The following is a 287904-nucleotide window of genomic DNA, read 5'->3' as shown; positions in this document are numbered from 1 at the left end:
TAGTTCCACAACACTTAAAAGAACCAAGAGCTAATATTTGATTAAATACTGTGATAAAGATAAAAGCAAGTGATATACTTTTCTACTAAGGAGGTACCCTTAAGTTCCATACTTAACTTTTATAAGCAAAGGAAGTTAAACAAACGATATTCCGAAGTGCCCTAACATATGTACTAGTTGTTCATGCACTGATCTGTGAGATTATAATGGGTGGAACTTTCCTGTTCATTAACATATAAACCAAATCAAAGATACAATACTCTTGGAAATTTATTAACATTCTTGTATTCTGTGCTCAGAGAGTAGAAACACAATCCTTCCACAGATGGGTACCTGAATCATTAGAAAGAGGCAAAAAAAAAAAAAAGAGCATTTTTTTTTTTATTACAAAATTAACATTTCTCTTAGAAGAGCAAACCAACCACCACATTCCCAAAACTGACCAATAGCAGCATTTTGGACCTTAAAAACATATATGTTTTATCAATTAAACATGAAGTGGAGACAATGAATGTAAAAAATAAGTATAATTAAGACTAAATGACAATTTGTATAACAAGTTAATAATGGTTAAAGACGGTAGTATTGCATTTTAAGGAAATCATTAGATATTAAATAGTTATGATTTACCACATATAAAGTAATTTAGGCTACGGTGAATATCACAGTGAAATATACATATATAAATATATATTTGTAATATATACACACAAATATAGTTAAAATTATAAAGCAAAGATAAAAGAAGACATGCTGAATTATTTATGAAGATTCTTGTGCTCTGAGCCTATTTATGCTCATGATGCCAAAATCTGTAATCCCGGAAAAACTGATGGAACAAATATGGTACTGTGATTCAAACATTATAATAGAGGACCAATTATATATTTGTGAAATAATACTATATTTTCTAGTTACCACTGATGTTGCAAACTATTCCTAAAAAGAAACTTATTTCATGGAGAAAATTTGCATTATTAGTAATTTTCTTTTAATTCATAGGCAAACCAAGAATTTTAGGATGCCTGGCTAGCATTGTTCCATACATCAGTGATCTGTGGAAATATCAATAACCCTAATCTCGCAAGATAAATAAGCTGTAAAGAAACTAAGGTTAAGTTTTGTATGATGGTCTGTTGTAAGAAAAAGGTGGGAAAAGGATCATTAAAAATTTTTACAGGGAATTTTGTTCATTTGAGAGTGAGAAGCTCACACATATAAACATTGGTACTTATTGGTCATTATTTACTAGTATTACATATGTACTTTGAAATAATTTTAATTATACAAATTATATTTTATATTTTATATTATATATTCTAAAAATAAAATTTTCTCCTAAATGTTATTTCATAAAATTGCTTTGAAATCTCAAAATCTGTAATTTTTGTCTTTGTAACACATGCATCTAACCACTAGGTGGCTCAATTATGAAAGTTCTCCTTTAATTTTTAAATTATGAATATTTATAGTTCTTTTCAATATATTATATGAAAGTGATGAAAAGCAGAAAAGAAGAAGCAAGAAAGCAATATTAGCTAAGTGTTCTTTGTTAGCTATTTCATATTAGAGAACCAAACTTTGACCCTAATTAGAGATCCCAAAAGCCAATTTATAATGGCCCAAACAAAAAGGATGTATATCGGCCTACATGGCGAGCAACCCAGGGTTGAATAATCTGTCTGTTCTATTATGTCATTAAGAACAAACTCCTTTGGTCTCTACATTCTGCCACCAACAGATGCAACCTAAAGCAGCTTCTAACCTTGTGGTTTTAAGAGAGTTACCACTACCTGTCAAAATCAAGTATTTCCTTGTCCGTGACGAGCTGAAGAGGAAGAAAAACACCTCTGCCCTAAGAACACAACAAAATCCCATTGTATTGGATTCACTGGGCCACTTAGGTTACACCTCTGTTCCTAAACCAGTCATTGTCACCAAGGAAATGCAATGCACTGGGTGGCTTATGCCTGAGCTCCTGAACACTGACAAGAGAAGCTGGATTTTCATAATTGTCTTGGACGTCTTAAATTTAAACAATTGGACAAACTGCATAGCAGCTGCACTGAGTATGAAGAATGCACAGACGTTGGGAGGCTGACTGCAATTTCAACTCGCCCATTAAATAGAAAGGCCATGTAGCCGAAATTACCTGATATCTACCATCTGATCAATTCTGAGTCAATACCTTTTAACATGTTTTTGTTTAGAAAAGGACTCCTCTTTAAAGGATTTGCTTCTCAATAAAAAGTAGCATTCAACTCCTGAGCATATGCTTTTACAGTGTAGAAAGAGAAAAACATGCACCCAACATGATGAGTAGACATGAAGGAAATAATTCAACTTTCAAAGTAGCAAATATATTTATTTCTATCCTACATACACCAGTGTATTTATATATCGGTAGACAACTGTTTTTCCAGTAATTTCGATGTCAATTATTCTTTCTAGTTAAACTTAATTGTGCATCACTCTAAATTGTATCAAGCAAGGTGAGTCATTAAGAGGATATATGAAGATCATAGAGTCTTCTCAGTGGTTGCCTGGGTGGCTCAGTTGATTAAGCATTAAATTCTTGATTTGGGCTTAGGTTATGATCTCAAGGTTTGAGATCAAACCCTGTGTTGGGCTCTGCCCTGGGTGTGGAGCCTGCTTATTATTCTCTCTCTCCTTCTTCTTCTGTCCCTCCCTATTCCTACCCCCTGCTTGCACTCGCTCACTCACTGTCTCAAAGGAAAAAAAAAAGTCTACTTGTGGTAAAAAGGAGTTTTGCAGGGCACCATAAAGTGTTTGAGGTCCAGTTAGTTCTGGCATTTGCATGTAATGAGCACTGGTCATAGTTTTTTTAGCTCCTTTTTATAACTCCATTGCATCTACTATTTCTTCATATAATATTTGCTCATAGTTAACTAGAATTTCTAATCCAAATATTTACCTATTACACAACCATGATTATACTTAGAGCAGATGCATAGGTTAATTTATTTTGCCCAATAGTTTTAAGTTTATTTCATTATGTAAATTTAAGAATAATATGATGCTAACATTTAGCATTTCACAATAGAAAACTATACAGATTATTAGAAAGAGAGGAGGAAGCCTATCCTACCAGCTAAATTACTTTCTTCTCTGTATTATCAGAGGACTCTCCTATTACCATTTCTTAATCCCCCATGAGAATCAATTCCAATTTTTTACTTTCTTTATTGGTGGTTTACTTGTATCTTTAATTTGCAGGCTTTCACATCTATTTCTTGACTTTTTGTTAACATTATAGACGTTATCTATCTATTTCCCATGACGGTTTAATTCAAAATCAAGCATTTTCTCTCTTTTTCTATTTTCTTGACTCTAGGGTGTGTGGGAACGTCACAAGCAAGAAGTAAATTCTTCATACCATTCTGATAAAACTTATATTTATCTTTCACTGATATTTTGCAAAAAGAACATGTCTTTATCACCAAACAGCTTTAAGTACTCTATTAGGTATTTATTCTTAAAGGTAGCTGAGTAGCCCAAAGCTGGCAGTCTGGTGCTTTGTCAAAGTTCTGTGGTCTAGTCTCAGTGACTGTTACAGAAATGTGTCCAGAGCCATTCAAGCATTATGCCTATATCACCTAAACTTTTACTTTCAGTTGAAGTTCCAAAGCTGTCAACAAAAAAGGATAATTCTGCTTGTGTTTAAAACGGGGGTCAGAGAAGTTATGCTGAGCTTGCTAAGCGACATCCCCCAAATAGGGGGACACCTCAGTCTACCCATACAAATATATGTAAGATGTGATGAGAACATTCAGGAGTGACTGGGAGAGATTAGATTTTTGGATAAAATAGCCAGAGGGCCATGCAATCTCCCAGTCCTTTGAGGAGGGGGAAAATATATTTCTTACCCACAAAACAAGCAGGAGGGATTCACCCCAACTACCTGGAGAACACGATCTGGAGTTCACCAGTACTGAAGCCTGTGCCTAGCTCTTGACTGGAGATCCGTGAACGTAAGAAATCAAGCAGGGGTCATCTGAGCATATGAATTTTGATTGTGAGCAAGCACATGCATGTGTTCCTCTATGCCACACTGACCCAGGGAGATCCCCAGGTGATGGGACATGAATTGATTTCAAAAGGATCCAGTAGAAAACTTTGAACTATTCTGGGATATAGAAGCTAAAGGAGAGTCTAAATCATCAGGAAAGAATGACATTTCTACTCTGTGATCGTGCTACCAAAAAATAACACAGATTCATTTATTGCATTTTGAATTTGACTTTTTAGGGATTGAATTTTTCAATTTAAATTAGCTTTAGAGTTACTGAAATAGTAAATAGTAGAAAAGTCAGAGATACAGAACAAAATGTATTGAGTGAAGTCTAGAGGTCATCCTACCTCCTCCCCCTTGTTCCATCCTGATTAGATGGGCAGATGAATACATCTATAGATATACACATACATTTATGTGATATACATGATATATACATAGATAATACATACACATACCATGCAGAGAGAGAGAGAGAAAGACAGAGATTCTACAGCTTCATAGTATTCCATTATGTGAATACACCAGTTTCTGATTGGTAAGTATTTGGTTATTTCCTGCCATTATTTTTTCTACCACAAATAGTAGCTGGATTTTAGAAGATACTCTAGCAAGAAATAGAACTCATAAGGCTTGAAAGGCCTTCGTAAGAATTTTAGAATTTTGTTTTTTGTTTCTTATTTTTTAAGGGTGTCCATAAGCCAAAGGAAAGTTTCAGGCAGAGGACTGGCATGAAATGGGTTTTGTTTTACCCAGGACTACATGAATTAAAGAAGAGGGGCCCAGGAAGATGACTATTGCATGAATTGCAAAAGCAGGGCTCTGTTAGGAAATCATTTCTATTTATGAAGTATGGCCTTTGCTTACCTTGGAACCTATAATTTGAGATAATTTCCTAGGAGATCAGATTGATATGGCCAACTAAATCTTGCAAGGTACTTCAAAATAGGTTTCCAAGAAAAAAATTTTGATATTATATTGCCTGGTCCCGGTGCTTTTTTATTTACTTATCATATTTATAGTATGTTTAAAAAATCATATAGATTATAAATTATTTAAGAAAAATGCAAAGTAAATTTTATATGTAAACAAGGGCTGAAATCTGAAACAGTTTAGTGGTCAATGAGAATCCTGAAGGTCATTTAACTTTTTCAGAATCTATAAAGATTTTGGAAACCATATCATTTGCTCTTCTATATACCACATATTAGAACTAATAATATAATTATAACTTACAAAATTGAACAGTGATACTGCTTTTTTCCTCATAATTTCTTCTTTTTGACTTACATAGTCATCTTCATTGTGCAGTTTATGGATTTACATTTAGCCTCCAAAGTAAAATTATCAATAAATATAAGTTCTCTGTCATGGTAAATGCCAGATTTACCACCAGTTACCAAATACTGAACTTAATAAAAGCTCTAACACATTTTAAAGAAAATACGTACTGTTTCCAGTACGTATTTTCTTTCTTGCTTTTTTTTTTTAATCCAAGTGGCTTAATCTTGAATAATCTAGAATAATAAGGAATAATCTGCAGAGGATGTTTTGTTTCCTTTCTGGTTTGTTTTTGTGTTTGCCTTCTTTTGTCTTGTGAAAATGTGTAAATCTACTTTCTACAAAAAAATTTAAGTGACATTTTTATATTCTAGCAACAAATAGTAAATCTTACTGGGATCCCTGGTATATGAAGTAAACCCTTATACAACTACTACAACTACTACTACTGGTCTATTTTGAGTTCTGACCATATGCTAGGTGCCATTAAATCACCCTAAATCCTATCTTCTAAAACCTAGTTCCCTAAGTTTGGGAGTTTTGTCCTATAGTTCAACTCACTGCCTCTGTTTTCTTCTTCTTTCAAACCTGTTCTAGAATTAGGACTAGGGAAGCCAACACAAAAATGATGATACTCTGAATATCATTAGAGCTGTACATATTAAACTGTCTATTGTCCCTGATCCAAGAGTCTCATGTCTTCTGCCCAAATCTATGAAACTATGGGGGCCTGGGTGGCTCAGTTGGTTAAGCCAAAATCTATGAAACTATGGGGTGCCTGGTAGCTCAGTCTGCCTTCAGCTCAGATCATGATCCCAGGCTCCTGGGATGCAGCCCCATGTTGGGGGTCTTTGCTCAGTGGGGAGCATGCTTCTCTATCTCCCTCTCCCTACTGCTCCCCCTGCTTGTGCTCTCTCTCTCTCTCTCTCTCTCTGTCAAATAAATAAAATCTTTTAAAAAGTATTTTTAAAAATCTGTGAAATTATGGGAGGCTAGTTCAGCTTTCAAAAAGATTCTTCAAGGTTCTTAACAACAAGACAACTCTCCTACGTGAAGAGACCAATAGCCCACTTGCAGGTGAGGAAACCAATAGACCACTTGCAGGTACATTTCCAATGTACTCAATATGGAGTACTGGAAAGGCCAGCAGTCCAATTCCTCTTAGAGAGACAGATGCCTCTTCTGGATATGGTTTAGGTATTCTTACCTGCATGGTTTCTGTAAGCACCAATATCTTAGGATTTATAGATTTCATATGGATGACATCAGACCAGAAGACTTACTTTGCAGTGAAAGAGATATGGGATGAGCACAGTACCATGGAATCCAATAATCATATCACATACCAAACCATCTAGAAGCAGCCAACCTCACAGAATGCTGGAACAGTTTTAAAAGTTTAACTTCAGTACTAGTTCAGGAGCAATTCTCTGAAAGAACAGAATGCCATCCTTTTGTGTGTATCATATGCATTAAATCAGAGCTCTTAATATGGCATGTGTTTCCAATGATAAAAATAGACTTAAGAACCAAAACGCAAAAGCAAGAGTCATCCTATGTAATCTTACTTCCAGTGATCCATTGGGAATTTTGTGCTTTCCATCCCTACAACTAGCCTGTGCAGGAGTAGAGGTCCTGAAACCCAAAAACTAATATGCTCTTACTATCGGACTTGGCAAGAATACCATTATATCATAAGCTACAGGTGTTAGCAAGGCACCTTGTCCACCAGAACCCGTTATGTCTGGGGACTAGCAGACAAGAATGGAAGCTACCATACTAACAGGGTAAGTGACTCTGAGTGGCAGGAGAAGGTAGGGTTGCTTTTACACAATGGGGAAGAGAGTAACACATGTGAAACTCAAGTTTTCCAGTTGAGCAATTCCTGGTACTCCCTTGCCCCATTGAACAGATATATGCAGGCCTGCGGAAGGTATGATCATTGAGCATTCAGACTCTCAGAAATGAAGTTTGGATCACACAACTACATAAATAATCAAAATATGCTAAGGTGATAGGGGAGGGCAGGGAGATTTAGAATGGATTGTGTAGGAGGAAAGGGGTGAGTGAGTTCCAGTTGTAGCCCAAGATCAACTGCAGTGTCTGGGTAGTTCATCTGTAGTTCATCAAGTTTCCCCTCAGGAAGACAGATTCAGAAGAACCATGGAGGAGAGTCTCCCCAAATAAGTATGAAGAAGTAAATCTGCGTGGAACCAGTGGTGGACTGTGGCAGGATGCTTCCAGTCAAAGACGGAACACAGAAGGGTCTCCTCTGATGGGTGAATTTGGCTCAAGTACTCCTGACTGGGTAGTTGAAACTTTCTTCAAACTGCAGTGTAAACCTTCCCTTCATTCCATTCCTCCCTGATAGGAGTGAAAACTGCATGAAAGTCTGAAGTCTCTCCCTACCTAATCCAGCCCCTTCTTGTTTGTGCCTCTCAGGTTTTCTCCAGTACATTTCTTGCACATCTAATCCCACACTGGTGTACACCCAAACTAGCACAATAACACTGTGAATAAGTACATAAAGAATAAATGACTTTATATTAGGTAAGCCACTAAGAGTCGTGTCAACACTGATCTTCATTGGCTTTCACAGATGTGATTATCATCAATTCTATGAATGTGTGCCAAAAATAGAAACTGACTACACTGACTTGCTCTACCACAGGGCAATTATATAGCTTAAAAGTGACATTTCCTTGTGATTTTCTTGAGCATAGAGTCAAGATTAAAACTTTTATTATCAAGAAGAACCACCCTCAGGGGGCCTGGATGGCTCAGTCGGTTAAGCATCCGACTCTTGATATGGCTCAAGTCATGATCTCAGGTCCAGAGACCAAACGCTGTGACCAATTTACACTCAATGTGGAGTTGGCTTGTCCCTCTCCCTCCCTCTCTGCCCTCCTCTCTGCTCGTGTGAGCTTACATGCTCAAATAAAAAAGTAAATAATGTCTTTAAAAAAATCTTTTAAAAAATAAATCTTTTAAAAAAATCTTTAAAACAATAAAATCTTTTAAAAAAATAAAATCTTTAAAATATCTCTAAAAAAGAAAAGCGCCACTACTTTTGAATGCTGAACAGAACTGGAAACAACTCTTTGCTATAGGCTTAATAATATTTCACTAATGTGACCTAAAATCACAAGGCAAAATTATAAGTACTAATAATAGTACTTACATACAGAACTTATACTGCATGAAGTCATTCTGCAATATTGTTTGAATCACAAGTAATGTCAAGCTCTTTTATATACTTCATTGCCAGAAGGTAAGATGAAAAGAAATACCTTTATTACCATAGTTTTGCAGGAGACACACATTGCAAGTTCAAACAAAGTTCTAATAGTCCAAGTTCAAAGGAAATTTCTATATCTCAAAGTTGACTTACCTCTGTAAGCGAGACGCTTCCCCTCAAACTTCAACTGGACATGAATAATCAAATGCAATGTCATGCTAAGAGGCCAATATCTAGAGAAGAATCTAAGAAGATTCTGTATGTGTCTTCCATATGTTCATGGGTTAATATCAATATTTGCCAGACCTATCTCTGTGAAAAACCATTTTCCAAAGTTGAAATACATAAAATCTCATTATAGATCAGCATTGACAGATAAACGCTTGCAATTAACTTTGATAACAGGAAACACTAATTTGAATCCCAATTAAGTGAAGTATTATTTCTAAAAAACAATTCCATTCTTCTCATTAGTAGACTTGCATTGTCAAAAATTATCTTAATTATTATGTTTTGAATGTAATCAGTAAGCTTTGTGTAATTCTGTTTTCTCACTTGCTTTATACTGGCTTCCATAATATTCTCAATTTTGCCTCTTGGCCCATAAAGGCTAAAATATTTATTATCTGATTCTTTATGGTTCAGGCTAGAAGTACGAAAGATTGAAAAACAGCAATCAAATGTAAAATATTGGGGTTTTTTTCTTGTATTCTGATATTAGTACACACACTCTGTTTTCCAATGTTCTATTTGAAAACCATTCTATGATGCCTTCAAATACAAGCCCGTTTGCAACAAAATGGATATGTAAGTGAAAAAGTTCTATGAGGAGTTTCAAAAAGAGGCCATTTAGGGTTTTACAATCCAGTTCCCCTAATCTTATATAACCTGAAGCTATCATTTGTGACTTGACATGAGACAAAGTGTGAAATTGTTCAGCATGCTACATTATAGTAGTAATCTTAATATGGTACCAGATGCACTATTAATCTAATCTGTTAATTTAATTTTATCTAAAATGTTTTAGCTGTATTTAAAATACAAGAATGTGTCAATAATGGGAATCTAGAGTAAAATATATGATTACACAGAAATTATATGTATGGGCAGAACAGGAGTTATTTACAAATTCTATGTGCCTTGTTCCTAGTTGTACTCTGGCATCCTTAGATACTTTCATAAGTTAGTGAGGAAAAAACACTAGGTGTGAAATAAATGTGAGCTTTACACCCAACAGAAAGTTTAATAATATAACATATTAAATGAACTTGTGCTCACATTAATAATCTTTAAATGATACAATGTTAGAACTACGGTACCACTAATAATGAGGCTTATAAGAAATACACACACCCAAAATGAAGATTTAAATTAAAAATAATGAATATTAGTTATATTACTCTTCTAGATGGAATTTCAAGACTGTTATTAAAAGTATAAAACAAATTGGATTGAGATGGTTAATGCTCTTTTTATTATTTTAGAAGATAAATGCTTTGCTAGAATTAAATTCATCTCAAACTTATTCCTTCAGCATGCTAATTAATAGAACAGGATCATGGTTTTGTTAATTAAAATAAGATACCTCCGGGAATTGAAATTAATTTTGATGTCCTAATAGATATCCTTATCTCAATAAATCTCCCAGATGTTTTGTTAACATTATATGAAAGTGGATAAAGGCATTTTTGGGCTGACTTTGGCAAAAGTGAGAGGGAATTATCCATTTTAGGCTAATCGAATACATGAGGTAGATTAATGTAGTTTTTCATTAAGACTAATCTCCATGGATATGTTAGGAAATTCAGAATAAGCTTTCCAACATTATATATCTAAGTAATTTGTTCAAATGTGATCCAGTTTAATAGTTACTGAAAGCTATAACCATCTGGCAGATGTTTTCTGGCCTATGTGAAAAGAGTTGAGGGGCTCATTTCTGTTTCTATTGAACACATGTCCAGGTCACCAGAAATACTACCACAATTTGCACCCTATTTAGCAATCTCAAGCATGTTGTGGGCTACATGGTAATGGAACATGGGCTACTCTCCAATTTTGGGAATGAATCTATTCAGATACAAATAGAAATGCCCTTGTAGGGTCAGCATCAAGAGAGCTTGTGTTTCTGTGTAGTGTAAATTTCAAAAACAAAAAGATGGGGTTTTTTGGCCTAAGGTATTCATTTGGTATCTTCCCTAAAAAATTCTTCTTTCTTAACTGATAATTTCCAGATATAATGTAGAACAAAGAGTCCGTCATTGCGGTCCTTAACATTTGGGGGAAAACAGACCTCTCTGAGATTCTGACAAAAGCTACAGAGCCTACTCTATATAATTAGTTAGGTATATATACCAACATTTGTACACAATGTCAAAGACTTTATGGAATACAGTTGCCTCAATAGAAGTAAAAATCTTAGAAATTATGATCAAGATTTTTCACAGTAATGTATAGGCTAATATCAGTAGAGAAGTTTTTTTATTACAAAAATAAGCTCGATAAAAACACATGGTAACAATTTTTTGCAGATTCAATTAAATTGTGGCTTCTTTCATAACCTAGCTGGAATGGTACCAAAAAATGAATTCTAGATGCTTTCTTAAGTTGGTAGTCCTTTAACATCTGAGGTTATATTTCTATAAATATATTTCTTTGGTCTCAGAGGCCATACATTCACTAGAAGTCATCTGTATTTTACATGAGTCTATTATGTTCATAGATGTCAGTGCATACTTTGAAAGTGGGAAAATGAGTAAAGGAAACCTCATTTAAAATTGAGCGGAGAAGCCCTGCAGGGGGCGTTCTCACACACAGACCATTAGTTGCAGCCTGCATAACAACCAAGAGGGAAGATAATCCTTATCTTGACAAGGAAGGACGATTTCCACACAGTAATTTTATCTCCTGCTTTTAAGAAAAAGAAAGATCTCTCCCAGCCCTGGCAACAATACATTAACCACCATTTACAGTGAACAAGAAAACTCCACAACCTCAAACCCTTGTTCTTCTCCAGTGAATTTTTGTTCAAAATAACCCTCCCCATTTCCTCCTAAAATATAATAAAACCGGTCCTTCCCTTTGTTTCTTCAGACTTGACTATGGTTTGTCATAGCTTGCTTGTTCCCAATTGCAATTCTTCTGCTGTTCCTAAGTAAACTCCTTTTGCTAGTAAAATAACTGACTGTTATGTTTTTAAGGTTGATAAAAAAAAATAAATAAATAGAATGTTCTTGACCTGCTGGAAAAATAATTACACAAGTACGAAAATGAAACTCTGGAAGGCAAATAAGAATTTTCTTTTTACATCAAATTTATATACTTTGGTGGATAAATGGCATTTGGGAAAATCCATTCATTTAAGTCAATATTAAGTTAGAAAGAGACATAACAGGACAGAAGGAGTTCCTGTCCTTTTGCCCCTGTAAGTGAGAGGTATACATGAGGAAACGACAGATATGGCACAATGTGGTATGAACCATGATGGGGAAGGACACGATAGCAGGAAAACCCAAGAGAAAGCTCAGGGTCTCTGGACCTAGGCTTCTGGAGACCATGTGTGTATTTGACTTGATTCTAAGTCTTATGTGCAGCATGAAGACTGGCCAACAGAATGGCACATAATGGAGATTTTGTGTTGAAAACTGATTTTTTCATTGAGGAGGTGGTGATAGTGTATATGTACAATTTATGGAACATCAGGGCTTTTTGACTCATCAGTACACTTTTATAAAATTTGTTATATAAATCTAAAGACCATAAGAGAGGTATGAACTAATATGGATTTGGAGTTGATAGAGACTAAAACCAGCATGTGGATAAAATTGTTCAGGGAGAGAGTATAGGGTGAGGGAAAAAGAGCGAGTGAGAGAGAAAGAGAGAGAGAGAGAGATCAAGGATGGGCTGGAGCATAGGTAACACTAAAATTAAAAGATAGATAAATACAGAAAATCCCCAGAAATGTAAAAGCAAAACCAGTCAAAGAAGGAAAGTGTTTTGAAATAAAGGAGTTGTCGACCCAGTCAAATGCCAAGAGAGGTCAAACGAGTAAATTTCAAAGCATTTTTAGGTTTGGAAACCAGAGGGTCATGTGTTACCTTGGAAACAGTTACTTCAGAGAAGTGATAGGTCTTTGAATTAGGAAACAGAAGTCAGATTGGGCTTGTGTAAGTAAAGAATGGTGATAGTACGTAGGGGAGGAAGTGGAGAAGGCAATCTTCTATTCCAATGAAGGCGACAAAGGCTCTGGTTATAACTGACCCAGACATAAATGGAACAAATACTGCTTCAGATTTTCTTTCATGTGATTATTTAAGGGACTGCACAAAGCATTTCACACAGATGTAAGAAATTCCTGCCAGTAAGGGCAGGTCAATTAAACATTACAATGAATTACTAGAAATGGGTTGTGGAATCACCTTTTCTCTAGGTTTATCTGCCCAAATTACTTGTGAAATGTGCCTGAGGGTAAGGAGATGAAGCACCTAAACCCTGGAGACCCCTTACAACTCTGAGCTTTTAGCTTTTTTTTTTTTTTTTTTTTTTTACTTTAATTAGCCTTCTGAAAAGCAACTTAGGCCAATGTAACAGTTCTCAGATTCTTCCTAGTTATAAAGAATAGAAAATATGAGGGGAAATATTAAACAGAGAGAACATACAAGCCCTCACTTTAATTTCCTTACCTATAAATACTTAAACAGTTAAAATCTACTATAATTTTCCCCATTCTTTCCTTGCCATTATTGTTTGGCTCAACTTAAATAATTGGTTTCATTGAGTGAGTTCTCTTGTATGCTAATGTATGCAAATATAAATGGATTAAATCAGCCAGAGAATAAATTAGGTGAAAACTTTTGTTATCCGGCCCCCCTTTTTTTAACTAAACATAACAATTTTTAAAACTGGAAACTCTCAAATGTAGCTTTTTTTCTTTGTTTAAACTAGTAGATTATCTACTCTCCTTTCCTGACACCCTAACAAAAGGGAACGCTCCTTCTGAGAGAGCCCCTAGGGTCTCCTACTTTGGTAATCCCATTTTACTTATAAACAAAAATAAAAAGTGAAAATCCTGCCATTTGGGACAAACTGGGTGGACCTTGAGGCCATTATGCTAACTGAAATAAGTCAGAGGAGGGCGAATATTGTATGATTTCACTTAGAGGCGGAATCTAAAAAAGATGAACTCAAAAAACAAAGTAGAATGGTGGTTAGCAAAGCCTAGGGGGTGAGAGAATTGAGCAGATGCTGTTTAAAGGTACAAACATGGAACTGGTAGTTAAGTAAGCCTGGAGAGCTCATGCACAGTGGTGCATTAGAGTCAACAATACTGTAGCATCATCTTCAAAGTTACTGAGAGATTAGATCTTAATGGTCCCCATCACAAAGGAGAAATAATTATGGGATGTAATGGGGAATGTTACCTTAAAGCTTTGGTAGTAATTATATGCAATCCATAAATGTACTAAATCAACACTTTGTACATTTCAAGCTTATACAGTGTTATACGTCAATGACATTTCCATTAAGAAATGCATGGAATAAAGATGATCATATGAGAAAAAATCTATTTCAATTCTTTTTCCCTTATTCTTTCGAGATGTCTTCGTGGCAGGGTCACTTAAGGCTGTCCGTGTAACCGAGTAGGTAGAATGCACATCTCCACGTGCCTGGGCAAAATTTCAGATCCCTTCTAGATTCAGCCTTGTCATCGAAATGAAGAACTCATACAACAAATGGACAGAATATTGTTGCTTACTAATTCCACAAATTCCTCAAAGCTGTTCTCTTGATAAATGTATGACAGCAATCAAAGAGAAAGCCCCCAAAGAATAGACAAATTCTTAAGAAAGAATGTGAAAAGAATCTTTACCCTGGGAGCTCACATTCTACTCCGTGGTGTCTCACTTTCACTTACTGAAAGAACTGCTTGTGTCTGGTCACATGTTTGTTTAATGAAGTGTCTGGCTTAAAATGAGTTAATGAACCTTTGTGGAGCAAAATAAGCAATACTGCTTTTTATGTGAATAGCAAGCTGATTATTCCTTCATCTCTACTTAACTGTAATATCGTCTGAAAGGTTTATGTCACTAACATATTAGAGGTGATTTTTTTAAAGATTTTTATTTATTTATTTGACAAACAGAGATCACAGGTAGGCAGAGAGTCAGGCAGAGAAAGGAAGGGAAGCAGGCTCCCCATTGAGCAGAGAGCCCAATGTGGGCTTGATCCCAGGACTCTGGGATCATGACCTGAGCCGAAGGCAGAGGCTTTAACCCCCTGAGCCACCCAGGCACCCCTTAGAGGTGATTTTGACTGAATATTAAGATGCTTATCATACATTTTTTCAGAATTTCTAGGCCAGTTGTTGTTTTGTTTTGTTTTGTTTTAAGAAAATTTTTGAAAGCAGATCACATCAAATTTTTTTGTTTGAAAGAAAAGAAGGCATCTGAAGTCTCCCCACCGGGCCTCACTCGAGCCCCCAAATCCTACCCTGCCCTTCACACCTCAGAAATCCCAGAGGCCTGTTCTTGGGACATGAGGATTTCCCATATTGAAATACACTGATCTAGGTAGTCCATTACCTTCTCACATTCCTCTCTTCTCCTAGATTCCAGTATGTTATGCCTCGAAATTGCCTGCAGCTGAACAGCAATCATAGAAGACTGGAACCAAATTCTATACAAAACACACACAGCAGTTTTAAAATAAAGGAAAAATTACAAACTGAAAAATCAGTTTGTTGTGATTAACTAAATTAAATTAAATATATATATTTAATTCTGTCCCACAGCATCTAATGCAAAAGATGTTAAAAGCATGTGAATTTCCTTCCTTCCTTTTTTCTTCCCTCAAGTATTCCCTCTTTCATCAAGCGATGCCCCCAATTTTTTTTAAGATTTTATTTATTTATTTGACAGAGAGAAAGCAGGGGAAGAGCAGAAGGAGCTTCAGAGGGAGAGAGAGAAGCCAAGTCCCTGCTGAATAGGAAGCCAGCCCATGTGGGGCTCGATCCCAGGACCCTGGGGTCATGACCTGAACTGAAGGCAGACACCTAACCAACTGAGCCACTCAGGCACCCCTCAAAGACCATTTTCTACAGAAAATTTATACCCCTGGTTGAGGAAACACAACAAAATGATTCTTACTGTAGAAACAATACCATAAAGATTTCTTCTTTAAAAAAACAGAACTGGGGGCAGGACACCCTGGGTGGCTCCCTGTTCACTGGGGAGTCTGCCTCTCCCTCTCCCACTGCCTGCCGCTCTGCCTACTTGTGCTCTCTATCTCTCTGTCATATAAATAAATAAAATCTTTAAATCTTTAAAAAAAAGAAGAAGAAGGAGAAGAAGAAGAAGAAGAAGAAGAAGAAGAAGAAGAAAAGAAAGAAAGAAAGAAAGAAGAAAGAAAGAAAGAAAGAAAGAAAGAAAGAAAGAAAGAAAGAGGAAGGAAGGAAGGAAGGAAATGGTCTTTGAAAGAATTTTCAGATGGTGAGGTTGGGGACCTACAGCATATTGATGAGACAGCTCCACTTTCTGGATTCCATCTGTGACCCTCGTGATGCCATGAAATGTGAATTCAGAGTAGCTCCTTTTTCTTGATCATTGTGACACTGTAAATGAAAGACACCATGCATGGAGTCTAGTCAGGTTCCTCATTCTGAATTTTTACTCAAACATAAGGCAGGAACCCATCACCTTGCTGGTGGCTCAGTACACAATGTTGCCATGAGTAAGAAAAGACTACTCACATTGTAGACATGGCAGATTTATATATTCATTATAACAATTTGTCTGACAGATGAGAATAAAATCCCAATTCTTTTTTTTTTAAAGATTTTATTTATTTATTTGACAGACAGAGATCACAGGTAAGCAGAGAGACAGTCAGAGAGAGGAGGAAGCAGGCTCCCTGCTGAGCAGAGAGCCCGATGTGGGGCTCGATCCCAGGACCTTGGGATCATGACCTGAGCCGAAGGCAGAGGCTTTAACCCACTGAGCCACCCAGGTGCCCCTAAAATCCCAATTCTAACAAAATCACAAAATCTCTAAAGATAGGAGTTACATGACAGATATCTTCCTTTTTCCCCTAAAAATCCATTCTCTGACCATCTCCACTTATACCTATTCTGTTTTCTGCCCAGAGAAAAGAATTTACTTATTCTACAAAACAGAGCTTTCATGTCTTCTGGCTTCTTGTCACTGGCCAGTGAAGAGGCGGGAGATGAGAAGGTCCAGGGAAGGTACGGTCAGAACAGCTATCTGCTTATCTCATCCCTCTCCCCGCAACCAACCCAACGGGACTGTCTCCTTCTATCCCTACTATATGACACACACTGGTCCTTGGGGGCCGACTGGTAAACTGAAGTGTGGTCATCTTGGGTCCCTGAAGCCACAAATTTAAAAATAATGTTTTTGTAAATAAAATTCCTGATCTGATTCTATTTTGAAGGTGGCATCTGTTTGTTATTGGTACTCAGACTCCCAGGGGTCCCACCTTCAATCACATAGAGGCAGTGCACGTGCTAGCCCTTCCACGTGTTCATGCTCCAAATCCAGGGCCTTAGTTCCACTGATTACATGAGTCCATACTTTCTCCCTCATAGAAGAAATGGAAACAAAGGGACAATCTGGGATGAAGTTTTATGAGGAATAGGACTCTCCTAGAAAACCTAGCACACATGCTTATGTTTGTATTCAATTTAGAAAGAAATAAAAATTCTTAGACATTCCTTTTTATGTGAAAAATACCACTCAAAACTACAGAACAAAAATCTTGATTTGATCCTTATTTATAATGGTTAGCATATAAAACATAAACATCAAACCATAAAAAAGTTTAAAATAATGGATTTTATAATCTAACCTCCAATCCTGGTCCCCTTTTCTTTTTAACTATTTAATTTTTCTCCCTTTGGATGCATATCAGAAGATATTTTTAAACTATTTAAAATATTCAAATATTTAAATATTATAAATATCTGAAAATATTTATAAAATTATTCTGAAGTATGTTTATTCAGTTTCCTGAATTACCCATTTAAACAGTAGCAATTGACTCCTAACAATATCAAATTAGCTCTTTAATCAAATCACACTTTCTGGGCGCCTGGGTGGCTCAGTGGGTTAAAGCCTCTGCCTTCAGCTCAAGGTCATGATCTCAGGGTCCTGAGATCCGAGGCCTGCATCAGGCTCTCTGCTCAGCAGGGAGCCTGCTTCCCCCCCCCAACCCCCCACCCCACCCCACCCCGCCTGCCTCTCTGCCTACTTGTGATCTCTGTCAAATTAAAAAAAAAAAGATTATATTAATCAAATCACACTTTCTTTCACCACACATTAAATACATAAAGATACAATTGCTTTTATGTTCCCAAGATATCTATAATTTACCTTTTGTTATTTATCCATAACCATGTCCTCTGTGTTTTATCTGTAGGATTATACAAACTGAAGACCAAAAATGCTGTTTATAATATCAAGGCATATAATACTGCAGAGCCAAGCTGTATGTGGGGAAAAAGTACCTTAAGCTACTAAATACATGCCACTAAAGAGAAAATATTCTCAGCAGCAAGGTCAAATTAATTCTCCTCAGACATTCAATCAATTGCTTAAAATATTGCCACCTGAGCGTGCTTGTTCCTCCATCATGAACCATACATTCAGCTATATATAATTTAAAATAAGTGAGAGTTAAAAATGAACCCTAAATGATACACAAATACAGCATTATTTATGTTAAACTTCCAATGAATTTATTAATCTTAGGAAAAACTGATAATGAGAGAAATCATGGTTTCAGGAAGGTTACCATGGTAACAGTTTGGCGTGGTTTCCATGGTAACAAAGAGTACAGTTGAGAGGCTCAAAGAATCACAATTTCCTTTGATTGGTAGATTCTCAAAAATGATGATTTGGAAAGTGACAGGGGATTAAAAAAGAAAAAGATTTCCCTCATGAAGAACAAGACATTAAGTGTAATAATAGCACATTGATGGTCAGACACAAGACAGGCCTTTGAAATTTAATGAAACATCCCTTTGCTCCTTCATAAAAAAAACCTGGACAGAATCTCTCAATTTATAACAGCACAAAACTGTGAATCAAAATCACTGCTCCTAATTAACTGGCCAAAATATGTTAAATTGTTTATAAAGAACTTTAAAAAATTAGCATTAAAAATACTAGTTTATTAAATCATAAATGACCCAAAAGACTGAAATAAGTATTTTTGACATCTCTGCATTATGTTGTGGGATTTAGCAGGAAAAAAAAAGTATAATAGAAATATAGTTAGAAGGGCAGTAAGAATTTCAGAGTCAGAGAATATCTCTGTAACTAGTTGTAACTCAGTCATAACATTTTTTTTCAACTTGCTTTTCTTCTTGACAAGTAAATATTAGTACTTACTATCAAAAATTACACAGAAATTGAAAGCTACCAAGGTTACTGGTTAGGAAACTATGGTTTTAAGATCTCTTTCTGTGCCTTGAATCCCATGATTTTAAAATATTTTCTTTGAAGGGCATATTGAAGTGTTGCTTAGTCAGGGTTAGAAAAAATGTAAACAAAAGGTTTATATAGCCCCTCCCTACCACATCAGAGTCTCATAAGAAATAAGAAAAATATCTAAGACTATTCATTTAGATTTCCCCAGCTAGAAGGATGTTTGTAAGAAAAATAAAATGAATTCTATTTCCCAGAATTGTGTCCAGCCAGGAGGCAAAGCAGTCAAAGACAAGGAATTAAAAAGCAAGGCAGATTGTCTGGGAAAAGGGAATGAAGCCTAGTGAAATGGCTACACCAAAGGCCATGGGTCTATACACCTTAACTGCAGTCTCTTGTTCACCTTTACCATGCAGTGTCCCAATCCCTTAAACTCTAATGGCCACAGGCAGTACACTAATCATTCTGGAAATTGTGTGGGCAAAAGCAAGTTTCCAGCTGTATTTCTGTCTCAGTGGTTGGGAAGTATATGGCAATGGCTGCTGGAGGAAGTGACAAGAGAACTAACCTGCCTAATCATCTCAGAAGCAAAGGAGGGCTGTAGGATCCCACTTTACTTGGTATGGAAGGTTATCCACCACAGAACAGAAACGGGATACATAGCAACTTAGAACACTGAAACTTGATACAAAATATTTCACAAAAATGGAAAAAGGGGCCCAGAGACCAAAGCCTCTGAATAAGATATCATAGAGTCCAGGCTGAATTCTCCTCTTGACTTTCATGATCAGATGCTACATAAAAGTAACAGATTGCAAAATAGTGAGAGTTGAACTGAAGCTCTGTGAATTTCATATCAGGTTGGAAAGGAAAATCATCGAGGATTTATCCACACTGCATCAAAGGAATCAGAAGGTCATGACAGAGATGGATGAAAGAAAGAAGCATGTTAGCACTGCAAAAGGCTATTGAAAGGGTGGGGGAAAAAAAAGGAATAAAGTGGGGAAGAGAGAGAGAGATGAAAGAAAGGGAGAAAGGAAAGACACTGGTGGAAGCAGAGAGAGGAAGAAACAGTTGTGTAAGTAAAATGAAATTTTTAAAAAAACAACTTTTAAAGAAAAAGTCACCTAAGAAAGAAAAATATCTAACTGCTTTTGCCAAAGAAGAATTTAAAGAAAACACAGATCCAAGATATCAATATACTAAGTTTACCATGGTAAAACAGCTTAATAATAGGAAAATGGGGAGCTAAAAGACCAAATTGAGGGAGCAGAAACAGCATTACAGAACACAGAAATCATCTGAAACTAACAGGTAACTCAGGTAACTAGATTAAAAGAAGTTATATAGAAAAATTAATAATAGGAATGATAATAGATTCTTGAAACAATAATGTGAACACAAGAGAAAACAAAGTGCTTAAAACAATTAAAAGGAGGTAATAAAACAAAGCAAGTGATAATGAAGAAACCTAGGAGAATACTTGTGTCTGAAGTGGAGACCAACAACTAATGGAACAGAAAAAAATGTTCTTAAAAGAAATTTTCCTTACATAAAGGAGTATAGGAATGCAAGGATCAAAGGATTACATGCTTTCCTACAGCACTGCGACAAAACAAACAGCCATCTAACACGTAATAGTCAACTTTGTGAAGTGCGAGGCTAAAGAAAGAATTCTTCAGTCATGTAGGCAAGGAAAGCAAGGAATTTACAAAGCAGGAAATGCCTATTGTCTTAGGACAACCACATAAATATTTAAAAAAAAAATAGAAGCAGAATCTACAAAGTTCTAAGGGGAGATGAAACATAACTCATAAGTGTTATACCCAGCCAATCTGTCAAGCAAGTGTAAAGACAACAGAAAGAAATTTTCAAATATGCATGAATTCATAAAACACAATCCCAGGAGCCCTTTATAAAAACACAACATGAAGACACATGTAGCCACCAATCATAATACAGTGAAACTATAGTAAAGGGCTAAGCATTGAACGTTTTATATATAGAACTAAGACCAAATGTTATTAAGCTACATAGTTATGGAAAATAACTTTATACTTTATTATATACACATGACCAATATGTAAAGTTAGGCTCTAAAGAATAGAAATAGAGTCTATAATTTTCAAGCCAAGAAAGGAAAAGAAACTGCTGGACTTCTGGGGGATGGCGGTTGTGTAAGAATATTATATATGGTGATTAGTAAAGACTTTGTCTAAAAGTGATATTTAGGCAAAAACGTAAATGAGAAGAGGGTGTTAACCTGCAAATATCTTGCAAAAGAATATTCCAATTAGAAGGAATGTTTTGAGCAAAACTAAAGGAAAAGAATCCCAGATATGGTCTAGAAATAACAAAATAAATAGAGTAAATAGAGTGAATAGACTAAATAGATTAAAATGAATAGATTAAAATAGACTAAACTAGAGTGAATAAAGGGAAGAGGATCAGATGTGACAGATGGTACAGGGTCTTTCTAGATCATTCCAAGGTTTGAGGAGAGGAGTGATCTGATCCTATGTTTTCAAAGGGTCATTCTTGCTGTTGCATTGAGAATTAACTACTGGGGACCAGGGTAGAAACAGGGTCCATTTATGAGACTACCATAATAATCCAGTCCTATGATTATCGTGGCTGGACTAAGACGGAAGTATGTTGGTAAGAACTGGTTGGATTCTTGATAGATTTTGAAGAAAGGGTCAAAGAATTCCCTGTATGAAACAGAATGTGTAAGTAAAGAGAGGAATCAAGAATGACCCACAAGATTTGGCCTAACTAGAGAGGTAAAGATTATCATAGACTAGATGGGTAAAGCAGATCAGGAGTTCAGTTTGAACCTGAGTCTGAGATGTTGTTTTACAAGTACGCAGTTCAGAAGCATAGCCTGAGCTAGAAATATATTTTGGAGTAATCACATGTATAAAAGATATGGGGGAAAATGATTAAGGATTTAGGTTTGGAGTACTCCAAAAAAGACATTTGAAACAGGAGGTATCATCAGCAAAACAGACCTGAGTAGTGATCACTAAAAAAAAAAAAAAAAAAAAAAAAAGGCTAAAAAACCTCTTAAGGAAAGTGTATAAAGGAGAGGGTATGATCAACTCTGTCAAGCACTGCCAGTAGGTCAAGCAAAAGGAGAAAAGGAAAACCAGGAATTAATGACTGGGTTTAAGAATATAGGAATTACCTTCAACCTTAACAAAAGTAGTTAATTGTGGAATGGTTAAAGCCAAAGCCTGCGTGGAGTGGTTTGGGAGGACACAGAAGGTCAGACATCACAGGCTGCAAATACAGAAATTCTTTTGGAGGAGTTTTGCTATGAAAAGAAGAAGAGAAATGAGCTATGGCTGGTAGAGGAGTGAGTCAAATAAAGAAAAATTTAATGTGGAAGTCATTATGGCAGTTTGTACAGTAATGCGAAGAACAAACACTTGATATGAGAGAGAAAGGAGGAAAATACTAGTTGAGGGTCCTTGAGTTTGCAAGAGAGGCTGAGATGCAGTACACACTTGCAGGGAGCAACGTGGATGAATTATGTATGGCCACATGGCGGAAGACAGACTCTGTGCACAGGTGTTGTTGGCAGGTGACTACCTATGGTAGTGGGAATTTCTTTTAATTATCTTTTTTTAAAATTAATTTATTTATTTGACACACACAGAGAAATCACAAGGAGAGGCAGGCAGTAGATCAGGAAGTAGATCACAGAGAGGCAGGCAGAGTGAGAAGGGGAAGAAAGTTCATCGCAGAGCAGAGAGCCCGATGTGGAGCTCAATCCCAGAACCCTAAGATCATGACCTGATCTGAAGGCAGAGTCTTAACCCACTGAGCCAACAACGTGCCTGTGAAGTCATCTTCTGATTGCTCCCATTTTCTCAGTGAACTTGGCTGCACAATTAGAAGCTGAGAACAAGATAGGAAAAAAGGCACTGATGCTTCTTTGAGAGAAGGTATGAAATAGTCATCCAAGAGGGTCAAGGAAATAATAATCTGGCAACATTGAGAGCCACTTGATTTTGAGATCATAAATATAAAAAAAAGTGAAACTAAGAATCATTTTTTGGTGTCCTTTGTATGTGTTTAGGTTCAGGCCTAGAATAGAAGAGTTGGACTGAGCCAGGATTTTTTTTTTTTTTTTTGGCCAAGTGGGTATTATGAAATAAGAAATGTGTATATTCAGGGATGTAATTATAACAGTTCTCCATGGAATTCAGGCTGGATGAGCAAGAGAATGAAGACATCAAAGGGAAGCAATGATGGGTAGGATTGAAGGCGCTGGTGTATCAAAAGTTTGTTTCCGTGAAAGTACCGGAGAGAATAAGACAGAAATAGAGGACAGGCTACATGAATTTGACATTATGGAAGGACTGCACTTACTAGTTATAAAAATAACTAAGATAGGGCGCCTGGGTGGCTCAGTTGGTTGAGCGGCTGCCTTCGGCTCAGGTCATGATCCCGGACTTCCAGGATCAAGTCCCACATCCGGCTCCCTGCTCCTTGGGGAGTCGGCTTCTCCCTCTGACCTTCTCCTCTCTCATGCTCTCTCTCACTCATTTTCTCTCAAATGAATAAATAAATAAAATCTTTAAAAAAAAATAGCTAAGATATACCTGTAAAAGATACATCTTCTTTTAAGGTAGACTGAGGTAGAATAGGAAACAAGATCACTGGAGGAAGGTAAAAAGGCATTAAATTTGGGGGATCATTTATGTGTGTATTCTATTTTTCAAGATATAAGATAGAAATAGCGTTGGAAAATGTGACAGAGAGCCAAGGTCCAAAATCATTGAGAAAAGAAAAGCAGTATCAGTAAATCCCCAACAACTGAATAAACTTTGTTCTGTTCTTTCTTTCTTTTTTTTTTTTAATTAAACACTTTTGCCACTACTTATGCCAGTTAATGTGTGTATACCTAATAAATTACTTCTAATAGCTATATGCTATTCCACAGCAGGTATCTATCATGTTTTGCTTATACATTGTCCCAGTTATGGACACCTGAGTTGCCTTCAACTGTTCACTGTCATGAGTGTCCCTTTATGGACCTGTGGAAGAATTTCACTGAAGTACGTACTTTAGTATATAATCAAATACTACCAGCTTCCTCTCTAGAGTGCCAGCACCAGTATAAACACCACACCAGTTAAAAATTAGCATGTTTCCAGGACCTAAAGATCCTCTTGTAGGTCTCTGCCTGTTTACATATTTTTCTCTCCTCCCTAAAGGTAACTACAAATCTGATATTTGCTGTATTTTTTTTTAAGTAAAGTTTTAGTACCTCTGTGTGCCTTTGGTTTAACCTCTTTCAAATTTTATAGAAATGGAATCACCCTACATAAGGTTTTTTGTGTGTGTGACTTTCTTCTTGTATTCAATGTCATGATCGAAAGAAATACACATATTACATCCAAATAGCTGCAGTTTATTCACTTTATGTGTAATATTTCATTATATAAGTGTGAAACTATCAATTTTTTTGAGTGAACATTGCCGTTGTGCTAAAGGGGGTCACCAACAGGCTATAATCTCTGGGTGGGGTGACCTACAAGCTAGTCCCTGACAGAAGTTCCCTCCCCAGTCCTTGGAATGTGCCTCCTGCTTACCCTGCCCCAGCAACACAGTCTTGAGAGAGGAAGGTATTGAGACCATCTGGATGGTATAGGTGACTAGACCCAGTTAAGACCTCTATATACACCTAAGAATCTGGCAGGAAGATGCAGGGATCTACTCGTCCTGCAGTAGCCCAAGACAAGCCTTGCAAGTAAATTCCATTGCTTATTCAAACTACCACCTACCAATCAGGAGTGGTCTGCCTCTTTCTTTGGTCTCTCCTTGCTCTCTGTGGTAGGGCACCAGTTTACCAACCAACGTTTTTTTTCCAATTTGGGGTTATAATGATGGATGCTTCTATGAGCATTCTTACATATATCTCATGCTGTAGATGAGCAAGTGTTTCTTCGGGGTTATATACCCCTATATACCTATATACCTAGAAATGGAATCGCTAGGGCATTGAATATGTGTCTCTTCAAACATATTAAATAATGTCAAACTGTTTCCAACGTATGGTAGCAAAACACATACTCATAAAAGAGTTAACATTGCTCCGTGTCTGGCATCACTTGGTAGTGTCAGTTCTTCTAATTTTTGCCATTCTAAGCAGTATATAATGATATCACATTCTATTTTTCTCTGTTTACTATTGAAGCTGAGCACAGTACAGGTCTGTTTGTATAAGATTTCATAGGGATAGATAAAGATATTCTCATATTATAAGCATATTTTTTTGACCCGAAAATATGGACACAAGAGTTCACACTAATTATCTGGGGAGAACAAACTGGTGTGGGAAAGAAGATAACCTTTATTTTATAATTTCCAGTGTAACCTGAATTTGTTTTCCATATCAATGTGCTACTTTTATTTTAAAATATATAAATTAAAAAACTGAAGTTCAAAATTATCTTAAAGCTTATATGTATTTAAATAAACAAATAAGATTGATAAACAACCTTTCAGCTGCCACCAGCCAAATCTTTTGCTGGAAAAATACACTAGGAGTCTCATGTCCAATACAGTAATTACTAGCCACATGTGGATACTGAGCCCTTGGAAATTGGGGAATGCCACATGTTGAAATTTTATGTTTGAAATAGCTGGTTAAATAAAATATATTATTTAAATTAACTTCCCCTGCTTGTGAATTTTGATGTAGCTTCTAGAAAAGTTTAAATTACATATGTGGCTCAAAATACATTTATATTGACAAAATATATTTCTGTTGCAGTAGAATCTACTTAGTGACCTGAGAAAAACATGACTAAGGAGAGTTCAAAAGAAAAAAACAAAATCACGCAAAGCATAAATATACTTCACTTAGGCAAACACAGAGTTATTTCTAGACATGCCCCAAACACCATAGCTTACTTGTATAAATCTTATTCAAATCACAACTTGAATTCAGGAGCATGATCATAATTCTCATCCACTCTTCACAGTTCCTACATTTGTCTGTAGGCAAAATAACAGAAAGAAGATGGTCCAAACAAGAGACAAGGCTCTTGGTGACTTGGATTCCATCATTCCTGCAGTTAACATTCCACGAATGCCCACAACAGGTCAGGCCCTGCATGAGGCACCACCAACAAAAAGAAAGGATGCGAGTTAACAAAAACAGGCCTTCCTTCTCCACCCCCATTCAGCCAAGCAAAATTCTCCATGTCCAATGGAACGCATCCCACTTTCAGCCACCACTTCGCAAAGCATGCATTTAAATGCAGGAACATTCTCTGGATGATTTAGTCTATGCAGAGCAGCAGAGGAAACACTAAGCACGTACTATGGAGCATAAATTAATGGACTTTGCCTATATGGTTCATGGATATTTGTTGTAATCATTATCACAGTTTCTTGGGAACAGTGCTCTTGGGGGGGGATCCAGGCTTGCTGGAGCTTATTTTCACAGCTGGGAATGCGAAGGAGAAGATGTGCTGCAGAACCCAGCGTCTGTGCTCTAGCTGACGCTGAACTGCAGCCGCACTTGCGGTGCATGTTATGGCTGCTGTCAGGGGAGGCAGCTGTATGCAGAGCACTGCTGGGCTGTCAGCTGCAGCGACCGAAGGCTTTGGTGCAGGATTTTGGTGATGGCTGACATGCAGGCAGATGTTGGGAGGACAAAGTGACCACAAGGAGCAAGGTACAAGGTAAGTATATGTAAAATAATGGTAGAAGTCAAGAGATTTTCAAAACGACGAAGTAGCTGTTGGTGGGGAACACTGAGGTCTCTGAAGATTTTTAACATTTTAATTCTCCTCCATCTACTTTGTAGCTTCAATTTCCCTCGCTCTCTCTCCCTCTCTCCCTCTTTCTGTCTCTCTCTGGCTCTGTCCTTTCAATTTCCTCTCTCTCTCTCAGATACACGCATAAACATACCTCTTGAAGGACATCTAAATAAGTAGTTGTTGATATGCCATATATTTGTACAAGTTTTCTGCTTGTAATTTAATCTCTTTTCCTAGTAATATACCCTGGAATGAAAGAAGCTGTCAGAATTCCCCCTACTTTAAGACTCTTTAAAGGAAAAAACCATTATGGACTATTAAAAGTTTGCATTATGTATAAGAGATCAGGCAAATGCCTGAAGACAAAGCACAAAAAACGCAGGATACTTCAAAGAACTCCATTCTGCTTAACTTAGTTCCAACTGAAGAAAATAAATAAGGCTGAAAATTTAGGAAGAACTTCTATACACAAATTAAACTTTTGCTTCTGCCTTGGGCTTTACCATCTACTGATTATGGGGGGCCATCTGTCCCAAGGAGTCTGTGCACAGGACTCTAAATGAGGAGTCTTTTCCATGTCATCTTGGTGAACGCGGACCCCTCTAGATCTGCTCCAGAACCAGCTTTATCTTAGTTTCACAGATTCTTCTCTGTATCCAGGATCCTTTTCCTTTTCTTCTAATCCTCTGGATCAATATCTTTTTAAATATGAAGAATGAGCAGGGGTAAGAAATGCACCTTTTATTTATTTATTTTTAAAGATGTATTTATTTATTTGACAGAGATAGATCACAAGTAGGCAGAGAGGCAGGCAGAGGGAGAGAGAGAGAGGGAAGCAGGCTCCCTGCCGAGCTGAGAGCCCAATGCGGGGCTCGATCCCAGGACCCCGAGATCATGACCTGAGCCGAAGGCAGCAGCTTAACCCACTGAGCCACTCAGGCACCCAGAAATCCACCTTTTATTAACAGCTAAGAGGCATGATCCAGTTTACTATCCTTTCATTATTTAAGAAAAAATATCTTACTGGTATTATTTTCCCTTTTTAAAGGAACAGAGGAAAGGAAAATTAGATGTGTATGAAACAAGGAACTGCTCTTTTGAATGATGCATTATTGATTCCAGTTAGTTTTACTTTTCAGAGAGGATAAGTTACACCATTTTATTTTCAAGAGGTTGTAACTTACTCTTAGTTTTAAAAAATAAAAAGAATATTGCAATCCTATATTGTGATACTCCACTGGCATACACAATCCCCCAGTGGAGGCCATATCATTACAGCTGAGTATACTCTATAATGCTATGCACATAGTAAGAAGTTAATACATGTTTATTGGATGAATGAATAAAGCATTGCCTCAAAAGGACAGATTTGAATAAGTTTGTAAAGAAATGCACTTTGATAGAAAATTCACAAAGTATGGATAAATGGCTACAGAAGTAAGAGGTACACATACCTAGAAAAGAACATTCCCCAAGTTTACATTAATAATGTTATTGTTCTAGCCAGTTATTCGTAAAATTTGTTATTAATTATTCTTACATGGTATGGTATGATGGGAATAGCTGAAAATACAAATACATGCAACAAAAGTGTTCACATTACTTAGTTAAAATGTAGTTCAGACTTCTAGATGTTGACTTCTTATATATCAGTATTTTGGAGTCCCTAGTTAATTCCCCCCTCTACTACCCACACCAATGTTAGAAGGACTATGTGGAAATGGGAGCACTTACCAATTACTGTTGGGAAGGTAAATTGGTACAAGCTCACTGGAGGTCAATTCTCCAACGATCTTTAGTGATACTTAGTAATTTCTTAGTATTTGCTTAGTACTTGGTAAATTCTGTAATGATTCTTAGTAAAAATTAGAATCTTCATACTCCATAAGCCAGCATTTTCATTTCTTGATATATACCTTCAAAAGACTGCCATATAAGCCCCCATGCTTAAGTGGGTAGAAGAAGAATCAATGAAACAAGATGGAATTGGGAGGGAGACAAACCATAAGTGACTCTTAATCTCACAAAACAAACTGAGGGTTGCTGGGGGGAGGGGGGTTGGGAAAAGGAGGTGGGATTATGGACATTGGGGAGGGTATGTGCTTTGGTGAGTGCTGTGAAGTGTGTAAACCTGGTGATTCACAGACCTGTGGGGATAAAAATGTATGTTTATAAAAAATAAAAAATTAAAAAAATTTTTAAAAAGACTGCCATACATGTGCATAAAAACCATTGTCTTATATCATGGAAATAATCAAAATTCCCATTAAAAGGACAGTGGCCAAAAATGTAATAATATAAAATGTAATAAAATGTATATCCATAGTATCCATAAAAAGAAATAACATTAATTATAATACATGATATATGATATAATACATGAATTTATATAAATATTACTGAAATTAATTCCAAAACATATTTTATTCACTTGAAATTATGTTTTCTAAAATTCATTATAATAATGAAGTTACATTTGCTTTTAACCAAATGCTAAAAGGGAGTGGTTAAAAGCAAATGTAACTTCATGTATTATAATGAATTTTAGAAAACATAATTTCAAATGAATAAAATATGTTTTGGAATTAATTTCAGTAATATTTATATAAATTAATAAAAAAATGATTCCCTCTCATTCCATATGTATGTATATATATATATATTTGATTATGTAGGTACATACATATATATATGTTTATATGTGTATGTATTTAATTTTTAGGAATACATAATTTCATAGTAAAACAAAAATAACCATGAAATATTCCTAAAGCTAATTATTCTCAGTACTTGGTCCTTGGTCCTGCCCCAGACCTATAGGCTTATATGCTACTCCATTCCTCATCCTTTCCCCAGCAGATGCTGTCTGAAGCATAATCCTGTTTTTGTCATAACGGGGAGCTTATCTCCCACTAGATAGATTTAATTAATGTGTAGTCTCTCCCTTTCTACTGAGACAGTATTTTGGTGAGTCTCTTCAGACATGAGAATTTGAGTCAAGTATCTAACTATTAAATAAATAATGGGGAAACTTAAAAGGATGTAATATTGAATAAACAGATCTTTGGGAAGATCTCTGATATGTCCTGCAGAAAGGCCATGGGTAGGGGATAATTTTATATTTTTCCATTTCCTTTTGGCTGGAGCTGAAGTTGGGGGTGGGTATAGAGGCCCTTCTTTTAGAAGGGACAAGGACAGGTGGGGCAGAACATCCTGAGAAAAGGAGAATGTTCAAGCAGCAGAGCTGCAGAACAAAGGCTCAGGAGAGGATTGTGTCCTAAGAAGGGGCAGGCCCATTGACTTACGTTTTCTGATACTCATTTTTAAGTCTCCTTTTTTGTACGAATGCCACTGTGTGGTCTTCAAGCCCCGGGTTATGTCTTTTGGACACGCCCACCTTGTATTGGCTGTATTTCGTGGCATCAAACCAGCAAACCAGAAAGCTGCAGCCTGATAGCAAAGGGAAACTGGTTTTAATGCTGCTTGAAACAGTCCAGGGCTTCAGAGCACACAGAGCAGAGAGGTGGATGTGAGGGTTCTGTGTGCTTCTGCGGAGGCAACAGGTGCCAGGAGATGGGGAGGGGCATTGAGGGCGCCATGCAGCTCGAATTGAAATGACAACAGCAAAGACCGCAGGAGAGAAGCCGAAGCCAGTTGGAGCAACACCACCTGGCTACAGAAGCACTGAACAGTAGGACACTCGAATGTTCCAGAGGTCCATCAGGACGATTTGTGAGCCTCTATTTGAGAATGGCTGGGAAACATAAAGGAATGGAAGGTGGGGGAAACCTCAGATTGGTATCTGCTGGGTCTTTGGAAAGAAAAAACAGTGTCTGTGCTGTTTTGGGGAGGACAGAGAGAGAAAGAGTGAAGAAAGAAATGGGCAGTCCCTACACTACACCAGGTTAAGTGACCTGGATGTTCTCCCTTGCAGGTTAAATACTGAAAGATTCCAGGAGTCAGTCATATGGCCATATCCACATACATGGATGGTTGGACTGTACAGGCCAAAATACATATTTAATTCACTCAGATTCTCATTCCAAAATTGGTGCTCTGTGGAAAATCAAATTTAATTTGTCCATTATGGCCATAAATTAAAACATCAAGTTTGATAGTGTTAAAACAACTTAGTTTCTTTGGAATAATATTTCTTCAAATGCCCATAAAAAATAGTAAGAAATCTAGGAAACATATAATTTAATGAAAATACTAATCATATTGGGGCACTTGGGTGGCTCAGTTAATTAAGCCTCCAACTCTTGATTTTGTCTCAGGTCATGATCCCTGGGTCTTGAGACCTAGCCCCTCTCAGCTGGGAGTCTGCTTGACAGTGTACACTCTCTCTCTCTCTCTCAAATAAATAAATAAATCTTTAACAAATAATTATATTTATTCACCTTTTCTGCAAAATGACAAGTCAGGTAATGGCAATTCTTCAACCCCAAATACTTCAAAACAGTCACAACAATAAAAAGAAATATCTCTTTGCCAATAAGAACATAAACTTTTGGCTATCAACAAGCTGTGAGGCTGACTACAATTTTTCATCATGCTCCATGGCTTATCAGGTCACTTAGCTATTTTTAGAAGTAGACAGTGTTACTTATAATGTAGCATATCTTGAAAGTTCAACCTTTGCAAATCATGCCATCCAGGGCAATTGTCTTGGAAGCAAAATCTCCATGGCTACCTGGTCACCTGCATTGAGGAAGATGAGCTGTCGAGTCAAGGTGATAATGCTTTCTTTTCTCCCCCAGTATACAATGTAGTTAAATATCACCTGTATGTTTCCATTAACTTTGTGAGGTTATTGAAGGTTTGTATTTTCAGATTCCTCTGACTTAACAAATTCAATTAGAAATGAAATCATAGATTTACTTATTATACAAATCATAAGGAATAATTCTCTTCTTGCTTCTTTGCTTTTGGGGGAGGGAATGTGAAGAAATCCTGAGAGAGAAATAATATTAAAGTTAATTTTCAAAATATAAAATTTTGTGTTTATAACAGTCAGAAACTTACAGAGGATGGAATAATGTATCATAGACTCTAGCCCAGGAGATTTCTAGAAACTAGAAAAATAGAGTATTTTTTATATAATAGTGAAAGCAAAGGCATATATATATTCATTCAAAGAAATATTAAAAAAAACAATATCTACATGAATACAAGACTCTTAAAATGAGTTTTGCATATTTTCCTTTCCTCTTTTTATTATATTCATATTGTTCCTTCAAACCCTGAGAGTATGATGATTTGCGTTTACCTTTGCTGATAGCTTCGTCTCCCTCTGTTGTCCGAAGTGGTAAAATACATCACTCTGGATACAGTAAGGCACTCACTTCCTCTGTTATTTGTAAGCTGACATGAAGTACACAGACACCTTCTGAAGTTTTTATGCATGCTGTGTTTTTTCTCCTTGCTGCAACAAGAAAAGCCTTTTCTTTTAACCCAGCTGCCTTTGAAGAAGTGACTCAAACATCTTCATGGCCTCTAAAGGTAAGAGTAAATATAGTTAGCTAATAAATTTTTCCTTATTTATGACTGAAAGTACTCAGTTGTAGGGATTTTACAATCAGTGAGGTCGACACTTGGAAATCTGTCATTTATCAATTTTGAAGACTGGAATTTTTAACTTCAAGGAAAATGTTCCATTAAATTAAAAAAGAAACACTATCTGATTGAAGGTAAAAGTTAAGATAAAAACAATGTTTTAGTTATCATGAATATAAATCTAGTGAATTAATAAGAAAAGCTGCATAGCAGAATTTAGAAGGGCAGTATTTAATACCAAACACAAGGACAGGTTGGTATTCCAAGTTTAAAAGGATTTGAAGAAAACTTTTCACACATAAGTTAAAAAGTGTTAAAGTACAGTTTGGTATTTTTAAATTCACCACTTGTTGTGATATAGCCACTTACAAAGAATTCAATATGTGTTGTTGGTAAATTCTAATAATTTAATGGACTAGAAGTAAATATTACAAAATTATGAAAAAAATCTCCCAAAATTCTTTGACAGTAAATAATATATAAAAAAGCAAACAGAAAATAACTAATCTAAGTAAGTAGATTAATTGGGGACTTTGTTGGACAGGAAGCTGGGAATTTTTGCCTCAAATTTCTAAAACTGCATAAATATCATTAGTTCTGTCTTACTTTAAATAACTTCTCAAAAGACAAGAGATGGGGTTGTTTTTGATGGCAATAAGTTTCAATCTCACTAAAAACACTTGTGAAATTTATAAAAATGAGATTATAATGTGTTTCACTCCATTATCAAAACAAACCATTAAACTCTAGCCTGTAATAAAAAGTTTTAGCATGAGGAATTATGATTAGTATAATTGGCAGAAACCTTTTAACCTAATTGCAAATAGGATAATAGAGTCCACCAAAAAAAATCCACCACTAAATTAATGAAGCTTTCAAAGAAGTACATATGCTTATTTGTTTCCTTTATCAAAACACACTTTGGGATGCTATTTAATATGGAACAAAGGAGGTAATCTTTTCATTTTCCTTCAACATTTAATGTACACCAGTCCCTGAGTATCACGGAGAAAGCTGAAACAAATTGTAAACTATAGACATGAAACAAAAAAATCATGAATTTTAATACACGTGCCTCGTTTTTATATTTGAAAATGAACAACAACAACAAAAATCTTGATAAGCCTTATTCTTTCATTTAAGACTGACACCAACACTTAATCCAAAACACTTCTTCACTTTATAAGAGTTATAGCAACAACCGTAGCCTGTAAGGTAAAGAGTTGCAGAGTATGTGAAATATTTATAAGCTAGTTATACATTTTTAAAAGAGTAGATAGAAATTCAAAGCCAGATAGAAATTCAAAGGCGTTCCTTCTTTAACTGGTGGTCTGAGTCTTTGAAGAAACTTGTGACTGGAAAGCATAGTAAGATCAAAATATGATTAATCTACCAAAAAAAAAAAACAGTGATGTTCAGTAATGATAAAAACTCACCACTAAACTTAGAGGCAAAACTTCAGGTGGAAAACTAATACTCCTGCAACATACTCAAATTATTTAACACATGAAGTGGGCAAAACATCTGTTAGAGACTCTATTCTACTTAAAGGAAATGAAAACAAAGCTCCCTTTTGAATCAGAAATCTGGTTTGAGAGGGCTAATCAGACTATCATCAATTATTTACCTAAAACATTTTGGTAGACAGTTTTCTTCAAATATGTTGCAGGACCTTATTCATAACATCATGAAAGTCTTCTGGCTCATGAATGATAGTGGCAATTATTATTTCCCAGAGAATTCAGAGTCATTGGATATTTCACACATTTTGTGGGCAGTTGAATCAGCACCACTAAACCAGAGCAGTCTGAATACTGGAAGCCATTAGAAGTGAAGAAACACTTGTGTGGTCTGAAGTCCCTTGATTTAGTATAAATAAACACAATTGAAGAACACGTTGGTCCCAAATTTTAAGTTTGAGAGAGACAGGAGTTTCCAGGATGATCTAAACTGAACAGAAGCCATCTTTAAAAGCTGTTTCAATATGAGCTGAAATCTCAGAAAAGGAAGCAAGTGATGTCACCATGGTGACAAGAGTTTCCGGCCGAGACTCCAGTCAGACTTTTGACATGATCTACCCTGGGCCCCCAGGGCATCATTGCTTCTTGACCTGCTTTGAGGTCTAAGGACCCAAAGACCTGCATCCAGAATGTAGAGTCACTTGTAAGACACTCAATAATCTGCATTTTGTCACAGCAGATATAGCTTACAAGATAGAACTGAAGTAATTTGCTAATCTTTCTAACACAATTGATGAGAGAGAATCCAATGATCTTCTGCCAGCTATTATTCGACATCGATCCCTGTATGTGCTTTTTTTATTTGAAGGATAACATGCATACAGTCCACTGCATAAAGAGCATCAAACTTAAGTTCATGATTTTTTTAAAACAAGGATGCGCTTGTGTAACCACCAATAAAATTACAATATAGAACATTTCTGGCATCCCATAAAGTCCCCTTTTTGGTCAACAGTCATACACCTTCACAGCCAGGATGAACTTCTATCTTAAATTTTATCATTAGGAACTGGTTCTCTCTAGATCATAAATTGACCTCTATTTTTCTCTGAAAGTCAATGACAACAGTGCTCTTGGCACTAAGCTAAAGAAAGAATTGTTTGTTCCATGTTACTATTTCCAGTTAACCTTGCCGTTTGGGTCCTCTCCCAAATTAGACATGGTGTTACACAGTCTTCCTCCCCAGTTTGTTGATGGAGGTTCCGTTCAGGGCACTTCTCCACTTCTCCAAGAGGAGGAGTACTTGAGCCCCTATGCTTTTTGTCTGCCCAGATCTGAGAAGTTCAGGATGGGTCCTGTGGAGAAGCAAACTGCTAATATTGGTGTGGAACTCTATGTTATTTATCTAGTTATTTATAACTAGTTATCTAGTTATAGATTTACTTATTTATTTTAGAGAGAGAGAACAAGGGTGGGAAGGCAGAGGGAGGGAGAGTCCTGAAGCAAACTCCCTCCTGAGCACAGAGCCCCAATGTGGGGTTTGATCCCAAACCCTGAGATCATAGCACATACAGAAGTGAAGAGACAGCAGCTTAACCAACTGAGCCACCCAAGCGCCCCTATATGGAGCTCTATTTTAATGAGGCCAAATGATAAGTTTTTTTTTTCCCTATGGTCCTAACACTAAAGCATGTCCAAATTCTAAATGTCACAGATCAATAAAAACTTAAACACCTGTCTTCATCCACTCCTGCAACCTGAAGGTTAAATAAATAAATGAATCACCTGGCAATTGTTTCTCATTAACACTACATGTATACACAAACTTAATGAGTTGATTATTACTACAAATGGTTTATGTCAATGTCCAAAGGACCATTACTTGGATGCCCATGTTCCTTCCACCAGTTTGTTCTGGCTTTTTTGTTATTTTATTCCTCTCCAAGAACTCATTGAAGCTCTGCTTGAATTCTCTTAATAGTGGGGGATTTACTATCACCAAAGGAAACTCAGCCCTTTCTTCAAATTTATTTTTTAGAGATTTAAAAATTCTGGAAAATACACCCCCACATACACACAACTAACATGAATTCGGGAGAGATAAACCATTCTAATCTACTGTGAATTATATAGATGTCACTCTATCTTTAGTATAAGTACAATGAGAGTACTTACTCAAATCTCTGTGCAGCTGTTATAAACTTCTCCTTATAGTAGACCCTTTTTCTTGTCCTTCCCATTCATATGTCTTTAGAATAGTGTGAATTGTTTTCATAATGGTCCCTCTAATATTTGAAAATATCTATCACAGATCTTGACCCATACCTACACTCAATCTAAGACAGCATAGTATTATCAAACTAAATGAATGCAACTGTGAGAACTCCAATAATTTATGGATTAATAAAGATGAGGAATAAAAACTCTGATAGTCTTTGAAAAAAATAGTATCTAATGAGGGAGAAATCTAAAAGGCAATCATGCAAAAAGAAAAAAGAAAAGTGATAGTAGAAAGGCAGTAATTTATGATTTTTTTTAAAAAAAGAAGATTTTTCTACACATTATTACATCTTATGCATAATTCTACAGTTTCCGGACTAATGCAGGATAAATAGCAAATATCTATATTTTAATCTAGCAGATAAGTAGAATTAGAACATTTTTACCTGGAAATAATATAGAAAACAGGTGATTTAAAAATCAAAACCAAACATTTTAGAATTCTGTAAATATTTTCTTGTTTGTAATATTAAGTAAGCTACGAAGGGATTCACACTGTCAAAAGAGTTTGGATGTTTTTATACAAAATACTGGGAAATCAAAGTTTCCTTAGATATTATACTGTCCTTAAGCTCATAAATTAGTTTGAATGTTCTCCTAGTATGTAGAATTAACCCATTAGTTCTCAAAGAATACGGTCAGAGAAGCAGCATTAGCTCATCTGGGAACTTAAGAGACATGCAAATTCTGAAGCCTCACTCCTGCCAACTCCTGAATCAGAAACTCTGGAGTGGGGCCCAGGAATCTGTCTTTTAACAAGACTTCCAGGTGGTTGTGGTAGAGCCTAAAGAGTAAGGACCACTGAATTAAACCTAGACACAACAGTAGGATTGATAAAAAGAGACAAAATATTCTCAGCAATTACAAGGTACCCTCATAGTATCTGAAGAAGGGAGAATATGCCTTGAAACTGGTCATTATGGTTCAAAACTGTTATCTATGTTTATCTTTTTATGAGTAGAGAATATCTAGTTCTTTTTACCATTTATTTTCCTTTTGAAGTTTATAATTTTTCAGCTCTTTGAACAGTTTAACTTGCTTTTAAAAATATATTTTTGTGGAATCATTTATTTTGCCTGAATTTATTTTGCCAATATTTTCATACAACTTCTATCAGCTGTCTTCCGCATTCCTTTTTTCTCTGGCTTAGGGGTTAAGTGAAGGCAACCGTAAGTAGGGAAAACTCAGGAGATTATTGACCCTCTGAATTCAGAAGTAACAAATACTATGAGAAAAACCTCAATGAAATGGCCTAAATTTAAATATGGGCTGAGATTTTCATTCTTTTGCAGATGCGCAGAACCAAAGAAGTAGAGGTTTGCCTGGTTTTCTTCCTGGAGCTCCAGACCCTGACCACAATTTTCAGGTCTCACTTCCCAACCCAGGGAACCAAGTGTGGCAGCCAGCTCTCCCTCCACCAGGCAGTCTCCCTCCTGGTCTAGAATATTTAAGCCAGGTGTTTTTATCTCTTTATTTCTACACACGCTTACCCCTTAAAATGAATACAGACTTGGTTTCTTGCTTTTCAACCACAGTTGAAGAACTTCAACGAATCACTTACCAAAATGAGAAAAGCAGTATAAATTATGAAATTATGAAAAAAATTATCTCTATTATTTAGAAACAAATGTATTCTTTTTTATTCCTACTTCTATTATCCTTATTTATTTGGCAGAGTGATGACACTAAACATTTTTGATGGAGCTGTTTAGCACATTTATCCTCCTTTTGCTCATTGCTCAAGGTATAAGCAAATGTATCCTCAAGGAATTGTCTGACACATCTAGTCACCTACAGCTATTTAATTAAAGAATATTTATTGAGTACTTGCTATCATCAAGACATATAAAAAGCATAAAACCTAGGCTCTCTCACCTAAACATTCTGCAACCTAATCGGCTTGCAAAAAATGTTGACAAAAAGGGCAAGGCTATGTACTAAAGCCAGATAAACACACCATCATAATGTGTGCAGGTGCGTAGAGGAGAGAAAGGTTGTTAAGGATCTAAGTACACAGGAGAGACATCAGTAATGATCTGAGAACTCAGCGTCTTCAACTGAATCTCAAAAGGTAGCTATAAAGGCAAGGGAAAGCAAATTACCAAGTTAACATCGTTGTCTTTGATACTGTTTCATCTCCAGGCTGATTTGCTTAAAAGATTATATTAGTATTATATATAGTCATTGGAGGGTGAGCAGTGATTCAATCCTTATAATAAATCAATCAAGAAATACCATCATCTGAATTATGTGGCACATAAAGAGCCATATATATACACACATATATATATATATGTTGCTTTTGTATTTTATCCTGCAAAAGATTAGAAATACGCTAATATTGAGATGTCAGCACATCTGCTGCTATTTTCAGTTTCTTTGGCATTCTTTCAAACTATAAAGTCTATCTCCTTTATCAAAATCAAATCTCTGTGTTAATTCCCTTAAGGTACAAGAGATTTCTGCTATGCCTGATAGGGTTTAAGCTGCAAGCAGCATATGTTCCTGGGAAAATGTTTATAATTGCAGATGCCTTCTCCAGAAACCCACTGGCAGACAAATGTACTTCAGAGACTGGAGAGCTCAGGGAGATATGTAAAAGAGCTGGAAAAGCTAACCTACCATCTTCCATCTGCAGAAAGGATCAGCTGTAATAGCTGACTAGAGTTGATTAACTGCTGCAAGCTGTTTGGGAATGTTGTCAGACAAGGTTTTGCCAAGTATAAAAGTCATATACCAGTGCCAGAGGGCTGAGGTTTGATGATCACATATGGTCATCACATATTCTTCTTCCATCCATGAATGATGACACACCCAGAGCCAGATGCTTGACATGAATACATTTCTTTTTTTACGTTCCATAAATAGAGATATGAACCCACTGGCTTCAGTTCTAAAATGAAGTCAATTTTCCAGACATATACCTTTGGTAATCTTTTTCAGGAAATAAAAATAGGCCACAAATTGGTGAATAGTTTATTTCAAAGGGAAGGGTAATTTATTCACCTTATCCTAAAAGAACACTTGCTTACTTTAAAGCAGTGTACTTATAACAGGATAAATGAGCATTTTAAATGTTTTATACCACAAGTCTGTAAGATATATATATATATAGATAATGAATATTTGAAAATAGTACATCCTTCAATAAACAGGAAAACATACAAAATATATGAAAAAATCCTTCTAAATTAAAAAAATCAAAGTTAAAATGTAAAAACTCATTTATTTTCCTTTAATCAAGTCCATCCTATGACTAATGAAAATCTTGTTTCCATTAACAATTTGACAATAAAACTTCAGGTATGTATATAAACATAAATACATATATACACATGATATATGTACATGTATATATATGAATGTATATCTATGTATGTGTGTGTATATTTACACCATTCATATAGAGCTAAACCTAAGAATAAACTAGAGATTTCTCTCTGGATTAACATATTCATAAGTCAATATCATTTTATCCTATTAGTGTCAAATGATAATTATTAGAATTTAGTCACCTACCTGGAGGTAGAAGTAGTGAGTTAAATTCTACAAAGACACATGTGTAGATCCAATTTATTTTGAAGTACATATATTTAATGGAATCACTGCTACCTGTAAACCTGATAAATCATATATGAGAATTTATTCTTAAGCTATATATCCAAAGCTTTCATTAGATTTTCACTCTATGGTTTTCATACTTCAGTGCTTTACTTGCCCTGATACTTGAATATATGATCCAATCTGTCTAAAGTTGCCAACAATTCCTAGCCCATTATTTAATAGCCAAGGAGGGAAAGGACTCATTTGGACCATAGTTTAGAAGAGCCCAGGACTACTTGAAGGAAACTACAAGAACAAAACAAGACCCTCAAATCCAGGGGCTTTGCTCACAGAGATAGATCAAATCAAATATTATCACAGAGATTGGGGCATGTATAAGGGTAGACAAACTAGGAAGAAAAGGTACTCAGAAGTTCCACAGTATCACTTAAGAATTGCTTATCCCAGTTCCTAAGATGAGTTTAGTGATGCCAATACAACAACAGAGTAGAAAGCACATCAAAATGGGTGGCAGGTAGTAAGATCTGTGTCTAAATCCCTGCCCAACAATTTTACAAGCTCTACGATCCTGGGCCAACTACTTACTCCCTCTGGGATTGTTTCTTCATGGATAAAATGTAATGATGTCTACCTCTCTGAGTTTTTATGAGGATTAAATCAAACACTATGTCAAAATATCTACCACAGTGACTACCTCCCGGTAGCCACTAAATAAACAGCTACTATTATTAAAAAGCAGAGGGGTACGACTTTCCTTCCCAATGTGCAGTGGATCTCAATTGATAGTCTCTAAATTTCAAGACTAAAACTTGATCGATGCCACTAACATTAAAGTTCTTGGATTCAAACTTCAGTCTTGCCCCCATAGTTCTTCTCCATACCTAAGTTACCTCTAACGGACCCACTGCTAAATAATCGTGGATATCCTTTTTGAACTTTTCTCTTCTCTCAACTCTCCATTTGCCTCAAAAGAGAACAGAACTAATAATAATACACTACAAAATATTGATTCTAATATTCAAAAATTGTCATTATTGTTAAAATAGGTTTTAGAACCTCTTAAATCATAAATTATTTATGGAAAATATTTTTTGTGAACCTTAAAAAAAAGGGCTACATGAGCTCACTTAGGAATAATAAGATTTAAATAGAGGATGAGGCATTAGTTTTACCTACACCTCAGGATATTCAAGGAGAATATAGGAAGTAATGTAACTTCAGATTTTCTGGGTTTATGATGCCCAATCAATACCAAATATTACTAATGACATTTCAGTTAAATGGTTACCAGGGAATTTATTAATGTTAAGGGAGAATAAAGTAAAATTCAGAGGCAAAATAGAACATGAAGTGTTGGAGAAGACAATGGTCTTCATGGTTCATGAATTTACCTTAGCGAAAAATAAAATTCATTCCAAGAACATATTTTAGTATTTCCTTTAAATATTTGCATTGTATACTTTTAAATATAGTTATTTCTTAACTATCTATGGTTACTTTATCTCTGTAAGCTAACTTCATTTTTAATTACATAAAGCAGATTTTATTATGTCAGCTGTTAGTGGCAAAACTTATTCTGCTTAAATGGATATTTTGTAGGCATCAATAGGATTTCTTGTGGTTGTTTTTTTTTTCTCATCCAGAGGAAGGTATGAGTGAGAACAATTTATAGAAGGATCTCTCTCAGCTTTAACAAAGACATTTTATTTCTGTGAGGAATGAGTTGAGAGTGAAAGAGGATTTAGGCAGGATGGAGAGGGGAGACAGACATTCAGACCATTGCTTTAAAAAATGAGTTTAAAAAAATGAGTTTAAAACACTTTTAGGCATAATTATTTAGAGACTGCTTAAAAATCTTCAAGTATTATTTCTAACAGTTACTCTTTTATCCCTTTATCACAGAAAGAACACAGAGTTAACCACAGTTCTTATTCTTATTCTGGGCAATTCTGCCTTGGAATTTTCAAAACTCTTGTAATTTTTTTATTTTTACTTGAATACAAAAGATACCGTTTTCATTATAAAATGTGAGCTGTTTTCAACCACTTCCTAGTAAAGAATATGAAAATTACAGAATTTCATGTGGTAAATAGGTTGATAGTAATATCTCCAAAGCTTTTCAAAGTGTGATGTAATGCTTTTTATTTCCTTTATGTCATTCTTTACAGTTAGACCTGATAATTATACACCAGCAGGTGGAGCTTCTTGGAAGTAAGTATGTTATATTCTATACTTATTAAAACTGTTAAAAATATTTTAGGCTTCAGAAATTTTGTTACATTTAAATACACCATAAACAATTAAGTTAAATGTTGATAAAATTAAATTAAAAAGATCAGTAGGTCTACTTTTTAAAATAAATACTGGAAAGCAAATTGTTAGTCTGATACAGATAAACATAAAAGCATAAAACTCTCCAAGTCTTTAGTAATATTGTTATCAGGGATCTAACATTATTTTTATTTTAAAATAATAAAAGATGTCTGGTCATTTCCATGCTTGTAAATAATTTATTTTTTTAGTAATTTCAGAAATGGAAATCAAGCTTGAAACTAAATAACAAAAACCCATTCTACTCCTGGAACTAATATTACACTGCATGTTAACTAACTAGAATTTAAATAAAAACTTGAAACAAAACCAAAAATAAATAACAGAAACCCATCGAACAAAATCCAATGTTTTATCACTGAATCAGTGATTCATCAAATGGCTTGTTATTTAACAATACACAGATTTACAATGATGACTAACTGAATACAGATTGCTTGAGTATTTTTTATTCTTAATATTCTATACATATCTAAAATATGTCAAAATTGTAATAAGCAGATGGCAGGATGGCACATAGCTGTAGATATACAGCCAAATAGATCCTAAAACAAAACCATTACTATGCTGTGAGTTGTCCCAGTAAATTCCACAGCAATGATAGAAGGATCATTTTAGGATTCAATTCTTTTCAGACTTGCTTCTTCAGTTGAAAAGCGGCACTATGTGTTCCAAGTAGGTCATATATCTGGAATCAAAATTTAATCATTGCAAAGCTTTGTTCTCAGTACTTTGATTTCCATAGCTAAGCCCTCAAATTTTAGAGCATGGAAATAGATTTGCATGGAGAAGATACCATACAGTTAATAATTAGTCAGTGACTCCGTTTTCTTTTCTTTACTTATTTAAATATATGATACTAGGCAATAGCATTGTTTTGATGAATTATTTTTTCCTCCCTTAGTGATACTTGGCACTGAGACTTCCAACAAATATGAGATTAAAAACAGCCTGGGACAAAGAATTTACTTTGCAGTGGAGGAAAGCATCTGCTTTAATCGTACCTTCTGTTCCACGCTGCGATCTTGCAGTCTAAAGATCACGGATAACTCAGGTCGGGAGGTGATTACAGTACACAGGCCTCTGAGGTGTAACAGCTGCTGGTGCCCTTGCTACCTGCAAGAGGTTAGTCATGGGCTGGATGTGTACTTTTATTTTTCTACGTTTGAAAAGATTAACAAATATTTAATAAATGACATCCATCTGGGGCCATGAGGCAATTCACCTTGGGACTGTTTGATTTAGTAGGTTGCTCCTTTAAGAGCAGAATAGCTGAAGGATTTGGTGATTCACTAGCTTGTTTTTGTCTTGTTTTGTTTTGTTTTGTTTCCAACCAAAAACTCTAATGGCTTCTGGTGAATGGGAAAAGACAGCTAATGTGTCACATAAATAGAACACATCCTCTTGAATCTGTCTATTAGGCACATAATTTTAACATCTATGAGATCCACCATTAAGCAAATCTACCCTTTGCATTCTCTGACTGTAGCAAAGTTCAGAAAGGGCTGAGTAATACCAAACCCTTCCAAAGTGTTCTCTTGGTTAGGTATTACTTTTCATACAGAATCTCCTATCCCATTCAGCCATTTATGACAAACTTCGAACGGGAACAAAGACTATGTTATTGTTCTGAAGGGAATCATTTAATTATTTTAATATATAATAGATTTTCATCATTATCTAATAGATCTACAATAATAACTTTCATTGACATAATGCAGTTAAGTCAATATGGAACATTCACTTACCTTATTCTCTTTGATACCATAACATCTGTATCAGCTAGAAAGAATACGTTTTACTCTCCACATTTAGCAACTGAGAAAACTGGGGCTTAGACATTGGAAGTAACTTACACATCCATGAAATATTATGAATGGGGCTTGATCCACTGTCCTTATTCAAAGCCCAGTTTCTAAAAAAAAAAGGAAAAAAAACAGTTTTTCTATTGAAGACCTATGTTTAAGTACTCTACTTGGCATGATGAGAAATAAATATTAATATGAATGGGGGTGAACTGAGGAAGTTTCTTGCAATACATATTGAAACTAATTCTCCAACTATTTATAGGCAGTTGCCTGGTTAAGTGATAAAATGGAGAAGGTAGTCATACATGGAGTCCAAATCTTCATCCTCCTACTGAGGATATTTAAGATTTAATATGCTCTAAGATGGTATGGTCAGTATAATATATCTGTTTGAAAGTTTCTGATAATTGATGTTTTATTTTATAGTAGTCCAATGTCACATAAATGAAAAGGTGTACCTTGATACCCATTAATCATTTTTAAAAATGTGGTCAAAATCAAACCAGTTGTTTTAAAAATGACCCCAGAACAAATCTATATAATTCTTTCTTTTCAATGTTTTTTTTTTTAAATTTAAGTATAATTGACACACAATTTTACATTACCATCAGCTGTACAACTTAGTGATTTAACCAGTCAGATCTACATAATTCTAAGCACGCTCATTGAAACCACCTCTGGTGATCCAAGAACACCAAATGCATACACATAAGACTATGAACTTAATAAATTAAAAAAAGACAAAAGGTAAACAGATTATAAGAGTTGGTTTGATTTAAAAGCAAACAATTTTCATTATTTTTACCCACCTCTAGTTTATTTCACAATGGATTTGATTTGACTACATAAATATGTTGAAGTACAATATGATGAAAAATAAAGAAATTAAGGAAATGAAGGTAATGGGGTAAAATACTAAAGTAAAGCCTGAAAATGCAATTGTTAGTCTGTAACGCTTTGGAAGAAGTGAAACAGAAATCAAACTGGTATGTAAAACGGTACCTTCACAAGAAGCATTTGTTTTTAATTGAACACAGAGAAGCTTGAAGTTGACAGCCTGAAGGGAAAACAATCATGAATAGCTAATAATTGGTAAGTGAGGGATAAAAATACATGTGTGTTGTGGCAACACAGGAGAGGGAGTAGATTGGAAATACCTCATGGGAAACAGCTTCAGTGCCTGACCAACTGCCACACTCAGAACAAAAATGGCAAAGAAGCCAGTGTCCAGGGTCAGAAGACAATTCTGGGATAGGTTCTCTTCAAGGAAGAAAGATTAAAGACATGGACCTTCAGTGAATAATGCCAAGCATATCTAGAGAGTGCATTTCTTTGTTTCTATAAAATAATGGGAAAAAAATCCACTGCTGTGTTTCCTTATAGCAGATATTCAGAATAGTTTGTAGAATACAAAAATAATTGTATAAAAGTTACTGTTTTAGAAGTAAATTGACATTTTAAAATTAAAATACAATAACCCTAGAAAAATCTTATTTTATTATTATCTCTTCTTACAGTTAGAAATCCAAGCCCCTCCTGGTACTATAGTTGGTTATGTTGCACAGAAGTGGGACCCCTTTCTGCCTAAATTCACAATCCAAAATGCAAACAAAGAAGATATTTTGAAGATTGTTGGTCCTTGTGCACCATGTGGCTGTTTTGGCGATGTGGATTTTGAGGTATGGATGACAGAATGAAGGATGTTTTCAATTAGGTCCTGATTTTTTGCCACATAATTCAATTTTAAGATATTCAAATCCTGAAATATCTCTGAAATAAATTTAGAAGACAATATACTTGTGAAATAATGTAATAAGTCCATATTCTACATGCCAATAATAACTCATAATTTGAGAGATATTAAGAATTTTTTTTAAAAAACATGCTAAAACTTTTTGATGTGTGTGGTATTACAGCACCCATGGTACAAAGCAAATACATATAGTTTAGAATCACCGTAAATTATATCTTCTTTCCTGTAGCTCTGGTAGTTACATATCCCAGTTCAGATCTCATCTAAAAATCACATTCCATTAAAATATCACTAATTTAGAAGCTATGGCCAGAAGACCTGCTAGCTTCATTTTGTAAAATAATCTACGCTTACATAAACGTATTTGTGTAAACGCAATGTTAAAAAAAAATAGGAAGTTTCAAATTTGGTTGTAAGAATATGAGCTATCTTAACTGCTTTTCCTAGAAATACATTTTAGGCAAAACAGATTGAATTTAAAGGGTATATTTGCTATTCATTCCTTCTCTCTTTACATATTCATGTATATCCCACCTAGGATGTTCGTTCAGTTTGAGGGACTTCAGGGAACACTGTTCACCCAGAATATGATGTAAATTCTGCAAAGTGAGCTGTTCTAACTCCACTCCACTCTAAAAGGACAGCATGACTTTCCTAAGACTAAGGATAACCTCCTCATTCAGTGGGCAGTCTCCTTGTCCCTTTCTCTTTCCCTCCCCGTGCTCTCTCTCTCTCTCTCTCTCAAATTAAAAAACAAACAAACAAACAAACAAACAAAAACAAAAAAAAAACTAAAGGATAAAAATATGCCCTATGATTATGACTTGAAAATTTTAGTATTGGGACGCATGGGTGGCTCAGTCAGTTAAGCATCTGCTTTCTGCTCAGGTCCTGATCCCAGTGTCCTGGGATCAAGCCCCACATTGAGCCTGAGCCCAGGTCAGGCTGCCTGCTCAGTGGAGAATCTGCTTCTCTTTCTCCCTCTGCCCCTCCCAATGCTTGTGTTATCCCTCACTCTCATCCTCTCTCGCTCATAAATAAATAAAATGTTTTTTAAAAAATTTTAAAAAGTTTTAGTAAATGTAGTAATGAATGTCCTAAGTAACTTTCTCTATTTTCTATCTTCTCTCACCATACTGAAAGTGAAAGGTTATACTGAATCACTTTCAGCCTTTGCACGAGAATCAGAGCAAGCAAAATAGTTGATAAAGTTTAATTGTAGATGCCTTCTAGTTGAGAAGGACTATAGATTTTTTATGTCAAACTGCATTTCCTGTGTGATATATTTGCCCAGAGGATTTTTCTTTTTTAGTGAAAAATAGGACTTGGAGTTAGTAATAAAGGAATGACCTGGTAAATATTTAGTATAATATAAAAATGAGATTAAGCAATGGCTGATAATATTTAAGTATGTTAGTAGTTATAAGATCTTAGCAAGAAAAATTTAAAAGTTTACAAATTAGGGGTGCCTGGGTGGCTCAGTGGGTTAAGGCCTCTGCCTTCAGCTCAGGTCATGATCTCAGGGTCCTGGAATCGAGCCCCGCGTCTGGCTCTCTGCTCAGCAGGGAGCCTGCTTCCTCCCTGCCTCTCTGCCTACTTGTGATCTCTCTCTCTCTGTTAACTAAATAAACAAAATATTTTTTTTTAAAAAGTTTACAAATTATACCTAGAAGTTTCTTCTAAAAATCTTATCTAAAATCTTTATCAAAAATATTTTCTTTTTTTTTTTTTTATAATTGAAGAATTCAGGTTTGAAATCTGGACCTCAGGTAATGGAATTACCTTCAAGGTTAGACCATGTAATTGAGTCTATGTACCTGCTGCCATCTTGTGGTAGCCTGGCTTTGATTATTTATAGCTATTATATTCTCAATCTGCATACAAAAAGAAAAAAAAAGGAATTAGGATGAATTAGACAACTGTCAGAAAAGCAATATTCCTGAAGAGTGAACTATAAAGTTAAGTCTACAAACTTAGGCTTCTATAAAGGAATGAATGACATGGAATTGTCACTGATGATAAATAAAATAATTCATCTCTCTCTTGAAACAAACATACTTAAAACCATTTGTTTCACTCTTAGATTTAAGATCTCTTATTTTCTTTTCAAAGGTGAAGACCATTAATGAAAAGCTTACAATTGGGAAGATTTCAAAATACTGGTCAGGTTTTGTCAATGATGTCTTCACCAATGCTGACAACTTCGGAATTCATGTTCCTGCAGATCTAGATGTAACAGTCAAAGCAGCGATGATAGGTGCTTGTTTTCTCTTTGTAAGTATGGTCTTAAAGAGTATGAGTGATTTATTTCCCTTTTCTTGTTAATCAGTATGGAGCCAATCTCATTTTACACAGCATCACTTTTACCCCCAAGGAGGATTATGCATAGAAGGCTAATTTGGGACCAAGTCTTCAGAAGTCAGAATTCAGGCATTTCTAATAGGCAGCCCTTCTCCACTGGCCCTTCTCCACTGGCCCTCATACACCCTCTCCCTCAAGAACTAGTGCCCTGCTACATCCTATTCACCGTTTCTTCAAAACCTTAGTTACCCTTCTCTTTCAATTCCAATTGATATTTTTCACTCATTTTCACTTTCACTGAAAAATATGTAAATAGCACATTATTTATCCTGAGTAAAGTTCAGGACCATTTCATTGTTTAACAATGAATTAAGTGACATTCAGAATGTGAAAAGAACAGCTGTCTTGCCCTTCCAATATAAACATGGATACATGGATTCAATGGGGTGAGTTAATATATATCAGCTTCCATTATTACAGAGATATCATGTCTTTGTCCCTTTTTTTCTAACTTAAAACTCCATTAAAAATATTTTCTTCTTGGTGTGGAGATTAGTGACAGGAGAACAGAATTCAAGTGATACCTGTGCCAAATGCTTGGCCATCTCCTGTTCATCATTATTCCTCTAATATCTCCCTCATTGTATATCATTGTCAATGCTCTGCAAAAAGTCATGGAATTTTTAAAAAAACCTACATTCTTTCTCTCATATTTTGTTGTTCTTCAGCATTTTAGGATCCTAAATCTTAAGGTTATGTTAATGTGTGCTGTTGTGGAGGAAAAAATGGCTCTATCTACTCAGCTTTTTCTAAAGACACTTGGGAAATAGATTAACTAAAAGTAATTCCCTAGTGACATTGCTGATAGATACTTAGAGTTTAATACAGAATATATATTTTTCCAGGAATTAAACTTATTTTGGTTCCCTATCATTGGTAGAAGGTAAAATTCGTATATGTGTAGTGCTAGGTTTTTATACTTACTAAGTAGTCACTTACCCTCAATTCCCATTTGCATCTATAAATCTAACCAGTTCCAGTCAGTCTTGCCTGTGACCTAATACTTCTTCCATTCCTATTCTCCTCTATATCCGGGTGACAGGGCTTTTAATTTTCCATTTCCTGCTCACCTTTCCCATTTTTGATCATTCAGCACTGCAACACCAATCCCTCCAAACATGCATGCACACCGACAAACACAGACACACACACAGACACAACACACACACACATGGCTCTTTTTCCAACACCTTAATTTGGCCTTTCTGATTAAGCTATGCACTTAATGTTTATATTTAAAAAACAGATCATATTTAATCTGCCCTACCCACTTATATTATCTAACAGGCTGACAGTAAAAATGTATTATTAACAATTTGCTATGCACTATAAATTGGAGAAGCTCTTATTCAGATAACAGCCCAGTCATCAAAAAAATAAATTTTTAACTCCATTGTCTCAGAGAGAAGTAGATTTACTGAGAATACTGAATGTTCCCAGACATTTCTTTTTTCCTCTTTTTTTGCGGGGTGGGGTGCAATATAGCTTTTAAAACAATTTCTTTCATGTATTTCCAAGATAAATTACTTACTTCTACATATAATTCGATAGGAAGAATTATATTTTTAATTTTTAAATGCTGTCCCCATTTTGTTACCTTGTGCTGACAGAGAGACCTTTGGAAAAGTGCTGATGGGAGAATATTCACTGATCCAAACAGCAAGATTCACAAGTACTAACCTAATGTTTGGTCTCCTCTCATTTGATGCTACCATTCCACAACCCATAGCTCTAACTACCCCTTCTCAAAATCCTCCTGTTACAGTTTTCAGTACTTCTGAGATGACTACCTAGTTACTAACCACATAGTCCTTGATGATGTATGTAATACTTGCTCAAGAGTCAGTGTCTGTTGCAACGTCCTGCACTGACACAATGCCCTGCAAAGCCTGCACTGTCTTGATCCCCCAAGATTTTGGCTGATGATACCCTGCTGATTCAGATAAGACTTCCAAGTAGCTTGTATTCTGAAAACTAGAAAGTATCATTGAGCTTAAAACTGTTTTATTTTCCTCCTACTGCTAAATCGCATGTTGCTGCAACACCTCTGGGAAACATAATTGCATTATATAATCAAAGCTTACATGTGAGACTCCAGGTCTTAATTGTTGCCTTTCTGTAAATGTACTCATATACACTTTATTTATTTGTAGGATTTTATGTTCTTTGAACATTCACTGGCTGGATTATAACAAGCAAGATGACAAAAACAATAAAATATGCAAGAACCTATTTCAGTAGGTAAACTTTAAATGATCTCTTTCCCTTTGAAGATTTCTATATTTGACGCTGTCTAACTCTTTTTCATTTTCTTCTAGAAATCCCTTGGGCTCTGGATTTCATTTCTAAATGGTTTGCATATTTGCTTTTTTTTGGTAACAAATGTTAATTATTGTATTTATTAAAGTATAATGTAATGAAGCAATTATCTCGTTGTATATGCATGATAGCTAATGGCAAGATTACTGGGCCAAGCACAGTGTTGCTTTGAGAGGTTGTCATTCTTCTTTTTATTGCATGGGTAAACATGAAAGATGAGAAGTAAGGCTTGCAGCATCACTGATGAAAATTCAATGTTTAGAGAACACTTTGAAGTTTTCTGGTACTAAGGCTGATTACTAATCAAAGAGACTGGATTTCTAAAATATTTTTTCATAAGCAGAATTTTGACTTTGTTTATTAATCTTATTGTAGTGAGACATTTTTACTTTATATCAGAAAAGCTGAAAGTTGGATAAGTAATATGCTTAAAGATGAGGAGTGAGATAGATGAAATCAATTTGTTCTAGTGGTAAGGAACTAATATTTCCAAAAGGAAGTCAATATTTATAAACCAAAGTATGCTGTAAACACATATGCACACCGGAGATTTAAATAAGCATATAAAGAGACTTCTCAGTTAGCAAAAGCAGTGATACAGAGCAGGAACTTTATCTGTTTACAGTGAGTTCAGTCAAGAAAGGGATGTAAGGCTCTGAAAACTGCACAATTCTGTGACTTAAAAACAAGCAAACAAAAACAAAGAAATAAAACCTTAACACATGAGGCAAATGCAGAAGTCAGGGCATATAGTCAACTCAATTAATTAAGGCCTTCTGCTTTAACGTTTTTGGAGTCCTCTAGAGAACTATATCTAGTTATCTATTCATTCCAAAGCCCACACAAGAAGAAATTTTTAGAATTTCTTTTTAAGAATGATTATAGTTTTTCCCTTTCCAAAATGAGGAAACAGACTTTTTTTAAGCAAAGCAACATGTAGCCATTTGGACTCTAATTTAGAGTCATATAAATACTACCCAAATTTCTATCCACTTAGAAAGATGTTTAAAGAAACTCCACACAATCCCCCACTTGGTTACAGAAATGTGTTCCAAGTATCTGTTACTAAGTTAATTGTTTGGAATTAGAAATCTCTCATCTAGAAAAAACACTGGATGTGTCAGTTAAGTTCCAAGACTGCCAACAAATAGCAATTTAGTCCTGGGGTCAGGCCTCTAGGTTGTAGAAGATGGAAAGGAAACCAATCACCTTTTCTGAGAGTGCCCTTCATTGACACGCTGAAACAAACTGTAAAAGTCTCACTAGTAGAGCAAAATAGTTTAATAAGCACTGACACCAAAAAAATAACTATGCTTCAAACCTAGTCTTTCTCTTGGTGGTCCCATCCATTCTTTCAGTGTCACGGGGAGGACCTAAGTGTTGGAACAGTACAGTCACAGAAGCAAATGGCGATCCTGTGTGTGATAGCCATTGTCTTGTGTCTAACTTTGCTCAATGCTAACCATGCATCTGTAAATTGGTCCTATAGTCTTTCTCAACCTTCTCAGCTTTCCCATGTGTTACTTTGGAGAGCAGCAGTGACTGCAGTGATTCCTCTCCTTCCCCTTGATCTATCTTAATGTGTGTGTGACTTATTCATAGCCACCTAAGGAAGTGTCATTTTTAAAGCTTATGCTTCTTAATTAATAAGATGGAGAAAAATAGCCAGCATTTTCTAAGGGCTTATTACAACACTTCATATGAATTCCTGGTAGGGGAACAAAATGCAGTAAAAACAAAGGAAAATCGGGCAGTATGTGGAAGCCTGCCTGGCACCCTATCTTTCCCCCTCCCCAAGTTTTCTCCTTAAAGATGAACCTGCATTCATAGCTTCTTATACTTTTTCTTTCTTTCTTTCTTATTTTTTTTAAAGATTTTATTTATTTATTTGACAGATAGAGATCACAAGTAGGCAGAGAGGAAGGCAGAGAGAGAGAGAGAGAGAGGAAGAAGCAGGCTCCCCGCCCAGCAGAGAGCCCGATGCGGGGTTCGATCCCAGGACTCTGGGATCATGACCTGAGCCAAAGGCAGAGGCTTTAACCCACTGAGACACCCAGGTGCCCCTTATACTTTTTATTTCTAAACTATTTCTTTTTATTTCTAATTTATGTCAAAACAGCAGCATTCGACATTCTCATGGTGGGACAAAATAGGAGAAAAACACTACTTATAAATACTGCATTTTAACATGGCAAACATTTGAATTAAAAAAAATATATTGAAATGAATCCTAAATCAGTAAAAAGTTTAAAGTGTCTACTTCTAACAAGACTCCCTAAAGATAAAAATCTTTCTTAGAATGTAGCATTTATTTCAAAGTTGGCTATATTATATATTATATAACAAAAACCCGCTGAGGTACTTTGCTCCTGAATTGGCCACTGCAACAGATTAAGATCCATCCCATCTCCTTTCCTCATTAAAAGTGAAATTGATCTCTACATGTTTTCCGTGCTTTTTCTTCTTCCTTTCCCACCAAACATGAGTCCATGAGAGACTAGCAAGACTTTCACTCTTCAGTAACATTTTCAGAAAAAAAAAAAATGTAGTTCTAGAATGAGGAAGGTCCTCTGTACATTACAGTTTTCTGGCTTACTAACTTCCCTTGGCCCCACTACCCTCTCAGAACACAGGCTCCAACCCTGTTTACTCTGAGATGTACTAGGAAAGACATGGCCAGCTTCAAATGCCTTTCTTTCTTTCTTTCTTTCTTTCTTTCTTTAATAAATATCTACTGGCCCTCTCCCATATGCCAAAAATACAGTACCACCTTCTTTGGTGGAGTTTATAGTTCAAAGAGATCATTATTAATCCAAAAATGGCACACACAAAGGTTAGACTTAAAACATAAGTATTTATAGGAGATGGACAAGGTGCTAAGTATGGCAGAGGTATTTGATTTGGTCAGGTTGTGAGGGAGTAATGGAGATTTAATATACAAAGAATAAGTGGAGTAGAAGGAAGAATGTGTTTGGCTTATGTGCTAACATTTGCAAAAGTTCTGTGATGGGGGAGGAGGAGGACATGACAATCTCATGTGACTTGAAGAAGGCCAGTGACTGAACTTTAGGTAATGGGGTGGAATATGGTACAAGACGAGGATGAACAGGGCCTGGAAGCCATGTGAAAGATCCTAGACTCTGTCTCATCAGCAAAGTGTCTGATGAAAGTTCATAAGAAAAGAGTTAAATGATTAAACATTAGATTAGAGAGAGTGTACGAAAGGATGTTCATGAACCAATTAGTAGGTTACTGAAGTAGTTTAGGTGATGGCTATTGGTAGCCAGGACATGTGGCACTCACATGAAGGGAAAGGAGTGAGCAGATTCAAGATATATTTAGGGGACAAAATCACCATTATTTGATACTGGGTGGAAATTGAAGATTTGAGGAAGAAAGGGGATTTCTAGCCTTACACCACTTACTGACGCAGAGAAAACAAGAAGAGGATCTGGTTTGGGGATAAAGAGCAGACTTAAACATACTGATTTGGTCATTCCTTGAAGTCTTCCAAAAGGATATAGCAAATAGGCCAGTGGGCATTTTTTCAGCTAGTGTACTTCTGAAGAGAGAGTTGAGTATATAAGACATATACATAGACCCACAGAGATCTGAATAATTATTTATTTATTTCAAGGACACCCCTAAAAAATTATTTTAAAACATGCATGGTCAATGAGTGTATTCATTCACTTATTAACTAATATTTTACAGAGTTCCTTCTATATACTAGGTGCTATATTAGAGAGTGGAGATACTATGCTAAGTGGCAATTATTCCTACTCTAAAGATACATTCAACAAATATTTATGATGTTGTTATTATGTACTAGGCATGACACCAGCATGAAGTTCCAGCCAACAAGGTGCCTGCCCTCTTGGAGCCTATATACTAATACAAATAGACAATAAACCAACAGATAGCAAAAAATACCACATAATTGTAGGTGATCATAAATACTGATAGAGGCCATCACTCAATATCTAAAACAGTAAGGTGAATTTATTGCTTGCTTGAGAATGGAGTGCTGAATTTATAAGACATAGCTTACAAAGCAAAGGAGAAAGCTTATACAGGGTTTTGGAAAAGTGTGAGATATAGAAGCTGGAGTGTTACCTTTAGCTACAGAAATGTGTTTCCCAGAGTAAGACTGTTTCTGACTGGCTGACTCTCAAAAATGTTCGCTGGACTAAAGCTGTGGCTGATTACCTGATTTTTCAAAAGTAGATTGCAGGGAATGTTACTGAATTTTTTTCATACATGTGTGCACTTTTGTAATCAATCACTGATTAAACAGGTTTAATACTGGTTTTGATTGTTACTCATTGCTATGATGAACAATCAGTTTTTTCATGAAGAAAAGTAATTCAGAATAAAGAGAAATAGAGAAAAATGGAGCTACTGTTGCATTTGAGCAGAGAAAGGGGAATAAAGAGCAGCAATTCATTAGAATATGTGGAAAAACAGTTCGAGGCAGAAGGAAAAGTAAGTTCAAGGGCTCAGAGAAAGAGCCTATTGAGCAACTTTGAGAAATCCAGGTAGTCTGTGCAACTAAGGTATGAGTGGCCAGGGGCTAGATCATACAAAGCCTTGCAAGGCAAAGTGTAGAAGAGGAATTAAAAAAACCTGGCACTTGATTGGACATGAGATGTAAGGAGTATTAACAAATCAAGGATAAGTCCCCATTTCTGCCCAGCCCCCGTCTCTGTTGTAGGAAGCTGAAGGAATGGCCACACCATTCACATAAGTGGTACAATACAGTGTTACAGGTGCAATGATAAAAGAATGTACATCCAGGCACAAAAAGAGGAAGCACTTAATGCATTTAGGGTGAGAGATTAGAGCTCTTAAAGAGTGGATAACCATGTATGAGATGAGTGTGTGCCCCCTGGCCAGGTGGGGTCAAAGTCAGGAAGTGAACACCCAAGAGAACATCCCAAGCCAAGAGCAGGGGGCCTGGCTGGCTCAGTCAGGGGAGCACGTGACTCTTGATCTGGGGGTTGTGAGTTAGAGCCCCATGTTCAGTGTAGAGTTGCTTAAGAAAGAAAGAAAAAATGCTACACCAAGACCACAGCACAAACACAAAGGAGTTAGAAATAGGGTAATTATCATCAAGAATGAAGAGACCCTGGGGCGCCTGTGTGGCTCAGTTGGTTAAGCCTCTGACTCTTGATTTTGGCTCAGGTCATGATCCCAGAGTCATAGGACTGAGTCTTGCATCAGGCTCCACTCTCAGCAGATAGTGTGCTTGTCCCTATCCCTCTGCCCACACCTCAATCTCTCTCTAGGTCTAAAATAAATAAATAAAATCTTAAAAAAAAAAACAAAAAACGAATGAAGAGGCCCCATGAGTTGAGGATGCATGTAATGAGACTGGCCCTGGGCAATGAGGTCACCCCTTCCCACTCAGCTGTGCTGCAACTGTCCTCCCATAGTAGTGCTACATCATGATTCTAAGAATAGCTTTTCCTCGATCTGTTTTGTCTATACTTGACCAAAGCATCTTTTGGTGGTATTAAAAATTATTTACAAGCTAGACGGAACTCAGAAACTGAGTCCAAGTGAACCAACAGGTACTGGAGAAAAACAGAACAAAACAGAAACAAAAACCTTGAATATCCTTCCCTATCCATACATCCTGGAGGTAGGAAATTAAAACTCATTAGATAAGTGACCCGCATTTCCCTACAAAAGAGAGGTTTTGATAGGTGATCAGAAGCATCAGAGTATAGCCCAGCAGTGTACAAAGCAGTTCACTACAATTCTCATTCATTGAGGTTTATTTATATACATTTAGATTTGTTGTTTGGTATCAAAATGAGAATCAAGCATAGTGAATGATATAAAATACTAATACTTCACAATTGACTCTTATTGTAACATTCTGCTATAGTTTGGTTATTAAAATGAGGGGGGAAGAACCTATTGTTTATAATATTTTGAGTTCTCAAGTTTAGCAATTTTTCTTTATATAAACTTTTATTTTTTCTTCTGTTTTTTTCTTTTATTTATTTTATGTATTTTATAAACATTTATTTCTTTTTTCTTTTTTGTTTCATTTATTTATTTTTTCTTCTAACATCTGGAATCTGTGTATTATCTTAAAAGAAGAGGCCTTTTTAATAAAAATTTGCTGAATACAAATGGATTTTGTTCATTTCTTATGCTATGACTTTTTTGGTCAAAAAGCAAATTATCATTGTACTTAGTGACATGTATTATAGCTTATCCATCTGTCCAGGGGTTCAATTGAGGCATCACAGATTCAAGTAATTTAATTTATGTAATTTAAGGAACCCATGACTTATTTTAAGGAGAAAAAACAAAGTAAAAATCTTGCCAAAGAAAAGGAGATAATCATACTAGGTTTTGTTGATTGAGTCAGTATTTTATGACTATCTGCCAAATACCAAATTATCAAATAATTGAAATTATCAAAATAATTGAAAATGCATTTCCTTGGCATTTTCTACTTAATTATAAATATCAAGTTTATAATGATCAATTACAATAGAAATATAAGATATTTAAAATATGAAAATTTGTTATTTTCTTGGACACAACTAAACATGACTAAATGATTTGTTTCATGAAAATATAAAAGCTGTGGGGGCCCGGGTGGCTCAGTGGGTTAAGCCTCTGCCTTCAGTTCAGGTCATGATCTTGGGGTCCTGAGATTGACCCCCATGTCGGGCTCTCTGCTCAGCGGGGAGCCTGCTTCCCTCTCTCTCTTGGCCTGCCTCTCTGCCTACTTGTGATCTCTGTCTGTCAAATAAATAAATAAATTCTTTTTTTTTTTTAAAGAAAACATAAAAGCTAACATTAATGAGCATGTTGTAGATAATATGCTCAACTTCTAACACTCAGTTCTCAGTTAACTGCAGTGCAACAACACAACAAAATGTTTATTATAGGCACAAAAGCACAGGTCTGAAAATTAATGCTCAGGAATTTTAAGTAACTTACAAGTTTCACAGTGCTGTTAATTTTTTGCTACCTTCTATGGTGAGAATACGAGTGGACAAGAAATGGCAAAGAACAATTTTTTAATACAGAGAAAGAGAATTTAGAAACCTAGGAGAGAAATGTTGTCATCACCCTAAGGCCTCAGTAATATTTTCAACACTATGTGCTATCTCTGTTTGGGAAAGCAACATCTACACAACAACTTAAAATCTTTCATTCCCTGACAGTATAACTCTGGCGTCCTCTTTGTGGATACCTGTATTACTAATCTATATAACAATTAAGAAAGAAATGGGTAAACCTGGAAAAAAAAAAAAAAACCTACCTGAAAAAAAGTTTAAATTTTATTGGAGTAATTTCTATAAAACTTTGTGAAACAGAAAAGATTCAGAAAATATTTCCTGGTATCAATGAATGATAAAGGCTATTTTAGTCTATCATTTAACTGCTTATTCAAAATTAATTTCAGCATAATCAAATATAATGTCAGTATTCATTTTGGTACCTATATCAAGTTCACACATGCTTGGAATGTTTTAAAATACATTATTACATTTTTAAGTAGGTTTAAAGCTAGCAGTAGAAAATACATAGAAAGACTAATAGAGAAACTGAACAGTTCTTACTTTTTAAATAAGCAGTTCAAAACCCAGTTATATACTTCTGGGGAACATGCCTTTAATACGTCTTTCATGCTGCAGATGGCAGCAACGCTTCACATTATTAGTTCTGCTTAGCTATACCAGCAGACACATGGAAAGACAAATTTCTATTGAGTATTCACTTTCTTCTTTCTATAATCTGAAAAAAAAAAGCACTGATTTTTTTATATAGAAGGGTGAAATTTGATGTCATTTTTCTTATTAAACAAGAAATGGACAGGTTCTTATGTATTTATTTTTAAAGATTTTATTTATTTGTTTGAAAGAGTGAGAGAGAGAGTAGAAGTAGGGGGAGGGGCAGAGGGAGAAGCTGACTCCCGGCTGAGCAAGGAGCCAGACTGATAGCACACTGAGAGGCAGACACATATCTGACTGAGGCACACCCAAGCACCCTAGTTAGTTTTATATATGCATTACGTGCAACACAAAGGTTTAGTAGTTACTGTTTTTGATGAACAGACTGAATACATTTTCAATTAATACAGTAAATGCATATATTCCTATATTTCCAAGGAAACTGAGTAACATTCTCTTATCAAATAGTTAAATAAAGGCAACCATGAAGATTAAGCATATAATTGAAAGTAGATTCTCAAGTTTGATTTGCTATTCCTCATTTAAAAGCTAAATGGTCTAAAAAAATAAAAAATAAAAGCTAAATGGTCTAGGGGGGTGGGAGGTTGAGGGAACCAGGTGGTGGGTATTAGAGAGGGCACGGATTGCATGGAGCACTGGGTGTGGTGCAAAAACAATGAATACTGTTATGCTGAAAAGAAATAAAAAAATTTTTAAAAATAAATAAAAGCTAAATGATCACTACATAAAATCTAAAATTATTTAGAATCATGCAGGAAATCTCCTCACTTTGAGAACTCGCATGTTGCATCTTGATCATCTTCACAGGAAATATATGGGCAAAGTTGAGGCACATACACGGACCAAATTTCTTCAAGCTTTGGTGATTCCATATCACACAAGGGTGACTAGGTCTGCTCAAGGATGCTCCACCATTTTTAAATAGCCTTTTCAGATAATAAAGCAATAGGACACAGAAGTCATAATGAATATTTTGTCCAGAGTGGTGCGAGGAGAGGAACAGAACTGGGGGAAATGCAATGTAAAATATAAAGAAACCAACTTATAAGGGTGATTTTTCAATCCAGTCTGAATGTAAAAATCACATTTTTTAAAATACCAGTATGGAGAAATGTTTAAGTACCAATGCCCAGCCTCATTCCAGACTAATTAGACCAAAATCCCTAGGCGTGTGTTCTGGGTTATGCGTTCTTTATTAAAAATCTTCCCAGTAGTATAAATACACAACCAGTGTTGCAAACAACTTCGTTCTCAAAGCTAACAAAATAGTATATACTTTATTTTTATGTCCAAATCCCAAATGTGGCATTCAAAATCTTCAGTAATCTGTCTGTGCTTTACTTATTATATAAACCTACCACTAGTCTGAGTCCTTTAGAGTACAGCCATGTTTCTCTGGGATGCCTGAGCAGATGCCTAGTCTATTGTCCTTAACCCAAGTTTCCAATTCACTGAGTGATTACAAAATCATAATAATGGTAGTAATATCAGCTATATATTGGTAGAATTCTTTAGAGTATTTCAAAGCAATCCCACACATATGAATGACCTGAGCTGGGCCTCACAAGAAAACAGAGGACTTTAGCTGTGCATAACTTTGGAGATGACCAGGTAAAACTCGCCCATATTAAAATTATAGAAAATGAGAAGTAAAAAAAGTAAATGACTTTCTTTACTTCATGTCCACAGATGTTTTTATCATATTAGATTTTACCTTTAAAGACTATTAATAAATATGTAAAATGCTCAACAGTGGTGAATTAATGGGTTATGATGTGTACATAGAATGGAATTCTCTCGTCTTAAAATTAAGTTGTAAGTCTGTTGGATGATAAATACATAGATATATGGACAGATAGGATAGAAAATATCTATATTATAATAGGTGAAGGAAAAGCAAGCTACTTTGCAAAAGTATGCAGAATTATGGTCACTTTTTTATAAAATCAAAAATAATTACATGTAAACCTCCTGATTCACAGACCTGTACCCCTGGGGATAAAAATATATGTTTATAAAAAATAAAAAATTAAAAAAAAAATTAAAAAAAAACATAATTACATGTAGGTCGGTGTGAAAAGACAAAAGAGAGAGAAGTGCAAAAGTTTAAAGGTTATTTGCTATAGCAGAAGCACAGGTATGCAATCATAAAAGTCATACAAAATATTTTTAGTTATATGTTTAAAAAGCATGACAGCCAGAATGGAGGTCTATCTTATAGACCTACATCTGTATGAAAACTAATTTTTAATAGTGATTATTTCAGAGTTGGGACCAGCATAACAAGGTAATTAATTATTACCTTATATATTTCAGAAATGTTTGAACAAAACCCATTACATGCATACATACATGTAATTACCTCTCACCCACACACATACAATAGTTAAAGTGCAACTCTCTTTAAAGGAAATTATTCAGATTTGCCTCATAAAAGAAAATTAGTGACAGTTTTTGAATTTATACAACAGAAAATATTAGAATTAAAATTAAGAAAAAGAATAACTCACTTTTTTTCTTTTTTTACTCCTAATCTTTTCAATTGTGTTCAAATTGAGTCCATCTTTTATGCATATCTATTTCAGTTTTTTATTGATTTATTTGTCATAATGTCTAACCTATAAACATAAATCAGATTTCCTGGGATCTATGACCCTGTCCAACATATTTTAATTCTAGGCTGTCAATATTCCCTTCCACCTAATGCAATAATAGTCTGATTTGAGATGACATCGATGATGCGAGCCCTGCATATAGGAAAAAAATAAATATCCTTGGGTCAAATTACTAAATAGGACAAAACTTAACACTCTGAAATAACTTTGTATCTAATTTATTATTAGTATACATTATATTTTGTTATTAGTTTATTTTCCATCCATATAAGAATACAGACAGAAGAGAAGTTAAGGAAGGAAGTTCATCTCTTACTGGTTTAGTTTTGAGGTGATTTGAGGTGAGTTTTGAGGTGATTATGGGACATCGTAGTGAAAAATACAGACAGGTATCTGTCAGGAGAAAGCTCTATTTCAAAGGTTTAAGTTTGGGACCTGAAGATATTTGTGAAGATGGCAGAGTAGAAGGGTTCTAAGCTCACCTTGTCCCATGTTTATAACTAGGTATCACACATATTTGAGTAAACAAATAGGAGAGTGATCCGAAGACTGGCAGAACAAACTCTGAAACTAAATGTAGAAAAGAAGCGACCTAAAGGAGGGTGAGAACTGCAGTCATAAAGAGAGGAAAGCATCAGGGAGCCCACAGGGTAAAAATGAATACTCATAACTTCTGGCCTTGAAAACCACAGGGGCTAAATTCTGTGAGTTTATATAACCAGTTGGACTTGGAACCTGGAGTTGTAAAATCAGCTGACTCTGCCCTGGTGAACCCGGACAAATGATAGCTGGGCCCCACCCTTAAAGAGACAACTGCCCAAAGTGAGACAACATAGAAACAACAGCTTGCACAACAGAAGGGACGTCTGACTTCAGAGCACACTGGGGAATTCTCTGGGAACAAAGGAGCTGGCAGGTGCCATTTTAATCCCTCCATTCCAAGCATAAACACAGGGCCACCTTCTGAGAGGTATCACTGCAAAGGTACTTGTTAATTGTCCTGCTACCCATGCACCCCACAGAAGAATTCTTCTACTGGCCTTGTGTTTATTCTCAGTGCAAATTTTGTTAACTCTGCACACACACCCTGCACCATCATTCTTCAGGGGATCCAACCAAGGACTAGTGGCTCAGTGCAAATTTGGCTAATACCACCATCCCACTCATGAGCTCTCCTGCAGCCATGTCCCCTCAGAGCCATCTGGCCTGGGTCTCACTAACATCACAGAGAGCAAGCACAGCCCACAACAGGCAGAGAGTCCATGTAAGTGCCTAGACTGAAAGGAAAAGTGACTCAGACATAATAGCAAATGAAAACAATACACATAGGAGACTCCCCTAAAGCACCAAGTTCTGATGGACAGGGGACAGTGCACTTCAGGGCACTATAAGACCTCTTCTTCATAATGCCATTATGTTCAAGAGCAGAAGATGTAACTGACTTCCTTAACACACAAATAGACAAAGAGAGGTAGAAAAAAATGATGAAACAAAGAAATATGTCCCAAATGAAAGAACAAGACAAACTCACAGCAGGAGACCTAAATGAAACAGAAATAAGTAATATACTTGATAGAAATTTAAAGTAATGATCATAAAGATACTCACTAGACTTCAGAAAAGACTGCCTTCACTGAGGGCATCAGTGATAGCCTTGGCAAAGAGATAAAAAAAAAATAACATATCAGAGATGAAGAACTTGATAAATGAAATTAAAAACAAAATGGATGGAATAAATAGTAAGCTTCAGGAAGGTGAGGAAACTATCAGAGACCTGAAGGATAGAGTAATGGAAAGCAATCAGAATGAACAGGTGAGAAACAAATACTGCATAAGGAGAACAGACATGGAGAACTCAGTGACTCCCATCAAGCATAATAACATTCACATTATAGGGATCCTAAAAGAAAAAAAAAAAAAAATAAAGAGAAAGAGGGGCAGAAAATATATTTCAAGAAATAATAGCTGAAAACTTCTTGAGTCTGGGGAGGGAAATAGAGATCCAGATTTACGAGGCACAGAGATCCCTCCAAAAATTCAACCCAAGTAGGTCCACACTAAGACACATAACAAAAATGGCAAAAATAAATAAATAAATAGATAGATGGCAACAAATAGTGATTTTAAAAAGTTAAAGGTTGCAAGAGAAAAGAAGATAGATATAAAAAGGAAACCCCAAAATATTATCAGATAATTTTTCAGCAGAAACTTTGTAGGCCAGAAAGAAGTGCCTCAAAATATTCAAAGTGGTAACACGGAAAAATCTATAGCCAAGAATACTCTATCCAGCAAGGCTATTATTCAGAATAGAAGGGGAGTAAGTGTCCAGGCAAACAGATGTTAAAAAAAATTCATGACCACTAAACCAGATCTACAGGAAATGTTAAGGGGAACTCTGTGAGTGGAAAACAGAAGCCATAAGTAAGAGTAAGAAAAATAGGAAGCACAAAAGCAAAATAAAATTAAATATATCTATAAAAATCGATAAAAAGAAGCACAAACCAAAAGGATGTAAAATATGATAACCAAACATGGAGGGGAGAGGAGTAAAGAATGAGTTCAAAATTAAGTCACTATCAGTTTAATATAGACTGATAGGTGCATAAGATGTTATATATAAACCGAATAGTAACCACACATCAAAAAATGGTAATAAATATGTGAACAATAAAGAGAGTGAAGATCCAAGCATATCACTAAAGAAACCACCAAACCATGAAAGAGAGAAAGAAAAGATCAGAGAAAAACTACAAAAACAGCCACAAAACCAGTAATAAAAATGATAATAAATACATATCTATCAATAATTATTTTGAAAGTAAATGAATTAAATGCTCCAATCAAAAGTCATAGGGTGACAGAGCGGATTAAAAAAATAATAATAATAAACCTCGGGACACCTGGGTGTCCTCAGTTGGGTAGCTCAGTTGGTTAAGTGTCTGACTTTGGCTCAGACATGACTTCAGTGTCCTGGGGTTGAGTCCCACATCAGACTCTGCTCTTAGTGGGAAATCTGTATCTCCCTCTTCTTTCTGCCCCTTCCCCTGTTCATGCTTTCTTGCTATCTCTTTTTCTGTGTGTGTGTGTCAAATAAATAAAGAAAATCTTTTAAAAAAGAGAAGACTCATCTATATGCTACCTATAAGAGACTCATTTCAGACCTAATGATACATGCAGCATGAAAGTGAATGGATGAAGAAACATTTATCACACAAATTAATGGCAAAAAATGTCAGAGTAGCAATACTTATTGGACAAAATAGACTTTAAAACAAAGTCTGTAAAAAGAGACAAAGAAGACACCATATAGTAATAAAGGGAACAATCAAACAAGAAGATATACTAATGTAAATACATATGCTCTCAACATAGGAGCACAAAATACATAAAACATTTAATAACAAACATAAAGAAACTAATTGATCATAATACAATAATAGTGGGGGACTTTACATTGATAGACAGATCATCCAAACAGATAATCATTAAGGAAACAGTGGCTTTGTTTTTTTTTTTTTTTTTTTAAGATTTTATTTATTTATTTGACAGAGAGAGATCACAAGCAGGCAGAGAGAGGAGGAAGCAGGCTCCCTGCTGAGCAGAGAGCCCGATGCGGGCCTCGATCCCAGGACCCTGAGATCATGACCTGAGCCGAAGGCAGCGGCTTAACCCACTGAGCCACCCAGGCGCCCGAAACAGTGGCTTTGAATGACACACTGGGCCAGATGTACTTAACGGATATATTTAGAACATTAATTTCAAATGCACATAGAATATTTTCCAGAATATATCACATATTAGGCCATTGAACAAGCCTCAACAAATTAAAAAAAAAAAAAAAAGTCATGCCATGTATCTTTTCTGACCTCAACACTATGAAACTAGAAATAACCCACAAGAAAAAAATCTGAAAAGACCACAAAAAATGGAAGTTAAGCAACACGCTACTCAACAATGAATGGGTCAACCAATAATCAAAGAAAAAAATCAAAAAGTACATGGAAACAAACAAAAATGAAAACACAACAGTTTAAAACCTTTGGGATGCAGCAAAAGTTGTTCAAAGAGGGAAGTTAATAGCAATACCAGCCTCAAGGAACAAGAAAAATGTCAAATAAACAACCTAATCATACACCTAAAGGAGGTAGAGAAAGAACAACAAACAAAACCCAAACCAGCAGAAGAAAGGACATAATCAAGATTAGAGCAGAAATAAATGACATAGAAACCTTCCAAAACTGAAGAAGGAAGAATGAAAATCTGAACAGACTGATGACCAGCAAGGAAATTCTATCAGTAATCAAAGAACTCCCAACAAGTACAAGTCTAGGACCAGATGGCTTCAGAAGCAAATTCTAACAAACATTTTAAGAAGAGTTAATACCTATTCTTCTCAAACTATTCCAAAAATAAAAGAAGGAAAACTTCCAAATTAATTCTATGAGGTCAATATTACCCTGATACCAAACCAAAAAAAGACATCACAAAAAAAGAGAACTACAGGCCAATATCTCTGAGGAACAGAGTTGCAAAAATTTTCAACAAAATATTAGCAAACAGAACTCAACAATACATTAAAAAATAATTCATCATGATTGGGTGGGATTCAAAAGTGGTTTGCTATATGCAAATCAAAATCAACATGATATGTCACATCAATATGAGAAAGGATAAAAAATATAAAATCATTTCAATATTTTTAGAAAAACATTTGTAGAAAAGCATTTACAGCATTCATGATAAAAGCCCTCATAAAAATAGATTTAGAGGGATTGTACCTCAACATAATAAAGGCCATATATGAAAAACCACAGTGAACATCATTCTCAGTGGGAAAAAACTGGAGGGCCTTCCCCCTAAGAAAAGGATATTCACTCTCATCACTTTTATGTAACATCATACTGGAAGTTGTAGCCACAGAAAAGAAAAAGAAATAAAAGGTATCCAAATTGATAAGGAAGAAGTAATACTGACACTACTTGCAGATGATATGATACTATATACAGAAAACTCAAAAGACTCCACCAAAAAAACTGCTAAAACTTATTCTTCTCCTACCCACTTAAGCCCCCATGTTGCATCACCACTTCCTCATATCAGGGAGATCATATGATAGTTGTCTTTCTCTGCTTGACTTATTTCGCTAAGCATGATACGCTCTAGTTCCATCCATGTTGTCGCAAATGGCAAGATTTCATTTCTTTTGATGGCTGCATAGTATTCCATTGTGTATATATACCACATCTTCTTGATCCATTCATCTGTTGATGGACATCTAGGTTCTTTCCATAGTTTGGCTATTGTGGACATTGCTGCTATAAACATTCGGGTGGGAGACAAACCATAAGTGACTCTTAATCTCACAAAACAAAGTGAGGGTTGCTGGGGGGAGGGGGTTTGAGAGAAGGGGGTGGGATTATGGACATTGGGGAGGGTATGTGCTTTGGTGAGTGCTGTGAAGTGTGTAAACCTGGTGATTCACAGACCTGTACCCCTGGGGATAAAAATATATGTTTATAAAAAATTTTTAAAAAAATGTTTGAAATGAAAAAAAAAACCTGCTAGAACTAATGAACTAATTCAATAAAGTCACAGAATACAAAAGCAACATACAGAAATCTGTTACATTTCTATACCAATAGTGAAGTAGTAGAAAGAGAAATTAAGGAATCAATTCCATTTACAATTGTACCAAAAACCATAAGATACCTAGGAATAAACTTAACCAAAGAGATGAAAGAACTGTACTCTGAAAACTATAAAACACTGATGAAAGAAACTGAAGACAATGCAAATGGATTAGAAGAACATTCTATGCTCGCAGATTAGAAGAACAAATATTGTTAAAATGTCTATACTAACCAAAGCAATCTACATATTTAATGAAATCCCTATCAAAATGCCAAAGGCATTTTTCACAGAGCTAAAATAAAAAAATCCTAAAATTTACATGGAACTACAATATTGCCCAAGCAATACTGAAAAAGAAAAGCAAAGCTCAGGTATCACAATTCCAGACTTCAATTTATATTACAAAGCTGTAGTCATGAAGACAGTATGATACTGGCACAAAAATAGATACACAGATCAATGGAACAAAATAGAAAACCCAGAAATAATCCCAAGTATATGGTCATTTTTGACAAAAGAGGAGAGAATATTAAATGCAAAAATATAATCTCTTCAACAAATGGGTGATGAGAAAACTGTTCAGCTACATGCAAAAGAATGAAACTGGACCACTTTCTTACACCATGCAAAAAAATAAACTCAAAATGAATTAAGGACCTAAATGTGAGACCTGAAACGATAAAACTCCTAGAAGAGAGAACAGGTAGTAATCTCTCTGACATCAGCTGTAGCAACATTCTAGATACGTCTCTTGAGACAAGGGAAATAAAAACAAAAATAAACTATTGGGATTACATCAAAACAAAAAGCTTCTGTGTAGTGATGGAAATAATCAACAAAACTAAAAGAGAACTTACAGAATGAGAGGAGATATTTGCAAATGACATATCTAATAAAGGGCTAATACCCAAAATATGTAAAGAACTTATGCAACCCAACACCCCAAAAAACAAATAATTCAATTAAAAAATGGGAAGAAGAAATGAAAAGACATTTCTTCAAAGACACAGAGATTCCTTCCAAATTTTTTCTTGTGATTGAGTTCCAGTTTCAAAGCATTGTGTTCTGAAAATACACAAGGAATAATCTCAATTTTTTTGTATCAGTGGAGACCTGATTTATGACCCAGTGTGTGGTCTTTTCTGAAGAAAGTTCCATGTGCATTCAAGAACAATGAGTAATCTGTTGTTTTAGGGTGGAATGTTCTGTATATATCTATGAAGTCCATCTGGTCCAGTGTGTCATTCAAAGCTCTTGTTTCTTTGTTGATCTTCTGTTTCGATGATCTGTCCATTGCTGAGAGTGGAGTGTTGAGCTCTAAAATAACTAATATAACAGAAGAAGAAGGAAGAGAAGGAGGGGAAGGAGGAAAGAGGAGGGGCAGGGGGAGGAGAGAGGATGGGGAGGAGAAGGAGGAGGAGGAAGAGGAGACAACCAGGTGACCAACAGACACATGAGAAGATGTTCAACATATCTCCCCATCAGGGAAATGCAAATGAAAACTACAATGAGATATTACCTCATACCCATCAGAATGGCTAAAATCATAAACACAGGAACAACAAGTATTGGTGAGGATATGAAGAAAAAAGGAACTCTCTTGCACAGTTGGTGGGAATACAAACTGGTGCAACTACTCTAGAAAACAGTATAAAGTTTTTCTCAAAAATTTAAAAATAGAACTACCCTATATCCAGCAATTGCACTATTGGGTATCCACCCCAAAAATACAAAAACATCAATTTAAAGGAATACATGCAAAAACAAGGCTACCCTATGACCCTGTAATTGCACTACTGAGTATTTACCCCAAAGATAAAGTTGTAGTAAAAAGAAGGGCCATATGTATCCCAATGTTCATAGCAGCAATGGCCACAATTGCCAAAGTGTGGAAAGAGACAAGGTGCCCTTCAACAGATGAATGGATAAAAAAGATATGGCACACATATACAATGGAATATGACGCCTCCACCAGAAATCAACATGGACAGGACTGGAAGAGATTATGCTAAGTGAAATAAATCAAGCAATTATCATATGGTTTCACTTACTTGTGGAGCATAAGGAATAATATGGAGGACATTAGAAGAAGGAAAGAAAAAGTAAATTGGGGGAAATCCGAGGTGGAGACAAAGCATGAGAGACTATGGACTCTGAGAAACAAACAGGGGGTTTTGGAAGGGAGCGGGGTGAGGAGGTGGGTTAGCCTTGTGGTGGGTATTAAGGAGAGCATGTATTGCATGGAGCACTGGGTATGGTGCATAAAAAACGAATCTTGTAACACTAAAAAAAATAACATAAAATAAATAAAGGAATACAAGCATACTTGCGTTTATAGCAGCATTATTTACAATAGCCAACCATATGTCGTCTATAGAAAAATGTCTTTTCATGTCTTCTGCCCATCGCAAACTGGTGCAGCCACTCTGGAAAATAGTATGGAGGTTCCTCAAACAGTTAAAAATAGAACTACCCATAATCCAGCAATTGTACAACTATGTGTTTACCCAAAGGATACAAAAATATTGATTCAAAGGGATACATGCACCCCAATGTTTATGGCAGCATTATCTACAATAGACAAATTATGGAAACAGCCCGAGGATCTACTGATAAAGAAGATGTGGCATATATATATATATATATATGAATATATATATAATAAATATATATATTTATATATATATATAAAATGGAATATTACTCAGGCATCAAAGAGAATGAAATCTTGCCATTTGCAACAACAACAACATAAAGAGTATTATACTAAGCAAAATCAGTCAGAGAAAGACAAATACCATACAATTTTACTCATGTATGAAATTTAATAAACAAAACAAATGAATAGGGGGAAGAGGCAAAGAAACAGAGTCATAATTATTGAGAACAAACTGATGGTTGTTGGAGGGGAGGGGGAGTGGAGGGATGGGTTAAATAGGTGATAGGTATTAAGGACACTTGTAATGAGCACTGGATATTGTATGTAAGTGATGAATCATTAATTTCTACACCTGAAACTAACATTATATTGCATGTTAACTAACTGGAATTTAAAGAAACACTTGGGGAAAATGCAATAGCAAAATTATGGAAGCAGTTCACATGTCCAGTGATAGATGAATGTATAAAAAGTTTGTGGCATGTATATCCAATGGAATATTATTCAGCCCTAAAAAGGAATGAAATCTTGCCATTTGCAAAGATATAGATGAAGCAAGAGTATAATGCTAAGTGAAATCAGTTAGCAAACGAAAGACAAATACCATATGATTTCATTCATATGTGGAATTTAAGAAACAAACAAACAAAGAGGAAAGAAAGAAAGAGAGCAACAAACCAACAGGCCGACTCTTAATGAAAGAGAACAAACTGATGGTTATCAGAGTGGAGGTGGGAGGAAGGATGGGTGAAATAGGTGATGGGGATTAAGGAATGCACTTGTGATGAGCACTGGATGATTTATGGAAGTGTTGAATCACTATATTGTACACCTGAAACTAATATAACACTGTATGTTAACTATACTAAAATAAAAATAAAGTAGAATAAAATAAAATAGAAACATTATATGATATGCACAGTCTAAGATTAAACTTCCATTGTTCAACTCTTAAAAAAGTAAATAAATAAATTTGGGGATTCTAGCCATGAGTGCATGACCTTAACCCATGGAAATTGTATTGCATAAAGAGAAGAAGAGTGTTAAAAGTGGAAGAAAGCCTTGAGACACCATACTTCAAAACTACAAAAAGAAAGAAGAATCCACAATGGATAGAGTGGAACTGCCTAGAGGCCAGCAGGAAGAAGAGCACAATTCTATAAGAATTAAGAGAAAAAATGACTGCTCTGAGGTGAGCAGTAATTGAGCATGCTCAATGTTACAGAGTTACGGAAAAAAAAAAAAAAAGACATGTTTAGTTATTTTCTTTGGATCTAGCTTTTCAAATATTATCAGGTCTTAAAGAAGGTAGTATTAAATGATTTCTGTTAAGAGTCCTAAATTAGTGCATTTGGGCATGATGAAAATATAGGAAGCAGAGAAAATGAAGAGTTTTCTTTAATGTAACAGAAGTAACTTGGAAGTAATAGCAAATATCAGCAACCTTGAGGATGGTTGGAAGAGGGTGGCAATGTCAGGTCTGTTAGGTAGGACTTATTATCCTGCAGAAGCATTATGGAAAGTAACAATGTAAGCAAAGCCCACAGAATCATCCACCAAAAATAATACACCAAAAACAGGGTGATAAACTTGTTCTATTAAGAGTGAGGTAGTTCTTCCAGAATCAAAACCATAAATGTTTGATTAATATGAATTAAAATGTTGAGCACCAGATATTATTTTATGAAATTATAGAAAGGAAATGAGGAATAGTGGAAAAATTAGAAAATGGCTTCCTGTTTTTCAGTGAATTGCTTCATACCCTTTACATGTAAATCCAAACATTTTGGCTCCATATTAGGTTACAGAAAATATAAATGTATCATTTAAAGTCAGTAGATCTAATTTTAATTACTTAGAATCTAATTTTGTATACAGTTAGAAAATAATTCTGGAGAGACATGTAGCCTGGAGTTCTACATATTGTTTTTATATAAAAATTATGTCTAGTGGTGCCTGGGTGGCTCAGTCATTAAGTGTCTGCCTTCAGGTCAGGTACTGATCCCAGGGTTCCGGGATCAAGCCCCACATCGGGCTCCCAGCTTGGCGGGAAGCCTGCTTCTCCCTCTCCCACTTCCCCTGCTTGTGTTCCCTCTCTTGCTGTCTCTCTGTCAGATAAATGATTAAATAAAAAATTATGCCTAATTGGTCCTACAAAAGGAGAAGCTGAAATGCAATGCTACAAATTCTGTCTTCTTTTTACCTCTTAACTTCTCTTCATCTCCATTTCTACCATCACTAATTTTTTTCCTAAACCCACTTACTTATGTCCTTGGCGCATCAGCCTTTCCTTCCTTCAATCCATTCTCCATATAATTAATTCATTGTTTTTTAAAAACAAGTGTCTCAAAATGTCTCTTTCAGTTCAAAACAACTAAAAATAAGAACTTATCTCCTCTTTCTCCTAAGTATCTAATAAAATTACAGCAAGTGAAGATAGTGGTGGAAAAACAAAATAAGCAAAAGGCAGCCCAGTGTACACACGAACAGTCTACAATGGAGAAAAGGCCATATCCCATGGAAGTAACTAGCTCAAAGAGCAAGGTCATGGAAGGTGGGAGTAGAAGCTCTTTAAAAACAGAGTTTATTGAAAGTCTATCTATTGAAGTAGTATCCTAGTCAGGTGCCCCACACGCACTTCACTTCTAACCCATCCCTTTCCGCCATGTACATTGAGCATTTCAGCCCAGTATTATATTTCCAGATATCCAAAAACAGCACTTGAATAGTTTTAATTAACTGCATAAGCACGTGATTTCTAATACTGCAGATGGCTTCCAGTGCCACAAAGTGAACCTTTCCTCATTTTAGCATTCAGGGTAGTTTCCCCATCTGCTTGCCCTATGGGTGACAGGCATTATTTCAGTTCTGAGCTTCTAATCCTAGTCCTAAAGGTGAGAAAGAGAGCTAACAGAGAAACAAGCATACAAGAGCAAACAAAAATGAAAACAGTTAGCCACCTTCCTTTCTTAAATATGAATAAACTTAAGACTACCAGCTACATAACAAAATGGAAAACAAAGATATATAAAAATTGCTGAACAAAGAGGAAACAAATACATGCTAGAACACAAAAGAGAGTTCTAAAACAAAACAACAGTGTATATTGAGGAATTGGAAAAATTAATACATCCACTAAAGAATAGCAGGCTGTGAAAACAAATGAATTTTCAAATTCTTGGAAAGTAACATTACAATATTCCTGGGACCCCTGTGGTTTAGTATTATAATCTAAAGAAAATCTGAGTTTTTCTATTTGAACTAAGAGTTGTAGTTCCTTTTCCAGAAAATATTTACTGCCAGTTTTAATTAGAAAATATTAAATATTAACTCTTTCAACTCTCATATGAAGGTAAATAACAGCAATAAATATATCATTAGCCACAATGAGAAAGGGTAAGCAAAGATATATAATACTTTGTTAAATTTTTGGTTTCCAGGGGCGCCTGGATGGCTCAGTGGGTTAAAGCCTCTGCCTTCGGCTCAGGTCATGGTCCCAGGGTTCTGGGATCCAGCCCCACATCGGGCTCTCTGATCGGCGGGGAGCCTGCTTTCTCCTCTCTCTCTCTCTCTCTCTCTGCCTGCCTCTCTGCCTGCCTCTCTGCCTACTTGTGATCTCTGTCTGTCAAATAAATAAATAAAATATTAAAAAAAATTTTTGTTGGTTTCCATATGCTTCATAAATGTACCATTCAGGGTGTAATTTGGCACAAGACTTAGGAGCCACATTTGTGTTTTTGCAAAAGAAAAAAAGAGGCTTAATTCTTTTTCTGTATTATATCATAGTATTAGAAAAGAAGAAAAATTATAAATATATATGAATTATCCATATAAATAATTAACAAACCACGAGTTCTTTTCTTATATTTTAATATTTCTCTTTCTGAAGAAATGAAAAATTCTTACAAACAAATATATTATAAATTTTGTAGCCTACAGAAAAATAATAATTTCTCTCTTTACCTACTTTTAATAAACATTATGAATGAATTAACTATGTAACTATTACGAGTCAAATGTGTAAAAACATTACTATATTGTCTTCTATTATAATTAACATACATTTTTACAATAATAAATACCAGGCAAAAGGTTTAATGGATAAAAATTGTGCATTAAATAATTATTAAAATAGGGATATAGTGATTGGCTCCAAAGTAAATTCTATACCACAAAGTCTTATGACTCCATTGTGGGAAATAAAACATATTTCTATTTTTGATATATTTGTTATAGTTCTATCCTCTCATTCTAATAGAATAGGTTTACTATGTGCATTTATGAATGCAGAAAGCATCTGCATGCATGAATCACTCACTGGCTTATGACTGGTTGTAGTTTCCAGGGGATGCCAAAATATTAATCTTTTTGCAGAATGGAATATTTTGATTTCTCAGAGAGTAAATGGGACAGTAGTGAAATCAGGGAAGGCATTAAAAATCATCACAGTGGTGGCAGACTTTGATTCTTGCACTTTATATCATTGCGGACAATTATAAAAACAAAAACAAAACAAACTATACATCTGTTAGCTTCACAAGGGAGGAGACAGTGAAATGTCACTGTTAAGAAGTTAAAACACCATTATGAAGTGTTTCGATTTTAATATTAAAGCAAAAAGAATGAAAACATCTAGATTTTTCATAATCTTAGGCTGATGTCTTTTATCCAGATTTAGCTATGCTTGGGGTACTTCTATTTCTCTACATTTACTTATACTCTTCCCTCACCATGGCACATTTTCATATTTCTCTGTCTGTCCAATTGCTCTTCATTTTTGAATGCCAAAATCATTTCTGTCTCAAAATTGCTCTCTAATTTTTGTTCAGTCTGATTTGCTTTCTCCATTCTATTCCTGTCAATATATAATGTCAACAATATTATGCAAATTAGCACATTGTACTGTACATTTTAGAATGACATTTATTTGCCTTCTGTTTGTGATTCATATTATTTACTAGACTATAAGTTCCTTCATGGGAAGCTCTGCCTTTGAACCATTTTTTGTATCTATCCTCAGTGACACAAAAAACACTGTGCCTTATATGTATTAATTTTGAAAAATATTTTCTTATTGTGGGATAAATGAAAATTTTGAACAGATACATGTAATGTATCAGACTTGAGTAAAAATTATCTTTGAGAATTCAAAGTGGAGATTGTACTGTAATTTCACATAATAGAATAATAAGGGTCTTATTTAAATATAAGCTTGAGCAACTATTGAAAAACCAAAGTTGTATTAAGAAGAATTGATAGAGGGGCACCTGGGTGGCTCAGTGGGTTAAGCCTCTGCCTTCAGCTCAGGTCATGATCTCAGGGTCCTGCGATCGAGCCCCACACCAAGCTGTCTGCTCAGCAGGGAGCCTGCTTCCTCCTTTCTCTCTCTGCCTACTTGTGATCTCTCTCTCTGTCAAATAAATAAAGTCTTTAAAAAAAAAAAGAAGAAGAAGAAGAAGAATTGATAGGAATATAATGTCCATAACAGAAGTGGTAGCTATGGCATTATGTGGGTCATAATCCTCTATCCTGGGTCATATAAACACTATACCAATAGATTCCAAACTCTAAGAACACTGGAAATTTGGAGGATATCTGGAAAAGAAGTATTAAAAAGATTAAGACTGAGGGGTTATAGTTCAAGATGACCACATAAAAGCCTCCTAAATTCAATTTCACCTACAAACACAACAAAACCACAACTATATATGGAAAAATTCCCTCTAAAAGAAATCCAGAAGATCACTGAGTAACTCTTACACATGAGATGAATGAGACACACACACATACACACACTGAAACAAGTAAAAGAGGCCGAGACATGACACAATCCTACCATAAATCCCATTCTTAGTGCAGGGACAAAAATACAAGAGAGAACTCACAACTTCCAGCTTCTCCCTGAGGAGTGAAGAGTTTGAACCCTACATCTTGCACCAAACTTTTAATATTTCTACCTGAGAGATGGATTCCCAAAACATCTAGCTTTAAAAGCCAGTAGAACTGGTGCCAGGTAGCACAGTGAGTTATTCAACAAGAGTTGAATAACTCTTGGTTTCAACTCAGGTCGTGATTCCTATGTCTGGCTCTGTGCTCAGCACAGATTCTGCTTAAGACTCTCTCTCCCTCTCCTCTGCTTCTCTCTCTCTGAAATAATATTTAAACAATAAAAATAAAAATAAAAGCCTGTAGGGCTTGCAGCCATGAGACCCACAAAGCCATACTGAGTTCAGAGACAGATGTTAAAGGGCGCATGTGACTCACCATGGCTAATTCCACAGGGTACAATGCAGACAAAACAAACTGAATCTTGCCCAGTCTTTCCATGAAAGAGGATTATTAGTTTATCACAATAGCTATGGGGGACTTTGGAGCAGGCTTCTGTTTTAACACACACCAGGAGGCAAGCTGCAACAGTCTCCATTGACAGAGAGGCAGCAGGCACCATCTTTAGGCTCTCTCCCTCTGCCTCATTCCAAGTCACCAGCATCCCAGAAAGGAGTTTGAACACATGTCTGGCACCCAGTTTTTGTTTATGCCCACATCAGAAAAAATAGACTTTAAGACAGACTGCAATAAGAGACAGAGAAAGTCATTACATAAAGACAAAGGAGTCAATCCAAAAAGAAGATAAAACATTTACAAATATTGATGCATCCAACATAGAGGCAACTAAATATATAAAACAAATGTCAAAAGTCAAAAAAAGAAAAACAGCAACACAATAATAGTAGGGGACTTCAATATTCCAGTTTCATCAATGGATAGGCCGTCAAGACAGAAAATCAATAAAGAACTGTTGGATTGAAATTTTACATTAAGAAAGATTAATAGTCCTTTACAGAATATTCCATCCCAAAGCAGCAGAATAGACATTCTTTTTAAGAGCAAATGGAATATTCTCCAGGACAAAGCATATTTTAGACCACAAAACAACTATTAATGAATTTAAGAAGGCTGAAATCAAACCAAACATCATTTCAGACCACAATGGCATGAAATAGAAATAAATTACAAGAAGAAAATTGGAAAATTCACAAATATGTAAACATTAAACAATATGCTACCAAACAACCAATGGATTAAAGAAAAATATCAAATGAAGAATTAAAAAAAAAACTTGAAACAAATGAAAATAGAAATACAACATACCTTATATATGATGAAAAAAATATAAAACATACCAAAAACTTACCGGATGCAGTTCAAAGAGGGAATTTCACAGCAATAAATGTCTACATTCAGGAATAATAAAGAACTCAAATAAACAATGTAAGTTTACACCTCAAGAACTGGAAAAAGAAGAACAAATTCATCTCAATGTTAGTATAAGGAAAGAAATAACAAAGATTGGTGTGGAAATAAATGGAAAAGAAACTACCAAAAATAATAGAAAAGATCAATGAAACTAAGAGGTGGCTCTTTGAAAAGATAAATAAAATTGACAAGTCTTTAGCTAGACTCAGCAAGAAAAAAAGAGAGAGGACTTAAAATTGGAAATGAAAGACAAGACTTTACAACTGATAGCACAGAAATACAAAGGGTCATAAGAGACTATCGTGAACAATTATATGCCAACAATTTAAACAACCTAGAAGAAATGGGTAAATACCTAGAAACACACAACTTACCAAGATCGAAACATGGTGAAATAGAAAATCTAAACAGACCAATTACATGAAAGGATATTGAAATAGTACTCAAAACATCCCAAAACACAGAGGTCCAGGACAAGATGGCTTCACTGGTAAATTCTACCAAACATCAGTGAATGAAGGAATGAATAAAGAAACTGTGGTATATATGTGTACCAGACAATATTATTCAACCATAAAAAGAATGAAACCCTGCCATGCACAGCAACCAGGACAGACCTCAAAGGGATTATGGTAAGTAAGTCAGACATAGAGAGACAAATACCATGTTATCTCTTTTTTGTGGAATCTAAAGCAAAAAAACAAACATAAACAAACAGAAAACCAAGCTCAGAGATACAGAAAACGACTGATGGTTGCCAGAATCAGGTGGTAGTAGAAGTGGGAGAAATAGGTGAAAGGACTGAGAAGAAAACATGAAGAAATTTTTAAAGAGAAAAAATAATGGGGCTACTACTTGCTTGGTAAGTAACGTAACTTGATTGGAATGGAACTTTATTGAATGGATGTGACTGTTTTGGAATGGACATAGAGGATTGTTAAACCTCATGGAAGAGATGATTGTGAGTCTAAGAGGTTTCATGCTCAGCACTAGAGAACAGTGTTATATCAGTTCACAGATGTGCTTCTCACTGCATATATTTCTAAGTGTGCTTCTTACTTAACATGCTTAAAAAAGTGATATTTCAGTGAATGGATGTGATGATTCCATAAAGCATACAGACGAGTGTTTAAAGACAATCACCATATTTCTAAGAATGTTAGTAACTACACAAGCTAACAGGAATGTTATGGTAGTGGATGGAATGACTGAACCTGTATCTTATGTAGTTAAATGTTTAAATATGTTCAGAGGACCTGGATATACATTTTTCAAAAGAATATATGCAACCTAACAACTAGTACATAAAAAGTTCAATATCAGTAATGATCAGGGAAATGAAATCAAAACCACAATGAGATTGTTACTTCACACCTGTTAGAATGGCTATAATAAAAAAGACAAATTAAAAGGAATGCTGGTGAGGATATGGGGAAAAGGAACTCTAAGTTGGCATAGCCACTAATGAATGCTATAAACATTCCTCAAAATATTAAAAATAAAACTGCCATATGACCCAGAAATTCCTCTCCTGAGTATATGCCAAAAGAAATGAAATCTCCATCTAAAGGGCTATCTTCACCCTCATATTCATTGCAGCATTATTCACAAAGCCAAGACATGGAAACTACCAAAGTGTCTGTTGAAGAATGAATGAAGAAAGAAAATGCAACACACACACACACACACACACACACACACACACAGTGGAATATATAAAAGATAGAAACTCTCTAAGTATGTTTATCCTGCATTGTGATATCCTCATCATACTTCAGATGTGAGTATACTGATAGGTATCTCCCTATCTCCGTAAGTTGATCTAATCTTATCTCAGAAGATAAGGAGGAAAAAAATCACAGAGGAACAGAGAGGTTAACTAACCTCCTCGATGTCACACTACAGAGCCAGGTAGCCTGGATCTAGAATGAAGGCTCTTAGCCCCCTCAATATGTATGTATCTATATATTATTATATTATACATATTATATTATTCTCTGTATTTTTCCTATGTTTGAAATAGTTTATAATTTTTTTAAAAGATTGGAAGTAAATATGGCAAGTGTTTAAAAAAAATTATCAAAGTATAATTGCTCACAAATGACAAATATTTAACCTATCTATACCTATAATTTATCCTGGTTAAACAACTTACATGATGCATGATTCATAATGTTCACATATATGAACACAACACATACAATATTCAGTATATCATAAAAAGAATAGAATAAAAAAAAACTACAAAGGTTCCAGGTCCAGGTAATATTGATTAACTACAATGCATCCTGTATTTCCTGCTTAATAGCACCATAAAACCTGGATTGGACAGGGGCACCCAGGTGTCTCAGTGGGTTAAAGCCTCTGCCTTGGGCTCAGGTCCAGATCCCAGATTCCTGGGATTTGCGGGGAGCCTGCTTCCCCCTCTCTCTCTGCCTGTATCTCTGCCTGCTTGTGATCTCTGGCTGTCAAGTAAATAAATAAAATCTTTAAAAAACAAACAAAAAAAGCTGGATTGGACACAGAGAAACTATTTAAGGCATCTGAAAATGTAACAACAGAAGCCAGATTCAATGAAGATTCCAAAGATCTTTTTATTACATGGGTTCTACCTACTGACATTTATCAGAATTAAAAATTAAAACAGAAACTGTTAAAAAAAAAAGTACAAATTCACATTCCATTAGTTGTCAGAGTGATGATGTTATCATCACATACCACAAACCTCTAGAAATTTCCACTGTATAATTATATGAGAGAGAGTGGAAAAGGCAAGTAACATCTTTGTTACTAGATATGAGGTAGATCAGAAAGGAACAGAAACCATATACAGTAACAGTCACCTTACAGGCAATACAATGGCACTAAATTCATATCTCTCAATAGTTACCCTGAATGTTAATGGGCTAAATGCCCCTGATAAAAGACACAGGGTATCAGAATGGATAAAAAAACAAAACCCATCTATATGTTGCCTACAAGAAACTCATTTTAGACCTGAAGACACCTCCAGATTTAAAGTGAGGGGGTGGAAAAGAATTTACCATGCTAATGGACATCAGAAGAAAACAGGAGTGGCAATCCTTATATCAGATCAATTAGATTTTAAGCCAAAGACTATAATAAGAGATGAGGAAGGACACTATATCATACACAAAGGGTCTGTCCAACAAGAAGATTTAACAATTTTAAATATCTATGCCCCCAACGTGGGAGCAGCCAACTATATAAACCAATTAATAACAAAATCAAAGAAACACATCAACAATAATACAATAATAGTAGGGGACTTTAACACTCCGCTCACTGAAATGGACAGATCATCCAAGCAAAAGATCAGCAAGGAAATAAAGGCCTTGAATGACACACTGGATGAGATGGACACCACAGATATATTCAGAACATTTCATCCCAAACCAACAGAATACACATTCTTCTCTAGTGTACATGGAACATTCTCCAGAATAGATCACATCCTCGGTCCTAAATCAGGACTCAATCGGTATCAAAAGATTGGGATCATTCCCTGCATATTTTCAGACCACAATGCTCTAAAGCTAGAACTCAACCACAAAAGGAAGTTTGAAAAGAACCCAAATACATGGAGACTAAACAGCATCCTTCTAAAGAATGAATGGGTCAACCGGGAAATTAAAGAAGAATTGAAAAAAATCATGGAAACAAATGATAATGAAAATACAACGGTTCAAAATCTGTGGGCCACAACAAAGGCAGTCCTGAGAGGAAAATATATAGCAGTACAAGCCTTTCTCAAGAAACAAGAAAGGTCTGAATTACACAACCTAACCCTACACCTAAAGGAGCTGGAGAAAGAACAAGAAAGAAACCCTAAGCCCAGCAGGAGAAGAGAAATCATAAAGATCAGAGCAGAAATCAATGAAATAGAAACCAAAAAGACAATAGAGCTAATCAACGAAACTAGGAGCTGGTTCTTTGAAAGAATTAATAAAATTGATAAACCCCTGGTCAGACTTATCAAAAAGAAAAGAGAAAGGGCCCAAATAAATAAAATCATGAATGAAAGAGGAGAGATCACAACTAACACCAAAGAAATACAAATTATTATAAGAACATACTATGAGCAACTCTACGCCAACAAATTTGACAATCTGGAAGAAATGGATGCATTCCTAGAAACATATAAACTACCACAACTGAACCAGGAAGAAATAGAAAGCCTGATCAGACCCATAACCAGTAAGGAGATTGAAACAGTCATTAAAAATCTCCAAACAAACAAAAGCCCAGGGCCAGACGGCTTCCCGGGGGAATTCTACCAAACATTTAAAGAAGAACTAATTCCTATTCTCCTGAAACTGTTCCAAAAAATAGAAATGGAAGGAAAGCTTCCAAACTCATTTTCTGAGGCCAGCATCACCTTGATCCCAAAACCAGACAAGGATCCCATCAAAAAAGAGAGCTCTAGACCAATATCCTTGATGAACACAGATGCCAAAATACTCAACAAAATACTAGCCAATAGGATTCAACAGTACATTAAAAGGATTATTCACCACGACCAAGTGGGATTTATTCCAGGGCTGCAAGGTTGGTTCAACATCCGCAAATCAGTCAATGTGATACAACACATCAATAAAAGAAAGAACAAGAACCATATGATACTCTCAATAGATGCTGAAAAAGCATTTGACAAAGTACAGCATCCCTTCCTGATCAAAACTCTTCAAAGTGTAGGGATAGAGGGCACATACCTCAATATCATCAAAGCCATCTATGAAAAACCCACCGCAAATATCATTCTCAATGGAGAAAAACTGAAAGCTTTTCCGCTAAGGTCAGGAACACGGCAGGGATGTCCATTATCACCACTGCTATTCAACATAGTACTAGAGGTCCTACCCTCAGCAATCAGACAACAAAAGGAAATTAAAGGCATCCAAATTGGCAAAGAATAAGTCAAATTATCACTCTTCGCAGATGATATGATACTATATGTGGAAAACCCAAAGACTCCACTCCAAAACTGCTAGAACTTATACAGGAACTCAGTAGAATGTCAGGATATAAAATCAATGCACAGAAATCAGTTGCATTTCTCTACACCAACAGCAAGACAGAAGAAAGAGAAATTAAGGAGTCAATCCCATTTACAACTGCACCCAAAACCATAAGATACCTAGGAATAAACCTAACCAAAGAGGCACAGAATCTATACTCAGAAAACTATAAAGTACTCATGAAAGAAATTGAGGAAGACACAAAGAAATGGAAAATTGTTCCATGCTCCTGGATTGGAAGAATAAATATTGTGAAAATGTCTATGCTACCTAAAGCAATATACACATTTAATGCAATTCCTATCAAAGTACCATCCATATTTTTCAAAGAAATGGAACAAATAATTCTAAAATTTATATGGAACCAGAAAAGACCTCGAATAGCCAAAGGGATATGGAAAAAGAAAGCCAAAGCGGTGGCATCACAATTCTGGACTTCAAGCTCTATTACAAACCTGTCATCATCAAGACAGCATGCTACTGGCACAAAAACAGACACATAGATCAATGGAACAGAATAGAGAGCCCAGAAATAGACCCTCAACTCTACAGTCAACTAATCTTCGACAAAGCAGGAAAGAATGTCCAATGGAAAAAAGACAGCCTCTTCAATAAATGGTGCTGGGAAAATTGGACAGCCACATGCAGAAAAATTAAATTGGACCATTTCCTTACACCACACACAAAAATAGACTCAAAATGGATGAAGGACCTCAACGTGCAAAAGGAATCCATCAAAATCCTTGAGGAGAACCCAGGCAGCAACCTCTTCGACCTCTGCCATAGCAACATCTTCCTAGGAACAACGCCAAAGGCAAGGGAAGCAAGGGCAAAAATGAACTATTGGGATTTCATCAAGATCAAAAGCTTTTGCACAGCAAAGGAAACAGTTAACAAAATCAAAAGACAACTGACAGAATGGGAGAAGATATTTGCAAACGACATATCAGATAAAGGACTAGTGTCCAGAATCTATAAAGAACTTAGCAAACTCAACACCCAAAGAACAAATAATCCAATCAAGAAATGGGCAGAGGACATGAACAGACATTTCTGCAAAGAAGACATCCAGATGGCCAACAGACACATGAAAAAGTGCTCCATATCACTCGGCATCAGGAAAATACAAATCAAAATCACAATGAGATATCACCTCACACCAGTTAGAATGGCTGAAATAAACAAGTCAGGAAATGACAGATGCTGGCGAGGATGCAGAGAAAGGGGAACCGTCCTACACTGTTGGTGGGAATGCAAGCTGGAGCAGCCACTCTGGAAAACAGCATGGAGGTTCCTCAAAATGTTGAAAATAGAACTGCCCTATGACCCAGCAATTGCACTATTGGGTATTTACCCTAAAGATACAAACGTAGTGATCCAAAGGGGCACATGCACCCGTATGTTTATAGCAGCAATGTCCACAATAGCCAAACTATGGAAAGAACCTAGATGTCCATCAACAGATGAATGGATCAAGAAGATGTGGTATATATACATAATGGAATACTATGTAGCCATCAAAAGAAATGAAATCTTGCCATTTGCGATAACATGGATGGAACTAGAGCGTATCATGCTTAGTGAAATAAGTCAAGCAGAGAAAGACAACTATCCTATGATCTCCCTGATATGAGGAAGTGGTGATGCAACATGGGGGTTAAGTGGGTAGGAGAAGAATCAATGAAACAAGATGGGATTGGGAGGGAGACAAACCATAAGTGACTCTTAATCTTACAAAACAGAGGGTTGCTGGGGGGAGGGGTTTTGGGAGAAGGGGGTGGGATTATGGACATTGGGGAGGGTATGTGCTTTGGTGAGTGCTGTGAAGTGTGTAAACCTGGTGATTCACAGACCTGTACCCCTGGGGATAAAAATATATGTTTATAAAAAATAAAAAATTTAAAAAAAAAAAAGAAATCTGGTAATGTGATGCCCCCAGCTTTATTTTTGTTTTTCAACATTTCCTTAGCGATTTGCAGTCTCTTCTGATTCCATACAAATTTTTGGATTATTTGCTCCAGCTCTTTGAAGAATACATGTGGAATTTTGATCAGAATGGCATTAAAAGTATATATTGCTCTAGGCAGTATAGACATTTTAACAATGTTTATTCTTCTGATCCAAGAGCATGGAAAGGTCTTCCATCTTTTTGTGTCTTCTTCAATTTCTTTCATGAATGTTCTGTAGTTCCTCAAGTATAGATCCTTTACCTCTTTGTTAGGTTTATTCCCAGGTATCTTATGGTTCTTGGTGCTATAGTAAATGGAGTCGATTCTCTAATTTCCCTTCTTGTATTTTCATTGTTAGTGTATAAGAAAGCCACTGATTTCTGCACATTGACTTTGTATCCTGCCACATTGCTGAATTGCTGTATGAGTTCTAGTAGTTTGGGGGTGGAGTCTTTTGCGTTTTCTATATAAAGAATCATGTCATCTGGGAAGAGAGAGAGTTTGACTTCTTCATTGTCAATTTGGATACCTTTTATTTCTCTTTGTTGTCTGATTGCTCTTGCTAGGACTTCTAATACTATGTTGAACAAGAGTGGTGAAAGTGGGCATCCTTGTCTTGTTCCTGATCTCAACGGGAAGGCTGCAAGCTTTTCCCCATTGAGGATGATATTTGCTATGGGTCTTTCATAGATAGATTTGATGAGGTTCAAGAATGTTCCCTCTATCCCTATACTTTGAAGCGTTTTAATTAGGAACGGATGCTGGATTTTGTCAAATGCTCCATCAGAAAGGATGAATACCCAACTTTTGTAGCAACATGGACGGGACTGGAAGAGATTATGCTGAGTTAAATAGGTCAAGCAGAGAGAGTCAATTATCATATGGTTTCACTTATTTGTGGAGCATAACAAATATCATGGAGAACAAGGGGTGTTAGAGAGGAAGAGAGCTGTGGTAAATTGGAAGGGGAGGTGAATCATGAGAGACTACGGACTCTGAAAAACAATCTGAGGGATCTGAAGTGGTGGGGGGGTGGAGGTTGGGGTACCAGGTGGTGGGTATTATAGAGGTGTATAGAGGTATTATAGAGGGCATGGATTGCATGGAGCACTGGGTGTGGTGAAAAAATAGTGAATACTGTTTTTCTGAAAATAAATAAATTAATTTAAAAAAAAAAAAAAAGCACAATTAGATATCACCTCACACCAAACAAGATGGCTACTATTAAAAAGGGAAAGAAAAAAAAAAAAAGAAATGTTAGCCAGGATGTGGAGAGAATAGAACCCTTGTATACTGTTGGTGGAAATGTAAATTGGTGCAGCCACAATGGAAAATAGTATGTCGTATCCTCAGGGGAAAAAAAAAAATACACACACACACACACACACACACACACACACATAAATAATGTGACCCAGCAAGCCTATATCTGAAATATACTCAAAGGAGTTGAAATCAGGATCTCAAAGATATATCTGTACTCCCATGTTCAATGCAGTATTTACCACAATAGATAAGACACGGAAGAAACCTAGATGTCCACTGATGGATGAAATTGATAGAGAAAATGTGGTTTATGCATGCAATGGAAAATTATTCAGTCTTAAAGAGAAGGAGTTCCTGTTACTAGTGCCAGTGTGGATGAACATACATGGCATAATGGTGAGTGAAATAAACCAGACACAGATGGATAAATACTATGTGATACCATTTATATGAGAAATCTAAAGAAGTATAACTCACGGGGTGCCTGGGTGGCTCAGTGGGTTAAAGCCTCTGCCTTAGGCTCAGGTCATGATCTCAGGGACCTGGGATCGACTCCTGCATTGGGCTCTCTGCTCTGCTTGGCGGGGAGCCTGCTTCCTCCTCTCTCTCTCTGCCTCCCTCTCTGCCTACTTGTGATCTCTATCAAATAAATAAATAAAATCTTAAAAAAAAAAAAGAAGTATAACTCACAGAAACAGAGAATAGAATCATGGTTGCCAGAGACAGAAAAGGGGGAAATAGGAAGTTATTAGGCAAAGGGTACAAGTTTCAGTTATGCAAGATGAATAAAGATCTACTGTATACTATAGTGCCTATAGTTAATAACACTATATTGTATAGTAAATAATTGCTAAGACAGTATATCTTATATTATGTGTTCTTATAAAAAATAGTGATAAAGAAGGCAGGATGAAACTTTTGGAAGTGATGGACTTGTTTATGGCATTGATTGTGGTGACAGCTTCATGGATGTACACTTATGCTCAAACTCATACAGCTAAATGCATTAAATATGTACAGTTTTTTATATTTCAATCACACCTCAATATATCATTTTTAAAAAACCAATTTTAACTAGTGAATGTTATTTCTATTCAGTTATTGTAACTGTCATAGAAGAGGACTAAATGATATGTGATGTGAGAAACAAAGGTAGAAGAAAAATGATTACATTTCCTTACTACATAAAACCCATTGATAAGTCCTTGAAACAGGCAGAGTGACATACCTCTAGGAACTCAGCTACCTCAATATTGATACTTCACTGAGGGTAAAAGGCAATCTTATCCTGACCCCCAGGATTCTATAAGTCTACTTTAACATAGAAAACTTCCTTTGGAAACTTCCTTTACCTCTAACCCTACAATATATATTGGCAATCATCCTCCAAGCACATGACCCACCAATATACATCTGAAGAGCCTCATGACTGAGTTTCTACTAAACAGTAATAAATGGCCTTTTCTTAACAGTAGCTAGCCCCCTCAGGATCCTGGAAACCTTATTTCCAAAATACAGGGGAGGCTTACACTATCCCTAGCTCCCTCCCAACTTAAAAGTACATAATGGGCCACATTCTCCATGACCCCAGTGCAGCTCTTTCTTCCCATGTCCTGTTGCTGTGCTTTAGTAAACCACCTTCTTGAACCAAAGACCGTCTCGGGAAATTCTTTCTCGGCCACAGGCTTTGAACCCTAAAGTCTTTCCTACATCAATATACGCTCACTAATTTGGTGATATTTCTAAATGACAACCAAAAATCTGTAATGTGACTAGAGGCCTATTCTGACAAATAACTAGTAGAAGGAAGAAAAGTACAAAAGCTCACCTCCATTTCTTATCTTTGCTATCTTCACTAACCCCAATAAAATGAGTTATATCACTTTTGGTAACTCTTCTCCAGTTCGTTATTAACAAATGCCATAAAGCCAAATGTAGATAGCCTCCAACATAATCTATTTTGCAATAAACAATTTGAATTTGAATAGGGACCAAGACTGTCATGAGAAGCTCTTATAACTTTTTTTACTCTCAGTAATATGATAAAATGATGACATTTCTCATTTTATTATGTAATTAAGATAGAACCTCTGGATTCCTGGGCGCCTGGGTGGCTCAGTAGGTTAGCTATGCTTTCAGCTCAGATCATGATCCCAGGGTACTATGGGTACACATCAGGCTCTCTGCTCAGGGGGGAGCCTAATTCTCTCTCTCCCTCTGCTCTTCCTGGTTATACTCTCTCTCTCACTCACTCTTTGTCAAATAAATAAATAAATGAAATCTTAAAAAAAAAAAAAAGGAACCTCTAGACTCCTATTAAAACCAGTTAGTAGTAGTGGAAATAGTCATTATAAAAATAGTAGCAGCAGAAACAGGAGTCTTAATAGAAGTAGTAGTTCAATTGTTGCCCTTCCACAAATCTATAGATGTAGATCATTATCTCTTTCACTCTCCAGTTAGCTGTGTTAAGCACTGGAGTCTGAGGTAGTTCTTTCAAATGGAGAAGAGAAGACCGTGTTTTGCTTATACTCAGAGTAAAGTTTGTTGGGAATATGAGGACACAGTGAAGGCATTTGTGGACAGCTCTCTGAAAATCCAATTGTGACAGCCAGATGTTGGAGAGAGGATTTATGGCTGTTTCCATGTTTAGGTAACCTTGGACCTGGTAAATGCTTGATAAAGGCTTGTACTGGAGATATATACCTGTCCTAGAAAATGGGAGAATTTCATTCAGTGGTGGTTAGCGGCTCAGTGTGAAGTGCTGTGTGACTGAGGGTGTGCTACTTGGTGGCTTTGTTTGGCTATGATTTCAATGATCAGAACCTACATAGAAGTTAGTTTTTAGCTACTTTGAACTGTTGTCTATGGAAAAGGATACTACCGTCTGAATTAGGCAGCCTAGCCTGTCAGTGAATCCAAACCTGGTTGTGATGGTTATTTCTTCTTCTAATGAACAAGGTAAACCTGTGGTCCTCACCTAACAGGATATCCAAATGCACTTTTCTCTTTCATTTCCTTCTTTCTTCCTCTCTCAGACTCTCTCTCCCTTGTACGGTACATAAATTCAGGTTTCTAATTACTCTTTCTCATCCAGATGCAAGAAAGCTGTAATTGTTTCACAATATGCAGATGGTCACAAAATTTTCAAAGGGTCAAAGTAACAGAAGGGTCAAAGAAAAAGAAACTAGATTTGGGGGGCACCTAAAAGAAAAAAAAAATGCAGCTTTCTACTCCTTTACCATACAGTAAAGCAAAGCGACAACAAGGCCTGCTGCGGAAATCCGTTATTTTCCTCCCCCTGGCATCTGTGTCTGTGAGCTATCTAAATATCACCAGATACTTGAGGAAGGCCCCAGATAAGAGAGATAAAAACAAACAAAAAGAAAATCAAAACTTGGGAAAAACAGATACATCGCTGAAAAAAAGTAGACTCCAAACCCCATATTCAATATCCTCCCAGACATAAAAACAATCTACAAAATAAGAACAGAAAACTATAAGGAAGAACATGGTGAGGCAAATGTCAGCAGCTGGAAAGACAATAGCAAAAGTTTTAACTTAGGTTAGGCTATAAAAGATCAATGGAGAAAAATCTCAGGAATTTTAAACAAACAAAAAATAAGGAGAAGGAAAATAGAGGAGAAGAAGAGGCAGAGAGGATGGAGAGAAAGAAAAAGAGGATGCAAGTGAGGAAAAGTTGAATTTGAATATCCTATTAGGAAAACAACATGGAATATCCTATAGGATATTCCTATTAGGAAATAGCCATTAAGGGGCACCTGGGTGGCTCAGTGGGTTAAAGCCTCTGCCTTCAGCTCAGGTCATGATCCCAGGGTCCTGGGATCGAGCCCTGAATCAGGCTCCCTGCTGAGCAGGGAGCCTGCTTCCTCCTCTCTCTCCGCCTGCCTCTCTGCCTACTTGTGATCTCTCTTTGTCAAATAAATAAATAAAATATTTTTTTAAAAATAGCCATTAAAATGAGAAGTAACATTTGTAACTGGTTTTGGATGCATGGGAAAAAAAAAAAAACAGGCTACTCTTTTCCAAAGGAAACTAATCTGGTTGTGTTTTGCATTTTCCAAGAATGGAGGGAGGGAAGAGGACAAAGATAACTGAACCTGTTGCCTGAATCTAGGTGTTCCGTTTCACATGTCATGAGTACTCCTTTTTGAATAAAATGATCCATCTCTTCTGCAAAGGATAATTCCAGACAATATGTGAGAGAGTCCTTGAAGTATTATTCGCAAAGAATGGCTCAGCTCTAATTATAAATGGAGAGGCATGCCTAGGGGTCTAAGTCGGTTAAGTGTCCAACTCTTGATTTCAGCTCAGGTCATGATTGCAGGGTTGCGAGATGGAGCCTGAGTTGGGCTCTGTGCTCATCAGGGAGTCTGCCTGAGATTCTTTCTCTGCCCCTTGACCTCATCCCTGCACTTCTCTCTCTGTTAAAAAGAAGGAGGGGAAGAGGGGGAGAAGGAGGAAGAAGGGGGAGAAAGAGGTAATACTCTTATTTTTCAGAAATCTCTCTGTATCCCACATCCAGAGCCAATTCTATGGTTATTGAAGCCTCAAACTTTTCTGAAGAATAGATTCTGAATTTTCACTCTAATCAAAAAAAGGTCTTTCCATAGCAAACCATACTGAGACCTATTGCTATCTCATTTGGAGCTAAAGAGACCTATATTTTTTATTATCTATGAGCCCAAGGATAAGTACCAAATAAACAAGCAGCGTTTTCCCAAACCCCAAAGCTTTAACTATTTTTATAGGCACAATATATGGTAAAGTTTAACTTGATTTACCCCTGAGAGGCTATCCACTGGGAGAGGGAGTCAGCCTCATGGAACCCCTGGTAGAGTGCCAAGGGGAAGTCAGGACTGGTCCACAGGATAAAATAGCTATAACTGCAAGGTTTGGACCCCAATACCCAGTCATGCAGGGGAATAACTGGTGCTTCCTCAACCAGTAATAGTGAGTAGAGGAATAGGGCTAACAGCCAAGGTTCTGACATAACTCCTTGCTATCAGCATTAGATTATATTGAGGAATTAAAATCAAAAGTATAACTGGCATGGCATGGTACTCAAGCAATCAGAATAGGTCCCGTAGTGGATAGAATTCTAAAGTTTGGATGTTGGGTGGCTCAGTTGGTTAAGCATCTGCCTCCGGCTCCAGTCATGATCCTGGAGTCCTGGGATCAAGCCCCACCTGGGGCTCCCTGCTCCACTCTCTCTCTCTCTCTCTCACTCTCTCTGTCTCTCATGAATAAATAAAACCTTTAAAAAAAAAAGAATTATAAAGATTTCCCCCCCAATTTTCCATCTTCCACTTACTTGATCAAACAGGAGTCTAGGTACTACTGTGAAAGTTATTAAAGTTACTGATCAACCAACCTTAAAATAGGGGTAGTCTCTTGGATTATCTGGGTGGGTCCAAGTAATCACATGAGGCCTAAAAAGCACAAGAAAACAGAAGAGACAGTTACAAAGGCACAGCAGAGATGGAGGTCCAAAAGGTTTCAAGCAAAAGAAGAATTCAATGGGCAATCGCTAGCTCTGAGGTTTAGGGACCCCCATGGGCAGGCCCCCAGTTGACAGCCAACAAGGAAACTGAAATCTGCCTACAACCACAGTGAATTCTGCCAACAACTCGAATGGATTTCTTCCAATTAGGAACCCAGCTGACAAAGATTTGATTGAACCTTGTGAGACCCAGATCAGAGAACTAAGACAAGCCAACCCAGACTGCTGACTTGCAGAACTGTGAGATGACAAAGTTATATTATTTTAAGCTGATAAATGTGTGGCAATTTGTTACAGCAGCAACCTGCAATCACACAACCACTGATATGGGCCCTGGTTATGCCATGTAATGTTTTACCTAAAACTATTGTTACTGTCCAATTAACTGCTGTAATACAGAAAGTTGTGTGGTGCATATATCCTCTTACACTGTATCTATAACTAAATAATGCAAAAATAAATGCCCAAATATTTTTTCTCTATGAAGACTAGACCCATTTTGTACACATATTTAACCAAGGACAAATAGCACTGATGCCTAATAATTTCATATTTAAGATTATAACACTCAAAGCATTCTAGAAGCTCACATGTTTGATGTAGGAGATTGTTCGCAACATTATATATATTAATAATAAAGAAATTATGGTACAATTATTACATGAAATATTATGCAACCCTTCCATAAATTTTTAAAGGATAATTATATATTAAATGAAAGGGACATGCTAAATTGTACCAACTGAGTCTAATTTTATTATAAATATAAAATACTTGTACATACAGAGAAGACTGGAGACAAATACATTGTGTTATAGTGGTCATTAATATGTGATAGTTATTAGTAATATATATATTTTTATATATTTTATAAAATGTCTATATTATTTATACTTTGATTTTTATTAGTAATTTTTTCATTTTTATATATTTTATAAAATACTCATATTATTTACAATTTGATTTTTTTTAAAGCAAGCATTAGTCTGTAGCATTGATTTGCTACATATCCATATGCCACTAATTCTATATATTACTTCACCAAATTAAACTTTTAGCACTTTGGTTTCCTCATTTTCCAAATAAATGGACTGACTCAAAGGGCCTAACATCTCTTCGAATACAAAAATTCTAAGAACATCTGAATAAGATGTGTCAAAAAAAACCCTAGTTTTATAATAAATTTCCCTAGAGTCATCACTTGGATTTGGCACTTGCTATTTTTCTCTTCATGTCACTACTGCATACATCCCTCATGAGCATTTTCTGAACACCAAGCATGTCATCTCTTAAATCACAACAGATATTATTTCTGGTTTTCCATCCCACCCCTACACGAGTTTTGAAGACAGTTAATACAGTAAAAACAAAGGGCACCTGGGTAGTTCAGTCGGTTAAGCATCTGCCTTAAGCTCAGGTCATAATCTCTTGGTTTCCAGCTCAGTGGGGAGTCTGCTTCTCCCTCTCCCTCTGCCCCTCCCCCAGGGTTGTGCTCACTCTATCCCTCTCTCTGTCTCAATTAAATAAATTAAATCATTTTTTTAAAGTAAATACAAGAACACAAAGCATTGGGAAATTATCTTAATTTTTCCTTCTATTATTTTAAGTAATATCCTTATGTATATGACAACCATATAAAATGGTTTGCAACTTTCCTTTTCAAAACATTTGTGCTTTTATCATTGCCTGATAATAACATTTGGCATAACAAAATAAGGTTTGTATATATGTTTATAAGAAATAATTTCTGATTATATTAATTATTTAAATGATTATATAGGGATGCTACATTTATCAAAACTTTTTTTTCTTTATTTTTTTAAAGATTTTATTTATTTATTTATTTGAGGGAGAGAGAGCATGAACTGAGGGAGGGGCAAAGGGATAAGCAGACTCCCTGCTGAACACTGAGCCCAACATGGAGCTGGATCCTAGGACCCTGAACTAAAATCAAGGGTCAGATGCTTAACCAAGTGAGCCACCAAGGTACCCCTATCGAAACTATCTTATGTCATTAAAATTATATTTCAGCATCTAACTTAAAGCTTAATAACTCTATGCATATCAGTTTTAACTTAGAAAATCTATTCTTTAAAAAAATAGTTCATTCTGTAAGTAGAAATTCAAACAAATGTTCAGGTGGAAGCAAATTTGATACAATCCTTTTGAAAAGTTTTTTAGCAAGATGTATTAATTGATGAATTAAAATTATCAAGCTCATTGACCCTGAAATTTACCTGATAATTTAGCTTCATAAAATTATTTGAAAGAAAAAAGGGATAAGTGAATATTTAAATCCATTTAAAAGATTTCCTTCCAATATTAGCTTTTAAAAATCTAACATCTATCCTTGTTTGTTTGAATTCCTCACCTACACAACCCAGATTAAACCCACCTGCTTAATGCTCCAATGTGCATTAACCCTGTAAGTCTAAAGAATGAATTAGAAATTCAATACTCAATGAAGGAATGGTTTGGAATCTCTTTACCAGGCTAATAAGTACAATTGCATTCCTTAAAATATCACTATATTTAAGTTATCACACATGTCTAAGAAAAATTTTCTTCACTATTATCTCTTTACAGATGAATATATGACCAAAAAAATAAATGTAATTCCTTCTCTGGTATGAATTTAAAACATTGCCTTGCAATTGAATTTAGTTCACCATCTGAATTTACAAGCCTACACTGAACATCAAATAACAAACAATTTCTTCCTTTTTCTACAAAAGACATAGCATCATATTATTTTTGGAAAGATCAAGTTTAAAGTGTTCTTCTTTTAAAAATATAGTTAAAATGGGGGCGCCTGGGTGGCTCAGTTGGTTAAGCGACTGCCTTCGGCTCAGGTCTATGGGGAGTCTGCCTCTCCCTCTGTCCTCCCCTCTCATGCTCTCTCACTGTGTCTCTCTCTCAAATAAATAAAACTAAAAAAAAAAAAAATATATATATATATATATATATATATATATATATATATATATCGTTAAAATGTTGAATCACCGCCAGTACTGAACTGGGGAAAGTAAAACTAATCTCCAACAAAAACCATGATACGTGGTTGCCTTGTTACTACTTGTTATCAATGTTGATTCCACTGGTAACTTGACTGTAGGTAGTACAAATAAGTAGTAAAGGGACATGAGAGACCAAGCAGAAGGCAAACATGACGCAGTGTAATTAAGTAATTGAGGTTTTATCCATTGACTTTTTTTTTTTTTAAGAATTTATTTATTTATCAGAGAGAGAAGGGGGAGAGAGCGAGCGAGCACAGGCAGACAGAATGGCAGGCAGAGGCAGAGGGAGAAGGAGGCTCCCTGCTGAGCAAGGAGCCCAATGTGGGACTCGATCCCAGGCGCTGGGATCATGACCTGAGCCACCCAGGCGTCCCCCCATTGACCTTTTTAATATATAATCTATATGCCAAACTCAGGCTGACATAGGATAGACTTATTATAATGACCTACTGAAGAGTTGAAGGCACTGTTGACCTTCTGCTGGTCTCTATTTGTAATGTCTTCCTTTGTTTTGTTTACATTTGACACTCATAAAAAAGTATGACATGCAAGTTCAGCCTCTGACTCAGTAACCAAATATTTGTACTTCATAAGCATGAACGCTTATAATCTGAATATTAAGTTCTTCAGTTAATAGGGTTTCAAATTGTTCCTAGAGTTTCATAAAAATGTCTCTTCTCTTGTTTTTGCTCCTGAGAAAGTTTACGCTTTCAACTAACAAAGGTTTAGTCCAATGAACCTGACCCTCCTTTAGGTCTCTTATTACATCCTCATAGTTAATAATCTTGATATTTGATCACAATTACTTTTAAGCATGGTTAGCAGTAATTGTAGTTTTTGTTTTTTAAACCCTAAACTTATTGTTTATATTTTATTGTCTTCTCTTTTACTCTGCAAATCACTGAGATATGGTTTCCACTTCTACCATTCCAATGAAGTTGTCCTTGCTAAGAATGGTAATGGCCTTTTAAATTTTAGACTCTATGAAGACTATTAAATCTTTAACTTAAAGCCAAAACAAAACAAAAAACCTATTTTGCGGTTAGATTTTTCTGGCTTTCCCTTTTAAACCTGATAATAAGTCCTCTCTTTAGACAGTCGTTTGATATTGGCTAAACAAGTAGAAACTTTAGGCCTTCAATTCAATCATTTTGTTTTGTTTTGTTTTGTTCATTTGGATTTTGAGTAAGTGAAAATTGTCTGATGTGTGCAAAGTGAAATACTAAGAGAGGTAAGCTTATCAGATGGTAACTAATAAACCATAGCTACAAGTGGTAAAACTTGTGAAAAGATTTGGCTCTGTGACCCTTCCAGGGCAACCTGAATACTGCAGTGTGGGCACGCTCACTCTGCCCACTAAAAACACAGGATCCCCACCCACACCAGTCTCTGTCTCTCTCTGTTTTCTGCCTAAAAAAGAATGAGAACTACTACATTTGAGGGACCTGGAACTATGGGGTGAGATCCTATTTTCTTTCCATTGCGGTTATATCCAGCAACTAGGCTTTAGATGGTGGCATAAAATGATGGGATATATTTTCTGTTTAATGACCTCCCTTTCCAACTAGAACTGGGGAGGTGGAAGGCACAATAGATTAGACATTGTGTTTAACCACAAGCTATGTGTAAGCAAGCACTCTTTCTTGTCATTGGGTACAAACCAAAAAGCATGATCTTGTGACTTATACATAGCACTTGGCCACTACAACTGAAACTTCTTTTCCTTCCTGCAGCTGGTGACACCTTTGATTATTTCTTCATTAAAAGTCTCTTCCACTTCAGTTTTGGAAATACCACCCTTCTATTTTCCCTCTTAGTCTTCCCTTTCATTTTTTTCTTTTGTCAGTGAAAGGATCAAAACTCCATGCTCTTTAAATATTGGTGTCATTTATCTCCATGCCTGACTCATTCCTCATGCTGCAGTTTCAATGGTATGGGTCTACTGGTTTCAATAATTTGATTACCGTGCATATTTCTGTTTCTCTCACAGGTAAGTAGGGATATCTTAATCATCTATCAGTTGTCTCCATTTTGTCTCATAGGCATCTCAAACTAAGCTAATTTAACTGGTCTCTATCCTAATCTCATTCTGTGATACCTATCTATATGTGTGTACTACTGTCCATTCAATTGTTCAAGATTAAAACATTCTTGCTTAAAAAAAAAAAAAAAGATTGAGTTATTTGAGAAAGAGAGAGGGAGCACTGAGGAGAAGGGCGGCAGGAGAGGGTGAGAGAGCCTTAAGCAGACTCCATGCTGAGCACAGAAGTGGACCTGAGGCTCGATCTCACAACCCTGAGATTACAACCTGAGCTGAAGCCAAGAGTCAGACAGTTAACCAACTGTGCCACCCAGGCACCACAAAAACATTCTTAAAATAATTATTTTCCCTTTCCCTACCCAAAATCTCACCAAGCACAAATTAGTCTTCCTTTTTTCTTTTTTTTCCTTCTTTCTATCCCTGGAATACATTCCCTCCTTTCTAATTTCACTAAACACTACCTCACTATATTTCTCAGCATTGTATTATTTTATGTCTGGAATTGTCACTAAAATGCTACCCTTGTTTCTCCTATCCTACAAATCCACCTAGTTTAGTTTTTCTAAAACAAGAACCTAACAGTGTCCTTTTCATATTTAAAGTTGTGTTATCAACCTACTCTCCAATATCAAACCCAATCTCTTGAGCATAGTGTATGAGCTTTTACTTGTGGTCCCTGCCTACCTTCCCCAGGATTGATTAGTTTAGGTAATCATAACTGCTCTAACCTATTTCAATGCCTTTCTCAATACAAGGCTCTTTCTTCCCTACTTATCAAGGTGGGAGTTTCTAGTCTGTGGGAAGCTTTTATTCATGTGGTGTTTCAGGGCCACAAGATCCTTCTGCTTTGTGGCTCCACCATTTCACAGAGTCTCATCATCTTTAGAATCAAGCCAATGAAAGGGAAAGAGCATGATGAAGGCTCACCTACTTCTTAAGAACCTTGGCTTAGAAGTAATAAACTTGTTTCTTTTCACAACTATTGGCTGCAATTCTGCCACACGGCCACATGTTAGCTGAGCACTCAGTTGGTTAAGCAGCAACAATTCCATCCCAAGAAAAAGAAAATGCAAATTTTGATGAACAGGTCATTGTCTCTGCATCAACATCAAGAGCTCAACTCCCTAAACTGTCCCCTCTTACAATGTAGCGTACTTAACAACTTGTACTCCTAAAAGACACCATGACCTCACTTTGCATATGTCCCAGCCTTATGCTCATGGCTATCTTCTACTGTTCTTTTAAAATCTAGCTGCAGGGACGCCTGGGTGGCTCAGTTGGTTAAGCAGCTGCCTTCGGCTCAGGTCATGATCCCAGCGTCCAGGGATCGAGTCCCACATCGGGCTCCTTGCTCCGCAGGGAGCCTGCTTCTCCCTCTGACTCTTCCTTCCACTCTGTCTGCCTGTGCTCTCACTCGCTCTCTCTCTGACAAATAAATAAATAAAATCTTTAAAAAAAAAAAAAATCTAGCTGCAACATCTTTTTGTATAGAAAGCCATTACAGAACTCTTATTTCTGGGTGAATATCCCATTTTCCTGTTATAAGAGCTGCTTGGAAAATCTTGATAGACTCAGTCATATACATTTTTACCTTTAAAATGCCCATTTCTCTTTTCAGTGGGACTGGAAAAATATGAGTATTGATGATCAAACCTGACTCATTTGGAGTGATTCTCAATACAAATAAAAATATTTGTGTTTTTCAATAAAAAATATTGTTAGTAAGGTAACAGAATTTAAGATTTTGTAAACAGCTGTGACCATACATCTGGCAATGTAGTTTGTTAAGGAGGAACTTTGGGCTGCTTTTATCTTTAGTAAGAATCTGTACAAAATGATACAAACGTTTTTTGCTTAGTAACAGATTCATTTCCTTATCTTTCTGGGAAGACACCGGATAGCATTTCCCAGCTTGTTTTTCATTTCAGTGTGGCGGTTCAACTAAGTTCTAACCAAGGAAATGTTACCAGAAATGATATGTGTCAATTCCAGGCCTGGCCCATAAAGACTTCCCAGGTACAACCAACTTCTCCTTTCTTCTCTCTGCAGACTCAATATCAAAGCCCAGAAAAATCTCAGAAGCTATATACTAAAGATACCAGTGCTGCCATTAGCCTGGGTCCTTCAGTCAAGCTATAAAGCAGAGGCCCCACTGCACCAAAGGGGAACACTTCCATTTGGTTGGTCCATCATATAAAAAGGAAAAAAGAAAAAAAAAAAGCTTTCTGTTGTGTCATTGAAGTTTGGAGATGAAGGTTGATAGCGCCACCAGCATTCTCCCAAATAGTATGGCCCAATGTTGACAACTAAAGAATTTGTGTTTGGTAATCTAACTGGAAAACTAAAAATCTTTGCCAAGGTTGATATCTCAACACAGAAAGTTTTGTCCTAATGTAAATAAACTTGAAGCACCCAGATGTCAGGACCTTCTCCTGATGCTTCTACTAAATCAGTTGTCCTTGGGACTGCAGGCCTCATGGAGCTAATGTCTATAGCACTTAGTCTAGAAAAGAAAACAGAGCTTAGAGCAATGAGGAGAATTTTAGAAAAAATACATTTAAGATCTTCAGCCATACAATGCTTTTGGCTAAAAATAACCTTAAATAGCTTAAATAAGAAGGCTGAATCACAAAGAGCCACAACCAAGGTGCAAAATTTAAAAATCCTACACATTATCATGAAGAAAAGGACAGCAAGAAAGAAGCTTGCTTATTTTGAGTATGAAACTGGATAGAAAACAAAAATAAATATCCCTGGAGTATCCACCACCACAAGCATTTTCATACTTCATTGGCAGCATAGAATGATGGGGTTTTCTACAGTGTAAACACAAGGATATGCGCAAGGATGATGACTACAGCAAAATTTCTAATTATTAAAAAGGAAATAAACTACACCCAGATGATCAGATCAATGAGACCGTTCTGTACTAGAGGTAAGGAGATTTCTAAAATGCATACTAAAAGAGAAAAAAAAAATGCACCAGAGAACACTCTTTGTGAAACAATCTTCTTTATGGAAAGAAACACTATGTACAGGGTATATATACATTTGCGTATATAATGATATTTATTGAGTGCTTACTCCATGGCAGACATCACTCTAAACTTTTTACATATTTTAACTTTAATTTTATGAGATAGATACTACTAATATATACCCTCATTTGACATATTTAAAAAAGGGGCACGGGGATTTTAATTTGCAGTCACAGAGATGAGAAGGGATTCAAACCTAAGTGGCTGGCCTCCTCCTCTTCCCTTTTTACTTCTTTCTCAGTTTCATTTTCTATTCTCTTCCCATCCCACCCCCTCTTCCTTCCTCTCCCGTGTTTCTTCACTGCGGCCAGTGTCAGAGTAAGAAAAGGGGAGGGGAGGTGCAGAAGGCACATTGTGCTTGTTCCCTATTCAGCTTTATTGGTTGGAAGATCCTGTGTTACATTCACAAAAAAGATATTTTAAAGAAAAAAAAAAATATCAATGAATCCTTCAGTTCGCTCTAACAAACATTTACGGAGCGTGTTTGCCAGTCCGGGGAGAAAAATTAAACATTCTAAGCACGTCTAGTCAGTTTGACTTTTAGAAGTTGTTAACAGCGTTTGGTGGAGAATGAGGGAGAAGGAGAGGGAAAGACCGAGACAGAATGAGAACGTGCGAGTGACGGAGAAGCAGGGAGACCCAGACGAAGAGAGCTGAAGAGAAACACCACCGTGAAGAAAAACAAACTTGAGCCCGCCTCAGTTGTACTCTGAACCACCACCGCTCTCAAGCCTTGAGAGCGATAGAAATCTAAGGGATGGAGGTTAAAGCCAGAAAAACGGAAGTTTCTGAGAATTTAGTGCCCACGACCTCACCCCGAGGGCGGCCACATCCCTGATGATGACTCTTAAGCTCTAGCTGGCGTCCACGTCCAGTTCGTTGTTGAGCTTCGTTCGCCGCAGAACTAACCTTGAAGTCTCTGTGGAGAACAAGAGAGGAGGCGGGGCAGCCTCGCCCGCAGCCGGCGCCCGCAGCTATCGCGCCCTCCAGCAGGCACGCGGGCGCTCGGGGACCGGGGAGGAACCAGGAAACGAAACCGGGAGAGTTTCTCGGCACCGAGGTCGCTCAGAGGTTCCCGTAGTTCGCCTGGCGGCGGCATCAGCACGGCGACAGCCACAGGTGGGCGCGCACCGAGCGCGGGAGACGCGCGGGCTCCCGGGCAGGGTGCGGGGCGCTGGGGGGGTTGCTGGCGGGCTGCTGGCGGGGGCTGCTGGCGGGCTGCTGGCGGGGGCTGCTGGCGGGCTGCTGGCGGGGGCTGCTGGCGGGCTGCTGGCGGGGGCTGCTGGCGGGCTGCTGGCGGGGGCCGGGGCACGAGGGCTAGCGGGTTGGGTTAGTGCCGGCTGGGTGAGTGGCAGTCAGGGTCCCGGAGGCCCCAGGGAACTACCCCGGAAGCAGAAGGGCGACTCGCGTGGGACCCCTCTGGCCCGTCAGATGTTTCCTGCCCAGACTTCCTTGCAGGCTCAGCGCCGGCTTAGTACTCTTCACCTCTCCGCCGCGCTGAGGAACCCGGCAAGAGCCGGAGCTCTGGGTATCCGCCACTTACTGGGAGGGGAGGGGACGGGTGGAATTAGAAGGGATGATTACTAGACCCTCTCAGCTGTCGTTTAACAGTAAGTATTAATTACGTGTATGGATGGACCCCCCCCCCCAAAGTGTGCTAGCCACTCTGGAACACCAGATGAATTGTAAAGAAAGCAGTGGTTTGCAGCTTAGAGGCTACAACTTTTAGCTCTGGAGTCCACCTGTCTGATTGAATCCTGCCTCTACTACTTAATTTCTGTGGCCTCAGAATCAGTTTCTTCACCTTCATCCTTGTCTTTGAAATTGTGTAAAGATCCAAAAGGAGTTACAAGCGTTGGAGTGTGATATATATTAGTGTAAAGCTGTTGTTGTATCTAGCACTGCCCCAAGTACTCAGTAGGGTTAGCTTTTAATATATTTAATAGTAAAATTCCTGCTTCTCCAAGATTACTATCTGATTTCCATGTGGTTTTATTTATGCAGCTATTCCTGGACGTCCTACAATGGCTACTTCCCAGTTTCAGGAACAGGCAGGCCTTGTTTCTCCTAGTTTAGCAATGTGAGAAACATTAGTACAAGTGTCATTTAGTGGAATAGTCAAGGGATTCATGATTTCCTTTTTTATTGTTGAACTTTCTTAACCGCAGAACTTTCTCTTCATAGCATGTCCTAGAGTATGACTGTGAGGCTTTGAACACTGAATAGACGCAAGGAATGAAGAATAAATGAAAAGGGAAATGAGCAGATTTCTGCAGCTGGATAGAAAAGTGGCATGTAAAAATAAGAGGCTGGATCAGAGACTAAGCACCCTTCACATTTGTAAGGGAGCTGTTCCTTATGACCAAAAGGAGTGAAATAATACTGTACACTCCTTGTTCAGTCAACAAGCACCCGTGAAGTGCCTTGTGCTGTACTAGACAGGCCATCTTCTGGCCTTTGAGAGCACAGAATTCAGGTAGAGAGATATTAAAGGCTATGAACTGTCCCCATACACTTCTCTATCCTAATGTCTGATGACCTCTTCCTCTCTTTTTTCTGTAACCCACAAAGCTTTCATTTCCTTAAATGAGTAAAGTTCCTTCTAGCCACTGGACTTCTACTATTCTCTGTCTATAATGCCTCAGTTTTCCCCAAGCCCCCCACCCATGGCCTGGTTGATTTTAGACTTGCTTTGGCTCTCAGATTCAAAGGAAGTTAGGGACATAGAATTCTGTCACTGTCTTTAGAGCAGTAACATTTTTGCTAAAATAATGCAGAACATATATCCACATCTTGGAACTCAGAAAAATGTTAACTTCTTTGTTCTTAAACAATTAAGAAGCAAATATGAATAAATAATTCAAATCTACTTTATGCCTACTTTATAAGCATAGTAGTCTTAGATGTTCCAAATTAGGGATGCTTCCTTGGATTCCAGATTGTACATTACTATATTTTAAAGCAATAAGATAGAAATTTCAGGACTCCAAGATATGGGTCAAGGATTTCACTGTAGTATGAGTTATGGAGCCATGACTGATGTCACTTGCATTATTTCTCTTCTCTAATGGAAGAGGTTTATAATTTTCAAATAGTCCAGAGCAGCAGTGGGTCTTATGGTGTCTGATAGAATAATTTTACCATACATACACTTACATAACTATAGTATATGATGCACGAATCTCCTCAGAAGCTCTCATTTAACAGAATTAGGAAGAAGTGTGTAGTAATCAGATTATAATTTGAAGTTATATATTTGTCCTGAGGTGATTAAGATTCCAGTGGTACAATATATATGACTTCCTTAGAAACTTTTATGTCTTTTAGTACAGGATGAATACGGTGTTCTTTTTCTTGGAAGTTTTTCAAGGATTTGTTTCTTAGTAAGAGTAGTGGGGACATTATTTAAAAGTTACTGTGTTAATTAACTAATTAATTAATTCACCCAGGACTCAGCTTAGTCATTTCCAAAACTGAGTGACATTACCTCTTGCTAACAGACCCTTAAGTTTGAAAAAATCAAAAGCAAACAAGAGTGGACAGGGTGACATGATGAGTATCATCCTTACTCCACAAGTTCTTTATTTTACCTGGCACACATACAGCTACAACTTGTCACTTAACATTTTGTATCTGAACTTATGACATACCATTTTTCATGCTTGAGGTACTGTGTAATTGCAAAAATTCTAAAACCTACAGCATAGTGTGGACCCAGATTTTGTTCTATAGTAGTTTTGCCATCAGGGACTCATTTTCACAAGTCTGTAGTTTAAGACTCAAAATAATGTAACCAAGTAGGAAAGAAAAGAACAAATACAGACAAATAAGTTCTGCTTTAGAGTCTATTATTTTCCTTTCCTTGGATCTCTGGATAGGAGGTTTTGCCTTATGGGTTAATTGTAATTAGCAGGCAGAAAGGGGATTCGGATTTTAAGTGGAGAGATCAGGGGGAATCAAAGAACTGAAAGATGGAAGTACTGAGTGCATTGTGTTGTAGTATTTATTCTTATTCTTATTATCATTATCATTATTATTATTTTCTGTAGAAATAACCAAACACAAAATTTTGGTTGTATTGTTGTGATGCCACAACTATGACAACCCCTGAAAGTGGGTTCTCTGGCTAAAAGTATATCTTGAAACATACAACAAAGGGTCAGGCCTTTGCAGATTTACTATTCAAGATGGGCAGAAATTATCCACAGAACTTGGAATCCAGAGATACCTGCAGTAGTGTAATCTGATAGCTAACCTGTCCTGGTAAAGCATGTTTAGAGCCCAACCCTAAGGCTGGGTGCTAGATCACACATTTCTTTTGTGTAGATTCAAAAGCTCCAGTTTTGGAGTTTAACTTGGATGCAATATGAGATCCTAAGATCATAGTGTTTTCCTTTTGGCTTTCTGCCTTATAAGACCCTCTCCCCACAAAGGTTTATAGAAAATGTTCACCATCCTGGGGTGACCCATAACTTCTTAAGTTGTACTCAGAACTGCATCAGTGGGGAATGGGATCAAGACCAAAGGGTTCAAATGACCATTCTGGTAGACGAGATGAATAGATGAATATCTTATGTGTATGTTTAGTTTCAGAATATTTTGTTTCAACTGTCATATTTGAACTATAAATTTGTAAACAATGTAATAATATCAGGTCTTCTTTTTCAGAACTTTCTAAATCATGGAAAAACAAAGTAAGTAATTTAGGTGTTTACTTTCATTTTATAATGTTAAATCTGTTGTTAGTATGTTCTTTGTCATAATGTTTTATACACTTTCTGAAAAGATAAAATTTGTTTTGTTTTGTTTGTGCTTTGAACCCAGAGTCTAGTTAGTTCATTATTTTGACATAGAGACAAAGTACACACAGATCCACTACCTCGAATTTTTCCTGTAAAAATATTTAAAAAACCTTAGGTAAGCCTAAGGAATTTTAGTCTTACTGGGAAATATGGTATATAATTTACACTATCTTCCATCTAGTTCAGTTTTTGCCTTTTTATGTGCATTTTATATGCATTAACATTATTCAATTCAAATTAACAGATAATAGATTTAATATGTCAGTCTATTGTAATAAAATTTTCTTATATATGCTTGCTCTGTATTTCATAACAGACACATGTGGGCAGGTTTAAATAAATAAAAATCATTATGTTATGGCTTTTTACTATCAAGGAAATTCTAGGGGCACCTGGGTGGCTCAATCAGTTAAACAGCCAACTCTGAATTTCAGCTCAGGTCATGATCTCAGGGTCATGGGATCAAGCCCCACGTGGGGAAAAGTATGAAAAACAAAATCCTGTTTTGTGAGAAGGTTTATATTCTGTTTATTTTTGTTTAGCTACCAAAGAGATATTTATCTTTCACCACAATGTCAACTTTGCTAGATATATTAAAAACTCTGTAGGACTAGAAACCTCAGCTTTCCTTCATGAAGTTTCTTTTCTTCTCTTAATGTTTGCTATATTAATTTAATTTTACTTACAAAAACTCAAAGCTTTTTTTTTTAAGATTTTATTTATTCATTTGACAGACAGAGATCATAAGTAGGCAGAGAAGCAAGCAGAGAGAGAGAGAGAGAGAGAGAGGAGGAAGCAGGCTCCCCGCTGAGCAGAGAGCCAGATGCAGGGCCTCTGGAATCATGACCTGAGCCGAAAGCAGAAGCTTTAACCCACTGAGCCACCCAGGTGCCCCAACTCAAGGCTTTTTAAATGTAAATTGATACAGTATTACACTGCCATATCTGCTGCAGCACTAGGATGCTTTAGATCATTTTAGAAGCATTCTTTTGGCCAAGGTCATAGTCACCTTTTAACTCTTCATCTTCATATATGTAATTGTGTGTGTGTTTAAGTGTGCATAATAGGAATAAAATGTATGTATGTATATATGTGAATATATATAGAAGTAAAAATAAAATTTCTTTATGATAATATGACAGCCCTATGATATCTGTAAGTTATTTTAAGTTCCATTTCCCAAATGCAGAAATCCATTCATCAGTCATATTCCCTTTGGTCTACTTGATCTCTTCCCCATTTGCTTGTTTTCCCTTTATATGAATTTCTGCTCCTAGATATGTATATGTATTTACTGTTGTTCAAACACTGTTACCTATTAAGAGGTGCCAAAATGTGACCTATCATTCAAGAGTAGATCTGTTAGTCACACTTGCAGTGTGTTTTCTTGAGATCTGGTAAGTGTGATCTCACTCAGGTTGGGAGTGGGGGCTGTGGGCAGGGCCTTGAGAGCTAGAGAACTAGGAGGTAGGCCAACCCTTAAAGCCAACAAACTAGGGAATGGTTGGGATGGAAAGACCTGCACTATTTCAGAGATCTATAATAAATTGGGTTATGTCCCACTATTTGTTCAGGGAAAAGCCCTGATGCACGTAGAGGATTCTTTGTTACCTGAATTTGCACAGTCTCTATGGACTCCATTCTACTGAAGTTATTATGAAGCCAATTAAATGGAGAAGGGTGGCTCACAATCCAGCTTTCCTACTGAAACCAAATGAGTTGAGTGGTCTTTGAAGACCTGTGGTAAAGAAGGATATAGGAAATATATCAGATTGAAAGTTCAACTTACTTTTTCTCCTGTATTAATGCCATGCCCTCATCATTTGGTTAGAAACTATTTTGAATTTAGAGTTAGCAAGCCATAATGAAACATGGTATAAGTGTAGTGTCTACTAGACCATAAGTTGCATGAAGACAGGGGCAGTGGGGCGCCTAGGTGGCTCAGTGGGTTAAGGCCTCTGCCTTCGGCTCGGGTCATGATCCCAGGGTCCTGGCATCGAGCCCCACTTCGGGCTCTCTTTTCAGTGGGGAGCCTGCTACCTCCTCTCTCTCTGCCTGCTTTTCTGCCTGCTTGTGATCTCTCTCTGTCAAGTAAATAAATAAAATCTTTAAAAAAAAAAAAGAGTCAGTATCGCCTCAGAGGTCAACTCAGAGGCCGTACAGGAGGTGTTCAACAAATATTTCTTGTCTGATTGGGGTCACTACTAAATAAGTGACAAGAAAACACAAATATGAAGAATGATTAAAAATACTCAACATAGTTTAATATGTTAGTTTTTTGTAATTCAGTCAGTTATGATTTTCGTAGTCCATAATCAGTCAAATATTAGGAATTTCCTGTGGTTCAACCTTATTGGGGGAGTTGCAGAGTAAGCGTTAAAAGGATATTTAAACATGTATGCATTATTTTACATCTTTAAAAAATAATTCTTGTAGCAGTAATTTAGATATCTTTGAAATCATCCATAATCTTTCCATTACAATCCCTACATCTTTCTTCACTGTCTGCATGTGGTTTTAAAACACTGTTTTCCTACTACTAATGGAATCAAAATATGGAAGTGAACATTCATCAGAGTATTTGAGAACCAGAAATTCAGCCCCAGCAACCCAGCCATCTCATTTTATCAAAAAAGAAATTTGTTTGAAACAGGATTTTACTGCAAATTAAGTCTGATAGCAAGCATAGCTTGTTGTAGTTAAGTGAAGAATTCACTTTATCAATTTTAGTACAGCACAGGATCATATAAATGAAAATTGCCTAAGGACAATATATTTTTCTTTCTGACATATATTTTATTAAAGAAGGTATATGTTTTACCTCTCCCTGAATTGTAGATGGGCAAATGAGGGCTCCTTATCCAGGAATAAATTTACCACCTGGACATCCCCCTGAATATCCTTCAGCAGCATTCCAAGGTAAGACACTTGTTTAAAGAATAAAAACCCCAGGGGCGCCTTAGTGACTCGGTGGGTTAAGCCTCTGCCTTCAGCTCAGGTCATGATCCCAGGGTCCTCGGATTGAGCCCTGCATTGGGCTCTCTGCTCAGCAGGGAGCCTGCCTCCTCCTCTCTCTCTCTGCCTGCCTCTCTGCCTACTTGTGATCTCTGTCTGTCAAGTAAATAAATAAAATCATAAAAAAAAAGAATAACCCCCCATTTTTCAATTACTGATACTCCCCAAAGCATGTATGTATCTATGTGTCTACTTCTGTATGTATATTTTAGTAATGTCTTTTACTAAAAGTGCAATAATAAAATTGGCAGCCTAGTTCTTGATTATTTTGCTTGACTATGTAGTATCATAAATATCATCAAAGTAATTCTTACTTATACAGGATAGTAAAGATATAGAGTCAATAAAAAATAGAGAGGTTACATTTAGCAAATAAAGTCTGCACATAAATTAAACCCCAAAATACACATTTAAAGTGAGAGATTTAATTGATTCTTCATTTGTTCTGAAAATTTTCATCATGTAATCATATTTAGGAAATTTATCCTTGGATATTTTTGAGTCAGGTATTAGTTGAGAGTACTTGTGTACAGTGAGAATCACAGAAAAGAACTTAAAACTGGAAGCTGTAAGTATTAAAAATGCAGCTGCATGGGGATAATTCTCGTTTTCATCTCATAACATATATGAAAGCTTTGCTTTTGTATGCATCTTGAATCATGCTTTGCACCTAAGAAAAGCAGTTGAATCCTATCACTCCATACTAGGGAGTACATTTTTCCCTTTGAACCAACAAATAGATGACTTCAGGGATTATCAGTTAGACAAATACAGTTATCAAAATTATTGGAACTTTACTAAATGGCAAAGATCATGGTGCACCCAAATTTGCAAGTAGTCTGACTACTACCATCTTGAGAGACCATCCTGGGGATTTAGGACCAAAAGGGATCATGTTTGGGCAGAAGGGTGTATCTATTTTGTTTTCTACTCTGAGCAAATAAATCTGCTTGGGAATTAAATGGCCTGGTTAATTGTCTAGCCAGAAATTTCCCAGCAGGGCTTGGATCTCATCCAGATGTTTGCAGTTTTAAGAATGGGAGCTAGAAAATCTCTAAGATATAGTTCTCAAGAGTGCCTGCACTTAAGTTGTACATGGAAGTTCTTAAAAACACTCTACCAGTGAACTATCCCAGGAAAATTAAAGCAGAAGCTCAGGTAGTGGGACCCAGGGTTAGTAATTTCTTTAATTCCCCAGGTAATTCTAATATGCAGCCAGGGCTGAGAACCACTGCTCTAAATTCTTATATGGCGATTGTTTGAAGAATTATTAACAAGCTGCAGTATGTATCCAAGGTACTTGGAGAATGATTTAATCCACCCCACAGCTAATTAAAAGTAGGTGATACATAATTAAATTCAGTTATAATCAGACAAGAGTTTGTAAGAAAAATAGCTTAACTTTATTTCTCAAGTCCTAAGGCCACATATAGTGCCGGTCTTTTTTTTTTTTTTTTTTCCCTATAGTGCCGGTCTTAATATGATAATGATGCTAACAGTAGCGATGGTTTAAAATTGAGAGCTCACTGTGTGTAATGTGGAGTAACTCATTTAATTCTCAACCTTATAAGGTTGTTATTAATCACCCTCCTTATGCAGGTGGGGGAAAGATATAGAGAGGCTGTCTGAGGCTTCAAGTTCTGGCTTTTATACTTCATAGTTGTGCAGTGATTCAAACCAGTTGTTAAACCTCTAAGACTCAGTTCTTCTCTATAAACTGGGTCTAATATTCACCAATTCAGTTTAGTTTGGAGATTGAATGAAAGTATATGTAAAACACCTGGTACAAAGATTTACAAATAGTAAGTGATTTAATATTAGTTGACTATTATACTAATAATATATTAAATCAATTGGACTTCATACAAATGAAAATATTACCCAAATTTCAGGTAATTCTGTATGCTTAATTCATTGATTTGGGAAATAATCAGCTATTCTCTCCAAGAGTCTCAAGAAGATTGAAATAATGCTAATAATGTAACCTATTAACTCATGTATCCCCATTTGGTTTGCCTGTGGTCTGATCTTTGCATTGTAGCCAGTGATCTTTAAAAATGCTTATCTGTTCATATTATGGACTGTATTCAATATGTACATCATTGGCTTGTTGCTTTTTTTAAATTAACATTTAATGTATTATTAGCCCCAGGGTACAGGTCTGTGAATCATCAGGCCTACACACTTCACACACTCACCATAGCACATACCATCCCCAATGTCCATAACCCAACAACCTTCTCCCTCCCCCGCCCCAATCCTCAGTTTGTTTTGTGAGATTAAGAGTCTCTTATGGTTTATCTCCTGCACATTGCCTTTCAAATTCCTCATATATGCAAGCTGGTGCTTGTTGCTTTTATGATAGAAGCCAAAATGCTTAATTTGGTTCACTAGACCTGAGGGGCTCCCCTGTCTTCTCTTTGACTGTCTCTTAAGCCTGACTCTCTGCTATTCAAACCAACATGCCTTTTTACAGATGTGTTACTATCCCAGGGCTTCTCTGTGAAACCTTTTTCCCTGTGCCCCTGATCACTCAACTCCTTTGTATCCTTTAGATCTCAGCTGAAAGGCAGTCCTCAGGGAAGATGTCCCAACTCCTTCCTCTTCTCTCTCCCCATCCCAACACTTTGTTTTGGCGTATATAGTTATAAAAAACTGGTCCCTTCTTTCAAGGAGCTTGCCTTCCACTCTCGTTAATCAATTGATCATACTAGTTTTACGGATCTCTAGAGTAAAGGATAATATAAGGATAATATAAGATTAAGTAAATAATATAAATAAAATAAGTAATATATATGTATAATAATATATAATAATATAAATAATATAAGTAAAGGATACTTTAAGTAAAGTAAAGGATAATATAAGATAAAGGATAATATAAGATTATATTAAGTAAAGGATAATAAAGTAAAGGATAAGATAAGTAAAGGATAATATAAGTAAAAGATAATATAAGATTATATTCCCCTTAGGCAATGAGGACAGGGATTTCATCTGCATTTCTCATTTTTAAATCCCCGTGCTCAGCATTCCTAAAAACTTTGTAAGATATAAATCAGATTATGGAATTCTCTTGTCTGTTTAAAATCCTCAAAGTCCTGTCAGTCACACTTGGAATAAAATCGAAACTTCTTATGAATGGGTTTTCTAGATGAACTGCTCCTACTTCTTCACTGACAACAGATTCTATTCTTCCTCTTCTTTATGATGTTTCTCTCTTTCTCAAACATGCCAAATTCATTCTTAAAGTCTAAGATTTTTACGTTTGGTTTTCCTTCCTCTTGAACCTTTCTCACCAGGTCTTTATACAAAGCTTTTCCTTTCTCATATTCTAGATCTCAACAGACCTTTTTTTTTTCCCCTCCTATCTAAAATAACTAGTTGATACCTTTCTCTCTCCACCATGCATTTTCTCTATGAGTTCCATCTGAAATCTTTTAAAAATAATTTATTTTTGTTTTCCCAAAAGTTGCCTATAATCATCCTGAGGATGGGTTACCTTGTTGATAGCTGTGTCCTCTGATTCTAGAACAAAGCCAGTCACATTGTAGAACATTGGTAAATATTTATTTATTCTAAGAAGGAATAAACTATAAAAACTATATTTAAAAAGTATGAATATGATGGGGTGCCTGGGTGGCTCAGTGGGTTAAGCCGCTGCCTTTGGCTCAGGTCATGATCTCAGGGTCCTGGGATCGAGTCCTGCATCGGGCTCTCTGCTCAGCAGGGAGCCTGCTTCCTCCTCTCTCTCTCTCTGCCTGCCTCTCCGTCTACTTGTGATTTCTCTCTGTCAAATAAATAAATAAAATCTTAAAAAAAAATTTATAAAAAAAAAGTATGAATATGAAATTTAGTCTCTCTTCCAAATATTTTTGTAATGGTGTATTTTGCTATCAGTGATTTTTTAAAAGTATTTATAAATTGCCTGTTGTAGCTTTTTACCTTCCTTGGTTCTCAAATTGTATTTTTTAGAGTGCTGAGAGCAGTAAGTTTTGAAATCTAAATTTGTAACCTATCATAATGGATTTTTTTTTTCATGTAGGAGGTCTTAGGATAGGAATGTAATGTGAGTTTAAAGTTCAGGCCAATTGTTAACCCAGATAAGCACCTGGACAATACTGGAAATAACATGTTTTTACCTCTATACCAGAGTATCTCAACAGCAGCACTATAATATTTTGGGATTTACAATTCTTTATTTTCAGGGTACTGTTCTGGTATTTCAGGAAATATTTAGCATCATCACTGGCCTGTCTACCAGATGCCACTATCACCCTGTGTTCCAGCCGAAACAACCAAAAATGTCTCCAGACTTTGCCAGATATTCCCTGAGGGGGAAAAACCACCCGTAGTTCTTTACATAAGGGAGGTACTGTCTCCTACAACTCCAGAACTCATATTTTTATAAAGTCCTTTGGTTTTAGTAATGCTAACTCAAAGCCTTTATTTTGGGCCTTTGACGCAATGCCATCTCTCTTTTCTATTAAGGCATTCCAGAATCTTTTTGTAGGTGACTCTAGATCGTTGTTAATTTTCCTCACTTTCTTAGGTTTCAAGACTATTTTCAACTGAGTTTTGAACAGTGAATAAGGCTTGGGCCAACTCTATTCACAGTCCTGAGCCCTATGGGAGGGGATATGAAACCACAAATATCTCATTGAAAAATTGATAGAAGATAAAAATATAAACTTTAAGCTTCATAGAAACAGGATTTCTGGGCTGAAATTTCAGTTGAGTAATCCCAAAAGAATTCATGTTTCATTTTCTGTGCAGTTATAAATTATTTCATCTGTTTATATTTCAGGACCTCCAGAGCACACTGGCTACCCTACCCCCCAGCCTGGCTACCCTGGTCCCCAGCCTGGCTACCCTGGCCCCCAACCTGGCTACCCTGGCCCCCAGCCTGGCTACCCTGGCCCCCAACCTGGCTACCCTGGCCCCCAGCCTGGCTACCCTGGCCCCCAGGCTGGCTACTCAATTCCACCAGCTGGTTATTCAGGTGCTGGTCCGGTAGGCTTTCCTGTCCAACACCAGCCTGTGTACAGTCAGCCAGGTGGACCTGCAGGGATACCATGGATGCCAGCACCACCACCTCCAATAGATTGTCCACCTGGATTGGAATATTTAAGTCAGGTAATTTCAAATAAATGAAACACTCATAAAAAATAAAACTGTACCTATAGTTTACTTAATGAAATTAAGAAATGACTAATTCACAGAAGTCTGAAATGGTAAAACATTTTATACTAACAAGTTACGATACTTCTTCCAAGTGAAGTTTGCTTTTAAAGCAAAGTGCAAATGTCTTAAAAATTGTGTTTTCTTTGATTTTTTACTATAATCTGTGATAATGGCCAATAACAAACCTTTATTAAGCACTATTTCCACGTTTTTAAGTATAACACATGTAATGACTTACTTAATCCTTTTAGAAGCTTTATGAAATATAGGTGCTATAATTATCATCATTTTACAGAAGAGGAAACTGAAGTCCAGAGAAATTATATAATTGACTCGGAGCCAAAACACTAAGGAAGTGGGAATGGCTTCTTACTTCTGGAACCTTGGTGCTGGATCTCAGTATCTTTAATCTCAGCACCAAGTAACTTTCTGGAAGGTGAAAATAAACACTAAACTAAATTTGGTGTTGAGTGTCAATAAGTGAAACCAACAACAAAGGATTAATATTTTGTGTACAACATGATATACTTTTTATTATAAGTAATAAAACTGTATTTTATGATGCTTTGTTCTTTGGAAGATCCAATTTTATTAATGCCACCAGTAAGAAAAAAAAAATCCTGGATTTTAGTGTACCGCATGTTACCATATCCTAGCAATGAGGATTAGTATGAGGGTTATTATTTGCCCAGTGTTGGAAATCTGGTAGGTAGAGCAGGAATATGAAATTTTATGTCTCTGATCAATAAACAAATAAATATATTCCTGTGGTAACCAACCAGTTTTCAGCAAATGAATTGGCTCTCTTGTACTCCATGTACTAATTTCCCACAGTGCACTCGGGCAGCATGTATTGTAAGAACTTTTAGTAGTTCATACATTCTCTGACAAATACCTTGAACAGATTCTTTTTAAAATCAAGGCTTTACAGAATATATAGAGGAAGTTATTACCTGCTCCAAAAGATGGTATCAAGCACACTTCGAAAAAAAATTTTTTTAGATCCAGAAATAAGCTTTTCAAATAAGCTTTTCAAATAGAGTCTTAATATTTCCTAAGTCTTTTCAAGAAGGAAATTTTTAAAAAAAAATTGTTAGAGGGATTCTAGTGTGAGTCGATTTTATTTGACCTGAATTTGCCCACATTAATAGTGAACACATTCAGTAGATTGTTTTTCAGTTAAAGATAATATTAACTTTAATTTTATACTTTTTTAAGTATGAAAGTTTAGAAGTTAGATATTCTATTACTAAATACGGATAAATACTGATAATTGATTATATACATTCCTTAAAATATAAAAGCACTAACATTAATTTGGTTGGTGTAAAAACCATGGCAATATACTTATAGCTTAATTGTTTGTTTTTGCTATAATAGATAGATCAGATACTGGTTCATCAGCAAGTTGAGCTTCTGGAAGGTATGTATTCATTGTATTGATATTTCTAGAATGAGATATTTATACAGATAAGGGCATATCAGCAACCACAAATGTAACACTTTCACTGATGTGGAAAAGTTAAATCTGGTTATTTATAAATGTCGCCATGATAATGAAATTATGGTAATTATCAGTAGCTCATTTCTAGTAAAATACTATTACTCTGAGCATCTGTCCTCATGTTACAGACCCTGACTTAGAAGGAAACTGATCAAAACTTACTTTTATCCCACTTCTCTCTAGAAGTGACTTCAGCTGTTTTCTTCCCAGCCTATGATGATCTTGATATTGACACAGAACCAAATGCACTAGTTCAGTTACCTTAGTACATTTAAAAAGCAAGTAAACTTCTTCAATTTGGATGAGTATGTTTTGGAGTTCATATGAGCCCTGTAAAACCTTTGTTGTGTGAGCTATGGGTTGTCACCTTGGGTACAGAGTTAATGCAGTGTTGGAGGATGCTGGTCAGCAGGCCTGGAGGCCTACTTTCTTAGAATAGCGCTATGGTAATCATAGAGTTATTTTGTTTTATTCTTATTTTTTTTGAGTAACTAGAAGGTAACTTAGAAATTGTGTAAAACCATTGACCTCATTTTACAGATAAACCAGCTGAAGAATTTTGAGATTAAACTACTTAATGAAACACTTAGATAATAGAGTCCCTGTTATGCATCAGTTTAATTTTTTTCTCACAAAACATGTGACTGTCAGATGTTGAGGTCAAGGGTGGTTCTTTTAAAGAAAGAGCCCAAAGCCTGTTTGAGCCAGAGCAAAGGTATACAGGGAGGTCATGGTGATAGAATTTATGAAGAACATCTCTACCTGACTAAAAGTCAGATAGACATTAGGGAGTGTTTTTTGTCCCATATTTATCTTTTAATCATTCATTATTTTGGTGGCTCTGACATCCCATGACACACATTAACAGGGACTATAGACTAGTGGGACCATTAATTGTTCCTTTCTGGCTCTAAGCAAGGAGACATTTGCAATGTGTGGTTTAGTATGGGAACTGAATTGGTAAGCTATCAAATGGGCATCAGCATTTAGCATACCTCTGCCTCCCTGTGCAGAGATAGCCCCCTCTAGAGTACAGAGCTTACTTAGGATGCCAGTGGTCTAGATAGCCTATGAGTTGCAGCCTTGGTTGCTAAGGACCTCTTCCCATTGTCTAGTACCCATCTCCCATTTCTGAACAACTACTGCTGAGTTAAACAAGGGTGCTCTGGGTCTAATGCGATGTTCTAATTCATCTTCCATTTTCAGCTTCCCTTTCTATGTGTATGCATTAAGAATAAGCCTTCTCATTACCTTCCCTCACAGAATGCAAAAATATAAACCATGAATATCATATATAAAAAAATTGATTTGATAGAATATTTCATAGAGTATAAACATAGCAACCATCCTACATTCTCCTACATAACTGAATATATGGAAATTATACCAAGCAAGTGGATATTTTCTCCATACACCCAGCACAACTAAGACCATCTACAGCATCGCACCACCCCTCAGCAGCAGTCTGACTTTCTGACATGAGTCTACAGAATTAGAAAGATATATGAGTTGTTTTGTTTTCCATGTCTCACATAGGGACTCTTAATTTCTCTATGCCTTAAAACCTTTTCCTTCTTCTTTCCCTTTCCCATTTATCCTCTATCTAGATCATCTTTAAACACCTTTTCTTTTCTTTCTCCCTGGGTTACTTGAAGTATTGTCTAAAAATGGCATAAATGCACATTATAGTATCTTAGGATAGATTCAGTATTCTTTTAGCATAATGGTCATAATGATTCCCCTTTTATGTTTGTAGTTTTAACAGGTTTTGAAACTAATAACAAATATGAAATTAAGAACAGCTTTGGACAGAGGATTTACTTTGCAGCAGAGGATACGGATTTCTGTACCCGAAATTGCTGTGGGGCTTCTAGGCCATTTACCATGAGAATTCTTGATAATATGGGCCGAGAAGTTATAACTCTGGAGAGACCACTAAAGTGTGACAGCTGTTGTTTCCCTTGCTGCCTTCAGGAGGTCAGTGAGCAATTACCAGGGTCATTTGTAAAGTAGTTCAGCAAGATTTTTTACCCTTTCATTGGATTATGTAATCAAATGAGATTTAAAGGAAGATTGGTCCATAAGCTCTTAGTGTATACTTGAGAGTAAATTGTCCAAGAAAGGCAGTGAAAAACAATGAACAGTTAGCCCCATGGCCATGAGTAGTGTGTCTCATGGGGTTGAGATCAGAAATCTCAGAGACAGGGTTTCTTGATCTTCATGGAGAGCTGAGAAGGTAGGGCACCTTGGTCAAATCCATTACCTACAATGAACATGAAGAGCCTGGCCAAAGCCAGAACAGTGATACCATAGAGAATATCCTAGAATATCTTATATGTGTTCATCTCATAGTGTGGGCCAACCTCACAGAAGGGACAGCTCTGAAAAATTTCAATGCCTGTTTTTTTTTTTTATATATCTATAAAAATTGTGAATGTATTTGAGCCCTCATAAGATGTATACAGTAGTTATGAATACCTTTAACTCCATAAAGACCAGGTATCCATTTTATTTACTTGGCAGCCCACTAATACAGAATGTGGATCTCAGAGGAGATGCTGGGGCACAGAGAGTTTAAAGGGAAGTTGATTTTTGCATATATTTCCATTGGCCTGAAACCAGCCCTGTTGGGCCCACTCAGTCATTCCAGAGAGGGAGCTGTGCAAGCATGACAGACACAGTTACAAACACATGAATATTTGAAATCTAATACTGTACATATTTTAAAAAGATAACTGAAGTTGTTCATGCTGAATTATTTATTTTCCATATCATTTAGGTTATATATAGTAATATTCATCAAGGAATATCTGAGAAAAACTAAGAGTTTCATAGAATGTGCTCTATAATATAAAGCGTATATTAACATATAATGCACTATTGTAAAAAAGACCACACTAAGGCACTTTCAAGGTCACCTAGCTAAGTAGCAGAGCCAAGGTTCCAGGCTTCATTTTCTTTCCATTTTGGCACCACTGCTACTTATATTTAGAAATTGCCCCACTGTTCTGAGCTGTGTTCCTACATCTAAACACTGTTTTTTAAAAAGTTTAAGAAAAGAGTTCCTTAACAATTTATACATTTTTATAAATATGAAGAATAAAAAATGTACAAAGGCGAGTGGAGCAAAGCTTAAGAGTGGAAACGATGCATGCAACCTGCCCAAGTTTTTACCTCATTTTTCTTTTTTGAGGTTGGGAATCTGATGCAAGTTAATTCACCTCTCTGTGCCTCAGTTACTTTCTCTATAATATAGATAATAGTACCAACCTTGTAGGGATGTGTTAAAAATTAGTGCTTAAAACAGTGTCTTACACTTCAAAAGTATTCAGTAAATGAGTGATTACTAGACATTATAATTATTATGATTTATATATATTCTTTTGCTTTTGTAGATAGCAATCTATGCTCCTCCCGGTGTACCTATAGGTTATGTTATTCAGAACTGGCATCCGTGCCTGCCCAGGTTTACAATTCAAAATGAGAGGAGAGAGGATGTACTAAAAATTACTGGTCCATGTGTTGTATGCAGCTGTTGTGCAGATGTTGATTTTGAGGTAAGAGATGTGATAATGTTTACATGTCTTGATTTCCTCATAAAGGGTAATATAATTTGGGAGGATATTACAAATAAAATAGATGTGTGTGTCCTGTTATTTCAAGAAGAAGACAGTGTGCTTATATATTTAACTTTGGTCAGAAAGGTGGTTAATACTGTGATCAGGCATCAGTGTTGATTATACTAAATGGAAAAAAAAAAGCAGAGCTTTGTAGTCAAATAAACAAATAGTTATAAGCAAAACATCCAACATTTGAACATGGTGGTGTCTATATGGATGCTCTGTATATTATCCATTTAAAATAAAATGTGAACCTTCATCATTTAAGTCTGATTGCCAAAGCATATGAACCCTTCCCTAATCTGAAATACAGGCTGCCAGTGCTCTAGATCCTCTTCAGAAGTTCTGACATCTTTGAGTTCCTACAAAAAGCTCACTAATGCAAAGAGAGTTTTAAGAAAGATAGTGGAACATATACTTCCCAGTTATGCCTCTCTTTATCCTTGTGTTAAATTGATCACTGTAGGGGTGCCTGGGTGGCTCAGTGGGTTAAAGCCTCTGCCTTTGGCTCAGGTCATGATCCCAGGATCCTGGGATCGAGCCCCACATCAGGCTCTCTGCTTGGCGGGGAGCCCGCTTCCCCCTCTCTCTCTCTGCCTGCCTCTCTGCCTATATGTGATCTCTGTTTGTCAAATAAATAAATAAAATGTTTTTTTAAAAAATCTGATCACTGTATGCCATAATTTATCTGTGTATTTACGACATGAAGAGGTTTCATTACAACAACTTTTCCATAGATGGCCTAGTCTTGTAGCCCAAATTATTTATTGCAAATATTTAAAAATAGGGAGATTTTATAACTTAATATTAATCCCATGATTCTCTTGGAAAAATCACAAAATATGTTAAGCTGGGCCAACATTTCTACAAAAAGGGGCAAAAATCTAAATCTGAGCAGGGCTGCCTTATAAGGTGTATGCAGTCTGACACTGTCCGCTGACTTCCTACAGTTTTCCACTCTCCAGCTCCATTCTTTATATTATCTTCCTGGCTTCTCTAATCATATGATTTTCAAGTCCTTTGTTAGACCCTGGTTGTATAAAAATGACTTCTTCCCCTCAGTAACTTCAGAGTCAAATGAGAGAGACAGGCACTTCTAAGAAAACACGTGATATAATAGAGACTTTATAAAGACTCTTACAAAGGTATATACATAGTGTAAGGGGGGAATTGAGGGGATATATGCTAAGCATGTATAAAGACCTTATAGTTTTTGTATAATAATAGTTCTCTATGTAGGGGTTATCATTCCTATGAAAGAGCCAGAAGACTGAGAAGTAATTGTTCTTTCAGGGAATATTAATAGAATTTTTGCTGACATAGACTTTATTTATAGAAAATAAGTGAAAATACTGGTGCAATAAGTGAAATTGGATTGTGGAACTTTTATATTTAATGCTAAGGAATTTAGAAATCTCCCAGCATCCCTTTTCAGTGGATGCCTTAAAGCATCCATTATATGTAATGAATTAACTAGTCTCCTGTGCATCTAGAATGGTTCTAACTAGGTAACATCTTTGAGAGAATTGAGAACGTAGTCCCTTGAATCATTTTCTGTAGGCTAGGTATAATGAAAAGTTTGAAAGCAGGAATTATTAGTAAGGAGCCACAGTGGAATGTGGACTCCATCTTAGTATTAATGGTATGGAAACAGAGTAGAGAAGAGATAATGGCCTGAACACAGCAGGAGCAGGAGCCATTCTAAAGGGAGAACTAATTCAGAGACATTTCATAAGTATACCAAATGGAACTGATTCATGGCTTTGATGTCAGCTGAGCATGAAAGAAAATTTGGAGATGTAGCTGATTCATGTTGTTCTAATAGTTGATGTTTAAGAAGCTCAGTGAGGGCATCTGGGTGGCTCAGTTGGTTAAGCATCCAACTCTTGATTTGGCCTCAGGTCATGATCTCAGGGTTGTGAGACTGACAGATGGAGCCTGAGGATGGAGCCTGCTTAAGATTCTCTCTCTCCATCTTCCTTTGCCACCACCTGCCCACCCCCAATCTTTCAATCCTGCTCTCTCTCTCTCAAAAAAAAAAAAAAAAAAAGGAAAAAAACAAAGCAGCAGTTGAATGGATAATGATGCCATTAGCCAGGTTAACGATCTTGGAGAAGAAACAGTTAATTTGTGAGAACCTCATAATTTGTATTTCAGTTATGTTGGATTTTCGGTATGTAGGAAAAAAGTTTGGGATGTTTTCAGCATATAGATGGTAGTTGAAGCCATGAGATTCTCCGAAGGGCGAGTAGAAGAAAGACAAGCACACTTTTTATCCCATGGAGGCAATAAGGGAATTTGTTTCCTTCCAAGAGTTTTGGTAGATGGGGAAAAAACCCATGAAACTGCTAATACATTATAAGCCCCTCTATGTATCTGAAGTGAATTCATACCACTCTTATGGATGAGGAACATCATAACATAGAAATTGATCCTGAGTGGTGATACGGATGACATAACTAAATGCAAAAGCACACTAGAAGGAGATTGCCAAAGACTGATGACCAAAACACTCTGTTCCTATAGAAAAAGCTGATATTCACATGAAAAGATAAAAAATTACATAATGTTCTAAGAATGAATTCACCACCAACAAACTGCATATAATAGAATAGTCTGCAATCAATTATATAAGAAATATCTAAATAAACATTAAAGAGGCTAAAGAAGAAACAAAAAAAGTCATAAGGAGAAAATGAGACTATTATTTAAAAAAAAAAAGGACAGGAGGATCTGAAAACAAACCAAATAGAAATTCCAGAAATAAGGAACACTCATTGATGAAATCTCATTTGGAGGGTGGAGCTGAAACCCCACATTGGGATGAGCTGAAAATTAGATACAGGTGAAGAGGGAAATAATGAACTGGATGATCTATATGAGGAAAGTAAATGGGAGAATAGGAAAAGATAAATTTGAAAGGACCAAAAATATTTAAAGGAATGTGAAAACAAAATAAACTACTCTTGCATGTGCCAAAGAGGAGTCACAGAAACAGAGAATGTGCCAAGATAATATTCAAAGGGATAAATGAATAAAAATCATGCAGACTTGATGCCATGGTTTCTCAGACTCAAAAAGTACAAGGAGTTCTGAGTAAGAAGAAGGAATGACACCCAGATACAACTTGAACTGCAAACTTCAATCTAAAAAGGAAATCTAAAATCAGCTAGTGGGAGGGGGAAGTTTATCTCTAATATGTAATTCCCTGACTGATGGGAATTATGAACAATTTACCCTAAGTTTACTGGCTACTTTTGTTTGTGGTCTTTGAATTGCATATTCATATCCATTGTCTGTATTTTTATTAGATTGTTTACTTTTATCTTGTCAATTTATAAATGTAATTTGTATGTAAATATAATTTGTATGTTGAAGATATCAACACTTAGATATTACATATTACATATATGACATATATAACACATACATATTACATATCATAATATGTAATATATGAATATTACATATATGAAGATATCAACACTTATGACACTTTGTGACACATATTTATGTATGTGTATGTATGTGTGTGTGTGTGTGTGTATACACACACACATATATATATCATATATAGGCACATATATTTAATATCTTGCCATTCTCCTGTCTTGATTATGAAGTTATCTCCAACTTTATATTTTATTTACTCATTTTTTAATCTTTTTTATATTTAAATCTTTAACTTACCAGGAATTTTACTTATAGAAGATAGGATCAAACATCCTTTTCCTTCAGATGGCTAGACAGCTGTGTCATCACAATTTAAGTGAAGTATTCATTCCTTAATGAATTGAAATACTATACATTAAATTCCCATAAATGGGGTGCCTGGGTGGCTCAGTGTGTTAAAGCCTCTGTCTTTGGCTCAGGTCATGATCCCAATGTCCTGGAATCGAGCCCTGCATCAGGCTCTCTGCTCAGCAGGGAGCCTGCTTCTTCCTCTCTCTCTCTCTGCCTGCCTCCCCCCTACTTGAGATCTCTGTCAAATAAATAAATAAATAAATAAATAAATTCCTATAAATGATGGGATCTATTTTAGATTTTCATTTCATTGATCTAATTATCTGTTCTTACAACAGTGCCTTATGATTCAATTATGGCAACTTAATTATGTATTCTATATTAAGTCATAGCCAAAGAGCCACTTATTATTCTTCTTTATTGTGTTTTTTGCTGCTATCAGATTTTTCCTTTCCTGTGAGTATCAAGGCAATTTTTCAGAAGTTGGAATCCTATTAGTATTGTATTAAATCTGTATACCATTTTTTAAAATTAACATTTTTATGAGGCTAAACCTGTCTCATCCCAGAAGTGTTAGGTCTTTTTATTCATTCATATCTAATTTTATATTCTTCATAAGATCATATGGGTTTCTTTATATAGAACTTCTTTTTTTGTTAAAAATTTCCTAATTTAGAGGCATTTTCACTATTAAGAAGGAATAGAGATATATTAGGTACTTATTCTTATTGAAAAAGGCTATTTGTTTACCTTCTATCCAGTCTTCTGTCTGGACTAAGTATTTAACTGAAGAAACATTTTTGCTTATTTATACTTAATTTTTCTATTTAAAAATTATAGAGCAAAGTGAAATCATTTTAACTCTTCTCATGTTTATTTACCAATTAGCTCATTTTCTTTTCTAGTCTATTCTAGCAGCAGAACTGAATAGTAATGCCAATTGTGAGAATACCTACCAAGTTGATGACTTCAATTGAAATAGCAGCAATGTTTCACAATTTAGAAAGACATTGACTGTTGTTTTTCATGTTGTTTTTCTAGTCCTGTTTTACCGAGAGCAGGAATTAGCAAAAAAAAAATAATAATAATTTTTAAGATGAGATAGAAAACATTTTAGACTTTATGGGCCATATGGTCATTGTATGCAACTCTTCAAGTCTGTCACTATAGCATGAAGATAGTTACAGACAATATATAAATACAGCATATAACTGTGTCCTAATATGACTTTTTTACAAAAAAGCAGGTAGGCTAGATTTGGCCCACTGATCATTGTTTGCTGACCCTTGTTGTAGATTTTTATTAAGAATTGATACCTAACTGTCTAAAAGCAGGGTATCACAATTGTCATGAGAATAGACTCTGGAACAGAGTGTCTGGGTTTGAAATCCTTCTCACAACTTCTTATCTGTGTGAACTTAGACAAATTATTTAAACTTTTCTTGCCTCAGTTTTTCTATATGAAAACTGTGTTTAATAATAGTACATATTTTGAAGTCAATCAGAGAAAGACAATTATATGATCTCTCTGATATGAGGAATTTGAGAGGCAGAATTGGGGGTTTGGGGAGTAGGGAAGGAAAAAATGAAACAAGATGGGATCGGGAGGGAGACAAACCATAAGAGACTCTTAATCTTACAAACAGACCGAGGGTTAGTGGAGGTAGGGGAGGAGGGAGAGGGTGGTTGGGTTATGGACATGGGGGAAGGCATGTGCTATGGTGAGTGCTGTGAAGTGTGTAAGCCTGATGATTCACAGACCTGTACCCCTGGGACAAATAATACATTATATGTCAATAAAAATAATTAATTAAAAAATAGTACATATTTTATAAAGATATTGTGAGGGGGAAAAATCACCTAATACTTATAAAGCATTTATATATTATGCATATGATAAATGTTGTATAAATGCTTAATTAGAAAATAAATAAAATACATTTTCAGCATTCTTTTGACACTTAAACTAGGTTTTATGTGCTAATGTTCTATTTGAATTTTTTGCATTTATATTTATATTATAAGATGAGCCTATAGATTTTTTTCAGAATACCACTATCAATTCTCAGTATATATGAATAGGTATATAATATTAGTTCATTATTTCTAGAAGTTACAATCATTTTATTGTATAGATTTTCCATTTTTAAATACCTAGAATTTAGCTAAAAATTATCTAATCCTATTTACTTTTCAGTTATAAATCATCCACATTTCTGAGCCTTTTCATAAAAAATTACATGTTCTACTTACATAAATTTTAGTAAACTTTAAAATTTCTTCCTATTGGAATTAAAAGGAGAAAAGCCAATATTGGTTAAATCTAGTGGTAGGATTATGGTGGCTTATAAATTATCTTTTGTATATTTTATTTTAAAAACACTTCTGAAATTAATAATGACTAAATTTAAAAATAAATATAAGGTTTTATTACTAGCTTCAAATGCTAATGACAGCTATTTATGTATAAAACACAGGTATGCAGAGGCACCTGGGTGGTGCAGTCGGTTAAGTATCTGACTCTTGGTTTCAGCTCAGGGCATGATCTCAGGGTCCTGGGATCCAGCCCCATGTCATGCTCCCTGCTCAGTGTGGAGTCTGCTTGAGATTCTCTCTCCCTCTACCCCTCCTGCTCATGCTCTCTCTTTCAAATAAATAAATAAACCTTTAAAAACAAAAAACGCAGGCATGCAGGAGGAATTTGTTTTAGTCTGTTTAGCCACAATAATGTTGCATAACAAATAACCCCTAAAACTCAGTAGCTTAAAACTACAGGTATTTATTCTCATGCTAATGAATATGCAGGTCAGTTGTGTCTCCAGGAGTATACCCACGCTCAGCTACATGGCTCTGATTTGGAATGTAAGTTGCCCTCAGGTCCACTCCAGGTATATTCTATTCTGGAGCTGTAGCAGAATATTCTATTCTGCAGTACCTGGATCCTGTGTTTCTAGTAGCTGATCACTGGAGAGCAAGAGCCAGGGCAAACAACTTAACCATGTTTAAGGCCTTTACTCGTGTCGCATCTACTAACATTCCATTAGTCAAGTAAGTCATATGGGCAACTCTGTCAGTGTACAGGGACATATTCTGGGCTTACTTACAATTGGTGGGGGAGGGTAGTGCATGAGTATTTGCTGAACAATAATCTGTACTATCACAGTCAAATTAGAAGTTTATTTCACATGTGTAAAGAACCTATCAACCCAAGCCAAAATAAAATGAGTCTGCTGTTTTTCATTTCCCCACATTTTTAAAAAGATTTTATTTATTTATTTGACTGAGAGAGACAGCACAAGCAGGGGGAGCAACAGAGGGAGAGGGAGAAGCAGACTCTCTGCTGAGCAGGGAGCCTGATGCTGGACTCCCATCTGAGGACCCTTGGGATCATGGCCTGAGCCAAAGGCAGACACTTAACTGAGCCACCCAGGGCACCTAGTTTCCCCATATTTATTTTGCTGTTCTCAACCTGAGCTAGGGCTTCAGTGGGTGTTTGCTAGCACCTGTGGTACTGTGTGCACATTTGAAAAGGACTTCTTTTCCTGGTTTGACATAACTCTACATGCAAATACCATGGTAAGTGTGGGTTACATTCATCCCCCCACATACCTACTTGGTGAGTGCATTTGTCCAGCCACAAAATGTTCAACTCTTTATAATGGCCCTGGGCTTCCCTCAGGACAGAATTGTAAAATTAGAAAAATTTTACTTTGGAGCCCTTTTTATCATCCACCCTTCTTCTTTTTGTTGTTCACTGTCTATCCACCCCACTGTTCAGTCTTACCCCAACCCTTGACCTGCAGCATCCCATCAAGTTACTTATTGGTTATTTTCCTTTACTCAAAACTGCCAGTCTTCTTTTCCAGGCTCTTTGCATTTCATATTTTTCTACAAATGGTGGTAATGAACCCTCCCATCACTTTTTTTTTAAGATTTTTAGTTATTTATTTGACAGACAGAGATGACAAGTAGGCAGAGTCAGGCAGAGAGGGGGGAAGCAGGCTCCCCGCTGAGCAGAGAGGCCTATGTGGGGCTCAATTCCAGAACCCTAGGATCATGACCTGAGCCGAAGGCAGGGGCTTTAATCCACTGAGCCACCCAGGTGCCCCAACCCTCCCATTACATTTAAACACTTAGCTTATATAAACTCTCTGTGCTTCTCTTACAGTATGGGGGACTCATTTAGTACCTACCTGATGGTCTTCTAGAAATTTCACCAAAGAAACATTTTATATTTTTAAATTTTCTGCTTAAATTTTGTTTTAGATCAACTTATTTATTATTATTTTAATGTAGAACAGAAAATGTTAAATATTTAAGCAAAACTACTTTCATGTAAGTTCTCTGCAGCAAAGAAACAGGTTTCTTTTTTCATGCATCTGAAAGTAGATACAAGAATCTATATGCATTTAATAGTGATATAATGTTCATAGTTAAGTATTACACATAATTTTGATAGAGTATTTCATTTTATTTCAACTTTTAGTTTGTTACTAGTTTTCTAGAATTCTTTAAGGTTGTATTTTTTTTTTTCACTTTAGATTAAATCTCTTGATGAAGAAAATGTGGTTGGCAAGATTTCCAAGCAGTGGACTGGTCTCGTGAGAGAGGCATTTACAGATGCTGATAACTTTGGTATCCAGTTCCCTTTAGACCTTGATGTGAAAATGAAAGCTGTGATGCTCGGTGCATGTTTCCTTATTGTAAGTCTGTTCTGCTAATCTTGGGTTTAAATCTATTCATTTCTTTAGTCATTCTGAAATGACTGAGTAAACTGTACATTTTTAAATGACCTTGTGAAATTTATAGGTACTATTCAAGGGGCCCATTTAATTCTAGCCCTGAAATTTCATTATCTTCTGGTATTCTGGGTTCGCAGGTAACTAGTTTCTCTGGGGAGTCTATGAAATTTCGTATGGTAACAGAAGGACCTCATGTGTAAAGGAGGGGCCCTGGTCTTTGGGGTTTTTATTTAAAAATTGAAGTCAGTGCTATGAAAAAGAGTTTGAATTTGGACTTGCATGGAATAGACTCAGTCAAACAAGATTTTGCCCAGCTTTCATTATTAAATTAAATCATCTTATACAGGAGTGCAAACTGCAGTTAAGAGTAAACATCCCATTGAGCCATTAAGTAGAACTGCCATTTGAGAGGAATTATGTGGGATAGTGCAGTGATTCTGAACTTGTCTTCACATTTAATCAGCTAGGGAACTTTAAAAAACCCCAAACTTTAAATTGGCTGTACCCCAATTTAACTAAATTAAAGGCTCAGAATTAGAAGTTTGTATAGCCTCCAAGTGACTCTGCAGCCAAAATCAAGGGCTCCTGGGACAGAGCAACAGTTTTCAAGCCAATATGCTCAATAGAAATACCTGGATGGCTTTCAAACTCCCTGTGTCAAGACTGCCTGCAGATAGTGGTCAAAATCTCTGCAGGTGGAACCAAGCCTGCAAGCTGTTTAGAACTATCAAGTGACTCCAATTAACAAGCAGGGTTTGGAGCCACTAGATGAACATCTTAAACTCTGACATGGGGATGCAATCCCAAAAAACTTAAAAGTGAGAGAATATACAGAAAAAGTATCCAGTTGCTTCAACAAATAAGTGTCCATAAAATAAAAAGATAAAAAATAATATAAAGAGAGAGAAACTTAAGAGACCTCAACTTCTGCAGTTTGTAGACCGTATTTAGATACTGATTTGAACAAATGAATATAAAAAGACATTTAGAAGGAATTCAGAGAAATTTGAACACTAACTGGCTATTTGATGATATTACTAGATTATTATTTTTTAAAAATATGCTAGTGATATTAGGCTATGAAAACCAAAGAGTACAAATTTTTAGGGGCATACACTGAAGTGTTTCAGTATAAAATGGTATGATATCACAGATTTGCTTTTAAATAATGAAGTTGAGGGCAGAGGGATCTAGGGGATAGAGTGATTAATGAACCAAGATTGGTCAGGTTAATAATTATTAAAGCTTGGTGAGTGGATATTGAGATTTTACTTTGCTATTCTATCTAATTTGGGATAGGGCCAATATTTTCTACATAAAGTTTTAATATAACCACAGTTCGGTTTAAAAACTGTTTTCACTGTTTATTTCATGGGAAAAGTAAAATTAACCTTAGGAAATTGTTTGACCAGACATACACACACTATAACCAAAGGAATGGGGTGTAAAAGGAAGAAACGACAGTCTGAGGTGTTTGGATAGATGAAAAACAGGGTTGGGAGTTGTGGTGGGTTTATTAGGAAATGACTATGGTGTACATTGGGCCTCTTCTAAAGGACTTATTAAGGTTGGACAACTTCTTGTATATGTGGGGAAGATACTGAAAATTATTTAGTTAATTAGTTGGTTTTAAACCAGATATAAATAAAATAGTTATAAATCCAAATCTCAGAAAGATAAATCCTGGTGACTATATAAGAAATGGATTGAGGAGAGGTAAAATTATCATACTGCAGTTGCAAGTGAATGATGATAAGGATTAAATTATTTCTTTGTGAACAGATAATGAAAATGATAGATGTGACAGAAAATCCATAGGATTTGATAAAAGTCCTAGGGAAGAGACACTGATATAGTGAGACAAGCTGGGGAACGCAGTGGACAAGTTTGCAAGAGAAATCATAAAACTGGGCCAAAAAAAATCTAAGATGCATGCTACCTCTGAGATGGCTGTCATTCTCCTGAAAAAATATGAATGTTGTACTTTGAATTCCAGTCTTAAGAAAAGGTGTATTACTAGAGAAGGAGTACCAAAAGTTAAGAAATAAAAATCAAAATGAAAAATATTTTGAGTGGCATGAGAAAAAGTGAAATTTAGAAACATTACCAGAGAATAAATTAAATTCATGCAGGCAATCAGTAAATGAACAGAATTACAGGATGTACTTGCTACTGTATTGGAAAGCTATCAACTTTCCCCAGATGCTGATCTCTGCTTTGTTGCTGAAAATTCATTTCCATATTTTTGTTCTTATCTAGGATTTCATGTTTTTTGAAAGGAGTGGAAACAATGAATAAAAAGGAGCCTGGTAATGTGAATTAATGAAAATCTCCTCAGAAAGTTTGAAGTCTGTGAATTGATTGGGACTATGTAAAAGAAAAGCTGTTTTTTTTTTTCTTTGTTGAAATAACTAATGGCATATGTGAATTATACTGTGATACCTGAAGTTCCTGTTATATATGACTTTTGGAATTATGAGTTTATTTTCTATATCACTTACTTTTAAGTGTTTTTGTGCATTTTCTTTTATTTCATACATGTTCTTTTCTTTGTGTATTTTGGAGAAAGGACATGTGAATTTTTACATTTAATCATGAAACTTCCCATGGTAAATTGTTTTGAACTGTAATTTCTTTTATTTTCAATTTTTATAGAAAATTAACTAAAGCCTTATTAAAGTAATTTAATATAAAAGTTACATTTTATTAAATATAGTTCCAGTTTACTTCACATGTGTAAAAACTGTTACTTTGCAAATACCATATAATCACATAAGTTAAAAATCGATGTAATTTCAATTTCCTTTACAACTATGTTAAAATAATACTTAATATTCATATTACCGAGGAACATAAAATGTGTATTTGTTTTTGTTCAGCAAATTACAGTATATGTAATTTCTTTTATAAGTTAATCTACTACTATAAAAAGATTTTCATATTAACAAGACAATAAATTATTGATGTTTTAATGATTTCCAAGGAAAAAGGTATGTGATAAAGAAGAACACATTCAAAGACTCTATAAAACTGAAACATTATCATTTTTGAAGTAATTATTTACACATGGAATGAATGGTTAACTCCTGTATTTATTTTATCATTCATAGAGCATAACAGTTATGAGATCACCCAGATGTTAAATAGAACATATATATTCATCTGAGTAGAAACTTCAGTAATGGTCTGTTGGATTATTTACACTAACAATCAAATAACTGATTTAAAAATTATTTATATATTTGCATATTTGATTTTTATTTTTAAATAAACTGTGAATAGTCAATTTAGGTGATATTCTGAACATTACACATTTACCACCTTTTTGCTTTCAGATCTCCTTTAAAAGGAGCAAAAGCATAGATGATCTTTATTAAAATCTTTTTTTTTTTCAAAATCAGCAAAAATAAAATTTAATGGTGGGCCGCAGGTGCAGCAGTCTGTCCTTCTTGGGAGTGACCGCCAGTCATCTTGAGGGTAAACACACCGTTCCTTCTTCCTGCAGAGGCTCCGGAAGGACCCCTGATGGCAGGCCACCTGGGCTGGGCCGCCCCTGGAAGGGCGCTGCTTCCGAAAAGGGGAAGTGTGCAGAGGGCACAGACCCCCCTCCCCGCCGAGGGAACTTTCCACAGGCCACCTGGTTTCCTTCTTGCAGCCGCAGCTGGTGCTGACTCTAGAACAGCGAGGGGGCTTCTTCAGTCCTGCAGCTGCCCTAAGATACCTTCTGGGGAACACAGCCCTCCAGCTCCAGCAGCTCTGGCCAGTCCTCCTATTTGTTTGTGTCTGGGTTGTTCTTTAAGAACTGCTCAAAAGGGCTTTTATCCCTGAGGTCTTTGTCCCCTAACAAGAACCAGCTATCTCTGAATCCCAGCTGCTTTGCATAGGAATTGCCCAAGTTAGTGAGGAGCTTCCTGGTCTCATCATTCATTTTGGTTCCTGAGTCATCATAGGAGGCCACTAGCACCAGTGTGCCCTCTGGGATTTCTTTAAGGAACTTTACCAGGAGAGTAACATCTCCAGAGTACATGTTGAAACATTTCTGTGTCAGCACCACTCCTGTGGTTCCATTCACCAGGGCAAAGTTCAGGCCTCTGCCCACGTTGTTTTTCACAGGACTCATGATCACAAGGTTTTCGAAGCACATGGTGGGACCCACGATGTTAGCGGCTCCACTGCTGATTTTAAAAGCAAAGAAGTTGTCTGGGCAGAGCTTGCTGAGGCCACACTTGGTCCTCACGACCTCTATGGAGGGAACAGACCAACCTTGGTGGTTGCAGCATGGCAAGGAGCTCGGGAGGTGGCAGGGGAGCGGCTGGAGAGCAAGCTCAGCAGGGGAGCAGCCCTGCTGAGACACTAACATGTCTACCCATCAGAAACTTAAAGGAATGTACTCTATTTTGTGGGAAAGACTGGATCAAGTGAGAGGAGACGTCTAACCTACAATTTAACTCATACAAAGGAAAAGTATTTTTAGGAAACAAGGACTTGGGGGAAAGACTCCTGTTCATCTTTAGCAGAACTCCAACACCACCACTAGCTCCTAATGTTGAGAACACTGGGATGGCAAGGGAGCTACAGGGAGAGTGAACACCTTTAATTAGCCCAAGCAGCCCCACCCCCATGCCAGATTCCAATAATGAGGTTTAACCAAATCACTGGTGTTAACTTTGCAGTTGGTATAGACAGCATGCCAGGTAAAGTGAAGGAACTTGCATGGCTGTTTTCTGGTGGCTTTACTTATGCCTGGTGGAGAAAGGGAAGGCTACCCAAGTTAGATGTCAGGTACCACAACCAACCCCAAATGAGGCTAGAGGTGCTGGCCTTATTCCTGTGACAACTACATCTTACTTTGATTTTCTCTCTGCTCTCCACTCTTTCTCCCTGTTCTTTGCATAGGATTCAGGATCTCTGATTAAGCAAAGTAAAACTACAACTGATCTAAACAACTTTTTCCTTCTTCAAGGACATGCAAAGAGGAGTTGAACAGAAATCCACACACTCACTGAAGAACCCATTTAAGTTCAAATACTAGAAAAATATGTTATCATGAAAAATTAATAAAGTGAAAATCATCACACATGAAAAGTTAGAAATTTAAATAAGAAAATCACCAGGAATTGCAGCAAGTGTCTTGACATTTGTACACAGTTTATAATTTCAATGAGACTTGAAGGAATGCTGCATATTTAATTCTGGAAAAGACAGTAGAGAAAAAGGAACGTTCTGTTGAGACAAAATTTTAATAGTGTTGAAAAATTTGATGCCACATTTTAAAATATGGTAGAAACACTGGAATAGTAGATTGCACGAAGTAGAAGGATAACATGATAAAGTAAAAGGGATTTTAGAAATTCTCCAGGAAGTCAGATAAATTCAAAGGGTAGATTGAATAGAAATATTCCATATTTCTACCATCAGTCTGTTCACGATGAGGTATAAGTTCTCTAAATAGTACATTTTTCTCTACCATGTTCTTCACTTCCTTCTGAGTACTGACAGCAGAGTCACTTTTATCCATATTTCTGTGAACAGTCTACTTAAGGCAATCTTGGCTTTTTCTATCATGCTCCTCAAAATTCTTCCAGCTTCTACCCATTTCCAAATCCCAAAACATCTACATTTTTAGGAATGTTGCTGTAGTACCCCATTTCTAGATCCCAAAGTTTGTATCAGTCTATCATTGCTGCTACAACAAACTTTGGCTTTAAACAATACAAATTTACTATCTTATAGTTCTGGAGGTCAGAAGTCTGAAATAAGTCTTACTAGGTCTCATTAATTAAATGTTTATGTTTCCACAAAATTCATGTGTTGAAGCCCTAACACCAATGTAACTTAATCATTCTAAGGAACTAATTAAGTTTAAATGAGCATAAAGGATGTGGCCCTGATCTAATAAGATTAGGGTCCTCTATTCATGCACATAAACCAAGGAAAGACCTTGCAAGGACATACAAAAGGGGCATCTAAAAATCAGAAAGGGAGCTCTCCTGAAACCAGTCATGCTGGTATCTGGATCTCGAACTTCCAAATTTGCAGACTGTGAGAAAATAAATTTCTGTGTTTAAGCCTTCTAATCTGTGCTATTTTCTTATGGTACCCTAAGCAGATTAATATACCAAATTAAAATCAAGATATTGAAAGAGTTTCGTTCTTCCTGGAGGCACTAGAGTACAATTGTACTAGAGTACAATCCTTTTTCTTGCCTTTTCCATCTTACAGGCCACCTATATTTCTTGACTTATAGCTTCTTTCCATCGCGAAAACTAGCAAATGCTTCCGTTGTAACATTTCTATCTCTGACTCCAATTCTGCATTCTCTCCCACATTTAAAGGACCCTGGGGATAACATTGGGCCATCCTGGATAATCAGGGATAAACTCCGTATTTTAACTTTACTTGATAACTAACTTTAATTCTATCTGCAACTTAACTCTCCCTTGCTATGTAACATAACACGGGTTTAGAATATGGATATTTTTGTGAGGCCATTATTCTTCTCATTGTGTGTGTGGATATTTATGTATGTATGTACATATATATTTATACATACATATTTCCATATAAATATCCATAAATAACATAGAACATTACTTTTCATTTGCTTAAAAACAATATAAATGGCATCATATTATATATACCTTCAGCAACTGAAATTTTTTTTCACTCGCTGTTTTTTCTTTCGTACCTTGCCCATGTTGATATGTGTATCTCTAGTTTGCACATTTTTATGGTTATATATATAGTATTCTGTTTTATGACTATAATACCATGAGTTTACCTATCCTACCCTGGATGGGCTGACAGTTAATATTTTGTTAACTTGGGTAGGCTGAGGTACCCAGATAGTTGGTCAAAAATTATGATTCTGTGAAGAATCATTTTTTAGATGATATTAACATTTAAAGTAGACTTTGACTAAAGCCAATTACCCTCCATAACATTGGTGGGCCACATCTTATCAGCTGAAGACCTTAACTAAAAATGACTGACCACCCTCAAAGAAAAGAGAATTCTTCCAAATACTCCTTTCAAACTCAAACTGCAGCATCATTTTCTCCCTGGATGTCCACTCTGTTGGCCTACCGTACAGATTTTGGACTTGCCAGTGTCTACAATCATGTGAGCCAGTTTCCTTAAAATCTCTCCACCCCTCCCCTCCCCTTCTCCTTCTGCCATCTCTCTCCCTCATTCTCTTTTTCTAGAGAATTCTAATACATTAACATTTCTCTATCATCAATCTTAACGGAATATTTCTATGCATATTTCCTTATATGCATATGGAAGAGGTTCTCTGGAGCTAATCCTATTATTGGAATTGTAGTTCTAAAAGTATGAGCACCTTCCTTATCATGAGATATTGTAACATTGCTCTCCAAATCAGTTATACTAATTTATTGTTTCAACAGTAGTGTATGAATATTGCTATTGCTTTATATACCTACCACATCTTGATATTGTCAGTTTTTGTCAACTGATATGTTTAAAAGAAATCTCATTGTTTTAATTTGCATTTCTGAGATTTCTAGTGAGGTTGAACACATTTTTATTTGTTTGTTGGATGTTCACATTTCCTGTAATAGGAATTACTTTTTTACACACTTGGATCTTTTTTTTTTTTCTTTTGGTTTGCTTATCTTTTTTCCTATTGATTTGCAGTACTTTTTCAGATTACCAATCTTTTGTAAGTTCTATGCATTGCAAATATTTTCTCCCAGATTGTGGCATTTCTTTCACAGTATTTGTGATGTCTTTTTTTGTGTGTGCAGGAATTTTTTTTTAAAGAATTTTATTTACTTACCTGAGAGAAAGAGAGAGCGAGTGAGGATGAGGAGCAGGGAAGAGGGAGGCTCCCCACTGAGCAGAGAGCTGACAGCAGGGCTTGATCCCCAGAACCCTGAGATCATGACCTGAGCTAAAGGCATTCGCTTAACCATCTGAGCCACCCAGGCACCCCTGTGCAAAAATTTAAATAGCGATATTTATCTATTGTTTTTCATGGTTTGCATTTTTGAGGTGTTTATTTTTGTTTGGCAGATTTATATTTCATAGGTCACTAATCCACTTGGAACTTTTTTTTTTTTTGTATAGTGTGAGAGATACCTAATTTTATTTTACATAAATAAGCACTCCAATATCAATAAATTGTTATCTCTTCCCTTGTTTCTGGTACTTACCTTTACTGGAATCAATTTTCATAGGTTTTTTATTTTTTTATCAGTTTCTTGTCCTCCTCTCCTGATCCATATATATGTGGGGAAAATGCTCATTATTTTTATATCAATAATTCCCTTCAAATTTCCTTGACAGCATATTTTCTCTTGAATCTTGTTTTGATTTGGCCCCTTTGAATATCCACCTTTTAACCATGGGCCATAGAGCAGGCAATGCGGAAGAGCATGCCACAGCAGGATATTTAATGTCTTGTTAAAATGAATTAGTCTCCAGTAGTTTACCAGGTATCTATTATTTATCTTGGTTTTTTCTTGGTTTTATTTTGGAAGCAAGTTAATCATGGTAAGAAAGAAATATGGTAGTCAAAATAAACTAGAAGTTTGTCAAATTTTGTCATTTAAATAGGTTACCTACACCAAAATTATCAATTTTATGTAAAATATTTTAGGATACACAGTGCATATTTTTAAATCATTGGATATTGCAGCTTTTTATTAAAAAATGATGGAAAGTAGAAGTTTTGAGGCTGAAGTATATGGTGTATAGACCTAACGTATGATGGCTTTTTATGACTTAGAGAATAGTTTTTATTTTATATTCACACCTCATATAAGTAGAACCTAAATAAGTAATTTTTTAAAAATAAGTAATGTTTTAGAGTATTATTAATGCAAATGGTACTATACGGATTATACAGTCTGCTAGTGTGTAAAAGCAGGGACAGCTATCTATTTTAATTACTGTTAGATTATTAATTAAACTAAGTTAATATTAAGTTCATTATGCTTGAAAATGGATAATCATTAGCCAGAGAGTGAGGCAGAACAAGAAAAGAAAGGAGACAGAACCAAGAATGTCTGCAGAAGTGTTAAGACTGTAGTGAGAATTGGGCCATGCTGGGGTAAGGTCTCAGTCACGCTAAATCTACATAAGCTTCACTCTCTCTGACCCTGGCAATGGGGCACTCACCACATTATTTAACAGTGGCATTATAAGAGGGGAAATCTGTGTGCACTAAGACCACATGTGGACTTATTGGTGTCCTCCTAGGGGAACGTCTTAGAAGGAAATTGTTTCAGAAATTAAGGGAGAGACAAAGAAAGTATTTGAAGTATGCAAAGTGGCTTGACTTGCAGGCTCATGGGTTTCTCAAGCCTCTTGTTTCCCCTGCTGCCTCAGGTCAGAATCAGTGTGGTTAACAAATTGTGTAGGGCATGACTGGGCCTGTTCCAATAAATGAGGACAAACGGTCTAGTCTGTTCTACCAAAAGGGGAAACCCGGCCAGGAAAAAAAAATGTGTATTTCCTGATGACTGTGATAAGAGCAATCACAGCAGGCTGTGTGACTCGATTTAGATCGTTGCCCTTGTCTTTCCGTAATTACCAGGAGTTTCAGCCACCTGTGGATTTGGTGGGTGGAGAACAGGGAGCCTCAATTAGTATAAATACTTTGAAAAAGAATGGGGGGAAGATCCAGTGTACATCACGGTGACTCTAATTAACAATTCTGCACTGTATACTTGAAATTTGCTGAGAGTAGACCTTAAATGTTATCACACACATGCACACAGACAAAATGGTAAATGTGAGATGATGGATGTGTTGACTAACCATATTGTTGTAATCACACACACACACACATATAGTGATCACATTGCACATGTTTAACTTCACAATGTTATCAACTATGTCTCAGTAAAACAGAAAAAAAGAAACTAAAGATGAAGACAAATATTAGTTAATAAATACTGACTCATCCATCACCAAAAACAAAAGAACAAAAATGTGATTTGCATCAGCTATGTTCATTGACTCATTTTTCAATCTGTAACTCAAAATAGAAAATATATACCCTGGGGACCTGATTGTTCAAACAGCTTCTGCTGATTCCCATTTGTTTTCTTGTTCATTGTTATGCATGCCAGACCACACTCAGGCATCTAGGGCGAATAGAATGAAATTGCCACAGAGGAACTCTTCATGTGGACAAAGAAGCCTTCATGCCAGATGAGGAATAAAGAGTAAACACTCCATCAACTGAGCTTGTGATTTTTTCTTTTTTCTTTTTTTTAAGATTTTATTTATTTTTTTGAGAGAGAGAGAATGAGCAGGAGTTAGGGGCAGAGGGAAGGGAAGAAGCAGGCTCTCCTCTTGGGCAGGAAATCCGATACGGGGCTACATCGCAGGACCCCAGGATCAAGACCCCAGCCGAAGGCAGATGCTCAACCAACTGAGGCACCCAGGCGTCCATGAGCTTATGACTTTGAGAGCTTTGTTTTAGGACTCATATTAACTAGTCAACTGAACCTCTTGTTATTTAATTGCCTGCTAGTTCTGGGCAAGTAAGATAAATTCATGGGGCTGCAAGTATAAGACATCAGGGAGTAAGGTAATGTAGGGGAGTCGGGAATTGGTAGTGCAGTTCAGTCCAGTATTTCTCAAATTAAAAACAAACAAGTAAACCACTTTGCTGGCCAAATCCTCACCTGCAGGCTAGCCTGATTAGGTCCAAAGGTCTCTATTTGTACTGACTTACCAATAGGGTTGTCACATCTATGCATTACTTTTCAGAAGCAAATAATCCGTAAATAAAATATAGGTATCTCAACAATTTATTATAAACATCAGCATTTTCTCATGATTAAAAGTGAGAAATGGGGCACCCAGGTGTCTCAGTCAACTCAGGTCTTGATCTCAGGGTCATAAGTTCAAGCCCCAAAGGTCAGACTTATTAAGGGATTGTGCAAGTATGCATATTTGGAATGTCCAACATTTATTTAACACTTCTACCATGTTAAGTTGCCATTATTAGAATGTGTTTTAAATATATTATTTCAAGGCACCTGAAACAAAGGTGTTCTTTCATTGATTATCTTCCATTTTACTACATATATTTAACATTTAATATGAATCAAAATTGGGGCGCCTGGGTGGCTCAGTTAGTTAAGCGTCTGCCTTTGGCTCAGGTCATGATCCCAGGGTCCTGGGATGGAGCATTGGGCTCCCTGCTGAGCAGGGAGCCTGCTTCTCCCTTTTGCTTTGTCTGCCACTCCCCCTGCTTTCTTTATTTGACTCTCTCTGCCAAATAAATAAATTAAAATCTTTTTAAAAATGGTTTAAATATTTTATTGACACGAGATTTTTAGTTTCTCAAAATAACTAACTAATCAACTTGTCCTTATCTTATAGGTCTTCACTGCTCATTTAGAACAAGTAAGTACCCTAAATGTCCTCCTTTATGCCCATTTTCCCCTTTCTTGGTACATCTCCAATTTTAAAAAAATCAACAAATAAAAAACATTTTTTTTGTTTTTATATGTAATTTGACATGTTTTCACATGTATGAGACGTTCTGCGATTATTTCTCGAAAAGTGGTATTCCTTTTGAAAAAAATATAATTATGAAGTGTTTTAGGCTATGTGATGTTGAATTTTTAATAAGTATTAGTTGCATCATAGTAATAATTTAAGGAAGAAGAATGCCAATCGAAACCAGAGTTAGCTTGTATTTTGTAAATGAGTCTTGTTTAAGTTTGTGCCAGTGTTCTCAGGATAACACTGAAAAACCTTGCTCTGCCACTCTTGTTAAGAGTGGCAGTAGGTACTCATATGGAGGGTATTGACTCTAGTTTCACCTTACTTGGCATATTTATAAAGTTTTTCATGAATGTAGGAGGCATATAGATTTGAAGTAGGAAAAACTGGATGTTTCCAGCAACAGGAACAGATTTAAACTGATAAGTGATTTTATTACATTTTCTTATCTTGCTGAAAAGTTGATGTACATTACTACAACCACCACATACTTAAGAGAAAGAGTTGAGTCTTATCATTCTTTGTTAATGTATATAGAGTCTAAGACAAAAAATGTCACAGGTCTTCTCTAGTGGTCAAATTATGGAACAAAGTCTTCTGGAATTTTGTCAAAAGATCAGAGACTGCTCCCAGCTCAGGTGACACCACTCAAGACTCAAGGCTCAGTCTTAAAGTAACAAAGATCTGTAAAACCCATTGTAAAGAGTAGTCTGTATCTCTCTCTCTCTCTCTCTCTCCTTTTTTTTCATGCATGGTTTCTAGCACTCTTCTGTGTTATTGGATATGTCACAAGTCTCCATCTGTGAAGGGTGGAACTGATCAAATTTTCAATTGGAGAAATTGTACCAGGTTCACCTCCGTGCCTCCTCAAAGTTTTATGGGAGTTGATATTTAGAGGATTAGTTGACATACTCTATTCATAAAAGTCTTTTAAGTAATTGACTTCATGTAGCCTTAAGGAATTAAGAGTAACTGGTAGATAAATTCAACCAAATGAGCAGGTAAGAAATAGGTAAAACTACAGCATTTTCCTTATCAAATCAAAATATGATCAGGATTTGATTTCAGCTCCTAAATTTTCTAGCTGTGCGATTCTGGATGAAAATCTTAATGGAAGATTTTCCATTTGATGGAAAATCACTCTATGCTTTGATGTATTTCTATACTTAAGTTAATAATTTAATTATTAAGGTTTTTAAGGTTTTTATTAGGATTAGATAAACATTGGTTTTTATTTTAAGGTTTAAGGTTTTATTAGAATTAGATAAACATTGTTTACTACCATTACTATTATGTTTATTGTTAATGCACCATCAATTCTCAACTCAAATGATGTTACACTGCAAGCATTTTTTTAAATGACTTTCAGATGTTGCCAAAAATGTTCTGATAGACAATTTTTTTAAGAATAATTTTATCCATTCCTAGCACTGGATAAAGCTGGTGTTTTCTGCACTGAGGAAAGAAGTCCTCTCCTAGACTACTATGCATATTTGTGACATCCTAAATTTAGGTTTTGATATATAATTCCAATAATAATTACAAATGTGTGTGTACTTATTTACTAAACAACTTACAGACTCTATAGTTTTGTTTTCCAATTTTAGTTTTCTTAAAGTTCTATCTTAAATTGTGTACTCATAATTTTAATTCAGATTGATTTCTACATACCAAAAGAGAAATACTTGAATTTCCTTTAGTGTTCAAAAAGGAGTATTTGAGAGTATATGCACAACTGGAAATTTAAATAACTAGATGAAACATGAAAGTATATGTAAAGTAAGAAAATTGAGACTCTAATATTTTTAAGATAGTTAAGATACAGCTCATGGTATGAATCTGTATAAACTTAATACTATGAAACTTGGGTTTAAAAGAAAGAATAAGAAGGAGTGGGAAGGGAAGGGAGAGAGGAAGTTCAATTTTTCTAAGAGTAGGCATCACAAATGGAGGTCGTGAAATTACATTACATTTTAATTGCTTTTGATGAGAAAATTTTAGAGGGCCAGATAGAGGATTAAGCCTCTTCTAATTTACCTACCAGGTAACCATGTCACATGAAGCTTCCAGAGAATGATGTGTTCCAACTCTCAGTCACCATAAACTACTTCTGCACTTTTATAGGCCTATGGCCCTCTTTGTGGCCTATCTATTGGAGATTTTAAAACTTACATTAGGAAACTATCATCTTTAGGCAAAAGGATATAAAAATTTGCAGAGGCTTTATTACTGCTCTTCTGTTATATGTGAAAAGCTGGCTGCCTTTTGGAGAGGATACCTGGGTTTCTGGGTTTAGGACAAATCTCTGAGATTATACACACTGAAGAGGGTAAGAGAAATAGCTTCACCTTACCCACATCACACTTCCCCCAAGGCAGCAGAGCTCACTGCCAAGAAAGACCATTTTGGTTCATGGTTTCTGCATAGGAGAAAGTTGAATAGATGAGTGCTCAGCTTCTCTATATGTGCAAAAGAGACCCACTTCTTTCTCTATCCTGAATACTGAGTAGAACAATGAGGAGGCAGCTTGGACAACTGCATCTAGGGCTATGCGAGGGCATTAAAGGACACAGATCCTACCAACTCTGTCACAAACTCCAACTATAACCCGTCCACAAGCCACTGGGGATGCCTCCCTGGCAGATCCTCCTAACTGGCCCACAGGCACCCACAACACTCTGTCTGCCTCACACACACACACACACATCCCCTCCTCATGAACATCTCCCTGTGCATACTCCCAAAAGTGGCCAAAGCAAACTTTTCCAGTTAGCTAGTGAGCACAAAGAAAACAGGCCCAACTATGTGGAACTATAAAAAATCACACAAACTTGAGCATTCAGCACTGACCTAGGGAAAGCAAATAGGGGCTATCAGTATATAGCCTCTAGCATCAAGAGAATCATATAATCTTAAGGTTTACCACAAAGAAGTAACAAGGAATGTGAAGCAAGCACATCCATAGGAAAGGTCTGAGAAAGTCTCAGAATCCCTAACTGGGCTGACAGAAGTATAAGAAAGGAAGAAGAGTGCACACTGTTTACTTAATGTAAGAATGGTCAGAAACTTTCCAAATCTAAGGATAGAGCTGGACATAAGGTTCATAAAGCTCAAAGGTTCCACCAAAATTTCAAATCCAAATATTTTCACCAAGACACACCACAATAAAACTGTCTAAAATTTTTAAAGATAATTATAAAAAAAGAGAGAGAGAAAAAACCCTCACATGCAAAGGAATCCCTCATAATGCCATCAGCAGTTTTCTCAGCAGATATTTAGCAAGCTAGGAGAGAATGGGATGATCTATTCAAAATGCAGGGGGGAAAAACTGCCAACCTGGAATATTTTATTTGGAAAAGTCATCCTTCAAAAAGGAAGGAGAAATAAAGACTTTCTCAAAAAATACAAACTAAAAGAGTTCATCACCAGAACACCTGCCTTACAAGAAATGTTGAAAGGAGTTCTTCAAACTGAAATGAAAGGACACTAATTAGTAATATGAAAATTTATGAAAATATAAAACATAATGGAAAAGATAAGTACAAAATCAAATTCACAATATTCTCATACTGTAATAGTGTATTGATCACGTAACTCAAGTATAAAAGTCAAGACAATAGGATGAAAAATACCTATAATTTGCTAATGAATACACAATATAAAAACATAAAATGTGAGGGAGAGAAATGAAAGTGTGGAGTTTTTGTATGCAATTGAAGTTAAGTTGTTAACTGTTCTAAAAGGACTGGTATAGCTATAAGATATTTTATGTAAGCCTCTTGGTAACAACAAAGCAAAAACCTACAGTAGAAATACAAAAGATATAGAAAGGGAATCAAAGCATAGCACTAGGGAACATCATCAGTTCATAAAGGAAATACCAAGAGGAGAAGTATAAAATAGAAAAAATAAGATGGCATGCATGTATTACATGGAGCACTGGGTGTGGTGCATAAACAATGAATCTTGGAACACTAAAATCTTGGAACACTAAAAAAATTTTAATTTAAAAAAAGAAGTTGTGCACCTAGTAAAGGCCAAAACCAAAATTCAAATCTAGGTTGTTAATAAATAAATAAATAAATAAATAAATAAAGACTATAATCAAATGGATTTAACAAACATATACAGAACATTCCATCCAACAGCAGCAGAATACACATTCTTGGCAAATACACATGGAACATCCTCCAAGATGGATTATATGTCAGCTACAAACAATTCTTAGCAAATTTAGGAAGACTGAGACTATACCAAATATCTTTTCTGATGACAATAGTATGAAAATAGAAATCAGTTAATAGGAAAACCAGAAGTTTTATAAATACACGAAAATTAAACAAAACACTCCTTTATAACCAAAGGTCAAAAAAAGAAGAGAGTTAAAAAAATCTTAAAATAAGTGAAATTGTAAATATAGCATACTAAAATTCACGAGATGCAGCAAAAGCGTCCTATGAGGAAGTTTATAGCAATAAACAGCTACATTAGAAAAAAAGAAAAATCTCAAATAAACATCCTCACTGTACACATAAAGGAATTAATAATAAAAAAAAAAAGAACAAACCAAGCCCAAAGTTAGAAGAAAAAAAGAAATAACAAAAACTAGAAAGAAATAAGGGAAATAGAAACCAGAAAAATAGAAAATATCAACAAAATGGGCTGATTTTTTGAAAGGATAAACAAATCAACAAAACTTTAGCTAAACTAAGAAGAAAAAAAAAAGAATGAAGACAAATACATCAAATCAGAAATGAAGGAAACATTACAATTGATACCACATAAAAACAGAGACTCATAATAGACTACCAGGAACTATGATATGCTATCAGAGAACCTAAAATGGATTAATTCCTAGAAACATGCCACCTACTGATACTGAATCATGATGAAATAGAAAATTTGAATTAGCCAAGTTCTAGTAAGGAGATTGAATCAGTAATCAAACAAATTCCAACAAAGAAATCTCAGAATCAGATGGTTTCACTGGTAAATTCTGCCAAACATTTAAAAACTTAATGGCAATCCTCCTCAAACTTCCAAAAATTTGAAAAGCAGGAAACAATCCCAAAATCATTTTATAGGGCCAACATTATCCTGATGCCAAAACCAGGCCAAGGACACTACAAAAAAGAAGAAAATCATGGGTCAATATCCCAGATGAATATAGATTCAAAAATCTTCAACAAGATACAGCAAACCAAATGAAACAACATATTAAAATAATCAGATGGAATTCATCCCAGAAATGCAAGGGGGTTTCAACATGTGCAAATCAATAAATGTTATATACCACATTAGTAAAATAAAAATGAAAAACCATATGATGTCAATAGATGCAGAAAAAGCATCTGACAAAATCTGATGTACTTTCATGATAAAAACTCTCAATTAATTGGGTATAGAAGGAATGTATTTCAACATTTTAAAACCCATATATGACAAGCCCACAGCTAACATACTCAACAGTGAACAGTTTTTCCTCTAAGATCAGGAATAAGACAAGGGAGTCCAGTTTCATCAGCCCTTTTCAACATAATATTTGAACTAATAACTACAGTAGTTAGGCAAGAAAAAGAAATAAAAGGCATTGATACTGGAAAAAAAAAACAAGTAAAACTGTCTCTGTAGATGGCATAATCTTAAATATTGAAAGCTTTTTAGACTCCCATAAAAAACTGTTAGAACTAATCAACAAATTCAGCAAAGTTGCAGAATATAAAATCAACATATGGAAATCAGTTCTGTTTCTATAGACTAACAAGGAATTATCGGAAAGAGAAGAGAGCAATCTCATTTACAATGGCATCAAGAACAATAAAATACTTAGGAATAAATTTAACTGAGAGGGTGAAAAACTTTTACACTGAACACTGTAGACATTGATGAAAGAGATGGAAGACAAAATAAATTGAAATATCCCACGTTCTTGGGTCAGATGAATTAAATTGTTAAATGTCCATAATGCCAAAAACCATCTACATATTTAATGCAACACTTATTATATTTCAGAAACAAATTTTTCAAAATCCTAAAATCCAAACTGAACCACAAAAGACCCCCAATAGCCAAAGCAATCCTAAGAGAGAAAAACAAAAATGGAGGCATCCTGGTTTCAAACTATATATAAAACCATACTAAACAAAACAGTATGGTATTGGAATAAAAACAGACACATAGATGGAACAGAATAGAGAGCTTGGAAATAAATCCATATATGCATATTTGGTCAATTAATTTTCAACAAATAAGTCAAGAATGTATAATAATGAGAAATGATAGTTTTTCAATAAATGGTGCCAGAAAAAACTGGTCACCACACGCAAAGAAATGAAACTGGATCGTTACCCTACACCATTCAAAGAATCAACTCAAAATAGATGAAAGACTTGAATGTAAAACCTGAAAATATAAAATCCTAAAAGAAAACAAAGAGTTAAACTTCTTGACATTGGTCTTGGAAATGATTTTTTGGCTTTGACAACAAAAGCAAAAGCAATAAAAGAAAAAATCAACAAGTGGCACTACGTGAAACTAAAAAGCTTCTGCTCAGCACAGGAAACCATCAATAAAATGAAAAGCAACCCACTGAATGATAGAAACTAGAAAATATTTGAAAATGACACATTTGATAAAGGGTAACAATGAAAATATGTAACAAACTCATACAACTCCATAGCAGGAAAGAAAATCCCATTTTAAGAAGGCCAGAGGAATTGACTAGATATTTTTCTTTCCAAAAAAATACAAATGGCCAACAGATACATGAAAATGTGGCCAACATTACTAATCATCAGGGAAACACAAATCAAAACCAAAATGAGATACCACCTCACACCTATTAGAATAGGTATTATGAAATAAAAGATAACAAGAGCTGATAAGGATGTGGAGAAAAGAACTTTGTGTGCTCTTGGTGGGAAGGTAAATCTGTACAAGCAGTATAAAACACAGTATGGAAGTTCCTCAAAAAATTAAAAATAGGACTACCATATGATCCAACAATCTTCCTTTTGGGTATATATGCAAAGGAAATGAAACCATGATCTTGAAGACTCCCACATTACTTCCAGCATTATACATAACAGCCAAGGTTTAGAAGCAATATTATTATATGTCAATGAATGAATGGGTTGAAAAAATATGGTGTATATATACAAAAGATTGTTCAGTCTTAAATATGAAGAAAATCCTTCCATTTGTGACAACACGCCTAAACATAGAGGGTGTTATGCTAAGTGAAATAAGCCAGACAAAGAAATACAAATATTGCATCGTATTCTTGTGTGTGAAATCTTAAAAAAAAAAAAAATGAACTCATAGAGGGTAGCAAAATAGTGATTGTCAGGGCCCCTGGAGTAGGAAAAATAGAGAGTTTGGTAAAAAGGTATCAACTTTCTGTTATAAGATGAATAATTTCTGAGAATCTAAAGTATAATGTGTGACTATAGTTGATAGCATTATATAATTTTAATTTGATAAAAGAATAGAACTTAAGCATTCTTATTTAAAAAAAAAACAAATATATGGCTGATGGATGTGTTAACTAACTCAAAGGGGGGAAGCCTTTATGTATGTATTTGTATATATATATATATATGTATGTGTGTGTGTGTGTGTGTGTGTGTGTGTGTATAATCACATTGTATACTTTAAATAGCTTAAATTTTAATTTGCCAATTATACCTCAAAAAAAGAGTTTGGTACTGGCATAAAAATGACACATAGACAAATAATTGTGAGCCCAGAAATAAATCCAGATAAGATCAACTAATTTTTGATAAGGGAGCCAAGAATACTCAATGGTTGAAAGGAGTCTGTATAGTCGCCATACCTTAGAGATATTGCAGGTTTAGTTTCAGACCACAATAAAGCTAATGTCACAATAAAGTAAGGCAAATAAGTTTTTTGGTTTCTCAGTACATATAAAAGTTTTCTTTACACTATACTATAGTCTATTAAGTGTATAATAGCATTGTATCTAAAAAAAAAGTACATATCTAAATTTAAAAATACTTATTGCTAAAAAATTCTAATTTTCTGAGCTTTCTAGTGAGTCATGATCTTTTTGCTAGTGGACCGTCTTGCCTCAATGTTAATAACTGCTGAGTAATTGGAGTGGTGCTTGCTGAAGGTTGGGGTGGCTGGATATGGGGATTTCTTAAAATAAGACAATAGTTTGCTGCATCAACCAACTCTTTCTTTTATGAAAGGTGAATTTCTCTATGGTATGTGATGCTTTACAGCTCTTTACCCATAGTAGAACTCTCAAAATTAGACTCAATCTATTCAAACCCTATTGTTGCTATATCAACTAAGTTTATGTAATATTCTAAATCCTTTATATTCATTTCAACAATCTTCATAGCATCTTCACCACAAGAAGATCCCATCAAGAAATCACTTTCTTTGTTCATCCATAAGAGGCACCTCCTCATCTGTTAAAGTTTTATCATGAGGTTGCAGCAACTCAGTCCCATCTTCAGGATCCACTTCTAATTCTCTTCTCGTGTTATTTTCACATCACAATTACTTCCTCCACTGAAGTTGTGAACCCCTTCAAAGTCATTCATCAGGGATAGAACCAACTTCTCCCAAATTCTTGTTTATGCTTATATTTTGACTTCTTCCCATGAATCCCAAATGTTCTTAATGGCATCTAAAATGGTGATTCCTTCTCAGAAGCTCTTCAGTTTACTTTTCCCACAGCCATCAGAGCTATCACTACCTACAATAGCTATAACTCTACAAAATGTTTAGTTCTTAAATAATAAGGCTTGAAAGTCAAAATTACCCCTTTGATCCATGGGCTGCAGGACAATTGTTATGTTAGCAAGCATGAAAATGACATTAATCTTCTTGTACGCCTTCATCAGAGCTCTTGGGTGACCAGGTGCCATGTCAATAAGCAGTAATATTTTGAAAGGAATCTATATTTCTGAGCTATAGATATCCACAATTGGCTTAAAATATTCAGTAAACTATGTTGCAAACAGATATGCTGTCATCCAGACTTGACTGTCCTATTTATAGAGCACAGAGTAGATTTAACATAATTCTTAAGGTCCCTAAAATTTTCAGAATGCTTTATGAGCACTGGCTTCAAGTCACCAGCTGCATTAGCCCCTAACAAGAGAATCATCCTATCTTTTGAAGCTTTGAAGCCAGGCATTTGTTCTCCTCTCTAGCTATCAGTTCTGGATGGCGTCTCTTCTAATAGAAGGTTGTTTCATCTACATTGAAAACCTCTTGTTTGGTGCAGTCACCTTCATTAATTATCTTAGCTAGATCTTCTGGATAATTTGCTACAGCGTCTACATCAGCACTTATTATCACTTTAAGTTATGGAGACAGCTTCTTTCCTTAAACCTCATAAACCAATATTTGTAGCTACAAGTTTTCCTTCTGCAGCTTCCTTACCTCTTTCAACCTTCCTAGAATGAAGGAGAGTTAGAACCTTGCTCTGGCTTTAGGGAATGTTTGTAGCTAGTTTGATCTTCAATCTAGACCACTAAAACTTTCTCCATTTCAGAAATAAGGCTGTTTCGATTTTTTTATTCATGTTTTCACTGGAATAGCACTTTTAATTTCCTTCAAGAACTTTTCTTTTGCATTCACAACTTGGCTATTTGGTGCAAGAGGATTACCTTCTGGCCTATCCTAGTTTTCAACATGCTTCTTCACTAAACTTAATCATTCCTGGCTTTTGATTTGAAGTGAGAGACATGCAACATTTCCTTTCACTTGAATACTTCGAGGTCAGTGTAGGGTTATTAATTATCCTAATTTCAATATTGTTATGGATCAGAGAATAGGGAGACCAAGAGAGAGGGAGACAAAGCGGGGAATGGTTTGTTGGTGGAGCAATCAGAACACAAAAAAGCATTACTCAATGAATGTTTGTAGCACCCTAAAACAATTACAGTAGTCACATTAAAGATCACCAATCACATTTCACCATAATAAATGTAATAATAATTTTTAAAAGTTTAGAAATATTGTGAGAATTACCAAAATGTGACAGAGACATGAAGTGAGCAAATGTTCTTAGAAAAATGATATTGATGGAAGGTTGCCACAAACATTCAATTTGTAAAAATAGTGATATTTACAAAGCACAATAAAATGAAATATACTCAACATTGTATTAAAAGCTCTTGCCACATCAATTAAGCAAGAAAATTAGATAAAATCATCTAAATTGGAAAAGGAAAATAATTTTTTTCTATTTGGAGATGGCATAGTCTTATATAGAAAACCCTAAGGGCTCCACTAAAACATCAGAATTTTTAAAAATGAGTTCAGTAGAGTTGCAATATTTACAATAAATGAAATTAAATCAATTATATTTCTATAAACTTGCAGTGAACTGTTCCAAAATAATAAGAAAATAATTATTTTATTACAGTGTCAAAAAGAATAAAATACTTAGGAATAAATTTTACAAGATGCACAAAATTCTGAAAATCAGCAAATATTGTTGAAAGAAATTAAAGGAAATCTAAATAAATGAAATTTCATAGATCTTTGTGAATTAGAAGTCTCAATACTGTTAAGATGGCAATATTTCCTAATGTGATGTAATCTACAGATTCAATTAATCTCTATCAGAATCACAAGCAGCTTTTTTGTAGAAACTGATGAAGTGACTCCAAAATTTATATGGAAACTCAAGGGACAAAAATAATCCAAAACGATCTTGAAAAAAAAATAAAGTTGGAGGGCTCACTCTTCTCCCTTTTTATTTTTTATTTTATTTTATTTTTTTTTAAAGATTTTATTTATTTATTTGACAGAGAGAGATCACAAGTAGGCAGAGAGGCAGGCAGAGAGAGAGAGAGGAGGAAGCAGGCTCCCTGCTGAGCAGAGAGCCCGATGCGGGACTCGATCCCAGGACCCTGAGATCATGACCTGAGCCGAAGGCAGCGGCTTAACCCACTGAGCCACCCAGGCGCCTCTGAAACACAGATTTTTTTTTTTTTAAGACTTTTATTTATTTATTTGACAGAGATAGAGAGAGAGATCTCAAGTAGGCAGAGAGGCAGACAGAGAGAGAGGAGGGAGCAGGCTCCCTGCTGAGCAGAGAGCCCGATGCGGGGCTTGATCCCAGGACCTTGGGATCATGACCTGAGCCAAAGGCAGAGGCTTTAACCCACTGAGCCACCCAGGCGCCCTCTTCTCCCTTTTTAAACTTCTACAAAGTAAAAACACTGCGGTACTTAGGAAAGAAAGACATATACATCAATGGAATAGAATGAAAGTCCAGAAATATACCCTTACATTTAAGCACAACTGATTTCCAACAAGGGTGCCAAAATAAGTCAATGAAAAAAAAAAAAAATCTCTTCAACAAATGGTGCCGAACAACTGTATATCCATATGCACAAGAGTAAAGTCGGACCTTAACTCACAGTATATTCAAAAATTAACTCGAAAGGAATCAAAGATCTAAATTTAAGAACTAAAACACTAACACCATTAGGAAAATCAGAGGAATAAAATCATTGTGACTTTGGACTAAGGAATAGTTTCTTAGATATGACACAGCACAAACAAAAATAACAAAAATAGATAATTGGACTACATCAAAAATTTTAAACTTTTGTGTTTTAGTGAACATCATCAAGAAAATGGAAAGACAACCCACACAATAGGAGAAAAATATCTGCAAGTCTTAAAATAGGACTTAATCTAAAATGTATAAAATCTCTCATAATTCACCAGCAAAAAAACAAATAACATAGGTAAAAATGGGCAAAGGATTTGAAGACAGTGTTCTCTAAAGAATATATACAAGTGGCTAATAACACATGAAAAATTATGATTCAGAATTAGCCATTAGGGAAATATAAATCAAAACCACAATGAGATATGTCTTTACACCCACTAGGGTATCTATAATTAAAAAACAGGCAATAGCAAGTGTTGGCAAGAATGTTGAGAAATTAGAATGCTCATACATTGCCAGAGGTAATGTGAAATGTACTGGCCACTTTGGAAAATATTTTGCAGTTCCTTAAAAATTTAATCACAAAAATTTAAATAAATAGCAAAACTAAAAAGAAAAAAAAATCTCTTCAGTTTGCATTTTCCTCTCTTTTGCTGCCATCCTTTTTTCATTTTTCTTTATCTCAGCTCTCACTTCTGATTATTTGGAATGCAATCTATTTAAAACTCACTCTTGCATTCTGTGGTAAGTATTTTTCCAAAACACATCTTTCTCTTACCATAATTAATGCTTATCTCTTGCATTTATATTGCTATCACTTGTTTCTTTTTTTTATTTTAATGTACCTAAATGAGAGGAAATCTTACAATATTTGCCTCAAAACAATGTAATAAATTCTGTAATACCTTAAATATATTTATAAGCACTTAGAACTATCCTCCTAAACTTTGAGTTGGAAGCATGGATTTGTGCATTTATTACATAAGTTTAATTCTGACACAACCTGAGGAAAATATAGAGAATAATGAGATTTTAATCAGGGCTTAAAAGAAAATTTGGACTTCATATATATGTGTTCTAAGTTTGTTAGAATCATGGCACTAGAGATACGTATTTCCCCAAACCTCAGTATAAAAATTTTTATCTGATCTCTATCCAGAGCAAAATGTTATTTCTACCATAACATTGGTCTCAACACTGGAGGGAAAGAATCCATCTAGTCATTGTCAAAAGATTCTGAACCTAAAGACAAGAATATTTCAATAGATCAAAGGCCACTGTGTGTAACACAGTGTATAACACAGTTTATGATACTGGTATTAGCTGGGGCTTCTTTATTCCTGAGTTTCCTCTTTGGTTTTAGTTGAGAGGCAGTCTCCATAAATAAAATTCTTAATATTTTAGCTGAAAATAAAAAAAATAAATAAATAAACCTGAAATTGAAGTTGATTCCTGTCTCTAATCAGGTTGTTTCTTTCGTGTTAGATTTTATAGATACAGAGATCTCTTCAATCTGTCACACGCTTGAGTATTTATATAATCTTGGTTATGGCTTTTTGTAATCTTCTACCCATGATGCAATGTATGCAAGCACCAGGGACAATAACCAACTGTCCACCTGGACTGAAATATTTGACTCAGGTATAGTAATGTGTTTCTTAACTTATTTGAGCAGTAATAATATGAATATGAAGATATTTATGTGAATATATATAATATGAATATAAATAATATAAATTTGATCATCTCAAAGTATAATTTGTGTTGTAGGAAAAATATCAACCGTAGATTAAAATACTATACATTCATTGACATTAAGATTTTTACATTTAATTTTAACTTTTGATGGAGATTTTAAATCTTTTTTTTTTTTTAAGATTTTATTTATTTATTTGACAGAGAAATCACAAGTACACTGAGAGGCAGGCAGAGAGAGAGAGAAGGAAGCAGGCTCCCTGCTGAGCAGAGAGCCCGATGTGGGACTCGATCCCAGGACCCTGAGATCATGACCTGAGCCGAAGGCAGCGGCTTAACCCACTGAGCCACCCAGGTGCCCGATTTTAAATTTACATTGTAAATAATACAACATTGTGATTTACAAATGTATTTCCTGTATTTCCATTTAAAAATAAATAGGAAATTGGATTTTGCAGAATCTAAGTAAAAATTGGCTTTAGGAATCTTCAGTTCATCTAACTGCTTAGGTATTAGAAGCCTGATATGCAAATGTGACATGTGCACACTAATACTAGCAGGATGTCTCCAGTTCTCCTGCAAACTTAATGGCACTGAATTGCTGTTTTGTTTATTCAATCAATTCTGACTTAATTTCCTATAATGCTGTTTCTGAATAATTATCTTTGGCATTTTTACATGATTAATCATTAGCCACATCTCATTTTTCAAATCTTTAAAACTAAGGAGGAGGCCCCTTGGCAGCTTAGTCTGTTAAGCATCTATCTGCCTTGAGTTTGGGTAGTGATCCCAGGGCCCTGGGATCAAAACTAGCTTTGAAAAAAATCTAGATTGCTCCTTAGAGCATTTGGATTAATCATTATATTTTCTCACTGTGATATTGGTCTGTGTAAATAACCAATGTAGTGATTTTTTTTTAAGATTTATTTATTTGACAGACAGAGATCATAAGTAGGCAGAGACACAGGCAGAGAGAGAGGGGGAAGCAGGCTCCCCGCTGAGCAGAGAGCCTGATGTGGGACTCGATCCCAGGACCCTGACATCATGACCTGAGCTGAAGGCAGAGGCTTAACCCACTGAGCCACTGTAGTGATTCTTTAGTTCCTTACTGCTTGGATTTTTGTTTTGTTTTGTTTTTTAGTATGGTTTACATATAATGCTATATGAATTTCAGTTGTATAACTTACTGATTTGACAAAGTTATACTTTGTGCTATGTTTACCACAAGTGAAACTATCAAGTGAAACTGTCCTGTTACATCCACCACTATGACTGTATCATTGCCTATATTCCTTATGTGGTGCCTTTTATTGCTGTGATTTAGTCATTGTATAAGAAGCCTGTACCTCCCACTCTCTTTCACCCATTTTTCCCAACTTCCCATATCCAAGTCCCATCAGGCAACCAATACAGTTCTCATATTTATAGGTCTGACTCTGCTTTTCATTTGTTTATTCATTTGATAGGGTTTTTTAGATTCTAGTTCTGAGTCAAATCTTATGATATTTATCTTGCTGAGTATGACATTTCATTTAGCATAATACCCTCTAGGTCCATCCATGTTGTCTCAAATGGCACAATTCCATCCTTTTTATGGGAGCATAATATTTTATTGCATGTACATATACTGCATTTTTCTTATTCATTTGTCTGTTGATGGACACTTAGGTCATTTCCATATCTTGGCTATTATAAATGATGCTGCAACAAACATAAGGTTGCATACATATTGCTTTTAATCTCTATAGTCCACCAAGTGGCAGGGGGTTGAAATCCCTCTTTTTTCTTTTTTGCATTTGTCTATTCATAAGATTGCCAGATAAAATACAAGACACACAGTTACATTTGAATTTCAGATAAATAAATATTTTTTTTAGGTTAAGTACTTTCCATGCATTATTTGGTATATATTTACAGAAATAACTACTCAGTATTTAACTGAAATTCAAATTTAACTGAGCATCCTGGGTTTTTTTATTTTGGGGGTTGTTGTTTTTGTTTTGTTTTGTATTACTAAATCTGGCAAAGGGTTATCAATTTGGTCACAGAAAATCACTTACAGAATGTAAATTCTTGTAGTCCTCACTATATTTCACATGGAATAGAAGACCTTTTCCCCCTCATCCTTTACTTTTCAAAAGAGAGTATCAAGCAATTTTACCCCCTTGCATGATAGGTTTGGGTTTCTATTTAAGTCATCTTTATAATTATTTTTTTAATTTTTTATTTTTTATAAACATATATTTTTACCCCCAGGCAAGGGAAGCAAGGGCAAAAGTGAACTATTGGGATTTCATCAAGATCAAAAGCTTTTGCACAGCAAAGGAAACAGTTAACAAAATCAAAAGACAACTGACAGAATGGGAGAAGATATTTGCAAACGACATATCAGATATAATTATTTTTAACCTATAATTTTGCTGTGGCTAAATGTCTAACAGTACTTGTAAATTATTTAAAATTCAATAAAAACATTTTTAGAGCATACTATGTATGGATAGCTAAAAAAAACACTTCACACTTAGACTAGTATATGACATTTAACAGAAAAAATGAGAGATGTTGATAAGGGTCAATTGCTTTAAATATCCTAAATATAGGTATTAATGTATGTGTATATTTGGTAGGTGCTTTAAGTTTAGTTTAATTACTTCATACTATCTATCTTTATTTTCTACTCTATTAGATAAATCAGTTACTAGTGTGTCAACGTTTTAATCTTCTGGAAGGCATGTGCCAAACACACTGATATATTCACTCTTGAATATGTAACTTCTTGTGCCGTAGTTCAGACACTTCCTATAAATTAAAGTGCTTGATGTGTCTGGAGAAAAATAAATCTTGAAATATGAACAGAATATATAGACATAGAATATATGGACTCATAGTTGATGATAAGATAAACGCAACAGTAGTTTTCTCATGGAAAAGGACAAACATACTGGCTCCAGATCACTACCGAAAATTTTAGTATACACTGTTAGTCTCGCTCAACAGTAGGTCTATTTCCTGAAAGGGTTTTCCCATCCTAAATTCCTCAAATACAGGTATTTCAGAGAAGCAGTGATTCCATATCCTTCAGGAATTCTACTAGTAGAAGCAGAATCCAAGTAAGTTTCTACGCAGTCCAATGCCACTGCCAAGTCTGAGAAATTGTTCTTTAGAATGCAACTGTTTATCTTTAGCTACTCAATTTAGTACAAGTATTTCTTTCACATATACAAAGCTATAATACATGTAAATAAAATGAAATCAGTGCCTAGTTAAAGATAATGGTTATCACTATTGTGACATTTTATATATACATTAGAGGATCTAAGACTAAAATAGACATTTATGGTTTGATTTAACTCATAAAAGCTTTTCAATTTAGGCATATTATAAGTGAACATTTTCTTTTTTTATTTTCTGCTGTCCTACACTGAATAATTTATTTTTTGAATAACCATTTATTCCAGAATTCCCATTGAGAACTTATAATGAACAAGACATATGCTAGCTATTTTGAGTGACCTGGGCTTTTCCTGAAATATGGGTGAATATACTTAAATAAAATGTAATAAAATATACAGTATGAGGTCATAAAAGTTAAGAGAGAAGTAAAATAGCAAAAATATTGAGAAAAATCTAGCCATCCATGTTATAGGGATAACTGGTTATTCTCCAAGTATGGTTGCCAGACTGCCAGGTTGAACATCATCTGGGAACATTTTGAAATCAAATTCCTAGGCTTCATCACAGACCCACTAAATCATAAAATCCAGAGGTGGGGTTCAACTGTCTGTGCTTTATCAGGCCCTCCAGATGGTTCTGATGCAGGCTAAAAATTTGAGAACTACTGCTCTATGATACTTTCACATAACTTAATATTGAGCATTTATTTAAAAGAATGAGACAGCTCTGTAGAATTGTTAGAAATATATGTGTTTGTTAATGGGTTTGTCTGTGTTATATAAAATATATTTAGGCTTTGCATATGTTTGAGATATCTCAAGAAGGATACATATAAAATTGGAGAAGAGGAAATAGAATAGGCCCAGAGAAATAATTATTTTTAATTTTATACCCTCTTTTGCATTTTTAAATTTGTGCCATGCTTATGTAAATTCTACTCATAAAAATTAATTAATGCTCAGGGCATGAGTGAAGATAAATGACTTAAATAAAACCTAGTAGTGTAGTATCAAATGTACATTCAATATATGGAGGTAATTTGATAGGCAATTTATATAAGTCTCACACCACTAATAAATCACCACATTGCTTCACTCTTTAGTTCTCAGTTGTTTTGAAACTAGTAAAAATTATGAAGTCATGAACAATCAAGGACAAAGAATTTATTTTGCAGAAGAGAGAAGTAATTGCTTCCTCCAATACCTCTGTAGATCTTCAGGATCTTTTACCATGATAATTTATGATAATTTAGGTCATGATGTCTACTCTGCATAAAGCTTTAAGAAACTGCTACCTACAAAAGGTCAAAATATTTACAAAATATCTTAGTAAATATCATTTCTATATGATTTAGAATGTATTTGAGTTCCCTCAAAAAAACCTCAAAACTGAGCAGTCTGTTAAAACACTGGGTTTGGCTACAAAGAATTTTCTGGAATGAAGCATATTAGAGAGAAAATTATATATTGGTACCACATATCCACAGAGTAAAAACAATATACAACACTGTAAATATTTTTCAGTCAGTCACGATCACAAGATGTTTAGATTTTTAGAAGTCTTCTATCCAAACTATTGTTTTTTATTTGCATTTCTTTGCATGTGCTTCTTAGATACTGAATGGAGTGCAGCAAATCAGGGGCTGGGAATTCCCATCCCATTTTCAGCTGTGTTTCTCAGACTGGTCCTTTCAGCTTTCACTGAGTGGGATCCCATTCTTTCCTTTCTTGTTAGTGATATCTGGATTCCTTGGCTCTCAGGAATGTCTTGTTGTTGCCATTTTGTTTCACTACTTCTATTTTGAGATGTGGAGCTGTAATTTTTTCTATCTACTTTTGATAGAGTTTGATAGTGGTTTGGTTTTGTTCAGCTATCATACTTGTTCTGTTCTTTTCAGAGAGGTTTGAGAAGATTCACAAACGACATCACCACTGCCACCTTCTTGACTTAGCATCTTCATTTATATTTTAAAAGAATAATACTTATATATGGTGGAAGGAAGAAAGGAAAGAAGGAAGGAAGGGAAAAGGGAAGAAAAAAAGGGAAACAGAAAGAAGAGCGAGAAAGAAAAGAAAAATATTCTGGGGAAACAATGCCTCTCAAACTCTTGTTTCTTACACTTCCTATATTCCTCTTATATTCCTCCTCAGAGGAAACTACTTTTATGAGTTTATATATTCTCCCAGAATTATTCTATGAATATTTGTGTAGTGCATACATATGTATGGCATACATGTGTCTTTTTAACATAAGTGGCAGATATTTTTCTACAATTTGGGGGGCAGGCAGAGGAAGAGAGAGAGAGAATCTTAAGCTGGGCATGGAACCTGACTCTGGGCTTGATCTCGCAATTCGGAGTTCTTGTCCTGAGCTGAAACCAAGCCTCGAAACTTAACCAACTGAGCCACCCAGGCGCCTCACTACTTCTTCTTCTTCTTTTTCTTTTAAGATTTTATTTGACAAGCACACAGAGAGAGAGAAAGCACAGGTAGGGGGAGTGGCAGAGAAAGAGGAGAAGAGGCTCCCGGCTAAGCAGGGGCTCAATGATGTGGGGCTTAATCCCCAGACCTTGGGATCATGACCTGAGCCAAAGACAGAAGTTTCACCTACTGAGCCACCCAGACACCCTCAGCTGCTCCACTTCTACAATTTTCTGACACATACACTATAATTTGAAGATTATATCAGTATGTATAGGGCTTCTTCCATTCTTACAAATGGCTGGATAGTAATCCATCATGTGTATGTTATACTATAATTTAAACAATCTCTGACCTGGGCTTTGCATCACAATAAACGAAGTACTTCAGTGAAATCATATGTACATTTGCATAGAGGGACAAAAGTTCTTGGCATACTGGTAATAAAAATAATTGTGGGTGTGACTGTATTTTAAGTCATGTCTTATCGACATGGCAATTAAAAAGTGATCTTCATAACCACCTAAAAATTATCCCCCGTTTGCAAATAGACAGTGAATTTCAGAGAGTTTAGTGTTCTGTCCACATTTCACATAGTGAGCGACCTGTAGCATCAAGCCTCACCTCAAGGATCTCTATCTAAATCCTGAGGATTTTTCACTTCCACATCCATGCCCAAATATAGGACATGCTTTAAACACAGGAAGTTCTCGTCATCTATGTAAAATATGGTAAGAGGTAGCACATAACTAATTTGTTGCTCACAAATCAAATCTCCTTTGATCAATACTACATTTCTCAATCTTTTGTAGCTACAAGTTGAGGTTCCTCCTGGTGAAAAATTGGATATGTATACCAATACTTTCACCCATTTTTGCCAATGTTTAAAATAAAAAATGAGAATAAGAAGGATATAATGAAAATAAGAGGGCCGTTTGTGGTTTCCAACTGTCTCCAGGATCTAAATTTTACTGTAAGTAGTTATGTTTTAAGATAATCATGTTCAAATTAGTTATTTGGCTATTTTGCAATACATTATTAAATTTAATTAAGATAATATAAAAACATGTTATCATGATGTTATAACTATTTGACTATTTTTTAAATTGAATTTCTAATACATGGTTTCCTTGCATCATTAAGCCCTACATGTTTATGCAGCTTTTAAGACATCTTTTTAAGCTATATTTCAGGTATATAATTATCAAACAACAAATTTTATATTTAATACTTCAAGGAATATTGGAAGAGAAAAATAAACTTTATTGCAATGAACAATGACATAACTGGGCATTAATTATAAATAATATATTAATGTTAATTTTTGTAAAATTCTGAAACTGTTATGATACAATTTTGTTCAGTTTTTAAAAAATATTTTATTTCATTATTTGAGAGAAAGGGAAAGAGCAGAAAGGGTGGAAGGGGCAGAAGAAGAGGGAGAAGCAGACTCCCTGTGAGTAGGGAGCCTGATGGGGGAAGCTCAATCCCAGGGTCCTGGGATCATGAGTTGAGCCAAAGACAAATGCTTAACTGACTGAGCCACCTAGGTGCCCCCAATTTTCTTAGATTTTTATGTGTTTACTTATATATTTCTCAGGTTATGGCCAACATTCAGATAATAATTTGGGAGTTAACTACTAAAAATACTAAATACAGTTAATAAAGTAAAAAACCCACTACACTTAGTTAAATCTGGATTCTTAAATAGCAGAAAATATTGTCTTGGTTTGATAAGACATTTGATTTGAAAAAGAGTTCTGTTTCTCAGTCTTTTATTAAAGACAGGTTTGCTTCTTTTTTTAATATCTGAAATGATGTCTACCTGATTTTTTTCCTTCTCTAAAATTATGTTAATTCAGCTTAGTGAAACTGATTCTGATTGGCACCTGCATATGTGATTAAGCAAACATATTTAAGCAAATGAATTACAACAATAATATCGTTAGTTTGAAAAACTTGAATAAAATTAAGCACACAGGACTCTAGTCTTTATCCGAAGTTGAAAACCAATGTAACAGAGTGGTCTATGCATAAAACTCTAGAAGCCAAAGCTGGCTTGGTCATTATTAATGACATCAAAAAATAAAATGCTTTTGGTGCATTGTTTCATATCTCACATTATAATAAATTCTACTTTATTCAAGTATCTTCAGAACTTTCTCTGAGGTTCATGAAATACTTGCTCTTTCTTCTAAGTTTGAAGTAAGGTCATGTTATAGTGGGCATTCTTGGGTAAGCTCTAAGAATAAGATGGGAAGGTCACAATTCTGTGGGAAATTCATCCTGGGCAGGAATGTGGGCAATGCTCTCAACACTTTTGGTTATGAAAAAGAGGAAAGACATAAACTAGCGTAGCTAGTTACAGGTAAACTATGGTAAAGGAAATAAGCCAATCATCTCAAGTACAAAATTTAAGAAAGCACCAAAAAACTTAGTAATTAAGGTAAATGATACTTGAATGTAATCCTTTTAAATCAAAATTAATACAAATCCTTTATGAACAAAATTTATAAATAAAATTTTAAGTAAAAATATATGTTTATAAAAAATAAAAAATTATATTAAAAAAACCAAAAAAACAAAAAACAAAACAAAACAAAAAAAACAGAAACTGACGGGGTGTCTGAGTGGCTCAGTGGGTTAAGCCTCCACCTTCGGCTCAGGTCATGATGTCAGGGTCCTGGGAATGAGCACCGCATTGGGCTCTCTGCTCAGCGGGGAGCCTGCTTCCCCCTCTCTCTCTCTGCCTGACTCTCTGCCTGCTTGTGATCTCTCTCTGTCAAATAAATAAATAAAATCTTTAAAAAAAAAGAAAAAACAACAACAGAAACTGACTTACAGTTATATGACTTGCTGACTATTTTACCCTACTCCTTTCCCTGACTGAAGGGGGCACAGGTATGAGAAGGTATTTTTATGAAAGATATGTCCTTAGCATGTTTTGAATTTAAAGAAAAGGAACCAAATGGGAGGGAAAGTGTGGAGAGACAGCAGAAGTTAAATATTTGATGAATCCTCTCTCTTGCCTGGTATAGGACCTAGCACACATGTAGGAAATAAGCCTCCTATGGGCACCAAAATAGTCCATTCATCATTACAGGAAAGAAGTAGGGAGTGTTGACAAAATACAATACCATACAGGTCCACTTATATTTATATTTTTGTCAATAAATATGTATACACTAATGTAAATGTATTTTCTCTTATGACTTTCTTAACATTTTCTTTTCTCTCACTTTATTATAAAAATATACTATATGGTACATATAACATACAAAATATAGTGTTAATTGACTATTTATGTTATTAGATATGATAAATTTCTAGGGTCAGCTTCTGGAAGTTTAGTAAGTTCCTGTCCAGTAGCTTCTATTTTCTCTGCAATGTAAAATAAGATATTTTCCTATGGATGAGGGGGAATGGTATGGTCAGATATGAAAACACGGAGGAAATTTCAACAAAGTTACACCAAGCTCGTCCACGTTTTTCTTTACCCAAATTCCTTAACATTACTCACAAGGCTATGTATGATCCATCTCTGCACACCTCTCTTTTCGTATGGTCCATCTCTGCACACCTCTCTTTTCGCACTCATTTTCTGCCACTAGCTCCCACCCTCCATTTCCTCCAGCTATGCTCCTCCCAACTCAGGGCCTTTTCCAAGACCTGTTGCTGACTCTAGGATGCTGTCACTCTGCCTACTCCTGTGTTCACTAATTCCTACTGATCCTCTATATCTCTGTTTAAATGGTGCTTTGCCTAAGAGACTTCCTCTAAAATCACCTCCCCTGATTTTTTAGTCTGCCTGTTATCTCCCTACTGTATTCCATTACATCACCCTACCTTTTCCCTCATGGCATTCATTACTGGACAAGGAGTAGGATTATCACATATTTACTGTCTTCTACTTACATGGTGAGAAATAAATATAGTTGGTATGAGAAGTGATGCTCTAGGGAATTTAGATGAGTAGAGAGAAAATTAAAATCTCTTAAGAGTTAACTGTATAAAAGAGCTGAAAATCTAGTGGTTTTCACTTGTAAAGTTGATTTTCAGATCAAATTTAAGCAAATTACATTTATTAAGCATATATATCAATATAATTTATTATAATATATATTAATATAATTTATATATGCTATCATATATAAAATACCATATATATCATATATAGTTGGCCTTTGAAAACCACAGGTTTGAATTGCATAGGTCCATTTGCATACAGATTTTTTCCAATAAATATATGTGCAACAACATAAAGATATTTTCTTTTCTTTATGATTTTCTTAATGACATTTTCTTTTCTTTAGCTTGCTTTATTATAAAAATGCATTTTAGGGGCCCCTGGGTGGCTCAGTGGGTTGAAGCCTCTGCCTTCGGCTCAGGTCATGATCCCAGGGTCCTGGGATTGAGCCCCACATCGGGGTCTCTGCTCAGCAGGGAGCCTGCTTCCCCTCCTCTCTCTCTGCCTGCCTCTCTGCCTACTTGTGATCTCTGTCAATTAAATAAATAAAATCTTTAAAAAAAAATAAAAATACAGTATATAATATATATAACATATAAGATATCTATTAACAGACTTTATTTATCAGTAAGACATTCTCATCAACAGTAGGATATTAGTTAAGTTTTGGAGGAATCAACAGCTATACACAGGTTTTTAACTGTACAGGGGTGTCAGCACTCCTAACCCCTGTGTTATTCAGGGGTAAGCTATATTATCAGTTGTATACAATCAATTTGAAAATCTCCTTTTAGGTAGATATTGTCTATAGTGTTTTTCCAAGCTATTATGTGTCTATATTGCACATTCTATTTATTACAGGATACAATCAGCATGATTATAACTTATATAGGTCATATTTAATTACTAAAATTGATATAGGAATGCCTGTTTTTTTATTTTAGAGATTTTATCTAAGTTTGTATATTTTTTTCTTTCAGTTATTGTCTCTGGATGAAGAAGTAGTTATTGGTAAGATTTCAAAAGGATGGCCTGGATTTATTAGGGAATTATCTAGCAGTGCTATTAAATGTGGAATCTAGTTTCCATTTGATCTTGATGTTAAGATAAAAGCACTGATGCCTGGACCAAGTTTCCTCATTGTGAGTCTATTTTTATTCTGTTTAGCTTAAAGGGGAATTTTCTGAGATTACCACTGCACCTTTGCTAATACTTTTCCTAGAATCATCTAGATCAACTGCAAATTGTCCTTTCTGGGTCTAGCTCTAAGCCCCCAAAATCATATCATGGATTCAGTGTTCACATTGCAAAGGATGTAAAAACTAGAGTGTCCTATAAATGTGACCACTGAAGTTGAAATCCTTTGAGTTGATGAAAAACAGGACTAAATTGCTGAAAATTAGAACAAAATGGCTTGTTCATTGTAACTTAGTTATTTCCTAGGATTTAAAATTTTATAAGTATCTTTTTGTATATTTCATTTAAAAAGTAATCATTCTTAATTTGGTAACTATAGATATGTAGACATTTTGAAAAGAAAAATATTGCTCTTGATTATAATTGGCTCTTAGAGGAAAGATGAACATAAGAGATTACTTTCATTCCATAAATAGAATGAAATTACAGAAAATGTAAGCAAATTAAAAAGTCATTGGTGGGGAAAGGAGAAAACATCATAGAGAAAGTGGGGTGAACAGAAATAGAAAATTAAAATGATAGAAAAGGGTACCTCAGTGGCTCAGTCAGTTGAACACCCAACTCTTGGTTTCAGCTCAGGTCATCATTTCATGGGTCCTGAGACTGAGTCCCACATCAGGCTCTGGGCTTGGCAGGAAGTCTGCTTGAGATTCTTTCCCTCTGCCCCTCCCCCTACTAGTCATTTCTCTCTCTCTCTCTCAAATAAATAAACCTTAAAAAAATAAAATGGTAGAAAATATCTATTCAGTTATATCAAGATGTCAATTAAATATATTTTATATGATTTTTTACAATAACCACAATAAATGTAAATGGGAAAAACTTATAAGTTAAAAAAATGGTAAAATTAGATTTTTAAACTATCCATAGGCTCTTAATAGGAAATTAATCTAAAATTCTGACAAAAAATTGGAAGTAAGAAAAGATGTCTTAAAGTATAACAGAAAAATACTAACACAATAACAGAATAATACTAACACAATAGCTAGTAAAACTAAGTTAATACCAAAAAAATTTTGATTTTAAGTCAAAAAATTTAGTAGGGAGAAGATAAGTAAATAACAATAAAAGTTCTATTCAAAAGAAAATAATAATTCTTAACTTTCATGCACTTAAGATCAACCTCAAAATATAGAGGAAAATGTTAAATAGTTAGAGAATGGTAAATTCATTATCATAGTGGGAAATTTATACATCCCTTTCAATTTTTACTTGGTGTAAGAGACAGAACCTTCAGTAAAATTATTCAAAATTTGAACAAAAAAATTAACAAGGTTGACTTAATGGATGCATGTAGAACTTTGCAATAAACACGTAGATAATATAAGTTGTTCTCAAACAAATGTTTTTGAAAGAATTATTTTCATTATGGGTCCAAGAAACAAGTCTCAACAAATTTCAGGAATTGGTATCACTTGGACCTTGGTGTCAGAGCAAAAAACATTAAATTAGAAATTGATAAAGAAACATATTTTATCCTCAAAAAGTTGAAAATAGAGCTACCCTACGACCCAGAAATTGCACTACTGAGCATTTACCCTAAAGATACAAATGTAGTGATCCGAAGGGGCACGTGCACCTGAATGTTTATAGCAGCAATGTCCACAATAGCTAAACTATGGAAAGAACCTAGATGTCCAGCAACAGATGAATAGAGAAAGAAGATGTGGTGGTGGTTCCATGGTGTAATGGTGAGCACTCTAGCCTCCGATAAAGAAGATGTGGTATATACACACAATGGAATACTATGCAGACATCAAAAGAAATGAAGTCTTGCCATTTGCAATGACGTGGATGGAACTAGAAGGTATTATGCTTAGTGAAATAAGTAAATCAGAGAAAGACAATTATGATCTCCCTGATATGAGGAAGCTGAGAGGCAACGTGGGAGGTTTGGGGGTAGGAAAAGAATAAATGAAACAAGAGGGGATCAGGAGGGAGGCAAACCATAAGAGACTCTTAATCTCACAAAACAAACTGAGGGTTGCCAGGGGCAGGGGGGTAGGTAAAGGGTGGTGGGGCTGTGGACATTGGGGTAGGTATGTGCTATGAAGTGTGTAAACCTGGTGATTCACAGAACAGGGGCTAATAATACATTATATGTTAATAAAAAATAATAAATTATATTTAAAAAGAAAGATATTTTAAAATATTTTATATACATATACAAATAAAATATTTTTGCACAAATATACAAAATAAAATATTTTGTATATATAATTCAGGGATTAAAAAGTAATATATAATAAAATGTAAAATATGTCAAATTATGTAATAACTAAAATATGATATAAAACCTTTTGGAATGCAAGTAGAGTTAAATAGCAATGTGTAACTACAAATACTTATGAAGAAAAGAAGAGTAGAAAATTAATGAGCTAAGTATTCATCTCTAAAAAGTGAAAGAACAGAACAAACCCAAAGGAAGTATAAGGAAGGAGATATTGAATTACTGACCAAAGATAAATGAACAAACAGCACCCATGGAAAAGAACTTTTAAAGTAAGTAAATCACAAAGTAACAGACTACTAAATTAGAATATCTTAAATTTCTGTACCCTAAAACAAATTATAATATTAAATATTCAATAGCAAACAACAAAGTAAGGAAATATATGCTCCAGGTATAACAAAGAATAATATCCTTAGATTAGTATAAATTTTATTTAAACGAGAAAAGTATTAAATTCCCAACCAAAATGAAAAATGAATATAAAAAAATTCATACAACCTTAAAAGAGGAAATACAAATAACATATTTGTATTTTCAAATACATAAATATGTATTTTCAAAAACATATGAAAAGAAGCAAAAAGAAAGAAAAGTGAAATATCCCTTTTCTTTCTCCAATGACAAACTCTCAATGTTCATGAAAGTTTAATAAATCAGACAGTCATGAGTTACAGGTACAATTTGTAGGGACCAAACTGAAAATATCCATTAAAGTTTTTAATGTGTATATTATTTCATATATATTACTTTCTTCTGAAAAACTAATACAGACAAATAATTATGCATGCTCTAATAAATAGCAATGTATACTCTAGGTAGCAAACATCACTCTAATAAATTAAAAAAAGCTAAAAAAAACCTTAAAATTTAAATTATGAGATTTATTAAACACATTAGGAGCTAGCTCTAAAACAGAGCATTAAAGATTCAAACTAAATGTTCAGTAAATGAACTTTAATTGCATGAGTACTCAGGACATATTATGCAGTGAAAATAATAGGATATAAGCACATTTTAATACCAATTCTGTGTGTCTGGAAAGAATCTGAATCAAAATATTAACAGTAGACTGTATAGGGATTAAAAATATAACTTTTTCTCTTCCCTATCCTTAAAATTTTTTATATTGAGTATATATGATGAAAAATATATAAATAAAATGAAGTAGAATTAGTTGCTGTTCTTTAAGGGCCTTTATATTCAACTTTATTATTTTGGTGTGTTTGGGAGTAGTCATTCATTCTTATTCCCTTAGAAGTTGGAGTTCCTCATAGGTCTGATCCTCAGAATTCCACTTTAATATGTTTTATAATCATGTTATTATAACACAGGATCCTAAAATCATTCTCATGTCTCAGATCTGCACCTGTTTTTACTATTAAACCAACCTAATTACATTTATTTTTCATTTTCATTCTAGGATTACATGTACTTTGAACTCTGGTCATAAATTTTACAAGCTTTCAGCAAAATTAAACAACTTTCACTGAGAATATTCAAATAAAGTTTTATTTCACTAAAATTATTTGTATAATTTTTTCTGCATAATAAACTACACCAAAATTTAGGAACTTAAAGTGGCATCTTATTTACCCTAGGATTCTGCTGTACAGTTCTCCAGGTCAAGACCTGGCTCACACTCTTGCATGTGCAGTCAGTTAACAGATTGGCTGGGGACTGCATCATCCCAGATGGCCTTATTCATATGCCTAGCTGTTGTCAGAGGCAATAGGAGAAACAAGTTACGTATTTTTCTTTGTCTAGGAGGCTAGCCAAAGCTTCTACACATAACCTTGTTTCAAAAGCATCAAGAAAACAAACGTTCAAGCTCATTTCAAGCCTATGCTTCAGTTATACTTACTGACATCCCATTAGCCAAAGCAAGTCACATAGCCAAGTCCAAATTCAAGGAATAGAAAAATAGACTCAACCTCTTTATTGGAGTCACTGAAAAATACTATAGTCTTTTTTTAAAATTCCACCCCCCTACAATTGAATGTTGTATAATGTCACAAATAATTTGACCATTAATAATAATGGTCTCAATTATTTCATTCTCTCCACATGCCAAATATCCTCTCTCAGGACTCCCAAAGGTCTCTTTCAATTATGGCATCAGTCTCAAGTCCAGTATCACAGGCTCTGCATCTTTTGTAAATCTAGGTGAGGATACACAGATTCAGTTGTCTTGATTCAAAGACTTCAAAACTAAATACACCTACTATTCAGTAGTGAGCCAAGATCAAAATAACCACAATAAACAAATGTAATCCTCATAGCATTCACTAGTCAATAGCAATTTTAGCATTCAGGTGTGTAAGAGTTACCAGTTCCCTTATGGCAGAGACAGACTATGCTGCCCTCTGGGCAATGGCTCTCTCTATCTTCTAGTTCATTATTCTCCATGGCTGTGCCCTCTGGGATTTTGGCTCTGTCTTCTGAGACACTTTTCTTTTTGTAAATGAAATGGCCATGCTTTTAACAGAGTAGAATTTGCAGCCTGTTCCCACCTACAGTTGGAAACAAAAGTGTCCTTTCATTTCAAACTGTCTCAGTCTCTTAGTTTGTACTTGTCCTACTCTCTTATTTTTTATTTTTTAATGTGTGCTTTCCATGTATAAAATTTAGTCCATTCCACTGGAAAAAGCCACATCTACTTTTCTTTTTAAGATAGGCTTCTGTGTCTAGACTTACTCATAATTAGTCTAGCTTCTTTATATGATGGATGAGTTTTGAACACAGCCAGAGAACACATTCTTATGCACACACACATTTTTCAAGACTCTCCTTGCAACAACTTTGCTAGTATTCCATTGGTCAATTTTTTAAAAGATTTTATTTATTTATTTGACAGAGATCACAAGTAGACAGAGAGGCAGGCACAGAGAGGGGAAAGCAGGCTCACTGCTGAGCAGAGAGCCCAATGTGGGGCTTGATCCCACGACCCCGGGATCATGACCCAAGCCGAAGGCAGAGGCTTTAACCCACTAAGCCACCCAGGCACCCCCCCCCCACCCCGTTCGCCAAATTAAAACACATGGCTAAATCCACATTCAAGGGATGTGGAAAGAAATCCCACTCCTTAATGGAAGGTGCTGTGGACATTTTTTACAATCTATTACATTATTTAACAGATTATTTTTCTTGAGATATGTTTGCTATAGACTGAATGTTTGTGTTCCCCCAAATTCATATGTTGAAACCTAATCCCCAGTGTGATAGTATTTGGACGTGGCTTTTGGGATATGAGTAGGTCGTGAGTGGAGTCCTCACAAATGGCATTGGTGCCCTTTCTCAAGAGACCCCAGAGAGCTCCTCTGTCCTTCCAACATGTAAAATTATTGCAAGAAAACAGCCAACTCTGAATCAGGAAGTGAACCTTCACCAGACACTTAATCTGGCAGTATCTTTATGTTCGACTTTCCAGCCTTCAAAACTGTGAGAAATACATCTCTGTTGTTTATAGTATTCTATAGTCCATAGTATTCTAACACCCCATACTGACTAGGGCAGTGTTATCTATGAAACAGCTTTTTACGTGTGATTTTATTTTCCAATTCTATTTCACTGTATAATTAACTAGTAACTACTTATGGTGCCTCTTAGATATGGTTGGTTTCAATGCGAGACAAGTTCCAAAGAACATGTCACCCTACACCAGAACTAGACAGATACTGTCTTAAGGGAAGCAAAAGAGATAAAGACTCAGTGAAATGTAATAAAATGAGGCCTATTTCCACTCTGAGGTTATTTTTCCTTCTACAAAAGTGTCTGGATAGAGCAGCCCTTGTCAGAGGGGCTTGCTATTTCATGTTCTACATAAATTTTATCCTCGTGATAAGGATCTCTGTCTGAAGAAGAAAATAGCAGGTTTTTGTTTGCAAACTCTCATGCTTAGAATGCATGTTACCCACATCATTCTAGAAAGATGGAATAAAAAATTTGAATGAGTCAGAAGTCGCTCATCTTAAGAGCCATGTACTCCCCCTCAATAATGCAGAAGTAAATGGACCCAAAAAATGTTTATTGGGTAACATCTGTGATAACAGCTGTGGCCTGTGAGAGTCACATATAGAACACCATATTCCTCTGCCTTCCAGAGGACTAAAGGACCTTAATCTACAAACTTCTCCCCAAGTTTTTTGTTGTTATGGTTGTTGTTTTAGGATTTTATTTATTTATTTGAGAGAGAGAGAGAAAGAGAGAGAGAGAGGATGAGCACGGGGAGGGGGAATGGGAGAGGGAGAAGTAGACTCCCCTCTGGGCAGGGAAGCCCAATGCAGGGCTCTATCCCAGGGCCCTGGGATCATGACCTGAGCTGAAGGTAGCCATTTTTTTTTAAGATTTTATTTATTTATTTGATAGAGAGAGATCACAAGTAGGCAGAGAGGCAGGCAGAGAGAGAGAGGAGAAAGCAGGTTCCCTGCTGAGAAGGGAGCCCAATGCGGGACTCGATCCCAGGACCCTGAGGTCATGACCTGAACCAAAGGCAGCGACTTAACCCACTGAGCCACCCAGGCGCCCCTGAAGGTAGCCATTTAATGGACTGAGCCACCCAGGCACCTGCCCTCCCCCCATTTTCTATACTTTGTAACATTCCCTGGGAGACTTCACAAACTTTTAGTGGTAGGATGACCCACTCACCCACAGGGAAAAAAAAAAAAAATATATACACACACACACACACACACACACACACACACACACACACTGAATCTCTTACTACACTGGTGAGAAAAGAATCGGAACCAAGTCAATTTAAAGAAGAAAATTAACATTTTTTACTCCCAAATTTTATCGAGCAATTTCACTTCCAAATTATTTGTCTCATTCAGTTCCTTCTGAGAAACTTACTTGCCTGCAACACATGAAGATACATCTACTTTTCCCTCTCCATGCAGGTCAGTCTGACTGGATGGATCATGCTTTGGCATCACCCAGGCAAAGTACTCAGCCCCTCTAAATTTTATATGTGGTGAAAATACCTACTTAAAGCACAGTCTGGAACATAAAATTAGATACTTTAGTATCTATATCTATATCTATAATGCATGGTACACACAGAATACTTAGTATATATTAGACAGCACTATTACAGCCACATTTAACTGAATGTTGATTGTTCAGATATTGATATATCCACAGTGGAATGTTAGTATATGAAGAAATACTAATACACTGTTCGCAAACTGGCATCTTGCTTGTTCGACCCATTTGTAGAGATATAAACACTTTTTTAGAATTTTATCTGAAGTTATTGGAAGGATGTTAAAATTGAATATTTCTGCTTTTTGTTTTGGCCAGACTTCCAAAGTCAATGCACAAAACATTAAGATTGTAATGCTCACATTCCAGTACAAGTTTCTAAACTATTAGATAGGATATGTTGGAAAAAATAAACTTGTCTTCCGCTCACAACTTATCAAATGCATCTCATGCAATAAAACAGTTATAGGAGAAAGAGGAAGATTAAGTATAAGCTACAGTGTCTCTTTCCAGTCTCATCCTTTATGATTTGGGCATTAGGGGTCAGAAGCTGGTAAAATTGATCAAGAAGAGACCATGTGGGCATTCTGATACCGGTGAAATTGTTTGAGGGACAAAGTTTAGCTCTACTTTTATAGATGATATGATGCTCTTCTAGCACCGTGAGAACTAGGAGCTCTGACAGCACCTACACCCAGTGAGTGTCCTTGGTATGAACATCGACATTCCCATAACAGGTTATAGCATAGCTGAAGTTTCCTCAGATGATTTTAGAGATAGAAATGGAAGCAAGAGCACAAGAATCAGAGAACAGCATACACTGGGGGAACTAACAGGGAAAGACTGCTTTGGAAAACACATGGAGTATTGTCTGGCCTGACTCGATAACATTATGAGGAGTGGCTGGGAAAATAGGGACATTCTGCTAATACCTGGTAGGAAGGTATTGAGCCAGCAGGTATTTGAGTTAAGTATTGTTGTTATTGTTATTGATACTTTAAAGAGTATTTGATTTCTATCAGTTATTGAAAGTAACAGCTATGTGAACTAGAGTGCCTCATTTTTCTCAATTGTTGAATATGTGAATATGTGGGACTCACCTATACTCACAAAATTATCTACCAATGAATACATTTGATAGGGAGAAAATGAGATTTTTAATTGCCTTACAGAACCAGTCCAACAGAGTTTGAGAACAAGCTGACAGGAATTTAAAAATGTACCTCAAAATAAGATGTTATTGTGCATAAAAATATATTACCTGTTAGCCTCACCAACTATGTGTGTAGATATGACACCCTATCACTTTCTGAGAAAAGTAGATGATGCTAGAAAATATCTTCTAAGTCGTCCACTGTAATAATTCATGGAGAGGTGAATGCTTCCATTTTTGGGAAACCCCAGTGCTCCTGGTTATTAACTTCTGGCCATTCATTACAATAGTGGTCCTCAAACTTTAGCATGCATCAGAATCATTTGGAGGGATTATTAAAACTCAGAGTGCTGCACCCCAACCCCAAAGTATCTGATTCCATAAGTCTTGGTAATAATTTGAATTTCTAACAAGTTCTCAGGTGAAGCTACTGCTACTGCTGAGGGGGACTTTGAAAACTTTTGCACTAAAATAAATTTCACCTAGATTTCTCTAACCTGCTAAAGGGACCAAGTTGAGAAGATTATGAAGGCCTACTGAACATTTTAGAGGATCACTGGAATCATCCTATCTTCAAGCATCATAGCTGGGAGTCTTCAAGTATATCCTATAGAATGCATCATTGATTTAATAAAACCATAACAATTATGTCAGCTCACAGGAATCATCACTGGGAGCCTTTCCATCTCTACCAAGAACTTCGATATTTATTGCCTTTGAATGGGCATCTGAGATGTCAACTTTGCTGGCCATTTCTATCTTTGAATGACTGTGTTCTCAGAACTGTTCCACAACTATCATGTAGGAATCATCATCCCTAGCTATGCAATTGGATCAGTAGGTATCTGTTCCACGAGCAAATTATTCAGGATAATTTTGGACAATTATCAGTACTGAAACTCCTAGATGACTAGAGAAGTTGGGTTTTGGATTAGTTTGGCCTAGTGTGGATTCCATACATTTATAACCAAGAGTCTACTGAATGACTATCCTTTGTCTAGGCAAAAGAGTCACCTTTGTTTTTGTGCAGATAAGGAACACACTGGTAGTATACCACTGCTTTCTTATTTTTTATGTGAGAAAAACAAATGCTAGAATCAATATGGTTATAACTGCACACACTTCTTGGGCTAATATATCCTAGTTATGTATACCAATATAACCTGGATGTCACTGTCTGGAATTTAATTTTGACACAACATCAGAAATTGTTGTAGATGGTCACTTCATGACTATATATGTATCAGGTACATGTGACCATCCTATACCACTAGTACTAGTGTAAAATGCTTGAAGTCATCAAAGCAGATCTTCTTTAACTCCCTACTTTTCCATCAACAAATTTATTTGAATTCACAGTCATACTTTCTTGTTTTGGTTTGGTCACAAAAGAAGAGGCACCTACTTTTCTTTCCCATCGAAAAGGCAACCAAACAACTGGTGTTCTGGATGCTTTCACCCTCTCAAATCATCCTACCCACTCAATGACTCCTTTCTCTCCTTTATCTTCAATCTCCCTCTCTAGAGCAGAATGTTACTCAAAGTGTGGTCTTTGAATCAGCAACATTAATATAATCTGGGAGCTTCTTAACAAGACAAATTCATAGGTTCTACTCTAGACTTAACTGTTTTGAAAAATTCTCAGGTAATTTTGTCACTCAAGTATGAGAGGTACTATAATAGTGCAGTGGCTCTCAGACTTATCTACACATTGGAATCACTTGAGAGCTTAAGAAGCTATTGATGCTTTGGACCTATCTCCAGAGATTTATTTCATTCATCAGATACAGCCTGGGTTCTGGATTTTTTTTAATAGATTTTTCTTAAGAGCAATTTTAAGTTCATGGCATAGAAATTTCCCATCTGCCTTCTGCCCCCACATACACACAGGAATTTTTCAAAGTTCTCCAGGTGATTTTCATGTATAGTCAAGTTTAGGAACTACTCTCAAAGATACTTTTTTTTAATCAGTATTTAAATAGCATTTCTTATTTTCCTCAAATTCCCTTCAATCATATATCTACCTCTAAAACTTTTGTTGTTCTTTCATATATAAACTTGAATATTTTCTTTCTCCACTTCCTTATCTCCTATTTACAACCCAGTTCACCGTGATTCTCCTTCATTTCCACCATTTTCTTATGGTGGAAAAAGCAAAAGATACTTTTAAACCTTACCTTACTTGACTGCTCTGGGCATTTGGTGCTGATTCCTGAACTCTGCCCTTTCATTGGTTTCCAGATAAACCAATATCTCATTTATTCTCAGTCTCTTAGACTTCCTCCTGTGTCTATCCCTTAAATGCTGATGTTCCTCAAGTTTACATTTCAGGCTCTCTTCTGGACTATCTAGTTGCCACATGGCAAGAAAACTGGGGTTATACAGAGAATTTTTTTTAATTAACCTTTAATGGATTAATGAATAGCATGTGAATAATCTAAAAAGTCAAACACAGATAAAGACTTAGAGGTTTCTGGCTATGCTGCATTTTCCACAAAAACAAACAAAAATAGCTCATTGGTGTTAGGGCAAATTTAATGTTAAAACCTGTTTAACTACTAGGGCCTGCTTAGCCAGAGTGACTCCATATTGCCTAGGTAGCATATTGTTGTTTACATATTGTTTACATCCATGGACGTCATTCCAGGAATAAACGCATCCCAGTAGTTCCATTGGTTCTGGGTATCAATTCTGGGAGTAAATAGAAGCCACGTATCTTGAGGTCTGCAGTTATGCTCTATAAAACCAGCCTGTGAGATCAGGATGGGGTTGCTCTCTTTGGAGGCAGCCCTGGTCAGTCAGTCTGACTTCTAATGGTTGGCATAGAATAAAGCTTTGCATAACTTTCACTTTGTCTCAGTCTCATTCCTTTGATAATGGACCTCAACAGTTGGGATTTTTGTTTGGAATTTCATTGAACCCACAGATCAATTTGAGGATAAATATACTTTAACAATATTAAAACATCCAACCTGGGAACATGGTCTATCTGTCTTTTATGTAGGTCTTTATTTCTGTCACGTAGGTTTTATATTTACCAGAACAGAGATTTTATGAATTTTTTCTTTTTTTATTAGATATTTGATTTTTGGTGATAATTGTTTTGGTGCTGTTGTACATGGCATCTTTTAAATTAAATTTTCTAATTTTTGTTTCTAGTATATGGAAATACAAATCATTTTGTGTATATTAATTTGTATACTATCACCTTGATAAATTTACTTACTAGTTTTAATAGTTTCTTTGTAGAGTCTTTTGAGTTTTTTATACATATAATTGTCATTGGTCAATAAAAATAATTATACTTTACAGTTCCCAATCTATGGATTTCCTTTTTTCTTGCTTTTTTGAATTGGATAGGGCCTCCCATATTATGGCAAATAAAAGTACTGGCAGTAGATTTCTTTGCTTTTTTCCCAACTTTCCTTAAGGGGAAATTTTTTGATATTTCATTCATATATAATTAGCTCTAGGTTCTTGCAGCTACTCTTAGTGAGACTGAAAAAGTTTAACTCTTATTTCTAAATTGCTGAGATTTTTACCAATTTTAATTTAATTATATATGACTTTTATGCATCTGGTGATAAGGTAATGTGATTTTCTCTTATTATGATAGGGTAGTGAGCCACATTGATTGACTTGGGATGACAAGCATAATGTTTTATTTGGTTTTGCTTAGTTATATTAGTTCTGTTAAAGATATTTACACCTGTGTTCATAAGTGATTTTAGTCTGTAATTTTCTTGTCTTAAAATATTCCTATTATGGAATCGGGACTAAAATCAGCAGTCTGCTGATAAATGTCCAATCATTGCTTTCCAGGAAAATAAAAGACCTTTGTTTATAGTGATTGATATTACCTTGGTGAACATATTCCCATGAGAGCTGATTTCAGTCTATCAATGTGATGTCACAGAACGCAGAGTTGGAAAGAGATGCTTGCAACTGGCTCTTCTTAGCCTTTGTAAGCTGGCTTCAGCATGTATCTGTTCTGACCTTAAAAAATAAATAAATAAACAAGTTGGGACTTGTTCTATCATACTTTATACTCTGAAGCAATTGGTGTAATACTGGCATTTCTCTACCTGCTTTAAATCTTTATTAGCAGTGACTAGGTTTTGAGTAATTAGTATGACCTTATGGTTCCTGAAATATATATTTTTTCTTTTTTTTAATGTAAAAGAAATTGCTCTTTTCTACAAAAAGCATATCCTGAGCTGCACAGTATCAATAGACGCTCATAGTTAGTATGTAAATGCCATATTGTCATATTTCAGGAGAAAGAAAATCAAATGAAGAAAAAGACAAAAAGAATCTTTATGATCCCACTACTTGACAAGTACATCTGTAGCTGGCTAAATAATTAGCAGTGAATTTTGTCAAATGCTATTGGAGAAAGATTTATGTTAATAGTGGTTCATTTTGTCTTATGCTAGGACACTGGTTTAATCAGTGGCTCACTTTCTCTTTAGCTAAAACATTAGCTAAATCACATTGGGAAAATAAAACCCAGAGGTAAAAACTAATTGGAAATACTGCTTTTAGGTAATGAAGCACATATGTATCCATTTGGGGGATTCATTAAGTTTTAGTTTGGGGAAGTTTTCCCTCACCTGAAAATTGCATAATTACGATTGAGATATACAAGTACCAAAATATGACTACAAGGGAAATTTGGCATTGCATTTCTTCAAACATTTCATTAAAATTTTACTAAATTTTAGGGGTCCAAAAATTAAAAAAAAAGATGAACAAGACTGTATTTCACTACTTAAGGAGCCTAGTAAGGGACAAACACATTTAAACCAATAACAACTCCTAACAGGTACTAAGGGAAATTAATAAGATTTACATAAAGTTCTATAGGAACATAATGAGAGAACAATATATTCTTTCTAGGTGGGAGACAAAGTCTATCCACAGTGTTATTGTCTATCTCACTCTCTTTCTCTCCCCTACTCCCCAATCCACAGATTTAGTATTTTGAAGATCAATTTAAAGAAGGGTCAAAGTATCCCTTCAGTAAACCAGAGGAAGTTACTTTTCTTCCAAAACCTACAGTTTGCTAGGAAGTTTGCTTAAGCCAAATGACGGGGCATCCATTCCCAGCAGGATATCTTTCTTTGGAGAACTCCAGAAGCATCACCATTGGTGAATAGCACCTCAGCCACAAGTGAGTACTGCACATTCAAGGTCAATGAGTACCATTCTCATAGGAAAGAGATAGCTGATATCTGAGAGATGAAGCTATTTTACTAATCATGAGAAGAAATCAGTCTCAAAATTGTCTAAAATGATCTTGCTTATTGATTAGGATTGGTTTTATTGTGCCTTCAAACATGAAGAGTGTTAAAAGTTGAGATATTTTCCAGGAGCAGGACCAGCTGCATAATTTGCTGGGTCCAATGCAAACCAAAATGCAGTGTCACTTATTCAAATGCCAGTAAAATTTCAAGATGGCAGTAGCAGTACATTAAACCAAGCACAGGGCCCTTTATAACTGCATTGTTCCCAGGCCCATGAAGCCAGTCCTGAACACAGGGCAATATCACTTTACACATTGGAGCAAGCTAAATCTTTGTCATTTGGTCTAGAATGGGAAACCACAAGCTTTGAAATGAAGCAAATGCATGTCTGAATACCACTTCAATCACATGTTACATACTGGATGTTGGGTAAGTTATTAAATTTTCCATGTTCCTCACTAAAATGTGGCCATACAAATTAAAACTTCCAGGGCACCTGGGTGGCTCAGTGGGTTAAAGCCTCTGCCTTCTGCCTGGGGTCCTGGGATCGAGCCCCACATCAGGCTCTCTGCTCTGTGGAGAGCCTGCTTCCTCCTCTCTCTCCGCCTGACTCTCTGCCTACTTGTGATCTTTCTCTGTCAAATAAATAAATAAAATGTTTAAAAAAAAAAGCAACAACAACAACAAAAAACAAATTAAAACTTCCATTGCAAGTTCCAATAATATATATGAATATATATGTGCATTTTTCTCTAGTGAGTTTACAAATAATTAAAAGTATTATAAAAAATAGTTTGTGCAAATTAGTGGCTTCACAATATTGTTGTTAGTTTTAGAAAAATAATTATGTTAAATTAAAACAATCCATTCTTTTTTTTAATTTCCTTGTCTATTGATGACATCCTTCATTTTAGTTGTGAGCTGCCAATCACAAGTTAGATCATTCGAAAAATCATTTAAAGATCAGGTTCTTAAATATTTAAAGTTATAGAATTAAGATTAAGAACATAACAGCATGTGAATTCTATATATTCTGCATATTATATTCTTTATTATAACATCTCACCATTATTTTAGGTACTCATAGATTAATTTAATTTACATTGCATTCAATAATTTAAAAAATCACTTGCTGAAATACTATGATATTGTCATAAAAAGAGACACATAGATCAGTGGTACAAAATATAGAGCCAAGAAATACACTCACACAAATAAGGTCAATTAATTTATGACAAAGAAGCCAAGAATAAAAATGGACAGATTCTGCAATAAATGATGCTAGGAAAACTGGACGGCTACATAAAAAAAGAATAAAACTGAACCACAGTCTTAAACCATATACAAATATTAACTGAAGATAGATTAATGTCTTGAATGTAAGACCTGAAACTAAAACTCCTAGAAGAAAACATTAGTGGTTAAGCTTTTGACATTCATCTTGGTTATCCTTTGGATTTGACACCAAAAGAAAATAAACAAACAAACAAACAAAGTGGTGGGGGAGGGGCCGCCTTAGTGGCTCAGCTGATAAGTGGCTGCCCCTCTGCTCAGGTCATGATCCCAGGGTCCTGGGATGGAGCCGCTTAGGGCTTCCAGCTCAGCGGGAAGCCTGCTTCTCCCTCTCCCACTCCTGCTTGTTTCCCTCTCTCACTGTCATTCTTCCTCTCTGTCAAATAAATAAATAAATAGACCTTTAAAAATTAATAAATAAAAATAAATAGGTGGGACTACATCAAACTACAGAGCTTCTGCACAGCAAAGGAAACCATTAACAAAATGAAAAGGTAACCTACTGAATGGGAGAAAATATTTAAAAATCAAATATCTGATAAGAAATCAGATTAAAGGGGGCAAAATTAGCCCAATGGTAAGCAGAAGGAAGAGGATAAAAAGACAAGTACAGACAGAAAATATTTGGGAACCACATATTCAACAAAGAACCATAGAATATATAACGAAGTCTCAAAACTCAACAGTAGAAAAAGAATACAATCAGAAAATGATAAAAGACATGAAGATACTTCACTGAATACATACAGATGGCAAGTAAACTTATGAAAAGATAGATGTTCAACATGATTAGCACTAGGAAATGCAAATTAAAACTACCATAAGATATTATTGTATACCTATTAGAATGCCCAAAATAAAAATGGTTATCACATGAAATGTTGGCAAAGGGAAGCACCTGGGTGGCTCAGTCAATTAAGCATCCACCTTCAGCTCAGATCATGATCCCAGGGTCCTGGGATAAAGTCCCATGTCGGGCTCCCTACTCAAAAGGTAATCTGCATACTGCCTCTCCTTCTTTCCCCTCTCCCTCTGCTCATGCTCTTGTCTCTGGCTTCCTCTTTCTCAAATAAATATATAAAATCATAAAAAAAAGAAAAAAGAAATGTTGGCAGAGACCAAGAGAAACTATCATTGATAAATTTACATTGTATATAAAATGTTATAGACACTCTGGAAAAACTTGGCAGTTTCTCAGAACAAAACATACAACTACCACAGCATCTAGGGCATTTACAGCAAAGAAACAAATATATGTTCACACGAAAGTAGTAGAAGCTTTATTCATTACAGCCAAAAACTGAAACTAGCTCAGCTGTCCTTCAACAGATGAATAGTTGGGGCACCTGGGTGGCTCAGTCAATTAAGTGTCTGCCTTCGGTTTAGGGCATGATCCCAGGATCCTGGGATTGAGCCCCACATGGGGCTCCTTGCTCAGCAGGGAGCCTGCTTCTCCCTCTCGCTCTGTGTGTTCTCTCTCAATGAACACGCACATGTTCTCAAATAAATCAATAAAATCTTTAAGGAAAAAAAAGACTAAAAGAATAGATGAGTAGTTAAGAGCAAATGGGGTGGTACATGCAGAAATTGTAATATTACTCAGCAAAAAAAGAACCATGGATGTATGTGCCTTTGATGGATTTCCAGGGAATTAGATTGAGTAAATAAAGGTCCCCAAAAGTCAATATCCCCAAAGATCACACACTGCATGATTCCATTTTTACAACACTTTTCAAAAAATGAAGTTTTAGAAATGGACATTAGATCCCTGGCTTCTAGTGTTTGTGAGGGGGAAAAGGTATATGGTTCAACTGGAAGGAGGTGAGCATGGTTATACAGGGGCAATATGAGGGATACTTGTGAAAATGGAATGTTCAGTATCAAGACTGTGTTACTGGATATACACACCTACAATGCTGATAAAATTATATAACTAATCCCCCACACAACACACACACACGTGTGCGCACACATGCACCTGTAAGTAAAGCTGGAGAAAATTAAGTAAGATAAATTGTATCAATGTCAATATCCTGGATGTGGTATTATACTACTTTTTTAAAAATGGGTGAAGTATTTAAGGATTTATCTAAATTATTTTTTTACAACTGCATGTGTATCTACTATTATCTCAACAAAATTCATTTAAAAATGATTCCTGTAACTATCTCTCCTAGAGACTATACAGAGGAACTTTGAGGTTAGATTAGACTGCTGCTAGAGAAATATGATATAAAAAGTCTCCCAGCCCAATACTACCTCCTAGCCACATTCTATAGCCCATCTAAACTATACAACAATCTTAACCAACTGAGCCACCCAGGCGTCCCAAAACTATACAACAATCTTATGAAAAACCGTAACACCATTCTTCGATGCAAGAATTGAGTTACAATTTACAGGGGTCCTGGGATCGAGCGCGGTATCCGGCTCTCTGCTCAGCAGGAAGCCTGCTTCCTCCTCTCTCTCTGCCTACTTGTGATCTCTGCCTCTCCAATAAATAAATTAAAAAAAAAAAAAAGAATTGAGTTTCAGAAACATTATGTACCTTTCCAAACGTTGCCTGGAGATAGAGTTGACATCTGAACCTGGAACCTTCTAAACACAAAGTCTGTTATCTAACTACACAATACTGCATGCTGATACAAGCAGCATTAAATCACTCTAGATTTCATAGGGACAAACACTGTTTACTATTCTCATGTTATTTTCTTAATTAATTTTAATTTTAGTAGACTAAGACTGTGGAAAATATGTGCCTTTTATGTAAATGCTTCAAATCATGTTAATGTTTCTTAAATAAAGGGGTGTGTGTGTGTGTGTCAATGGGCTCCTAATGGTGGTGGTAATACTCTTAGTTTAACAGTTGCCCCAAATTATGATAATTAGACCTATTAGTCAAGGTGTGTCAGATTCCCAAAAGGTTTCAGTGCATCGAAATTGTCGAAATTGTCTACAAAAGGCTGCAGTTCTAACCAGCATGGACTGTTTATCATAACAAAAATCCAGTGGTTTTGAGAAGTAGGGATATTGTAGGGAGTGCTAAGGTCCTGTGATATGATGATTTTTACTATGAATTGGCACAGACCAAACTAAAGTCAAAATGAGCTATTTGCCTTTTTTTTTTTTTTTTTTTTTTTTAAAGAAACAAAACCCTCCTCTTCTTCGGCAAAGCCCCAGTATCTGAGTGATAAAGGCAGAGATACAGGGGATAAAACACACCTCTAGCAAACAAACAAGCAACACAGAACTTCCACCAGGACATTGTATTTGTTTGTTTCTTCCTGATTGGACAATTGGTAGCTTTAGAAGCTTTGAAAAGCTAAACATGAATATATTTTTAATGATGGGGGGTAGTCATAAATGACTAGTTTCAAGAACAGAAGGAAACAGGTGATAATACTTTAAGTCACAGAAGCATCAATATCGAAGGTGATGAAATTCTTGCTTAATGATCAGTGAATCTAGTTTTAGAGAGGCTCTATCACTCTTGTAGTTCTTGTAGTTCTCTACTAGGTAGTTAGAAAAGAAAATCATGGTTCTATCACATACATCTAACACTCCCACACCTTTTCTTCCCTATCCTTCCATCCCCCTCTCTCAGCCCCTTCACTCAGATAAACTAAGGTTCAAAAACAAGATGGGTGCCACCAAGTGGCAGATGCATACATCTGCACAAAAGAAGAAAAAAGTCTTCATGAAAAGTGATAAACACAAAATTGAGTAAGTTTAGGGGCGCCTGGGTGGCTCAGTGGGTTAAAGCCTCTGCTTTCGGCTCAGGTCATGATCCCAGGGATTGAGCCCCACATCAGGCTCTCTGCTCAGTGGGGAGCCTGCTTCCTCCTCTCTCTCTCTGCCTGCCTCTCTAACTACTTGTGATCTCTGTCTTTCAAATAAATAATTGAAAAAAAAAATTGAGTAAGTTTAAAAGAAAAATAATTTCATTATCAAAGTAAAAAATTCATTCAAAAATATTATTAAAAATATAGTTAGAAGAGTTTTGTTGAAATGTCCAATTATTTCACGTATTAGCATGGAAAAGAGAGGTAAAAGCCCCAGGTAATCCCTCTCTAACTAGATGCTATACTATTATCTGCCCCACTGCCCTTTTTCTAGAAACTGCATATCTATTCATGGATATGGACCACAGTTCATCTAGAAGTTACTACAGTACTTAATTTCTAGGCCCTACACCAGAATAATCAAATCAGAGTCTCTTTGGTTAGAGCCTATATTTAAAAAAAAAAAAAAAAAATCAGACTAAAGGTAAGGGGCAGCTAGGTTAGAAAATCATGATTCTAGACAGACGTTGAGGCTCAAATGCATTTCCATGTGGAGCTTGGAAGATACCCCAGTATCCCTCCAATTAATTACTCTTAACTAAGACAGTTTCTTTGCCAAAATTTTAGAATACACCATGAGTACTGCAGAGAGAAATAGCAAAGCAAATAGCAAATATAAACCACTTTAATGCAACATTACATTTTAATAAGCTAGTTCAAAAAGAAATTTGTCATATACTTACTTTGTGATTCTTTTGACCAGAACTTTTAAAAAATAAGGGAAAAGACATTGTAGTTCTATATGAATATATAAAATACATATAACTGAATTTGTGGAGGAGTCTAAGTTTCAGACCCAATGGATGCTATACTTCATTTTTATAAACAAAACAAAACAAAACCTTGTTTACAGAACATAAGTTAATGGCAGAGTCCAAACAAAAACCCTTTTACCATACTGGGCTGCTGTAGCATATAAGTAGTTGGAGAAAGTGTCACATTATTTTTCACCTACATTTTTATCTATATTTTTATTCACTAGCCACATTATCTTAGAGATAATGTTAAATGAGGAGAGAAAGAACTGACAGGGTAATAAAGGAGAAATAAACATTTTCTTTGGTCCTTATTAGTGCAACAGGGAATTTAGCTTCAGATTATACTACGAGGAGTCCAAATTTGTCTTGGCTCAGTAGATTTTCAAAATACATTCACATATACTTTTTCATCTGATCCAAATGCTTTAATAACAAACTGTTCGTATATGTCTTCATTTAAACATATTTGCAATATATGGGATTCTAAATCTGTTTTTCCTATCATTTTCACCCTTTGTATCATCCTTGTCTAGTTGCAGTTTCCAATAACTTCTTTCTCTTTTCCTCTGAGCATCTGTTGCCAGGGGACTTCAACATAGATAACAGAATTTGAGACTCTTCCCCCAACAATTTATTTCTGCTTTCTCCATGAGTATAAGATAATACATTCCCAGAATTTGTCCTCTAGAGACCAATGCCAACTGTTGCTTCCTAAGTGTGATTTAGGTTTCCCAGATGTTAATGAAACTCATGTTTTCATCAAATCTACCTACCCTATATATGGGAACCATGTGCACTCTCATAGGTTTCACTTTATGGGAAAATGACCATCAAAAATTTATTTTTAAATGTACCCCTTTTTCTGACAAGAATTTTCTTCCAAGTGTTGATTTTGTTAGATTTACTTGAAAATTTCTTTTGGCTTCTTTTTTCCCTTTCAAACCTTAGGCCAAAGTTTTATCTTTTTCTTTCTTTGATAAGCTTCTTATATTTCTTCTGGCATTTGCTGTAGTTTTTTAATACACTAGAGGATTTAACCAGTTTTGACACAATTTCTTTTTACCTTATTTTTATAAACTCCTTCTATTTAACTTGTTCCAGAATTCTCTAAATCCCAGGTAGGAAGGCGCAGTATTGCATCACTCAGGTCTGTTATAAATCACTACTCTTTTTTCCCAACTGAGGAAGAATTATAGTTATACGTGCAAAGAGTATCTTTACATGGTTCAGACTGTGCCTATGTCCCCCAATTTGCTTGGTCAAGAAGATAATCATACTGGCTATTGTCAATCTAACATTTCTTTAATATAAACAATAAAGAGGCCTACATGTCACCTACAGTCACCATGCCTCCATTCTTTAATGAGCTTACTAATTTTTCTCATGTTAACAGAGAAATCAGTTACTTTCTACTTTAAGGTCCTCTCTGTTTATTGGTTCATCTGCATAACTTAACATCTTTCACAACAGACATTACCTTGAAATCAGAATCACCAGTTAGTAGTTCTTTCCTGAAATATGGTTGTTACACATTTTGTTTAGTTGGTCATTGTTATTTTTTTATAGTACTTTTCAATTATCTTGAATATACCATGAAAAACAGCAAAGGAAATTTTTTCTCTCAGTTCTCAAGGTTGTTTAGAACTCTATAGTGAATGGGCTCATGCACCACTTTACTTTTCTTGTGAAAAACTCTTTAGCATAGACCACGTAAGGTTTTTGGTTTTTGCTATTATTTTGTTTCATTGCCTCATTCTAATGGTTTATACCCTAAAATAAATACCACTTGTTTCTGCCCTGGTTTTCTGTCCTGTTAAAATTTCTCTTTTGATGAAATTTTAATGTGTCTGTAGCTTTATGGTTTTCTGCTAACCTTTATTTGTTTATTTTTCAAGACCTAGAGAAATAAACATTGACAGATGGGGAATTCTTTCATCTTCTTATAGACAGATTCACTGTTTTTTTATTTTTGTTTAGATTTTATTTATTTGACACACAGAGAGAAGTACAGTGAGAGAGGGAATAAAAGCAGGGTGAGTGGGAGAGGGAGAAGCAGTTTCCCGCTGAGCAGGAGGCTTCATGCCAGGCTCAATCCCAGGACCCTAGGATCATGATCTGAGCCAAAGGCAGACACTTAATGACTGACTCACCCAGGCGTACCCTTGATGTACTGTTTTCAAACTGCCTAAAACTTGTCCAAAATTTGTAGACAAGAAAGATTTTAATGTACTCTTCTACTGAAGGAAAACTATTGTGTTAAAATTGAAGAAATTGTTTATACTGTTAGCTCAGAAATGATCACCAAGTAATCTAAACAGAACACAGAAGTAATCAAACTAAGCAAGCTAGAAAAAAGCAAAAGAAAAGTGTCCTTTCCAATAATTCTTTTAAAAGGCCTTTATTCAACTGTGAAATATTCATCAAGTGCTTATTAATCATCTACTGTGCCAGAACTGTACAATTCCCCAGACACAGATTGGAGGAAGCTGTCCTTATGGGGTTTGCAGGCCTTTCTCTTTCAATCTTCACATAGATGTCTTGAAATATGAAATTTGGCATTATAATACCAATAATACATAAGAATAAAGACTCAGTGTCTTATCCATGGCAAAATGGAAGCTCAAACATCCATATTCCTTTTGGGCAATTTTTCATATACAAAAATGTAATTTTTTTGGTCATTTTTAAAAAGCAATGCTATCAAGATATTAAGAATAACCCAAAAAATGGATTGGAAGAACAAATATTGTTAAAATGTCTGTGCTACCTAGAGCGATCTATACATTCAGTGTAATCTCTATCAAAATACCATCAACTTTTTTTGCAGAGCTGAAACAAATAATCCTAAAATTTGTATGGAATCAGAAAGGACCCTGAATAGCCAGAAGAATGTTGAAAAATAAAACCAAAGCTGGAGGCATCACAATCTCTGAACTCAAGCTCAATTACAAAGCTGTGACCATCAACACAATATGGTGCCAGCATAAAAACAGACACACAGATAGATGGAACAGAACAGAAAATGCAGAAATGTATCCTCAACTCTATGGTCAGTTAATCTTCAACAAAACAGGAAAGAATAGCCATGGAAAAAGAATAGTCCCTTCAACAAATGGTGCTCGGAAAATTGGACAGCCACATGCAGAATGAAACTGGACCATTGTCTTAACACCACACACAAAGATAAACTCAAAATGGATGAAAGATCTAAATATGAGACAGGAATCCATCAAAATCCTTGAAGAGAGAGGAGAGAAGATGGCGGAGAAGTAGCAGGCTGAGACTACTTCAGGTAGCAGGAGATCAGCTAGATAGCTTATCTAAAGATTGCAAACACCTACAAATCCAACGGGAGATGAAAGAGAAGAATAGCAATTCTAGAAACAGAAAATCAACCACTTTCTGAAAGGTAAGACTGGCGGAGAAGTGAATCCAAAGCGACGGGAAGATACACTGCGGGGGGAGGGGCTGGCTCCTGGCAAGCGGCGGAGCAACGGAGCACAAAATCAGGACTTTTAAAAGTCTGTTCCACTGAGGGACATCACTCCAGAGGCTAAACCGGGGTGAAGCCCACACGGGGTCATCATGGCCTCAGGTCCCGCAGGGTCACAGAAGGACTGGGGTGTCTCAGTGTCGCAGAGCTTGCAGGTATTAGAACGGGGAAACCGGCTACAGACACAGAGCCAAGGAGTGAGCTCACAGCTTGGGGTTACCTTGAACCGGTCACAGGCTCCGGAAGCTTGAAGCATGGGCGCTGGTCTTTGAGGGTGCACTGAGGAGTAGGGCCCGAGCTCTCGGCTTCTCTGGGCCGGAGACTGGGAGGCCGCCATTTTCATTCCCATCCTCCAGAACTCTACGGAAAGCGCTCAGGGAACAAATGCTAACAAAAGAAAACCCAAGCGGATTACTCAGCCCGGCCCCTAGTAGGGGCGGTGGAATTCTGCCTGGGGCAAAGACACTTGAGAATCACTACAACAGGCCCCTCCCCCAGAAAATCAACAAGAAATCCAACCAGGACCAAGTTCACCTACCAAGGAATGCAGTTTCAATACCAAGGAGAGCAGCAGAATTCCAGAGGAGGAGAAAGCAAAGCATGGAACTCATGGCTTTCTCCCCATAATTCTTTAGTCTTGCAGTTAATTTAATTTTTTTTATCAATTATTTTTTCTCTCTTCTTCTGCTAAATTTTCTTAACTTTTACCTTCTTTTTTAACGTTTTTAACTAGTTTATCTTATATATATATATATTCTTTTCTTTTTTATATTTTTTCTTTATTCATTTTCTTTTTTTAATTGTTTCTTTTTTTTTATCCTTTCTGAACCTCTTTTTATACACTTTCTTCCCCCCACCCATGATTTAGGATCTCTTCTGATTTGGTTAAAGCATATTTTCCTGGGGTCTTTGCCACCCTTTTAGTATTCCTTCATATACTCTTATCTGGACAAAATGACAAGGTGGAAAAATTCACCACAAAAAAAAAGAACAAGAGGCAGTACTGAAGGCTAGGGACATAATCAATACAGACATTGGTAATATGTCAGATCTAGAGTTCAGAATGATGATTCTCAAGGTTCTAGCCAGGCTCGAAAAAGGCATGATAGATATAAGATATTAGAGGAAACCCTCTTGGGAGATATAAAAGCCCTTTCTGGAGAAATAAAAGAACTAAAATCTAACCAAGTTGAAATCAAAAAAGCTATTAATGAGGTGCAATAAAAAATGGAGGCTCTCACTTCTAGGATAAATGAGGCAGAAGAAAGAATTAGCGATATAGAAGACCAAATGACAGAGAATAAAGAAGCTAAGCAAAAGAGGGACAAACAGCTACTGGACCATGAGGGCAGAATTCGAGAGATAAGTGACAGCATAAGACAAAACAACATTAGAATAATGGGGATTCCAGAAGAAGAAGAAAGAGAGAGGGGAGCAGAAGGTATATTGGAGAGAATTATTGGAGAGAATATCCCCAATATGGCAAAGGGAATAAGCACCAAAATCCAGGAGGTGCAGAGAACCCCCCTCATAATCAATAGGAATAGATCCACACCCCGTCACCTAATAGTAAAATTTACAAGTCTCAGTGATAAAGAGAAAATCCTGAAAGCAGCCCGGGAAAAGAAGTCTGTAACATACAATGGTAAAAATAATAGATTGACAGCAGACTTATCCACAGAGACCTGGCAGGCCAGAAAGGCTGGCATGATATATTCAGAGCACTAAATGAGAAAAACATGCAGCCAAGAATATTATATCTAGCTAGGCTATCATTGAAAATAGAAGGAGAGATTAAAGGCTTCCAGGACAAACAAAAACTGAAAGAATTTGCAAACACCAAACCAGCTCTACAGGGAATACTGAAAGGGGTCCTCTAAGCAAATAGAGCCTACAAGAGGTAGAACAGAAAGGAACAGAGACAATATACAGTAACAGTCACCTTACAGGCAATACAATGACACTAAATTCATATGTCTCAATAGTTACCCTGAATGTTAATGGGCTAGATGCACCAATCAAAAGACACAGGGTATCAGAATGGATAAAAAAATAAAACCTATCTATATGTTGCCTCCAAGAAACTCATTTTAAACCTGAAGACACCTCCAGATTTAAAGTGAGGGGGTGGAAAAGAATTTACCATGCTAATGGACATCAGAAGAAAGCAGGAGTGGCAATCCTTATATCAGATCAATTAGATTTTAAGCCAAGACTAAAATAAGAAATGAGGAAGGACACTATATCATACTCAAAGGGTCTGTCCAACAAGAAGATCTAACAATTTTAAATATCTATGCCCCCAACGTGGGAGCAGCCAACTATATAAACCAATTAATGACAAAATCAAAGAAACACATCGACAATAATACAATAATAGTAGGGGACTTTAACACTCCCCTCACTGAAATGGACAGATTATCCAAGCAAAAGATCAACAAGGAAATAAAGGCCTTGAATGACACACTGGACCAGATGGACATCACAGATATATTCAAAACAATTCATCCCAAAGCAACAAAATACACATTCTTCTCTAGTGCACATGGAACATTCTCCAGAATAGATCACATTCTGGGTCCTAAATCAGGTCTCAACCAGAATCAAAAGATTGGGATCATTCCCTGCATATTTTCAACCCACAATGCTCTGAAGCTAGAACTCAACCACAACAGGAAATTTGGAAAGAACCCAAATACATGGAGACTAAAGAGCATCCTTCTAAAGAATGGATGGGTCAACCAGGAAATTAAAGAAGAATTGAAAAAATTCATGGAAACAAATGATAATAAAAACACAATGGTTCAAAATCTGTGGGACACAACAAAGGCAGTCCTGAGTGGAAAATATATAGCGGTACAAGCCTTTCTCAAGAAACAAGAAAGGTCTGAATTACACAACCTAACCCTACACCTAAAGGAGCTGGAGAAAGAACAAGAAAGAAACCCTAAGCCCAGCAGGAAAAGAGAAATCATAAAGATCAGAGCAGAAATCAATGAAATAGAAACCAAAAAAACAATAGAACAAATCAACGAAACTAGGAGCTGGTTCTTTGAAAGAATTAATGAGATTGATCAACCCCTGGCCAGACTTATCAAAAAGAAAAGAGAAAAGACCCAAATAAATAAAATCATGAATGAAAGAGGAGAGATCACAACTAACACCAAAGAAATACAGACAATTATAAGAACGTACTATGAGCAACTCTACGCCAACAAATTTGACAATCTGGAAGAAAAGGTTGCATTCCTAGAGACATATAAACTACCATAACTGAACTAGAAATAGAAAACCTGAAAAGACCCATAACCAGTAAGGAGATTGAAACAGTCATCAAAAATCTCCAAACAAACAAAAGCCCAGGGCCAGACAGCTTCCTGGGGGAATTCTACCAAACATTTAAAGAATTAATTCCTATTCTCTTGAAACTGTTCCAAAAAATAGAAATGGAAGTAAAACTTCCAAACTTATTTTATGAGGCCAGCATCACCTTGATCCCAAAACCGGACAAGGATCCCTTCAAAAAAGAGAACTACAGACCAATATCCTTGATGAACACAAATGTGAAAATTCTCACCAAAATACCAGCCAATAGGATTCAACAGTACATTAAAAGGATTATTCACCACGACCAAGTGGGATTTATTCCAGGGCTGCAAAGTTGGTTCACCATCCACAAATCAATCAATGTGATACAACACATTAATTAAAAAAAGAAAAAGAATCATATGATACTCTCAATAGATGCTGAAAAAGCATTTGACAAAGTACAGCATCCCTTCCTGATCAAAACTCTTCAAAGTGTAGGGATAGAGGGCACATACCTCAATATTATCAAAGCCATCTATGAAAAACCCACTGCAAATATCATTCTCAATGGAGAAAAACTGAAAACTTTTTTGCTAAGGTCAGGAACACGGCAGGGATGTCCATTATCACCACTAGTACTAGAAGTCCTAGCCTCAGCAATCAGACAACAAAAGGAAATTAAATGCATCTAAATCGGCAAAGAAGAAGTCAAACTATCACTTTTTGCAGACGATATGATACTATATGTGGAAAACCCAAAAGACTCCACTCCAAAGCCGCTAGAACTTGTACAGGAATTCAGTAAAGTGTCAGGATATAAAATCAATGCACAGAAGTCAGTTGCATTTCTCTACAACAACAAGACAGAAGAAAGAGAAATTAAGAAGTCAATCCCATTTACAATTGCACCCAAAGCTATAAGATACCTAGGAATAAACCTAACCAAAGAGGCTAACAATCTATACTTAGAAAACTAAAGTACTCGTGAAAGAAATTGAGGAAGACACAAAGAAATGGAAAAATGTTCCATGCTCCTGGATTGGAAGAATAAATATTGTGAAAATGTCTATGCTACCTAAAGCAATCTATACATTTAATGCCATTCCTATCAAAATACCATCCTTTTGTTTTTTTTTTTTTTTTCAAAGAAATGGAACAAATAATCCTAAAATTTATATGGAACCAGAAAAGACCTCAAATAGCCAAAGGGATATTGAAAAAGAAAGCCAAAGTTGGTGGCATCACAATTCTGGACTTCAAGCTCTATTACAAAGCTGTCATCATCAAGACAGCATGGTACTGGCACAAAAAGAGACACATAGATCAATGGAACAGAATAGAGAGCCCAGAAATAGACCCTCAACTCTATGGTCAACTAATCTTCGACAAAGCAGGAAAGAATGTCCAATGGAAAAAAGACAGCCTCTTCAATAAATGGTGTTGGGATAATTGGACAGCCACATGCAGAAAAAATGAAATTGGACCATTTCCTTATACCATACATGAAAATAGACTCAAAATGGATGAAAGACCTCTCTATGAGAAAGGAATCTACCAAAATCCTTGAGGAGAACACAGGCAGCAACCTCTTCGATCTCAGCCACAGCAACTTCTTCCTAGGAACATCGCCAAAGGCAAGGGAAGCAAGGGCAAAAATGAACTATTGGGATTTCATCAAGATCAAAAGCTTTTGCACAGCAAAGGAAACAGTTAACAAAACCAAAAGACAACTGACAGAATGGGAGAAGATATTTGCAAACGACACAGATAAAGGGCTAGTGTCCAAAATCTATAAAGAACTTAGCAAACTTAACACTCAAAGAACAAATAATCCAATCAAGAAATGGGCAGAGGACATGAACAGACATTTCTGCAAAGAAGACAACCAGATGGCCAACAGGCACATGAAAAAGTGCTTCATATCACTCGGCATCAGGGAAATACAAATCAAAACCACAATGAGATATCACCTCACACCAGTCAGAATGGCTAAAATTAACAAGTCAGGAAATGACAGATGCTGGCGAGGATGCGGAGAAAGGGGAACCCTCCTACACTGTTGGTGGGAATGCAAGCTGGTGCAACCACTCTGGAAAACAGCATCCTTGAAATGTTGAAAATAGAACTACCCTATGACCCAGCAATTGCACTACTGGGTATTTACCCTAAAGATACAAACGTAGTGATCTGAAGGGGCACGTGCACCTGTATGTTTATAGCAGCAATGTCTACAATAGCCAAACTATGGAAAGAACCTGGATGTCCATCAACAGATGAATGAATAAAGAAGTCGTGGTATATATATACAATGGAATACTATGCAGCCATCAAAAGAAATAAAATCTTGCTATTTGTGACAATGTGGATGGAACTAGAGGGTATCATGCTTAGTGAAATAAGTCAATCAGAGAAAGACAACTATCATATGATCTCCCTGATATGAGGAAGTGGAAATGCAACAGGGGGTGAAGGGGGTAGGAGAAGAATAAATGAAACAAGATGGGATTGGGAGGGAGACAAACCATAAGTGACTCTTAATCTCACAAAACAGACTGAGGGTTGCTGGGGGGAGAGAGGTTGGGAGGACATTGAGGAGGGTATGTGGTATGGTGAGTGCTGTGAAGTGTGTAAACTTCACACTTCACACTTTTTTATAATATAAAAAATATATTATATGTTTATTTAAAAAAAAATCCTTGAGGAGAACACAGACAACAACCTCCTCAACCACAGCTGCAGCATCTTCCTCCTAGACACACCACCAAAGACAAGGAAAGCAAGAGGAAAAATGAACTATTGGGACTTCATCAAGATCAAATCTTTTGCACAGCAAAGGAAACAGTCAACAAAACCAAAAGATAACTGACAGAATGGGAGAAGATATTTGCAAATGACATATCAGATAAAGGGTTAGTATCCAAAATCTCTAAAGAACTTATCAAACTCAACCCCCAAGGAACAAATAATCCAATCAAGAAATGATTGAGCAGAAGATATGAACAGACATTTCTGCAAAGAAGACATCCAGATGGCCAACAGACACATGGAAAAATATTCAAAATCACTTAGCTTCAGGGAAATACAGATCGAACCCACAATGAGATACCACCTTACACCAGTCAGAATGGCTAAAATTAACAAGTTCGAAAATGACAGTTGTTGGCGAGGATGCAGAGAAAGGGGAACCCTCCTACAGTGTTGGTGGGAATGCAAGCTGGTATAGCCACTCTGGAAAACAGTATGGAGGTTCCTCAAAAATAGAGCTAGCTACACTATAGCCCACCAATTGCACTACTGGGTATTTACCTCAAAGATACAAATGTAGTAATCCAAAGGAGCACATACACCCCAGTGTTTATAGCAGCAATGTCCACAACAGCCAAACTAAGGAAAGAGCCCAGATTTCATTCAACAGAGAATAGATAAAGAAGATACCCAATGGAATACTATTCAGTCATCAAAAAGGTGAAATCTTGGGGTGCCTGTGTGGCTCAGTCATTAAGCATCTGCCTTCAGCTTAGCTCATGATTCCAGGGTCCTGGGATCAAGCCCCACATCAGGTTCCCTGCTCCACAGGAAGCTTGCTTCTCTCTTTCCCTCTCCCCCGCTTGTGTTCCTTTTCTTTCCGTCTCTCTCTCTATCAAATAAATAAAATATATATTTTTAAAATTTTTAAAGTGAAATCTTGCGATGTACAATGACGTGGATGGAACTAGAGGGTATTATGCTGAGCAAAATAAGTCAATCAGAGAAAGACAATTATCATATGATCTCACTTCATGTGGGATTTGAGAAACAAGGTAGAGGCTCATAGAGGAAGAGAGGAAAAAATGAAACAAGATAAAACCAGAGAGGGAGACAAATCATAAGAGACACTTAATCTCAGAAAACAAACTGAGGGTTGCTGGAGTGGAGGCAGGTAGGAGGGATGGTGTGGCTGGGTGATGAACATTAGGGAGGGTATGTGTTGTGGTGTGTGCTGGGTGTTGCATAAGACTGATGAATCACAGACCTGTACCCCTGAAACAAATAATACATTTACATTGTTGTTAATTTAAGAAAGATAAATAAATGGAGGGGGGGGGAAACCCCTGAGAACTAGTTTAACAGCTCCTCCACAACAAAAGATAAAAGGGCCATATCAAAACAGATAGGAGAGGCACACATGCAATCTCCTCAAAACCCACACTGGTCATGGTGAACCACAAGCATGAGGGATCTTATAAACACAGAACTTCTCCATGAGGAGTGAGGGATTTCTGTTCCACTTCAGGCACCCCAACCAACCCTTGGGACCTGCACTTGGAGGGATAAGCTTCCAAAATGTCTGATTTTGAAAATTAACAGGATTGTATCCAAGAGAACCAGAGTTGAACAGAACAGAAAGTCCACTCTTAAAGAGCCATATGCAGAATCACTCATCCTGGAATCCAGTGCAAAAGCAACAGTTTGAAAAGTCTAGGCCACATGTGAAGGAAATTTAGTCGTTAATCTTAAATACATCTAGAGGGCGCAAAATCCTACAGGGAGTCTCCCCAGGGACAAAAATTATGATGGGCATCCTTTTTTACATGTTCCCACTACCTTTTTAGCACCAAAGCTGGTGGGAACTAATTTTGTACTCTAACTCTAACAAGCTAGTGCTGCCCCCATGCACTGCTGTCAGGTGTGGCAGGGAAGCACCCACCCCACCTAGCAGCTTCCTTGGCTCAAACATACCCCCCACACCACTGATGCTGTCATGTCAGAGGCAGTGGGCAAGTGCTCTGCCTCCCTGTGCCATAGCTGCTGCCCTACCAGAGGTGGCAGGTGAGTGTTCCATCTACCCACACCACTGTCATGGCCACACCAGAAACAGTAGGTAAACACCCTGCCCCTTACACCAACCATCCCAAAGCCAGAGGACACATGCAGCCCACACAGAGGATTACCCTGAGTGCCATGCCTCGGTGAAGGGAAGGAATGCATTTCTGGGGTTCAGGGCCCTGAAAAAAATAGAGAGACAATTTGAGAGATAACCAAGAGCTAAGGCATTGCTAAATAGTAAGGTCCACCTCCCATATAGGGGCACCCCTTTAAAACCGGAAGAAATAGCTGTTTTGCTTAACACATAGAAACAAATGTAGAGAGACAAGCAAAATGAGGAAACAGAACTATATCTCAAATGACAGTACAAGATAAAAGCCTAGGAAGGAAAAAAAAAATGAAATGGGGAAGAAGTAATTTACCTGACAAAAGAGTTCAAAGTAATTGTCATAAGAATGCTCACCAAACTCAGGGAGAGATTGTATGAACACAGCAAGAACTTCAACAAAGAGAACAAAAATATAAGAAAGTGCCCAACAGAAATAACAGAGATGAAGATTAATAACTAAACTGAAAAATACACTAAGGGGATCCAACAGCAGACTAGCTGAAGCAGAAGAACAAATCAGTGGTCTGGAACACAGGACGGCAGAACTTACCCAAACAAAGCAGCAAAAGAAAAAGAGAATTTTAAAAAATGAATCTATTATAAATGAAATATCCCCAAGTTGTCTATACATTTTGCTCTTCCTGTGCCTTAAATATGAGGTTGGCAAAATCAGTGCCTGTTGTGGGAGTATCTGTTGCATTAGGAATGATTGAGGAAGCTTGTTCTTTCTTCCATGCATCTCCACATCTGGTTTTGTAGCTTGACAATGAAATTGCTGTCCTCTTTCAAAACAATGAGGAAAAGGGTAAAGAACTGAACGAAATCTGCCATTCTCAGTGGACAGGCAAGCATGAGCTTTTGAAATTTTACTGCACCAACAAGCACTTGTTTTATGTTTGGATGATATATACAGTGATACAAATATTAGATGGAATGGCTATACAGCTGGTTGAACTTTTATACTCTGTAGTGCAGTTACAGATTTTGATTTCATCATTACCATTGTTGATCTTGAAAATGTTCTACCTTTCACACGAGCCTTTTGTAAAAATCTCCAAGGGCAAACCTCAAATGTCTTCTTAGCAGCCTATAGCTTGACTGCAGTGCTTCATTCACTAAATGAAGTGGTAGAAAATACTGAAGTTTCTCATGAATTTTGATTTGAACAAGCCACAAAACTGGCAAGTAAACGATATTCAGGTGAGACTCCCTGGGAAATTCCACAGAGCTCAGCAAGGTAATCTGGAATCTCAGCTCACCTCTGGGAGTTACTATAAAGAAACTAAAAGTTCCAAAAGTGAACCACATTATTCAGGAACTGAAAGATATAATATCAGAACAGCACCTCAAAGCTCTTAAATGCTTATCTTCTGTACCCTCTGTCATGGGACAGCTCAAATTTAAAACATCAGAGGAGCACAATACTGACATGTACAGAAGTGACTTGCCCCACCCCAACACACTCTCACCTGTGCTGCATTGCTAGAGAATCAAGTGGAAAAATGGAGGGAAAGATAAAGAGCTTCCATCCACCATTTATGAAATCCTGGATCCACCAAACATCAAGTTTTTTCCTGATGTTTATGCACTGCTTGAAAGTTCTATGTATTCTTCTTGTGATGAAGGTTTGAGAATGAACATTATGAAAATGAGCAGAAGCATCTCAAAGCATACCTGAGGAACACTTTGACACACCAAAGGTCAAGTAACTTGGCTTTGCTTAACATTTGCTTAACATTTGATATAAAACATGATCTGGATTTAATGGTGGACATATATGTCCAACTCTATACAACTAAGTCCGAGCTTCTCACAGATAACTCAGAAAACACTGAAAGTACCTAAGAGGCTTTTAAAGCAGCCTTTCTCTTATGTTTGATATATGGAAAAATCTGCAAGAAATTTGAAAACATCTTACAGAAAAGACATCAAGTGTATGTAGGCCACTTAATCACTAACTATCTTGACCTATTGACCTCTCATTGAGCACATTAGCCATTGATAATCTGACTATTTAAATGGCCCTGGTTTAAACTCTCATGCTTTGGAGACAAAGCTTCTTCCAGAAGATAGCATTGGAAGTGCCACGTTACACTTCTATGGGATCTCTGCTAATGGAACTTGGGAATTGTTTTAGTTAAGTCATTCTAGACATAACATTTATTATCACTGAATCCGATGGTCAGGTGTTGAATTATCAGTTCTTGGAAGACACAGATTTTGAAGAGGTGTGGGAGGAAAGAATACATTTTATAAAATGTTACAATGAAGCTCACAAGTGACCTTTGAATAATAGGAGTGTTAGTACATTAAAAATCTATAATGGACAGTTAAGGGAGTCACCAGACAGAGGGAGGAGAAATGTGTGAGCTTATAAAGCAAGGATTGTGTGAGATTTTTGTCTTTACCAAATGAACTTAAAATAACAAGTTACAGTTAAAGTCTGAATGGAGAGCCTGCCATTGTTGTTTTACATTGGATTGTTGCTGTTTATATTCCTTTGTTGAGCCTACATCTTCATAAGTTCTTTAGCAAATATACACTGAATACCTACACCTTCATAAGCGCTTTAGCCAGTATATATGAACACCTCTGTTCATGGTCAAGACAGGATCAGAGGCCATGGATACTGACAACTGATTTGTCTGTTTTCCTCTGTCTTTTTCCATGATGAGATCTATTGCCTTGTCTTGATTTATAAACACAATCTGGAAAGCTTACAAAAATAAGCATTTTGTGATTTATCTAGGAACAACATAGAAAATCTTTTTGTTATTTTTGGTGAAAAAATCAATTTTGTGTAGTTTATTTCAACTTAAATAAAATGTGCTTTTTAAAAAAGTTAAAGATAAAAAGAGAATCTTAAAAGCAATGAAAAACAAAATACTTGTTACATATAAAGGGAACCCCTATAAGACTATCAGCTGATTTCTAAGTAGAAATTCTGCAGGTTAGAGAAAGTGGCATGATATTCAAAATACTAAAAGGGGAAGAAAAAAAAAAATAAAACCCTTTCCAAACAAGAATACTCTATCTAGCAAGATTATCATTACAGAGCTGGGGAAAAATAGTTTTTCAGACAAATACAAACTAAAGGAGTTCACCATAAAAAAAAAAAAACCAGCCCTATAAAAACATGTTCAAGGGACTACTTTAAGCTGAAAAGACAAGGTAATAATTAGCAACAAGAAAATATAATGTAAGCAAAAAACTCACTGGTAAAGGTAAATATATAATAAAGGAAGTATACTAATCATTTTTAAAGCTAGTAGGAAGGCTAAAAAGACAAAAATAGTGGAAATAGCTATACCTAAAATAATTTTCTAAGGGATACACATAATAAAGAGGTAAAATGTGACATCAAAACCATATGTAACCATAAAACAAACACCTATAAAAAGTACAAAAAGAAAAAAAATACCGAAAGGACAGTGAGAAAAAGAATCTAAGCATAATACTAGAGATATCAAACCATAAGGGTAAAAAGCAAAAGAAGAATAAAAGAACAGGGAGAAAGTACAAAACATCCAGAAAACAACAAAATGTCAATAAGTACCTACCTAAAAATAATTAAGTGTGAATAGATAAAACTTCACAATCAAAAGATGCAGTGTGGCTAAATATATAAAAACAAGACCCATCTATATATTGCTCACAAAAGAGTCAATTCAGATGTAAGGACAAATACTTACTAAAAGAGACATAAAGGAAAAAGACAATTCATGCAAATGGAAATGAAAAGAAAGCTGGGGTAGAGAAACTTAGAAAAAAATAGACTGTAAAGCAAAGACTGTGATATAAGACAAAGATGGGCATTACAGAATCATATAGGAGTCAATCCAATAAGATAACATAACATTTATAAATATTTCTGAACCCAACAAAGACACCTAAATATAAAAGCATATATTAATGGAAATAAAAGAAATAAACTGATGGCAATACAATAATATTAGGGGGCTTCAATACACCATTTACTTCAATGGATAGTTCATCCACACAGAAAATCAATTAAGAGTTACGGGTCTTGGGGCATCTGGGTGACTCAGTTGGTTAGGTGACTGCCTTGGGCTTGGGTCATGATCTCAGAGTCTCTGGATTGAGTCCAGCATCAGGCTCCCTGCTCAACAGTGAGTCTGCTTCTCCCTCTGACCATCCCTCCTCTTATGTTCTCCCTCTCTCATTCTCTTTCTCTCAAATAAGTAAGATCTTTAAAAAAAAGATATGAGTTATGGGTCTTAAATGACATGTTAGACCAGATAGACATAATTGATGTATACAGAATATTCCATCCAAAAGTAGCAGACTACATATTCTTCTCAAGAACACAAGGAACATTCTCTAGGATAGATCATATGTTAGGCCACAAAGCAAGCCTCAGTAAGCCTGAGAAGACTGAAACCAATCAAGAATCATTTTGATGCAATAGTATACATTTACAAATCAATTATAAGAAGAAAATGAAAAATCATAAATCTAAGGAGATAAAACAACATACTACTGCAAATCAATGGGTCAAAAAAGAAACAAAAAAATACCTTGAGACAGAGAGAACATACCAAAATGCATGGGGTGCAGCAAATCAGTACTAAGAGTGAAGTTTATAGCAACAAAGGTCTCTCTCAAGAAACAAGACAAATCTCAAAAAACTTACATTTATACCTAAAGGAACTAAAAAAGGAATAAAAAAGCAAAGCCCTATACCTAAAGGAACTAGAAAAGGAATAAAAAAGCAAAACCCAAAGAAGGAAGGAAATAATAAATATTAGAGAAGAAATAAGTGAAATACATTTAAAAGACAATAGAGAAGATCAATGAAACTAAGACTGTTTATTTGAAAAGATAGACAAAATTGGTAAAATTTAGCTAGACAGATCAAGAGAAAAAGAAAGAACCTAAATGAATAAAGTCAAAATGAAAACTGAGAAGTTAGAACCAATGCCATAGAAATACAAAGAATCATAAGAGACAGCTATGAACAGTTATAAGTCAACAAATTATACAACCTGGAAGAAATGGTTACATTTCTTAAAACATCCAACCTATCACCACTGAATCATGAAGAAACAGAAAATCTAAACAAATCAATAAAGAATAAAGAGACTGAATTAGTAATCAAACCCTTCCAACACAGAAAAGCCCAGGACGAAATGGGTCACTGGTAAATTCTACCAAATATCTAAGAATTAACGTCAATCTTTTTCAACTCTTCCAAAAATTGAAGGTAAGGAAACACTCCCAAACTCATTTTCCGAAGTCAGCATTAACTTGATACCAAAACCAGTCAAGGACAACACACACACACACACACACACACACACACACACAATTACAGGCCAATATCCCTGATGAACATAGATGTAAAAATCTTCAACAAAATATTAGCAAACCAAATTCAATAATACATTTAAAGGATTATACACCATGATCAAGTGGGATTATTCCAGGGATGCCTGGATGGTTCAACATCTGCATATCAATGCCACATTAGCAAAATGAAGAATAAAAATCATAGGATCATCTCAATAGGTGCACAGAAAGCATTTAGTGAAATCTGACACCCATTTATGATAAAAATTCTCCAAAAAAGTGGGTATAGATGGAACATACCCCAACATAAGAAAGGCCATATATGACTAATCCACAGATAACATCATACTCAATGGCAAAAACCTAAAAGCTTTTCCCTTACAATCAGGAACAAGACAAGGATGTCCACTCTTGTCACTTTTATTAAAAGAGTAGTGGAATCCTTGCCAGAGCAATTAAACAGAAAAAGAAATAAATGTTTCCATATTGGAAGGAAGAAGCAAATTATTACTATTTGTGGATGACATGATCAATGATCATATAGAAAGAGAATGCTTAAAACCTCACCAAATAAAACCTGGTAGAGCTTTAGGAAAAAAAAAAAAGATTTAGAAAAGTTTCAGGGTACAAAATCAATATACAAAACTCTATTGTATTTTTATAGACTAAAAACAAACTATAAGAAAGAGAAATTAAGAAAAAATCCCAATTATAGTTGCATCAAAAAATTATAGTTGTAAATTTAACCAAGACTGTCAGAGGCATATATTCTGAAAACTCTAAGACATTGGTGAAAGAAATTGAAGACTCAAGTAAATGAAAACATATATTGTGCTCATGGATAGGAACTTTTAATATCATTAAAATGTCCATACCACTCTAAGTAATATACAAATTCAATGCAATTCCTATCAAAATTCCAGTGGCATTTTTCACAGAAATAGAACAAACATTCTAAAATGTGTTTGGAACCAAAAAATTTTCAAATAACCAAAACAATCTTGAGAAAGAAGAACAAAGCTGCAAGCATCACATTCCCTGATTTAAACTATATTACAAAGCTATAGTATTCAAAACAGTGTCGTATTGGCATAAAAAACAGAAATATTGATCAATAAAACAGAACAGTTTTATTCTTAGTACAGAAACTAACCCAAACATATATGGTCAATTAATTTTTGACAAAGAGGCAGAATATACTATGGGGAAGAGACAGTCTCTTCAACAAATGGTGTAGGGAAAACTGGACATTCACATGGAAAGGATGAAACTAGATCACTATCTCATGCCATACACTCAGAATGCATTAATTAACTCAGAATGCATTGAAGGATATAAAAGCAGGAACCATAAAATTCCTGGAAGAAAACATCTCTTAACATCTCTCTTGGTGGAGTGTGTGTGTGTGTGTGTGTGTGTGTGTGTGTAGGATCTGACACCAAAGGCAAAGGCAACAGAAGCAAAATAAACAAATGGGACTACAACAAACTAAAAAGCTTCTTCTGCACAAAAAGGAAATGATCAACTAATTGAAAAGGCAACTTACTGAATGAGAGAAGATATTTATAAATCATATAACTTTTAAGGGGTTATTATCCAAAATATATAAAGGACTTATACTACTCAATAACAATAACAACTCCAATTACAAAATGAACAGAGGATCTATATTGACATTTTCCCACCAAAGACATACAAATAGCCAACAGGTACATGGAAAGAAGCTCATCAGTAATCACCACAGAAATGCAATTCAACACCACACTGTGATATCACCTCACACCTGTCAGAATGGCCATTATCAAAAAACAAGAAATAACAAGTGTTGGCAAGGATGTGGAGAAAAGCGAACCCTTGTGCACTATTGATGGGAATGTACATTGGTACAGCCACAATGAAAAACAGTGAGGAGTTTCCTCAAAAAATTAAAAATAGAACTACCATAGAATCCAACAATTCCACTTCTGAACACCTATCTGAAGAAAACCAAAACAGTACTTTGAATATACACACCCCATGTTCATTGAACCATTACTTACAATATGCAAGATACAGAAACAACCTGCCTGTGTCCATTGATAGATAAATGGATAAAGAAGATGTAGTATATATACACAATGGAACATTAGTCAGCTATATAAAAAATGAATTCTTCCATTTGTGACAACATGGATGGATCTAGTGTGTATTGTTAAGTGAAATAAGTCAGAGAAAGGCAAACACCATATGATATCATTTATACGTGGAATCTAAAAGTAGAAAACAAATGAACAAACAAAAAAGAAAAACATAGATATAAAAAACAGATTGGTGTTTGCCAGAAGTGAGGGCTTGGGAGGTGGGACGAATGGGTGAAAGGGATGAAGAAGTACAAACTTCCTAGTTATAAAATAAGTCCTGCATATGTAACATAAAATATGGTAACTATAGTCTATTATATTGTATTATAAATTTGGGGGGGGTGGAGTGAACAAGTGGAGGATCATATAGAAATATTAGAACTGAAAATGTAATACCTAAAATGGAAAAAATCGCTGGACAGATTAACTTAAAAGTCAGTAACTTGAAGAGAGAGCCATAGAATTTATCCAATTCTACGAAAAGAGTAAAAGAATGGAAACACAAACAAAGCTCAGTGATCTGTTGGGCAATACCAATTCCAGCATATATTCAGTTGGATTCCTAGATATAAGTGAGGATGGGGGGAAATAGAGATAGGAAGAAATTTAAAAGAAAAATGGCTGAAATATAACCAAATATGGGGGGAAATGTGGACTGACATATCCATGAAACTCAGCGAACCTCAAGATAGAAAAATACAAAGAAAACAGAGTAGAATAGACTAAGTGCAGAAAACCAAAGATAAAAAGGTATCATCATAGCTTACTATCACCAGACAAAAAGGGAGATAAAGGTATGATGTCTTTAACGTGTTAGGAATTCAAACAAAATATTGCCAACCCACAATTCTATATTCAGTAAGATGACCTTTAAAAATGAAGGGAAAATAAAGATATTTTCAGATTAATAGAAGCTGAAAGAATTTATTGCCAGCAAATCTGCACTTTAAGAAATCCAAAAGGAAATCCTTCACCTTGATGGGAGGTGACACTATAAAAACTCAAATGTCCAAGAAAGAATGAAGACACATGGAATTGTGAACATAGGGGTAAATATAAAAAAGTTATCTTTTTTCCCCTTTGTCTTAATATCTGTAAAAACAACCAACTCTGTAAGCCAAAATTTTATTTTATTTAAATTCAATTAGCCAAAAAATAGTACATCATTAGTTTCAGATGTAGTGTTAAATAATCCATCAGTTGCCAATAACACCAGTGCTCATAATACCATGTGTCCTCCTTAATGCCCATCACCCAGTTACCCCAACACCCTACCCACTTTCCCTTCACCAACCCTCAGTTTTTTCCCCATAGTTAAGAGTATTTCGTGGTTTCTCTCCCTCTCTGATTACTTCCCATTCATGACTTTTCCCTCCCCTTATGATCTTCTGCATTTTCTTATACTCCACTTAAGAGTGAAACCATATAATTGTCTTTCTCTGATTGACTTATTTCACTGAGCATAATCCCCTCCAGTTCCATCCACATGGATGTAAATGGTAAGTATTCATCCTTTCTGATGGCCGAGTACTATTCCATTGTATGTATGTGTGTGTATATATATACATACCACATCTTCTTTATCCATTCATCTGTCAAAGGACATTTCGGCTGCTTCCAATCTGGTTATTGTGGACATTGCTGCTATGAACATTAGGGTGCAGGTGCCCCTTCATTTCACATCTGTATATTTAGGGCAAATACCCAGTAGTGCAATTGCTGGGTCATAGGGTAGCTCTATTTTCAACTTTTTGAGAAACCTCCATACTGTTTTCCAGAGTGGCTGTACCAGCCTCTATTCCCACCAACCGTGTAAGGGAGTTACCCTTTCTTCAAATCCTTGCCAATACCTATCTTTTCCCGACTTGTTGATTTTAGCCATTCTGACTGGTGTAAAGTGATAGCTCATTGTGGTTTTGATTTGTAGTTCCCTGATGACAAGTGATGTTGAGCATTTTCCATATGTCTTTTGGCCAGCTGTATATTATTGCAGAAATGTCCATTCATGTCTTCTCCCCATTTCTTGATTGGATTATTTGTTCTTTGGGAGTTGAGTTTGATAAGTTCTCTTTTTTTTTTTTAAGATTTTATTTATTTATTTGTCAGAGAGAGACAGACAGAGAGCATGTGCACAAGCAGGCAGAGAGGCAGGCAGAGGCAGAGAGAGAAGCAGACTCCCTGGTGAGCAAGGAGCCCAATGCAGGACTTGATTCCAAGATCCTGGGATCATGACCTGAGCCGAAGGTGGCAGCTTAACCGACTGAGCCACCCAGGGATCCAGAGTTTGATAAGTTCTTTAGAGATTTTGGATACTAGCCCTTTATCTGATACATCGCTAGCAAATATCTTCTCCAATTCTGTAGGTTGTCTTTTGGTTTTGTCAACTGTTTCCTTTGCCATGCAGAATTTTTTATCTTGATGAAATCCCAATAGTTCATTACTGCTTTTATTTCCCTCACCTTTAGAGATGTGTCTATCAAGAAGTTGCTGTGGCCAAGATCAAAAAGGTTGCTGCCTATATTCTCCTCTAGGAATTTGATGGATTCTTTTCTCACATTTAGATCATTCATTCATTTTGAGTCATTTTGTGATGGTATAAGAGAATGGCCCAGTTTTAGTCTTCTGCATGTGGCTGTCCAATATTCCTAGCACTACTTATTAAAGAGACTGTTCTTCTTCCATTGGATATTCTTTTCCTGCTTTGTTAAAGATTAGTTGACCATAGAGCTGAGGGTCCATTTCTAGGTTCTCTATTCTGTTCCACTGATCTATGTGTCTGTTTTTGTGCCAGCACCGTATTGTGTTAATAATCACAGCTTTGTAATAGAGCTTAAGTCTGGGATTATGATGCCACCAGCTTTGGTTTTCTTTTTCAACATTCCTTTGGCTATTCAGCATCTTCTCCAGTTCCCTACAAATTTCAGAATTATTTGTACCAGCTCTGTGAAAAATGCCAGTATTTTGATAGGGGTTGCATTGAATGTGTAGATTGCTCTGGGCAGCATAGACGTTTTAACAATACATGTTCTGCCAATCAATGAGCATGGAATGTTTTTCCATATTTTTGTGTCTTCTGCCATTTCTTTCGTAAGTGTTCCATAGTTTTTAGAGTACTGATCCTTCACCTCTTTGGTTAGGTTTATTCCTAGGTATTTTATGGGTTTTGGTGCAATTGTAAATGGAATCAATTCCTTAATTTCGCTTTCTTCAGTTACATTGTTAATGTATGGAAATGCAGCTGATTTCTGTGCATTGATTTTGTATCCTGCCACATTCCTTGATTCCTGTACCAGTGCTAGCAATTTTGGGGTGGAGTCTTTTGAGTTTCCCATGTAAAGTATCATGCCTTCAGCAAAGAGGGAGAGTTTGACTTCTTCTTGGCCAGTTTGAATGCCTTTTATTTCTTTTTGTTGTCTGATTGCTGAGGCTAGGACTTCTAGCACAATGTTGAACAAAAGTGGTAAGAGTGGGCATCCCTGTCATGTTCCTGACCTTAGGGGTAAAAGTTATCGGTTTTTTTCCCCATTGAGAATGAAATTCACTGGGCATTTATGATATTGAGGTACATTCCGTCTTTCCTTACACTGTGGAGAGTTTTAATCAAAAAAGGATGCTGTGTTTTGTCAAATGTATAAGACAAAATTTTAATAATGTTTATGGAAATTATATCTTGAATAGTGACACAAGGGACTGAAGAACTGAAGTGTATAAAGTGTACTGCAAATTTCTTAATTTTGTACTGATATAATTAATTTCAAGTGGTTTTTGGCAACATAAAATCAATCAGTTAAAAATAATAACAAACAGGAAAAGATGTAGCTAAAAAGCATAAAGTAAAATTTTTGTTTAAAGCAGTGCAGTTGTTATCACGTAACTTATTCAAGTTGGAACATAACTGCATCATGTCTTTAAGACTTGACTGTGGATCACCATAGCTTTGGTGGTTATTTCTACAGTTGAGAAATGTCCTGTGCTAATGATATGTACAATAGAATTTTTTTAATGTATTTTCACATACATACTAAAAATGGCATGCAAAGAAAAATGGAAAATTCCAGAACTCCACTCCTATATGCCTTCCCCATCCAAACTTCTCCCACAGTGGAGCACCGCCAAGTACTCTTCAGAGCATAATATACCTCTACTCAGCTCTGGGATTTTGTTTTTTTTTGTTTTGTTTTTTAATAATCAGGGACTTTTTTAGACTTCCCCAGCTCAAGTCAATCAATTGTGCTTCTCCCCATGGGCCACCCCAGAGCTGAATCGCAGGAGTCTGGGGCTGGGGGCGGGGGCAGCAGGAGGGGGTAGCATTTGTGCTCAGCAATGGTAATTAACAAAAGGCATTTCTCCCCCTGTGTCGGAAAACACAGGCTCCCCTCCCCCGCTCCGGAGTCCCCGCCTTCCTGCCTCCAAAATCAAACTGGTCTCTTCCAATCCTGTGAGGGGGAAAAATAAAAAAACCCACAAAATGCCTGGGCCCGCGCCCGAGTGTTTCCAGGCGCATTGCAATGCCAAGGCCAATTCTCCAAGCCAAGGGTCTGAGGGGTGGGAGCAGATGCAAATTAACCCGGCTCTTGCGAAACTGGTTTCTTCGCTTCCTTTCCGCGCACAGTAACCGCTGTCAGCAAATCTCCTCAAAAACCTGCGTCTTCCATTAGAAACAACCGTCAACAGGCCCTTACCTCCCTCTTCACCTCACACTAGAGCTCTGACAACTTTTCTCTCCGTGTCCCCCTCTCCGTCCTTTCTCATTTGGACGCCTACAGCCGTGGCGCTCCGCGCCTCCCGCACAACCGACCCGCGGCGGCCGAGGACCAAGCGCGGGGGCTGGGGTCCGAGGTCCGCGCGGCCGCTGGCCCCGGGGGAGGGTCCGGGCGAGCCGGGACCACGCCCCTGAGCCCCGCACCGCCCCCTCCCCTCGGGGCTCTCGTTTGTTTTCCATTTGAAACGTCCTCCTCTTCCTTCTCTCCTCCCCTGTCCCTCCTCTCTACTCCGCTCCGCCGGGAAGGTTAGACCCTGGGGCCTGGCGTCGCGGGTGCGGAGAGGACATCGGGCCCGCGGTGAGTGGAGCCGGGGGCGGGCGAAGAACGGGGTCTGGGAGGCTGGAGGGCCGCCTGGGTGGTGAGGGGAGGCCGGGGCTGGCGGATGCGGGGGCGCGCGGCGTCCTGGGCTGGTGCTCCGCCGCCCCCTGCGCGGCGCGGTGCATCCTCAGGTGGTGCGGGAGTTGCGGGGCTCGAGGCGCACGTTGGCCGGGAGACTCAGTAGGACCAGTAGGGAGGTGTGCGTGCTGGGAGAACTGGCTGGCTGGCCCGACCTTCCTGCCCGGCTTTCTAGCGTCTCCTGTGGGAAGAAGGCTCGTGGGGGCTGCTCTGGGCCACCTCCTAGTCTCTGTTCCGCAGGAGGGTTTCTACCGGGCCAGACTCCTCTTGCATGTCATAATGAACGTTTAATTTTATAGTTGTTATTCTTCAGGATTAAGGAGAGATGACAAAAACAAAAGGAGCTAAAATTTGACTACACGAAATAAAATATTGCGTGGAGAATTCCAATAAGTAAGGACCAAAGGCACGTTTCAAAAATATTTCAAATATGACAAAGTTCTACTAAACTTTATATAAAGAACCCAAGTTGGAAAGAAGAAAAAATAATAGATAAGAATGGACAAATGAAAGTTTGTAAAAAAAGGAGATACAAATGATCTTCAAACAAAAAATTACTCAACCCCTCAACGAGAAATTATTATTCTTTGACTATGAGATTTAATAGTGACAAAATTTTGATAGAAACTCTGTTGGAAAGTGTATACATTATTGCCAGCAGTGCAAACTCGACGGTAGCTATCAAAACAGATTTTTCCTTTTAGTTATGTAATTCAACTATAGCTATCAAAACAAATAGCATGAGACTTTGATGCAGCTGTTCTACTTCTAGGAGTATATCCCACAGAAATATATATATGTATATATATATTTATAATATATATATACACAAAAATGTGTATATATATATATATATATATATATACATATTTTTTTGAAATAGCTGAAATTTTGAAAGAATTTAAATTTTCATTAACTGGCCAGTTAAAGAAAATGTGTTCAGTTATAAAAAGAAAAAAAGGTTTATATCAATTGAAATGATATAAGAAGACTAGTAAGTTTAAAAATAGATACACAAGGGGCACCTGGGCGACTCAGTTATTAAGGGTCTGCCTTGGGCTCAAGTCGTTATCCCTGGGTCCTGGGGTGGAGCCAGGCATCAGGCTCCCTACTCAGAGGCCTGCATTTCCCTCTCCCACTCACCCTGCTTGTATTCCTTCTCTCACTGTGTCTCTCTCTGTCGAATAAATAAATAAAATCTTAAAAAAAAAAATAGGTACACAAACTCATATGGAAGACTGTCATTTGTATTATAAGATGCTATAGATAATGTTTGTGTCCTTTCAGAATTGGTATATTGAGTCCTAATGCCCAGAGTCATAGTGTTGGGTGATGTGACCTTTGGGAGGTACTGAGTTCATAAGGATGGTACCCTCATGAATGGGATTACTGCCCTTACAGTAGAGGCCAGAGAATGATCCCTTCCTTGCCCCTTCTACTATGTGAGGTTACAATAAGTCTGCATCTGGGAAGAAGGCCCTCGCCACATCAGGCTGGCACCTTGATCTTGGACTTCCACTCTCCAGAACTGTGAAAAATAAATGTTTGTTGTTTATAAGCCATCCGGTTTATGGTATTTTTGTTATAGCAGCACAGATGGACTAAGACACTAAGTGTACATATTAGTTTGGTTCTTAGAATGTCTCCTGGAAGACAAAAAAAAATCTGTTATCAGTGGTACCTTTAGAGATGAAAAATGGGGTTTGGGGCAGAAGGAATCCTTACTTTTCATGATATGAATATTCCCTGACTACTTGAATTTTGTTACTGTGTTTGTTTGCAGGTAACTCCAAGTCAAAGGAAATCTATCTTTGTAAATGTGAGATTTCTTGTTAAAATGATTTACTCATAGGCCACATGATCTCCTGCTTTATTATAATTTTCAATACCAGAAAACTAGACAGATCGATACAATAAGATAAGACATTATCTGTTAACAGTCCACATATAATTTACATGGCAATGTTTACTTAAATGAATTCTATAAACCTCATGAGAATAATTATTCTTCCAATATTTTTATACTCCAAAATGACAAAAACAACTTTCCTGAAAGCTAAAATTGAGAGAGACCTGATAGTCTCTCTAAATCACTTAACCCAATTTAATGTATTTAATAAAATTTATCTATAGACTGTAGTTATCAGCTTGCTTCTATTTGGTCTCATGCTTTTATTTTAAAATAAAACCAAAAGCTGACCTTTACAGTCCCTAGCATTTGTTGAAAAGAATAAAATATTCCTTCATATATCATTTGTTTGGAAGGTTATAGAATGAATAAAATAAGAAATATATTCATGTCGATTACAGAAAGGATAACATAAAATCAGATAGATTTTGCCAAAATACCATTTGTTCATAGTGAAAAGCCTTCACTTCTCAATTTTTTGTATGATTGATTCCATGTTAATATATAATTAAATGTATACATTATAGGGTACCTTGATTCCATGTTAATATATAATTAAATGTATACATTATAGGGCTCAGTTAATTAAGCGGCTGCCTTTGGTCCCATATCATGATCCTAAGGTCCTGGAATCAAGCCTCAAGTCTGGCTCCCCACTCAGAAGGGAGTCTGTTTCTCCCTCCCTCTCTGTCTCCTCCCCCACCGCTCATGCTCTGTCTCCCTCTCTTTCTCTCTATCTCAAATAAATAAAATATTTTTTTAAATATACACATTACATATACAGTTCTACTAATAAGATGCTGTGAAACTATAGATATCTGTATATTTATGTTATCCCATTGTAATAGATCTTTGTTCATCTTGTTAGTGGAAAACCTGTATAGTGACTTTGAGGATAGTTTTTCTAATCTCAGCACATGTGATAGCAAATATAAAGATGCCAAGGTGCTGAATAGGAATGACTAATTCCTTCAGTCATTGGATTTGAGTTTGTATTGTGCCCACACAACTCTCTAGATCCTAAGTAACCAAGAAACTCGTGAAACTAGTCAATACAATACAATATACCACAGGAGCCAGTAATTAAAACCTATTAATACAACTGAACTTGGAAGAGTGTGCAGAAGCTATACATCAGATGAACTCAGAAGGTCTTTTTACTTACAGATTCACTACAAGAGTACTATTAGTTCTGGGGGTTTTTTCCATAGATTAATTTTCATTCAATTTTGCAAGGTCATCATAACAAATACACACTATTTTACGTTTTTGATTTAGTGGTATTGGGAGTTTTAAGTGTAAATAGGGAAATTTGTTGTTACTATAGATATCTTCAAGTTACAGTGATTCTTGCCTTCTTTTTTTTCTTCTCTGTTATAAAATATAATGTAAAATTCACCATTCTAGCCATTTTTAAGTGTATAGTGCAGTGGCAGTTCTATTTTTATTATTTTTTTTCAACTTATTCAGGTTACTAAAGTCTATTTTATATTTATTATAGAAAGGTTGAAGAGGAAATACTACTTACATTTTAGTATTTCCTCTAGGTTTTTCAGACTTCTTAAAAACAAAGTTATCCACATTATAATTATTCATATTATAAACATTTTATTATTTTTTACAAAAGTACTTGTAACCATACCTCTTAAAGGTGTCAATAAGATTGTGTCAAGAAGTTTTGTTATAATGTTTTTACTGAACCATATGAAATATTTGCATTATTTTTCTTGTTTCAATATGATGAAAACTACACAGTGTTTATAGTGTCACAGAATTCAACTATAACTACAAATATATTTATCTAATTCTTTTTTCTGAAACATTTTGGATAATATTTAAATGCTTGAGAAGGTAGGAAAATGACTAAACACTTTGGAGATATTTTCACTAAATTGATAAAAAGTTTGGGAGAAAGCCAGTCATTTGTAGGAACATTGTATATCCTATTAATCATCCATTTTTAAAATAGCTACCATTTCAGATACCCCAGAAGAGTATTTTAACTAAAGTTTTAAAAATAATGTTATAATTTAAGCATATATATTTACTAAAAATAAATTTCAGCAACTTGATCTAATATAAAAATAACAACCAAATTCCCCTTTTAAATTTTGCTATAGAAGGCTGTAATTTGTATTTCAATTTTATTCTCAATTATTTTTATATTATTTTAGTGTCAAAGGTCTATATAGTTTTAAGTTTTTCAAAAAGTTACACGTTTTGCACAAAGTAATTTGTGAACTTGATCATGTATTAGGTTCTTGGGATCATTTCCCTAGGTCATAGTTACTTATGTAAATGCAGAGAAATCCCTTACCCCCTCCACCATTTGAGGATGCAGTGAAAAGAGTTATCTATGAACTAGGAGGTAGGCTCTCACCAGACAGAAAACTTGATCTTGCATTTTCCAGACTCCAGATTTTGGAAAAATAAATTTTTGTTGTTTATAAGCTACCCAGTCTATGGTATTTTGTTAGATTAGCCCAAGTAGAGAAAGATATGTGCTTCCACCAAAATGTAATCATTTTTTAAGACTCTTGACTTTACAAAAATGTTTACTCTTGTGAACTTACTTAAACTTACTTCTACCACTGCTAATTCTCTCCCTGTTCTCTCACAAAGTTCTATTAGCATCAGCAGGCTGAATCCGTTACTGCCCCACCTTATTTCCTGTTGAACTATACAATACCACTTGCCAGCCAGAAAGGGGCAGATGTGTTTTCTCTTTGATCCAGCAGGTCTGTTGGACGATAGGAGGATGGCAGAGATTCCAACACTTCCTTTCATAAACATGATCTCCCCTTGGTTCGGTTTCCCAGGAAGGAAAGCTGGAGAAGCCTGTGAAAAGCATCTTGTTCTGTGTTTATGTCTCGAGAATTTTTGCTGCAGAATTTTTTGTGAATTATTTACCTACCTCAATATGTGTACTAAAATATATAAACTGACTCAAGTTTAAAATTAGAGTTAAATATGGCAATGTCACACATGAGTTGGCTGTTTATAATTCACAGAACTTTTCCTGAGCAAAATAAATGAAATAAACCAAACACCAGTGTGAGATGGTGCTATAAGAAGATCCTGAGCTCAGCGTGCCTAGATGTTGCAGTCATTAAGTGTCTGCCTTTGGCTCAGGTGATGATCCCAGGGTTCTGGGATCAAGCCCCACTTGGGGCTCCCTGCTTGGGGAAGCCTGCTTCTCCCTCTCACACTTACCCTGCTTGTGTTCCCTCTCTCGCTGTGTCACTTTCTGTCAAATAAATAAATAACATCTTTAAAAGAAAAAAAGAAGATCCTGAGCTCACTTCTCACAGACACACCAAATCTACAAATGTATATGGAATAATTCCCTCAGCAGAGGACCTAAAAACTGGATGAACAGAACCTCTACAACCAAGAATAGCACTGAGATAGGTAGAAGAAGCAGATATATTCTTGATAAGGAAAAAAAAACACAACACAAGTGTGGCCTTTTATGGTCAGAAGGAATCACAAAGGTACAGAACTTCTTTCTGAAGAGCAAGAGATTCAAACTTCAGGATCTGAACCCTTAGATTCTGCACAGGAAAGATGAGCCCTCAAAACACCTGGCTTTGAAAGGTAACAGGGAATACATCCAGAAAAACTACAGAACTGTAGGGAAAGGTAAATCTTCTCTTAAAGGTCTCAAACACAGACTCACTTAATTTGGTAACCATCACAAAAAGACCAGATCAAAAAGCACATCGTAAAGGAACCGACTTGCTAATCTTGGAGCACCTGCCAGAAAGGCAAGAGGCATCTGGGCCTCTCCACAGGTACTGAGACATTCATAGTAGCCATTTCTACTATCTCATTCAGTAGCTGATCCTGGTGCTTGTGGGTGCTCTTTTGGAATGTTCCCTCTACACTGCCTGTGCCAGGACGCATTCCCCACCAAGAGCCCTGTGCAGCCCTGTGCCTTGACTGGGCATAATAGCCATCATGATGATAAACCCACCTACCAATGGGCCAACAGCTCTAATGGTCAGGCCTTGCAGCCAGCTGGGCTGCAAACCAACCCATACAGCAGCATGCTAGCAGCATTCACAGCCCTGCCCCAACAGGAGGGAGCATACAGCCCCCAGAGGGGACATCTCTGAACACCTAGCTCTGGATGCCAGAGGGAATTGTGCTTCTGAGCACCACTGGACATCTCCTACCTAAGGCCACTCCATTAAGACTGGAAGGCATACCAAAGATGTAACTATCTAATACATATAAAGAAACACAGAGAGCCAGGCAAAATGAAGAAATAGAGGAATAACAAAAGAACAAGACAAAACCCACAGAAAAAGAGCGAAATGAAAGGGAGATAAGCAGTCTACCCAATAAAGTATTCAAAGTAATGGTCATAAATATGCTTACCAAATTCAAGAGAAGAATATATAAACACACTAAGGAACTTCAATAAAGAGAAAGTATAAAAGAGTACCAATCAGAACTGAAGCATACAATAACAGAAATGAAAAATATATGGGAGAATAAACAGTAGGTTAGAAGATACAGAATGAATGAAAGACTCAATAGTGGAAATATGAATGAAAGACTCAATAGTGGAAATCAACCACACTGAATAGGAAAAAAAAAAAAAAGAATTAAGGAAGATGAGGATGAGGGTGCTTGGGTGGCTTCGTTGGTTAAGTATCTACCTTCTGCTCAGATCATGATCCCATAATCCTGGAATTGAGACTGAGGTCGGGCTTCCTGCTCAGTGGGGAGTTTGCTTCTCTCTCTCCTTCTGCCCCTCCCTCCAGCTCATGCTTTCACTCTCACTCACTCTCTCTCTCAAATAAAGTCTTTAAAAAAAAGAAAAGAAAAGAAAAGAAAATTAGGATAGTTGGTTAGTAAATCTCTAAATATTCTAGTGACAAATGGAAGTTTGAATCTGATTGATCGTATTTCTATAGGTAAAAAACTTCAGTCTTCAGATATTTATTCTTTATCTCAATGTGCTTGCATGAGTGAAATATAGTGGAATTTCAGGAAATAGAAGGTGGAACTTAAAGTGAGTATGTATACTCATCTCCATATAAAAATGCTTATAATGAAATTTGTTTTTCATCATGCTTATGTCATATATATTTCAGCATGGAATGAAATAATTATAAATGTAAAAGAAAAATTAGCTAGTTTAAAAGACCTCCAGGACAACATCCAGCATACCAACATTTGCATTACAGGGGTTCCAGAAGGAAAAGAGAGAGAATGGGGAAGAAAACTTATTTGAAGAAATAATAACTGAAAACATTTCTAACCTAGGGAAGAAAACAGACATCCAGGTTGAGGAAGTATAAACACTCCTAAAGAAGACGAACCCAAAAGTATCCAAACTAAGGTACATTGTAATTAAAATGTCAAAAACGAAAGAGAACATCTTAAAAGCAGCAAGCCAGAAGCAATTAGTTGTATGTAATGGAAGTTTCCATAGATTATGATCATTCAGCATAAACTTTATAGACCAGAAGGGAGTGGCATGATACATTCAAGGTTCTAAAAGGAAAAAATGGCAACCAAGAATACCTGATAAGGTTATCAGGTATTCTTCAGTATTGAAGGGGAGATAAAAAAATTTTGCCAGACAAGCAAAAGATAAAGGTGTTCAATACCACTAAACCAACTTACTAAGAATATTAGATGAATTTCTTTAAACATAAAGAAAAAACCAATACTAGAAAAAAAAATGAAAGAAAAAAATCTCACTGGTAAAGTAAATAGTAAAAATAGTGGGTCAATCAGTTATTAATCTGGTATGAAAGTTAAAAGATAAAAAGTAGTAAAATCAACTATATTTGCAATAATTAGTTAAGGGGTACACAAAAGTTGTAAAATATGACATCCAAAACATAAAACAGGAGTTGAGTAAAAAGGTGGTGTTTTTAGAAAGCATTCAAACTTCAGCAACCACCGACTTAAAACAGACTGCATACCTAGCTAGATATAGATAAACCTCATGGTAAACACAAACCAAACCCTATAATAGATACACAAAAAAATAGAAAGGAATCGAAAAATAGTTCTAAAGAACATTCTCAAATCACAAGGGAAGAGGGCAAGAGAATAGAGAAGAACTACAAAAGCAACCAGGAAAAAAGAAATGAACAAAATGGCAATAAAAACACACCCATCAATAATCACTTTAAATATAAATGGACTAAAATCTCCAATCAAAAGATAGAGGATGGCTGAATGGATAAAATAGCTAGACCCATCTATATACTGTCCAAAAGAGACTCATTTCAGCTCTAAAGACACACAGAGTGAGAGTGAAGGAATAGAAAAGGATATTCCATGTAAATAGACGTGAAAAGAAAGCTGGGGTAGCAATACATCATACAAAATAGAACTCCAAAACAAAGGCTGTAAAGAGACAAAAGTATTACATAATGATAAGGGAATCAATCCAACAAGAAGATATAACACTTGTACGTATTTATGCACACAACATAAAGGCACCTAAATATGTAAAGCAAGTATTAAAAGACATTGGGGGGGGGGGGTTTCCTACAGTAAAGCAATAATAGTAGGGGACCTTAACACCCCACTATCCATATCAATGGATATATAAGCCAGAAAAGTAATAAAGAAACATTGGCCTTAAATGGCACATTAGACCAGATGGATTTAACCAGATATATACAGAACATTCCAACTATAAAAAGCAGAATACACTTTCTTCTCAAGGGTGCATGGATCATTTTCCAGGATAGATAATGTTAGGCTACAAGACAATCTAAATAAACTTAAAGAAGATTGAAATTGTATCCAGCATTTTTCCCAACCATGATGGTATGAAATTAGAAATAAATTTTAAGGAGAAAACTGGGAAAAAACTCAGATGAGGAGGCTAAACCATGTGCTTGCTCAACAATCACAGGGTCATTGAAAAAATAAAAAATGAAATGAAAAACATATTGAAACAAATGAAAATGAAGACACTATGCTCCAAAACTTATGGAATGCAACAAAAGCAGCTCTAAGAAGGAAGCTGATAACAATATAGACCCACACAAGGAGAAAGAAAGAAGAAAGAAAAGAAAAAAAAATCATAGGCCAACATCTCTGATGAACATAGGTGCAAAAATCCTTAACAAAATGTTAGCAATCCCAATTCAAAATATATTAAAGGGACCATATACTATTATCAAGTGGTATTTATTCCAAGGATGCGAGGATGGTTGCAAATCAATGTGATATAACACATTAACAAGATGAACGGTGAAAATCATGATTATCTTAATAGATGGAGAAAAATCATTTGACAAATGGGAGAAAAACACCGATTTATGATAAAACTCTAAACAAAGTGGGTAGAGGGAATGGACCACTTCCTTATAATACATAAAAATAAACTTAAAAATTGGTTAAATACTTAAATGTAAGACCTGAAGTCATACAAGTGCTAGAAGAAAACAGGTAATAAACTTTTTGACATCAGTCTTAATACTTTTGCATCTGTCTCAGCAGACAAGGACAACAAAAGCTAAAATAAACAGATGGGACTAAAACTGAAAAACTTGCACAGTTGAGGAAATCATCAAGAAAATGAAAAGACAGCATACTGAATGGTAAAAGATATTTGCAATGATTTATCTGATAAGGCGCTAACAGCCAAAATATATAAAGACCTCTTGTAATTCAAGATAACTAAAAATGGTCAGAGGATGTAAAGAGACATTTTTCTAGAGAAGACATACAGACAGCCAACTGGCCCATGAAAAGATGTACAGCATCAGTAACCACCTGGAAAATGCAAATCAAAATCACGATGAGACATTCGCACCTGTCAGAGTGGCTGTTACTGAAAAAATCAGAAATAATAAGTGGTGGCAAGGATGTGAAGAAAAGGGAAGGTTTGTGCACTGTTGAGAATAGAAATTGTTTCAGTTGCCATTAAAACAGTGTGGAATCTCCTCAAAAAATTAAAAAATAGAACTACCGTAAGATCCAGAAATCCCACTTCTAGGCAGGGGGATGGTAAAACATAGGTGAAGAGGATTAAGAAGTACAGGCTGCAGCAAATGAGACAAATGTGGCTTCAGGAACTAAACTGCCTGGGCTCTAATCCTACCAGTACTTCTCGCTAGCTGTGCAACCCTGGAAAAATGCTCTTAAACTCCTCTGTGCTACAGTTTCCACCCCTGTTCTGTTCTATAGAACTTTCCACAAAGTGAAATGGATCGGTATTTCTAGACCATCTATGAAGATGTTGGGGAAGTGACAATTTAAAGATAAAGAGGTTCAATAATGAAGCAACCAAATTCTGAGTTGCTATATTGGTCATAAAAATAATAATCAGTTCTTATATATCTCAGGCATCTTAGCCTTCTCTATACACTGAAGTGAACTTTAAAAATATTTAAAAAAGAAGGTAAACTATAGAATGCATAGTAAGTTTAGTGAATTTACCACAAGGGTCCAGTTACACCATCAATGTATAAAATTGGGAAGGAGCAGAGTCTGTATATCTGGATACCCCTATCAAATCTGATTTAAATCTTTCTTATTAACAATTTCACTGCACCTATACTGGAAAATGTGTTTTACTTTTGATTATTATCTTATTGGATGCTAGTAACTCAACTACATTAATGTTCAGTACAGAATCCACAAACAAGCTCAATGGAAATACATTGCATTTGTTATTTTAAACTTCCAGTTGGGGAGACTGCTTGCTTAGGGACCTATTATATTTCTTTTTGTTTTTATCTTGCCTCATTTGAAGAAATTAATAAAAAGTTATATAGCTTTAAGCTAGCAATAGATGATTTAAAGTGTCTTACAAGATCAGATCTTTTAGAATATGAGGTTAAAATTACATACAGTACCATATATCTGCTATTCTGCAACATTTCTGCATTTAATTTTTTAAAACTTATTAAGCCATTATAAGTTAACTATTCTGTTTTAAGCAGTGCATAACTAGTATTTTCAGTACTAGAAGAGAATTATTTTATATAATGGTGTCATAAAATAATAGCCATAGTTTCCATGTAATAAATAGGAAGTGAATAAAGGAAAATAATATTTAGTGCCAAGATGGTCATTCATATGATTTGGGCTTAAACAGAAGGACTGTTATTAGAAAGAAAATATCTAGGCAAAATGTTTCCAAATTGTGAAAACTTTGTTGACCCAAAACCTTAACATAAATTATTTTCTACTAAGGCAATAGACATTAACCATTTGTACATTCAGACACTCATGTAAAAGTATATTTTATAGTATTAATCATAATTCAAAAAAAATTAAAACAGTAATAATAAAATAGTTTGAATTAGGTAGGCACAACCAATAATAGATAGCTTTGTAGTCACTAAAATTGTGGTTTAAAATAATATTTGTTATATCCAAAATATATTCATTAATGTATGACTATAGTATACTGAGATCTTAATTTTATTATAATATATATTGTAACTCATTCCTCATACATTCACACAGAAATTCACATACACACAAATGGATTATGCTAACATTTTAAGGATGGTTACTTTGGGAAAGTAAGAACAAAAATGTAACTCTTTTACTTTTTATGACTTTTTGTATTTCTTTATTTTCTATAAATAACATATGATTTTGATAATAAAAAAAGAATGTGTTATTGTGGTTGCATGTTATTAAAATGATCTTCTAAAATTTTCAGCATGCTCATGTTGGAAGAGGTCATCAAGAGCCTGTGATCACCAACTGACCTATGAGCTGGACCCCAACAATTATAGCTCCATCTTCTCCCCTGTCCTCGGAATATGCATTCTACTTGCCCTCACCAGGCTGGAAGATACCCAAGGACATAGGCTTGAGATAGTAAAATATGGTGTTGAGACCTTACAGATGTTGTATGTCACAGCCCAGGTAAGGCCTCTGTATAAACTTTAAGATTCTGGTGGCTGTAATGGAGATCTGCTCATAGCCTACAGCTGCCCAAGACAAACCTTGTATGTAAGTCCCCTTGTTAAACTTGCCACCTACCAACTGGGAATGGTCTGCTTCTTTGTCAGTCTCCCCTGTCATCTCTCTAGGGAGACTGGTTTCAGATTCCACTGGGGAACCTACCAAGGTTGTGAACTAACATCTAATTTACCTGTAACAACTAAAGTGGAATAGACTTTTATGGATATAGAAAAATAACATATGAGCCTTTTACTGCAAAGACTAATAAATGATTTATTGTTAAGCACAGCATATTTTCTTAGGATTATTAGCACATTAACTTGGATGAATCCAGCCTTTATCCCTGTTGTGAAATATAAGGTTTATGAAATTTGAGCACTTCAAAAGTATTGTTCCTATTTGCTAAGAGCGTTATCAGGGGTCTCAAATAAAAAAACACAATTTTATAAATACTATCTCATTTTATACCATAAAGCACTATAGTAACAGAGTAAAAATATTCCATATTTCATATAGTAGGGTTGCAAAAAAAGACCTCAATATTTATGTTAAAATTTAATGAAAATTATATTTTTATAATATAATATTATATTTTCCTAGTTTTCAGATGTTTTAAACACTGCATTACTTGCTCTTTTAAGTCTATTGCTAAATAAATCTGAATGGTATGACATGATGAAACTATATCGAGCTAAAAGCAAACGCTGCAGACACTTAAGCTGGACTCTGAATCACTTTGTCTTTCATGTAGCTAGAAGTAAAGGCCCACTCATCAGTGTCTCCATTTCTAGTCCACTCCAGTGTTAAGCACAGTATAGACATTGTTTATGAGATGTTACCTGCAGGAATTGTGAACAGTGGAGGAAGAAGTTGGTGATGTTGGCTGGAAGCACAGCATAAAATCGTAGGCATGGGTGCTCAGGAATACATGTTAAATGGCTGAAAGGCTAACAGCTTTTTTAATATTATACTTCAATCTAGATATTTATTCTTGGTCTCTTCATTAGTTTGTGTATTTTATCTTTTGAAATAATAAGAACAATGAAAACTTACTGAAGGCATGGTCTACACCAGGCACCATTTTCAGTGCTTTCCAAGTGGGATAGTTTTTGTCTTCACAGCAGGAGTTCTGTCAGGTGGATCCAACCAAGATCACACTCATGGTATATAGGATAACCCAAGAACAATGAGGTCACCTGGTTCAACCCCGTTAAGGACATCTCTGGAATTTGAACCCATCCTCTGGACCACTGTCCACGTGGTCTGAAATGGGCCACCAGCTGTTTATCAGCCACCAACTCTTCTCTCCTACTCCACATAGCCCATCCACTTTACAAAGGATAACATTGTCTAATAGTTGCAAGTTAAACCCATAGAGGAGTTGAGAGATTTATTGTGATTTTATATTTTTTTAAGATTTTAGTTATTTGTCAAAGAGAGTAAGAGACCACAAGCACAGGGAGCAGCAGGCAGAGGGAGAGGGAGAAGCAGCCTCCCTGCTGAGCAGAGCCCAATGTGGGGCTTGATCCCAAGGCCCTGGGATCATGAACTGAGCCAAAGGCAGATGTTTACCCAACTGAGCCACCCAGTCATCCCAAGATGAGGGATTTTAATAGCTGTAAAAGATTTAATGAAATGATTTCTCCTGTCCCTGATAAGAATCAGAAGGAATTGTCCAGACAGTGACCCTCTGCTTTCTTTTCTCTCCTCTCACAGCTGAAAGCCCTGGAGACAGGGTTGCATGTGCAGGTTTCCAAGCCTTATGCCTCGAGAATTGCAAGGTTCCATATGTCCAGTGGCTTCTCTGCCTAGAGGATAGGATACTGTCTAGTACATACACAGCTGCAAAGATCTGACCATTCTTCTGGTTTTGTAATTGATGTTTTAGATGCCCATGGTGTGGCTCTAGAGTCTGGTTTCACCGAGCTTTGCTAGCACGTCACTGTTTACAGGAGTGGAATTGAAGAGCAAGATACAGCACAGCTACAAGGTTGGAAGCAGCCAGGGGCCTCCCATGTAAATGCTCTCTTGCTGTAGAATGCAATTTACGGTGTCAGGGCTGCCTTGCAAAGCAGCAGACCACAGCTTCACCAGCCTCATCCTCTCCAGCCCATGTCTCCTTTCCCTCTTTATTAGGTACCAGGTAGCTTAGATTCACTTGTATGCAGTTTAAGCCCTAAAAATGTGAAAGACCTCTGCAATGAAGAGCTTTGGGGACCATATAAAGCTAACACATTATGAAATAGAGCTTAGTTTAGTTGTCTATTCTGAATTCCATCTCACATAAAGCCCAATCTAGTCTCTTTTCAACCTATGGCACATTTTATTAAAGATTAATGTAGTGTAACATTAGTTTCAGGAGGAGAATTTAGTGATTCATAACTTACAAAGAACCCCAGTGCTCATCACAAATGTCCTCATTAATACCCATCACCCATTTAGCCCTTTTCCCCACCTACCTCTCTTCCTGCAACCCTCAGTTTGTTCTCTAGAATCATGAGTCTGTTTTATGGTTTGCCTCTCTCTTTTTTCCCCCCATGTTCATCTATTTTATTTCTTAAATTCCACATATGAGTGAAATTATATGATATTTATCTTTCTCTGACTTATTTCACTTATCATAATACTCTCTGGGTCTATCCATGTCATTGCAAATGGAAAGAGTTCATTTTTATGGCTGACTAATATTCCACCACACACATGCACCACCACCACCACCATTTTCTTTATCCATTCATCAGTCAATGGACATTTGGGCTTTTTCCATTATTTGACTATTGTTGATAATGAAGCTATAACCACCAGGGTGCATGTATCCCTTCAAATCAGTATTTTTGTATTCTTAGGGTAAATACTTAGTAGTGCAATTGCTGGATCATAGGGTGTTCTATTTTTAACTTTTTGAGGAACCTCCATACTGTTTTTCAGAGTGGTTGTACCAGTTTGCATTCCCATCAATAGCATAAGAGTGTTCCCCTTTCTCTGCATCCTCACCAACATCTTGTTTCCTGTGTTAATTTTAATCATTCTTATGGGTGTAAGGTGATATCTCATTATAGTTTTGGTTTGTATTTCCCTGATGACCAGTGATGTTGAGCATCTTTTCATGTCTGTCAACCATCTGGGTATCTTTATTTGGGAAAATGTCTATTTATGTCTTCTGCCCATTTCTTAACTGGATTATTTGTTTTTGGGTGCTGAGTTTGGTGAGTTCTTTATAAATTTTGAATACTAAGATATGTCATTTGCAAATGTCTTCTCCCATTCCAAAGGTTGCCTTTTAGTTTTGTTGATTACTTCCTTTGCTGTGCGGAAGCTTTTTATCTTGATGAAATCCTGGTAGTTCATTTTTTCTTTTATTTTCCTTGCTTCAGGAGATGTATCTAGTAAGAAGTTGCTGCAGCCAGTATCGAAGAGGTTACTGCCTCTTGATGTTTTCCTAACTCACACTTAGGTCTTTCATCCATTTTAAATTTATTTTTATGTATGGTGTAAAGAAATGGATCAGTTTCATTCTTCTGCATGTGGCTGTCCTCTTTTCCCAATATCATTTTTTGAAGAGGCATTCTTTTTCCCATTGGATATTCTTTCCTGCTTTGTTGGAGATTAGTTGACCATAGAGATGAGGGTTCATTTCTGGGTTCTCTATTCTGTTCCATTGGTCCATGTGTCTGTTTTTGTTCCAGTACCATACTGTCTTGATCCATACAGCTTTGTAATATAATTTGAAGTCTGGAATTGTGATGCCCCCTTTTCTTTTTCAAGACTGCTTTGGCTATACAGAGTCTTTTCTGGCTCCATACAAATTTTAGGATTTTATATTCCAGCTCTGCGAAAAATACTGTTGGTATTTTAATAGGAATTACATTAAGTGTGTAGATTGTTTTGGGTAATATAGACATTTTAACAATATTTATTCTTCCAGTCTATGAGCATGGGATGTTTTTCCATTTCTTTATGTCATCTTCAATTGCTTTCATAAGTATTCTTTAGTTTTCAGAGTGCAGCTTTTTTACCTGTGTGGTTAAGTTTATTCCTGGGTATCTTATGGTTTTTGGTGCAATTGTAAATGGGATTGATTCCTTGATTTTTCTTTCTACTGCTTCATTATTGTTGTTTAGAAATGTAAGAAATTTCTTTATGTTGATTTTGTATCCTGTGACTTTACTGATTTTGTGGGTCAACTCTAGCAATTTTTTGTTAGAATCTTTTGGGTTTTCCACATAGAATATCATGTCATCTGTGAAGAGTGGAAGTTTAAGTTCTTCCTTGCTGATTCAGATGCCTTTTATTTCTTTTTGTTGTTTGATTGCTGAGGCTAGGACTTCCAGTACTATGTTAAATAACAGTGGTGAGTGTGGACTTCCCTGTTTTGTTCCTGACCATAGAGGGCAGGCTCTCGATTTTTCCCCATTGAGGATGATATTAGCTGTGGGTCTTTCATATCTGACCTATATGATGTTGAGGTATGTTCCCTCTATGCCTACTTTGTTGAGGGTTGTTCCCTCTATACCTGCTTTGTTGGTTTTAACAAATTGATGCTGTACTTTGTCAAGTGCTTTTTCTGCATCTGTTAAGAGGATCATATGGCTCTTATCCTTTCTTTTATTAATGTTATTGCTGTTGATTGATTTATGAATATTGAACCATCCTTGCAACCCAGGAATAAATCCTACTCAATCATGGTGAATGATTCTTTTAATGTACTGTTGGATTCATTTGCTAGTATTTTGTTGAGAATTTTTGCATCCATGTTCATCAGGGGTATTGGTCCATAATTTTCCTTTTTTGGGAGGGGAGGGGTTGTTTGGTTTTGGAATCAAAGTAATGTTGACCTTATGGAATGAATTTAGAAGCTCTCCTTCCATTTCTATTTTTTGGAACTGTTTCAGAAGACTAGATATTAACTAATTTTTAGCTGTTTAGTAGAATTCTGCTGAGAATCCATCTGGCCCTGGACTTTTGTTTATTGGGACAGTTTTGATTACTAATTCAATGTCTTTGCTGGTTATGGGTCTGCTCAAGTTTTCTATTTCTTCTTATTTCAATTCTGGTAGTTTTTTATGTTTCTAGGAATTTATCCTTTTTTTTTCAGATTGCCTAGACCATTGTGAAACCATCTTCCTGATTGTTGGCATGTAGTTTTTCATAATATTCTCTTATAATTGTTTTTATATCTATGGTGTTGGTTGTGATCTCCCCTTTGTCATGATTTTATTTATTTGGCTCATTTCTCTTTTCTTTTGGATAAGTCTGGCTAAGGGCATATCAATTTTATTAATTTTTTCCAAAGAACTAGCTCCTGGTTTCACTGATCTGTTCTACTAGGTTGTTTCTTTGTTTTTATATAATTTATTTCTGCCCTAATGTTTATTATTTCCCTTCTACTGGCTTTAGGCTTCGTTATTCTTTTTCTAGCTCCTTTAGGTGTAAGGTTAGGTTGCATATTTGAAATTTTTGTTGCTTTTTAAGGTAGGCCTGTATTGCTATATACTTCCCTCTTTTGACTGCTTTTGCTGCGTCCCAAAGGTTTTGGACTGCCATGTTTTCATTTTCATTTACTTCCATATATTTTTTAAAAATTTCTTCTTTAATTCCCTGGGTGATCCATTTATTCTTTACTAAGATGTTTGGTGCTACCTAGTCCCTGGAAACTGGAGAGGAGAGTTCCCATCTGCTACTGTCTGGCAAGCCCTCCCAGAAAAGTGAACAGTCTCCCCCTCATGTGTCCAGGGGACTCTCTGATCACTACATTCACCATGTCAATGTCTGGGCTGTGTACCCACCCAACAGTGTAGTGCACCTGTGTTCTATCCCAAGCAGGCTGGCTGAGTTTTAAAACTCCAAACTTTGGGGACCTGTGTTGGTTCTCTGGGAGAGGGTCTCCCCATGTTGGGAGTGATGCATGTTGTCCCAGAAGGGCAATCACACTAAAGCACAGGGGCATGGAGTTTGGAGTAAAGCACAGCAAAAAGCAGGTGTCCACATTAGCCACCTTGGCAAAGTTCTCTATGCCTATGCTGAGGTGTGGGAGAGGGATATGGTGCCTGGCAGCTCTTTTGTTCCAGGAGAGGCAATATCACCTCTCCCAGATGCCCTCCAAGAAGGAGGACCATCTTGTCTCTCCCAGTGCATTCCCAGGGGTTATTTGCCTCTGGGCTATCTGCCCTCCTTCTGCATAGGAGCACTAGAGTGCCCTCAGGGATCCATACCAGCAGACCTCTAAAAATCCAGTCTTTGAACCCTGCTGGTTGCAAATACTCATAAAAGTCAGCCCCTCTCAGTTTCCCAGTCACTGGCTTTAGGATTCCCTGTGCACTTTTCTCTCTGTCTCTCTCTCTCTCTCTCTCTGATCAAGGCTCCTTCCCCTCCACTGCACACACAATCAGTTCTTTCCTCCAGACCATGTCTCTGCACCTCCTACTTTCCACAATGTGGCCTCTTCTCTCTCTCTAGTTGTGCAGTTTGGTTGGGCCTTGTATTGATTTCTTGGGTATTCAGAGTGATTTGTTAAATAACAAATCATTTGTTAAATAACAAATCTAGCTGTGCTTGAGGGATGAGGCAGGCCTAAGGTCCTTCTGCTACTCCACCATCTTAGCTCCTCCACCTCTTTTTCAACCTATGGCACTTTTTATGCTTGCTAAATAATAGAGAAATCAGAAAACGATCCACTGAATGTTAAGGAACAATTATGTAAACAATATCCATGCTTATACCAACTGGAAATTATTCTGCCTCATAATACATGCAAACTAAGTAGAGACATGTTGTTATAATTAGAAAAATATGCAAACTCCTAGATTGTAAAGGAAAATAATATTGTAAAGAAAGAATGGAGGATACTAGGTGGTAGGGAAAAAATTAGCATCTCAAAGGAGAGGGAAGTTAAGCAAATTAAGAACATTTGCAGCGTATGAGGCAGTGTGCAGGTGCATTTCACTTTATTAAATTCATTGATACTAACTGCTTTTTAAAACATCTGTATAGATTGATTTTTCATTTGAATCATATTTAAATTCTAATTTCTGAATGATATAATTGAGAACTGTTTATTTATGAGAACTAATTTTCTTTATCACTCTCAAACATGTCTGATTATAAGACTCACATGGGTCTCTTATTAAAAACACACATTTCTGGGCTTTTCCCTAGAGATGCTACCTAAGAGAGTCCAAAATTCTACATTTTTTTCTTAATATTTATTTTGAGAAAATTTCAGATATGTATTTTTATTTAGCATTAAAATAATGGTGAGTTACTGGATGTACGGATGGATAGATAGATAGAAATAGGTCCTAATAAATTGTTCTAATAAATTTCATTATGAGTTCTTAACAGTTTGAAATTCTGAGACTTAATCTAGAAAGTAACAACAAACCTTTAGTCAGTAAAACAGTACTCTCAACATGTGGCTGTCAAAAGGTCTTGTTCAATGTAATGTCATACGTCCGAAAACATGAGTTTAAACATATAAATATCATTTAAAGAATAAAAACCCATCTTCCCTGTCCTTAATCATTAGACTGTTAGCAGGAAATTAGAGTCCCTTTTTCCTCCACACGTAACCTCTGACTAGATATTGTATTATTAATTCCCTAGTTTTTCTTTAGAGTTTTATTTTCATGTATATATCTGAAAGAAAGTATTTAATTTTCCTGCCTTTGAACATAAAAATAAAATCATACCATATTCTTCAATGACTCTTTTTTTAAATTTACATATTTATTTTAGAGAAAGCATGCAAGCATGAATGGGGGGAAGGGGAGAGGGAGAAGAGTCAAGCAGAAGAGTCACTGCTGAGTGAGGAGCCCAACATGGGGCTCAACCTCAGGACCCATGAGATCATAACGTGAGCTGAAACCAAGAGTCAGATGCTCAACCGACTGAGCTTCCCAGGTGCCCCCAGTGACTTACTTTTTTTGCTCAATATTGTATTTTGAGATTCATCTCTGATGATGGATAAGGTTCTGATTTGTTTCCACTACAATATACTGTTATATGATTATACCAAGATTGATTTCATCTACCACTGATGGATAATAAAAATGTTTTTAGTTTCTCTTCATATGAACAGTGGTGTCAAGAACATTCTTGTGTATGTCCTCTGTGTACATGTACAAGAGTCGCTCAAAAGTATGTACCTATGGTTGCCTGGGATTGAAGCTTCTAGAAAGGTATCAGTGTTTTTCTAAATACCAGGGATTCTTATCTTTGGAGGGTAGAACTCCTTTGGCTGGCCAGCAGTTGCACACACCAGTTTTTTGTTGAGCTCTAGAATATTTTTATACCTCTTGAGACATTGTACTAGTAACTCAGGCTTGAGTGACATTGTGGAGATGATCCGAGCCTAGAAATGTTGTTGGTTTCTTTGCCCCATACTTAGTAGACAAACATTTGGGCTGGGAATCTGTATACTGGCTTATCTTACAACAATATTCTTAGGTCAGCTCAATATTCATAATGATCACTTACATTCTCTTCTAATGCTCCCTTCGCCTACCCTGCATGAGTGGCTTTCTACTGCACATGAACAACACAAATGACCACACTCTAGATTCTGATCAAGGAGATGGCCTAGTGGAAAGAACATGGGCTTTGGATTTAGAAATAAATGACTTTCATGGGCTTGATGATTTAATGAGCATATAGTTAAGTTGCTTTATTTCTCTAAGCCTGTTTTCTCATCTATAAAGTTGGGATAATAGTTTGTATCTTAGACACATGCTATTATAATTAGTTAAAATATGCAAATTGCTTGGCCCTTTACCTGACCCTTGATATCCATTTACTAAATTATAGTCTTGGTTGATACTGTCCTCATTATTTGTCATCACCCTCAGAAATCTGGAAATACTATAATTCCTTTTTTTTAATTGATAACCTCATTTTTTCCCTGCCTAATGGTATCAATTAAATCCATAACCCCCTTAAAAATTTCATCTCAACTTCTAGTTTCCCACCCTGAGTTATTCTCATAATGTTCACATAAAATATGTCTTGTGCTTTGTTCTTAAATTTTTTTTTGAAGAAAGGATCATATATAGACATACTTCATTTTATTGTGCTTTGCAGATACTGCTTTTTTTTTTTACAAATTGAAGATTTTTGGCAGTCCTATGTTGAACAAGTCTACTTTTGCCATTTTTCAGTATTTGCTCACTTTATGTCTCTGTGCCATGTTTTGGTAATTCTCATAATATTTTAACTTTTTTATTATTATATGTGAATTGCTGCAATCTCATGATAAAGTTTTAACAGGTGAGGAGTTGCTTCTTACGGATAAGCAAAGAAACTTGTTCCTTAAGATAGAATCTCCTTCTGGTGAAGATACTATGAAGACTGCTGAAATAACAAAGGATTTTAAATATCACATAGGGGTACCTGACTGGCTCAGTTGGTAGAACACGTAACTCTTGATCTCAGGATCATGAGTTCAAGCTCCACATTTAGTAGAGATTACTAAAAATAAATGAACTTTTTAAAAAAAAATTTTATATATATATATATATGTATATATATATATATACATATATATATATATAAAAAACTTAGTTCATAAAGCAGTGGCAGGATTTGAGAGAATTGACTATAATTTTGAAAGAAATTCTACTGTGTAAAATGTTACCAAACAGCATCATATGACACAGAGAAGTCATTTGTGAAAGGAAGAGTCAATTGACAGGTCAAACTTCATTATCTTAAGAAATTGCCACAGCCACTCCAGCCTTCAGCAGCAGGCACCCGAATCAGTTAGCAGCAATCAACAGCAAGGCAGGACCCTCCATCAGCAAAAGGTTGATGTCAGTCTTAATTTATAAAGATGACTGAAAACATAGAAAGGTAAATTCCTTTGAAATAAAAGCAATGATACAGTTCCCCTAGAAATGAGAGGCATGGCACAAAACACAGGGCCACAGGAGGGATACCACATTTTGATCAGGAAGAAGCAGAAGTTAAAAGAGTTCTTAGATCATGGCCTTTATTGAGGTTTGGGGGGGGCATGGTGGAGGGATGAAGGCAGGGCAGGGCAAACCACTGAGGACTGGCTGGTTTGAATAATTGTGACATGTTTCTAGGCCAAAGGAATAGCTCCTAGTTACCTGGTACCTGGCCAGGGGAAGATTAAGGCAAAGGAAATTATCTCCTGGGGTGTAGAGCCCAGACAAAGGAAGAGGTAGGGCTCTGGAGCAGTTAGTTTGCATATCAAAGGCATGCTCCTGTCAGAGCTCTTTGCTATTTCTAAGAATTGGCTAGCCCTGAGGGGTAGGTCCTCTTTCCCAGCCAGGAAAGTTTATGTTTTTAAGATGAAAAGACATTTCTCATAATAGAAAATTAATAAATACACACAAACACAAACAATATTTTCTGTTAATTATTTTGGTCTCTTCTTAAACAAAACATGCCTATTTTGAGCTTTTGATTCCCACCCTCCCCCGTCCCTACCATTTCCCCACCATCTTCCTCTCCAGCACTATCATCAGCTCCAGTACACTGGCCTGAAAACCTGTAGCTTCTGCTCCTGACCACACGTGGACCTCTCCAGGGTGACCTCCCCGGTCTAAGCCAGCTTCGGTCTCACCGGGATTACGGCTGCCATCCCATCCTCACTGTGTACTTCCACTTGTGCTCCCTCAAGAGAAAGTATAAATCAGCTCTCATCTCCCCACTGATTCAAGTCCTCCGAAGACTGCCCAGCTGCAGTTACAGCAAATCCCAAACATTTTGCCTCGGTCTTCAGGTATGATCACCTTGTCTCCATCTCTTCACTCTCTTCTCTTCGGTCCCTGGGTCCCAGTCACATCTGACGTCTTCCTCACCCTTGAGCATCCCAAGCTCAGTGCCATCTCAGGGCCTTTGCACATGTTGCCTGTTGTCCTAGAACTCCCTTCCTGCATCTGTAGTATAGTGCCTCCTCTCCTCGTTCAAACAGCTCAAAGTTTATGCCCCAGAGAGGCTTTCCCTAAAACTCCCGGGACCCCATCCATGTCTTTCCTCAAATTTTTACTTTGTTTTCTTTATAACTGTAGAATGTAGATTCAATCTTAAATATTTGTTAATGTGTTTTTAATCTCATGCCTCTAAAATAAAATCTCTAGCATGATGGGCATTGGTTTTCTGATTTATTACTGTATTTTCAACATCCATGTTAGTGCCTGATATATAAAAAATGCTCAGTAAGTATTTGTTGAATTAATAAAAATATGAATGAAATGTAACTGGAGACAAAAAAAATCATGGAACTTATTACATATATCACTATTAGTAATACGTATTACATATATAAATATGTATAAATATATTAGAGCATTAAAACATTTTATTTTTTAGTATTCATTAGAATTCTTCAAAAAAGTTAGCAGTCTTTTGTGAACAAATTTTATTATGCTTCATTTTTTTTTTTAAAGATTTTATTTATTTATTTGACAGAGAGAAATCACAAGCAGGCAGAGAAGCAGGCAGAGAGAGAGAGAGAGGGAAGCAGGCTCCCCGCTGAGCAGAGAGCCCGATGCGGGACTCGATCCCAGGACCCTGAGATAATGACCTGAGCCGAAGGCAGCGGCTTAACCCACTGAGCCACCCAGGCGCCCCAGGAACATTTAGTCTTATGCTGGCGAATGATCACAGATAAACTGTCAAATTCCTGAAACTTTCCATGGAAGAACTTAACAAATGTTTTTGTCGTTATTGAATATTGATCATTCATATTGTGCTTAGCTCATGTGAAGAATCATTATGGCATTATCCTACCTTTTTTTTATCCCCATTTTAAATGTGAATTATATGACTGTTTTCCTTAATAATAGTTTGAGTTTATTTCACTTGGAAATTGTTTTTGTTGTTGTTTACCATTTGGCATAGAAAGGACTAAAGGAGACTTATATTGGTTGCATCTAGACAAAGATACTTAAAATACATGAGAAAAATGAAGGAAAGAAAGGTAAGAGTAGAAAAATAAGTCTAACAAAAGAGGTGATAGCAATGAAAAGCTTTCCTTGATAGAGGAGGTCTGAAAAGTGGGTCCTGAGTTTTCCTGCAACTGATTCAAGGAGAGGAATATCACATTTAAGGGACTTGTGTTCTCTATGAGATAAAAGCAACCAGTTTTTTCAGGAGCACTGAGCTGTTCCTCATAGTGAGGTCAGGGAAAATGTCTCCAATCTCAGTGAAGGGGCAGGGTATAACAGGAAACGGGACCTCAACACCTTCCTTTCAGTAAGTGTAGTGACCTAGGTTGTTTTAGGAAGAATAAGTCAACATAGGAGTCACTGGTAAGCACACTAAACCACCTCTAAGTGACTTATGTGTGGCACACTGCTTTTTAAACCATTAAGTATTTATGTTGTTTTGTTTTGAATTTACTTTGACACAACCACTTTTCAAAAAAGTGTGTAGGGGAAAAATCAGATTCACTCCATATATGCCAGTTTCTCCATATTACATCCTGGGACAAAGAATTTGTACTATTTTGAAAGGAATTTATCTATGTAAATAAGAGTCAGTATCAGGTCCACTGAACCACCAGCCTGGGAACTCATTGCTTTAATCCCAAGCACAGGGTAATTAGTCAGCTTTAGTTTTTTACTCTATGTTCAGCCTAACAATTTATCATATGCATGAATTAATGTCTAATATATGTGTGTATTATGGGTGTCATTAGAAATACAGTAGTGTATTTCATAATGATTACATACACTGATATTGCAGCAAACTAATAAGGAAAAAATTAATATCTTCAGTAATAAATCATCCCATTTCTCAATTGTGCGCCTCCATTTCCTCCAAGGCTCATCCCCACAAGTGCCGATCGACCTGTGGATGACAATGAAAATAAAACAAAGTCCTTGGATCCAATACCTGATACTCCTCCTGACTACACTGCCATTTAAGTTCAGCAGATCCAAAACCTGATGACCCTCCAGAGCATAATCCCCATTATATATCTGGTAAGTTAAATCTTCAGAATCTTTTCACCACTGCAGAAAAGACACTAAGGGTTAAGCTGCTTGTTTAACTAATTACTTTATTGTTTCAATAAATAAATATTGAGTACCTACTGGATGCCAAGTAGTTTACTGAATATCAAGTAGAACATTCCTATCCTCAAAGAATTTACTGTCTCCTGGAGTAGGAAGTTCTATGGAAATATGAAAAGAATGTGGTAGGGACACAGACCGCAGAGTAATGACTGTGGGATTAAAGGGAAGGCCTAACTGAGGAAGTTGGGTTTTGTTGGCATGATAAGGAGTTTCTCAATCAAATAATGGGTGGGGAAGGGAGAATGTCTGGGCGAAAGAAAACAGGTCCAAAAAACAGAAGGTCATGAAGGCCTGGTGGTATGATTGGAACTTGATAAGGTCCTGCTTGGATCAAAAGACAGAAGGGCAGAGCATGGGAGATAACAACTGAGTCTTCTGCTGATGAAGGAGTTTGCATCTTATCCTGGAGCCTGTGTGGGCTGTAGAAGCTTTTTGACAGGATAGCAACACTTCAAAGCAGATACTTGAGTTTGTCTTTCATCACTTTCTTCCCAGCTTTGGGCACAGGGTCTGGTACATAACAGGTGCTGAGTAAATGTCCAGTGAGTAACTGATTGGATGTCTAATAAGATAGCTTTTGTGGGGGGAGGAGGTGGCACATGGGTGGCTCAGTCCTTTGAGCATCTGCCTTCAGCTCAGGTTATGATCTTGGGGTCCCGGGATCAAGTCCTGCATTGTGCTCCCTGCTCAGCAAGGAGTCTGCTTCTACCATTCCCTTTGCCCCTCCCCCTGCTCATGCTTGTGCTCTCTCTCTTTCTCAAACGAATAAATACAATCTTTTAGAAAGAAAGAAAGAAAGAAAGCAAGCAAGCTAGCTCTTGGAGCCAGTGTGAAGGAATCACTGCAACAGAGGAAAAGCTAGTTAAAAAGTTACTGCCGTCATACCATCTGGATGATGCTTAGAAAGAGTGAGTGTAAAGAAGAGGCAAAAAGCTCACAGTTTGGAAAAAAATCATCAATGAGATGATAACAGAGATATTATTTCATTCTAGAAATAAGATCTGTGGAACTCAGGTAGCCTCTGCCCCTGCAGTGTTTTCTGAAAACAGTGGAGTTTCCTTTTCCTTTTTCCTCTGTGTATATTTTGTATGGCTTGTAATCCAGTATAACCACTCAGTACTGCTCAGTGCCTGCTAAATCCAGGGTCTTGACAAACCTATATTATGGCCAAGCTCCTTCTGGCCCTTTCTCAGTATTTTACTTCATTCAATGTCTTATTTCTATATCTTTCAGGTGATTTATCTTCCTTTTTTTTTAATGGAGGTACAAGTCACATACATAAAATTCACCACTTGAAAGTGTGTAATTCAGTGGTTTTTAGTATATCCACAGGGTTGCCATCATACTATTTCCGCACCCCCCCACCCGGACCACTTTATTTTTCAATTAAAAAAATTATAATGCAGATATTTCGAAATTCAAATGGTATAAAAGGACCTTGGAAATTCTCCAATCCTTGTGAGCAATGTTACTAGATGACAATCTTGTGTAACCTTTGGGGCCATATTAAACTTAATTCCTGATCTGACATTCTTCAGAAAAATCCTAATTTGTTTTGTTTGTTTTGGGGGTTTTTTTTGTTTTGTTTTTTTTTTTAGATTTTTTATTTATTCATTTGAGAGAGACACAGAGACAGAGATTTCACAAGTAGAGGGAGAGGCAGAGGGAAATGGAGAGGGACAAGTAGACCCCCACTGAGCTGGGAGCCCAATATGGGGCTCGATCCCAGCACCTGGAGGTCATGACCCTTGCCAAAGGCAGATAGATGCTCAACCATCTGAGCCACCCAGGCACTCCAGAAAAATCCTAATTTAAAGTTTGCTGCAAACTCATACCGTCACTACTATTTAATCCAGATTATTTCCATCCTGTCCCAGATAAGTCATATCCATTATCAATCACTCCACATTTTGTTCTTTCCCTAGCCCCTGGCAAGCACTAATCTATTTATAGCTGTATAGTTTTGCCTATTCCGATATTTCATATAAGTAGAATCATAACATGTATAGCCTTTTGCATCTGGCTTTTTTCACTCAGAATATTGTTAGGGTTTATCTGTGTTGTAGCAGGTGCTCTGAATCATATTTTATTGTATAAACAACTTGTTTATGCATTTATTACTTCATAGATATTTGAATTCTTTCTACTTTTTGACCATTATGAGTAATGCTGCTACATACATTGACTTTTTTTTTTTTAAGATTTTATTTATTTATTTAACAGACAGATCACAAGTAGGCAGAGAGGCAGGCGAGTGAGGGGGAGCAGGCTCTCTGCTCAGCAGAGAGCCCAATGTGGAACTCAATCCCAGGACCCTGAGATCATGATCTGAGGTGAAGGCAGATGCTTAACCCACTGAGCCACCCAGGCACCCACACACACCACCCACCCACCCACCACACCCACAGATTATATCTGCCATCTGCCATCTGCCATGAAGGTGAGATGTGAATTTGAATTCCAGTGTTACCACTTGCTACTTATATAAAATTAAGTTTTAGAAAAAATTCTAACCTGTTGTTTCTTAAAGTGTAGCTTAATATACTAGGTCCATCAAAATAATGTGAATTTCTTTTGCTAATATAAAAATGCAGGTCCTGGCCATCTATTGAATCAGAATCTCCAAGACAAATCCTGAAAAAGAAAAATATCCTATCTGGTTGGTTCTTATCAACAGCTAAGTTTGAGGAACACTTTTAATAATGTGTTTTCCAAATTGCAGATCCATCAGTAGGCTATAAAACTAAACTAGTGATTCACAATAAGTTCTTGAAACAAAAATGATAAGAATATTCAAAATAAGAAGACACAAATATAATCAAAGCTTCAGCCAGTTTACTTCAGGTCTCAGCTGAACTCTTCTGCTAACATAAAGTTGGTTTTATTTCATTTTAGCTAAAATCACTCTGTAATGAAATCTGAAAAATAAATTATTGGCCTTATCTCATGTATTTAGTTTTCAACCACAGTACTTTTTTAAAAAACTCTTTTTTCTGGGATCAGAAAGAGAGGATCTTTTTTGCTGTAGGCTTGGCTTTTCTTTACTTTTTGTTCTGGCCTTTCCTAAAAGTTCAGAGAAAGGCAATGAGTGTTCTCTCTCTCAAATGATTTCAGTAAAGGCTTTCCAATGCTAGGAATAACTTAGGAATTTATCAGGTACCCACTTGTAATCAACCAGAGCCCAGTTACTTATGTAAATAAATTAAGTAATTATTTTAAATCCAAGAAAGTAAAACAAAACACGCCAAATCTGGTGGTAAACGTATCCAGATTTTGCTTTTTTAACACTATAGCTACATCTCAGCAGTATGGACACTCTCATATCTAAATGCTGTTAATTCTCCACATTGTTAGCAATCCATGTAAAATGCTTGTGAAATCCCTGCTTCTCCAGTGGATGGCGGGGGACCAGTCTTCCTTTCATAGAAAAGGGGGTGAAGTGCTCCTTGTTACTGCTGGTCAGGAGTTCAAGCTCCTTACTATGCCTGCTCTGATCCATCCTGGCTGATTGTAAGCACGCTTCTTTTGAGACATTTGACATTTGATAAAAGAAGCAAAATCTGAAGTCATACATTAGTGGTACCCTCATACTAATTCATAATTTGAGTGCTTCTCTTCTTAAATTTTGTGATTCTTTAAAGAAATCTGATTTTATTGACTGTGGTCTTATTTACATTGACCGAGCTGAAATTAAACTGACCCCTGGTTGAAAGAGAACAGTGTGGAAACAGATGAGGATATAAAGAAGTGACTAGGCTAGCAACAATATAGCAGTCTTCAAGTCACCATTTTGAAGGTGAGATGTGAATTCGAATTCCAGTGTTACCACTTGCTATTTATATAAAATTTAAAATAGTATAAAGAATATAAAAACAGAAATTTGCACACCTAAAACTAACATAATATTGTATGTTAATTATATTTCAATAAAAATATTTTTTTAAAGATTTTATTTATTTATTTGACAGACAGAGATCATAAGTAGGCAGAGAGGCAGGCAGAATGGCGGGGGTGAAGAAGCAGGCTCCCTGCTGAGGCAGAGTCCCAATCCCAGGAGCCTGGGATCATGACCTGAGCCGAAGGCAGAGGCTTTAACCCACTGAGCCACCCAGGCGCCCCCTTCAATAAAAATATTTTTAATGTGAAAAAAATAGAAATTTACATAGTGCTAAACTTATTTCAGTCCCTCGGCTAACTTTGCAGTAACCTTATGAGATTGGCATAGAGAGGCTATCAAATTATACTTCATCTCTTCAACCTTAGTTTTTGCATTTGTCAGGTGAGCTTAACTATTTCATAAGGTTTAAGAGGATTAAATGAGTTAATAATCTCTACTACATTTTTGGTACATGGCATGTCCTTCCCTCAGAAAATGAAACCTTTTACTATTTTCAAGAAGCCTCATGTGACCCATGTGATTTCCATGTAAAAATTTGTGCTAAGTTTCAATACAATGTAGTTTCAATCATGTGTAATTTTTGCATTTGATTTTGGACATGGAGTCCCCAGTAGCTACTGTCCTTTCACTTGCATACTACCCAGGAAGCTTGTTTATGGGATACCACAGTCCACATCAGCTCAGTACCTTCCCCTCGTACCAGCCAACTGGTGGCCCTCATCTTATATAGTACTGGCCTGGCAGATGTCCATTGTTCAATCAGTCTGCTCCAACAGCATGGATGCCAGAGTCAATTCCTGTGCCAAATTGCCCTCATGGTCTGGAATACTTATTAGCTCATGTACTCTATACAACTCCAAATTATTTTTCTTATGAAATATGACCTTGGGGACCCAACAAAAAGAGACACAGGCTGGATACAGCAGGTAAAGGTGGTAGGTCAGTGATGACAGAGGTCCACTTGTGAGACTATAGTAGCAGTGATACTGATTTCAGATATGTGAAGGGGGAGCAAAAGTATAAGAATATTTTCAGTAGGAAGAATATGACTTTCATAATGGATTCAGACTGAGTTGTAAGATATTCAAGATGTCCTCCTAAAGGAAATTAGAAAAATAGGGTTAGAAAAAAAAAAGCTAGGGACGCCTGGGTGGCTCAGTTGGTTGGACGACTGCCTTCAGCTCAGGTCATGATCCCGGAGTCCCGGGATCGAGTCCCACATCAGGCTCCCAGCTCCATGGGAAGTCTGCTTCTCCCTCTGACCTTCTCCTCGCTCATGCTCTCTCTCACTATCTCTCTCTCAAATAAATAAAAATAAAATCTTAAAAAAAAAAAGCTATCATAGATGCCAACTGGAGTGTCATTTACTTGGAAGTAAGAGTAAACATCAAGAAAGAGAACATAGGATGCCTGGGTGGCTCAGTCGGTTAGGCGGTCATGATCTCAGGGTCATGAGATGAAGCCTTGCATGAGGCTATGCACTCAGGGTAGAGTTTGCTTGCCTCTCTCCTTCTGCTCTCCTCCTGCTCTCTCCCTCCCTCACGAATAAAATCGTTTTAAAAAAGACAACATGAAGGAACAGAACACTTAGTGAAAAACTCATCAGGTGACTTGGTCCCTTGCTTTCCCCTGCCATAATTTTACCAGCTACCCTTGCCTACATAAAAACCTATTACCAGGTAAACATAAGGTGCCTACCAAGCACACATAGCTTCAAGCCAAGTCCGTGAGGTCTCTTCCCACAAAGTGGTGGTCCCCTAAATTCCTTCTGTATAAAAATTATGCAATTACTCTGAAACTTAGGTCATACAGTTGAGGGATAAGCAGATTTGGTTGTAAATTCAAATGGTGTAAACTCAAAAAATTTACTAGTAAAACTGAGATATAGCTAGCATTAGATTCTTCTGTAAGCCTGACCATCTTTGCCTTGGAAACAGGAGGTATTTAAGTTCATTATAAGCAAGGGACTCTGATTCAATACTTCACTCCCCACATAATCAATATAATATTCCTTGAAGTTGACAAGTTCCTTTTGCAATTCAATATATTAATCTTGTGCATTGAAAACTGTCGATACACCACTGTCAAAATGATATGTGAAATGCAGTACAATTGGATGAAGAAACTGGAATTTGTAGGAACCAAAAATTTTACTAAACTGTCCCTTTGTAAAATAACTATAAAATACACATGAAGTCATTAAAGCGCTAAAGTAAACCCCTTTGTTATTTTAGAAGCTTACAGGATGCTTATAGTTAATAAATTTTAGGAAATCTTTTTACACTTGCACAATAATAATAATTTCTCCTTGTAAGTCTGGAGTCTCCTAGACCATTTCCCCATCTTTTTAAAATTGTACAGCTTTAAAATTAAAATAAAAATAAAATTATTTATTTAATAATAAAATTATTAAAATAAAAATAAAATCGCTCAACTTATCCTGACAGAGATTAAATGATAGATATGATGGATTCAGTTTTCATTATCCTGACAGAGATTAAATGATAGATATGATGGATTCAGTTTTCCCTTTCAAAAATGGATGAATTAAGAAACAAAACCAGAAACAGATAAAAAAACAAAACTGGGTTTAGAGCTAGACAATGTAGTTTTCAAAAATGGATGAATTAAGAAACAAAACCAGAAACAGATAAAAAAACAAAACTGGGTTTAGAGCTAGACAATGTAGTTTTTAATTGACTTTATTCCTTACTATTTCTATAACCTTGAACAAATTTCTTAAATAATTGATGTTTCAATTTCTTCATCTATAAAATAGTATTAGCTATCTCTATCCTACTGGGCAGTTCTGAGAATTATCAATGTCTGATACAATTCCTGGCACCCAGGAACCACTGCAGGGATGAGATACTGTAATGAGGCTATTTAGTTGAAATGCCTGCTTAGGTGTGAGTGGAAGGCCTACCCAGTCACATCCCTCTAACTTCTCCATTTGAGATTCCATTTGAGATTTGAGATTTTCCAAATTTGAGATTCCATTTGAAGGATATCAGGACTCCTCAGAGGAATTCTGTCCAACACAGCAGGGCTATGAACTTCTGAACTTTGACTTTGCGAGCAACTCCACTAGCTCCTTCAAGAATTGCTCCTTAATGGCCACTGTGTCTTATTAGGTAAACTTCTCCCTTTTTTTAAAAAAGATTTTATTTATTTATTTGACAGAGATCACAAGTAGGCAGAGAGGCAGCAGGGAGTGAGAGGGGGAAGCAGGCTCCCCACTGAGCAGAGAGCCCGATGTGGGGCTTGATCCCAGGATCCCACGATCATGACCTGACGAAGGCAGAGGCTTTACCCCACTGAGCCATCCAGGCACCCCAAACTTCTCCCATGTTTAAGCACTTCATTTCTTTAGGTGGACACTTTATGAACCACTTTATGAGACACTTTATGAATTTTTTTGTCTTTTAGTCCTAGAGTTTAAAATCATGCAATTTTTAAAATAGGACTATAAACCATTTTGGGAAGGCACTTTTGAAAAGTTGTAAGAGATGCATAGACCCCCTCACCTGGCTGTGTTTTCATACAAGAAAAGGTCTTGAAATAAGCATGGACTGAGTTCTCCACTCCCATGGTGGGAATTCACAGTGCCGGGACAGACAAAATCTGACTTGTATCTACCTCCCTGGATGGGACTAATAGAAAAGCAAAAGAGGATGCCCCGAATGTTGGGCCTTCTTGGAGGTTTCTTGGCTGAAAGCAGCCAGATTCTTACTGCTGCTCGAGATTCTCATGGGAGTAAATGTTGAAACTTTGAAGGAAAACAGGCACCTTTGGTGATCTCGAACTTCACAAACCCTTATCATACGCCGCCCCCTATATTATTATCCTGACCATTAAAGTTAGTTACACGTTCCTCCTAGCTTTGTACTTATACCTGGTGCATTGATAAGACCCCAATGAAAGTGTAGACAAAGCTTGGCTTGAGACCTTTTGCAACTAGAGCGTCAGGCACCAGGCCTCTCCTTTCTCCTACTAAGGTGTCTGGAGTAATCTGTTCATTCACCATCTCAGGGTTTGCTGGCCAAACCCGACATCTTATAATTAAGCACATGATTAAACATTCATGTCCAGTTAAGTCACTTTCAATTTTATTCATTTCAAAATCTGTTCATTAACTTATTCAACAAATATTTAAGGAAATATGACATTTCAGCCGATGTTCAAGCTCAGAAGTTAGGAATGACAGGAAATTGTGTAAGATAGGATCAGTCTGCCCTGGAGGAGTTTTTTTTTTCTCCACTATAAAGATTCAAGCATCTTGGGAGTAATCCCAAAGTAAAACTAAGATAAAAATGGTATTTCTAATTTCCGTTTTCAAGGGTTCGTATCCCAGAATGTTTCCTGTCCTTTGCCCTAATCCTATTTATGAGCTTCCTGCCCTCTTGGACCCTCCCCTAATTAAAAGTGAACACCTAGGGAAGAGTGTGGTGTTTAGTAAACCCAGTGAATGGAATCAGTATGTTAATCTGTCAGAGGTACCTGTGAAATAATATAAAATTGGACAGTTCTGTGTGAGGTTCACCCTGGCTGACTCCCTCTCCCTAAGCCACTGAGATGATTGCCTTCTCTGTGGCTGGTCCATGTTAAACCATCCTGAACTTCCAGAGCAACACCAGTCTGTAGGTCATTGAGGCCAGTGAGTAGGGACTGAGCTAGAAACAATGTATGTCAACACAGCTTCTTCTCGATGCTGTTACTATGGCTGAAGGTGATTTTCTGATAGTTTATCAAAAACATTATTAAATTTTTTAGTCTAGAGTATAACTGGAGGAAAGGGTTTTTCCTTTTTTTCCTAATTAGACAGTTCTCCTTATATATGATCAGGTACAGATAGGTTAATTTCACTTGATAAAATATATTTGTAATTAATTAACTTACATTAAAGATATTTTAAAAATCAATTGATATATGGCAATAAGTTCTATCAATTTCTTTTCTAGTGCTAACTTGTTTTAATTCTGTTATTTCTATCTTCCCTAATTACTTCTTTCTATCCCACTAGTTGGACAACAACCCCTGGAAAATATGTGTACTTCAGTGGTGATCAGCAATTTTAGAATCAATATTATTTGATACCCAGTTCTTTATTCATACTGATCATTTTTTAGTGGTTCGAAGAGGAAAGACTGTCCTAGAAACTTAAAGAGGGAATTTTTTGTACAATTTTATTAATTTATAAATCATAGAATATTGAATCTTAGATTGAAAAAGATCTTCTATATTATCTGGTCAACGCCATTACACTTTTCCCTCTTCCCACTCCCATGATTCACATTTTATAGATGAGGGGGAAAAAGAGCAGAAAAAATGAAGGACGTAGTGAGGGACCAGCAGGATCTAGATTTGCTGGAAGGAGGAAGAAATGAGCACAGTAAACATGAAGCTTGTCCTTTGTTCATAGGAAATTATTCCTGACCCTTAAAGCAATAACTTTACACATTCCTTTGGCTGTATGTAAGACCTCCAGCTCCTCTTGGTTCCTTTTTCTGTCTGCAGTTTGTAATGACCTTGGTCATCTTACCAGATTTCATGAGCTGACTCACTTGTGATGCAATATGTAATTTCATTAAAATATTTTTATAAAACTGAAGTTTTCTGATACAGGTATTATATAAGACATGATCATCTTATAAAAGATGTTTTCAATCTTTCCTGTTACATGAATAAACATTTTAAAATCATCTTGCTCTGAGCTTAAAATAAATGTTTTAAATCCCAATGCTTATAAGGATTATAAAATATTGTGATGTTCCAAGCAATTGCATATGCTTCAGTGAGATTTTGAAAAAGCTTTTTTTCGTTACACACTAAGAAATGCTATATGAATACTCGAGGCCCATTTTAACTGCTTCTAATTTAAAGTGTCTTTCTCATTTTATTTTTTTTAGTGATGACATCTTTTGAAACCAATAATAGATATGATATTAAAAACAGTCTGGACCAGATGGTTTACATCGTAACTGAAGACACAGACGACTTTACCAGAAATGCTTACCGGACTCTAAGGCCCTTTGTCCTCCAGGTCACCAACTGTATGGGCCGAGAAATCATGACGATGCAGAGACCTTTCAGATGTACCTGCTGTTGCCTCTGTTGTCCCTCCGCCAGGCAAGAGGTCAGAGAATGCAGGTCTTATCCCTGGTTTCTTCTTGATCCAAGTCTTCCCAGCATCCCTGTGCTTCTTCCAGAATGACACAGGAGGGGATTGTCACTGGCTCTGATGATCCAGTGACATCTCTTCTTTTCTGATGAAAGAAGAGAGTGGGGGAGGCAGGCCACATTGTCTCATGCAAGGAAAAACACAGAGGGCTTTTTCTTGTGGATTCTTGCCTTCCAGTGCTAGTTGGGGGGTCAAGCACAAATTAGGGTTATTTATTCAGTGACTGTAATTCTGTCAGTTGTGTCTAGTGAATTGGAAATGTATTTATGATCTAAAACAGAAGTCACACACATTTGTCTACATGTAGCTACATATCCCCAGATAAGATGTCGCTAGACCTCATCGAATACTTTTAGAATTGGAAGAGACCTTGGATGACTTTACACTCCCCATCCCAGTCCATACTTGCCACAGATAAAGAAGGGGTGGCTCAGAAAGATGAAGTGCCTGGTGAGGTTACAGTCCCCTGAGGGCCGGACCTACAGAGCAGGCGTTCTGAGTTACAGTTGGGTTCCTTGTCTACAACCCGTGTGGCTCTAGGAAGGCTGTTTGCTGCAGGGAAAGAAGCAGCTTTAGTGAGAGGTCCACCAGAATTTTGAATTCCAGATATGTCACCTACTTAAATTGTGCAATTTACTTAATTTCTTTGGGCCTCAGTGCTCTGGTACATAAATATGCACAACAATACCCCCATAGGATTCCTATGTGCCAGCACATACTAAATGTTAATTTATTTATAACCTTTTCTGTGTTTTGATTTCCTATAAGATGGAGGTAATAATTGTATCTGTACACAGGATTGCTTTGAGGTCTAAATAGTAAATAAATGTTAACTGTTCATTACAGTACCTGGCAGATAGTACAGTGCTCAGAGAACGTTGTTCCCAGGTATCTTACTCCATCATTACTGTTTTGTAATTATGGCCTGATATTTGAGATGAATCTTCACTTTTAATCTTTAATCCTTTTGGATTCATACTCATGAGTTGGGTTTTCTTCTCAGATTGTATAAATGCAACCTCCCATGATTAAAGTAAGGCATGATGTAGTAAAGCTAATCAAAATTATAAATGTACTCAATTTATAGAACATTTATTTCATGATAGATTTTTTTTCTCATTTCTCCAATTTTACTTGTATTCCTGTGTGTGTGTGTGTGTGTGTGTGTGTGTATTCAGTTTTCTGAGGTTTGATCACCTGTGTTGATTTCTATGTCCACCACACAATGCAGATACCCAACAATTTCATCACCACAAAAATCCCTTTCAAACCATGCCCACCATAGACTTAGAGAATGAACTGGCTTTCCGTAGCAAATGACAAGCAAGTCTCCCCTGTGTCCTGAAGTAAAATGTGACTTCATCCCTCAAGGTTGCTCCCTCCAATGACAACCCCAAGAAATGGCCAAGGGAAAGAGCAGTCAGGGCCTTGCTTTGCTTCCACACACAGCAAGAACTTTAGAGTATGAGAGGCCTGTGGAGGCCTCTCTCTCAACAAATTCCTAAGTCGTTAAAAGTTTTCAGAGCACATCTAGGTGGTGTGTCCACATGTACATCGATGCATAGCTTCCTCCCCTCTCTCACTTCCTCATTTGCAGCTGGAGGTACCGTGTCCTCTTGGTGTCACCATTGGCTTTGTGGCACAACACTGGAACCTGAGCAGGGCAGTTTACAGCATCCAGAATGAGAAGAAAGAAAATGTGATGAGAGTGCGCAGGCCATGTTCAACCTACGGCTGTGGTTCTGATTCGGTTTTTGAGGTAACCTAATGGTAAAATAATGTTTTTAGAACTTTTTTTTCCTCCATGGACTGACCAACTGCAGAATGATCCTGTTACAGTGTACTGTTCTATGAAATTGAAATGCGGTTTACAACATCACTTACAAAATAAATAGAGCAAGTATGATGAAATAATTGTAAGCTACTGTGCTAGGTATTAAGGAAATGCAAAGATGTACAGAATAGTCCTCTATCCCTCAGCAAGTGTAAAACAAGTCAATATATAACTATAGTATGAAGCTCAACAAGAATTCTTGGTGTAAAATAAATGCAGTTTATCAGTTTGCACGTATGTATCACATGGTTCTCACTACCACACCATGAGCTAGGTGTCAATCTTATTGTTCAGAGACAAAGCTGAAATTCATCAGGAGTTAATAGTAAGGAGACAGGGTGCTGAGGAACTTCTTCCCTCTGGTGTAATTGCAATGAAGGGAGCTGGAAAGAAAGGGAGACACATGAGAGCTCCTGGAGGAAGGGAAGCAGAACAGGTGGAACTAGCTGACATGAGCACTTGAAGAGCTGATGGGTCTCAAAGGCCCAGCAGAAGGCTGGGGTCCTAACCCTGTTCTGGAGGAGGCTGGTGGTCAGTGTCCACTTGTGTGTGTGGTGGCAGTAGGGGGAGGTGCTGGGGCTGGGATGACCCTGAAGCATCCACTCTTTTTTCTTTTTTCTTTTTAAAATTTTTATTTATTAGAGAGAGAACAAGAAAGAGAGAGCACAAGCAGGGGAGGAGGGAAAAGTAGGCTCCCTGCTGAGCAGGGAGCCCTATGCGGGGCTTAATCCCAGGACCCTGACCCTGGCATCATGACCTGAGCTGAAAGCAGATGCTCAACGGACTGAGCCACCCAGGCACCCCTGGCACATCCACTCTTGAGGTAAAAGCCATCTTCAATGTACTCAACCATGTGTGTGTCTTAGAAGAGTTTAACGTGTAAAATTTTCTGGAGTTTGAGAACCAAAATATGTGTATGTTAACATAACATTTATAGTTAATTTATAGTTAAGTGTAGTTAACATAACATTTACAAATCACAAAAATAATTTACACTGGAAATCTACAAAAAGTATAGTTTTAAACAGAAACAAAAAATAAATAGCAAGTTCTAAACACATGTTCTGTAATTATGTAGCATACTGGTTGCCCATTAAATTTTCTTTCAGTTCTTAGTTCTGCTGCCTCTCAACCAGGAAGCCAGTCATGTGAAATCATATAATTATATCACACATGGTTTCTAGGTTTACCTCAAGATTTAATTCTAAGCCAGAAGGATAGGCATCTGGGTAAATTTGGAGAAGAATCAGCCTAACCATGGAAGAGCTGGGATACTCTAATCAGTGACCCACAACTGCAGTGACACTAATGATGATAAGAGCAGCTGTCCTTTTCAGGGCTCCCTGTCTTCAGGTGTGGTTCTGGTCCTATCTGCTTCCCACATACGAACTCATTTAATTCTTATAAACAACCTGTAAGACAGATGCTATGATAATTTGCCTTTCAGAAAACTGAGGTTAGAGATCTTGTGCAAAGTTAGTCACAAAGCTATTATTTGAAAGTGGTTCCAGAGCCTATTCCCTAAACCACTATGCCCTGTGCCTCTTTCATCTCTGTGATGTTTCATATCTTTGTGTGTGAATATAGGAGAACAGAAACAGAGTGAAATGGTGGTGGGTTACTTCATGTGCTCTCAAGTTTAGGATCATGGCTGAGAAGCCAAGAAGTCTTCAAGGAAGGACATCTCGCCTGAGGGCGTGCTCTCCTGAGAGGCTTGATTTTGCTTCTGTTGGGTCCCAGTGATGTAACAAACAGCAGACCATTTTTTAATGTTATTCTGTCAGTTTGGTGTTTCCCAAGTCATGTGTATATTTTAAATATTGAGTACAAATCTTGATTATGAATTCTCAGTAGACAAAATTTTCCCTACCTCTAGTTTAGGCCAAGAGAGTCAAGCTTGCTTGCTTGCTTTTTTTTTTTTTTTTTTTTTTTTTGGAGTCTCTATTTAAAAAATTTTTTTTATTAGTATGTTTAATTAGCCAACATATAGTACATCATTAGTTTTTGATCTAGTATTCAACAATACATTAGTTCTATATAACACCCAGTGCTCAAGCTTTCTTTTAGTCCTGGTTATGTAGTTTTCCCTTATACTGGGTTGTCTCCCTTTGAGAGTTCCCACCTTATTGGGGATCTATAATATAGGACATTCATTGCTCAGGCCCAAGGCCCCACGACTGCCTTGCCTGATTGGGGAAATCAAATCCCCTTGCCAAGGAAGATTGGCACCCCAGAGAAGCCAAAGAAAGTGTCAGCCTCTGTGTAACATGTAACACTCAGGATTTTCAGACTTTTCCCTTTTGCTCCACAGATTTCTCTCTCTTAAGAGCTTGGCTTTGCATGTAAATAGGCTTTAATATATACTTTAGTCAGCACTTTTAGGTTTTCACATTATGCACTTTGCAACATTGCCAAAAATGGAAGGAACAAAATTGTTAAAACGTTCACAGATTTTAGGGTCAAAGGCATAAGAATGTTCAAATATCAGTATAACAATTAAAATAATTTTTCTTGTGATTAGTGGTTGGCAATAACTAAAAAGATACTCCTTTGTTTTCTATTTAAGATGACAGATATAATGTTTTTGCCATATGGAACTCATATGGAATTTGAGATCCTCTGAAAATGTTTGTTTTATGAGGTAAACATCATTCAATTAATATTATAGCAAGTGTTTTATAATCCAAGGGACAGGAAAATTTATCTTGGAAAAAATGCTGAAACCATGTTTTTCATGAAAGTTTCAAGAGCATATTTGCTCAGTTGTCTTAGGTAATAGTATTTGAATGCTATTTGTTCTCTTTTGTTAAAAATAAAACAGATTTAGAATATAAACAATTTTAGAAACTCTTGTTTGTGCAAGGATAGGGAGATATGAGGAATGCTGTAGAGAATAATTAAAATGACAAAATACTCATCTAGTTTTTTAAATTAATTGCTGCTGGCTGCCTTTTGCCCTCCTCACCATAAAACTGAGGAAAACAAGCCTTAAAGGGGGGGAGGTACTAGCTTATAGCTTTCTTTATTAAAATATGCTCATTTCTTAGCCAAATTTATTTCATCACTAATCAATACATTTTAATGAATAGAACCTAAAGATTTCAGAGCTAGAAGGAACACGAAGGACTCTCTGCTCTATATTCTAATATAAGATGAGAAAACTGTAAAGACCTAGTTCATGTATGCAGAGTTATACTAGAAATCTAGAACTATCATTTCAAATCCCCCTTTTTTGTCCAGTATTCTTGCAACCACATCTCAAATTTAAGAGATTTAAAACATTTCAATGTGCTATCTTTTCTTTTTTTAAAATTTTTAAAATTTATTTATTTGAGAGGAGACAGTGAGAAAGAGCATGAGAAGAGAGGTCAGAGGGAGAAGCAGACTTCCCATGGAGCTGGGAGCCTGATGTGGGACTTGATCCCAAGACTCCGGGATCATAACCTGAGCTGAAGGCAGTCGCTTAACCAACTGAGCCACCCAAGTGCCCCTGTACTATCTTTTCTAACAGTGACCTTTCAATTGAAAAAAATTTAAACTGTCTCAAATTTTTCTAATATTCTAAATTATTTTTAAGCACATGCTAACAGAGTTCATCTCAAAACTTCAGACTGATACCACCACAATCTTCTAACCATGAAGAAAGAACTAAATTACCACGTTACAAAAATGAAAACATTTAAAATGTCTAAATCATGGATGACATAAAGGTTTATGTTATTTAGAACACTGATACACTTAGATTGTTCTTTTCATAGCCATCATTCCCATTTAAGTTTAAGTTTTCTTATTGTATCTGTTCTTTAGATTTCTTTGATTAAAATGTATTCCGCATTTGATAAATTCACTTGCCTTGAGGAAATGTAATTGCTGGTAGCACAAGGAATGTCAAATGCGCAGAGATAGAACCCAGTCACTACCTTGATTTAGGGAAAGACAATATGTCTAATGGGCAGTTGGATACAATTCTTCCCAGACACAGCCTGGCCTGACTGTTGACCTGGGAGAAGTCATTGCTAAAATGGAATATTTTACAGCCAACTATGAAAATTCATAGCCAACTATGAAAATTCTTCTGGGTAGTGTTCCTTAATTTCCCCCTTCCTTGAGTTCATTATTTTTCCATCAAATATAACATTTCCACTCTTCTCTGTGTTTTCTGCTATCTGTATATTTCATTCTGTTCTGTATTTGATTATATATTTCTGTCTACATGTAATTTGTGCCACTTGTTTAAGATACAGCCGTGGGACCTGCCTGAATAGGGAAATCAAGGTGAGACTGTGCTCTTTTCTTCACTGATAGCTTTTTAACTTTCTAAGAAAAAAAAAAAAATGTGTTCATAGTTTTGGCATTTTGAGAGACCAGTTTATAATACTGCTGCTCTTCGGATTTGAGTGAAATTCCTGAGAGATAGACACAGGAGTGAGAAACACATCATTTTTGTACTGAAGACATGGCTACACTCTGTGGCAACCATAGCTTTGTACAGACTGAGAGTTACTTCCCAGTCTCAGGCAGAGGCAAACAACCCTAGTCCTTTCTTGTGGAGGCCTAACACTGCAAACTGTTCTGTGGAGGGGCTAGGAATGTGTGCTCTCTGCAGAGAGGCTGCCTCTCCAAAAGGAGTCAAAGATAAAGAGGGCTGAACTACTCAAATCCAGTGTCTTCTTCCCAACCCACCAGGCCAGCAGTTCATCCCTGCTCTCTGAGGCAAGAAAATAAGGGGACAGAAAAAGGTCAAGTGTGTTTTCTAAAGCCAGTGTCTCTATCTGGACATTTCAGGAGTGGAGAGGAATTGTGGTAGAAGTGAGCTAGTCCCTTAAGTCTCTCCTCTTCTTCCATAATATTATAACCTGTGTTTTCACTGACTCCACATGAAACCTGGAATAAAGAGAATATTTGCTACCTTCCCATGCAGTTAAGTGTGTTCAAGTAGCAAAGTTTTGGTCTATTAGAAGTGAACTATAGAACTACTTTAAAAGCGAAGTGGTGCACACTATTTTCCTCTCCTTAATTCTCTCCTCATTCCAAGTAGAGATATCTCAGGAGAGGTGATATAAGCTGATCTGGGGAATGAAAACTATGAACAGTAGAGCAAAAGGTAGGAAAAGTCTGGGTTCTTGAGGTCTCCTTAGAGCTAATAGAGCTAGCAGAGAGATATCTTGTGATTTCTAGGCTGCCCAATTACAGACTTTTAGGTAAGAAAGAAATAAAAGGTCTTATTCCAGGTCCCTGTTCCTTGCACCTAAACATAACATGAAAAGATGTATCTCTTAACACACTTTTTAAAAAAATACAGAAATCATGGGCCAAACTATTATTTTTAAAAAATATGTTTGAGTTGATGAACTTAACTGAGCAATTAATTTATTTAAAATAGAATAACCTAATTGATTTTTTGAGCTTTTCTTTCTAGGGGTAATTCTTCTCAGAGTATAAGCAGACTAGGTTACTTGCAAATGGCTTCCTATAATGTAGCAGGTTGTTATACTTGACTATACATAGGAAGAACTGTCTTTTACACTGGTAGTTCCTAACCTTCCATTTCTCTCACTCTCTCAACCCTTAAATAAAACAAGTGTTTTACTATTTTTCCAAAATATAAGAAAATTTCCTAAGCACTATGATCAAACTTAATAAATTAAAAGGTGTGGAATGTTTTTAACTGGCTTGAAAGACATTGATGAAAAGACTGCATAACTTTAAGTTCATTTATCTGAATCTACCAGGATTTTCAGTTTTCCATACGTTCCCAACAAAATACAATTATCCCGAGTAGAGAACATATTGTCACATCTAAACTAAAAATTTTATAGATTCAGGAAGAAGGCAAGATGTTCCCTCTCATCACTGCTTTTCAGCATTATCATGGAAGGCCTAGCTAATGCAATAAGACAGGAAATAAAAGTAATACAGATTGGGAAAAAAAAAATAAAGCTCTCTTTATTCACAAGTGACATGATCACCTATGTAGAAAACTTGAAAGAATCAACAACAAAAACAAAAAGTCTTGGAACTAATATGCAATTATAACAAAGTTGTAGGATACAAGGTTAATATGCAAAAGTCAATCACTTTTTAATAAACAAGTAGAATTTTAAATTAAAAGCACATTACCATTTACATCAACATCCCCCAACATGAAATAATTAGGTATCAATCTTACCAAATATGTACAAGAGCTATATGGGGAAAACTATAAAACTCTAACAAAAGAAATAAAAAATAATTAAACAAACCTATTCCAAAGTATATGGATAGGAAGACTCAGTATCATCAAGATGTCAGTTTTTCCCAACTTGTCTGTAGAGTCAGTGCAGTCCCAGTCAAAATCCCAGCAAGTTTTCTTTGTAGATACCGACAAGCTGATTCTAAAGTTTATATGGAGAGGCAAAAGACCCAGAATATCCAACAGAACACTGAAAGAGAAGAACAAAGTTGGAAGGCTGACACTACCCAATTCAAGGCTATCACAAAGCTATAGTAGTTAAGACAGCATGGTATCAGTGAAAGACTAGACAGAGTGATCAGTGGAATGGAACAGAGAGCCTGGAAACAGACAAACATGAATATACCAAGGACTGCTGCAAACTGGAGACTGCAGAGAGCATCAACACACTGAGTCACTGGAGGGAGATTTACATGGACAGACTGCTAGGCAGGCTACGCTAGGTTATGCTGTAGTGACAGCTCCAAAGTCTTAGTGGCTTATAAGGAAAAAAAAAATGTTTTCCATACTTACCCTATGTGTCCAATGCCAGTTATTAGAACACCTCTGCTCATCACAGTCTCTCAAGGACCCATGCTAATAAGGACCATCTTAAATCCAATCTTACATAAGTGTTAGGATATAGGGAAGTGCACAGGGCAACTCACAGACTGGTTCTTCAATTTTTGCCCAGAAGTGGAACATCTTACTTACAGTCACAATTCCTTGGTCAGTGCAAGCTGTATAGACACAACCAACTTCAAATGAGCAGAAAAATGCAATCTTACCAGATTTTAAAATCTCTAAAGAGGTTAAAAAAAAAAAAGAGTTCATAAATAGCACTAATAACTACCTCCCAAGTGTTCTGTTTTTTTGTTTTTGTTTTCTTTTTCTTCCAAATAGCCTGCAATAGAGTAGTATGTGGTATGTGAAATTGACCGATACGTACCTGTGGGCAACTAGTTACATTTTTATAACAGAATCTGCAGGTTGATGATGCTTGCTGGCTTCTAGTTTATCATTTAATTTTTATTAACTAACATCTTAGTAGAAATTAGGGTAAATCTGTCAGTTTAGTAAAGGCAGTTAAAGGCCCTAAGAAAAAAGGAAATGGAAGACATACAGAGGAGTTGATTGATTGATTGGACATAGGCAGGAGTATCAAAGATACACTTTTACCTGCCTCACAGTTTGCCTGCCCAACTGGTTAAAATTAAAAAGTCTGACAAAACCAAGTGTTGGTGAGAATGTGGAGCAAATGGAACTCTCATAAATTGTTTCAACCACTTTGGAAAGCCATTTATAAGAATCTAATAAAACTAGACATATAATCATTCTGTGATTCAGCTCTCTAACTTTAGGTATGAGAAAAGTTAAGTACAAATGTTTACCAAAGGTTAGGTACAACAGTGTTTCTAGTGGCTATATTCATAGCCTCAAATGCAAAGATTCCAAGATGTACATCAGTAGGAGAATAGATAAAGTGTTATATTCACACAATGGAATGCCACACAGTGATAAAAAGGAGAAACTACTGATGTACAGCACAATAGGAGTGATGAATAAATCTCAGAAACTATGTGTATTTGGACTCTCCAGAGAAACTATTTATATTTATATTCATATTCATATATTTATACATGGTTATGGACACTAAGGAGTCCCATAGTCTGCAGTTGGCAAACTAGAGACCCTGAAGGGCTAATGGTACAGTCCAGTCCAATTCCAAGCCTGAATGCAGCAGAAAACTAATGTCCCAGCTCAGGGAGACAGAGAGAAAAAATTCCCCCTTACCCTACATTTTTGTTCTGTTCAGGCATCCAGCTGATTGAATGTGGACCAACCACATTGGGAGGTCAATGTTCACTCAGTCTACCAACTCAAATATCAATCTCATCCAGAAACACCCTCACAAACATACTCAGAATGTTTAACTAAGTATCTGGGTATCCCTTGGGCCAGTCAAGTTGACACACAAATTAACCATGACAAGTTCACTCCTTGTCAACTTGGCAACCATACACATCTCTTTAAACCATACTTAATCTCCAAATGTAAATAACAAGGTCATAATGTCATATAACCTCATACAACTACACTATTTACCATTAAAAACGCAACCCATGGGGCGCCTGGGTGGCTCAGTGGGTTAAGCCGCTGCCTTCGGCTCAGGTCATGATCTCAGAGTCCTGGGATCGAGTCCCGCATCGGGCTCTCTGCTCAGCAGAGAGCCTGCTTCCCTCTCTCTCTCTCTGCCTGCCTCTCCATCTACTTGTGATTTCTCTCTGTCAAATAAATAAATAAAATCTTTAAAAAAAAAAAAAAAACGCAACCCATTTTTGACCGCTGGCCTTCAGGGATATCTCAGGAAGGGGATAGTGCTGTGGCTGTCCGCTTTCAAAGGGTGTAGGCATATAGTGCAGAACCACCTGTAACCCAAGCCTGAGTCTTTTCTTCCTCTGTCAACTGTTGGAAGGGAACTCCTTATGAGTCCACAAGTGCATGATGAAAGGGAAGGAAATATGGCAGCAGAGGGGACTGTGGACATTTGGGCCACTTCTTCATGTAACTCGTGCCTTCAGGGCCTGCTCAGGCCCCACTGCATGTATGCTACTTCCATTTGATGATGGTGTCCTGCAGTGCACACCCAGCTTGATGGCTTGGATGGTCAGATGTCATCTAGTTCCTGATGGGTAATTTAGGTTCCATGGTGACCAGGTGCCCCTGCTCAGGTGTTTGGTCTCTACTAAGGCCCATTGCAAGCCAAGAGATATTTCTCAAAGGAGAATGGTTTTCTGCAATGGATGGCAGGATTTTTTTCTGAAATTCTAAGGGTCTGCATTAAAATTCACCTGTAGGGACTGCCAAAGATTCCAAACAGCACCCCTATCTGCCCCTGACTGGTCAGGTTCCACTGGATGTGCTGGGTCATAGGACCCAAGGGGCAGAGTAGCTTTTACAGCAGCCTGGACCCATTGCAAAGTGTTCTCTTGTGCTGGGCCCTGCTCAAAACCAGCAGCATTTCAGGTCACTTAGTAAATGGGCTGGAAAAATAGACCCAAATAAGGGATATGTGGCCTCTAAAATCCAGAGTCTCATTAGACATTGTGTACCTTTTTGTTGTTGTTGTAGGAGGGTCCAGATGCAACAAGTTATCTTTCCCTTTTGAGGGGATATCTCAATATACCCTATGCTACCAAACCACTAGAAATTTCACTGAAGTAAAAGACCCCTGAATTTTTGTTGGATTTATTTCGTATCCTCTGATAAGCAAATGTCTTACCAATAAGTCTAGAATAGTTTCTACTTCTAGCTCACTAGGTCCAACCAGCATGATGTCATCAATGTAATAGACCAGCATGTTATCTTACAGAAACAAACAGTGATAAAGGTTCCCATGAACTAAAATATGACACAGGGCTAGAAAGCTGACCTCCTGAGGTAGTATAATGAAGGTATATCACTGGACTTACCAAATGAAAGCAAACTGCTTCTGGTGGACCATATGGACAGGGATAGAGAAGAAGACATTTGCCACATCAATAGCTGCATCCCAGGTACACAAAGATAGGCTGATTTGCTCAAGCAATGAAACCACAGCAGCGGCAGTTGGAGTCACCACCTGGTAAAGCTTATGATAATCCACTGCCATTCTCCAAGATTCATCTCTCTTCTGCACAGGCCAAATATATAAAATTGAATGAGGATATGGTGAGAATCACCACTCTTGGTGGCACTAATCTCTGTGATACCTCCAGGAATCCAGTATTGCTTTTGGTTTACTAGTTTGCTAGAGAGAGGAGGCCCTAGCAGCTTGAACTTGGCCTTTTCCACCACAGAGGCCTTCATTCCACAGGTCAGGGAACCAATGTGGAAACTGTACTAGCAGCAGAATATACCTTCCGATTGTGCATTTTGCAGCTGGGGAATAACCATAGGACGGGCTCCAGGACCCACTGGTCCCATTGTGAGACAGATCCGAGTTGCAACTCCATTGATCACCTGAGCTTTTTAAGCCTCTGCTCTGACTGGTGGCCCCAGTGATATTTTGGTTCTCTTGGAATTAGTTCAGAGGCAGTAATCCCAGAAAGGTCTGAGTATTTCATTTTCCTCAATGCACAGTTACACTGATAAAAGGCCATAGATCCCCTTGGGGAAGGCTGTGAGAAATAATAATATTACAATTTTTGGTAATGTCTCAGGGTCCTTCCTCAGGGGGACCTGGTCCCCGCTTCGTTCATGGGGTTTTGAGTGTATAAATGGCTTAATCCAGGAATCGATTGAGGGGCTGTGATCCCTCTATTTTTATGATTCAGATATGACTTTTGTTTTCCTGATCCAGAACTTTTGTGCTACAAGTACAAGACATCAGAGAATGAGGGAAGGGAGTGTCACTCAGTCTGCTGTCTCAAAATGAAATATCAATAGACAAATAAATAAGCAAGCTACTCTGCTGGGCAAACCATAACATGTGGATTGGTCTGATGAAGGCCAAAGGTCTCTGTCTTCACCTGTCTACAAATGGTGTCTTTATACCAATGCACTGCTTTTCAGAAATAAACAAATGGCCTATTAATAAAAATTAAGTTCTTAATTTATTACAAACTTACTTATAACAAATTTCCTCCTAATTAAGATCAGGTGCTACAGAAACATCAAATTAGAATTAGCATTCCAGCTCTGCCACTTGCTACTCTGTGCCTCACTTTCCTCTTACCAGCTCCATGCTTTGGGCAAGTCATATTTAACCCCTCTATGCCTTAGCTTCCCTATCTGTAAAATGAGCAGAATAATAATACTTACCTTTATGAGTTGTTTTGAGGATTGTCTTATTGTGTATAAAGTGCTACGACCATGCCTGGCACCCAGATAGTAAGCACTGCCAAGGCATTAGCTATTATTTCCTTACTAACTTTTACTTTGTAAAGAAAATTTTCTTGTTAGCTTGATAAGCTGACATTTCTATCACACCTGTATAGTTCAGTTTTTTAAAAGTATTTGTTTTCCCTTTTAAAAAATACTTAAAAATATTTTTTTCTCTTCAATTTTGGATGAACAGCATTAGAAGTGCATTCATTACAACTAACCCTTAAGCTAAGGATTTCTTAGAGCAGGGGTTCTCAAACTTAATCTCACATCAGAATCCCCTCGAGGCCTTGTTAAATTGCAGATTGCTGGGCCCATCTCCACAGCTTCTCCTTCAGTAGGTTTAGGGTAGAGTCTGAGGTTTTGCATATTTTAGCAGTTTCATTATAATGCTGCTGGTCTAGGGACCACACTTGAGAACAATTGTCTTAGTGAACAAAATCTAATGTTTTTTGGAGAAAGAATTTTGGAAATATATAAGGAAGTTTATTCTCTTTCTTTGTGTATATATGCATCTATGTGTATATATAGTAACTATGTAAAAGATGTATGAAATTATTAATATAACATTTTCCATATAGTTAAATAGGTAAATCTTGACAAATAAAAATCACGTAAAAACAAATATTTAGGAAGTTTATATAACATTTCTAATTCAGTTGCCATTATTTGGAAAATTTTGTTTCAGAACTATGGCATTTTTCTTGCTAATAATTCATTTTTTCAAAACAACTAGTTATTCATCCTTTTATTGTCTGCAGGATTTCTACATGATTACTGCTTATTTACAGCAAGAAGACTTTTCATGGGGCACCTGGGTAGCACAGTCAGTTGAGCAGCTGACTCTTACTTTTAACTCAGGCCACGATCTCAAGGTCCTGGTTTCAAGCCCCACGGGCTCCACACTCAGCAGAGAGTCTGCAGAAGACTCTTCCTCCCTCTCCGTCTGCCCCCCACCCCTTCAAATAAATAAATGAAATCTTAAAAAAAAAAAAAATACTTCTCACATGTTCTTTATGCCACGAACCTCAAGGTAAAACTCTGCTAAAAACTAAGCAAGCAAATCTTTTCTTGCATCTGATTTTGTGTATTTGTAGGGGGTGGGGGAGATTACGTTGATGAGATGTAATCATTTGGCAAGGTATAATTAAGAAGTTCTTTAAAAGCTATGTGGTATTGCATTTGTAATAAATATTAGTTGTACAGTAATGGTGAATAAAGACCGGGATGACCAGCCCAAACAGTAGTGAGCTTGGGGGCGCCTGAGTGGCTCAGTCGGTTGAGTGGCTGACTCTTGATTTCAGCTCAGGTAGTGATTTCAGAGTTGCGAGATGGAGCCCCACCTCCAGCTCTGAGCTCAGAGTGGAATCTGCTTGAGCTCTTCTCCCTCTGCCTGCCCTCCTGTTCCCTACCCCCTCAAAATAAATAAACAAAATAAGTCTTAAAAAAAAAAAAGTATTGAGCTTGTATCTTCTATTTTAAATTATCTAAGTTGTGTATAAATGAAAATGCAGGACAATATAGACAGACTCTTGTGTTCTTCCCTCTGTTTTAAAATCGTTGTATAGGGACTGACTCTCCAGTTTTATCATACGTGGTATTTTTATGAGCAATATGTAACACACGATTTAAGAATGTAAGAAGGAGGACGCGTGGGTGGCTCAGTGGGTTGAAGCCTCTGCCTTCAGCTGGGGTCATGATCTCGGTGTTCTGGGATCGAGTCCCGCATGGGGCTCTCTGCTTGGCGGGGAGCCTGCTTCCCCCCCTCTTTCTGCCTGCCTCTCTGCCTGTTTGTGACCTCTCTCTCTCTGTCAAATAAATAAATAAAATCTTAAAAAAAAATGTAAGAAGGAAATAACAATTAGCAGAGTGAAAAAAATGGTAGCTTCATGCAATAGAAACACAGATTTGAACCAGTAATAATTTATTACATTTTTTCCTATCTTACTGAAAATGTGGATGTGAATTAGTTAAGCAGGCACTTCCTTAAGAGAAAGATTTCACTTTTTTAACTCTTCATCAATGTATATAATGTTGCAGAGCTTCTCATTTCATCAACTTGTGGAAAAAATCTTGTAGAATTCCGCCAAGTGATAAGGTAGATAGTGTTCGGGATCCCGGGGGCTGGGGGAGGGAGGGAACTAGAATCGATACCATGCGAGACCATGGGTTCTCTGGCACGAAGGAACACATGTCTGTGAAGCCAGTTTAACTAAAGGGTGGCTCCGTTTTTGTTCCTGTCTTGGTTTCTAGCACCATCCTGCCTTACTGCACAGCTCACAAACTGCCACACGTGCAGTGTGGAATTGATGGAGCTTTTTCAATAAGCGCCATGTTTATGTTCATGACCCTAAGTTTTATGAGAGTCAGTGTTTTTTGAGAATTATTAGCAAAACCTCCCTTCTAGTAGTGGTTTGATTTTAATCCATTCTTTGGGAATTAGGAATAAGGGTAAATAATTAAATCCAATCATATTATTGGATATAAGAAATGTGTAAAATGATACCACTTTTGCTTCAGAAATCCAAATATGACCTGGATTTGATTGCTTGGCTCTCTCCTTTTTGTACAAAAACCTTAATGAAACCTCCCTAACCATTGGTAAGTAATTGTAAGGGAGTTATTACTCCTCTCTATAGGGTTTTTTCATTATTAAATATGTTTTACTCTTATTATTGTTATTTATATTATTAATGCATCCCTGTTCTCAACTCTACTTAGATAGATGACAGTGTACTGTAAACATTGTTTACAGCTTTCAGATGATGCATAACTGCTCTAAGTGGGAAATAAATGTCTTAGAAGAATAATGAGAAAGTAAAGTTTTATTACTTCTGAGTGTTGGATATATCTAATTTAGCATTTTCCACACTCAGCAAATACGTGCTCTCCTACATTACTGGTGTATATTTGTGACATATTTCTAGTTGTTGGTACTTGATTCAAATAATAACTAATTCTTTATGTGTGCATTTATGTAAATAAGCCACATATTCTCCAGTTTTGTATTCCAACATTATTTTCCTCAGTATTAGTTTTCTTGAAGGCTTGTTTTAAGTTGAAAATCCATAATTCAGTTAAGTTCTACATTTTAAAATATGTGGCAAACTTGTTTCAGAGCATATTAAGAATATTTGGGAATATTTATACAATCAGAGTTTTATAATTAGAAGACATGTCAGTATTATTTTATAGATAAGATGTTTTACAAATAGTATTTTTTTAAGATTTTATTTATGTATTTGAGAGAGACAGACACGGAGAGAGAGGGAACACAAGCACGGGGAGTGGGAGAGGGAGAAGCAGGCTTCCTTCTGAGCAAGGAGCCCAATGCGGGGGTTAATCCCAGGATCCTGGGGTCATGACATGAGTGGAAGGTAGACACTTAATGACTGAGCCACCCAGATGCCCCACAAATAGTATTATTTCACATTATTTATTTTATTCATAAGAAAACTGAGGTTCCAAGTATTAGTTAATTAATGTTCATGGACATCATGGACAGGTATGACATTCTCTTTATACCCACAGTCTTTCACAGATGCCCTGGTCCTTTCCCTCTGCTCAAGGGGACTTAAAACATTCCGGAATGTTGCATTATTCATAGGTCTGTGCAGGAAGTTGGCGGAGGATCTTATGCAGTGGGGCAGCTCATCCATGGAATCCCTACCACTTGTGTAGTCATGGTCTCTCTATCTCTCTTCTATTTTCATATCATTTTCACTCCTGTTTTGAATCACTATAGTCTTCGTTTTTCTTTTACCCAGAGCCTGGCACAAAAGAGGATGTTCTGATTCACATTCAGGTAGTCTGTCTGTCTGTCTCTCTCTCTCTCTCTCTCTCATATATGTGTTTGAGGCCACTACTTCTCAATAACTTGCCCTCACACAAAGTGCAAAGAAGTGAACCAATACAACAGACAAGAACATGCAATGCTCTTAAATTTTATGTGCCATCATGGGATTCTTTATTATCTCGTGTATAATCTTATCATTAACCTAGGTAATTATATAATTTTACTGAATATTTTCTAGCACTTTAAAATTACATGAGTTATCATAGCTTGAAGATAGGCAGGACCCATGACTTGCTTCTAAGACAATAGGATGTGAAAATGAGATAGGATGTCTCCCCCTTAGTTAAGTCACATTATATAACAAAGATTATGGGATGTCACTTTTACCTTAGTTAAATGGAGAAAGATTTTTTCTCTATTGCTGATTTGACAAAGTAAGCTGCCACATCGTAAGTGAACGCAGGAAGAGGTCCAGGTGGCAGAGGACAACAGACAGACTTCAGCTGACAGCAAGCAGTAAGACAGACACTTTAATCATACAGTAGCAAGAAACTAAATTATGCCAACAAGCTGATAAAGCGTGGAAACAGATACACCCACAGTCAAGTCTCCAGAGGATAATGCAGCCAGACTAACAACACCTTACCTACAGCCTTGTAGGATAAGACATTTATGAAAAAAAAGAGGTAGAAATCCCTCTACCTATATTAAGGCCTAATACACTGCTACAATAATGAGGACTGTGTGGTATTGGTAGAGGCATAGTCACATAGATCAGTGGAACAGAATACAAAGTCAAAAAATAGATCCACACAAGTTTGTTCAAATGATTTTTTTTAACAAATGTCAAAAAAAAACTAATAGAGAATGTATAGCTTTTTCAACAAATGGTGCTGGGGCAATTGGACATACACAGGTAAAAATATAAATCTCAAGCTAAACTTCCTATGTTACACAAAAATACCTCAAAATGCCTCAGATATTTTAAATGTAAAATACAGAACTATAAAATTTTTAGAAAAGCAGGGATAAAATAATTAGGATCTAGGACTAGGCAAAGAGTTCTTAAACTTGACAATAATATCACAATCCATAAGAGAAAAAAATGATAAACTGGACCTCATCAAAATTGAAAACTATTGGTCTGCAAAAGATGTGAAGAGAGTAAAAAGACAAACTACAGATTAGGAGAAAAATTTGCTAATTATATATGCCCAAATGGGCAAATATCTAGAATATATTAAGAATTCTCAAAACTCAGAAGTGAAAGATAAATTGTTGACCTAGAATTCTATGTCAAATGAAAATATGCTTCAAAAATCAAGGTGAAATTAAGATATTTTAAGGTAAAGTAAAATCTGTCACCACCACACCTGAACTACCAGAAATGCTAAGGAAAGTTTTTCAGGCTAACGGGAAATTACACCAGCTGAAAACTTGTATGTTGATGAGGAATGAAGTTCATGGAATGGGCAAATGAAAAGACTCTTTTCTCTTAATTCCTTTAGATACTTAGGAATGATTTAGCCAAAAATCATAGCCCCTAAGGAGTTTATAACATATAGAAGAGGTACTACATGTGACAACTGTAGCAATAAGGATGAGAGTAGAGTAAATGGACCCCCATGTTTTCAGTGTTTCTACATTAATATGAAGTGGTATAATATTAGCTCTACTATGTTGTAAAAAGTTAAGAATATGTACTATAATCCGAAGGGAAAAACCCACTAAAAGTTATATAAGTGATTATAACTAAACATTCAATAGATTTATTAAAAGCCAGAAATTTTCAGCATGGATAAAAAAATAAGACCTGATTATATACTACATATAGATATTACACTTTAAGTTAAAGATGCAGAGGGATGCCTGTGTGGCGCAGTCAGTTAAGCATCCAGCTCTTGGTTTCAGCACAGGTGATGATCTCAGGATCGGGAGATCAAACCCCATGCCAGAACGCTGGACATGGAGCCTGCTTAAACTTCTCTCTCCCTCTCCTCTGCCTTTCCTCACCTCAAATAAATAAATAAATCTTTTAAAAAATGAATGAATTAAATAAAGATACAGATACCACAGAAGACCCTGAATAGCCAAAGCAACCCTGAAAAAGAAAAAAGTGGAGGCATCACAATTCCAGACTTAAGTTATAATACAAAACTGTAGTGATCAAAACAGTATGATACTAGCAGAAAAATAGACACATAGATCAATGGCAGAAATGAACCTACAACTATATGGTCCACTAATCTTCAATAAAGCAGGAAAAAACATCCAATGAGAAAAAGAATGCCTTTTCAACGAATGGTGTTGAGAAACCTGGACAGCAACCTGCAGAAGAATAAAACTGGACCACTTTCTTGCACCATACATAAAAATACATTCAAAATAGATGAAAGATCTAACTGTGAGACCTGAAACCATAAAAATTCTAGAAGAGAACACAGGCAGTAACTTCTTTGACATCAGCTATAGCAACTTCTTTCTAGATAGGTCTCCTAAGGCAAGGGAAACAAAAGCAAAAATGAACTACTGGGACTACATCAAAATACAAAGCTTCAGCACAGCAAAGGAAACAATCAACAAAAGTGAAAGCAACTTACAGAATGGTAGATGATATTTGCAAATGATATAGCCCGATGAAGGTTTAGTATCCAAAATCTCTAAAGAACTTATGAAACTCAATACCCCCCAAAATCAGCTAATCCAACTAAAAAGTGGGCAGAAGACATAAACAGACATTTCTCCAAAGAAGAGATACAGATGGCCAATAGACACATGAAAAGATGCTCAACATCACTCATTATCAGAGAAATGCAAATCAAAACTACAATGATCTATTACCTCGTACCTGGTAGAATGGCTAAAACCAACAACACAAGAAACAACAGGTGTTGGCAAGGATGGGAAGAAAGGGGAACCTTCTTACACTGTTGGTGGGAATGCAAACTAGGGCAGCTGCTCTGGAAAAGAGTATGAAGGTTCCTCAAAAGTTAAAAATAGAACTACTCTATGATCCAGTAATAGATAGCACTATTAGATGTTTATTCAACGAATACAGAAATACTAATTCAAAGGGACACATGCATGTCAATGTTTATAGCACTGTTATCTACAATAGCCAAATTATTAGTCAGAGAAAGACAAATATATGATTTCACTCACACATGAAATTTATGACACAAAACAAATGAACAAAGGAATAAAAAAGAGAGAGGGAGGTAAATCAAGAAATACACTCTTAACTGCAAAAAACATGCTGATGGTTACCAGAAGGGAAGTTAGAGAGGGATGGGTGAAATAGGTGATGAGTATTAAGGACTGCAGTTGTCATGAGTACTAGGTGATGTATGGAAGTGTTGTATCACTATAGTGTACACCTGCAACTATTATTACACTCGATGAAAACTTAAAGATACAGAAAGACTGAAATTAATGGATGAAAATATATACCAAGCAAACAGTAAGCTTAAGAAGGCTGGAGAGTTAATATCAATACCACTAAAGTTGTTTTCAAGAAAAAGATTTTATCAAAGATAAATAAGGACATGTTATAATAAAATATTTCACTTTATCTTGAATAAGAATATAAATATAAAAAGTTACACTAATCTTCAAAATCAGAACTCCACATTCAAGAAAAGACTTGAAAGAATTTAAAGGAGAAATTGACAATTCCACAATCACAGTTGAAGATTAAAGAAGCCTCTCGGCAATTGATAGAACACTAGGAATAATAAATAGAGAGATGATAGACAGATAGCCAAGATCTGAACAATAATATTAACTAACTTAACCTAATTGATATTTATAGAACATTATACCCAAGAACTACAAGATCCATGCTCTTTTTTTAATTACAAATGATACATTCACTAAGATATATCATATGCCATCAATAAAACAAGTCTCAATAAATTTAAAAGAATTGAAATCCGACAGAGTATACCCTCCAACCATTGTTGGATTAACTTATAAATTAGTAATAAAATATCTTTATACTGGTAATATTTGAAAATTTAAATAACACATTTCTAAATAATCTGTGGATAAAAGAAGACATCAAAAAGGAAATTATAATGAATGATAACAATACAACATACCAAAATTTGCACAGTGCATCTCAAGTAGTACTTTCAGGAAAATTTATATTTTCAACTATTTATATTAGAAACTTTTCTTTAGAGAGAATCATTTAAGACCCCATCTAAGGAAGTAGAAACTCCAAGTATACATAAGGAAGAAAATAAATATGTTGGCTTCAATGAAATATTAACAATGGAAACCATCAACAAAATTAATAAACCTAACTAGACTTACCACAAAGAAAAAAAAAATTATTATTATCAGGAATTGAACAAACAAGATAAAATAGATCAATGTCTTGAAAATACAACTATATTTGAATGTCTAAAGAATACAATTTACAAAAATTAATGCAAGGGGCTTCTGGGTGGCTCAGTTGTTAAGTGTCTGCCTTCAGCTCAGGTCATGATCCCAGGGTACTTGGATCAAGTCCCATGTCTGGCTCCCTGCTCAGCGGGATGCCTGCTTCTCCCTCTCACACCCCCCTTCTTGTGTTCCCTCTCTCACTGTTTCTCTCTCTGTCAAATAATAAATAAAATCTTCAAAAAAAAAAAAAAACTAATGCAAGATATAATGGAAAATGTATATGATCCTGTATCTAACACAGGAATTGAATTTCTTATTGAAATCCTTCCACAAGGAAATTTCCAGGTCAAGATGGTTCCCTGATTAATTCTATCAAACATTTGAGGAAGAAATCATACCACTATTATTGAGAAAATACAGAGGAAAGAAACACTTTACAATTGATTTTATAAAGCCAATATAATTATTATATTGAAACCTGATAAAAAATATTACTAAAACCACTCTAAACCAATATTTCTCTTAAAATCACAAAAGATTTTTAATGAGCTATTAACAAATCAACTCCAGTGATACACAGAGAAGAAAAATACATCTTGATCAAGGGATTTCATCCTAAGAACATAAGGCTGGTTTGACAATCATAAATCAACCAATGTAATTCATCATACTAACAATAAAAGACAAAGTCAGTATGATCATTTCAAAAAAAATTTGACAAAATTTAACATGTATTCATGGCAACCTCAGCCAACTAAGAATAATGAAACTTTCTCAACCTGATAAATGGTATTGAAGAAGCTACTTAATGTTGAAATATTTAATGCTTTTCCACTATGATCTGAGAAAAACCAGAATACCCTCTTCCACCACTTTTACTGAACCTTGTACTAAAGGTCCTAACTAATTAAAGTAAGACAATAAAATATTTAGGAGGCCTAAAATTCAAAAATAAACAAACATCTCCCTATCTCAATATGACAAAATTTTTAACATAAAAAAAATTACTAAGGACACTATCATAAAGATAAAATTAAAAATTAACTTCATTTATATACATTAATACCAAAAAAATGGAAAATGAAATTATAGAAATATTTCTATTTAGAATAGGATCAAAAAACAAAATATTTGGAAATAAATTTATGAAAAGATATAAAATACATTTACCCTAGAAACTATAATACGCTGATGGAAGTTAATAAAAAAGACCTACGTAATTGGAGTCCATTTAATGGAATTCATTGATTTTGAAGGCCTAGAGCCATTAAGATATCAATTCAATTCAAATTGGTCTATAGGTTCAGTTCAATCCAATACAATCCCAGAGATGTTTTGGTAGGAACTGATTCTAATGCTTATATGGAAGCACAAGTGACCTAGAATATCTAAACCAATCTTTAAAAAGAACAGATTTGGAGACCTTACACTTGCTAAACTCAAGACTTGCGGTAAACCTATAGTAAACAAGATGATGTGAAACTGGTATAGGATTTTTTTTTTTTTAAGATTGTGTTTATTTATTAGAGAGAGAGCAAGTTGGGGAAGGAGCAGAGGGAGAGGGACCAGTAGGCTCTGTAACCAGCACAGAGGCCCACACGGGGCTCAATCCCAGGACACTGAGATCATGACCTGAGCCGAAATCAAGGGTTGGAGACTTAACCCACGGAGCCACACAGGTGACCCTAGCATAGGATTAATAAACAGATCAGTCTAAAGAATGGGGAGTCCAAATATACAATCATACATGGGTGGTAAATTAAGTTTTGACAAAGGTGCCAAAAGAATTCAAAGGCAATAAAATCTTTTCAACAAATGGTCTGGAACAACCAGATATCCATATGGGAATAATTAACTTCAAAGACTATCTAATACTATACACAAAAATTAAGGTAGATCATAAACTAAAATATATTAGCTAAATCTGTAAAACTTAAAACATAAGGACAGTATACTATCTTTATAATTCAGAGCTAAGCAAGGATTTTGTAGACAGAAATAAGAAGGCAATAACCATATAAGTAAAAGATGATAAATTACACCTCATGAAAAGTAAAAAGTTCTGTCATCAAAAGATGTTTTTAAAAATGAACAGGTCACTCAAAGAAATATTTACAAACATGTATCTGAGAGAAGACTGCTATCCATAATATATTTTAAGACCTCTTAAAACTTAATTAAAAGACAAAAAGAAATAAATTGAAATGAGCAAAATATTTCAATAGATGTTTGGCAAAGAAAGAGATCCAAGTGGTCAGTAAGCACATAAAAAATATTCAGTATTACTTTGTGACAGGAACATGGCTATTAAAATCACAAAAAGATACCCACACATCTCATCAGAATGATTAAAACAAACAAACAAAAAATGAGTTAACAAATGACCGAACTGTTGGAGAGAATGTGGAGTAGTTGTAACTCTCATACATTATTGATGGGAATGCAATGTGGTACAACGACATTGGGAAAAGCTTTGGCAATTTTTTATGAAACTAAACATATGTTTATTTTTTGACACAGTAATTCAATTCCTAAGTATTTATCTAAGAGAAGTGAAAGCATATGTCCACAAAAACACTTGACAAAAATGTTTATAGAGCTTTATTTGTAACAGCTAAAGCCTGGAAATAGCTTGGGGTTCCATGAGAGGACAATGGATCAAGAAATTGTACTTTTTCCATACAGTGGAACACTTCATATTAATGAAAAGAATGAACTATTGGTACATACAACAGCATGGACTAATCTCAAAATACCCTGCTGAATGAAAAAAGCTCCATACTTAAAGTACATAGTGTATTGTTTCCATTCATAGAATCAATAAGGAGGCAGCAGTTTTCTACGATAAGAAAAAAAATCAGAACAGTTGTGATGCCTATAAAGGGTGGGGTAGGAATTTACTTGGAAGGGGCATGAGGAAGATTTCAGTGCTGAGACTAATGTTCAATATCTTGATAATGGTCTAGGTTATGCAAGTATATATTTGTAAGAACCCATGACATGGTACACTTAAGATTTATACATTTTACCATGTGGGAATTTTACTTTTTAAGAAAAAAAAGGAGCCTAATACAAATATCAGATAGTTAGTCACAGGCATTCTGAAGTATCTAGTGGAAGCGTACTGGTGTTTTCAACTTACTATGAAATGCATAAAAAAATTAAGAAGCTTTAATTGATGGGTAGAGGGATAGATGGATGGGTATATGGTGAAGCAACTGTAGTAAAATGATCATTATAAAATATAAATAATGGGTATATGGGTGTTTGCTGTAATGTATTTCATCTTTTCTGTATACTTGAAAATTTTTATAACTAAATATTAGGAAAAGCCAATGCATATCTCTTATTAGTTATTTTCTGCAAAACCCATTTCACTGATCAAGTTGAACATAATCTTCGAGATAAATTTAATCAAAGAGAAAATGCAAATGAGATTTCTTTTTTCTTCTGATTTCCAAATCTTTAACGTTTCACTGATATATATATATGCAACATTTGTTAACATTATTATTTATTTACTTTTATTTGTTATACAGTGGTGATTATTATATGTGATTATGGATTTATAATCACATTCATATGGACTCAGTGATAATATATGTTAGATGCTGCTGAATGATAGTAGTTGGTGATTTTGAAGGTGTCAGTACTCCCACTGAAGCCGATTTTAGGTCACTGAATGCAGAGTTGAGAAGAGAGGCTCACAGTTGGTTCCTGTGAGCCAGTGCAAGCAGGCTCCAAAATACCTCTGTTCTGACCTCATCAAACAAAGTTAGATATTTTTACGGACAAAATTAGGCCCCTGCAAAATTCATGTTAAAGTCCTACCTCCCACCACCACCCCCCGTGTAACTGTGCTTGGAGATAGGGCCTTTTAGAAGATAATTATGGTTAATGAAGTCAAAGGGGTGGAGCCCTAATCCAATAGGACTGGTGTGTCCTTACAAAAAGGAAGAGATATATGAGAGAGGTTTCTCTCTGCACATGTGCACAGAAGAAAGCCCAGGTAAGGACACAGGGAGAAGGCAGCCATCTGTGAGCCAGGAAGAAAGTTCTCACCAGAAACCGGCACTGAGAACACCAAGAACTAGACTCCAAAACTGCAAGAAAAAAAAAGTTTCTGTTGCCTTTTTTTTTTTAAAGATTTTATTTATTTATTTGACAAAGAGAGATCACAAGTAGGCAGAGAGGCAGGCAGAGAGAGAGAGAGGAGGAAGCAGGCTCCCTGCTGAGCAGGGAGCCCGATGCGGGGCTCAATCCCAGGACCCTGAGATCATGACCTGAGCCGAAGGCAGAGGTTTAAGCCACTGAGCCACCCAGGTGCCCCAAGTTTCTGTTGCTTAAACTATCCAGTCTGTGGTATTTTGTTATAGCAGCCCTGGCAGAGTAAAAGAGAAATCATGCTTTGTTCCTTGATAGAATGCTCTAAGATTGGTATTACTATTTCCTCTTAAATTTTTTAAGTAGTCACAGGATTTTGACTGATGAGTTTGGATCCTGATCCTACCACTTTTGAAAATTACATATTCTATCTAGAAAAATCTTCCTCTTCTACAAGAAGATGGCCTTAATCACATTATCTTTCAAGAGACACTCTTATTTGAGTGCCATATTCCAACTGTAGTTGGAATATACCTATATTAGCAGTACTTTTTTGTCAGCAGTACAAAAAGCAGTCCTTTTTGTCACATGCTGTTGAAGAAGAATTTATGCTAATAGTGACTGACTTTGTCTTATGCTAAAACATTAATTTAATCAGTGGCTCATTTTCTCTTTAGCTAAAACATTAGCTAAATCACGTTGAGAAAATAAAACCCAGAAGCAGAAACTAATTGGAAACATTGCTTTTAGGTAGTGAAGCACTTACACACCCATTTTGGGGATTCATTAAGTTTTATTTGGGGTTGGGCAAAGTTTTCACATAACTTACCTTAAAAACAAATAATTGGGATTGAAATACCTAATTGCCAAAGTCATGGAATATGGCAGGGGAGGGGACTTCGGCAATTCATTTCGTTTCACCAAACACTTCATCAAAATGTTTTTAAATACTGGAAATCCAAAGATTTAAAAAAAATGAACAGGGTAATATTCTACTATTTAAAGAAGTCTAGTAGAGGAGAAACACATTTACACATCTTCCAGGTGATAAGGGCAATAGAAAGGAATCCATTCAAACCCTCCATCCCCACCCCCTGCCCAACTAAGCTTATACACAAAACTCACAGGTGTCTGCATGTGGCTCTAATGCTTCATTCTCCTAGGTTATGTGACCCTACATTCCCAGTAAACAGAGCCCAATTACAAAACATATTCTTCTTTAGGCTGATCACAACCCATATCCCAACCAGAGCTCCTTGAGAAACCTGCCACCTCCTGCTGTCCCTGGCCAAGAGTTGACCCCCACTTCATAACTCTCCTCTGCTCCCATGGGGGCAACTGCAACATTCTCACATCCTTCAAAACCCCTTAAAATGCCCAGCCTAACAGAAAACTTGCGGCAACATTTCTCTCGAATGTCTGGCCCCTCTCCTTCCTTGGAGATTGAATTAACTCTGTCCTGCTCGTTGCTCCCTTCTTGGTGCAAATCTTTGTGTCCAGCATCACAGGTCAACCTAACAGCAATTAATGATGTTTCTATCGGGTGCTATAGGACCGCAGTGAGAGATCTTTACACTCTTTCTAGGTGGAACACAGTTCAGAAACAGTGTTGTAGTTTCTCTCTCTCCCTATCTCTCAGCTTTTGTATTTTGAAGATAACTGCTAAGAAGGGTCAAATTATCCTTTCAGGAAACTAGAGAAGTTACATTTGTCCCAAGTTCTGTGGTTTCCTCAAGACCCAAAGAAGCCATTCTAGGTAACTATAGAAAGAACCAGGGATGTACCTTCCTTTGGAGAACTCCAGAAGCATCATCACGAGTGGAAACACTTCAGCAATAAGTGAGCACACTCAGGGTCTATGAGTAGAATTCTCCATAAAGAGAAAACTGGTATCTGAGAGGTGAAGATGTTTTACCAAAACGAAAAGAAATGAATCAGTCCTAAAGGTATCCAGGAGCAATTTTGCTAGTTGATAAGTCTAGAGTTTATGGCACCCATTATAAGCATGAAGACTCTTTAAAAAGAGCCGTCCAGAACTTTTCCAGAAGCAGGACCAGCTACATAATTCTGGGTCCAGGGAAAACCTGAAGTGCTAGGTCCCTTGTTAAAAAAGTATGAAGAATTTCAGGGAGAAAATAGCAGACTCTAAACCACTTGTGGTGTCCTGTGCATTTATACTTATTCTGGAGCTCTGGAAGCCTGTCCTGGCCAGTGTCACTTTAAATACTGAAGCAAGCTAAATAGTCCACATTTCTGTCTGGTATAGGAAATCACAGATGGTAATAAATGTAGATCTGAGTCCTGGCTCCATTGCTCATCAGCTTTTGGATTTGGGGCAATTTTTTTTCAGTTTCCTCACTGAAATGTAGCCACGCAAATTATACTTCCATTGCAAGGTCCAGCATCTCATGAATTACACATGGGAATTTTATTCTGGTGAATTTACAGTTATTTAACTGCATGTATTATTAAGTAAGAATTATAAAAACTATTGATTTTAAATCTTTCTAATAGTTTTACAACAAGAATTACAGAACTGGAACAATTTTTTGCTTTTCTTTTTTTCCTCCCTTCTTGGCGATCAGTTTCATTCCTCATCCCAGCTGTGAGCCGCCAATCACAAGTGAAACTAACCATACAGTTCATTTTAAGATCAAAAACATTTATTATTTGAACAAAAGTTATATATTTAGAATTAAAGAACATGATATCATGGACTTCATATATTCCACATATCATATTCTTCATAGTAATCTTTCACCATTACTTTGGGTATTCATAGACAGATGATTTTAATGTACATAGCGTTTAGCAATTCTAAACATCCTCTTGCTTACCTTCTGTCACTCCCATATACAATAACAGTACTGGTTCCTGCCTGTGGACCTCTCTGTGGGTAGGATGGCAACTTCCTAGCACTGTCTCCAGGTACTAGAAAGCTAGATTTTCTGGTATATCATTAAAAAACTGGCTCTAAGGCTCAAAGTATCTACTTCCTGAGTAGGATCACTGTTATGTTATCTCCGTTAAATAGAGAGCAACAGAGGGCAGAGTACCTTTGCCTGTACCCAGGCTCACTGTCCAACCCACCTCTCTAGGAAATTGCAAAAACGGAACACTCGTGCTGCTACTAACACTGTGAATTCCCACATGCATTATGTGATGCTTGCTACTGTGTGCCCCCAGTCTTTACAAGATAACCCTTAAGTCATTGTTGGATAAGAGGGGCAAGAATTATTCACCTCATTTTACCAACGAAAAACACAAAGGAATTGTTTCTATCAAGGTGACAATCATGAACTCTCCCTAAACACCCCCACCTATTTCCAATATGAACACTGAGATGTGGTTCATTCTGTATGTATCTATGCAAAGTCTTGAAGGATAATCTAGAATTAGGACCCACAGACAATTCATCTGTGCCTCACTTGGGTGTACCTCATATCTTTATGTGCTTGGTTTTGAAGCAATTCCCAGTTTCCGAAGTCATGCTCTAGATTTCTCCTAATCAAGATCCTTATTTTTTTTTCCCTCACCTCTTGATTCACAAGCCATGTAAGAGAGATCTGAGCTTATTCATGTTGCTATAGCTTCATCAAAGACTAAAGTCCACAAAAACAAAACTTGGAAGCAGAATGTTTCAGTGACCCTCTAATGGGAAACAGTTAACTGTCTGGAGTGGTTCGGGTGCGTTGTATGCATGGATAGATTTTTAAGGAACAGCCAAGGCCGCAGAACTCCTAGGAGTAACTGGTGAGAGAGAGCTGGTAAGCAATTCTAAGTTGAAATCTTTAATGACTATCAGAAATCAGAGAGGAAATACAAATGCCAAGTCCCCAAGGCAGAAGCAAGTGTTAAATGAGAGAAAGGATCAAAGGTCAGGAAACAGATGGAGATGGAATTTAAGAGTTAGCAAACCAGGAACATAAGAATAGGGATGGTCTGAGATGACAAGCAAAGTGTGTGTTTTGGGGCTTGTTATTACCTCTCGGTGGTGATGGTTGCACAACTCTCTGAATATACCAAAAACTATTGAACTATTGCTTTGGAAGAGTGATTTTTATGGTATGTAAAATCTACCTAGATAAGTCTGTTTTTTAAAAGTGTATGTTGGGATACATTAAAAAAATCAAGGAGGAAGTATGTGACAGGAACCGGTATTCCTAGTAATCATAAGCTCCTTAGATGTTAACACAAAATTTTTGTGGATATAGAGAACTGAAAATGAAATTGCATCTCCCAGCCATGGCTTCCAGCATAAATCACAAATGATGATATTATTAAGACACTGTAGATCCAAGGGAGCACAAGGGAGCAGCAGAGGGATTATGTAGTTTTCTCCATCTGAAAAGCATGATGTTAATACCCGCTGGTGTGAGAAAGTGAGTTTATTTTCTAGTCAGAGTTATCGGGAGTATCAAAGGCATATTCCAAAAAATTATATTTTTCTGAATTTAATGATAAGATTTACATGAAGTGCTTTCTTTAAATCATCTAAAATGGTTTTGTTCTACAGCTATTTTTAAAGACATATGAGATATAGTTGACAATACATTCTGATTTTTTTTTCCTTACCAATGTGAAGCTCAGTCATGAATCAATTTACTCAAGGCAATCATTTAAGCAAATTATTAAGGACTTGGCTCAGGTCTAGCAGAGCACAGATATATATTAAAATGTAAAATAAACATATAATGGATATTACTAGACCATATCCAGCTCAGAGCTAATTTTGTGGTAGATTGTATCATAGTTTTATGTTCAAGAACATTCTAAGTTTGTTGAAAATCTCTGCAAGGTAAGGGAACAGGAATGTGTAAACACGGTTAAATAAAACAATAGTTTTAACCTCTTTTTTGGATTTGTACCAAAGTAATGGAGGAAAAAATTACCACCAGCTGACATACAAACATTTAACTTAACAAATATGTCTTTAGTGTATTGTTAATTTTTTTCAGTGTATCGTTAATCTGTTCTCAGAACATTTTCAAATGTTCTTGGATCTTAATATAATTGAAAAGAGGTGAAAATCAGAAAAATGGAACAGTATGTCCTTGACCACAATGCCTATGCTACTTTCCATTCAAGAAATCTAGTAAAAGATACCAGCATTTGTCCATTAAGATATGCACTGAATCCAACCATGTGCCAGCCACTGTGCTGAGACCGAGGATTCTACGGGTGCCAACTTGGACACAGTCTGCCTGTGAGCCTACAAATCTAAATGTACATACTGTGTGGAGAATGATGATAAGGAGAGGCACTGGAGAATCCATAAAAAGTATTTAAACCAATGAGATGAAGGAAGACTAGCAAAGAGAAGGGTTAGAAAGGCTTTTGGAATAAGGCCTGAACCAAGTCTTATATAGGAGTTGCCCAGGTAAACAAAAGAAATCGAAGATGGATGAGTAGAAGATCCAGAAAAAGGAGATGATGTGAAAGGAGGAAGAGGAATGATAAATAGCACAGTATATGAGGAGTTTGCTAGCAATGGGTTCTGATGAACATAGCAGGGAAAGTGATGGGAGAAGGGATGACAGAGAGTCCTTCTAAGAGGAGGTTGGCCATTATTCTGCATGTGTGAGTGAGGCACTGAAGGATTTAAACAATGTGGTTTGAAATGTATTTTGGTTACATAATTAGGACTATGTATACAGTGGAGATAGTTCGAATACCTTTGTGGTATTAAAGAGGAAAAAGAAAAAAGTCACTTGAAAGGCAAGATCTACACACACAGAGCAACTGCATAGAAGTGAGTTAGTGGGGGTGCCCGGTGGCTCAGTCAGTTGAGCATTCAACTCTGGATTTTGGTTCAGGTCATGATCTCAGGATCGTGGGATTGAGCTCCACATCAGGCTCCAGGCTCAGCATGGAGTCTGCTGGACATTCTCTATCCCTCTGCCCCTCCCCTCACTTGCTCTCTCGAAATAAATGTAAATAAATAAATAAATAAATAAATAAAATCTAAAAAAAAAAAAAATGAGTTCATGGAAGATAAAGATGTTTCAAGGAAAACTGGTTTCTCGCTAAGTGCATTATAGTACCACCAGTCAAGAAAGGGGATGTACAAAAAATGTGCATGGAGTAATATCGATTTTATTTTGAACCTGTTGAGTTTGAGATACCATTTTTAGGCCCAGATGCATATGTTTAGGAAGTGACAGGATATGTGAATCTATAGCTGAGGACAGAATTCTCTGTGGGATCAAGAGGTTTGGGAATTTCAATATATGGGTAATCATCGAAAACAATTAAAAGATGAGCTTATCCAATAAGGATTTGTCCAGTAACATATCCTAGTAACATAACCAGTAACATGGACATTTAGGGGTTATGTGGGGAAAAAAAGTTGTGAAAGAGGTAAAGAACTGCAGAAGTATGAGAACCAGGAGGGTGTGATGTCAGGGAGCAGAGATCCATGAAAGGTCAGTAAATAAAGACTTAATTGTTTCCATTGGATTTGGATATACAGAGGTCATTGGTGAACTGTGCCAGAATCATTTCCATGGAGAATTTTTAAGCCAGATTGCAAGCAGTTGAGAAATAAATGGAAAATAAGATAGAAATGCTTTTCCATTGAGGAGAGAAGAGAAGAATCTCTGTGGTGTATGGGAGAAATGGAAAAAAGATATTACCTTTTTTGGATCAGGGGGATAAGCCCAAACTGTGGCTAAGCAGAAGAAAAAAATAAAGAAGTTAAAGATTCCAGAGTGGTCATTTCAAAAGAATGGGAGCAGACAGAAAAGAAAGGAGGCAAAAGGAAGATAGATGGTGTCTGGTGCATGTTCTCAATCCAAAAAGGAAATACATATAGGCAGGGGTCCAGACGTTGACACAGTGTATTGGCACAGGTTGGTTAATTGAAATGCAGTCAACCAGACCAGGCTGCCACATCTGAATTTCACATATTTCCAGCCTGGATTTTTTTGTTTTGTGTGTAGTAAATACACCCTTGAAATTAAGAATGACTTGAATTGCTCCTCTGTCCTTCATTTGTATGTGTTTTTTAAGTGTGTGTTTTCATGTGACAGACCAGTTCCCTCTCTTCTCTGTTGTTCCTATCTTTATAATATATATGGATCATTTTCACAATCAGAAAAAAATTGAAAATATTTCCATTATGAGCCTAACAAGAATCAATGGACTGGAGACATAGAAGTTCAAAAACAAATCTAAGTTCAGTGGGTTGGAATGAGAATGGACAGTTTCTCTCTTGTAATATTGGAAGGCATTAAATCCACAGATAAGATACACTTAAACAGAAATATATACACAAACATTGAAAGCAAACAAGTTCTACATATTCACTGGAAGTAACCAGACATTTTTAAATGCTCTATTATTTTGTATTATTTATTTTTAGAGGCTATAAACAAACCCATTTTTGGTAGTCTTATGTCCCCCAGATTTAAAACTCATCACAGTATAATTATGATAGGAAGAAATATATTATGAGGACTGAACAGCAGCAGAATAGAAAATAGATTAACAAACTTTTAATAGTTGTCATATCTTTATGAGTACATACAAGTGAGTTGCACAAAGAACTTTGATTCTGAAAGCTAAGAGAAGTGGTCTACAAAATAATTTTTTATTGAGTCATGTAAAAAGATATTCAATAGCTTTTAACTATAAACTATTAAATTACATATCCAACATATTCCCTGGCTATTCTTGAGCAGTTAGTTTTTTCCTCATATAACTGAAGATCATTTTAGCCAGTTGTTTTTTTTTTAATTTAGGACTCTTGTATTTAATTAATGTCTGAATCTTGAATGTATTGATTTTTAAATCTTGAGTGTTTCCACTCAAAAGCATTGTTTATTCATTTCCTTTATTTTATTTTATTTTTTTTCAAAGATTTTATTTATTTATTTGACAGACAGAGATCACAAGTAGGCAGAGAGGCAGGCAGAGAGAGAGAGAGAGGGAAGCAGGCTCCCTGCTGAGCAGAGAGCCCGATGCGGGACTCTATCCCAGGACCCTGAGATCATGACCTGAGCCGAAGGCAGCGGCTTAACCCACTGAGCCACCCAGGCGCCCCTTTTTCCTTTATTTTATAACAACCACTGAAATTACAACTTCAGTGGCAAGTCACTGAAAAAGGTTCAGTCTTCTTCATGAAGGCTCCATCCATTTCTTTTAAATTCCAAAGTTGTTTCTATTTTGCACAGAATTTCATTTCTTTTAACTCTGTCCTTCCCTAGGACTTATAAAAATAATATGGCTTGGGAGAGGCAGAAAATAAATGTAATAAATGCGTTCATAAATACAATAATTTAAAATAAGTATATTGCATAGTATTGGAGAAAGACAGAGGGTATAATAATTGCAAAGGTCCTGGAACAGGAGTGTGACTCTGACATTTAAGAGTCAGAAAGAGGCTAGTGTGACTGGAGTGAAAGCAAGTGAGAGAGAGGAATGGGAGATGAGAACAGAGTTGCTGGATCATACGGGTCACGTGAGGTCTATGGCTTCTACTCTGAGAAGACTGCAGAATAAAAATAAGCAGGTCAACCTCTCTTTACTGAAGCACCTCAAGTAAACCTCTTGATGACCTATTCACTTCCTATTTTCCTCCACACAAAGCAGGAGGGATCTGTGCATGATTCAGTTTCTTCTTGGCTTTACTAAATGGGACTCATGCAGGCTTTACTAAATGGGACTCATGCAGTGCGAGAGTTATGATTGTGCGTTAGCTGTCCACACTGTGGCCACCATGGAACACAGTGCCTCACTGGCACACAGACTCCTGCAGACATTAGCATCCGCTGGACTCAGGAGGAATAGACCCAGAGGATTTGGTGGTAGAGGGAAGAGAGCTCTTTGCCAGTCATCACCCTCCCAGAATCTCCTGCTTCAGAATCCAAAACTAGATTCATCTTGGTCCAATTCCACATTGCCTCATCATTCTCATCTTCCCATATTTCACGGAAAATAATAAAATTTAAAAAGTCACAAGTTAACATGAAGTTATATCTATGTCCCAATACATACCATTTATTATAAGTATTTATTTGATTTATTTGATTTCTTTCAATGACTTTTGTGTAACAGATGATATTGTTCACCAAACCATACTTTATTGTAAGCAACAGACAGAGAGTCTGAGCGGTACAATAGGACTGTAGTTGGACTCTTCACAGAACTATCTACGACTGTGGAATCATTCTTGCTTGAAACAAGTATGAATAGAATTAAAACAACTAATATCTTTTCAGCTCTTATTATTTGTTATAGATTATGCTAAATCCTTTATGCATATGATTCCTCCAAACAAGCCAGTGTGGGAAGCATTACTGATATGTCCCTATTTACAAAGCTAATCTAACTTAAAGGACACCCAGCATTTGCAAAGACCTAAAGCTGTATTACAAAATCCTCAGTTCCACTTAACCTGTTGAGACAGGGAAGCAGAGCAGTTCAAGACTTGTTTCGGCGAGCGTCACACAGCTTTCGACAGAGAGCAGTGTGCAGGCACAGCTGTCTGCTCTAATCTCTGCCAGGATGCTGCAGGCCAAGAATTACATGTTTAGCTCAAGGGCACTCTGTCTTGGAGATGCAATCCTAAATTGAGCGCAGTAGCTGAGCCTTTGCTTTTCAGTCTGTCTCCTGAATCTGGAAGGGTATTACTTTGGGGGAAAAAAAAAAGATAAAGAGCAAGAGAGTAAACGTGCTGTACTCAGCTTCTCAAATGTGAAAAAACATGATTGGTGTAATATACTATCATCTTTACCATCAGCAACAACATTATTATAATCATCATTATAAGTATTTGTAGACAAACACTTTCCATGGTCAAAGTGTTGGATATGCTCTCTTGCACTAAAAAGTGAACCTCTCTAAGTCTTTCCTTCTTGGGTTAAACTGCTTGGGGCTGGGTAGGAGCCATGCAGTCTGGAATCTTCTGTACAATGTGCTGGCCAGGCTCCCTCTGTAAATTGTTCAAGCTTCTGGAGAGCTGTAATGACTAGAAAGTGATACATTAAATGAAAATCATTTGTCCCCCTCTGAAAATTCTATTCCTTGTTTTTAGCTCTAACACATTGAGAGGCAAAATTACTTCTACATCGTTCAAATACTTCAAAACAACCAGCCCACGCTTCCCTCTTCCTAAATCCTTGTTTTTCTGGACTAAATATTTCCAGTTTTAGTAGCGTTTCAAATGAAGCTATAACCAGCTGATCTCTCGCTCTTCTTTAAGACACCTTCAGTTCTGCAACTCTATTTGACACGAGGCCCCAGGCACTGAATGATATTTCAGATGTATTCCTCGCATTGCAGAGGACGGTAAAACTGTGTGACCTTCCTTGCTTGGACACTGGACATCTGCTAATGTAGACTAAATTCCCATCCACCCACTTGAGATGACTGAATCATACTGAGCACAGAGTCTACTGAATCATTTAGATTTTTGCTTATTTTGCATAAATGGTGGCTTACTAATTGGGTTTTGTTTGTTTGTTTCTAAATGGATGTCACATGATCTAGGAAAAAGGGCACTGGACTTGAAGTCAGAGTATTTGGACTGAATCCCTACAACATTTGTGAACTCATTCAATGACATACAATAAACTCATAAATTTACTTTTTTACCTCTCAGTTTGTTTTCTCATATTTATATCGAGCTTGATAAATATTGAAGATCAAGTATACAAAAGGAGTTTGTAAAGACTGTGTGGGGGCACCTGGGTGGCTCAGTTGCTTAAGCATCTGCCTTTGGCTCAGGCTCTGATCCTGGAATCCTGGGATCGAGTCCTGCAAGGCTGGGCCCCCTGATCAGTGGGGAGCCTCCTTCTCTCTCTCCTTTTGCCACTCCCTCTGCTTGTGCTCTCTCTCTCCAGTAAATAAATAAAACCTTTTTTTTAAAAAAAAAAAAGGCCTTGTGATTATTATTGCTTCTTAAAAGCTTAATATGAGAGGCTTTTCATTTATTCCTTTTCATTCCTTCATGTGATTTTTGCCCAATTGTTTTATTGCTGAAAGACTTTTGACAAGAGATGGGGTCAGTAATTATATTACAGATATATAAGATAAAATAGTAGTAACTGGTATTTTGCTTATAAAGAAGTAAAATTGTCTTTTTGTAAACTGTAATGATATTTATTTCAACCTCAGTTGAGGAAGAGCACAATTTTTCTGATTTGCGGGTAGGATGAGTGGCTGACTTTTTAAACAGAAATGCTTCAAAGTCAGTTAATGCTTCTTAAGCAAAGATGGGGAGAAGGAAGAAGGGGTGATGCTCTTAGTTTGTTACAGTTGCTTCAAGTCAACTGTAATTGGACTCACTTTAGGTCTCAGCACACTGTAGTTGTCTCCGAAGGGCTGCCGTTCTTCTTACCAGTGCATTTCGTTTATCACAGCAAAACCGTTGTTCCGGAAACAACTTCCAGGTAGGGACTTGTAGGGGGTGCTCACTCCCTGTGACATGATGGCTACCACTATGATTGGCACGGGCCAAAATGAGTGCTTTTCTAATGTTCATGGAAGGCTGTGATTGTGTCAAGGACACTGCCGACCCCCCTCCCTTTTTTAATTTCTATAAACCCTTCTCTTTAACTTGGTACCTAATTCTCTACATCCAAATTAAGAGGAAGAAGCAGTGTTTGCATCACTCAGTTTTGTTACCTTAATGTCTCCTGATCTAGCCCTGAGGGAGATAAAGATTTATATTCATAAAGGATATCTTCACATAATTTAGATTCTGCCTATTAATGTCCAGCAATTTGTTCGTCATAAAGTAAACATAAGTATTGTGAATCCAAATATTTCACTTAAAGAAAACAATAAAAAAATCACCATGTGTTCATTCTAGGATGATGGTGTTCATTTTTCTTGTGTTCACACACAGGGGCCACTCACCTTACTTCCTTCAAGGCCCGCTGTGACTGTGTATCTGACCATCTTCGTGACTTACCAACATTTCCCTAGATATCAGAGTGGTTTAGTGGTTCTGTGTCCCTAGACATCAGAGTGGTTTAGATCACGGTTAGTGGTTCCCTGACTGAAGCATTGCTTTTGTATGTCACATTTGTTTGGTTAGTTGTTTTTGTACAGGATATTCCAGTTCTCTGAATCTGTCCTAAAATAGAGCAATCAAAATTTGTTCACTAAGTTCTTAAGATTTTTTTTTTAGAATTCAACAAGTGGGGTCATAACAAATTTTACTTCTTTTATCAAAATGTTCTTTTAGCATTACTGCCTTTTAGTTGTTCTATCATTGTATTTAATTGACACATCCTAATTATTCATACCTCAGAATTAATCTCATTTTCTCTTACTTCTCTCTTCACTGTGTCCTACTGTTCCATTGGCTGAAATTTCTCTTGGTACTATTCAATGAGTCAAAAATTTGTGGTTATTTGCAAACCTTTCATTTTTGTTTTTGTTTCCTAGGAGACAGAGAACTCTTTGATAAAAAGGTAGAGAATTCTTTCATTTTCTCATAGGTGGACAGATATACTGTGTCCAAACAGCCTAGGAGAGGAACATCCAAAGTATATAGCAAGGAATGTTTTAATGTACTGTCCCACTGGGAGGAAATATTGTTTTGCAAATTTGGCAAAATTTATCCTATCAGCTCAGAAATGATGGCCAGGTAATCTGAAAAAGTAAAACAAAGAATTAATGAAACCAGCAAGCTAGGAAGATCTGAAGTTCTTCTCAGTGTTGCTACAAAGTCTCATTTGAATTGCTATTAAACTGTGAAATGTTCAGCAAGTACTTATTAACTGGCTACTGTGCTGGGACTGTACTGATACTTGGAGATTCAGAAGTAAAGTAACTGTACTGATGGACTTGCACTCTTACCTCTTTAAATCATGGAAAGATTCTTTGATATAGGAGGGTTGACACTAATATGTTAATAATAAGAACAAAGATTTAACGGCTTGTCATAGATCAAACTGAAACTTAAATACCTGTATCCCTTTTTTTGGTGCCCCCCCAAACTAGAATAAAGTAATTTGTTGTAATTTTTAAAAATGTATTGTCAAGATAGTAAATGAAATTTAAAGCAGGAAAAAAACATTTTTAACTGATGCAATTCAGATTCTGTTCTTTTTAGTTTGAATAATTCACAGTTTGAATTAATATAACTTGGTTGCTTATTTCATAAACTCTTCTTTAAGCAAGAAACTCAGACATTTTAGCAATGGGTGACTCTCCGTACTTCCTTACTTGGATTCCTTCCTTTGTTCTGCAAATAATTTAGCGCTATTTATGTGTCAAGCACTACACTTGGCTCTGCTTAAACTTCTTCCAAATTAATGAAAGAATCAGCACAGATGTTCTGCAGCCCAGCTGCATATTCTTTCCACTAAAACTTCTGTGCTTGTTTTCATCTTCTGGTACATCTGACAGGTACACTCTGTACGAATTAAACTGAAAGTCACGAAGTCTTTTGGCTCTACATTTATGAAGCTATAGTGTTCCTCCTTGTGTGGTGTTGTTCAACCTACTTCTCATGCATTAAAAAATCTTCATTCTTTGGCCTAACATGGATGTTTTATCTCCACTCCACTGTAATATAATAGACTACTCTTTCCCAAGTTTTTCATATGCAATCCAGTGAACACATCAATGTACTAACTTAATGAGACTTGCTTCTTCAAACTGCATTGTAGACTTTCATTTATATTGGAACATGGGCCGTGTAGACACTATGCAACTATATACTCCTGGACAAATACTATTTAGGCTACCTTGAGTCACATTGCTTCTCAGTTCCCTGTCCTTCTTCTGCCCTTCTCTACCAGAAAGTGTAGTAGGATTGAGGTATTGTTAGAAAATGAAAGATAACAGTAATCTCAATTCTTTAATTTTTTTTCTTTTACAGGTCAAGGATTTCTTTCCTTTTTTTTTTTTTTTTTTTTTTTTTTTGTAGATATGGTATATTTACCTAATCCCTGAAGCTTTGTAGAGAGGTGGAAAAGTATAAATATTGAAGAGATGTGAAACTAGGAACTGATAAACTGATAAACTAGGAACTAATAAGGAACTGAGTGAATAGCATCCCATAATACAGAAGTGTGGTGGCAGCAAGTGGTGGCTAGTTAGGATGCAGGCAGTAATGATTGCATTATTGGGATCACAAGGCAAATTTTTATCACCTGTACCCAACCCAGAGTCTCTTTGCCTGTGCTTTCCTAAGTGTAAGACAGAGATCACATTTCTGAATCGGTTTTGTTATTACTTTTTTTTTAAACATTCAAAAAATGGGGGCACTTGGGTGGTTCACAGGGTTAAGCCTCTGCCTTCTGCTCAGGTAATGATCTCGGGGCCCTGGGATCAAGCCCTGCATTGGGCTCTCTGCTCAGTGGGAAGCCTGCTTCCCCCCTCTCTGCCTGCCTCTCTGCCTACTTATGATCTCTCTCTCTGTCAAATAAATATAAATAAAGTCCTTTAAACATTCAAAAAATGTTTCTTTTTTAAATTTAAGTTTGATGTTTTCAAATGGAAGCATTATTCCACTATTTGTCCCTTACCTTGATTCCCAAGGAACCCATACAGATTGTTCAGGATAGATATCTGTTGAATGAAATGATAACACAGTAACAATTTGATGTGTGCTTCTTTTGTTTCATTAGAGTGCTAAAGGCTGAATTTATGAGCTTTCCAAATTATGTACAAATATGGGCTTATTTTCTTCACTGAATAATTCAACTTCAAAACTTATGCAACGTTTTTAGTTTTCTGGTTCTAGATTCTACCTTCTTGCAAAACACCCTGCAGAGTCAGTTGAAATTATGGCATCCTTTATAATTGCATCATGTGCATCACTATGTATAACTATAATAACATTTCGGAATACAGCTGGTTGAAATATATATCAAATTTAAAACATCACATATTCACACCATAGACCATAATCACAAAAGAAATCTGCAGGATATAACATTACTGTGAGAATTTCAATGCTGATAATTTGTTTTATCTTAAGCAGGAATCACAGACCTAAATGTAAATGGAAAAGAACATAAAACTCCTTGAATAAAACCTAGGGAGAAACCTAGATGACTTTAGGGTATGGTGATGTCCTTCTAGATGCAAGATCGAAAACATTCCATGAAGAAATCATTGATAAGCCAAGTTTCCTTAAATTAAAAACTTCTGCTCTATGAAAGACATTGTTAAGAGAATGAGAAGGCAAGCAAAAGATGGGGAGAAAATACTTGAAAAAGACTTTTGATAAAGAATTGTTATGTAAAGTATACAAAGAACTCTTAAAACTCAACAATACAAAAAATAACCAAATTTTAAAAGGGGCCAAAGACCTTAACAGACACCTCCCCTAAAAAAGACAGACAGATGGCAAATAAGCACATGAAAAGATGTTCCACATCATATGCCATCAGAGAAACGCAAATTAAAACAATAGGATACCACCACATTCCGGATTGGCCAAAACCCAGGACACAAACAACAAATTTTTTTTTAAAGATTTTATCTATTTATTTGACGGACAGAGATCACAAGTAGGCAGAATTACAAGCAGAGAGAGGGGGGGAAGCAGGCTCCCTGATGAGCAGAGAGCCCGATGCGGGGCTCGATCCCAGGACCCTGAGATCATGACCTGAGCTGAAGGCAGAGGCTTAACCCACTGAGCCACCCAGGTGCCCCCCCACTTTTTTAAACAAACAAGAAATTCTTGGCAAAGATGAAGAGCAACAAGAACGGTCATACATTGTTGATGGGAATGGAAACAAGTACAGACACTTCAGAAGAGTTTGTTGGTTTCTTATGAAACTAGACATAGTCTTAGAACCCAGTACATGGTATATGCACAAATGAGTCAAAAAATTATGTCCTTACAACAACCTGCACCTGGATATTAATAGCAGTTTTATTCAGAATTGCCAAAACCTGGAAGCAATCAAGATGCCCTTCAGTAGGTAAACAAACTGTGATGCATCGAGACAATGAATTTATTCGATGATGAAAAGAAAAGAGTTGTCAAGCCGTAAAAAGACATGGGGCAATCCTAAATGCCTACTAGTAAGTGAAAGAAGTCAATCTGAAAAAGCGACATACTGCTTGATTTTAACTCTGTAACATTCTAGAAAAGGCAAAACTATGGGGGACAGTAAAAACAAGAGTAGTTGCCTGGGACAGGATAGGGGGCAAAGGGGGATAAGAATAAGCATAGTAGGGGCACCTGGGTGGTTCAGTGGGTTAAGCCTCTGCCTTTAGCTCAGGTCATGATCCCAGGGTCCTGGGATCGAGCCCCACATTGGGCTCTCTGCTCTGTAGGGAGCCTGCTTCCTCCCTCTCTCTCTGCCTGCCTCTATGCCTACTTGTGATCTCTGTCAGATAAATAAAGAAAAAATCTTTAAAAAAAAAAAAAGCATAGAATAGAGTATTTTTAGGGCAGTAAAAATGTATCATAATGATAGACACATGTCAATATACATTTATCCAAACTCAATAGTGTACACCAACAGTGACCCTAAAGTAAACCATGAATTTGGGATATTATTATGTGCAAGTATAGGTTCATCCTTGGTAAAAAAAAAAAAAAAAAAAAAAAAAGTACCATTCTGGTGAGTAATACTGAAAGTGGGAAACCTAAGCATGTGTGGCCTCAGAGAAAATACAAGGAATATCTGTACCTCCCTCTCAATTTTGTTATAAACCTAAAACTGCTCTTTAAAAAAAAAAGTCTTATTTTTCAAAAGAGGTATGAAGCTTACCCTAAGAATTCACATTTCTGAATATATTTATAAAATACCAGTAGCTCTGATTCAGCCAAAACCTTTTAAATCAGTAAATAATTCACCTTGCATATAAATACTATACAAAAAGATGCTCTCTTAATAAGTTAATGAATTATCTGTCTACATTTAAGGACAAAGGCCAATTCTTCAGTCTTTAGTCACAACATAAACACTCATTTCATTGAGTCTGAAACCTTATGTCATAATAATTGTGAAATTGTGGCATTTGGGACTGCCATGTGTAAAAAACTGAATTTGAAATACCCTTGTCATCCACATATAGTTAAATATTTTTCCGAGTTTAAGAAGTATTTCCTTTTCTCCTTTTTGCTTTTGGGAGTGCTGATCTCTAAAGTTTCCTAGTTCTTTAAATTTTTATTGAAATGCTTTGGGCATTTTGGAATTTTGCAAACATGCATAAATATATGATGATCACATGACCTACTTGATACTGTCTAAGAAATATACTTTCACTAAAAAATATCTTTATACCTTTCAAAGACACACATATACATAAGAATCAGTCTGAAGTGGACCTAACATTTAAAAAAAGTGTCAGATTAAAAAAAGAGTAAGTTTTAAATATACCTATATGAATGGACAGAAAAATTATTTAATATGTTCTATGAAAGGTAAAATAAGAAAATATAATAACATTAGATTTAAAGAACAAAACACACTTTTTTAAAAAAAAGATTATTCCAATGTCCCTTTCTACATTGAAGTGAATGTCATAACATTTAAACAAAGCTTATGACAATAGTCTTAAGATTCAAGATAGATTTTTTTTTCTTTTTTTTTTCAAAGATTTTATTTATCTATTTGACAGAGAGAGATCACAAGTAGGCATAGAGGCAGGCAGAGAGAGAGAGAGAGGAGGAAGCAGGTTCCCCACCCAGCAGAGAGCCCGACACGGGACTCGATCCCAGGACCCTGAGATCATGACCTGAGCCGAAGGCAGCTGAGCTACCCAGGTGCCCTCAAGATAGATTTTTTTTAAAGATTTTATTTATTTACTTGAGAGAGAGAATGAGAGAGAGAGCATAAGAGGAGAATGGTCAGCAGAAGAAGCAGACTCCCTGCCAAGCAGGGAACCTGATGTGGGACTTGATCCTGGGACTCCAGGATCGTGACCTGAGCCAAAGGTAGTTGCTTAACCATCTGAGCCACCCAGGCTCCCTCAAAATAGGTTTTGATTCAGGTCTCAATCCCATTACCTGCTGGGCCGGTTGCTCTATCGTCTCTAAGCTACAGTTTTCTCATTCCTTCCATCTTTCCACCACTCCACATTCCCAGGGAGCCCAAGTTTATAACAGTGTGTTTTTCTTCTATTTTTTTCTCCATGCTCATAAATCATACATGAGCATATCTAGTATATGCATACATCTATGCATGGTGTATATACATATGTCCATATATACACATCTTTTTAGCAAAGATATCTTTTTAGCAAAGATACCTTTTTTAGCAAAGATATCTTTTTAGCAAAGAATCACCCCATGTTTTTTAGTATAATTTTACTTCAGAAAGAATTATGTTCTTTTTTTCTTCTTGATCAACCATACCTATTTGTGCCTACTTGAGATGATATTGAAATCATTTTGATTAGGGTTCTATGTGTTCCCCAAACACTCAGTTACTCTTTTTTAATTTTTTATTGCCATATTCTTGGAGATACCACTCACTTTCTACTTCGTGTATCAAAGGCAATTTGATCCAAATGGTATAAATGAATTTAAGCTTTTAAAATCATATAAACTCTATCCATGGGCACAAAATAACGTGAAATGTACCTTTGAAACCACTGTCAATTATATTTTCAATGTCATAGAATATGTGAAGACCCAGAAAACTAGTTCATGGCAAAGTCTTCCACTTATAGAAATCCAATTTTCCAGGGGAAAAAAAAAAGAAAAAATATTGACTTGTAGAAATCACACACGAGTGCATGTACACACACACACACACACACACACACACACATGCACGCACACATTCTATTTTAGTTTTCTGTGGTTGCTTTAACAAATTACCACCAGCTAGATCACATTAGATAACAGAATTTTATTCTGTCACAGTTCTGGGGGCTAGAAATCTGAAGAAAAGACGTGATTAAGGTTGATTCGTTCTTGCGGACTCAGGAAGAATCATTTCTATGCCCCTCTCCTAGCTTCTGGTAGTTGTTAGTAATCTTTGGTGCTCCTTGGCTTTATACATACCTCACTCAAATCTCTGCCTGCATTGTCACATGGTACTTCTCTTTGTCTGCCTCTGTGTTCCACTTTCCCTGTTCTTATAAGACACTAGTCATTGGATTAGGAACACCCCAATTTAATATGGTTTCATTCTAATTTTATTACATATGTAAAGGCCCTGTGTCCAAATAAGACCAATCACATGCACAGATGAGGGTAGTAGGTGATCTTTTAGGGTATTTAATTCAACCCACAATATACTGCAATGTCACTTTCAGGCAGATTTATAGTACTTTTTTTTAACGGTGCTATGCAAGCACTTAGCAAAAGGAGTGGTGAACCACATTAACCATTTTGTGTTCTCAAATGTCTAAACTCATAAAATGGACACATTTCCCTTTCCTGCTCATTACTATAAAGAGACCATGAGAACACCATGATCAACATTGTTTTTAAATACATGTAGCAGAAATTTTCATTTTAATTGCTTTGGGCAAGGGGAAAAAAAGGGGATTACATAACAGGACAGTCGAAGTGGATTTTTAGCTGATTGAACAATTACAGAATTCAGTAATCAATACTGAATTTCTATCATCCTGAGATAGCTTCTAGTAATGACTACCAGATTCTTTATCTCAGCATTTGAATCAATGATATGAATGTAGACATAAAAAGAACAAACATAAAAAGTCCAATTTTAATGACAAAATCTAAGAAAAATCTAACACGATAGGCTAACAGAATACAAATTCAAATTAACCTTGATAGGCTACATCTAATCTTAGTCATAAGGCTGAGGAGCCAAATGGGTTTAATGAAGGAGATGAAATTATATAAGCAAAATATGAGTTTGTTTCTAAAATAAAAAGTCAGTTGTCTATATAGACACCATATCTATAGCTTTAAAGAGTTGGTTTGATGATATCACCTATAAATGGTGATATCACCAATTAAAGAACACAATGTGTTCTTTAATGGTCATTAAATGATGGGGCACCTGCGTGGCTCACTTGGTTAAGCTCGGGTCATGATCTCAGGGTCCTGGGATAGAGCCCTGCATAGGACTCCCTGTTCCCTGCTCAGTGAGGAGTCTGCTTCTCCCTCTCCACTTTTGCGCTTGCTCTCTTTTTCTCTCTCTCAAATAAGTAAATAATTTTTTTTTTTAAGGAGTTTCTGGGTGAGACCTCCCTAAATTAGCCCTAAGTGAGCCAGTAAAATTCCAAAAACTTCCATTACATGTGGTCTGGAGAGAAACAATTTCATTACAAGGATTTCTGTTTTTACTGACTTTTCCTGGTTAATGTGCCAGAGAAATTAGTTTGAAACACATTTATGTCAAGTCCATCCATAAGGAGAAAGCTGACAATGAGGAACTTTACCCTGAAACATACTGTTGCTGGCATCCTGTTCATATCTAATGCTGCACACAAATAAAAATACTTCCCATTGTTGAAAATACACTGATTAGTTGGAAGGAAAGTTTAATTTTCTGGGTCAATATTATAATATATGAAGACTGTGAGAGCCATGGAATACTTCGACTCCAAACATTTTGAGAGTAGCAAGGGTTATTGTTGAAAACTGGGCAGCTCACCTTGTATGCTGGCAAAACCACGAAGCTGTTCCTGTGGTTGCTGGGAGGAGCTGCTCTCCCATACTCATATCCCTCCACCCCAGCTTCAGCTACTCTCATTTCTTGTTATCTTTGTTTACTTTTTTGTTAAAATTCTTTGGGCTCCATTTCCCTTATCCCTTATATACAGAGCTTACCAAAGAACTGAGGTTATCTACTAAATAGTAATAAATAAAATGTCTCTAGTATCAGTGAAAAGACAAACTGCAGAGTAACTAATGTTGGGGTTTAATCACCACAAATATACTAGAAATCGTTAATATACTTATAAAGCTAATGTAACTGGGCTCATTAATAGAGCCCTATTGATAATTTGCTGTGTTACATAAGTATCATACCAACTATTAGAAAGCAATTAATAACTCTAAGGAAGGTTATCTCAATGTAGGGAATCTGTAATCATGACAAATAGAAATAGCAGAAAGAAGGTGTTCAATCTCAGGAAGAAAATATTTAAGGAAAAGTGGATAGCAACTTATGAAAACTTAAAAGCTATTAAAGTTAGAAATATATTCCCTTTTGGAACAAACTATAGACTCAAGAAAAAGCAAAGACTGTCTTCTGGATATAGATTTTGTTTAATAAAAAGAACTTTCTAACAGTTTGGTTTATCTAGTAATGAACGGCTTAAAAAGGTTGAGTTTGTGAGAGTTAAAGTTTCAATAATGATAAATTAGCTTGTACTGGGATTAACTCTTCCATTGATAAGAATAATAAACCTGGGGGGGGGGAGAAAGCCTCACAACTATTTGAAGATATTGGAGAACTATCAAAAGCTGACCAAAACTAGGGGATTTGACCAGCAATAGAAGGGAATTATAATAACTTACTTAGTGAGACGCATGTTTATACAGCGTTTTCCCTGTGGACATTGCCCAGTCCTCAGGTGCAGGCCAGCTAGAACTTAAGTAGAATGCTTTAGCTTTACTGATTTGTGATGTCAGTGAAGAGATGTCAGGCAGCATATTGAGGGTAAGAAGAGAGAGGGGCACCTGGGTGGCTCAGTGGGTTAAAGCCTCTGCCTTTGGCTCAGGTCATGATCCCAGGGTCCTGGGATCGAGCCCCACATCGGGCTCTCTGCTTGGTGGGGAGCCTGCTTCCCCCTTCCTCTCTGCCTGCCTCTCTGCCTGCTTATGATCTGTCTGTGTGTCGAATAAATAAATAAATATCTTTAAAAAAAAAAAAAAAAAAGAAGAGAGAGTAGGTGACACAGAGGGAAGAACACTAATATCTGCCTATAAAAAGCCCTAAAAGCCTTGACTGACCATTGAACTACAGATGGGCTGGAGAAACTCCAGTGATGCCAGCAGAAAGTAGCAGCTGAAAGGACTTTAAGACTGACGGGTCTTAAAGTATAAACCAAAGGCTCCAGGAATTAAAGATGATTTGCCTTTAATTACATGTCAGAGAATGATTAATTCTTGTCAGAGGAAGAAGACAAAAATCAGAAACTCTGTAATATATTATCCTTAACATCTTATACACAATACAAAATTAATATATATCCTAAGAGGGGCGCCTGGGTGGCTCAGTGGGTTAAGCCGCTGCCTTCGGCTCAGGTCATGATCTCAGGGTCCTGGGATCGAGTCCCGCATCGGGCTCTCTGCTCAGCAGGGAGCCTGCTTCCCTCTCTCTCTCTCGCTCTCTCTGCCTGCCTCTCCATCTACTTGTGATTTCTCTCTGTCAAATAAATAAATAAAATCTTTAAAAAAAAAATATATATATATATATCCTAAGAAACAGAAAATTGTGGGTGACTGGGCTCTATCAAAACAAAACAAAACAACCTACAGAAACAGATCCCAAGGTGAATCACATATTGGAATAGGGTAGTAAGCAGGTATTATAAATATGCATAATAATATAAAGAAAATGATGGTTAACATGAATGAACAGGTATGCGATCTCAACAGGTAAACAGAAGCTGTGAAAAAGAACCAAACAGAAATACTAGAGTTGAAAGTGTAATATTGGTAATGGGCCTAACGGCAGATTGAAATAAGCCCAGTATATTATGAAGAGCGATCCACAGAAATTATTCAACCTAAAGAGAAAAAAATTAGAAAGAAGTAAGCAAAGTCTTGATGATCTATGAGGCAACATTAAGTAGTCTAACAAACATTTAATTGGATTCATAGAAGGAAAGGAAAGAGCAAGAATGGGCTAGGGAAGTAATTTAAAAATAGTGGTTGAAAGTTTACCATGATCAACATACATATCTATGACACTTAGAGGACTCTAAGTAGGAGAAATATAAAGAAAACCGCAAATCATAAACTAACCACAGAAAACCAAAGCTAAAAAATTTTATCTCAAAATCAATAACATGAATCCCATCAGATAAAAATAGAAGTTAAAACTATAGAGAAAGAAAAAAAAAAATCTGTGCACCCAAAATTCTATATCCAGTGAAGTTATCATTAAAATGCATATAAAATAAAAATATTTTTAGATTTAAAAAGCGAAGAGAATTTATCTGTAGCTGTTCTGAACCAAAAGAAATACTAAAGGAAATTCTCCAGACTGAAGTGAAGTGAGATAAGTATCTACAAGAAAAAATGAAGAGCAACAATTATGTATATGGAGATAAATATAAAAGTTACCTTTTTTCTTCTCTTAATATCTGTAAAAGACAACCAACTGCTTTATCAAAACAACATTTTACTACGTAGTTTATAATTTGAATGCATGTAAAGCCTAAGAGCAATGGCACATAGTACTGAGGAACCAAAAAGTCCTGTGGCAAATCTTTTCATTTTATATGAAGAAATACAGTATTAACTCTAAGCAGACTGTGGTAATGTAAGCACACCCAGTAAAAACAAAATACAAAGAGATGTAGCTAAGAAGCAAAGCAACTAAAATAGGACTAGTACAAAGAAATAATGAATTTGTCATCCCTTGAATTATTCAAGTAGAAATGTCATCAGATCAGGAATCTCAGAAAGACATGGGTTTGAGTCATTTTTATTCCCCTCAAAACTTCTGATTTGGGCATAAGAGGCACTGCCATTAATGTCATTTCCTGTCCCCCTCAAAGCAGTATGTTTCACAAGACATGTTTTGCTTTTGAATTTTTTGCCATCTTTCATGTGGCCATTGTGAATGTTTGCATTCAAAAGCTCAATCTCCTGATCATTCATGAATTCAGAACAAAGCTAATAAAGAGTATTATTATTTTGCTGCAGTTTGGGCACCAGCTTCTTTTTATGCTTTCCATATAACTTTCTTTCTTTCTGTATGCAATGCAATTGTTACTGAGAAATACAATATGAATTTTTAAAACCCATTCTTACATTCATACTAACAAATAGCATACATACAAAGAAAAATGGAAAATTCCAGAATTCCATTCCCATATGCCTTCCCATATCCAAACTATTCCCATAGTGGAGCACTGCCAAGTCCTCTTCAGAGCTTCATCTAATTTATTTCTGCCC

The 287904-nt window shown here is 36.2% G+C and overlaps 3 protein-coding genes, 3 long non-coding RNA genes and 2 pseudogenes across 9 annotated transcripts; 5 read left to right on the top strand and 3 right to left on the bottom strand.

The window, feature by feature from the left end:
- Positions 1-31146: 31146 nt before the first annotated feature.
- On the bottom strand, positions 31147-33949 carry LOC123394393. The gene is made up of 2 exons (XR_006609113.1): positions 32042-33949; positions 31147-31725 (listed from the first exon to the last, which is right to left on the bottom strand). It is a non-coding gene; the product is annotated as an uncharacterized LOC123394393 (long non-coding RNA).
- A 1058-nt stretch (positions 33950-35007) lies between these two features.
- Positions 35008-50138, top strand: PLSCR5 (phospholipid scramblase family member 5). Its single transcript, XM_045088120.1, has 7 exons — positions 35008-35170; positions 37343-37524; positions 41801-41843; positions 42868-43088; positions 45289-45450; positions 47637-47798; positions 50039-50138. The coding sequence occupies exons 1-7, from the start codon at positions 35008-35010 to the stop codon at positions 50075-50077; spliced, it is 972 nt and encodes a 323-aa protein (XP_044944055.1). The 3' UTR covers positions 50078-50138.
- An 18404-nt stretch (positions 50139-68542) lies between these two features.
- Positions 68543-99002, bottom strand: LOC106006006. 2 transcript variants are annotated; one of them, XR_006609114.1, is made up of 3 exons: positions 98874-99002; positions 89737-89794; positions 68543-68600 (listed from the first exon to the last, which is right to left on the bottom strand). It is a non-coding gene; the product is annotated as an uncharacterized LOC106006006 (long non-coding RNA). The 2 variants fall into 2 exon arrangements; XR_006609115.1 differs by having other exon boundaries at positions 98780-98880.
- On the top strand, positions 98946-130708 carry PLSCR1 (phospholipid scramblase 1). 3 transcript variants are annotated; one of them, XM_045088487.1, is made up of 9 exons: positions 98946-99083; positions 102633-102658; positions 105605-105685; positions 110589-110917; positions 112346-112388; positions 114226-114446; positions 115865-116026; positions 124375-124536; positions 126835-130708. In XM_045088487.1, the coding sequence occupies exons 2-9, from the start codon at positions 102646-102648 to the stop codon at positions 126871-126873; spliced, it is 1050 nt and encodes a 349-aa protein (XP_044944422.1). In that variant the 5' UTR covers positions 98946-99083; positions 102633-102645; the 3' UTR covers positions 126874-130708. The 3 variants fall into 3 exon arrangements, with proteins under 3 accessions (XP_044944422.1, XP_044944424.1, XP_044944423.1); XM_045088488.1 differs by lacking the exon at positions 98946-99083 and adding an exon at positions 99457-99574; XM_045088489.1 differs by lacking the exon at positions 105605-105685.
- LOC123394312 lies at positions 128288-128935 on the bottom strand (annotated as a pseudogene).
- A 24192-nt stretch (positions 130709-154900) lies between the features above and the next one.
- LOC106006007 lies at positions 154901-163702 on the top strand. Its single transcript, XR_006609112.1, has 3 exons — positions 154901-155776; positions 159751-159912; positions 163621-163702. It is a non-coding gene; the product is annotated as an uncharacterized LOC106006007 (long non-coding RNA).
- A 28096-nt stretch (positions 163703-191798) lies between these two features.
- Positions 191799-193040, top strand: LOC101691958 (annotated as a pseudogene).
- Positions 193041-233138: 40098 nt separating this feature from the next.
- Positions 233139-252992, top strand: LOC101692246 (phospholipid scramblase 4). Its single transcript, XM_013057251.2, is given in 7 exon segments — positions 233139-233381; positions 235137-235148; positions 236608-236631; positions 236727-236733; positions 238450-238676; positions 240319-240480; positions 252394-252992. Coding segments are annotated over 7 exon segments (891 nt in total). The 3' UTR covers positions 252610-252992.
- The last annotated feature ends 34912 nt before the right edge of the window (positions 252993-287904 follow it).

This window comes from Mustela putorius, unplaced genomic scaffold (genome assembly GCF_011764305.1).
Source record: "Mustela putorius furo isolate JIRA1106 unplaced genomic scaffold, ASM1176430v1.1 tig00003834_pilon_pilon_pilon, whole genome shotgun sequence".
NCBI classification, from domain to species: Eukaryota; Metazoa; Chordata; class Mammalia; order Carnivora; family Mustelidae; genus Mustela; species Mustela putorius.
The sequence above is the reverse complement of the archived record's forward strand: the minus strand, read 5'-3'. Positions and strand labels throughout refer to the sequence as shown.

Bases quoted from the DNA above. Each gene is read 5' to 3' on its own strand.
- PLSCR5 (XM_045088120.1), top strand. From the start codon at position 35,008: ATGGTGTTACACAGTCTTCCTCCCCAGTTTGTTGATGGAGGTTCCGTT. The intron at 35,171-37,342 runs GTGTGGAACTCT...ATATGGGCTGAG, and splicing joins GAAGCAAACTGCTAATATTG to ATTTTCATTCTTTTGCAGAT. The intron at 37,525-41,800 runs GTGTTTTTATCT...CATTCTTTACAG, and splicing joins GTCTAGAATATTTAAGCCAG to TTAGACCTGATAATTATACA.
- PLSCR1 (XM_045088487.1), top strand. The intron at 110,918-112,345 runs GTAATTTCAAAT...TTGCTATAATAG, and splicing joins GATTGGAATATTTAAGTCAG to ATAGATCAGATACTGGTTCA. The intron at 116,027-124,374 runs GTAAGAGATGTG...TTTTCACTTTAG, and splicing joins GTGCAGATGTTGATTTTGAG to ATTAAATCTCTTGATGAAGA.